Source organism: Helianthus annuus, chromosome 7 (genome assembly GCF_002127325.2).
Source record: "Helianthus annuus cultivar XRQ/B chromosome 7, HanXRQr2.0-SUNRISE, whole genome shotgun sequence".
Lineage (NCBI taxonomy): Eukaryota > Viridiplantae > Streptophyta > Magnoliopsida > Asterales > Asteraceae > Helianthus > Helianthus annuus.
This window is the reverse complement of record NC_035439.2, coordinates 53,689,869-53,978,226: the sequence shown is the minus strand read 5'-3', so window position 1 is coordinate 53,978,226 and position 288,358 is coordinate 53,689,869. Positions and strand designations below refer to the sequence as shown.

The window sequence follows — 288,358 nt, the reverse complement described above, 5'->3', positions numbered from 1 at the left end:
TTTTGAGAATTCCAGTTCAGATTCTGAAGATGACGGAAACTTTCTTGACAAGTTTATCCCAAAATCAGATAAAGTTTTGGATGATGATTCGATCAATGTGGTTTACACGATGACCGGAACTAACAAACTATATACTAATTTTTAGTACCCGATTCAGAATGCGAACCTGGAAAATGTTGAAAAAGTTTTTAAACTCGTGGAAATTGATATCTCAGGAGTTAACAACAATTCGTTTCTATCAAAACCGAAAAAATCTTTTGTTAAACAACAACTGACAAACAACCCGGGAAAGAAAAATGAAAGGGTGGGTAACAATAGTAATAACAAGAGACATGGTAATAACTACAAAAAGAAAGGTGTTGGTTTTGAGATGAAAATGGCTAAGAAAGAAGTTAAGCCAAAAGAAAAATTGAATGAAGTGTTTGTGGCTGGTAATAATACAGAAGTCGAAAAGGATTATATCTTTACTAAGCAAGCAATTGACGATTTTCTTGCGGCAAAAAAGATAAGAGACGAGACCAACAAATCCACTTTTGTTGAATATGACAAAAGAATCTGTTATCGATGCAATGAAATCGGTCACATGGCCAAACAATGTGTCAAAAAGATAATAAAACCCGTTTTCCATAAACCAAAACCAAAAATTTCAAAGGATGTTAAGGGAAAATCACCTATGGTATCCCCCGTGCGTATTCTTAAACGCGAATAATCATTGAAGTTAGAAGACAAACCAAAATCAACTTTTCAAATTGGTGAATCTTCAAAATCATAAAAGACTTCAAAGGTTTATCTTAAAACAAATATTTCCCAAAGTCAAACATGGGTGGAGAAACCTAAACATTCTTTTGAGAAAAAGAAAATGGAAGAGGTTTTAAAATCTGAACCGAAAATTTTTGCAACCAATGATGAGAAAATTGAATTTGAGTTAGATAAGTTGATTAAAGAATTTCCACCTATCAAGGAAGGAGCTCTAAAATCAAAACCAAAATCTGATGTTCTAAATGTTGTTTTTAACATTCCAAAAGTTGACAAAGTAGCTCATGATATTGTCTTTGGTAGTTTACCAAATGTTGAAAAAACTTGGGTATCATTGTTTAATGTCTGTTGATGTGTGTAAGGGCTTCCAAGGTCTATCATTTCTAAATGAATAATGGATAGCGGCACCTCATGGCACATGACAGGGAAGTTAGCACTGCTATACGACGTCAGGTCAATCAATGGAGGTTATGTCGGGTTTGCTGGAACTCAAGGTGCTCAAGAAAACAGATGATCATCAAATTGGAAAGGGAGCAGCCTGGCACGAGGAGAGGAGGCTGCTGGTCCCTGCGTCTGAAACCAGGGAGTTTATTCATTTCTGTACATAAATAAACCATATTTCAAAACCCTAAAAATTGAAAAATTTAAAAATTTACAAAAATATGTTGAGTGAATATGCCGAAACCCTAACGGCGGAACAAACATGATTAATTTCACAAAATTGAAAAACGGTTTTCAAACTGTAAAAGATCAATGTGTTTTAAATCATGGGGGTAATTACTACTTTACATGTTATATTTTCTACAATTCAGTGCACGAAAAGCATAAAATCGATGGCGAGACAAAGCTATCAGTATCAGGTTATCAAATTTTTCTTTAAATATTTTGAATTTTATGGGGAGTAAGAAATTGTAAAAAAAATCCAAAAACATTAGAAAATTTGAAAAAGCCAAAAACATGATAAAATCAAAATGAGTTTTTGTGTATAAATAGGAAATGATAGTACATCAGTTAGACAATCACAGTACGCTAAAGATTTGGAAAGTTAAAATGTGATAAACGGTCTCAATGATGATATGTAAGTAGGTTTTTACACGCTTAGTAGATAGATTTCGAGATATAAACCTAAATATCAAATACTTACTTATCTCGTGGGGAACATCTTTCGGATATATGGGTAACCCTCGAAATCTTGTTTGAGAGATTGCCTGATTCTGAGATACTAGGTCTTTATACTGTTTGATATCTGGGGTATTATACCTGGTCTTCTGATATTGCGGAAGTAATGGCCTAGACCTCGTATAATACTTAATGCGCTTTTAAAGCTCACCCTCTGCATAAAAGTTGATAAAATATCGAAAGATACGAATCAAGTGCAGTTGAAGAAAAGATTCCCTAAAGGGAACACACCTAAAGTCGAGCCTTCATCGCTTTGACTGAACGGTAGTTCATACCTAAGCTCTCAAGGTCTCGCACTAACCCAGATACAGATATCAAATTGGTATATTCACCTGTAAGACTGAATCTAGGGAATTTTGATACGAGAGTATATTCTGAGGTGGGACACGCGAGTAAGTTAAGTCCTTAAAACACTAATCTCGTATCTCGAATCAATTGAACTTTGTGTGAAAAATTAAGTGGATCAATATACTGACAATCTAAGTGAATCATTTAGAACTTAAAGTGTTTAAAGCTCAACGATGCTAGTGTTTTGTCATAAATTGATATGATCCTCTGACGCAAACTCAAACAAAAATATTGTCTGTAAATATGTTTGTAAATATTTCTTTATTGCTTTTATGTTTCAGAAAAATACAAAAAAGATTTTGATTTCTACTTTATTTTCGACAACCTATGTCCGAAAGCTGAGTTTCAAAATCTGAGTATGTTGATCGTGTTTCTGAAAATAAACAAGTTTATTAATTTGAAACTTGAAGTTTTTATTAAAAAAATCAAAAACAGTTTGTAAAGTCTCCAAGTTTATTAAGTTGGACTTGGATGATTGACTGTGAGGGATTTGGATGCTCAAATTGGTAAAATCTGATTGTAAAGAGCTAGATTTCGTTGTTTGGATTCTTAAATTGTCAAATCCATAAAGCAATCTTGTTGGTGCATGCATCTGTCGACTTCGTCTTGTATCGAGTCTTACATTGAATTGTATAGATTAGGGCACGTTTTACGAGAAAATAGGAGAATGTATGTGTATTAGATCCTGATTTCGCTCATAGGGTCTTAGGGAGGTGGTTTCGCTTTTGTGGTCTTGTCTGATTTCGCTCATGTGTCAGATGGTCATCTAGGAGCGAAATCTGGATAGTATATATAGGGGTCTCATAGGCGAAATCAGTAATCCAGTTCTTGTATTCCATACCGAAGTGCTGCTGGTGTGAAGATTGAGCTGTAATCGTTGTCATATCAATACAATCAGTAGATTAAGTGAAGAATCAGCTGTTTCTACCTCCGTTTCTTGTTTTCCGCACCTGATACAGAGTAAAACTCCTCTGAACGACTCATTCGGGTCAGAACACCGATCCTACAATTGGTATCAGAGCTCAGGAGGAGGAGTTCTGCAGAGATTAGCTGGAATTCATCTTGTTTTCTTACTTCTACACCTTCTTTCTTCACCAGATCAAGATTTAACGGTCGAATTTCACTCAAAATTTCACAGACTGTGTGTTATTGGACATAGACAAATCCCTGAGAGTTTGACACTAAAATTCGGACTAAAAATGTACCAAATTGCCCTCCGAATTGATTTCGCTCGTATGAAAACCTGGTGATTTCGCTTTTGTTACACATTAGATTTCGCTCCAACAGCCAAAGTTGTGTAATTTCGCTCCAAATACAGGGTTAATTTCGCTCCTGGGGTACTAATTTTGAGATTCGCTCCTGCTTGCAATCTGATTTCGCTCTTGGGAGGTTGTGAAGGATTTCTCTCCAAGTTACATATTAATTTCGCTCCAGAGACACTCTTTCCTAATTTCGCTCTTGGGTGATTATTAGGTTTCGCTCCAAAGTTGTTTACTGGTTGATTTCGCTTATACGTCACAGATTTTGAAATACGTGATAAATTGTCATGGATACTGAGTTCTATAATGCGTTTGCTACATCGTCTGGTCCGGCTGCTATTGCTCAAGCCATGAACTTAGAAAATGAGACGAGAACCACCCAAAAGCCCCCAAAATTGATGAGTATTGAAGAATACTACGGGTGGAAAGACGATTCGAGAACTGGGTTCAGGAAAATCATCTTAGGTCTTGGGAATGTATATCTATACTACTTTAATAAACATATATGAAGGACAAGATGGTAATTCAACAAGGTGTTGAAAAAACACTTAATGCACAATGTACAAGTGTTAAGGCACAAGAAAACACAAAACCATTTACCCTTTACACGGATCTACATCTGCCGTCCATTTTTTTAACTTTTTCACACGGATCTACATCTGGACCGTCCATTTGACTTCACACGGATCACCAATTGCTTTCTCTCTCATTCCTCACACATCTCACAAAACAACATCAGATCTTCTCTCTCTCTTCTCTCTCTCTCTCGGCGATCTAGGGTTTCATGAGATCTATCACCAAATCCGTTTGAATCTATCACCAGATCTGTTTGATGAGCAGATCTAGGGTTTCATGAGATCTATCACAAGCTTTATCTGGCAACTTGGTAAGAACTGATACCGTTTAATGAATATATCTGGCAAGTTATGATGTTTGACGGTAGTTTCTATATGCTTTTCAGATGTCGAAGGCACCAAGGGATCCACAGATTTGAACAAGGGATCCACAGATTTGCTGGAGAATGGCCGGAATCAGGTGACTATCTGTCCATGAATCTCTCTGGAATCATGTTTCAGATGAAGGTAAACACACAAATCGATCCAGTTTCAAGTTTATGTTTTCTGTAGTTTATGTTTATACGCTGTTAGATTTTATGTGTTACAAGTTTTTTTAAACAGGTTTTCTACTGATTTGGGATGTATCTATGTTAGATCTGTGTAATACTTTCAGATCTGTGTAATGTTTTGTGAACTCATAATGTGAATGGAGTGATAAAGTGAAGGTTTTTGTGGTTTTTACTGCTCTCCTATAAAGTTTTCACTACTTAAGCTATCAGTTTTGCTTTTACAGTTGCCGGTGGGTAGTAAAGGAGTTGTGTACTCCAGATTTTGTGTACTCCTGATTCATTTGACAAAGGAGTTGTGTACTCCGGATTTTGTGTTTTAATCTGTCTGAACTGAAAGATTTTGAGGCTGTGATGCAAACGCTGAGCTTGTGTTCTTAATCTGTCTGAACGGAAAGTGTTGAGTCTATGATGCATAAGCTGAGCTTGTGTTCTTAATCTGTCTGAACTGAAAGTGTTGAGTCTATGATGCATAAGCTGAGCTTGTGTTCTTAATATGTCTGAACTGAAAGTGTTGAGGCTATGATGCATAAGTTGAGCCTGTGAGGTTCCATATGTGTTTCGTGTGCTTAAAACACTTGTACATCATGCTTTAAAGGTTGTTTAAGTTTAGTGGCAAATTACTCTTGTACATCATGCTTTAAAGCGAGGTTACATAACACAATAGACTGTGATGATGATTGTATTTTGAGGGTACATAGAAGATCCGAGTAGCATCTTGGCGGGGCAATATTAAGGTTGCATAGTTCTCACTCTGCAACCGTGTGTTTGCAGCCATGGCTTTACCCGGTTTGTAGCTGTGTTCATCTCTCAATTATATGCCTGAGTCTACCAGATGTTTTGATAAGCAAATGAGCAGGTGGTGTATCGAAATCAATCTTCCCCTTAGGCGATTGAACCTGCCGCAAGTCAAAACCGACAGCGAATCAGGTAAAAACTCTAAACAGCTTTGCAATTGCATCAAATGATAACTTTTTTAATAAACTTTTTGAATAAACTTATTGTTTGACAGATTAGTCAGCAACTGATGGGGATGATGGGAGTGGATGAGAGAGAAAGCAGGGAGATGATGGTGGCGTATAAAATGAAATGGCAAACCCTAAAATCGATTGTATAGTACATCGTGTTTTTCTTTTTAATCCTGAAGCTTTGCAGACTGTACATTGTGCTTTAGAAGGTTGTAAATGTTGAAATAACTGTGATGCATAAGTTGAGCTTCAAATTCTATGATGGTTGCATGAGCATCAATTGTGATGTTCATTTGAAGGGTACTTACACATCCCTGACTTGATGATAGTCATTAGACTGTGATGATTGTTGTATTTTGAGGGTACATAGAAGATCCGAGTAGCATCTTGGCGGGGCAATATCCAGGTTGCATAGTTCTCACTCTGCAACCGTGTGTTGCAGCCATGGCTTTACCCGGTTCGTAGCTATGTTCATCTCTCAATTACATGTCTGAGTCTTCCAGATGTTTTGATAAGCAAATGAGCAGGTGGTGTATCGAAATCAATCTTCCCCTTAGGCGATTGAACCCGCCGTAAGTCGAAACCGACAATGAATCAGGTAAAAACTCTAAACAACCTTGAACTTGCATCAAATGATAACTTTTTTTAATCAACTTTTTGAATAAAATTATTGTTTGACAGATTAGATCAGCAACACTGATGGGGATGATGGGAGCGGATGAGAGAGAAAGCAGGGAGATTACTCCTCACCGTTTTTTTTTACTATTGTGAATGTGTAATGAATTTCAGTTAATTTTAAAGGACTCTGCATGTGATTATTCAAGATTTGATGGTGATGACTTCCAGGGTTCCGTGAGTCTAGCTTTTGTTAAAATCAACACTTAGGAACTGCGGAGGTAACTTTCAAGCCCTAAAATGTCTAAATATTACTAAAGAGCGGGCTCAAATCCCCGCTTCGTAGTTTGTCTAACTTAAGGACCTTAGTTTTAATTGTGAATTGTGTTAACGGTGGTTAAGGTTCCGGTCGCAAAACCGACTCTGGTGGTCATGATCTGACTGGCAATCATTCTTGTTTGACGAATCAGGTAAAATTTCACCACGCATTATGCTGATTTGTATTAGCTTTGTTTGATGGTATTCTCTTTCTGTCTGCTCACCTGCAGTGTTGTTTTGCGCTCTTTGTCGCATGGTGGAAGACTCATCTAGCATGGCAGGTATGATTTGACTTCAACCTAACAAAAACATAGGATTTATTTTTTGTTTTTATATAATGGAAAGATAGGTGATTTGGATTTGTATAAACTAGAAAGAATAGAATGTTGAGAATCAGTTATCGAGGTGTGTTCTGATTTTAATTTTGGATTCCTTTGTATGATTTTTTCAGATATTTTCAATTTCATTTTTTTTGCATTCTTTTGTGTAGTTCTTGATACTGCAGCAGGAGTTTGGTGCGACACAATCTGTTGTGACGTCTCCAAGCAAGGACTGGTAGATACAGTGATGATGCTACTGGCGGAGATGCCGCAGTTGAATTAACAAGGCGGTGTAGGCCTGTGGCTGCTGTAGGGGATTTAATTTTCATTTACGGTGGTTTACGCGGAGGTAAGACCTATTCTATATTTTCAGTTCTCTCGATACACTAATAATTCACATTTAAAAAAAAATCTGGTACTATGGTGTTTTATTTACAGTTGCTTTGTTAACTGTAGGGGTATTGTTATATGATCTTTTCGTTGCTGCAGACCTGCTGCTGCTGAAATGACATTAGCAGCGTCACATGCAGCTGCTGCAGCTGTAGCCTCTAATGCACAGGTAGGCGGGAGGCCACTTGGACGCTATGGATTTGTTGAAGACAGAACGAGGCAGCCAAATTCTGAAACAGATGCTGATGGTGCAGTCGTACTTGGGGATCCTGTTGCTCCGCCTGCTAATGGTGACATGTATACAGATCTCAGCACTGAGAATGCCATGCCCCCCGGCTCAAGGTAGTTTATCAACTAGAATTGTGCTTTATTTAAGCCTTACCAGTTTGACCCGTTACCAAACTCACTTAACCATCATCCTTAGTTAGCAAAAGCATGACAACAGATCCATATGATCGACAATGCAGGTAATTGTTTGATCTAAGGTTAACCCCATTCTCTTCTTTGTCTCATTTTAACACTATAGGATGTAAAGGGACTTGGTGACACTTTGGCAGGGGCTCACCTAGGTTGCTTCGAGTTTCATTTGAAAGAAAGACAATCTTGACAATCCAAAGACATAATGTGATAGTCTATTTTTATATCCCATGCTAAAAATGTATTATTTTTAATAGAATGATCATTACATACATTTTTTATTATGTTCCCACCCATTTGAGGTAATATTTTTTGTTTTACCCATTTGACTTATTTATAGCATAGTTATTAAAGTGAGCGCATTGGCGAACCTAGGCACAAATAAAGCCATGGGCCCAACAAATTGCCCTGAGTGCGCCTCGCGCCTTTAATAACTATGATTTATAGATAAATGGGTCGGAATATAATAAATGCGCCAAAATTGCACACTCTAGAAAATAAAAGCTTCACATGTAAATATATAAATGTAACTTGGTCGGAATTGCAAACTCGAACTCGGATCCTTAATTGTTTCCTTTTGTTTCAGGGAGATTTCAAGTTGATCAAAGATCAAGACCACTAAACAAGTTCGAGGTCCAGTTGCATGGTAAGGTATATTTTTTATTTCTTTTTGAATTCATGTACGATGCTTTCGAATTCATGCTATAAAGTGGCTTAAAACCATATAAATTTCAGTTCTATATAAGACCATGAAAGGATAAGTTAAATATAGTGACTTGAAACCATATCAGACTTGAAAGTTGACACCATTGTCTAAATGCAGCAGGTTTGACCCAAAAAAAGTTCAAACTAATTTTCAGATTAATATCCTGAAATTCAAAGAATAACTCTTTTTTCTAAGGAGTTGTCCAAATGTACCAGGTTTGACCCTAATGTCAAATCAATGTGGAGCTTCTATTGGTGTTGGTGCGTTCGAGAGAATCTATGGTGGGCGTAAGAGGAACGGTAGTGCTCCACCACATTTCAGCAAAAGCAGCGGTGGTATCATTTGTCATATCCTTCAATAACTGGAAACAATGAAAATCGTTGATATGGATCCCAATGGGTGAGTCTCTTTTTGTTTTGTCAAAGTATATATAACAAAGGGTTCACACACATTCTTGAAGTTTTTTGGTTTCGTGAAACTAGCTCAAGTTGGGAGATTACTCGATGTTTAAATGAAGATGACATAGAGTAAATCTATTTATGATGTGCGTGTTTATGCGTAAACTTTTGGTTGATGTTACAGAGGGAGAAGAATCACTTCAAATGGTCGGTGGGACCTTGATCAAGTTGCTGGGCGAATTGTTGTTGCTGTTTGATTCCAGTCATATTTTTTATGTTATGTAGCTTATACATTTAGCATGAAGGAACAAATTTTGGTTGTTTTTTGTTTGGTGCGTTTTGTGGGTTTGGCTTTCTGTTTTGAATCAGTAATGGTATGAGTTAATTAACTGTATTCGTGTTTGAGTTAATTGAGAAGTTGGCTTCCTGTGAAATCTACTTTAAAGATCTTTTTCTTTAGTGTTTATAAATAGTGTCGGTAAAGGTTATAAAAGCTCTTTTAAAGTCATCCGACGCAGGTATTACGGTCAAGACAACATGTAATAAAATTCAATATCTTCGTAACGTTCTCACCATAACCATCTTTCTCCTGCATCCACTTAACGAAGCATTTAAAGTTCTTACACGATGAACCATCTTCTCTAATACTGTTCATAACCTTTTCCTTGAGACCGAGCGCCCTTGTTTTGAACTCTCTATTGTTGATCAACTGATCTATTTTACCCATGATTTCATCTCTCCCGATAACACCATTTTCATCCTTTTCAAACCCCAGCCCATTCATCCAGACGTCACAAATGTACGTCCGGTTAAGAAACTGATTAGCAAAATAAGGCCAACAAAGAAAAGGCACCCCATGGCTCACACCTTCTAGAGTAGAATTCCAGCCACAGTGGCTCAAGAAGCAAGCAATAGAAGGATGAGCTAGCACTGCTTGTTGAGGAGCCAAGCTCACTATCTTCCCACGAGTGCCTATTCGGATATACCCATCTGGGTACATATCGCACGTCTCCTTGGTTAACCCTGGTCGCACGACCCACAAGAACGACCTATTGGTAAGTTCAAGACCAAGTGCCACTTCTTGAAACTGAGTTTGGTTGAAGATTGTGAAGCTACTAAACGCCACATACACGACTGAGCATGCAGGGCGAAGTATAGAAGGGGCCGGGGGGGGCACCTGACCCCCCGAACTTTTTGCTCAGTAGTGTTATATATGTTGTTTCGTATAGAAATTTTTGGGTGTATACATTTTTGACACCTCGGTTCTATAGAAATTTTTGGGTATATACATTTTCGACCCCCCTCCCCCGGTCATTCGGGTCAAGCTTCGCGGTTGGATGGGAACAAAGAAATGGTGGCACTAGGCTCCATGAACATTATTGGTTCTTTTACAAGTTGTTATGTGGCCACAGGTATAGTTAACTCACTTCCAAATGGGTCATAGAAAGAGTTATTATTATATATGCTTGGCTTCCGATAATGAACATATGGTGTTTGCCTTGTAGGGTCTTTAAGAAACATTCTATTCATGGAACTCAAAACCGAACCGCCCCGTATATAGCCCTAAACTCACTAACCTAGGTGATAAGTTTCCCGCCGCATCGCGCGGGTAAACGACTAGTTGAAGAAATATGTGTTGCCTTGAACAGATTTTCAAGTCCTAAAAGAGCTATCAGAGTTCACGGATCAAGAATGAGTTATGTACAAAGCTGAAAAGATGATGATAAGTCTGCTTCAACAAGCTATCAAAGAAGACATATTCATACTACTTCCGCATGATAAAACTGCAAAGTCAATATGGGATGCTCTTCGTGTTATGTTCGAGGGTAGTGAGAACATGATAAAGAGCAAGAAGGCATTGCTCAAGAAAGAGTTTGATTTGTTCAGCAACTTACCGGGAGAAGATACGAAGAAGCTAATTGAGAGATACTGCCACCAAGTGCGATCAATGTCAATGTTAAGCATTACAAAAGATCGTGAAGAGTGGGTAGACAAGCTGGCCGATGCATTACCACAGAAAGAGTGGGGAACGTATCTGATGATTCTGAAAAATACTGGTGTTTATGATGGGCTAACAATATCTCAGTTCATTGAAAAGATTGAGAGTCAGGATCTGGAACAGCAGAAGATCGCAAGAATGAATAGCCAAAGCGGTCAACAAGATGTAAAGATGTATTACAAAGGCAGTGTCCCTGTTCCAGAAGCTAAGAGAAGTCCTAAGATCCAAACTACATTCAGTGCTGGGGATTCAATAGAAAAAGTTGATCAGGGTTCAAACAACAGCAGCAGTGGATTTTCATCATTTCCAAGTGTCAATCCTAAAGAGTCAAACACGAGTTCTTATTCCCAGAGCACTAAAACAGGAAATGGTTTCATGATTCAATGCAACATCGCTCTAAATCTTCCAGAAGGTCAAAGTTTTTATGAGGAAACTGCAAAAGACCACATGGCTGTACTTGGTTCTGTGTTGTTATCTTATGAGGGTCTAGTTGCTGGTCGGATCGGGAATCCTATGCTTATAAAGGAGGATTACGATCAGATAGACACCGAAGAAATGGAACTGATGGATATCAAATGGTGTCTTGCAAGTGTTCTCAGACGAGCTGAAAAGTTCAAACTGATTACTGGGAGAAATGACTTTCTCGATGCTCATGTATCTACTTTAGGTTTTGACAAATCTAAAGTTACTTGTTTTCGATGCAGGGAGAAAGGCCATTTCAAGCGAGAGTGCAAGAATAGGGAAGCTAGTGGTGCTCAGAATTCATTTGTAAAAGACGACTACTACCGGAAAGCCATTTATCAACAAGTTGGTCAACAACAAGAAACACAGACGGTTCTTGGTAGGAAGATTGAGGATTCAAAGAGAGCATGTTTAGTGGATTTCAATTGGAGCAACTACATATCACCTGAAAGAAAAGCCTGCCTAGTAGATCAAGATAATGAAAGGCTACCTAAAGGCTTCAGCTGGGATATGTTTGTTGATGAAAAAGGAGATTTCAAAGCTTTCATTGCTAAGATCATTAGAGAACCAGACATGTTTGCCACATGGATGAAGTCGATTGGTGAGACAGTGAAGAGTGTGGAGACAGAGTCTGTTACATCTGTCGAAACTTCAGAAAGTGTTGATGAAAGTTCACAGAGTGCAGATGAGAGTGTGCAGAATGATGTTACTGCAGAAAAAGAAGCTGTATTTGATCAAACACCGTCAGATTTTGGATTATCAGATGCTAGTTCTGAAAAGTCTGCTCAGTTTGATCAGTCACCTCCAGATGATAGCAGTAGTGATGATGAGGAGGAAAAACATATTAATGTTGCTAAAACTCATTTGTCTCCTGAAAGTTTTCATTTCTATTTTGCAGATCGCTTGGAGAAACTAAAGGAGAAACGAGCTGCTAAAGAACAACAACAAGTGAAAACTGAAGAGGTTGTTCAGAATGAGAAGGTTGAAAGAATTGCTGAGGAGATTGCTGAATCTGATAAGGTGACTGAGACAGAAAAGGTGGTTGAAGTGATAAAAACAATCGAAGTAGAAAAGAATGTTGAAGTTGTCAAGCCTTGTGAAAAGTGTCTTGAAGCTTGCAAAGAGTGTGCAGCAAAGAATGAGATAATTGCTGAATATGAAAAGAAGAAGGAGCAGTTACTGTTCAACCTCAACTATGTGAAAGAATCGTATGATGTCTTGAACAAAACAGTAACTGGCCTCCAAAAGACAAACTCAGAAAGAGAACAAGCACTGACGATGATGAATGCTGTGATGATGTCAAAACAGAAAGCCATAAACTTTTACATCGAAGAGAGTGCTAAATGGAAGCAAGAGTTGGAGACAGAGAAAATCGAAAATGAGAGAATTAGACGTTTATTGCAAAGTTATTCTAGTTCTGATTATCTCATTGATCATATTTACCCAACTGTTGCAGGTATGGAAGCTTTTAATGATGACAAGCCGAAGAAGAAAAAGGATACTGGTAAGAAACCGACTGTTAGCTATAACAAGTTTCCGCCTCCGATTTGGGAAGGGTATTCTCCTAGAAAACCAAACGAGGAGCAACTTGAAAAGGCTGTCAATATAAAGCTAAAAACCGACACAACTGATGAATTACCAGAAAACATTGACGTCACGTTTACCTCGTCTAACACTGATCATGAGTCTGAGTTAATCAAAAAGGTGGTCGATCAGGTGTTGGATAATGATGAGGAGTCTGAGTCAAAGTCTGAGTCTGAGTCTGGAGGGTCAAATTCGTCAGTCAACAGTTCAAAGTCGTCATTCAAACGGTCTTATAGTAAAGAATTTTTATTATCAAAGGCAAATTTGGATGATGAAACATTTGAAGTCGCATACACTTTAAATGATTCGGACAAATTATACTCTGACAAAGAATTCCCAATAAGAAGTGTTCTTTTTGACATGATCAAAAAGGTTTTCAAAATGACAGAAATCAATATTTCTGAAATAAAAGATTTAAATCTTAATGGAAAACCTAAAAAATACACTTCAAGATTTCAACAACGTTTAAACAAGAAAAAAGGTTACAATTCTGATCCTGGTTTTCAAAAGAAACCTAACCAAAATCGTAGCTACAAAAAGAAAGGTTTAGGATTTGTTCCACCAGAAAATGATAAAAAAGAGAAAAATTCTAAAACAAAAACAGAATTTGTTTCAGGTGGAAGTGCAGAAGAGGAACAGAAGAAACCATTCTAGAGACAGTCAAATCAAGAGTTTCTTGCTGAAAAGAAGAAGAATGGAGCTGAAGTGTTTCAATCAAAGGAAACTCGAACCTGTTACAGATGCAATGAAGCTGGTCACATTGCATGGAACTGTCGAAAAATGTCAAAACAAAACAGGGAGTTTCTAACAAATTGAAAGAAAAAGTTGTTGATATTGAACTACCAACCGAAAAACTTAAAGTTTTTAAAAATTCAACATATGAGGTTGATGAGTGTTCTAAAAATGTTACAAACAGAAAGCTGAGAACAACCAAGTGTGGGTTGTTAAAAAGGTTAGTGAGAAAGTCGGCGATGAATCTGGTTCCACAAAGCCAAAAGAGCCACGGGTTGAGGTGAAAATTTCAGTAAATGATGAAGAATTTCCATCACTAAAATTTGAAAAGGTTAAACAAAAGGTTGGGAAAGTTGATATCTCGTATCAGTTTTACAACGAGAAATCTAAATTTGATGTTGAGAAAACATTCAATGGGAATGTAAAGAAAATATTTGGGAAAATGTTGAATGGGAAAGCAAAAGAGGTCAAAGATTTTTATGCAACTAAAAAGGCAACTTACAACCCTACTGCTCAAGAATTGAAAGCCATCAAGTCTAAAAAAAACTTGGATGGAAGTTTGTTTTCCTTAATAGTCTTAGGACTATGCCGGAGATCCCAAGTTTATATCATAGATTAGGAATCGGCATCATTCATGTTTTTGATATGTTTGTTTGAAAGTTTTAAAAATTGTTAAAATTTTACAGGTAAAGGACTACGCCGAAGCTTCCAGGTTGGTAAGTGCGAAGCAGGAATCAGCATCCTGGTTGGTAAAGTGTTTCATGTAGACGTAACATTCCTACAGTTGGTATTGGTTAGTCATACCTACAAGTGGTATTATTTGTGATCTTAGAAGTGGTTATTCTTTCAAGTGGTATTATTTCGGTAAGACTTACAATTGGTACAGAGGTTGTTTAAATGCAAATGGTAAATCATGGACATTAAATTGTACTTGATTTACTACATTTGATAAAAACTGACAAAATGATGAACCATATCCCAATTTTAACAAATGATAAACCTACAAGTGGTAAAAACAAACTCATTTTCCAGAAAAATCATTTTGATTAAAACAAACTTAAGTGTTTTGAAATCTTAATGAGAAAATGGTTTGTTGAAAGGGGGAGTTCTGTCACGGCCCTCGGCCCCGGTTTGACCCGGTCCAGAGCCACGAGGCAGGAAATCCCGTGGTATTTAATTTAGGCGACAGCGAAAGTCTTTTAATACAGGATCTTTTAATACTCAAATGCCCATTTAGTTTATTACATAAAGTTTAGGGATAAAACCCTGTAATTTACAATAAGGTGATTTCCCGGGGAAATCTTTATTTCTCAAAACCTGTTTCTTTATTTATTCACATTGAGCCACTTGTCTAAGCTTGTAGTGCTTCATGGCACTTTTCTTGGATCACAACAGATCACCTGAAACATGTTTGAAAAAGGTTTTGTCAGCGGGGAAATACTGAGTGAATCATTCATTTTAATTAAAATGACATGTTGTTATAATTTACAGTATTAAGAGCGATTACAATGTTTCCATATCAACCAACTACCCACAGTATTTGTCACTCGACCGGATCTGTGACTGTGGTCATATCACTGTTGGGTCCGTTCACCCACAAGTGACGTAAATCACTATTTAGGTCCGACTACCTAATAATGTATATCATGATTTAGGCTCGCTCACCTAAAATGATACAAACAGTAGTAATGTGCACAATACCCCACATACTGGCTGTAATTTGATGATTACAAAGACTTAATCCCTGTAATTATAACTTTGAAAATAATTTGGAGTATTGTAAAACAGTTGATAAAAAGAGAATGACTCACATTGCAGATTTAACGAGCAGAGTGTAAGCCTACTGATTAGCCTTGATTAACCTAATTTAAATAATAATGCACACACAAACGGGTTAGTAACTAATACAGCAGTTATGACAATTCACGAGATTAAACCCTCATAACGATTTACAAGTGCAATACTTAACAATTCAGCGGATTCACAACGAATGACAGAGTATAGTCCGAGTTCGAACAGCACTCAAACATTCAAGTCGAAATCACGATGAATAATAAAGTATAAACCCAATTTGAGCGGCACTTAAACAATCGTTGGAAAGTTACAATCGATCGGACGTTGAATCGTAATAACGATCGAGTTATTACCCTGATTGCGGCAGCGTTTCAAGATTAGTGTGTGTTGTATATTGTTTCAGTGATAACTCAACGTAGAAATTGAGTTTGGACGTCAAATTAACAGCAAACTTCAAGTGCCAACATCCCCTATTTATATCTGAAAAATGCCCTCCCTCGCGTGTCGCGACAGGAACAAGTGCACCCGTCGCGTGGCGCGACGGGTCTACTTTCTAGCCTAGGGTGGTTTCGTGTCCAGTAGCTTAGGTGAGTTGACAATTAAACGAATTTTAACTTCTACAGCAAGAATTTAAGATAATTATCAGCTAGGGTTTACCCCCCTTGAGTTTTAGGGGCCCTGATCCTGATTCCGATTGTTATGAAAATTTTAGGGTTTATGCAGAATTACTTGGGTTTCTCAATTAGGGTTTCCTTAATAGATAATTAACCTACTAAGTATTAATTTTAGTGAGAGTTGTTACATCCTCCCCACCTTAAGAAAAATCTCGTCCTCGAGATTTACTGGAATAAATGAGGATATTTCCGCTTCATTTCTGATTCCAGCTCCCAAGTGTATTCTGGTCCTCTCTTTGAATCCCATTTGACTTTGACTAGCACTAGTCGCTTGTGTTTGAGAAACTTAACTTTCTTGTCTTCTATTTGCAGTGGTTTTTCTACGAATTTTAACTTTTCATTTACCTCCATATCTCGAAGAGGTACTACCAGGGATTCGTCTGATAAACATTTCTTGAGATTGGATACATGAAACACATCATGTACTCCAGCTAATTTTTCTGGTAGTTGTAAGCGATAAGCAACTGGTCCTATTCGTTGTATTACTGAAAATGGTCCTACGTATCTTGGACTCAGCTTTCCTTTCTTACCGAATCGTACTACTCCTTTCCAAAGAGAGACTTTCAAAAGTACCTTGTCTCCTACTTGAAATTCCAGTGGCTTGCGGCGATTGTCTGCATAGCTTTTCTTACGATCTCTAGCCGTCTTCAATCTTTCTTTGATTTGAGTTATCTTGTCAGTAGTTTCTTGCACAATTTCCGGACCTGATAATTGACTTTCTCCTATTTCTGCCCAACAAACTGGGGTTCTGCACTTGCGTCCATACAGTGCTTCGAATGGAGCAGCTTCGATGCTTGAATGATAACTATTGTTATAGGAGAATTCAATTAAGGGTAAGTGGCTATCCCAATTACCACCAAAATCAATTACACATGCTCGAAGCATGTCTTCCAGGGTTTGTATCGTCCTTTCACTTTGTCCGTCTGTTTGTGGATGATATGCAGTACTCAAATTTAGTCGGGTTCCCATTGCTTTCTGGAAACTAGTCCAAAAATGGGAAGTGAAACGACTATCCCTATCTGATACAATGGAGAGTGGAACTCCATGTAAGGATACCACTTCGTCTACGTACAACTTTGCTAACCTTTCCATGCTAAAGGTTTCTTTCATAGGTAGGAAATGAGCTGATTTGGTTAATCGGTCCACAATTACCCAAATCGCATCATTACCTTTTCTGGTTCTGGGTAGCTTAGTAACAAAATCCATTGTTATGAGTTCCCATTTCCATACAGGCATTTCTAGCTGTTGTAGTAATCCTGAAGGTTTCTGATGTTCTGCTTTTACTTGTGAACAGGTAAGACATTTAGATACATAACTGGCTATATCCTTTTTCATACCTATCCACCAGAAATTATTTGTGACAACTCGAATTTCCAAGATTTCATCTTTGCACTGTTGCACGTTAATTGTTTAAGTGGTTTGGTTACACGACTTGTTTGTTTCACTACTGTACACGTTTGTAATACGTTAAATAGTGTTGTGATTAATATGTTATATTTGATGTGCAACATGAGTGTATTTGTTGATATATGTTTGCATGGTTGTTAATATGTTTGTTAATATATAAGTGTACGAGCAAAATATAAGTTTGTGTATTGTTGTAAGTGTGAAACAACCTAGCCGAAAACCCACCCCCTTGTGAAATCACCCATCACAAAAACACAAAAGTGCTTTTGCCAACCGGTGGGCCGGCGAAAACAACTCAAGGGCTTAAGGCCCAGTAGCAATGTTTTAATATCTTGTCCCCTACTATTACGAAAGGTTTTATCGCCGAACCCTAGAGTGCTACGGCAACTACAAGTTTTCAAGCCTTTCCTCTCGATCGATCTAGTGACATCCCATCTCGGTTAGTTACAATATTGTTTGAATCATGCATTACTCCTTAGTAAATCACTACATGTCCGCATGTATATGGTATATGTTGTTGAAAGATGATTCTGCTTGTGTTGATGATTGAGTGGTAGGTGATGAATCATTGTTCTGTTACAATTGTTTAGTAATATGAGTAGTCTGTAGGTAGCATGTTCGATATATAGTAGACAACTAATAATCACATGGGTTGAATCAGGTAGTGGATGACAAATAGTTATGTGATACTTCAATAGAATGGTGGCCGACACATTAGTTGAAATCACACATGAACCTGACAATGTACTCACACCTTTATTTGTTCCAATCATTTCCTTGCAACCTTTATAAAGTCCAATCATATTATTACATGTAGTAAACATTGTCATCATTGAGAAAGACTTTGTGAATTATAAAAGTAATGGATGAGAGTGGAATAATGGGATTTGTCGGCTGGCATATTAAAATCGGTCCAATCAAGTACGACCTAACTAAAGCCTTGGGCGGCACTTTTGTCTTTAGTTCATGTACATTCCAATTTTGATCATATTCATATGTATGTGTGGTGTATGTCGAAAGATGCATGTAATCCGAAAGATAGTTATTATGACCGAACCATAGTAGGGTGGACCGAAGGATAGCTTCGACCGAAAGATGATACTGATTCGAAACATGACTTTCGGTCCGAATGATAATTGTGATAATTGTCTGTCGAAAGATCATTTATGTGCCGAAGGATAATAGTTGGATCGAAAGATAATAGGGTTTATGCTTTGAATAATGAAACATATGTTTGATTTATTTGGCATGCCATGCTTGGGAAGGAATGTTAATAATTGTATTCGTGCACACTAACTGATGATTCAATGTGAAATACTACGTGTTGTGCCGACATACAAACTGACTGCTATGTGAACAATTAATTGCATGCGTAACATTTCGACCATGAACTGATTTGCTATGCTTGTATACAATAGGACGTGATTAATTAACTGTGAGCACTTAACTAGCATACCGAGCAAACCAAGGTGAGTTCACACTCTTACCAAGGCATGGGGTTCCCGGGGTGTTGGGAATGGGATTGAAAGGTTGATTAGATACTCTATTGACACTATGACTAGACTACCACATCACTATCCTCGGTTGTGAAGGATACCTATAGTTACGAGTAGTCTAGTGGTTAAGGAAACGTGGAACACCACCACAGGAAACGTGGAACACCACCACAGGAAACGTGGAACACCACCACAGGAAACGTGGAACACCACCACAGGAAACGTGGAACACCACCACAGGAAACGTGGAACACCACCACAAGTAACGTGGAACACCACCACCAATAGAACATACAATCGGCCCAGAAGAGCCACCTATTACAAACGAACTTACTATTACGCATTTACTTTCTGTGAACTCGCTCAACTAGTTTGTTGATCATTCTGTTACATGCCTTGCAGATTGCTAGGTACTTGGAGTTTGCGCTGGAGAAGCGGGTCGTTGTGGACAAGGATCGTGGCTTTTTCCTTGAACTATTATGACACTTAAACTGTTAACTATTACTGGTTTATTTACTATGCTTCCGCTACACTTTGAACGATGAATTTGTTTGATCACTTTTTGTATTGAATGAATGGTTTTCATTTACTTTACTTAATATTAAATGCATGTTCAATATGATTGGTGGCTTGATCCTGGTCAGTCACGCTCCCAAGCGGTGATACTCCGCAGGTGGATTTTGGGGGTGTGACAGATTGGTATCAGAGCCATTGGTTATAGAGAACTTGGTTTTAATATGGGAAAACGTTTTTATTAAAACCAGACTATAACCAGAACAGTGCTCACAACGATCCACAACGACGCTTCGCTCCACGTGCAAGACTCAACTTCCTAGGTAATAAGGTTTATGTTTATTGCCTACATGCTAGAATTTGCATAGAACTTTGCTCGTAGTATGCTTACATTACCTTGCTCACAACTTGACATTGCATGAGAATACTTATGTGCTTGCACTCTTCTGTCATCGCACTATTCGCGAACCTTTCTCACTAATGTTGCCTTTGATGTGAAGATCAATGGCCGCACGAATTACCATGACTCAAGCCCAGTTGACGGCTCTCATTAACGAACAAGTTGTTGCGGCGCTTGCAGCCGCACAAGCAGGAGGTATAACCTGCTATTCCAGACCTATCCTAGGATGTTAGATCCTACTCTCGTGACCCAACTCTCGCGCTTAACCCTGATCTATCTTTCTCGCGCAACGGGTCAGAACGCACATCAACCTCTCTGCACATTCCAGAACATCATGGACTGTCGTCCAAGCATATTCAGTGGCACATTCAAGAACTTCATGTGTGAACGCCCTGAGGCTCGCAGGGTCAAGTACGACACTGGTACTTTGGTAGGAATCGCGCTAACCAGGTGGAACGCGCAAGTACAGATACTAGGGTTGGCAGCTGCTAACGCCACCCCATTGAACGAATTCAAAGAACGCATTATAAGAGAATACTGCACGCGTGATGACATCCACAAGTTGGAAGTGGAGCCTTACCATTTGAAAATGACGGGGTCAGAAATTGAAGCTCATACGAAACGATAGAACGAACTGGCCATCTTGTGTCCAACCATGGTGGACCCTCCAAACAAGCGTATCGAATTGTACCTCAAGGGTCTAGCCTCAGAGATTCAGAGCCAAGCTACATCGGCTAACCTCGACAAAATCCAAGACATTCAGTGTCTTGCTCATCGCCTCACGGATCAGGCAGTGGAACAGAACAGGCTGCCTAGTTGTATCAGCGCTATTACTACCGCTACCACTTCTGCTACTCCCGCTACTCCTAGTGACAACAAGCGGAAATGGGATGGGTATTCCCGCAAGGGTTCAGCTACCGTTCGGTCTCAAGCACAACAGCAGCACAAGAATAGTGATCGCCTGAGCACAACAGAAGCTAAGGAATTCAGGAGCCCACGGCTTACACATCGGAATCGCCAGCAGCAACAGCAAGCAGAAATCCTATACAAAGAAAAGACTGTTTGCATTCCTCGTTCTGGTCAAGAACCTCTCGAAGTTCAAGGCGACAAGAGTGGTGCCGTGGTTGGCATCACCTCTTTCTTGAAGGCTCAGGAATGTTTGCGGAAGGGCCACACCGCAACTTTGGCTCTCGTTACTGACTCATCAGCGAAAGAAAAGAAGTTGGAAGACCATTCAGTTGTACACGACTTTCCTCAGGTGTCTCGCAAGGATTTACCTGGTCTACCGCCTCATCGTCAAGCCGAATTTCAAATCGAGCTCGCTCCAGGAGCAGCACCCATAGCTCGAGCACCGTATCGCTTAACTCCACCAGAATCGGAAGAACTATCGACACAGCTACCAGGAATCTTGGATAAGGGATTTATTCGTCCAAGCTCTTCGCCTTGGGGAGCTCCAGTGTTATTTGTGAAGAAGAAAGACGGTACGTTCAGGATGTGCATCGACTACCGCGAACTCAATAAGGTGACGGTGAAGAACCGTTATCCTCTTCCGCGCATAGATGACTTATTCGACCAGTTGCAAGGGTCGTGTTATCACTCCAAGATAGATTTGAGGTCAGGGTATCATCAGCTGAGAGTCCGGGATGAGGACGTCTCCAAAACCGCTTTCAGAACTCGCTACGGTCATTACGAGTTTCTTGCCATGCCATTCGGGCTTACGAACGCGCCTGCAGTCTTCATGAATCTTATGAACAGGGTGTGCAAACCGTATCTTGATAAGTTTGTTATCGTCTTCATCGACGACATTTTGATTTACTCCAAGAGTCAGGAGGAGCACGAGCAGCACTTACGTCTTATCTTGGAACTTTTCGGAAGGAGCAAACGTACGCCAAGTTTTCTAAATGCGACTTCTGGATACGTGAAGTCCACTCCTTAGGCCATGTAGTGAACATGGATGCGATTCATGTCGATCCATCCAAGATAGATTCGATCAGGAACAGACCAGCACCGCGTACACCAACACAGATACGCCAATTCTTGGGTTTGGCGGGTTACTACAGGCGATTTATTAAAGACTTCTCAAAGATCGCGCAACCACTTACTATGCTAACACAGAAAGGTGTCGTTTACAGATGGGGTAATACGCAAGAGACCGCTTTTCAGTACTTAAAGGATAGGCTTTGCAGCGCACCTATTCTTTCATTGCCAGAGGGCACAGATGACTTCGTGGTATACTGTGATGCATCCATCCAGGGTCTTGGATGAGTGTTGATGCAACGTGATAAAGTGATAGCCTACGCTTCGCGGCAACTCAAGGTTCATGAACGGAACTACACGACGCACGATTTAGAGCTGGGAGCTGTTGTTTTCGCGCTTAAGATATGGCGACACTACCTGTACGGTACCAGGTGCACGATTTACACCGATCACAGGAGTCTCGAGCATATTCTTAAGCAAAAGGATTTGTATATGCGTCAACGGAGATGGGTTGAACTTCTAAACGACTATGAATGCGCCATCAAGTATCATCCAGGCAAGGCCAATGTTGTGGCTGACGCCCTCAGTCGGAAAGACACTCTACCGAAGCGCGTGCGAGCGCTACAGCTTACTATTCAGTCTAGTCTTCCCTCTCAGATACGAGTTGCTCAGATTGAAGCACTAAAATCCGAAAACGTCAAGGCTGAAGCCTTACGTGGTTCAAGGCAACAAATGGAACAAAAGGAAGACGGCGCCTACTATGTAACGGGGCGTATTTGGGTCCCACTTTATGGCGGTTTACGCGAACTTGTGATGGATGAAGCGCACAAGTCTCGCTACTCGGTACATCCAGGTGCGGATAAAATGTACCACGATATCAAAACAACATACTGGTGGCCAAGTATGAAAGCCCACATCGCCACCTATGTTGGCAAGTGCTTGACCTGTGCGAGAGTCAAGGTTGAATATCAGAAACCCGCAGGTCTACTTCAACAACCCAAGATACCACAGTGGAAATGGGAAGAAATTTCCATGGATTTCGTTACGGGCTTACCCAGATCCCAGCGTGGGAATGACACTATATGGGTAATCGTGGATCGACTCACCAAGTCTGCACACTTCCTAGCGATAAAGGAAACGGATAAGTTCTCCACTCTCGCAGACATTTACTTGAAAGAGGTTGTTTCGAGGCACGGAGTGCCAACCTCCATCATCTCGGATCGGGATGCACGATTCACGTCAGAGTTATGGCAAGCGATGCACAAAGCGTTTGGCTCTCGTTTAGACATGAGCACAGCATATCACCCTCAGACGGATGGGCAGTCTGAGCGCACGATTCAAACTCTAGAAGACATGCTTCGAGCGTGTGTTATCGATTTCGGCAACGGCTGGGAAAAGCACCTCCCTTTAGTGGAGTTTTCATACAATAACAGCTATCATACCAGCATTCAAGCCGCTCCATTCGAGGCATTGTACGGACGTAAATGCCGGTCACCTCTCTGTTGGGCAGAGGTGGGGGATAGTCAAATTACGGGTCCAGAGATTGTAGTGGACGCCACAGAAAAGATAGCACAGATACGACAACGCATGGCGGCAGCACGCGACCGTCAGAAAGCCTACGCGGATAAGCGTAAGAGACCATTGGAATTTCAGATCGGGGATCGGGTTTTACTGAAAGTCTCACCCTGGAAGGGTGTGGTTCGTTTTGGCAAACGAGGCAAACTAAATCCGCGGTATGTCGGACCGTTCGAGATCATTGAGAAAATTGGCAAAGTAGCCTACAGATTAAATCTACCTCCTGAACTCGGTGCAGTTCACAATGTATTTCATGTGTCGAATCTGAAGAAATGTTTATCAGATGAAACCCTTATAGTTCCTTTTAAGGAACTCACTATCGACGAGCGGTTGCAGTTCGTCGAGGAACCTGTTGAAATCACGGACCGGGATGTTAAGGTCCTCAAACACAAGAGAATCCCTCTTGTTCGAGTTCGTTGGAACTCCCAGCGTGGCCCAGAGTATACCTGGGAACGCGAAGACCAGATGAAGGAAAAGTACCCCCAGCTATTCGAAACCAATGCATCCACTTCTGAGGCTGAAGCTACTACTACTGAATTTCGGGACGAAATTCCAAATCAACGGGGGGATGATGTGACACCCCAGGAAAACCAGTGAATGATGTAACTTACCTAGCTTCCTCAGTGAGTGCGTACCAAATTTCGGGACGAAATTTCTTTCAAGTTGGGGATAATGTGACAACTCGAATTTCCAAGATTTCATCTTTGCACTGTTGCACGTTAATTGTTTAAGTGGTTTGGTTACACGACTTGTTTGTTTCACTACTGTACACGTTTGTAATACGTTAAATAGTGTTGTGATTAATATGTTATATTTGATGTGCAACATGAGTGTATTTGTTGATATATGTTTGCATGGTTGTTAATATGTTTGTTAATATATAAGTGTACGAGCAAAATATAAGTTTGTGTATTGTTGTAAGTGTGAAACAACCTAGCCGAAAACCCACCCCCTTGTGAAATCACCCATCACAAAAACACAAAAGTGCTTTTGCCAACCGGTGGGCCGGCGAAAACAACTCAAGGGCTTAAGGCCCAGTAGCAATGTTTTAATATCTTGTCCCCTACTATTACGAAAGGTTTTATCGCCGAACCCTAGAGTGCTACGGCAACTACAAGTTTTCAAGCCTTTCCTCTCGATCGATCTAGTGACATCCCATCTCGGTTAGTTACAATATTGTTTGAATCATGCATTACTCCTTAGTAAATCACTACATGTCCGCATGTATATGGTATATGTTGTTGAAAGATGATTCTGCTTGTGTTGATGATTGAGTGGTAGGTGATGAATCATTGTTCTGTTACAATTGTTTAGTAATATGAGTAGTCTGTAGGTAGCATGTTCGATATATAGTAGACAACTAATAATCACATGGGTTGAATCAGGTAGTGGATGACAAATAGTTATGTGATACTTCAATAGAATGGTGGCCGACACATTAGTTGAAATCACACATGAACCTGACAATGTACTCACACCTTTATTTGTTCCAATCATTTCCTTGCAACCTTTATAAAGTCCAATCATATTATTACATGTAGTAAACATTGTCATCATTGAGAAAGACTTTGTGAATTATAAAAGTAATGGATGAGAGTGGAATAATGGGATTTGTCGGCTGGCATATTAAAATCGGTCCAATCAAGTACGACCTAACTAAAGCCTTGGGCGGCACTTTTGTCTTTAGTTCATGTACATTCCAATTTTGATCATATTCATATGTATGTGTGGTGTATGTCGAAAGATGCATGTAATCCGAAAGATAGTTATTATGACCGAACCATAGTAGGGTGGACCGAAGGATAGCTTCGACCGAAAGATGATACTGATTCGAAACATGACTTTCGGTCCGAATGATAATTGTGATAATTGTCTGTCGAAAGATCATTTATGTGCCGAAGGATAATAGTTGGATCGAAAGATAATAGGGTTTATGCTTTGAATAATGAAACATATGTTTGATTTATTTGGCATGCCATGCTTGGGAAGGAATGTTAATAATTGTATTCGTGCACACTAACTGATGATTCAATGTGAAATACTACGTGTTGTGCCGACATACAAACTGACTGCTATGTGAACAATTAATTGCATGCGTAACATTTCGACCATGAACTGATTTGCTATGCTTGTATACAATAGGACGTGATTAATTAACTGTGAGCACTTAACTAGCATACCGAGCAAACCAAGGTGAGTTCACACTCTTACCAAGGCATGGGGTTCCCGGGGTGTTGGGAATGGGATTGAAAGGTTGATTAGATACTCTATTGACACTATGACTAGACTACCACATCACTATCCTCGGTTGTGAAGGATACCTATAGTTACGAGTAGTCTAGTGGTTAAGGAAACGTGGAACACCACCACAGGAAACGTGGAACACCACCACAGGAAACGTGGAACACCACCACAGGAAACGTGGAACACCACCACAGGAAACGTGGAACACCACCACAGGAAACGTGGAACACCACCACAAGTAACGTGGAACACCACCACCAATAGAACATACAATCGGCCCAGAAGAGCCACCTATTACAAACGAACTTACTATTACGCATTTACTTTCTGTGAACTCGCTCAACTAGTTTGTTGATCATTCTGTTACATGCCTTGCAGATTGCTAGGTACTTGGAGTTTGCGCTGGAGAAGCGGGTCGTTGTGGACAAGGATCGTGGCTTTTTCCTTGAACTATTATGACACTTAAACTGTTAACTATTACTGGTTTATTTACTATGCTTCCGCTACACTTTGAACGATGAATTTGTTTGATCACTTTTTGTATTGAATGAATGGTTTTCATTTACTTTACTTAATATTAAATGCATGTTCAATATGATTGGTGGCTTGATCCTGGTCAGTCACGCTCCCAAGCGGTGATACTCCGCAGGTGGATTTTGGGGGTGTGACATTATTTCTTAAATCTTGGTACATCTTATTGTTACCTGGATGCATGGTATACCTAGATTTATGGGCTTCTTCTAAAATTTTACTTCTTAATTCTCCTTTCCTAGGTACCCAAATTCTTTTCTTGTGGAATCTCCAAATTCCATCACTTCCTTGTTCCAGTTCCTTTATATATCCTTTCATTTCTTCAGCATCGTCCTTGATTGCTGTTTCTTGAACTTTCTTCAATTGTTCCATTAAATCATTTTGCAGATTTAATCTAAGCATCCGAACTCGTCGTTGCTTCTCATGATACTTCCGACTTAAGGCATCTGCAACTTCGTTTGCCTTTCCCTCGTGATATTGAATATTACAGTCGTAATCACTTAGAATTTCCATCCATCTTCTTTGCCTCATGTTCAATTCTTTTTGCCCAAATATGTACCTTAAGCTTTTGTGATTTGTATAAACAGTAAACTTACTTCCGTACAGATAGTGTCTCCAAATCTTAAGGGCAAAAACTATAGCTCCTAATTCTAAATCATGAGTCGTATAGTTTTCCTCGTGCTTCTTCAATTTTCTGGAAGCATACGCAATTACCTTTTTGCGTTGCATCAACACACATCCGAATCCTATTTTTGAAGCATCACAATATACTTCAAAATCTTCTGTTCCTTCGGGTAAAGCTAAAATTGGAGCATTCGTCAATCGGTGCTTTAAAATCTTAAAAGTTTCTTCTTGTCTAGGTCCCCATTCAAACTTAACGGCTTTACAGGTCAGCTTAGTTAAAGGTACAGCCATCTTAGAGAAATCCTTAATAAATTGCCTGTAGTATCCAGCTAATCCTAGAAAACTTCTAATTTCCATAACTGTTTGCGGGAACTTCCATTTGGTGATTGCTTCTATTTTAGCAGGATCTACGTGAATTCCTTCGTGATTCACCATGTGACCTAAAAATTGCACTTCTTGTAACCAGAATTCACACTTCCAGAATTTGGCATAAAGCTTTTCTTTTCTTAACAAAATTAAGAGTGCATGCAGGTGCTCGCAATGTTCTTCCTGACTTTTGGAATAAATAAGTATATCGTCGATGAATACGATTACAAATTTATCCAAATATGGTTTACAGATCCAATTCATCATGTCCATAAACGCTGCTGGGGAATTTGTTAGTCCAAAGGGCATGACTGTAAACTCATAATGACCATACCTAGTTCTGAAAGCAGTTTTAGGTATGTCTTCTTCTTGTACTTTCAGCTGGTGATATCCAGATCTTAAGTCTATTTTAGAAAAATACCTAGCGCCTTGAAGTTGATCAAAAAGATCGTCAATCCTAGGTAATGGGTATCGATTCTTAATTATAATTTTATTTAGTTCCCTATAATCGATACACATTCTCATCGATCCATCTTTCTTTTTTACAAACAACACTGGTGCTCCCCAAGGGGATGAACTAGGTTGTATAAATCCCTTGCTTAATAATTCATCTAACTGCTTTTTCAATTCTAGCATTTCGGTAGGTGCTAATCGATAAGGTGCCTTGGCTATTGGTGTAGTACCCGGAATTAGATGAATTCTAAACTCTACTTCTCTATCGGGTGGTAACCCAGGTAATTCTTCTGGAAAGACATCTGGGCTTTAATACTGAAATGAATTTCAGTGGCTTTCGAGGTCTTTTAATACAGGATCTTTTAATACTCAAATGCCCGTTTCGTTTATTACATAAAGTTTAGGGATAAAACCCTGTAATTTACAATAAGGTGATTTCCCGGGGAAATCTTTATTTCTCAAAACATGTTTCTTTATTTATTCACATTGAGCCACTTTTCTAAGCTTGTAGTGCTTCACGGCACTTTTCTTGGATCACAACAGATCACCTGAAACATGTTTGAAAAAGGTTTTGTCAGCGGAGAAATACTGAGTGAATCATTCATTTTAATTAAAATGACAAGTTGTTATAATTTACAGTATTAAGAGCGATTACAATGTTTCCATATTAACCAACTACCCACAGTATTTGTCACTCGACCGGATCTGTGACTGTGGTCATATCACTGTTGGGTCCGTTCACCCACAAGTGACGTAAATCACTATTTAGGTCCGACTACCTAATAGTGTATATCATGATTTAGGCTCGCTCACCTAAAATGATACAAACAGTAGTAATGTGCACAATACCCCACATACTGGCTGTAATTTAATGATTACAAAGACTTAATCCCTGTAATTATAACTTTGAAAATAATTTGGAGTATTGTAAAACAGTTGATAAAAAGAGAATGACTCACATTGCAGATTTAACGAGCAGAGTGTAAGCCTACTGATTAGCCTTGATTAACCTAGTTTAAATAATAATGCACACACAAACGGGTTAGTAACTAATACAGCAGTTACGACAATTCACGAGATTAAACCCTCACAACGATTTACAAGTGCAATACTTAACAATTCAGCGGATTCACAACGAATGACAGAGTATAGTCCGAGTTCGAACAACACTCAAACATTCAAGTCGAAATCACGATGAATAATAAAGTATAAACCCAATTTGAGCGGCACTTAAACAATCGTTGGATAGTTACAATCGATCGGACGTTGAATCGTAATAGCGATCGAGTTATTACCCTGATTGCGGCAGCGTTTCGAGATTAGTGTGTGTTGTATACTGTTTCAGTGATAACTCAACGTAGAAATTGAGTTTGGACGTCGAACTAACAGCAAACTTCAAGTGCCAACATCCCATATTTATATCTGAAAAATGCCCTCCCTCGCGTGTCGCGACAGGAACAAGTGCACCCGTCGCGTGGCACGACGGGTCTACTTTCTAGCCTAGGGCGGTTTCGTGTCCAGTAGCTTAGGTGAGTTGACAATTAAACGAATTTTAACTTCTACAGCAAGAATTTAAGATAATTATCAGCTAGGGTTTACCCCCCTTGAGTTTTAGGGGCCCTGATCCTGATTCCGATTGTTATGAAAATTTTAGGGTTTATGAAGAATTACTTGGGTTTCTCAATTAGGGTTCCCTTAATAGATAATTAACCTACTAAGTATTAGTTTTAGTGAGAGTTGTTACAAGTTCTGATTGTTTATGTATAGTGAATGGCGATTTGATGTGATCGATGTCAGTTGTCAAAGTTTTTGTACAGTTTGTTTTGAGTTTTGTTCAATTGGGTCAAGAGCTTAGATAGTTTTCAAATTTTCTTTAATGTGTTAGAATTTTAGGGGGAGTAGAAATTTTCAGAAAATCCAAAAACATTAGAAAATTTGAAAAAGACAAAAACATGATAAAATCAAAAACGAGTTGTGCTGTATAAAAAGAGGAGATGATAGTACATCAGTAGATTGTCACAACATGCTAAAGATTTGGAAAGATAAAAATGTGATAAACAATCTCACTGAGGATGTGTCAGTAGGCTTTTACACATTTAGTAAATTGTGACGAGATATAAACATAAAAATTCGAACTTGATTATTCTGTGGGTAACAACATCTTAGATATATAGGTAACCCCTGAAATCTTGTTTGAAAGGTCCCTTATTCTGAGATACTAGGTCTTTATGCTTAGTGATATCTGGGGTATTATCCTGGGACTTCTGCTGTATGGAAGTACTGACCTAGTCCCCGGATAATGCTTTCCGCAAATGCTTGAAACATAGCATCGCCCTCAGCAAGCTGATGAAACAATAAAATTGATAGTCGCTGTTGTTGAAACAAAAAGATCCTCTAAAGGGGACACACCAAAAAGTCGAAGCCGTCATCTCTTTGCGTATACGGAAGTATCGACCTGAGCTCTCACGACCCTCGCACCTAACCCTTGAACAGATATCATCTGTGGTATACTCACCTGTAAGACTGAATATTGGGATCTGGATACGAGAGTATATTCAAGAAGTGGGACACACGAATAAATTCAAGAGTTTAAAACATTAATATCGTATCTCGAAGCAATTGAACTTTGTGTGAACATTTAAGTGGACAAATATACTGACAATCTAGGTGAATTGTTTAGAACTTAAAATGTAATGCAGCTTAACGGTGTTCGTGACATGTCTCAATAACTGATATGATCCTCTTACACAAACTCACAAAAATATTGTTTGTAAATATTTCATTTCTGCATTCTGTTGTTTCTACAATTGGTGTCAGTCATTTTCTTTCCAAGTGGTGTCATTTATATTCTTTCCGAAAATCCAAAAAGATTTTGTGTGTGTTTTAGCATAAAATTTTGAAAAAGTCAAAAAGATTTTCGACAACTGATGTTGGAGAGCAGATTTTCAAAATTCCAAGTGCTAAACATGATGACATTGTTGTTAGGGAGAGCTTGTTTTGAAAGTCAAAATATGTTTCTCTTCAACAAGTGGTTCATCTTTGAGTATAGTGTGATCTGAAGGAGAGTAGTTGTTGGTGTATATAGTTATTTTTGAGGGGAAGTTGAAATGATGAGAATACACTGCTCTGATACAATGTTGGTGCATACATGTATATTCAGAGGGGGAATCAGTGTCGGTGCATGCATTTAGAATCGAATTGTTAAATTTAGAAAACTTACTTTGAGGTAGAGCTTATGCAGGTCAAGTTGAGCCAGGTTTCAATTCTGAGGACAATGAAAAGCCAGGCTGATTGATCTTGAGAAGTTGTGAGATGGAAAGCCAGACAACGATCCTGATACAGATGCTGCTGAAGAACAAAGAAATGCCAGCAAATCGTTAGGGGGAGTCTGTTGATGTAGATAGAGAGTGAGAAGCCCAGAGACTGTTCAAGACTGAAGAAGTGAAGACACAGTATTGTCATGACTCGATAGTCGACTCGTCAACATCTGAGGGGGAGTCTGTTGGTGCATGCATCTGTCGACTTCGTCTTGTATCGAGTCTTACATTGAATTGCATAGATTAGGGCACGTTTTATGAGAAAATAGGAGAATGTATGTGTATTAGATCCTGATTTCGCTCATAGGGTCTTAGGGAGGTGGTTTCGCTTTTGTGGTCTTGTCTGATTTCGCTCATGTGTCAGATGGTCATCTAGGAGCAAAATCTGGATAGTATATATAGGGGTCTCATAGGCGAAATCAGTAATCCAGTTCTTGTATTCCATACCGAGGTGCTGTCGGTGTGAAGATTGAGCTGTAATCGTTGTCATATCAATACAATCAGTAGATTAAGTGAAGAATCAGTTGTTTCTACCTCCGTTTCTTGTTTTCCGCACCTGAAACAGAGTAAAACTCCTCTGAACGACTCATTCGGGTCAGAACACCGATCCTACAAATCTGATAGGAGAGAATCAAGTAATCCTGGATATATTCATATTATTATATTTTAGAGCCAGGATCTTGATTAAAAGTTTTTAAATGCCAGGTCATGATCCTTGGACAATCGTAAAATCTTTCACTGTCACATTTTTGGAATGTTTTAGCTTATGCTGAAAGAGCCAGACTTCGATCCCGATAGTCGAGTTTAAGGGGGAGTCTGAAAACGAGCTTATCGCAAGGGGGAGCTTGTAACCAGAAAGTCAGGTGTCGATCCCAAAAGCACGGAAGCTTAACGAAAGGGGGAGCCTGAAGAAAGAGTCTCTGAAAGCAAAGAAGAGGAAAGAAGAGCTTGAAGAAAAAGACAGAATCGCTCGAGCTACATGGAGGCAAAAGCTAGCTGAAGATGAGCAGAGAGCTGCTAAAGAAAAGGAACAGCTTAGGAAAGCGTTATTGAAAAAGCCGAAGCAAAGGGAAGAATTTTTCAAGTCTTTGTTAAGAATGTTTTGAAGAACAGCTGACTGAAGACTGCGGCAATATCCAAGGGGGAGTTTGTTGATGCATAATGTCTATCGCCTGCGTCATCAGTCTATGTCGTGTCGAATGTATGAGATAGGCTAGCTTGGTGGATTAAAATGTTAAGTTTATGAGTATTGACCAGATCTCACGACCTGATAGGTCAGGTCGTATGAGGTGGAAACCTCAGTTCATGGGGTCTAGCCAGAAAGCATGAAATGGTTAGAAAGCATGAAATGTTTCATGAGGTCTGGCAAGCCTATAAATAGGCTAGTAGTGTTCTTCATTTGTAACATTCTATAGAATTTTGTAACGAAGTGCTGTCTGATTCTCTCTGTACCAAAACGTTTAATATCAATGAAGAACATGTTTAAAGTGACTTTCTACTCTTCTACTCCTGTTCTAACACCGATTGACGGTTTCTAGTCTGATTCCGCCTTTCTAGAAACTAGATCCGACTCTGATTGACTCGTTTGGACGAATCCTCGATCCTACAGTTCATTTGGTTGCCCGTTATGCATTTACGCGTTCGGATCGATTTATGTAACTAGTTTACGTAAGTTTGCCGAAACGGGTTTAACCTTATCGTTTATACTTCAAAATCCAGAATGTACTTAGTTTACCCATATTATACAAGTCTTCGTACTTGTTGGGTCTAAATTACATTCTATTCCGGTCATCTCTTAATCTAGCGTATCGTACCATTTTAGATACTTTTAAGCTAGACGGTCTAAGTCTACGACTTAAATAAGAACGTTAGCATTCTGATTTGGTTATATATTACCATCATTCCAGACTAGAGCCACCCGGTAAAAGCTACCTGCATTTAGTTAGGTTGGATAGGACTGAGTTATTTTGCTGTGAATCAAGTATTAGCTCAGGTAAATAGTTTTAACTTATTTTCCCTTATACGGGCTTGGGATATGGTATTATAATAATATCGCTTGGTCGGGTATGAAATCATTTAATCGGATTCTGATTAATACATTTGCATAACCCGTTTTAATCTGTTTTGTTTGATAGCATAAACATTGGTGGTTAATACGACCGTGTCCTGGATATCCGCGGTTTATTTCATTTGAAAATGGCCACGACCTATGCACGGGGTGTAGGCATACACCTGACAGATGCAAATACTAAATAACCCACATGTTGGGGATAACTCCTTTGTGGGTTTTATAAGTGGTGAGTCGGTTAATCATGACCAGCTTCCAAACCGGCCCAATATGTATGACAAACATGTAAAACTGTATACAAGATTTTATAAATATTGTCCTAAGTTATAAATGGTTTGTGCCTTGTGCGCCTAAATCAATTTTAATAAACTCTTTTCAAAAGATTCGGTTAATTGTATTTACCAGTGTAAAGTGACGTATTTTCAAAAGAGTAAGTGACAGGTACTACTCGTAATAGGCTGGGAGTTGCTCGGTGTCGAAATAGAGGATCTTGCAAATCCTTAGAGATGCCTTAAAGTCTGCTAAACTTTGTTTTATACATTCTGAAATGATCCACCTGTGGATTTGATATTACAAGCTCGTCTATAATAAATACTTTTTATTTTCAGACATTGGGTTTGTAATAATATTTTATATTCCAAGACTTCCGCTGTGCTATATCTGTGTTTAATTGTCTATGATGATATCAACTACGTCACCATACTCCCCACTGGGCCCACTGGGCTGAGCTGTAAATATTGGGGTGTGACAATTAAGGTCTAAACCGAAAGTCAAAGCATTTATCGAAAATGCTTGACTTTCGGCTTTAAAAGCCTAATAAACAACAAAGCGAAAGAAAGGAGCACTTACTTAGTGTTCCTCTGATGAAAAGAACTTGATTAGGAGTTTCCCAAAGATTAGGATGCTCCAGAATGAGAGATAGGAGGATTTTTAAGAATGGTGTTTGGAGGATTTGTGGATGATTTCCTGGTGTCAGAGGCTTCATAAGATGTGAACAAGTGTCCTAATACGTGTACAAAGCAGCGATAGTGCCCATAGATTTGTTTAGGAGGTTTAAGGTAGTTTTGAGTGGGCAACAAGCAATTTTTTGAGCTGCAAGACCTGCATACGGACCGTAAAGGTCACTGTATGCGGTCCGTAAGGTGTCTGGTCAGCAAAATAAAGTTTCATCTGTTAACACTTTTAGCCCCTGAACTTCCAAACTCTCTTGTATTGTCATTTATAGTATAAAAAGCCATCCTTAGCCATTATTAGGCATATCCGGGAGTATGACCGAACATCCTAAAGCTCCCGGTTTGTTAAAAGGTCACTCAGGGGTAAGAATTTACATGTTGATGCTTTTAACCCCTTGTCACACAAACGTTCAAACAATTACGCAAACGGCTCCTCTCGTCCAACAAGTGGCTCATTTGAGAATACGGACACCGTGTAAGGTCACTCAAAGGCATAGTTTCAGCATGTTGACACTTTTAGTCCCTCCACATTCATAGTTTCTGATTTGACAAAAATAGTCCCTCTTAGCCAATTTAGGCACAATTAGGATTTGGGACACGTGTCAATAAATTATTGGACATGATTTTACGAGGTGTTACAAATATGGTGAAAACCAACCAAAGGTAAAATCAGGAAAATCAAAACCTCTGTGCTCATTAACCCTAATTTCTGATCATCGCCTCCCAAAATAAAAAAAGGACAAAACTTTGGCAGATTTTCTTGATTATCGTTTTGGATTCTTATACCTTTTTAAATAATTTGCAGATTTAATATCAGTTCTTGAAGATGTTGATGAGGGTGCTTGACTAATTGACTTATTGTCTCAGACTGAAAGTTATTGACTATTTGACTTACCCATAATGTCAAAAGTTATTGACTCTCTCAAGTTGAACTCAATGAATCTTCCATAAACTTTAAACCCAAGTATAGGTGGTTTAACCTCTTTAACTTATATCAAGCTTTCATTCAACAAGTTTACTGGTAACATCCCGAAAGAAATCAGGAATTGCTTGAGTTTAGAGAAGCTTTTCTTGAACAGTAATCAGTTCGACGGAAGCATACCGGACGAGACGGAAGTATACCTGTAGAGATAGGCGGGTGTGAAAATCTGGTGTATTTCGATGTTAACGAAGGAATTCGGGTTGTTAACGAAGCTGACGGATTTGATTCTTTGGAGTAATCAGTTCTCTGGGATGATTCCGAAAGAGATTTCGAACTGTATGTGTCTCGAAACGCTTGCTCTGTATCAAAACAATCTTGTTGGCGAAATCCTGAAAGAGATTGGGAAACTTAAGTTCTTGTAGAAGCTGTGCTTGTATCGAAACGGGCTAAACGGAACAATCCGAGGAGAAATTTATAATCTTTCGTTGGCAACTGAGATCGACTTCTCAGAAAATTTCTTGACAAGTGAAATCCCGACTGAAATCACTCGTATACGCGGGCTTACATTGCTCTATCTGTTTGAAATCAGTCAGTTTTTTTTGTTTGATTTAAAATATATATTAAATAAAAAGTTTTGGAAAAAACCATAATACCCTCACATGCAAAGCATGTGAGGTAAGTTAACTGAGTTTTTGTACGAGGTTGGTGGTAAAGGCTGAACTTGTAGCAAAACATGAACATAAAGGTTGGAAAATAAATAATCTTTCTAAATAAGGAAGATTTCAAAAAGCGAGGTGTTACAGTCTCCCCTCCTTTAGGAAATTTCATCCCAAATTTATTTAAGAGGAAGACTTTGGAAAAGACAGTTTGGCTAAAATGTTTGGCTAAAATCAAAATTTGAAGTTCGAAGCGTGTTGAAATGCATGGAAATTTTGAGGAACAAAAAGTAGTTCGTTTGATTAAGGTGATTTGAGGCACCCATCGTAAGTATGAGTAAAAACATGCATGTGTGTGTAGGCAAAGTGAGTATGACTAAGTTTATATAACTAAATGGGGGAATTATTTTAAAAGTATGTTACCTATGAAAAAAAGTTTTCGAACAAAATAGAGTGTATTTTGATGAAAAGTGCAGCCTGCACCGTAGGTTGTAAGAAAAGTTTTATCGGTTTCAAGGCGTATTAGTAAAATCACATGGTTGTAGAAAATTGCTTATTGATGAGAAACGAGAAGGATAGGTATTTATGAAAAATGTTTTGGTGGTAATGGGCCGACTAAGTAAGTTTGCGCGTATATAAGAATGGAAGATAGTCTTAAAAGTAAAGAAGTATTTTAGGGATTGAACGTTTACGCTGATTTATTGTAAATAAGGTTTGTATAAATGTCAAAAGAATAATTGGGAATAATCGTGGTATGAGAGTGAACGAGCGATTCAGTAGATGAATGCAAGGATGGGAATGGTATGATTATTGGATATATTGAGAATACGAAGCGTTGAGGATGAGGTTTCGTCATGGATAATTGGATATCGCGCGTTTAGTAGTGCATTTGTGAGTTACTAAAGTTTGTTTAATCGCATTTAAATAAGGTCTAGGAAAACACCGAATTTCTCATGGCATGCTTTACGAAAGTTTGGTAATATGGTAAGAACACTTATATATAGGATGTACCTGCGGCGTACCCACCATGTTCTAGTCATGTTACGTCCGTTTCATGATTCGGTGTCATGTTACGTTCCGTGTCTTACCATACACAGTAGAACGCCCTATGGTTTTCATGCGCCTACCACTATAATCCCGTGTGCACCCGCAATTATGTTGGTCGTTTCATGATCCGCATAGTTTGTACTGGTAGTGTATAAATCAGGGTATGTAGTAACATTAAAGTGAGAATGTGTGTGTGTGATAGCATATAAAATTTAGCATGTAAGCATGATTATGTTTAAGTATGTATGTGAGCAACGTAAGAGAACCACTAGGGTTACGCTTACGTATAAGTGTGAATGTATGAGTATGAGTATGAATGATGATAATTGCGTACATAGTATAAATCGAATCATAACGAGTTTAAGCATATAAAATGATCATGAAATTATGAGCATGTGAAAACGAAGTGTAATGATAATATGTGTGAGATTGTCATGAAATATTGATTAAAACGTGTACGATGATATGCATGTGTAGTTATTTGAGCAAATTGTTGAGTTTCTTGAATCAAAATGGATTGAGTTTGTTGGGAGTGGAGAACTAGATTTTTGTGAATGTCAAGAGAATATAAAGTATCCATTTGTTATGCGAGATGTGTTTGTAAGAAGAAAATGCTACTTTTGTTTCAAAAAGAATGGGATTTACGTATGGCGTAGATTGTTTGCTCCTATGAAGTTTCCTTGCCCACGTGTTTGGATTTAGAATCGTGTATTAGTGGTGTCTGGAAAGATTTTTGAAAACAGTGAGTTCGCTTCATTTAAAGTATTTTGTATTAAAATACGAAGAGTTTTATTTCAGAAATTTTCGTGAAAACTTTGGTCTTTGAAAAGAATTTTAGCAAAATGAACTTATAGATAGTCAAACTTTGTTGGTATAGTCGTGTAGGTGTAGGGTTACTATGTCTAGCGTATGTAGTGGGTGTGAGTTTGAGCGACGATTGTGGTAAGTTGATTCAATGGTAGTTTGATGGTAGGGTGCTAAGTCTCGACTAAGTGTTTATAGGTTCGGTTCCTTGGTGTTTGCGGCTTGGTGTATTAGTAAGTTACTAGTCGTGGATATGGGAAGTTCCTTTAAGTATGGTTCATATCGAGTTCCTTGGGTTGTGAGTATAGACGAGGGTTGTAAGAGTTCCAACCTTGTTCTAAGGTATTGATGGATTTTCTGGTAGGCAAGCTAGTTCTAAATTAGGATCTACTGTTGGAAATCGAAGTCTCGAGGGTGTATGAATAGGCCATTTGTATTTGCTGGTTAGGTTGTCTATGAACCAATTAAGTTTTACCAACTAAGTTGTAGGATCGGTTTTTGACTCCCGAACGATTGCGTATCGACACGTGTGACGTGCAGAATCCGTACACATGCGTGGACCGAACACAAGAACGTACAATAATCTATGATTCAATTGATAGATCTGAAAATTGTACAAGAAACGTGAATCACCTTGCTACTTTCTCTCTCTAGCTCCTAAGCTCCAAAGTAGTAAATGCCAAAAATTCTAAATGATGACCCTAAAGGTCCTATTTATAGGCAAAGCATATAAGGAGAGATTCCTTATTTACAATAATGCCACCTTGCCCATTTCTATCTAATATATTACAATATAAGTCTTGTTTTCTTCAGTTTCTGCTACGAACTGGATTGACGGAGGCGATAGACATTACTGCACTAACAGACTCCCCCTTGGATATTGCCGCACTCAGTCTCATAGCGTCTTATCTTTCTCTCTCTCTGAGTTTTCTTGAAGCTTTATCATCTTCAGCAACATAGACTCCCTCTTGCTCGAACAGAATCCCCGTGGATCTGTTTTCAGCTTCAGCTCCCCCTTTCATTAAACTCTTCCTTCAGGCTCCCCCTTTCGTCAAGCTTCCGTGCTTTTGGGATCGACACCTGGCTTTCCGGATACAAGCTCCCCCTTGCATCGAGCTCGTCTTTAGACTCCCCCTTAGACTCGGCTGTCGGGATCGTAATCTGGCATAGCATCTGCAATATCTCAAACATTTATAAGTGAAAATGTTTTGAACATCCAGGATTGAAAAACCTGGCTCTCTTAGCATAAGCTAAAACATTTCGACAGTGAAAGCATTTTTGGTTCTCCAGGAATGATGACTTGGCTCTCAAACACTTTTAATCAAGAACCTGGCTCTAAAATATAATAATATGAATATATCCAGGATTACTTGATTTTCTCCCCTAGCAAATTGCTTTATATATTTGACGATTTAAGCAACCAAAATCAAAACCTAGCTCTTTTCAGCAGATATTCACAATTTAAGAATCCACATCCCTCACAGTTAATCATCCAAGTCCAAATTAATGACCTTGGAGATATCACAAACTGTTTTTGATTTTTGATTTTAAAACTACAAGTTTCAACTTAATGAACTTGTTTATGTTTAGAAACAAGATCAACATACTTAGATTTTGAAACTCAGCTCTCAGACATCGGTTGTCGAAAATAAAGTGAAATCAAAATCTTTTTGTGATTTTCTGAAACAAAAAGCAGTAAAGAAATATTTACAGACATATTTACAAACTATATCTTTGATTGAGTTCGTGTTAGAGGATCATATCAGTTTTTGACAAATCACTAGTACCGTTGAGCTTTAAACACTTTAAGTTCTAAACGATTCACTTGGATTGTCAGTATACTAATCCACTAAAATTTTCACACAAAGTTTAATTGATTCGAGATATGAGTTTAATGTTTTAAGGACTTATACTTATTCGCGTGTCCCACCTCAGAATATACTCCCGTATCAAAATTCCCTAGATTCAGTCTTACAGGTGGGTATACCAATTTGATATCTGTATTCTGGGTTAGTGCGAGACCTTGAGAGCTCAGGTATGAACTTCCGTTTAGTAAAAGAGATGAAGGCTTGACTTTAGGTGTGTTCCCCTTGGGAATCTTTTTTATAACTGCACTTGATTCGTATCTTTCGATATTTAATCAATTTTTATGCAGAGGGTGAGCTTAAAAGCACGTAAAATATTATATGAGGTCTAGGCCATTGCTTCCGCAATATCAGAAGACCAGGTATAATACCCCAGATATCAAAAAATATAAAGACATAGTATCTCAGAATCAGGCAATCTCTCAAACAAGATTTCGGGGGTTACCTATATATCCGAGAGATGTTCCCCACGAGATAAGTAAGTAATTGACATTTAGGTTTATATCTCGAAAACAATCTACTAAACGTGTAAAAACCTACTGGCATATCATCAGTGAGACCGTTTATCACAATTTAACTTTCCATTTCTTTAGCGTACTGTGATTGTCTACTGATGTACTATTATTTCCTCTTTTTACACAAAACTCATTTTTGAATTTTATCATGTTTTTGGCTTTTTTTTTAATTTTCTAATGTTTTTGGATTTTCTGAAATTTTCTTACTCCCCCTAAAATTCAAAACATTTAAAGAAAATTTGACAACCTGATACTGATAACTTTGTCTCGCCATCCATTTTTTGCTTCGCATGCTCTATTTTGCAGAAAATAGAATGTACCCCATGATTTACCCCCATGAATTTTTGACTAAATTTAAAAATAAACATATTTTTGATTTTTCAAATTTTTGACAAAATAAAAACATATTTTTGGTTTTTAATTTTTTAATTTTTAGGGTTTATAATATGGTTTATTTATGTATAGAAATCAAACAAACTCCCTGTTTAACAATCACAGGGATCAGCAGCCTCCTTTTCTCGTGCCAGGCTGCTTCCTTTGTTGATTTGACTTTCATCCTCTTTCTGAAGCACCTGCACATTCAAATTACTCAATTACTTGAACAAGTTAGCCCAGGTCTGTTTGACCTTAGGCATTTCAACACAATAAGTTTCATTCAATCTTGGAAAACTAACATCGTTTTGAATAAACAACTTTTCATCTTTTACTTCATCCTTTTTGATTGAATCAGTTTTCTGCTCAGAACTTGGTTGTGTTTTAACCACCCAGCCTTGTCCTTTTGAAGCACTTCTCTTGTAAAAACGTGATGCATTTTGAGTGTTTTGATTTTCAACAACTCTTGTCTTCCAAAACTGATTTGGTTTCGTTGCATCGACAGTTGTTTTCCAACTTTGTATTGTTCTAAATCTGGGTATGTGAGAATTCCAGGTTTGTCTTGAATCAAACTTATTTGGATTTGATTTCCAAGTTTGATTCGAAGCAAACTTGTTTGTGTGACAACTGGTAATTTACCGCTTAATTACATGATTAACAGGCAATTTACGCAACATTAAATAGTGTTTACAACGCAAATTAACTAAAATTAAGCCTTTGGAGTGCCTAGGAACGTTTATCCGACTTTACAGTGCGTGAACGGTGGTTTACAGAGAAGCCTGCGAAACGTTAAACGACAACGGATTGAAACCGTCAGAATGAATACTGACAACGCCGACAAATATTAAATTTTTACGATAAATTTCAGCTTCGAAATTAAATTTTAGTGACTACAGTCAAAACCGGATCGGAAAACGCATTAAAGCGACGACAACACGGTTTTACGCGATTCTCACTGTAATTGACGAACGGACACGACAACCGGCTACAGGCATACATTCTATGGGATTTCGGCTATATAAATATACGTCATTAAATTTTACGGAGCACGAGTATGTTAACGGGTCTCGTAGGAATTACGGGCCGCTTACACACGGGGATTGAGCTTGTGGGCCCTGGGCCCACAAGCCCAAAACCCACAAGCCTAAACCTACACATAATACATTAGATCTACAAAATCTTACAAGATTTATAAGATCTCTAGACAATCTTTCCAAAATCCTATAAAGTCTTGATCAAATCTTCACTTTTATTATTTTAATAAAATGCCTGTACTTAAGACTAAAACAAATCTTATAATCAGATATTCAATTCTCTTATTTATTTTTTTCTCTTTTCTCTTTTCTCTACGTTTTCTTTATAAAAAGGGCATCAAGGAAGGGAAACCCAACTCACCTGTTCCTTCATCTCCTACATTGGAAACCCTAAATCATTTTACACAACACACATACATTGAGTCTGTCTCACTCTCTCGATCTATACATTCAAACACATAAAACTCATCTCATCCCTCCTACTTCCTTTTCTTTGCAACATATCAGAGTACACACACACATATGAAGAACCTCATCTCCTTCATCAGGAGTTCAACCAAACACAAATGGAGGTCAGGGCTCCCATTAGAAAAACCCAACCCAGCCACCCCCTCTTCCTCTCTCGGTTTCGATGACGGAGCCGGTTCCCCTTTCTTCTCCGATCGCACACGACAGCAGCTCTCCCCCCTCTCTTTCGAACTACAAAACGAACCACCACCACCACTGTTTGGTGGTGGTGCAGCGGTGCAACTCAAGGAGAGAGACGAGAGAGAGAAACGAGACAGAAGAGAGAGAGAGAGAGAGGCTGAGAAGAGAGAAGAAGGGCGGCGGCGGCGGAGGTGAGCAGCGGCGGCCGGCAGTGGCGGCGGTGCTATCTTCATGACCGGCGGGTTACCGATGGACTCGGTTCAGGTTGGTTCACTCCATCTCTATTTTGGTTCAACTTTTTTACGGTTTCGGTTTGCTCAGTACATACTCTCGGTTCGGTTCAGGTGAACGAGACGGTTCGGTTCATGGTTCGGGTTGATTCGGTCAAACCGAGTCAACCTGGTCAACTCAGCGAGTCAACTCGGTCAACCCGGTTGACTCAGCCAACTCAGTCAACGTTCGACGCGCGAGATGGTAAAGGTTTAACGACAAGGCTAATTTGTTATCTTTATACTTTTTATCTTACGTGACTAACGAGCTCGAACCCATTTCGGAACAATATTTAGTTTACATTTTAAACATATAATGAAAATTAACATATTGATATTAATATTGAGTATGTTGTTGATTGAACTTCGGTAAAATAACAACGACTTGTATCGTCGGGGACGTCCTAAAACAGAGGAAACTCTGCCCATTTTTCGAGAAAATCCGTAAAATAAAACATGTTTTAAAGCAAACCAAAACGGATCAAGTAACTTTTATAAAGTAACTACAAATGTATGTTATTTCGACGACACTTTATAACTTGCAAAAACGACGACGACGCAAACTATTATACAAAATAAATATAGTTATTATTATATTTATTTCAAACGTAAACTCGAACCCTTTTTATAAATAAATATAGTATATATATATATATATTTATTTCAAACATCGCGTAACACGAATTCGTTTTATAAAAATAAATATAATTTTTATATTTATTTCAATTATCATACCACATGAATCCGCTTTATTAAAATAAATATAGTTTTTATATTTGTTTCAAATATAGCACAACATGAAGTTGTTTCAAATATCGAACTACACGAATGCTTTTATAAAAAAATAAATATAGTTATAAATTTATTTTCAAACACAATAACTCAACGATTATTTTGAAAAATAAATGTAATTATATATTTATTTTCAAACACAATAACTCAACGGTTATTTTGAAAAATAAATATAACTTTTATATTTATTTCAAACGCCTCAACGGCATACGATATATAATACGAGTTTATTATATATTCCTTTCATAAAACACTCGTCACGTACATGTACAACTACTCGGGGCGATAACGTTTAACTTAATCATTAAGTTAACAACGTACCGTCAAATCGTTCGATTAACGACTCGGTAGAGCTCGGTAACACGTAGATTAATTACCACGTTAATCAGAAACTTATAAGATATTCTGTATTAGGAATATTGTAGAATGCACGCTAGCAAGTCAAGTTTTGGAAACGACATCACGAAGTCATAAATTAGCTAGCTTTGCACAGGAATATTCAGGTGAGTTCATAACCCCACTTTTTCACTGTTTTACATTTTTCTAAATGTTTTCGGGGTGGAAAGACATGCACATTTTACAAAGCATACAAGAATTACACATTTATAAACCATTTTACAAGCAAGTTTTAACAGACGCATATGGTTTACGAAAAGCTTAAGTTTTAATACCAGTTTTTCAAACAAGCGTATTGTTTTGAAACATGCATACACACAAATTCTAGTTTTCTAAACTACGGGAAAATACAAGAGCTTACAATGTTTACAAAATGGTATGACGGAGTACAAAAACATTCAAGTGAAACATTCTAGATCATGTCCCGAATAGGGTACCATAAGCACCATTAATCAACGTATACATTCAGACCGCGGAACAAAAGGTTAGATCTAATGGGTTTCAGGCAACCCCACTCTTGGCCTACTTCTACCAATGAGTGCTTCTGTGTCTCAGTCAAAGTCGACAAAAATGCCTAGGTTTGGTGGCTTCCTATGTCGTGACACATGTTAGTGGCCTTGCAAACCACTAGCGATCTCAAACATTCATAGTACTCAGTTACAGATACGTTTTACAAGTTACATTCAAACATTCATACATTCTACAAGTTACATACCATGTTTTCATTCAAGTAATCAAACATTCAAGTATTTAAACATTCAACAATACAACAAAAACCAGTTATTCAAAAAGATTTATTTCAAATCTTTTACGAACAAACTATGAACTCGCTCAACTTTATGTTGATTTTTCGCATGTTTCTTTCTCAGGTTGCATTTCTAAGACAAGGCACGGTTGGAATAGGAGGACCATGAAGAGTCGAGTACTTAGTGGCGTTCAATTTCCAAAAGACTTAGATTATTTGCTTCCGCTGTGCAATGAAGATACTAGTCCAGTCACGCCAATGCTCTGATGATTTCGGGGTGTGACAGATTGGTATCAGAGCTATAGGTTACAGCGAATAGGGTTTTCTGTAGAAACACCTAAGCTCTAACCTCGTTTTCCTCTGGGACTTAGATCATCAAGACTTTAAGTACATACAGAACGCCTAGTACTCGAATATGGTCTCCAACCGTTGCCGAAAAACAAACAGTCGAAATTTTGTTTTCAAACATACGCTAAAGTGGTGTTTTACACACGATACACAAAGCAGTCGCATAAAGTGCACAAAACTCTGAGAGTTTAGGAAACATGCATTTAAGACCTTCGGAAACTTATGTTGAAGTTCATTAAAGGTCATCACGTAGGAACCGCGAATATTGACTGGGGCACACACTATTATTCATATTGTCTATGATATTTTGACATCCCGAGCAGGCAGCCTATGCATAACAAAGCGCAAGTGCACATGAATACGTGAAACTTAAGCTATACATCAACAGAGGATGAAGTACATCACATACGACTTTCAAGGAAGCGGCAGTTGGCACGCGGTCCTGCAAATGACACGAGTCATGCTAAGGAGAAGGCGTACGTCTCCGCATCCTCCCTAACTCATTAATGGTGAATACGCTATGTTCGACATTCCATGGTAATGTCACCTAACAACTGGTCATCACATGCAACCCCAGGTAAAGTTCTTAAATTTCTTTTATTGAAATTCCGACTTTTGCATCTAGTGAGTAGATTCTCGTATCTCTGCTCCTCTTAATGGTCATTGTATCACGATCACTTCTTTCAATATAGCGAATATTCATTTGCTTCATTTCTTGATAATTCGTATGTTACGCATGCATCGTTTGTTACGCATGTGGTTTCGTTTCGAATACGCGTTTCATTAAAGTTCAAATATTATTTCGCTTGTGATTCGAATGATCCATTATTGTGATTGTTGGCTCTTTGTTATCAAGTCAACACATTTTCTTGAAATTTCTTTTCTTTTCAAGTTACATACATGGTTTTTCGTTGTGACCATGCCAAAAGTTTTCTTGTCGATACATGTATTTATCGTCGGCTTGCGCCGAAGTCAAATTCAATTATTTGAACTTGTTCATTACACATATTCAATTCAAGACACCATATGATGTATTGAACACATCATATTCAAATTCGTTTAAAACGTTTCATTGTTCTGAGTCGTAGTAGATTTGTTTGGTCTACGACTCCATTAGGTCGTTTGTTAACTTCGACACCTTGTGGTGGCGTTTCACTGAATTGAAGCTTGCGCTAATCTCATGCACGGATTTAATTAATTATTTATTTATTTGGATTAAATCCGATTTGATTTATTATTGTGCTATCATTTGACTTCAAACACAGGTGATACTTGTTTGATCACCACTATTATTGAATTATTTTTTATCACTACGACACCTTGTGGCGTCGGTAGAATTTGCAGCTTGGGCTGATCATGATCGAGTGTTTCATACAAAACAATTTCGTTTGGGCTTGTTGATTCTAAGCTCATCCTAGCGAATGTTATTGTTTCTAACATTCATTTGCATATTGTAAACGTCTATTTGGAATTCCATTGGTCGAAATTCCTCTTTTATTGGACCCCTGTTAACTTGATCACACTAGTGACTGTATCAGTATGCCTCGTTTCCTTTGACATTATTCGTACACATAACGTAACTCTAAGGAGTTAACATAGTCTAAATTTCGAGGACGAAATTTCATTAACAGGGGGAGACTGTGACAACCGGTAATTTACCGCTTAATTACATGATTAACAGGCAATTTACGCAACATTAAATAGTGTTTACAACGCAAATTAACTAAAATTAAGCCTTTGGAGTGCCTAGGAACGTTTATCCGACTTTACAGTGCGTGAACGGTGGTTTACAGAGAAGCCTGCGAAACGTTAAACGACAACGGATTGAAACCGTCAGAATACTGACAACGCCGACAAATATTAAATTTTTACGATAAATTTCAGCTTCGAAATTAAATTTTAGTGACTACAGTCAAAACCGGATCGGAAAACGCATTAAAGCGACGACAACACGGTTTTACGTGATTCTCACTGTAATTGACGAACGGACACGACAACCGGCTACAGGCATACATTCTATGGGATTTCGGCTATATAAATATACGTCATTAAATTTTACGGAGCACGAGTATGTTAACGGGTCTCGTAGGAATTACGGGCCGCTTACACACGGGGATTGAGCTTGTGGGCCCTGGGCCCACAAGCCCAAAACCCACAAGCCTAAACCTACACATAATACATTAGATCTACAAAATCTTACAAGATTTATAAGATCTCTAGACAATCTTTCCAAAATCCTATAAAGTCTTGATCAAATCTTCACTTTTATTATTTTAATAAAATGCCTGTACTTAAGACTAAAACAAATCTTATAATCAGATATTCACTTCTCTTATTTATTTTTTTTCTCTTTTCTCTTTTCTCTACGTTTTCTTTATAAAAAGGGCATCAAGGAAGGGAAACCCAACTCACCTGTTCCTTCATCTCCTACATTGGAAACCCTAAATCATTTTACACAACACACATACATTGAGTCTGTCTCACTCTCTCGATCTATACATTCAAACACATAAAACTCATCTCATCCCTCCTACTTCCTTTTCTTTGCAACATATCAGAGTACACACACACATATGAAGAACCTCATCTCCTTCATCAGGAGTTCAACCAAACACAAATGGAGGTCAGGGCTCCCATTAGAAAAACCCAACCCAGCCACCCCCCTCTTCCTCTCTCGGTTTCGGTGACGGAGCCGGTTCCCCTTTCTTCTCCGATCGCACACGACAACAGCTCTCCCCCCTCTCTTTCGAACTACAAAACGAACCACCACCACCACTGTTTGGTGGTGGTGCAGTGGTGCAACTCAAGGAGAGAGACGAGAGAGAGAAACGAGACAGAAGAGAGAGAGAGAGAGAGAGGCTGAGAAGAGAGAAGAAGGGCGGCGGCGGCGGAGGTGAGCAGCGGCGGCCGGCAGTGGCGGCGGTGCTATCTTCATGACCGGCGGGTTACCGATGGACTCGGTTCAGGTTGGTTCACTCCCTCTCTATTTTGGTTCAACTTTTTTACGGTTTCGGTTTGCTCAGTACATACTCTCGGTTCGGTTCGTGGTTCGGGTTGATTCGGTCAAACCGAGTCAACCTGGTCAACTCAGCGAGTCAACTCGGTCAACCCGGTTGACTCAGCCAACTCAGTCAACGTTCGACGCGCGAGATGGTAAAGGTTTAACGACAAGGCTAATTTGTTATCTTTATACTTTTTATCTTACGTGACTAACGAGCTCGAACCCATTTCGGAACAATATTTAGTTTACATTTTAAACATATGATGAAAATTAACATATTGATATTAATATTGAGTATGTTGTTGATTGAACTTCGGTAAAATAACGACGACTTGTGTCGTCGGGGACGTCCTAAAACAGAGGAAACTCTGCCCATTTTTCGAGAAAATCCGTAAAATAAAACATGTTTTAAAGCAAACCAAAACGGATCAAGTAACTTTTATAAAGTAACTACAAATGTATGTTATTTCGACGACACTTTATAACTTGCAAAAACGACGACGACGCAAACTATTATACAAAATAAATATAGTTATTATTATATTTATTTCAAACGTAAACTCGAACCCTTTTTATAAATAAATATAGTATATATATATATATATATATATTTATTTCAAACATCGCGTAACACGAATTCGTTTTATAAAAATAAATATAATTTTTATATTTATTTCAATTGTCGTACCACACGAATCCGCTTTGTAAAAATAAATATAGTTTTTATATTTGTTTCAAATATCGAACTACACAAATGCTTTTATAAAAAAATAAATATAGTTATATATTTATTTTCAAACACAATAACTCAACGATTATTTTGAAAAATAAATATAATTATATATTTATTTTCAAACACAATAACTCAACGGTTAATTTGAAAAATAAATATAACTTTTATATTTATTTCAAACGCCTCAACGGCATACGATATATAATACGAGTTTATTATATATTCCTTTCATAAAACACTCGTCACGTACACGTACAACTACTCGGGGCGATAACGTTTAACTTAATCATTAAGTTAACAACGTACCGTCAAATCGTTCGATTAACGACTCGGTAGAGCTCGGTAACACGTAGATTAATTACCACGTTAATCAGAAACTTATAAGATATTCTGTATTAGGAATATTGTAGAATGCACGCTAGCAAGTCAAGTTTTGGAAACGACATCACGAAGTCATAAATTAGCTAGCTTTGCACAGGAATATTCAGGTGAGTTCATAACCCCACTTTTTCACTGTTTTACATTTTTCTAAATGTTTTCGGGGTGGAAAGACATGCACATTTTACAAAGCATACAAGAATTACACATTTATAAACCATTTTACAAGCAAGTTTTAACATGTGACAACCCTCACAAAACCAGGTATCCGTACGATTTAATTAACTATTAATTGTTGCTTAATTACTGTGCTTGACTGAGATTACTGATAAACTGCTACTTGACTGTTGATACATGTACATATCTGCATCATACTTTGATTTCCGTCACTACATTATTTACTTACTGAACTCTAGTGACAAACATGATGCACAGTAGCACAGTAGCACTTGAACGGATAACCTATTGAACATGCTGATATAGCCAGCATCAGGCAAACACTGCCTCTAAAGGCCTGAATAAGCCAGAAATATTTTACTACACCCATAGTGTGTGTAGGGATACAAGGGTTGTTAAACTGCGTCTCTAGGAATAAGATACAGAAATTGGATGTGCCTAAAACGTACTCTAAGCACAAAACACAGCACTTTTATCAACATACTAGCTTCTAGCTAATTAATAAAGTGCCAAAACATGGGGAAATATTCCTGACACTTTGCAGAATAAATTGTGTCGCTAAAAATATTATTTACGACGCTTAAAGGATTACTTAAGCACTTTAACGGATTACTATCCAACCGAACAACCGGACTATACCTGGAACATAAAAATATTGCCAGAAATATTATTGGTCTTTTTCTGAGCCAGTTAGGGTCCCTGATTACTCTAACACCCGTTTTATAACGCATCATGCAACTAACGGGGTTAATCCCTAAAGTAACCGACTTAACATAACTAAACTCTAACTGAACAATTGAAATCCAACCGGATACCCCCCCCCCCTAAAGAGATCGGCCAAACCAAGGGGACAAGAGAGTACACTTTTTGATTTTTAAATTGTTTATGTTGGATATCTAGAGAACACGAGAACCGTTGGACGATGATCAAAACTTTTCCTATAAATAACATCACTAACCTAGAGATTATCACATCCACATTTCACCAACACCCACTCTCTCTTGCTCTCTCCCCACTCTCGGCTGAACACCCACACTTGTCCACCATCATTTTCGAGCTCTTGTTCATCCATTCCAAGCACATACAAGGCTTACGGGTTACGTATTAGGAAGCTTGAAGCAAGCGGAAGTTGAAGGACCTCGTTTCTTTGCTTTTATCCACGCCATTTTCGACTAGATTCTTCCCTAGCCCCGAGCTAGAGGTATAATGTTTAAAACTCACTCTCGAACGTATTTAAAGTGGTTAATATGATTTTTAACGGTTAAAAGTCGGAATCAGGCGTTTTGAATCTATAAAGTCTACTAAAACTCGAATATTGTTGGTTAAAAGCTCATAACATGTGTAAATGTTGTAGTATTTGAATATGTTGATTATTGAGGCCCGATCTACGATGTGGTGGCTCTTATCATCGTTTAACCCGACTTTGTTAAGACCATAGATCTTGACATAAGCTTGTTTCTGTCGGTACGAAGGTTAAAAGGTGAAACTCCACCACACGAGAAACATGAACTTGTGTAAAAGTATTTTGACTTGTAAAATAGTATTTAAAACGAGCCGATCTACGTATGTACAAGTGGTATATTCGTAGAACCAAGTGTCGAGAAAATCATGTTTTATAAAAGTTGGATGACATGTTAACAAATATGATTTTTACAAACTACAAGTGTATAAACACTTGTGAAACGAAAGATCCGACAAAGTAACAATTTTTATAAAAGTTGTCGGGAAGTTGTAAAGGATGATTTGTTCTAAAAACGGGGTTTTTACAAGACGAAACTATTTTATACATAGATCCACTAAATATAAGGTGATCTACACTATGACTTTCGGAAAAACTACAAGTTCATGTAATAATGCGATTTTACATACTAGTCTACAAGTTTGATGCGTTGAAACTAGTTTGAAGTATCGGAAATTGATTGGTTGATTTAAAGAAGTGTTGGAATGATTTTGTAAAAGAAAATGATACGCTTGAAAGCGTGGCCACCTCCAGTTACAGGGGAAACTCTGGCGAATTTTTTCTAAAATCTAACACTTAGAATTATTTGCAAGTATTAAACTATTTTGAAATGTTTTCAAAATACATTTCGCCAAGACTTTATTTATTAAATAATCGGAGGTGGGATTTTCACAAAAACTAAACGTGATAAATATTTATTCGATAAATATATTTTTCACCACACTGTCTATGATTATTTTGTGAAAATATATAAATATTATTTTTAGAGTAAAAATAATATTTACAAACTTTGACGAACCCAAAATAATACCAACGCCTACACGACAAACCTATAAGTTACAACGGTAATTACTATTACCACTAAATCGCCAAAACGTAACTTACGCTTTATACGGAAATATTCATAAATGCGTATTTTGTCAACGTATTATTTTGGAAAGTATTATGTGAAGAGAAAATATAATATTTTTGAGAAAAATAATTATATTTTGGAATGAGAAGTAAAATATATTAAGTGAGACTTAATATTATAAACGCGCATGTATTAATTCCCCCATCCTTGGGAAGGAGATTAACTACTAAATATATACAAGGAACAGTTGTCTAACTGTTTCCCGAAAAATTAAACTATAAAGCTAAAGCACGGCCATCCGTCTAATAGAATTAGCACATGTAGGTCGTTGCACAGCTTTCGGATATTTGGAGTGCTTGATTTAGCGACGCACTGACTGTGAGTTCATGTCCCCCTTTTCTCTTAACTCTTTTCAGTTTTATAAACTGCGATGGTGAAATACATGTTACTATGATTATGAAATACTTGATACATGGTATGGTTAGCGTAAGGAGGGTTATTACTTAGATCATGTGAGTGGGTAGGCGGGAACTGGAGGCCATTAATCCTCATGGTAGGACCGAGGGACGTAAGCGATAGATCTATCTGGGTGTAGCGAGCCCAACTCCAGGTCCAGCATAACGGACCTTGGGGTGACTTTGTGCCCGACGTGAAATCCGCTAGGTTTGAGTCTTCCTACTTGCACTTCACACATATCAATGGATTTGCAACACATTGGTGATCTCTTTTTCCTTATTTGCTACATACCAGGGTTTTGATAAATACAAAGGTTTATTTACTCACTTTCACATGAACTCGCTCAACATTATTGTTGATTTTTCAACTTACATGTATTTCAGGGAATTAAAGATCTGGCACGGTATGGCATGTTTTCCGCTGCATAAGTCACCAGGGTCGTCCAGGGTTCGGGGAATGTGACTCTTTCCTGGACAAGTCACAGTCCTTGAATCGTGTTTATGTTATGTTTGTGGTTGTAATGTTTAGACAAGTTTATGGTTGTTGGGTGTTAACCCGTTAAGACAATGTTTTACTATTTTACTTTTAATGGATGATCTTGCATATTTTTAATTCATATAGCTTGTTATGATTAAGCTATGGTATTAAGAAGTCACACCAAATTAACCACGCTTCCGCAAAGCCAGGGTGTGACAGCTTGGTATCAGAGCTCTGATCATAGCGAACTAGGATTCCTTCTTGAGTCTAGACTATGATCACTAGGGCTCTCACGAAAACATTTTTACTGCATACCACTTAAGTCCAGATCCAAAACGTTTTTATAAACAAATGTTGAGCATATTTTAATTATTATTTTTAGGCTCAGTCTGGGAGGCTGAGGCTCGGTCTGAGAGACTGAGGCTCGGTCTGGGAGGCCGAGGCTCGATCTAATGGATCGAGGTAGTTGTCTAGTGGGTCTAGGGAGTTAGTCTGGGAGGCTGGGAGAATTGACTAGTGGGACTAGGGAGTCAGTCTGGGAGGCTGGGAGAATTTGGCTAGTGGGACTAGGAAGGACAGTCTGGGAGGCTGGGAGGCTAGTGGGACTAGGAGGATTATGTGATTATTACTTGTGTGATTACCTGATTTACTGATTTTTGTGCATGTTTGTGTTTATGATACAGACCCATGGACTCACCAGCCACGGGTGATTCAGATACCACCGGACCTTTACCCATAGTATCGGACGACATTGTGTCTTCAGAGCACGAGGTGCATACCTCCGACTTCACCAGCACCGATGATGACGACTTCCAACCCTTCGCTCTACCCGATGGCGCTGATGAGCATATCGATGACCCACCTGCTGAGTATCTTCCCTTGGTAGCGATTCCAGCTCCCATACCCCTTGCTTCATATCCAGCATACGACTTGCTACCCGACGCCGAGGCTGACGGCGATGTTGATCTCTTTGAGGACGAGCCTTTCGAGGATGAGATTCCTGATGCAGCCCCTCTTCCCGCTGGCGATCTTTTGATGATCGCTGGTGCTCCTGTTGAGGACTCGCCCGCCCATTCACCCGTCCCAGACTCCTTTGAGTCTGTGGCATCTGCACCGTCTCACGAGGTGAGCACGCAGCATTTTGTACACGACTCGAACCCCGATCAGGCATCTTCTGCCGCACCCATTCCGAGCTTTGTGTTTGAGCACGACGACATTGAGGATTCTGATCCCGTTTTTCCTCCAGGATTTGATCCTGACCACGACATTGAGTATATTCCTATGGACCAGCATATGGAGGACCCTGTTGATCCCGTTGATCCTATCGATCCCTTTAATCCAGAGTTTGATTTTGACATGGCTTTTGATGACCCAGAGCCTGCCTTGGCCCCAGAGCAGGCAGTTGCTCTAGATCCTGTGCATGAGCATGACCTGGTACATGCCGGCGTTCCTGATGAGCCCATATTAGCAGACCCACCTGTTGGTGACCATCTTGTGGACATTCCTTTGATTGTTGACGACCATGTTATAGCTGATGATCCTGTTGTTGATCCACCTTTTGTTGATCCCCCTTTGATTGCTGATATCCCTGTTGACTACCCAGTTGACCATTCATTGCTCTATTTGATCCTGTTCCCCTCGAGCCTGAGCACGCTCTGTTTGCTGATCACCTGGATCCACCCGATGAGGACGCTCAGCACGGTTGGATACCTGCTGACGAGGATGTTCCACCGTTTCCCCCACATCACACTGATGCACATCATGCTGATTTCTCATTTCAGGTCCCTGTGACACGATCCGATGATTTAACCTTTCCGATCCCTCAGATTATACCTCCAGCGAGGCCTGGAGAGGGCTCTTCAGCCCACCCTTTTGGGCACATACCGATGTCTATTCCTTTCGTGCCCCAGATGACATCTGTTCCACCTTCTGTTTCACCTGTTCATGCAGCACCATTCGATCCCACCAGCACGCCACTGCTTTGGTCATCTTCCTCTCCGATGCCACCCACTGATCCATATCATCCATTCCATATGGGGCACACCATAGAGGACGTCTTGATGTCCTTTGTCCATCAGCATGAGTCCCATACGCAGCGACTCCAGGAGCTCGAGAGAGCTCAGCTATCATGTCATGGTCAGACATCTTCACCTTTTCAGCCGTTTCGATCATTACCCCCGGACTTCGCTGCCCGACTTCTGACTTTGGAGCAGCAGATCGCTTCTGTTATTCACTCTCAGCAGGCGATGGAGGAGGACTGGCTTCATCTACGCCGCTTACTCTACACTCACTTTCCCCCTCCTCCACCCCCATCTGCATAGAGCTCATCGGTGCTATAGAGGTAGACGTTGGTGAGACGACAGCGATTGTGACTGCACAGCCTTTTGGAGACCACCTGATGTTACTGACTTTTGTTGATACTTATTTGATGTACCTGATGTATGTGATACTGATATGATATAGTTTTGTACGGGGGTGATGTAGCCCCTATTTGATTGATGGTTGTATGCCACACTTACTACATTATGGTCTCGATATATGTAGCAATCGCGGTATTCTCACCATATCTGATGCACTTGGTTTCTTATTTATATTTTTGTGACATGGGATGTTGGGACATGGGATGTTGTGTATATAATACTTGTGACATGGGATGTTGGGACATGGGATGTTGTGTATATAATACTTGTGACATGGGATGTTGGGACATGGGATGTTGTGTGTATATTGATAACATGAGATGTTATGTACTATTACTATATTTGTATGTTTACTATGGCCTGACCAACGTACACATCTTTAGAAGATGGCGCCAAGACGTCAACCTCAGCCAATGCCTACTACTCAGGACGAACTACAGCAAGTCATTGCTGCTGCTATTGCTCAATATGCTGCCTCTCAAGGAGGAATGAGTGGAAGCAACTCCGGCAACACGGGCAACAACAACAATCCACCGCATGGGTGTACTTACAAACAATTCTTGGACTGCAAGCCCATAAACTTCGATGGCACAGGGGGTGCTGTTGCCTTCGTCCGCTGGGCTGAGAAAACCGAGTCCGTACTTCGCATGAGCAAATGCGCACTGGATCAACAAGTCACTTACATCTCAGGGCTATTTGTGGATGGAGCCCTATCCTGGTGGAATCTACAGGTCCAGACCCTTGGCGAAGCTGCGGCTTACGCACTAACCTGGACTGAGTTGAAAGAACTCATGCGCAAAAAGTACTGTTCTCGTGCTGAAATTCAGAGATTGGAGACCGAGTTTTGGCATCTAAAAATGGAAGGTTCTAAGATAGCTGAGTATGTTCAGAGGTTCCACGACTTGTCGCATGTGGTACCCTACATGGTTACGCCTGAGTTCAAGAGGAGTGAACGCTTCATTTGGGGATTGGCTCCTCAAATCATCAGCATGGTAACCTCCTCCAAACCTGCAACTATCACAGAAGCCATTGATTTGAGTGTGGCTCTCACCGAAAAGGCAATTCGGTTGAACAAGTTTGCTGAAACTGAGCCCAAGAAAAAGGAGACTCATGTGGAGTCATCTGGAGGAAACAAGCGAAAGTTTTCGAATTTCAAGCAGGGCACCGGGATGGTGGTTAAGAAAGGGGAATCGAATGCGCCGGCTCAAGATTCAGCTGGTGGTAGGAAGAAAGGTAAAGGATATATGGGTGCTCATCCCAAGTGTAGTTCATGCCAACGCCATCACTCTGGCTGATGCGGGCCAAAAGTTTGTGAATCGTGTGGGAAGACTGGTCATTCAAAGGACTCTTGTTGGGCTAATGCTGGCCGGGGAGGCCAAGGAGGATATGGGAATAGGAACAACCGTGGTGGTGCTGGGAACCGCCCACAAGGAAACCAGGGAGGCGATGGAAACCGTGCTAATCATGCTAACCAAGCAGGCACCGTGAATCGAAATCGGGGAAACAACCAAGCGGGAAACAATGGTGGGAACGGGCAGAGGCCCGGATGTTTTAACTGTGGTGATGTTGGGCATTACAAGAGGAATTGCCCAGAATTAAACCAGGCACGCGGAAGAGTTTTCAACATAGAAGCAAGGGAAGCGCGCCAGGATCCCAATGTTGTCACTGGTACGTTCCTTGTAAACCAACGCTATGCATCCGTTTTGTTTGATACTGGTGCCGATTACAGCTTTGTGTCGTTAGAATTTAAGAATATGCTTGGTTTAGCCGCTAGTAAGTTAGATATTCCGTACTCGATCGAATTAGCGAATGGGAAGTTAGTAGAGGCTAACGAGGTGATTCGAGGTTGCGTAATCGAGCTGGGAAAGCGTGAGTTTGCTCTCGATCTACTACTGGTCCAGTTGGGAAGCTTCGACGTGGTAGTAGGGATGGATTGGTTATCGAGTAACAAGGCCGAGATAGTTTGTCACGAGAAGATTATTCGTATCCCGACCGATGATGGTGAGACCATTGTTGTTCATGGGGAGAAGCGTGAGACGCCGTTGAGGATGATTAGCTGCCTGAAAGCGAGAAAGTGTTTGCAGAAAGGATGTGTTGCTTTTCTGGCACACATTGTGGATAAAAAGGCTGCTGAGCCGAAGATCGAAGACATCCCTGTCGTGAGGGAATACCCAGAAGTCTTTTATCAGAAGACTTGCCTGGATTGCCGCCTCAGAGACAAGTAGAGTTTCACATTGACTTAGTTCCAGGCGCCGCGCCTGTGGCTAAGGCACCTTACAGACTCGCTCCCTCTGAGATGCAGGAACTGTCGACACAACTTCAAGAGTTGTTAGACAAGGGGTTTATTCGACCAAGCTTCTCGCCTTGGGGAGCTCCAGTTTTGTTTGTGAAGAAGAAGGACGGTAGTTTCCGTATGTGCATTGATTACAGAGAGTTGAACAAGCTGACGATCAAGAATAGGTATCCCCTGCCAAGAATCGATGATCTGTTTGACCAACTACAAGGTTCAAGCTTCTATTCAAAGATCGATCTTCGATCTGGATACCATCAGCTACGGATACAGGAGGAGAGTATCCTGAAGACATCCTTCAGAACTCGATATGGACACTACGAGTTTCTCGTTATGCCGTTTGGTCTGACAAACGCACCTGCAGTGTTCATGGATTTGATAAATCGAGTTTGCAAGCCGTACTTGGATAAGTTCGTGATCGTATTCATCGATGATATTTTGATTTATTCAAAGACGAAGGCTGAGCACGAGCAGCATCTTAGAGCCATTCTGGAGCTGCTAAAGAAAGAACAGTTGTACGCCAAATTCTCTAAGTGCGAGTTTTGGCTAAGGGAAGTGCAATTCCTTGGGCACGTGGTAAACGGAGATGGAATCCACGTGGATCCAACCAAGATCGAGGCGATCAAAGATTGGGAAACGCCAAAGACGCCAACTGAGATTCGGCAATTCTTGGGTTTGGCTGGCTATTATCGAAGGTTCATCGAGATCTTTTCAAAGATCGCTCAACCGTTGACACTCCTCACGCAGAAGGATAAGAAGTTTGATTGGGGAATCAAACAGGATGAAGCGTTTCAGATATTGAAAGATAAGCTTTGTAACGCGCCAATCTTAGCTCTACCAGAAGGTACAGATGATTTCGTGGTATACTGCGACGCTTCACGTCAAGGATTGGGTTGCGTGTTGATGCAACGCCAGAGGGTTATTGCTTACGCGTCACGCCAACTGAAAGTGCACGAAAAGAACTATACCACGCACGATTTGGAGCTTGGCGCAGTGGTTTTCGCTTTGAAGATCTGGAGACACTACCTTTACGGTACAAAGTGTACGATCTTCACAGATCACAAGAGCCTCCAGCATATATTCAACCAGAAGGAGTTGAATATGAGGCAAAGGCGATGGGTCGAGTTGTTGAACGATTACGACTGCGAGATCAAGTATCATCCAGGGAAGGCGAATGTGGTCGCTGATGCCCTAAGTCGTAAAGAGAGAATCAAGCCCATAAGGGTTAGGGCTATGGAAATGATAATTCAAACCGACCTTTCCTCGCGCGTTCGTGCGGCACAGAAGGAAGCTCTCAAGGAGGGAAACCTTGAGGAAGAATATCTCCGTGGGATGGAGAAGATATTGGTGCCAAACAGGGAAGGAACGTTATGTTTTGAGAAAAGGATTTGGGTTCCTCTGTTTGGTGGTTTAAGAGAGGTTATCTTTGATGAAGCTCACAAGTCGCGGTACTCTATCCACCCTGGAGCGGATAAGATGTACCAGGATCTTAAGGATTATTACTGGTGGCCTAGGATGAAAGGCGATGTTGCTATTTACGTGAGCAAATGTTTAACTTGCGCCAAAGTTAAGGCGGAATACCAGAAGCCTTCGGGACTTCTGCAGCAACCAAAAATTCCCCAGTGGAAGTGGGAACAAATCTCCATGGATTTTATTACAAAGTTGCCAAGAACGCCAAAAGGCCATGACACTATCTGGGTGATAGTGGATCGCTTAACGAAGTCAGCACACTTCTTACCTATCCGGGAGAAGGATAATACAAGCAAATTGGCTGAAATCTACATGAGAGAGATTGTTACACGCCATGGAGTACCTCTCTCGATTATTTCTGATAGAGACGGGAGGTTCGTATCGAGGATATGGCAATCCTTCCAGGAAGCTTTTGGCTCAAAGCTGAATATGAGCACTGCTTTTCACCCGCAGACCGACGGACAAAGTGAGCGGACGATTCAGACGTTGGAGGACATGCTGAGAGCATGTGTGATGGACTTGGGCGGTAGCTGGGATAAGCATTTACCCCTGGTTGAATTTTCATACAACAACAGCTACCACACCAGTATTGGTGCCGCGTCATTCGAAGCGTTATATGGGCGCAAGTGCAGGTCGCCGCTCTGTTGGTCTGACGCAGGTGATAGGCAATTGGTAGGTCCCGATGTAGTTCAGGAAACTACAGATAAGATTGCGCAAATCCGAGATCGCATTAATGCGGCTCGTGACCGTCAGAAGACCTATGCAGATCTGAAAAGGAAACCTCAGGAGTTTGAGGTTGGGGATATGGTTTTGTTGAAGCTATTACCCTGGAAGGGTGTGGCACGCTTTGGGAAGCGTGGGAAGTTGAATCCGCGCTACATTGGTCCTTTCAAGGTTCTGGAAAGAATTGGGACCGTAGCATACAAGTTGGATCTACCTGCCGAACTGAATAATGTTCACGATACATTTCATGTATCCAATCTGAAGAGAAGTCCAACTCAAGTTAACGTTGCCATTCCTACCGAAGAAATTCATGTTGATGACACGCTCCACTTCGTTGAAGAACCTGTCGAGGTCACGGATTGGAAAGTGAACAAGACCCGCCGGAGCAGTGTCAAGCTCGTCAAAGTTCGTTGGAATGCTAGACATGGTCCTGAATTCACCTGGGAGCGTGAGGACCGAATGAAAGAGAAATACCCCCACTTATTTCCTGAGAACCCTGCTTCTACAAGCAGAATTTAAAATTTCAGGACGAAATTTATCTAACGGGGGGAGAATGTGACAACCCTCACAAAACCAGGTATCCGTACGATTTAATTAACTATTAATTGTTGCTTAATTACTGTGCTTGACTGAGATTACTGATAAACTGCTACTTGACTGTTGATACATGTACATATCTGCATCATACTTTGATTTCCGTCACTACATTATTTACTTACTGAACTCTAGCGACAAACATGATGCACAGTAGCACAGTAGCACTTGAACGGATAACCTATTGAACATGCTGATATAGCCAGCATCAGGCAAACACTGCCTCTAAAGGCCTGAATAAGCTAGAAATATTTTACTACACCCATAGTGTGTGTAGGGATACAAGGGTTGTTAAACTGCGTCTCTAGGAATAAGATACAGAGATTGGATGTGCCTAAAACGTACTCTAAGCACAAAACACAGCACTTTTATCAACATACTAGCTTCTAGCTAATTAATAAAGTGCCAAAACATGGGGAAATATTCCTGACACTTTGCAGAATAAATTGTGTCGCTAAAAATATTATTTACGACGCTTAAAGGATTACTTAAGCACTTTAACGGATTACTATCCAACCGAACAACCGGACTATACCCGGAACATAAAAATATTGCCAGAAATATTATTGGTCTTTTTCTGAGCCAGTTAGGGTCCCTGATTACACTAACACCCGTTTTATAACGCATCATGCAACTAACGGGGTTAATCCCTAAAGTAACCGACTTAACATAACTAAACTCTAACTGAACAATTGAAATCCAACCGGATACCCCCCCCCCTAAAGAGATCGGCCAAACCAAGGGGACAAGAGAGTACACTTTTTGATTTTTAAATTGTTTATGTTGGATATCTAGAGAACACGAGAACCGTTGGACGATGATCAAAACTTTTCCTATAAATAACATCACTAACCTAGAGATTATCACATCCACATTTCACCAACACCCACTCTCTCTTGCTCTCTCCCCACTCTCGGCTGAACACCCACACTTGTCCACCATCATTTTCGAGCTCTTGTTCATCCATTCCAAGCACATACAAGGCTTACGGGTTACGTATTAGGAAGCTTGAAGCAAGCGGAAGTTGAAGGACCTCGTTTCTTTGCTTTTATCCACGCCATTTTCGACTAGATTCTTCCCTAGCCCCGAGCTAGAGGTATAATGTTTAAAACTCACTCTCGAACGTATTTAAAGTGGTTAATATGATTTTTAATGGTTAAAAGTCGAAATCAGGCGTTTTGAATCTATAAAGTCTACTAAAACTCGAATATTGTTGGTTAAAAGCTCATAACATGTGTAAATGTTGTAGTATTTGAATATGTTGATTATTGAGGCCCGATCTACGATGTGGTGGCTCTTATCATCGTTTAACCCGACTTTGTTAAGACCATAGATCTTGACATAAGCTTGTTTCTATCGGTACGAAGGTTAAAAGGTGAAACTCCACCACACGAGAAACATGAACTTGTGTAAAAGTATTTTGACTTGTAAAATAGTATTTAAAACGAGCCGATCTACGTATGTACAAGTGGTATATTCGTAGAACCAAGTGTCAGAAAATCATGTTTTATAAAAGTTGGATGACATGTTAACAAATACGATTTTTACAAACTACAAGTGTATAAACACTTGTGAAACGAAAGATCCGACAAAGTAACAATTTTTATAAAAGTTGTCGGGAAGTTGTAAAGGATGATTTGTTCTAAAAACAGGGTTTTTACAAGACGAAACTATTTTATACATAGATCCACTAAATATAAGGTGATCTACACTATGACTTTCGGAAAAACTACAAGTTCATGTAATAATGCGATTTTACATACTAGTCTACAAGTTTGATGCGTTGAAACTAGTTTGAAGTATCGGAAATTGATTGGTTGATTTAAAGAAGTGTTGGAATGATTTTGTAAAAGAAAATGATACGCTTGAAAGCGTGGCCACCTCCAGTTACAGGGGAAACTCTGGCGAATTTTTTCTAAAATCTAACACTTAGAATTATTTGCAAGTATTAAACTATTTTGAAATGTTTTCAAAATACATTTCGCCAAGACTTTATTTATTAAATAATCGGAGGTGGGATTTTCACAAAAACTAAACGTGATAAATATTTATTCGATAAATATATTTTTCACCACACTGTCTATGATTATTTTGTGAAAATATATAAATATTATTTTTAAAGTAAAAATAATATTTACAAACTTTGACGAACCCAAAATAATACCAACGCCTACACGACAAACCTATAAGTTACAACGGTAATTACTATTACCACTAAATCGCCAAAACGTAACTTACGCTTTATACGGAAATATTCATAAATGCGTATTTTGTCAACGTATTATTTTGGAAAGTATTATGTGAAGAGAAAATATAATATTTTTGAGAAAAATAATTATATTTTGGAATGAGAAGTAAAATATATTAAGTGAGACTTAATATTATAAACGCGCATGTATTAATTCCCCCATCCTTGGGAAGGAGATTAACTACCAAATATATACAAGGAACAGTTGTCTAACTGTTTCCCGAAAAATTAAACTATAAAGCTAAAGCACGGCCATCCGTCTAATAGAATTAGCACATGTAGGTCGTTGCACAGCTTTCGGATATTTGGAGTGCTTGATTTAGCGACGCACTGACTGTGAGTTCATGTCCCCCTTTTCTCTTAACTCTTTTCAGTTTTATAAACTGCGGGGGTGAAATACATGTTACTATGATTATGAAATACTTGATACATGGTATGGTTAGCGTAAGGAGGGTTATTACTTAGATCATGTGAGTGGGTAGGCGGGAACTGGAGGCCATTAATCCTCATGGTAGGACCGAGGGACGTAAGCGGTAGATCTATCTGGGTGTAGCGAGCCCAACTCCAGGTCCAGCATAACGGACCTTGGGGTGACTTTGTGCCCGACGCGAAATCCGCTAGGTTTGAGTCTTCCTACTTGCACTTCACACATATCAATGGATTTGCAACCCATTGGTGATCTCTTTTTCCTTATTTGCTACATACCAGGGTTTTGATAAATACAAAGGTTTATTTACTCACTTTCACATGAACTCGCTCAACATTATTGTTGATTTTTCAACTTACATGTATTTCAGGGAATTAAAGATCTGGCACGGTATGGCATGTTTTCCGCTGCATTAAGTCACCAGGGTCGTCCAAGGTTCGGGGAATGTGACTCTTTCCTGGACAAGTCACAGTCCTTGAATCGTGTTTATGTTATGTTTGTGGTTGTAATGTTTAGACAAGTTTATGGTTGTTGGGTGTTAACCCGTTAAGACAATGTTTTACTATTTTACTTTTAATGGATGATCTTGCATATTTTTAATTCATATAGCTTGTTATGATTAAGCTATGGTATTAAGAAGTCACACCAAATTAACCACGTTTCCGAAAAGCCAGGGTGTGACATAACAGACGCATATGGTTTACGAAAAGCTTAAGTTTTAATACCAGTTTTTCATACAAGCGTATTTTTTTGAAACATGCATACACACAAATTCTAGTTTTCTAAACTACGGGAACATACAAATACAAGAGCTTACAATGTTTACAAAATGGTATGACGGAGTACAAAAACATTCAAGTGAAACATTCTAGATCATGTCCCGAATAGGGTACCATAAGCACCATTAATCAACGTATACATTCAGACCGCGGAACAAAAGGTTAGATCTAATGGGTTTCAGGCAACCCCACTCTTGGCCTACTTCTACCAATGAGTGCTTCTGTGTCTCAGTCAAAGTCGACAAAAATGCCTAGGTTTGGTGGCTTCCTATGTCGTGACACATGTTAGTGGCCTTGCAAACCACTAGCGATCTCAAACATTCATAGTACTCAGTTACAGATACGTTTTACAAGTTACATTCAAACATTCATACATTCTACAAGTTACATACCATGTTTTCATTCAAGTAATCAAACATTCAAGTATTTAAACATTCAACAATACAACAAAAACCAGTTATTCAAAAAGATTTATTTCAAATCTTTTACGAACAAACTATGAACTCGCTCAACTTTATGTTGATTTTTCGCATGTTTCTTTCTCAGGTTGCATTTCTAAGACAAGGCACGGTTGGAATAGGAGGACCATGAAGAGTCGAGTACTTAGTGGCGTTCAATTTCCAAAAGACTTAGATTATTTGCTTCCGCTGTGCAATGAAGATACCAGTCCAGTCACGCCAATGCTCTGATGATTTCGGGGTGTAACAGTTTGTATTGTACCTCCAAGTTTGTTTTGAATCAAATCTGGTTGACCTTTGTTTCACATCCTCAGATTTCTGCTTTTCAACATCATCGAACTTCTTTGCCGTCTCAACATCAACAGGTTTCAGATTTGGACACTTGCGTGCAAGATGTCCAGTTTGATCACATTTAAAACATGTTCTTTTTTAGACATCTTTGACCTATTGTTTTTGCTTTTTCTGAGCATAGAACTCTTCATTAGACTGTCGTCTAAATTTGAGTTCTTTCTCTTCTTCGGAACTTGTTCCGTGAACAAAATTCATCTTTTGTTGATAATTTGGCGTTTCATTTCTTTTCAAATTCTGTTTCCTTTTATAACCCAACCCAGCCTTCATGTTTTTCTTTTTAAAACTAGGTTTGTTATAAAAAGTTTTGTCACTCTTTCCAGCAAACTTTGGAATCTCAGACTTTTCAATCTCAACCATCTTGAAAACTTTGTCAATCTTTTCTGAAATCACATTCTGAATTGGGACTTCAAGATCTGAGAATAATTTGTCCGGTCCAATCATGGTATAAACCAATCATTTTGAATCATCATTCATATTTTTCTCAAATTTTGAGTTTTTCATATAACTTTCATGAAAACTACCTTCATTTTCATCCTGTGATTTAGAATTACCCGTTTCAACGGATTCGTCTTTCAAGACACTTTCAACGACCTTACCTACCACCTCTGAATCACTAGAATCATCAGATTTGGAATAGGTTATGTCAATGTTTTCTAGCAATTGATCAACCATGTTGAAAGATTTTTCGACCTTCTCATCATCATAAAATGCGAAGGTGGTGGAACTTGATGAAACTCTGAGCCAATACCTTTCTTGTTTTTCTCACAATCATCATCACCCGGTTTTAGATTGAAAATGCGTTCAAGAACATATGATGAAGTGTGATAACTGTGTAACTTGTTATCTTGTTCTAAATCAGCTATTTTACGCTTTAGCTTAGCAACATCTTCAATGTAAGAATTTACAACTTGTTGCTTTATTGAATACTGTCGCTTAAGCGTATCAAATGTTTCAGAACAATATTTCAATCTCGATTGAACACGTTTCATTTGACTTTTCACGTCTTCATATGATTCTTTTGTGATATGATATGCAAGTTTTATTGAATCATACTCCTTTTTCATTTCTTGAAACGAATTTTCTTTTTGCAAACACTCTTCTGTCATTTTCGAAACTTTTTCTTTCAACATTTCATTTTCTTTTTCCAAAAGCTTGCATTTTTGTGTTTGTTTTTCATAATTATCTTTCAAAACCTTTTCATTTTCTAGTATTTCTTCGCATTTATTTTTGAACACTTCTTCGATTTTAGTAAATTCTAAGTCTCTTGTTCTGAATTTTCATCTTTTTCAGTACAAGCACTGCACGTTTCCATGCATTTCTTGCACTGTTTAACAATTTTATTCACGATTTCAGAATCAGTTTTTACCTCACTGATTGGCACCTCGGCTTTCTCTTTTGTCTTTGTCGGATCAGCATCTCTCTTTTACTGTTCCTCACCAACTCCAGCACCATCATCCACTTCAACCGATCTTTCCAGCTCCTCATCATTTTCTCCTTCCTTCTTCTGATCTTCATCATTCTGCTGTTTTTCAGTAACAGCTTCTTCATCAACTGCTTCGTCTTTCTTTTCTTTCTCTTCCTCAGCTACCTTCTTCAAATCATTCACCAACTCATCAACATTCTTTTTCATTCTTTCTTCATCCCTCTTTTTCAAACTCGCGGTCATCACATCACGAATTATCTTGTCCAGCTTTTTTAGATATGTTTTATCTTTTACGTTTGAGTAATATTCGCCAAACAGAGGAATTACTGCAAGAACATCATCAAAAACCACTTCCTTTCGATGAACAACAGGATCACCATTTTTGTTGATGTAGCAATCTCTCTTCTTGTCTGTAGGATCGTTTTCAACCCGAATGAGTCGGTCGGAAGAGCTCTAGTTCGTTTCAGAGGCGGAAACTAAGAAACGAATGTGAAAAACAGCTGAAAATACACTTTAATACTCTTTTGCATTGATATGACAGTGTTTACAGCGAGAAACAACACCGGCAGCACTTCGGTACAACTTTTCTAACCGTTACAAATGACAAAGACATGAAAGCTATTTATACTAGTTGCCTATCCGTTTGAACCTTTTCAAACGGTCATCTCTTCAAACGACGGAACCTACTGTTCAAACGATCACACCCTCAAACGGTGGGCTTTAAACGGCAGACTTTAAGCAATTGGGCTTTCAAACGGTGGCCTTACCCAAACGGAAGTCTTCAAACGGTTACCTTTAATTGAACCATTCAAACGGAAGTCAACATAAATTTCATTTTCATGTGCAATCTTGAATTCACGTGAGTATATTGACTTTGATGTAAACTTGAGATGTCATCTTATTGGACCATATATATTTTGTCTCATATGAGGCTATGCAATGATGATGTCATCATTGTGATGTCATCATCAAAGATGATGACATCATGTTTGATCCAAAACCGCAACGAACCCGAGACTCGATATTAAGACGAAGACGACAGATGACTGCACCAACATTGTCGTATCTCCCTTAGTACTTTGCTTCCTCATACTCTTCATGCATTTTCTGAATCCGACAACCTGCAAAGAATCTTTCTCTTTCAGTCTTCTCTTTCAGAATGTCTTCTCGTGTTTTCTCTTTTATCTCAGCAACAAATGCACGATGTTTGTATGTTGATATAGTTCTGCCATGTGCTGTGAACCGATCATCAATAAGATCATCTTCTGGAAGGAATTCGCTCCAGTCAAACCCTTCATCATCTTGAAACACAACACAAGATCTTGATTTCTCCTTTTTAGGATTATCTTCAATTTGTTTCAACCTTGGTGATTCCTCTCTGTTCTTGTGATAGATCGCCTTTTGATAGTAATCTTCTTTAAATGGATTAGCGGTTTCTTCAACAACAGAGTTTCTGCATTCTCTTTTGAAATGACCCTTTTGCTAGCATTTGAAGCAGGTCACTTTTGATTTATCGAAGCCCAGTTTTGTTGACGGTCCACAAATTGATTGTCTGCAAGTAATATCCATGAACCGCTGAGCTCGTCGAATGCAGCTTGTCAAACACCATCTCAAATCATGAGTTCCATCTCTTCTGAATCGATCTGGTCATAATCTTCCTTTGTCAGTTCAGAATTTCCAATTTTTCCAGCTACCAGATCTTCATATGATTCCAGAATTGATCCCAGAAGACTCATTTGCTGTATAGCAGCGTTGATGTTCATTGTCGGAGAATTCTTCAATTTTAAAGCGATGTTGCAGAGAATCTCATCAGGTTCTTCAGAGTTTGATGTTGTTGATGATGAGTGATATCCCGGGTCGTAGCTTGATGAGCTTTTTTGTGAGTCTTTCATCTTTTCAACACTGTATGCAGTCTTTATCGGTTCATTAACTGTCACCGAAGGTACACTGCCCTTGTAGTAAAGACCGACATTTTGCTTTTGCAGCTCAAGCTCATGACTTTCTATCTTTTCTATCAAAACATCAAGAGTAATTGTGTCAAACAATACATCGTTTTTCAAAATAAACACGAACGTTTGCCACTGATCAGCTCGTGGTAATGCTTCAATGATTTTATCAATGATTTCCTCACGTGTTTTGACAATTCCAAACCTATCGAGTTCGATTTTAAGGTGACAAAATCTTTCTATCATTTGTCTCACCGATTCACCTTTTAAACTATCAAACAAATCAAATTCTTTTTTAAGTAAAGCTATTTTGTTCTTTTTGATTTGTTTACCCCTCTCAGCTTTAACCTGTAAAGCTTCCCAAACAGATTTAGATGAACTGTCATGATCAAGTAATGCAAAAATATCATCTCTAATCGACTGCTGGATTAGAGCAATCATTCTTTGTTCATATGAGAAGTTCTTTTTGTCTTCAACGGATAAGCTTTTGAGTGGAATTTCTTCGTTTTTGTCGTTGACAGGTCTATTGTAACCAAACTCCATGCAAAACCAGCTTTCATGTGCATAAGCTTTAGCCCAGTTGATGAATCGTTCTTTCCACCATGTATAATCTTCAATACTTTCGAGTTTTGGTGGTTTTGAATGGGTTCCGTAAAAATTATCATGATTAATATTTTCAGATATAGCTTTCGATATGCTTTTTGGTGTGACAGTCGATGTTCCGGAAGACTCAGAGGTGAATGCTTTGTAAAACGTGTTGTAAAATTCTTCACCCATGATGTTTCTCTTTATCACCTTGAATCACCTGCAAACGAACAAAGAAAAGATCAGTTTAAAAATGGACAGACGGTTGGATCGGATGTGTATCTGATCGGACAAGGTCAACAAAAGTCAATCGGATGACTTTGGATCGGATGGCAAATCGAACGGATTGCTATCCGACACTTGACAATAGTGGTAGAGGATCGGATGGTGAATCGAACGAATGACTATCTGATAGTTGATAACTTAACAAAACTGAATTAAATGCTCGTGGATTGGATGGTTTATCGTTCGAATTTATAACAACCCTAAAATAAACCGACACTCTCCTAAAATTTTTCCGACACCCTAATATATTTTAAAATATCCCAATATGTCTTAAAATACACCCCGTATGTGAAAACCGAGCCCAAAATATGAAATATCATTAAAAATAAAATAAAAATGAGAAAATTGAGGCTGTCGCGGGGCGCGTAGCCTTTGGCTACTGCCTACGCGGGTCGCGAGCGATAAAAGAAGAGGCTTTACCTGGTGTTGAGATGTGGCAACACATGTTGAACCTATACCGTGACCCAGATCACCTACGGCCTAGACCCCCTACTACGCGGGCCGCGTAGCCCCTTGCTACATCTTACGCGGGCCGCGTAAGACCCAAAATCAGCCCCTATAAAGCTGGAGCTCGGGCCTTCAGTCGAAACTCGTTCAAAACTCTTTCTCTCTCGAAATTTTCTTATAGTAGGCATAATCTCCGGGCATAATATCCCCTAATTAACGAAGTTCTGCTCCGTTGTAAGTATTATAACCCCTGGATACGTATTAGATACTCTGCCCGATTGATCTAGGGTTCCGTAACGGCTGTCGTGGTTCTGCCCGACGTAGTCGTTGGAATGCCGTCTCGGGGAGGGTATTACTAATTTTAAAATGGGTTATTATACTAACGCGTGTGCGATTGTGTAATTTATAGATTGTCACTAGGAAACCCGTACAGAAAAACTAAGACAGCAATGTGAGTAATCTCCTTTTTGCAAACTGTTTTTACAAAACCTCACACGATTAATTATATATATTAAACAGTTATTGAGTATTTGTAAGGATACAATTTTCGTTGGTATGTTGGGGGTTTTGTATACAAAATTTGTTACTGCCTTGCGAGGGGTAATATTTCCACAAGTCGGGTTGACAGTACCGTGGGTGGTAATTAATATGACTTGGAAACAAATGTAATTGCGAGACCGCCCTCAATACTGTACAATGGTTTTTATTTAAACTTGATTAAACTGGGATTCACTCACAAGTATTTCCCACTGATAAAATGTTTTAAACGCGTTTCAGGTAACAATATGTGAAAGCCAAGTAGAACCCAACTGGACAGCACTGATGTCACACCTGGACCGCGTAAAACAACGAAACCGCGGCGGAAACGTCGGGGAGTGTTGTAACAGAATTATTGTTTCATAACCATGGTAATTAAAGTTATGTTAATTTAATAACCAAGTAAAATGAGTTGTATAGAATAAACTGTTTGTAAAACAATGACTAGTGAAAATATGTGATTTATGTAAATTGTAATATGTCTAAATTGAAATGGTTTAAATAACGCTACGATATGTAATATCACAAAAGAACTTATATATAGGAAGTACCAGTGGTGTATCCACCATGCTTTTATCATATTACACATGCCTCGTTACTTAAATCACTTACCCAAACAAACCACCAATGTAAATTGTTCATGTTTAAACCGATTGCCAAATGTTATGTGTAAATAATTGTTTATTATCAAAATGCAAATTATGCAATGTGCAAACCAATGTCAAGATGTTTATGTCAAATGTAAATCATGTAATGTGTAAACAAATATCATGTATGGCAAGTGAAATATATCAACTAAACCATAGGAAAAATGCACAAAACAAGGTTTGATGTAAAACACAATTTAAATCAAAGTTATGTTTTGTGAAATAAATGCATGCTCTACTGATACAAACATCTATGCGGTATTGTGAAAATGCATACATTCAAGCCTTGTGACTGTGGCGACAAACCCTTAAACAAATTAAAGGTTTATCTGAATTATGTGTATCGAATTCGGTCATTCCTTCCATCCAAACAAACCTAGGATTTCAGGAACGGGAGTTGTCAATTCCTATGGTACCACTACCTACTAACGAATGGCGTGATCAATGTTAATGAATGTATTTTTGTACCATTTAAGCAAACCAAATGTCGTACCAAAATGTAAGCATGTTTTATGAAAATAATGTACTAAGTATGCAACAAATGAACATACATAGCATGAAATGTAATGTAAAACAATGCACTAAGTATGCACTAAATGGACATACATAGCGTGAAATGTAATGTAAAACAATGCACTAAGTATGCACTAAATGGACATACATAGCGTGAAATGTAATGTAAAACAATGCACTAAGTATGCACTAAATGGACATACATAGCGTGAAATGTAATGTAAAACAATGTACTAAGTATTAACTAAATGGACATACATAGCAAAAACATAATGAAATCATGTACTATAAGTGTACTAATGAATATAACAAGCATATGATATGAAAACATGGAAAGCACGAAAGTAATAAGTAGGCACATGTGTTTCACCCCAAAATGTTTGAAAAACAGTAAAAGAGGGGACTATGTACTCACATAATCACCTTGAAAACATGTAAAAAGAGGGGGGTCTATGTGCTCACTTGAGATTGCTCAATAGTCTTTAGATAACCACCAAGCAATGCTAGAAAGATCACGGAATCAAAGGACACCTAATATAGGTAACTACGTTAATAAACGGACCTAAATCGGAGGATCGGGTAAAATGTGGTTTCGTAAACCAAATGAGTATAGGAACTCATGTAATATGGTTTAACAAAGCCTACATTGTAAAACAAAACCTATCCTAAGTGCTTAGGACCCATTACGACTCGTTTAGGTAGCTTACGCTACTTTAACGCGTTGTTCGCATAAAACGCGTTCGGACCGCCTAACTAGTCCTATGACAAGTAATATATACCTTAACATGTCTAATAATGTTGCCTAATCAGTTTAGATGTCAAAATTTAGGTTACATATGCTTAAATTGTATTTATGCGTGAAAAGGGCATTTTAGTGATTTTCCTGTGGCATATAAACTACCTATCATATAACTAACTAAACGTAGTGACCATAAGGTTTAACCTCGGAAGGTTATTCCCTATACAACTATGGTCACCTAATGTGTTTGGTCGAATCCTAATGATTGACCAAACGGGTCGGGTTCGAAAGTCTAAGTGGTTGTTTAGACCGCTTAACTTTCGACCCTATATAAGCACTAAACCTAAAGTGACGAGTTAAACATGTTTAACGAAGTTTGAAAACAGGTTCGATATCAAAACAAATGGTTTTGATACCCAAGAATAGTTTGGTTGCAAAATACGCATAAACGCGCATTTTGACCGAAACTATAACTCGTCACTATGCCTAAATAACGTGGTAATCAGTAGGTATAGTCACAAGGGACTATAACCATCGTGATTACGCTCACGTTGCGAAGTTCAAGCGAACTTCGTGTTGACCATAAACTGGTCAATGCAGAAAGTCAAACACAATTTGACTTTCGTGCTTAAAACGCGTAAAAGAACGAAAGAATACTTACAACGGGTCCAAGAAATGGAGGTTTGATCTAATTATTCTCAGGTATGAAGTGAAAACACTCCAACTTAGAGAACAAATCAGATCAAGTGTGAGTTTGAAGTGAAATGCTTGGGGGTATTTATAGATTTCGGGTGATCGTTAGGATCGTTCCTCGTAAAACGAGCTTTGATCTTGTCCTTACAGTTGCACCCACTGATTTATGAAACCATGGAAACCCAAAACCAGCCCACAGGAAGCTTAAAAACCATTTGCAAGAGTGTGGAACAGCTGGATTAGGCAGTAAAAGATTTTCTGCAGATCTGCAGGTTTTAGGCGCCCCGCGTAAGAGTCAGGGAAGGTCTACGCGGCCCGCCTGAACTTCAGATCAGCAAAACAGTTTCAAAATATGCAGAAATGGTCCCTACATATGTTTAAGCCTCATTTTGGTACGTTTTGTTGGTGCATCCGTCTGTCGTCTTCGTCTTGTATCGAGTCTTGTATAGAGTTGTTTAGATTAGGGCACGAAATGTTGATTTCCCACGAAATGTTGATTTCCCACGAAATGGACATGACATTTTCGTGGGGAATTAGAAAATTGTCATTTCGTGGGGAATCAGAAAGTTGCACTTTCATGGGGAATTAGAAACACTATAAATAGGGTAGTGATAGTGTCATTTGGTGGGAAATCAGGATATTGTACCGAGGTGCTGCCAAATTGTCTCCAGCCATTGTATCGTCACGTTTATCAATAAAAGAGATAGTTAAAGTGTATAACAAGCTGAACGAAGATCAAATCTTTGTATTCCGCCTCTGATTTGATCCGAGAACTCTTCTGAACGACTCGTTCGGGTCTGAAAAGTGGTATCAGAGCTCAGGAGGAAGAGTTCTACCGATTTAGCTTTTTTTCACTAAAAATTCTGACTTCTACTCATTCTTTCACGTTTTTAACCGAATTTTTCAAAATTGAACTGGATTTTACGGCCCGAATCGGCTGATTTTTTTATATGTGGTGCGAAAACCCCTGATCTATAACCCTACCAAGTTTCAGATCAAAATTCCTAGCCGTTTAGGAGAAATCAAAGGTTTTTGGTCCGATATCAAGTGACATCAGCCTGATTCCGCTCGAAAATACTGATTCCGCTTGAGATATACCTGATTCCGCTTGAAAAATCACTGATTCCGCTTGAAATATACTTATTCCGCTCGAAATTGTCCATCTTAGTTCAAGTGAAATCAGATTTCGCTCCAAACTACACCTTATTCCGCTTGAAAATCAAACTGTTGATTCCGCTCGAAGTTATTGACTGATTTCGCTTGAGCGTTATATTCCGCTTGAACCGCTATTTCATTTGAAAATGTTTCAGAAGTTCACATGATGTTCTTGATTAGATAAAATCATATTGTGAGGACCAATTAAAATCAATCGGTATTTTAAAGTTGTTAGTCAGTTGATTCCTGTATTTAATGATTAAATTGATTGGCCCAGTTTGTCGATTCTTATTGAAACATTGCATGTGTTAATTGAATGATTAAAGTGCATGTGACTTTGATTTAATCGGCCCAATCATAGTTGAAAAGGAACTGAGCCTTGTCAAATAGAATTAAAAGGAAAAACTACTTGTCGGTTTAGTGGACTTTGAGGTCCAATAGGATCAATTGACAAATTCATAATAGACGGCCACTATTGATCGATCCATGTGCAATTAATAAAATTGTTTGGTTCTAAGCTCACCTTATATCATGGCCCAATCAAGTCTCACTGTTAATTGAAACTAAAAATCTTTGTTGAATAGCCAAATACATTTGTTGATATCAAGGACTGCATGTGTGCATGTGATGTTGTCAGCCCATTTATAAACATCATTCGGCCCAATCATATGTTTTAGATATTTCAAATTGTCTGACACTTTTTAGGATACATGTGATACATCAGTTAGTGTGAGAGTGTTAATTGATAATATCAATATTGAGTTGAAAATCTAAATTGGTAAGTATTCTTGTCTATCAACCAGATATGGCCCAATGAAATTGTGATATACGTGATTCTTTGGCCCAATTGTGTTTTTAAAACATTTGTCCACTAATTGAACGACCCAATCATGTATTTTGCATCGATCCACTAGGTTGTAACGGGCCAATAGAAGCTTAACATTGAAATAGAAACAAATTGCTCGAAAAAATCCTGTTTGTTCGAGTTCAGGTCGTTTGTAATTCATCTCAGATCGTACAAGTCAAGTTGTTTGAAAGATTATCAAGTTTTTTGAGTGTGATTCTGGTCACACAAAATTTAAGTCGTGTGAGTTACCAGTATCAGTTTGTTTGAAGTTGTGTGAAATCATTTGAAAGGGTCAAATTTATTTGAAAAGGTTCCAGGTCATTTGAAACGTGTCAGTTTTGCTTGAAAATCATCTCAGTTTGTTTGAAGATCTGTTTTTGGTAACTTTTAAATCCAAAACATGGGTTCTGAATTTTATATTGCACTGAACAAGTTTGATAGTTTTACAGGTATCAAGGGAGAGTCTACAAAAGATTTGATCGAGAGGTATGCTAAGTTGTATAGAGAGATGAGAAATTTGAAAATTAACAAAATGAATGAGGAGTGGCTTGATAAGTTGGCGAATGCTTTACCAATTGATGTGTGGGGAACGTATTTGTTAGCTTGGAAGAAGAGCAGAGAATATTGTAGTTTCAATTTGAGCGATTTCATCAAGAAGATTCAAGCTCAAGAACTTGAGTTCCAAAAGATTAGAAAATTGAAGTCTGATTCAAGAGAGAAGAGTAAAGCAACAACTAATGAAGTAATAGTCAAATCTAAGGAAATTGTTCAAGAGGTAGAGGAGCAAGTTAAAGAAATTTCAGCTATCAGGGTTGAGAAGAAAGCTGTAAAGATGACCGAGAAGTGCTCAAAATGGGATAAATTTGAATCAGACAATGTCAAACTCTTGAAGGATGTGGAGAGTTTGACATTGGAAATCAAAATTTTGAAAGAAAATGAAAAAGTTTTTAAAGATAAGATAAAATCTTCAGAAAACAAAGATCTTTGGATAAAATTGGAAAACAAAAATCTGAAACAAAATGAAGAAAAATTTCAAGAACATATAAAGGTTTTAGAAAATGAAAAATCTGTTCTTGAAAAGAATATAGTGGAAAATGAAAATGCAATTACTTCTCAGCTTGAAAAAATCTCTCAGCTTGAAAATGAAGCTAAGAGTGCAAGAAATAAAATTGCTGAGTTTGAGAAGAAATTGAAAGGTTTTGTGACCTCTTCAGCAATGATTGATCAACTCTGTCCAAAACCGATCAATGTTATTTCAATAAGTGACAATGTCACAAATTTTGACAAAGTCAAAATTGAAGATTGTGATGATAAATCTGACGATGAGAAAGAAAAAGAAGAAAAAAGAAAAATATTTTTGGAATTAAAAGAAAATTTTAAAAATACTGTTTTGCAATCTACTGAAATAGGTGAATGCTCAAAGCAAAAACCTGTTAAGAAGAGTGTAGAACAGAAACAAAAAGTAAAAAATTTGAAAAATTTTAAAAATGAAAATAAAAGCACATCAGATCAGTCATCCAATCACTATGAAAAACCACAAAAATTTAAAAATCAAAACTCATAAAAAGTTGGTAATTAGTGGTGCAGGTTTGACCACAGTGCTCAAATGCCAAAACAAGGATACAAGAGGAGACATGAGTACCACAAGGCAAATCAATCCTATGATCTGAGTGTGTGGTATGAAAGTGGTGAATGGTATGATAACAGGGTGTGTTACGCGTGTGGTGTTAGAGGACATATTTCTGTTAACTGCCAGAATCAGTGGTTTGAGACGAGGAGATGCTATAACTGCCAAATCAAAGGACATATTGTAAGATATTGCCCAATGAGATCAATAGAAAGATCGAGGGCTGAATCTCAGAAAAAGATGAAGAAATCAGTCAAGGTCGAAGAAAAGCCCAAAGAACAAAAGATGAAAGAACAGAAAGTGAAGCTTTCACAAGGGCAGAAAGACAGACTAAGGAAGAAGAGGAAGATAGCACGAGAGTATCTCGAAAGGATTTTGTCCTCGGATAAAACTGGAAAAACAGATAAAAGTTCAGATAAATCGTCTTGCTTTCCAAAGAATGACAAATCAAGCAAAACGAATTCATCAGATGCAAATCTGAGGACAGAATGGAGTGTGAAGAAAGAAAAAGTTCCTGGTGATGAATTTGCTTCTTCTGAAACAAAAGAGCCAGTTGTTGGCAATGATCTTGACTCATCAAAGTCAAAGGAGCCATGTTCAGGTAATGAATCTGGTTTGTCAAAACCAGAGGAGCCATTGGTTGAGGTAAAAAGTGGTCATTCTGGTTTGACAATGAATGATGAAAATTTTCCATCATTGTCAAAAGCAATTTCAAAAGCACCCAAGGACCGTCAGGCTTGGGTGAAACTGTTTAAATGAAAAAAACCTGACTTGCCGGAACTCCCAGGTTGGTAATTGGGGAGTAGGAATCGGCATCTTTCTTGAGAAATTCACAGGTTGGTAACTGTGATATTTCGACTTACAAGTGGTTAATCAAGGACATTAAGTTGTACTTGATTTAACTATCTTACAAGTGGTATGATTATTTGAAAATGGTTTTTGTGATAAACCTACAAGTGGTTGAATACAGTGTGATGAATTAAACCCCATGTTTGTGAAACGACACACAAATCTAATTTTCCGGAAAAACCATTTTGATTAAAACAAACTTAAGTGTTTTGAAATCATAATGGGGAAATAGTTTGTTGTCACGGGGAGTTCTGATTGTTTGTGCCAAGTGGATGGCAAATTGATGCGATTTGATATCAGTTGTCAAGTTCCTGTATAGTTTGTTTCAAATTTCTTTAAATGTGTTTGCATTTTAGGGGGAGTAGAAAATTTCAGAAAATCCAAAAACATTAGAAAATTTGAAAAAGCCAAAAAACATGACAAAATTCAAAAATGAGTTTTGTTGTATAAAAGAGAAAATCATAGTACATTAGTGGACTGTCCCAACATGCTAAAGAATTGGAAAGTAAAAATGTAATAAATAATCTCACTGTGGATATGTCAGTAGGTTTTTATACATTTAGTAGATTGTGACGAGATATAAACCTAAAATTCAAACTTGCTTATACCGTGGGTAACAACTTCTTCGATATATGGGTAACCCCCGAAATCTTGTTTGAAAGGTCCCTCTTTCTAAGATACTTGGTCTTTATGCTTAGTGATATCTGGGGTATTATCCCGGGACTTCTGCTGAATGTAAATTCTGACCTATTCCCCGTATAATACTTTCCGCAAAGGCTTGAAAAAACGCAGCCCTTAGCAAATTGATGAAACAAAATATTGATAGTCATTGCTGTTGAAACAAAAGATCCTCTAAAGGGGACACACCTAAAGTCGAGCCGTCATCTCTCTGCTGAACGGAAGTTCTGATCTGAGCTCTCACGGTTTCGCATCTAACCCCTTACAGATATCATCTAGGTATACTCACCTGTAAGACTGGATATTGGGATCTGGATACAGGAGTATATTCAAGTAGTGGGACACACGGATAAGTTTAAGTTCTTAAGACATTAATATCGTATCTCGGATAGCTGAACTTTGTGAGAAAATTTAAGTGGACCAGTATACTGACAATATAGGTGAATTGTTTAGAACTTAAAATGAAATAAAGCTTAACGGTGTTGGTGATTTGTCCCAAAAACTGATATGATCCTTTTACACAAACTCACAAAAATATTATATGTAAATATTTCTTTACTGCATTTCATTTTGGTTATTTCACAAAATTCCAAAAAGATTTTCGGTGTGTTTTAGCATAAATTTTTAAAAAAAATTCAAAGAGATTTTAGGCAACTGATGTTGAAGAGCTGATTTTCAAAATTCCAAGTGCTAAACTTGATGAACTGGTTTAGGAGTGGTGTGTGTGAAAGATTTGAAGTTAAATTTACAAGTGGTCATCAAAAGATTTGAATATAAAGTGGTTCATCAGTAACTAATTGATAGGTCTTTCTATGTTTCGTTTTACTAGTGGTGTCTAAATGTCTAAAATTTTATCATAAAACTTATGTTTGTGGTAGAGTTTTTTGCAGGTTGAATTAGAGCTAGGTTTGTTGAACCTAAGCAAGATTCAAGAGTCAACATTTGAGGGGGAGTGCATGTTGATGCTGATGAATTTGAAGACGTCAACATCCGAGAGAAGGAGTTTGTTGAAGATGAAAGAGAAGAGATAGAGATTGAGGATACTTACAGCGTCAAATACTTAAAAGAGAAGCCCAGAGACTGATAAAGACTGAAGATGCGAAGACTCGACACTGAAGACTCCGTCAACATCCGAGGGGGAGTTTGTTGGTGCATCCGTCTGTCGTCTTCGTCTTGTATCGAGTCTTGTATAGAATTGTTTAGATTAGGGCACGAAATGTTGATTTTCCACGAAATGTTGATTTCCCACGAAATGGACATGACATTTTCGTGGGGAATTAGAAAATTGTCATTTCGTGGGGAATCAGAAAGTTGCACTTTCGTGGGGAATCAGAAACACTATAAATAGGGTAGTGATAGTGTCATTTGGTGGGGAATCAGGATATTGTACCGAGGTGCTGTCACGGCCCCCGACTCGGTTTGACCCGTTTCAGGAGCCGCGGGACAGGAATCCCGTGGTATTTAATTTAAGCGACAGCGGAAGTCTTTTTTAAAAACAGGATCTTTCAATAATTTAAACTGCTCGTTTCATAACTTAGGGATAAATCCCAAAATTTACAATAATGTGATTTCTCAGGGAAATCTTTATTTTCAAAACATGTTTATTTATTTATTTACATTGAGCCACTTTTCTAAGCTGGGAGTGCTCCATGGCACTTTTCTTTGTTCATACCAGATCACCTGAAACATGTTTGAAAAAGGTTTTGTCAGCGGGGAAATACTGAGTGAATCATTCATTTTACTGAAAACGACACATTTGTTATAATCTACAGTATTAAGGGGAATTACAATGTTTCTGATATCAAACCAACTACCCACAGTATTTTTCACTCGACCATCCATTGGCTAGCCCATTTGTCCAATGGCGTCTGTGACTGTGGTCAGATCACCCCTTGGCCACCCGTTTGTCCAAGTGTGACGGGAAATAAGTAATGTATACAAAACCCCACATACCGGCTGTAACTTGGTGATTACATAGACTTAATCACTGTAACTATAACTTTAAAAATAACTTGGAGTTTTGTAAAACAGTTTGATAAAAAGAGAATGACTCACAAACTGTGAGAAAAGAGTTTATAAAAGAGGAATGACTCACTTTGCAGATTTACGAGCAGAGTATAAGCTTTACTGATTAGCCTTCTAACCTAATTTAAATAACAATGCACACACAAACGGGATTAGTAACTAATTCAGCAGTTACATCAATTCATGAGATTAAACCCTCACAACTATTATCAAGTGTGATACTTAACAATTCAATGGATTCACAACGAATGACAGAGCATTGTCCGAATTTGAACAGCACTCAAACATTCAAGTTGAAATCACAATGAATAACAAAGTACAAGCTCAATTTGAGCAGCACTCGGACAATCGTTGGATAGTTATAATCGACCGGACGTTGAATCGTAATAGCGATCGAGTTATTACCCTGATTGCGGCAGCACCTCGTGATCGTGTGTGTGTGTTTAGACTGATTTCGGAATAACTCAACGTTCACAGAAGGTTTGTGCAACGTTTTAACACCAGAGTTCTAATGCCAAGGTCGGCTATTTATACTAATTTTTGGGACCTGCTTACGGACCGTATGCCTGATCCCTTACGGTCCGTAAGCTAAGCAGTCTAATTATAGGCTGCCTAGGCTCGAGACTAGCTTGGGTGAATCAAAACAATTGGCCAATCAGCTTTCAACAACGATTTTAATAGATAAATATTCAACTAGGGTTTGCTCCCCTCGAGTTTTAGGGGTCCTGATCCTAATTCCGATTGTCCTGAAAATTTTAGGGTTAGTGCAGAATTACTTGGGTGTCTCAATTAGGGTTTTCTTATTGACTAATTATTGTCCTAATTATTGATTTTAGTGACAGTTGTTACAGGTGCTGCCAAATTGTCTCCAGCCATTGTATCGTCATGTTAATCAACACAAGAGACTGTTAAAGTGTATAACAAGCTAAACGAAGATCAAATCTTTGTATTCCGCCTCTGATTTGATCCGAGAACTCTTCTGAATGACTCGTTCGGGTCTGAAAACGATCCTACAAGATTTCTCTCAAACGGCTTGGAATTAGGATCTGAAACTTGGTAGGGTTATAGGTCAGGTGTTTTCGCACAACATATCAAAAAACCAGCCGATTCGGACCGTAAAATCCCGTTCAATTTTGAAAAATTTGGTTAAAAACGTGAAAGAATGAGTAGAAGTCAGAATTTTCAGTGAAAACAAGCTAAATCGGTAAGAACTCTTCCTCCTGAGCTTTGATACCACTTGTAGGATCGATTTCGGACCCGAACGAGTCGTTCGGAAGAGTTCTCGGATCAAATCAGAGGCGGAATACAAAGATTTGATCTTCGTTCAGCTTGATTAACGTGACGATACAATGGCTGGAGACATTTTGGCAGCACCTCGGTACAATATCCTGATTCCCCACCAAATGTCAAGTAATTTCCACCCAAAACGTAAAGATTTCGATTTTAATTTCTTGGTAGAGAATGTGCAGGAAGCTAAATGTAAGGGGGAGTAAGATTAAACGTCAAATCTTAGAATTTCGGGGCATCATTTAAGGGGGAGACTACGGTTTCACTTGAAGATGTTATCTAAGGCAGTTCAAGACTAAACATCACAGATTTCTAGCTATGTCCAAGGGGGAGATTGTTGGTGCACTAAGTGTGTGGCCATAGATAGAAATCTAACTGTACATGTAAAGTCTAGTGTCTTGAGTCTGTAAAATACCGGACAGAGGTTTCGCTAGGTTTCACTAGGTGTCGTTAGGCAATGTCAGATCAGTATACGGTATGACACGATACGAATGGAGCGGATCTGAACAAGAATGATGTCATCATTCTTAATGATGACATCATTCATATGACATCATCAAACAAGAAATCCAATATCATATGGATTTTACGTAACATCATGTGTGCATGGGACTGATTTCGCTTCAAATTGGAGAGTGACATTCAAACGAAATCAGTCAATGGTTATTCCGCTTGAAACAGAATTAAGCTGACTATAAATAGAGGAGAAAACTCATTACAAGCGGAATTAGAAGATAGCAATCAGAGAACATTTTCACACAGTTCATAACCGTTCATATCCTTTAATCACAAGTTGATCAGATCTTCAGCAAGAACTGATCAGATCTTCAGCAAGAACGACTCCGGTTACGTCACGTTGATTAGATTTCGAGTGTGTAGTGTGTAGATAGAGTCGAAACTCTGTCCGGTTGTCGTTGTTAAGTAATAAAACGCTGTTTAATTACGTCTTCACGCACGATTACGGTTCGATTTAACAGATTCCGCATGTTAAATCGAATTCATCGCAGATTTAGTGATCGTTTACGATCCGATCCTGAACTCACAAGTGGTATCAGAGCTACGGATGCTCTGCGCGTAATCGTGAGTGAAATCGGACGAGTTTTGGTGTTCTCGGATTGTTTTTCGGTAAATTTTGGTTTGTTTTGATAATTTCGGGTTGAAGTATCATACATTGCGGATCTGTTCGATGTATTGTTTACATATTTAGAACTGATTCTGTGTGTTAAACATCGAATTTTAAAACTTTCGAAAAGTTTTTCTACAAACTGATTTCATTCAGATCTGATATACAATTCAGATCTGAAACACATCACTGTTTCATTCAAACACATGCTAATTTGATCGGATCTCAGTTGTTTCTAAATCATTTTTGAACAGAATCAGTAAATTTTGGTTAAGTGTTTGTCATTTCGAACTGATTACATAAGATTTTGGACAGAATCAGTTCGTTTTATCGAACTAAGCAATATATTGTTCATAAAATCATCAACAATCAATAAAAATTATTGTGAATCTGTCATTAAAACGAAAAAGAAAGAGATGAAAGTGATTGTAACAGAAAACATCTCTGATCTTCATTAAAATCGAAAAAGAAAGAGATAATAGTGATATGAAACGTATCATTTACTGATGCTTATACATACATAATCATCTATGATCTTCATTTGCGAGAATATCTTCTATTCATCAGTGAGATTTAGATCGGAATTTCGGATCTGGTGACGTCATAACCTCAAGTTCTTATTGTTGAGCTTTTCATAAAAAAAGGAACATAGATTGTTGATTACGGCTGATTATGGAGATAGAGAGTTAAGCTGAACTTTCAGATCTGTTGAGTGAGTGTATTTGCTGATTGTTTGGAGTTGTTTCGTCTGAGTTGTTGTTGGTTTACAAAGAAAAGGAAGTGAGTGTGTTGAAGTATATAGAAAAGTAAAGAAGTGAATACTGTGGACAGCTAATGGTTTTTTTTTTTTTTTTTTGAACGGCAAACAGCTAATGGTTTTAATCTAGGGTTTTTTTTGAAATAAAAATATAATAAAAAAGAGAGACACAACATGAAAAATAGCACTTGAAAGGTGACGTGATTTTTGTTAAAAAAAAAAAATTGACAGCTCATTGTTCAGATTTAAAAAAAAAATAAAAAATATAAAAGTGATTTTGGTGTGGATCAAGAGAATTGATATCCTATTTGGGCTGTAAGATTTGAATAACTAGTGGGCTGATTTTTTTTTTGGATCAAGTTGGTGTCAAATTTTTTTTTTGGACTAAGATTTTTGACCTTTGGGCCTCACTTAAACGGGGAAAAAAGATGTGAATTTTTTTAGGCTTTGTGAGTTGGTTATATTTGGGTGAAATTGTGATTGGGTTGTCGAGCTTATACAAGTTAAACTTGGTTCGAGTTTCAGATCTAGTAGTGTGTCAAGATTAAGCGGGTTAAAAAATTTTTTTGGGATCAAGATTGTTAGAATTTGGCCTTCTAGTCTAAATCGGGTTTTTTGATTAGTGGGTCGCTAGCTTGTGGATTTCTTGGTTACAAACGTTTAGTGGGCTTCGTGGAGGTTAAGATTTGTGGACTTTGAACCAAAAACAATTTTTGAACCACGTCATTTAAGAAAGAAATTGTAGTTAAAATGTTTGATGAAGAGGAAAATGATAGCCTTGAAAATTTAAATAAGTGGTTTGATGGGATTTGGTATAACAGGAAAGGAAATGAGAATAAGAATGTTTGGGTTAATAGACTTGAATATTTTTTGTGTAAAAAGAATGAAACGTTGGATGAGTTGGTAAACCGGTATGAAAGCTTAATTGACAATTTAAAAGGGTATGAGATAAGAATGTCGAATGCTGAACAGATATCAAAATTTGCAGATGCGTTACCTGGAGAGTGGAATGAATTTTTGATTGAAATAAAAAAGGATTCTAGATTTTCAGAATTTTATCCAAATTTATCAATAAGCTCAAAACACACAAGTATGAAAATGAAAAGAAAAAGAAGGGGTTGATGAATGAAATAGAAAAGAACTTAGAAAAAATAAGTTTGGATGTCATTTTTGAAATGAGACGAAGAGTCAATATGTGTCTTGCAGCAAAAAATGTTATGAAATACGATATTAAGAGGGGTTGTTATATTGATGAAAATATGAATCCTCTTCACTTTGTTAAAATTTTTTGTGTAGGTACATATAAGACGGAGACAAGATATTTCAAAGAATGAAGAATCCAAGAAAGATGAAAGTTCAAAATGTGAAGTTGTGTGCTCAAAGTGTGAAAAATCTGAATCAGACAATGTTAAACTCTTGAAGGATGTGGAGAGTTTGACATTGGAAAACAAAAAATTAAAAGAAAATGAAAATGAATTTCAAAAGAAAATAGAAATTTTAGAAAATGAAAAGTTGAAAATTGAAAAAGATTTTGAAAAAATTAAAATTGAAAACAAAGATATTTCTTGGATAAAGTTGGAAAACAAAGTTTTGAAAGAAAAAGAAACAGAATTTCAAAATCAAATAAAAATTTTAGAAAATGAAAAATCTATTTTTGGCAAAAATAATCTTGAAAAAGCAAATTTCAATAAATTCTCATCTTGAAAAAATCATTCAACTTGAAAATGAAGTTGAGTGTGCTAGAAATAAAATTGCTGAGTTTGAGAAGAAATTGAAAGGTTTTGTGACCTCATCAGTGATACTAGATCAATTATGTCCAAAACCGATCAATGCTAATCCAATAAGTGACAATGTCACAAATTTTGACAAAGTCAAAATTGAAGATTGTGATGAGAAAACTGATGATGAAAATGAGAAAAATGAGAAAAAGAAAATATTTTTGAAATTAAAAGAAAAATTTCAAGAAACTGTTCTGCAATCAACTAAAAAGGGTGAATGCTTTACGCAAAAACCCTTGAAGAAGAAAGTAGAACAGAAACAAAAAGTTAAAAATTCAGAAAATGTTCAAAACAAGAATAAAAGCTCATCAGTTCAATCATCCAATCAAGATAAAAAACCACAAAAATTGAAAAATCAAAACTCACAAAAAGTTGGTAATGAGTGGTGCAGGTTTGACCACAGTGCTTCAAAGCCAAATCCAACTTTCAGGAGGAGTGCTGATTACCACAAAGCCAGACAATGTTATGATCTGAGCGTTTGGTGTGAAAGTGGTGAATGGTACGATAACAGAGTGTGTTACACTTGTGGTGTTCAAGGACACATTGCTGTTAACTGCCAGAATTAGTGGTTTGAGATGAGGAGATGCTATAACTGCCAAATCAAAGGACATATTGCCAGAGATTGCCCAATGAGATCAAATGAAAGATCGAGGGCAGTTTCTCAGAAAAGGGTGATGGAGTCAGTCAAAGTGAAAGAAAAGCCCAAGGAACTGAAAGTTTCAGAACAGAAAGTGAAAGAACAGAAAGTGAAAGAACAGAAAGTGAAGCTTTCACAAGGGCAGAAAGATCGACTGAGAAAGAAAAGAAAGAAAGCTCGAGAGTATCTTGAAAGGATTTTGTCCTCGGATACAACAAGAAAATCAGAGAAGAGTTCCAGTAAATCGTCTTACTCTCCAAAGAATGACAAATCAAGCAAAACAAATTCATCAGATGCAAATCTGAGGACAGAATGGAATGTGAAGAAAAGAAAAGTTCTTGGTGATGAATTTGTTTCTTCTGAAACAAAAGAGCCAGTTGTTGGCAATGATCTTGACTCATCAAAGTCAAAGGAGCTATGTTCAGGTAATGAATCTGGTTTGTCAAAACCAGAGGAGCCATTGCTTGAGGTAAAAAGTGGTCATTCCGGTTTGACAATGAATGATGAAAATTTCCCATCATTGTCAAAAGGAATTTCAAAAGCACCCAATGTGACAACTCGAATTTCCAAGATTCTATTTCGCATTTATTGCACGTTCATGTATTGACTAGTCGTTTATTTGCACAATTGATTGCCATGGAATTATATATGTTTTGATTGTTTGATTGTGCATAGTTGTTTGTTAATTGTGAAATTGGTAAATATATGAACTTGGTGGTGAAACTAGGAAATGGTTATGAGATGGTGTGCATGTGTAAAATATAATACTTAGGGAGGTGGAGGGTAATTAGTGAAATCCTAGATACTTAACCCTAATTCCTTTTCACTAATCATTTGCACACAAAACCAAAACTCGTACTTGCAATTCTCTAATCCTCTAGCAATCATCATCACCACCATCATTGGCACAAGACATTCATCACTTTCGATTTCCACATTTCTCTAGAATCAACACAAGGTAAATGATTTTTGTTTATTGATTTCCTGATTGTATCAATTCTTGGTGATTAGAATACTTGCAAACCCTAGCTTTGATTTGATGGTTCTGTACTTTAATTTGATTATGATTATTGTGATTATGATGATGTATTAATTGTATAATCGATCCTCTTGATGATATTGATGCATGATATGAAGAAATAATGATTGTTATGTTGATGCTGCAATGAGAAAATGTATAATTAGGGTTTTCATTCGTATGAAAAACAAGAAACGTAACTGATTTGATGCTTCTGATTCTGTTTGGAATTCACGCATTTTGTTAGTCAGAGTATTGAATTTTGGATTGTTAATGTGAGTTTTACAACCCTATGAATGGTCCGAGGTTTAAGTTAATGCTTGTCTGAGTTTTAAACATGCATAGTCCGACTTCTTTAACACACATGAATGTCCGAGTTTTATGAGGATGTAAGTCCGATCTTTATAAATGATAAACATGTCTGAGTTTCTTGCTTGTATTTGTAATGCCCGAGTTTCAATTATACATGGTCCGAGTTTGGTAAGGGACTAGGTCCGATCTTCCTAGTAAGGGACTAGGTCCGACTTTCTTTGTAAGGATCTATGTCCGAGTTTCTTTGAATGAAAGGTGTAGAGTCCGAGTTTTATAGGGGATGGTGGGGATCCGACCTTCTAATGAACATCAAGGTCCGAGTTTCACTAGTCTCCATATCCGAGTTTCTTATATGGAACCACGTGTCCGAGTTTAGGAGAGTATGCATGTCCGAGTTTCTTCAATGAAACTCTTTGGCCGACTTTCCACACCCCACACCTCTTAACCGAGTTTTAAACCCCCTACCCCTGTCCGAACTTCATGTCACCCCCCTTACATGGTCTGAGCTGTCACACCCCCAAAATCCACACGCGGAGTACCACCGCTTGGGAGCGTGACTGATCAGGATCAAGCCACCAATCATATTGAACATGTAATTAATATCAAGTAAAATAAATGTAAACCAAACATCCATTACGATAGGTGTTCAAAACATAACCATAGTTTCAAAGTATAGCGGAAGCATAGTAAATAATCCAACATTAGTTAATAGTTTTAAATGTCATAACAGTTCAACGTAGAAACCACGATCCTTGCCCACAACGACCCGCTTCTCCAGTGCAAGCTCCATAAGTACCTAAGGTCCTGCAAGGCATGCAGCAGAGAGTCAACAACTAGTTGAGCGAGTTCACAGTTAACAGTCCAGTAATAATGTGGTATGAGTAATAGTAAGTTCGTTCGTTTATATCATGTTTCATATTTCCATCGCGGCCTCCCAGGCAGGTGTGCGAAGATATTAGGGGATGTTCTTCCCAAGTATTCTAGACTAGGTTTATTTTGTATCGCGGCCTCCCAGGCAGGTGTGCGAAGGTTAGTAAATTTAGTTCGCGGCCTTCCAAAGGCAGGTGTGCGAAGATGTCATAGTATCGCGGCCAACCCGTGGCAGGTGTGCGAAGATCAGTTCAATAGGTGTTACTAGTCTAGTAGGTTCGTATTCATTAAGTTCTACCATCTGAGAATGCACAACAATCTACCAAATCCCATTCCCCACCCGGGAACCCATGCCTTGGCTGTGTGAACTCACCTTGGGTTTGCTCGGTATGCTAAGTATGTGCTCAAAGTAAATCAATCACGTCCTAGAGTTTGCACGTATAAAAATCATACAAGTACCAGCATGTATTCGTTACCACATAAGTTAGGTACAACACTTAACAGCAGTTAGATAATCCAGTTATCATTTAACAGAGTTACTATGTTACTGTGCAAGTTATCCTGGTTGGCGAAACACTGGTTGACGAAACACAATGTGTTTCGTCAACTACCCTTTGGCGAATCTAAATTCGGTTTCGTTAAAGACCTTTGGCGAAATACGTTTTCTAATTCGTCGACATCCTTGGCGAAACACATTCTGTTTCGCCAAGACTTTCACATTCGTCGAGCATTCACATTCGTCAAGCATTCAGTTACGTCAACATTCTGATTCGCCAAACATTCAGATTCGTTAAGCAGTAATTACGTCAACATATCAGTTACAGAAAATCATGCAATCAATCATGGAAACCCTAATCATTCTAGCAGCCACCTAGAACACCATCAAGAACAATCATCATACTATCATCAGATCGACGCACCATTATCGTAACCCAGAAATCATAATTAACAAAGTTTAATAACATTAAACCGACATGAACATCGTTAGATCTAGATCCACCCATCACGTAATCATATCAATCCGATCAGTTAATAGTATTCCTAAATCAACATCATAATCCGCATAAAAATACGTAACCGATTAATCATGCATACGAATCAAGATTATCTAACGCATGTACTCACATCCGATCGTAAATCAAGCATACACAATATGTATAGAGAAATCCAGGAACATCCAGCATAGATATAGCATAAATCAAGAAATCATGAACACATAAACGACTAACCGAAAGGATTAAGGAAACAACTAAGTCTCGGTTCTAGGCTTCTGGTATGCAAGATCGCCGTCACAGAGCAAGGGAGTTCTTAGGGTTTCGGTAGTTTTGATAAAAGTGAGAAACAGAAAGTCGTTTCACATTTTACACACATACAGGCGGTTTGGGCCCGTAATGGGCTTGGCGAATCTGGGCTCGGCGAGACATTCTGTTTCGTCGGGGCTGAAGTTGGCGAAACATGCATTTGTCTCGTCGGGTTGCTATTGGCGAAACACAGCTTGTGTTTCGTCGAGCCTGGTCATGCTTATACTACTAAGTCTCATATTATATTACAATCACACACACATGCAATAATCCCAACGCATTTATTATAACACAACATATACAGCTGTACGTTAAACAAGTAAACAACCAAATAGTCAAAGTCAATGGTCAAAGTCAACGTGCATTTAAAGTCGAAAGGTCGAGTTGTCACATTATCCCCAACTTGAAAGAAATTTCGTCCCGAAATTTGGTACGTACCTACTGAGGAAGCTAGATAGGTTGCATCGTTCACTGGTTTTCCTGGGGTGTCACATCCTCCCCCCGTTGATCTGGAATTTCGCCCCGAAATTCCGTGGTAGTAGCTTCAGCCTCAGCAGTGGTTGTATTGGTTTCGAACAATTGGGGGTACTTTTCTGTCATCCTGTCTTCGCGTTCCCAGGTGTACTCTGGGCCACGTTTGGAGTTCCAACGAACTCGAACAAGAGGGATTCTCTTGTGTTTGAGGACCTTCACATCCCGGTCCGTGATTTCTACTGGTTCCTCGACGAACTGCAACCGCTCGTCGATAGTGAGTTCCTTAAAAGGAATGATGAGGTTTTCATCTGACAGGCACTTCTTTAAGTTCGATACATGAAAGACATTGTGAACCGCCCCGAGTTCAGCTGGTAGGTTCAACTTGTATGCTACTTTGCCAATCTTTTCTATGATTTCCGTCTGAGGGTGATATGCCGTGCTCATGTCTAACTTTGAGCCGAAAGATTTGTGCATTGCTTGCCATAGCTCTGACGTGAATCGTGCGTCGCGATCTGAAATGATGGAGATGGGCACCCCGTGCCTCGAAACAACTTCTTTGAGATAAACGTCTGCGAGAGTGGAGAACTTATCTGTTTCCTTTGTAGCCAGAAAGTGTGCAGACTTGGTGAGTCGATCCACGATCACCCATATGGTATCATTCCCGCGCTGGGATCTAGGTAAGCCTGTAACGAAATCCATGGAAATTTCTTCCCATTTCCATTGCGGTATCTTGGGTTGCTGAAGTAGACCTGCGGGCTTCTGATATTCAACCTTGACTCTCGCACAGGTCAAACACTTGCCGACGTAGGTGGCGATGTGGGCCTTCATGCTTGGCCACCAATAAGTAGTTCTGATGTCGTGGTACATTTTGTCCGACCCTGGATGTACCGAATAACGGGACTTGTGAGCTTCATCCATTACAAGCTCTCGTAGACCGCCATAAAGTGGAACCCAGATACGCCCCGTTACATAGTAGGCGCCGTCTTCCTTTTGTTCCATTTGTTGCCTCGAACCACGTAAAGCTTCAGCCTTTACGTTTTCTGGTTTCAATGCTTCCACTTGAGCATCTCGTATCTGTGCAGGAAGACTAGACTGAATAGTGAGCTGTAAAGCTCGTACGCGTCTAGGTAGAGTGTCTTTCCGACTAAGGGCGTCAGCCACAACATTGGCCTTGCCTGGATGGTACTTGATGGCGCATTCATAATCATTCAGTAGTTCGACCCATCTTCGCTGACGCATGTTCAAATCCTTCTGCTTAAGGATATGCTCGAGACTCCTGTGATCGGTGTAAATCGTGCACCTGGTACCGTACAGGTAGTGTCGCCATATCTTAAGTGCGAAAACAACAGCTCCCAGCTCTAAATCGTGCGTCGTGTAGTTCCGTTCATGAATCTTGAGTTGACGAGAGGCGTAGGCAATCACTTTATCCCGCTGCATCAATACGCAACCAAGACCCTGTATTGATGCGTCACAATAAACCACGAAATCTTCCGTGCCCTCTGGCAATGAAAGAATAGGCGCACTGCAAAGCCTATCCTTTAAGTACTGAAAAGCGGTTTCCTGGGACTCTCCCCAGCGATAGGTGACACCCTTCTGTATCAGCAGTGTAAGCGGTTGAGCGATCTTTGAAAAGTCTTTGATGAAACGTCTGTAATAACCCGCCAAACCCAAGAATTGGCGTATTTCTGTCGGTGCACGCGGTGCAGGCCAGTTCCTGATCGAATCTACCTTGGATGGATCGACATGGATCCCATCCCTGTTCACCACATGGCCTAAGAAGTGGACTTCACGAAGCCAGAAGTCACATTTAGAAAACTTGGCGTACAATTGCTCCTTTCGAAGGAGTTCCAAAATAAGACGTAAGTGCTGCTCGTGCTCCTCCTGACTCTTGGAGTAAATCAAAATGTCGTCGATGAAAACAATGACGAATTTGTCAAGATAGGGTTTGCACACCCTGTTCATAAGATCCATGAATACGGCAGGCGCGTTCGTTAACCCGAATGGCATGACAAGAAACTCGTAGTGGCCGTAACGAGTTCTGAATGCGGTTTTGGAGACGTCCTCATCCCGGACTCTCAGCTGATGATACCCTGACCTCAAGTCTATCTTGGAGTAGTAGCTCGACCCCTGTAACTGGTCGAATAAGTCGTCTATACGCGGGAGAGGATAACGGTTCTTCACCGTCACCTTGTTCAGTTCACGGTAGTCGATGCACATCCTGAAAGTACCATCTTTCTTTTTCACGAAAAGTACCGGAGCTCCCCAAGGCGATGAGCTTGGACGAATAAAACCCTTTTCCAAGAGTTCTTGTAGCTGCTTCGACAGTTCTTCCAGTTCGGTTGGAGCTAAACGATACGGTGCGCGGGCTATTGGTGCTGCTCCAGGAGCTAACTCAATCTGAAACTCGACTTGACGATGAGGAGGTAAACCAGGTAAATCTTCAGGAAACACCTGAGGGAAGTCACATACAACTGGGATATCCTCCAGCTTCTTTTCCTTTGCTGATGCGTCAGTGACAAGTGCCAGAATGGCAGTGTGTCCCTTTCGTAAACATTTCTGCGCCTTTAAGAAAGAGATGATGCCAACCACAGTACCACTCTTGTCACCTTGAACTTCGAGAGGTTCCTGACTAGAGCGAAGAATACGAATAACCTTCTCCTTGCATAAAATCTCTGCGCGATGTTGGGATAACCAATCCATACCGATGACGACGTCGAAACTACCCAAAACTATGGGTATAAGATCAATCGAGAAAGTCTGACCAGCTAGAACGATGTTACAGCCCTTGATTACATGTGTCGCTTCTACACTTTTACCATTTGCCAGTTCTACGACGTGTTTAGTGTTTAGGGGTGTTGGTGTACGTTTTAACAATTTACTCATTTTCAATGACATATAACTTGTATCAGCACCCGAATCAAATAAGACAGTAACGTAAATATCGTCGAGAAGAAACTTACCCATAACCACGTTGGGATCATTCACTGCGTCACCCCGACCTAGCACAAAAGCACGACCCCGAGCTTCGTTGCCATTGTTGTTGTTGTTTCCCCCGTTGTTGTTATTGTTGTTATTCCCGTTGCCCTGGTTGTTGTTGTTGTTGCGATTCTGGTTCAACTGTGGGCAATCGCGTTTGTAGTGGCCTTCAGCCCCACACTGGAAACATCCCCGGTTTCCACGCTGTGGCTGCTGCTGCTGGTTCTGTGGAGCTGGCGGTGGAAGTTGCTGGTTCTGGTTTGCTGGTCGCGAGCTTCTACAATCTTTAGCCTCATGGCCCGGCTTGTGGCATCTTTGACAACGATCCCTGCGACATCTCCCACTGTGGTGTTTGTTGCACCTGTTACACCACGGGTGAGTTCCCCTATAACCACTCTGACCCTGACTGCCCGATGATTGCTGACTCGGACTCTGGTAATCGTTGGTGCGATGTTGCTGAGTTTGGGACTGAACCGAAACTGATCCCTTGCTGGAATCCCCATCCCACTTTCTTTTGTTCTCGCTGGTTGTGGCAGAAGTAGTAGCAGCTGGAGTGGCTGAAGTAGTAACTGTAGCAGTAGCGTTGACACGCTTAGGCAGTTTATTCTGGTCCACTGCCTGGTCGGTGATGCGATGAGCGAGGCGTTGAACAGCCTGGATGTTGTCGAGATTAGCCGATGTTACGTGGCTCTGGATTTCCGGTGCCAACCCCTTGAGATACATCTCGATGCGCTTGTATGGAGGGTCTACCATAGTTGGGCACAGCACGGCCAGCTCATTTGACCGTTTAGTATACGCTTCAATCTCTGATCCGACCATTTTCAGGTTATACAGTTCGTCTTCCAGTTTGTGAATATCTTCACGCGTGCAATACTCTCTCTTGATAAGTTCCTTAAAATCGTTCCAGGGTGTGGCGTTAGCAGCTGCCAACCCCAGAATCTGCACCTGCGCGTTCCACCAGGTTAGCGCTATTCCTTCCAAAGTACCGGTTGCATACTTGACCTTGCGAGCCTCAGGGCACTCGAACATTTCGAATACTGACTCTAGCTTTTCAAACCAATGGAGGAGTCCCACTGCCCCCTCGGTGCCACTGAAAGAATTTGGACGACAGTCCATGAAGTTCTTGAATGTGCAGACAGGCTGCTGCGCGTGTTGACCTATTGTACGAATAGGACGAAGTTAAATACGGGAGTTAATGTAGGATCTAAAGACCCTAGTATGAGTCTATACTGCAGGGTATACTACCTGCTTGAGCGGCTGCAACTGCCGCAGCAACGAGAGCCTCTAGCTGGGCTTGAGTCATGTTAATTCGTGCGGCCATTGATCTTCACATCAAAGGCAACATAAGTGAGAAAGGTTCGCGAATAGTGCGATGACAGAAGAGTGTAAGCACATAAGTGTTCTCAAGCAGTAACAGATAGCGAGCAATAGTAGGGTAAGCATACTACGAGCAAAGTTCTAAGCAGTTCTAGCAAGCAGGTAATAAACATAAACCTTATTACCTAGGATGTCGAGTCTTGCACGTGGAGCGAAGCGTCGTTGTGGATCGTTGAGAGCACTGTTCTGGTTATAGTCTGGTTTTAATAAAAACGTTTTTCCATATTAAAACCAAGTTCTCTATAACCAATGGCTCTGATACCAATCTGTCACACCCCCAAAATCCACACGCGGAGTACCACCGCTTGGGAGCGTGACTGACCAGGATCAAGCCACCAATCATATTGAACATGTAATTAATATCAAGTAAAATAAATGTAAACCAAACATCCATTACGATAGGTGTTCAAAACATAACCATAGTTTCAAAGTATAGCGGAAGCATAGTAAATAATCCAACATTAGTTAATAGTTTTAAATTTCATAACAGTTCAACGTAGAAACCACGATCCTTGCCCACAACGACCCGCTTCTCCAGTGCAAGCTCCATAAGTACCTAAGGTCCTGCAAGGCATGCAGCAGAGAGTCAACAACTAGTTGAGCGAGTTCACAGTTAACAGTCCAGTAATAATGTGGTATGAGTAATAGTAAGTTCGTTCGTTTATATCATGTTTCATATTTCCATCGCGGCCTCCCAGGCAGGTGTGCGAAGATATTAGGGGATGTTCTTCCCAAGTATTCTAGACTAGGTTTATTTTGTATCGCGGCCTCCCAGACAGGTGTGCGAAGGTTAGTAAATTTAGTTCGCGGCCTTCCAAAGGCAGGTGTGCGAAGATGTCATAGTATCGCGGCCAACCCGTGGCAGGTGTGCGAAGATCAGTTCAATAAGTGTTACTAGTCTAGTAGGTTCGTATTCATTAAGTTCTACCATCTGAGAATGCACAACAATCTACCAAATCCCATTCCCCACCCGGGAACCCATGCCTTGGCTGTGTGAACTCACCTTGGGTTTGCTCGGTATGCTAAGTATGTGCTCAAAGTAAATCAATCACGTCCTAGAGTTTGCACGTATAAAAATCATACAAGTACCAGCATGTATTCGTTACCACATAAGTTAGGTACAACACTTAACAGCAGTTAGATAATCCAGTTATCATTTAACAGAGTTACTATGTTACTGTGCAAGTTATCCTGGTTGGCGAAACACTGGTTGACGAAACACAATGTGTTTCGTCAACTACCCTTTGGCGAATCTAAATTCTGTTTCGTTAAAGACCTTTGGCGAAATACGTTTTCTAATTCGTCGACATCCTTGGCGAAACACATTCTGTTTCGCCAAGACTTTCACATTCGTCGAGCATTCACATTCGTCAAGCATTCAGTTACGTCAACATTCTGATTCGCCAAACATTCAGATTCGTTAAGCAGTAATTACGTCAACATATCAGTTACAGAAAATCATGCAATCAATCATGGAAACCCTAATCATTCTAGCAGCCACCTAGAACACCATCAAGAACAATCATCATACTATCATCAGATCGACGCACCATTATCGTAACCCAGAAATCATAATTAACAAAGTTTAATAACATTAAACCGACATGAACATCGTTAGATCTAGATCCACCCATCACGTAATCATATCAATCCGATCAGTTAATAGTATTCCTAAATCAACATCATAATCCGCATAAAAATACGTAACCGATTAATCATGCATACGAATCAAGATTATCTAACGCATGTACTCACATCCGATCGTAAATCAAGCATACACAATATGTATAGAGAAATCCAGGAACATCCAGCATAGATATAGCATAAATCAAGAAATCATGAACACATAAACGACTAACCGAAAGGATTAAGGAAGCAACTAAGTCTCGGTTCTAGGCTTCTGGTATGCAAGATCGCCGTCACAGAGCAAGGGAGTTCTTAGGGTTTCGGTAGTTTTGATAAAAGTGAGAAACAGAAAGTCGTTTCACATTTTACACACATACAGGCGGTTTGGGCCCGTAATGGGCTTGGCGAATCTGGGCTCGGCGAGACATTCTGTTTCGTCGGGGCTGAAGTTGGCGAAACATGCATTTGTCTCGTCGGGTTGCTATTGGCGAAACACAGCTTGTGTTTCGTCGAGCCTGGTCATGCTTATACTACTAAGTCTCATATTATATTACAATCACACACACATGCAATAATCCCAACGCATTTATTATAACACAACATATACAGCTGTACGTTAAACAAGTAAACAACCAAATAGTCAAAGTCAATGGTCAAAGTCAACGTGCATTTAAAGTCGAAAGGTCGAGTTGTCACATGAGCTTTGTGATGGGCCTCCCAAGTCCGACCTCTGTGACCCACTTGTCCGAGTTTTAGGCTTTAAAGCCTTGACCGAGTTTGATTGTATTGTGAAATGATTGATAACTGTGACTTGTTAATGGTATGATAGTAAAAATTAATAGCAGATTATGTTTCATGCTTAACATACGCCGATTACAGAATGATCACTACTTGCTATTACTGGATAAGGTTTGTATGATGACATGAAGTATATGTGTTCAAATTTCATATGTATGATGCGTTGTCCGAGTTTAAATTATATGCACACATGAGTCACTGTCGTAGCATTGAAGAGACTGAGTTTATACGATTATGCGATACTATCTGATATGATGTTACGAATTACTGAATATTACTGCATGTTAATGTGTGATCTGATATTGTAAGTCACTGCTTGAATGTCAAGAACCTGTAAACCCTAATTGAACGTCAATACTTATCTTGGATTTATGTGCAATATAACCTAGGTCGTGGGTAACGGATTTAGACACTTGATAAACCCTAGAGCATAGCATACCGAGCAAACCAAGGTGAGTTCACACCCTTACTAAGGCATGGGATTCCCGGGGCTTGGGAATGGGTTTTAAAGGAATAAGGTTGAATAGATTCGTACTGACACTATCACTAGACTACCATACCATCGTCCTCGGTTGTGCAGGACACATACGTGCAATCTACGTATACGTATACTTACTACTATCCTCGGTTGTGAAGGATACTTATACATATTACTATCCTCGGTTGTGAAGGATACTTATACATATTACTATCCTCGGTTGTGAAGGATACTTATACTTAATTACTATCCTCGGATGTGAAGGATACTCACGTAAGACCTACGTGAACTTATACATACTACTGTTCTCGGATTGTGAAGAACACATATGGTTACGAATAGTCTAGTGGATATACAACATGGGAAGCCCCCACCAATAGAACGTACTATCGGCCCAGTAGAGCCACATGTTACAAACGGACTTACTATTACGCATTTACTTTCTGTGAACTCGCTCAACTAGTTGTTGATCCTCTGTTACATGCCTTGCAGGTCGTTAGATACATGGAGCTTGCACAGGGAGGAGCTGGTCGTTGTGGGCTTGGATCGTGATTATCATGTTAAACATTTACGACAGTTGATACTTTATTATAATGGGTTTTAATTATACGCTTCCGCTAAACAGTGATAACTTACTTATGTTTTGAAGCACCTTTCATATGGATTTGGCTTGATCCTGGTCAGTCTCGCTCCCAAGCGGTGATACTCCGCGGGTGGATTTTGGGGGTGTGACAGATTGGTATCAGAGCCATTGGTTATAGAGAACTTGGTTTTAATATGGGGAAAACGTTTTTATTAAAACCAGACTATAACCAGAACAGTGCTCTCAACGATCCACAACGACGCTTCGCTCCACGTGCAAGACTCGACATCCTAGGTAATAAGGTTTATGTTTATTACCTGCTTGCTAGAACTGCATAGAACTTTGCTCGTAGTATGCTTACCTTACTCTTGCTCACTACTTGTTATTGCTTAAGAACACTTACGTGCTTACACTCTTCTGTCATCGCACTACTCGCGAACCCATTCATACTTATGCTACCTTTACTGCTCGATCATGTCGGGACGTGTTAACATGACTCAAGCCCGGTTGACGGCTCTCATTAACGAACAAGTTTCTGCGGCGCTTGCAGCCGCACAAGCAGGAGGTATAACCTGCTATTCCAAACCTATTCTAGGATGTTAGATCCTACTCTCGTGACCCAACTCTCGCGCTTAACCTTGACCTATCTTTCTCGCGCAACGGGTCAGAACGCATAGCAACCTGTCTGCACATTCAAGAACTTCATGGACTGTCGTCCAAGCACATTCAGTGGCACAGAAGGAGCAGTGGGACTACTCCATTGGGTTGGGAAGCTCGAGTCGGTATTCGAGATGTGTGAATGCCCTGAGGCTCGCAGGGTCAAGTACGCCACTGGAAGGGATCGCGCTAACCTGGTGGAACGCGCAAGTACAGATACTAGGGTTGGCAGCTGCTAACGCCACCCCCTGGAACGAATTCAAAGAACGCATTAAAAGGGAATACTGCACGCGTGATAACATCCACAAGTTGGAAGTGGAGCCTTACCATTTGAAAATGACGGGGTCAGAAATTGAAGCTCATACGAAACGGTCGAACGAACTGGCCATCTTGTGTCCAACCATGGTGGACCCTCCAAGCAAGCGTATCGAAATGTACCTCAAGGGTCTAGCCTCAGAGGTTCAGAGCCATGCTGCATTGGCTAACCTCGACAATAACCAAGACATTCAACGTCTTGCTCATCACCTCACGGATCAAGCAGTGGAACAGAACAGGCTGCCTAGTTGTATCAGCGCTATTACTACCGATATCACTTCTGCTACTCCCGCTACTACTAGTGACAACAAGCGGAAATGGGATGGGTATTCCAGCAGGGGTTCCGCTACCGTTCAGTCTCAAGCACAGCAGCAGCGCAAGAATAGTAATCACCAGAGCCGAGTCAGCCAACTTCTGGTGATTTGGGGCAGGGTGGATATCGGGGAATTCACCCAAGGTGTAACCAATGCAACAGACACCACGGTGGTTAGTGCAACGAGGGACGTTGCCAGAGGTGTCTCAAGATGGGCCATGAAGCTAAGGATTCAGGAGCCCACGGCCTGCAAATCAGAATCTCCAGCAGCAACAGCAAGCAGAAATCCTGTGCAAGAAAAAGATTATTCGCATTCCCCGTACTGGTCAAGAACCTCTCGAAGTCCAAGGCGACAAGAGTGGTGCTGTGGTTGGCATCATCTCTTTCTTGAAGGCTCAGAAGTGTCTGCGGAAGGGTCACACCGCAATCTTGGCACTCGTTTAAGATGCATCAGTGAAGGAAAAGAAACTGGAGGATATCCCAGTTGTACGCGACTATCCTCAGGTGTTTCCTGAAGACTTACCTGGCTTACCGCCTCATCGTCAGGTCGAATTTCAAATCGAGCTCGCTCCAGGAGCAGCACCCATAGCTCGCGCACCATATCGTTTAGCTCCATCAGAATTAGAGGAACTGTCAAAGCAGCTACAAGAGCTCTTGGAAAAGGGCTTCATTCGTCCAAGCTCTTCTCCTGAGGTCAGGTTATCATCAGCTGAGAGTCCGGGAGGAGGACGTCTCCAAAACCGCATTCAGAACTCGCTACGGTCACTACGAGTTTCTTGTCATGCCGTTCGGGTTAACGAACGCACCTGCCGTATTTATGGACCTTATGAACAGGGTGTGCAAACCCTATCTTGACAAGTTCGTCATTGTCTTCATCGACGACATTCTGATCTACTCCAAGAGTCAGGAGGAACACGAGCCGCACTTACGACTTATCCTGGAACTTCTTCGAAAGGAACAACTGTACGCAAAGTTTTCAAAATGCGACTTCTGGCTTCGTGAAGTCCACTTCTTAGGCCATGTGGTGAACAGGGATGGGATCCATGTCGACCCATCCAAGGTAGATTCGATCAGGAATTGGCCAACACCGCGTACACCGACAGAAATACGCCAATTCTTGGGTTTGGCAGGTTACTATCGGCGGTTCATCAAAGACTTTTCAAAGATTGCTCAGCCGCTTACGCTACTGACACAGAAGGGTGTCGTTTATCGCTGGGGAGAGCCCCAGGAGACTGCTTTTCAGTACCTAAAGGATAGACTTTGCAGCGCACCTATCCTCTCATTGCCAGGAGGCACGGATGATTTTGTAGTATATTGTGACGCATCAATACAGGGTCTGGGTTGCGTATTGATGCAGCGGGATAAAGTTATTGCCTACGCCTCTCGTCAACTAAAGGTTCATGAACGGAACTACACGACGCACGATTTAGAGCTGGGAGATGTTGTTTTCGCACTTAAGATATGGCGACACTACCTGTACGGTACCAAGTGCACGATTTACACCGATCACAGGAGTCTCGAGCATATCTTCAAGCAGAAGGAATTGAATATGCGTCAACGACGATGGGTCGAACTGCTTAACGATTTCGAATGCGCTATCAAGTACCACCCAGGCAAAGCCAACGTTGTGGCTGACGCCCTCAGTCGAAAGGACACCCTACCTAAGCGCGTGCGAGCGCTACAGCTTACTATTCAGTCCAGTCTTCCCGCACAGACACGAGCTGCTCAGATAGAAGCATTGAAACCCGAAAACGTCATGGCTGAAGCCTTACGCGGCTCAAGGCAACGAATGGAACAAAAGGAAGACGGTGCATACTATGTAACGGGGCGTATTTGGGTCCCACTTTTTGGCGGCTTACGAGAGCTTGTAATGGACGAAGCTCACAAGTCTCGCTACTCAGTACATCCAGGGTCGGATAAAATGTACCATGACATCATAACTACATATTGGTGGCCTATCATGAAGGCCCACATTGCAACTTACGTCGGCAAATGTTTGACTTGTGCGAGAGTCAAGACAGAGTACCAGAAACCCTCAGACCTACTTCAGCAATTCAGGATACCACAGTGGAAATGGGAAGAGATTTCCATGGATTTTGTTACCGGCCTACCTAGATCCCAACGTGGGAATGATCCTATATGGGTGATCGTGGATCGACTCACCAAGTCTGCACACTTCCTGGCTATTAAGGAAACGGATAAGTTCTCCACTCTCGCAGACATCTATCTTAAAGAAGCTGTTTCGAGGCACGTGGTGCCCACCTCTATTATTTCGGATCGGGATGCACGATTCACTTCAGAACTATGACAAGCGATGCACAAAGCTTTTGGCTCTCGATTAGACATGAGCACAGCTTATCACCCTCAGACGGATGGACAGTCTGAACGCACTAGTCAAACCTTAGAAGACATGCTTCGGGCATTTGTCATCGATTTCGGCAACGGCTGGGAAAAACATCTCCCTTTGGTGGAGTTCTCATACAATAACAGTTATCACACCAGCATACAAGCCGCTCCATTCGAGGCATTGTACGGACGTAAATGCCGGTCACCTCTCGGTTGGGCAGAGGTGGGAGATAGTCAGATTACAGGACCAGAAAATGGTAGTTGACGCTACTGAACGAATAGCACAAATACGACAACGCATGGCGGCAGCTCGTGATCGCCAGAAAAGCTACGCGGGTAAGCGTAGGAAGTCATTGAAATTTCAGGTCGGGGACCAGGTTTTACTTAAATTCTCACCCTGGAGGGGTGTGGTTCGATTTGGTAAACAAGGCAAACTCAGTCCACGGTATGTTGGACCGTTCGAAATCACTGAAAGAATAGGCCCAGTAGCCTACAGACTGAACCTACCAGCTGAACTCGGTGCAGTTCACAATGTATTTCACGTGTCGAATCTGAAGAAATGCCTATCAGATGAGACCCTCATAGTTCCTTTTAAGGAACTCACTATCGATGAGCGGTTGCAGTTCGTCGAGGAGCCAGTGAAATCACGGACCGGGATGTGAAGGTCCTCAAACACAAGAGAATCCCTCTTGTTCGAGTTCGTTGGAACTCCCGACGTGGCCCAGAGTACACCTGGGAACGCGAAGATCAAATGAAAGAAAAGTACCCCCAGTTATTCGGAACCAATGCATCCACTACTGAGGCTGAAGCTACTACTGCGGAATTTCGGGACGAAATTCCAAATCAACGGGGGGATGATGTGACACCCCAGGAAAACAAGTGAACCATACACCTTACCTAGCTTCCTCAGTGAGTGCGTACCAAATTTCGGGACGAAATTTCTTTTAAGTTGGGGATAATGTGACAACTCGAATTTCCAAGATTCTATTTCGCATTTATTGCACGTTCATGTATTGACTAGTCGTTTATTTGCACAATTGATTGCCATGGAATTATATATGTTTTGATTGTTTGATTGTGCATAGTTGTTTGTTAATTGTGAAATTGGTAAATATATGATCTTGGTGGTCAAACTAGGAAATGGTTATGAGATGGTGTGCATGTGTAAAATATAATACTTAGGGAGGTGGAGGGTAATTAGTGAAATCCTAGATACTTAACCCTAATTCCTTTTCACTAATCATTTGCACACAAAACCAAAACACGTACTTGCAATTCTCTAATCCTCTAGCAATCATCATCACCACCATCATTGGCACAAGACATTCATCACTTTCGATTTCCACATTTCTCTAGAATCAACACAAGGTAAATGATTTTTGTTTATTGATTTCCTGATTGTATCAATTCTTGGTGATTAGAATACTTGCAAACCCAAGCTTTGATTTGATGGTTCTGTACTTTAATTTGATTATGATTATTGTGATTATGATGATGTATTAATTGTATAATCGATCCTCTTGATGATATTGATGCATGATATGAAGAAATAATGATTGTTATGTTGATGCTGCAATGAGAAAATGTATAATTAGGGTTTTCATTCGTATGAAAAACAAGAAACGTAACTGATTTGATGCTTCTGATTCTGTTTGGAATTCACGCATTTTGTTAGTCAGAGTATTGAATTTTGGATTGTTAATGTGAGTTTTACAACCCTATGAATGGTCCGAGGTTTAAGTTAATGCTTGTCTGAGTTTTAAACATGCATAGTCCGACTTCTTTAACACACATGAATGTCCGAGTTTTATGAGGATGTAAGTCCGATCTTTATAAATGATTAACATGTCTGAGTTTCTTGCTTGTATTTGTAATGCCCGAGTTTCAATTATACATGGTCCGAGTTTGGTAAGGGACTAGGTCCGATCTTCCTAGTAAGGGACTAGGTCCGACTTTCTTTGTAAGGATCTATGTCCGAGTTTCTTTGAATGAAAGGTGTAGAGTCCGAGTTTTATAGGGGATGGTGGGGATCCGACCTTCTAATGAACATCAAGGTCCGAGTTTCACTAGTCTCCATATCCGAGTTTCTTATATGGAACCACATGTCCGAGTTTAGGAGAGTATGCATGTCCGAGTTTCTTCAATGAAACTCTTTGGCCGACTTTCCACACCCTACACCTCTTAACCGAGTTTTAAACCCCCTACCCCTGTCCGAACTTCATGTCACCCCCCTTACATGGTCTGAGCTTTGTGATGGGCCTCCCAAGTCCGACCTATGTGACCCACTTGTCCGAGTTTTAGGCTTTAAAGCCTTGACCGAGTTTGATTGTATTGTGAAATGATTGATAACTGTGACTTGTTAATGGTATGATAGTAAAAATTAATAGCAGATTATGTTTCATGCTTAACATACGCCGATTACAGAATGATCACTACTTGCTATTACTGGATAAGGTTTGTATGATGACATGAAGTATATGTGTTCAAATTTCATATGTATGATGCGTTGTCCGAGTTTAAATTATATGCACACATGAGTCACTGTCGTAGCATTGAAGAGACTGAGTTTATACGATTATGCGATACTATCTGATATGATGTTACGAATTACTGAATATTACTGCATGTTAATGTGTGATCTGATATTGTAAGTCACTGCTTGAATGTCAAGAACCTGTAAACCCTAATTGAACGTCAATACTTATCTTGGATTTATGTGCAATATAACCTAGGTCGTGGGTAACGGATTTAGACACTTGATAAACCCTAGAGCATAGCATACCGAGCAAACCAAGGTGAGTTCACACCCTTACTAAGGCATGGGATTCCCGGGGCTTGGGAATGGGTTTTAAAGGAATAAGGTTGAATAGATTCGTACTGACACTATCACTAGACTACCATACCATCGTCCTCGGTTGTGCAGGACACATACGTGCAATCTACGTATACGTATACTTACTACTATCCTCGGTTGTGAAGGATACTTATACATATTACTATCCTCGGTTGTGAAGGATACTTATACATATTACTATCCTCGGTTGTGAAGGATACTTATACTTAATTACTATCCTCGGATGTGAAGGATACTCACGTAAGACCTACGTGAACTTATACATACTACTGTTCTCGGATTGTGAAGAACACATATGGTTACGAATAGTCTAGTGGATATACAACATGGGAAGCCCCCACCAATAGAACGTACTATCGGCCCAGTAGAGCCACATGTTACAAACGGACTTACTATTACGCATTTACTTTCTGTGAACTCGCTCAACTAGTTGTTGATCCTCTGTTACATGCCTTGCAGGTCGTTAGATACATGGAGCTTGCACAGGGAGGAGCTGGTCGTTGTGGGCTTGGATCGTGATTATCATGTTAAACATTTACGACAGTTGATACTTTATTATAATGGGTTTTAATTATACGCTTCCGCTAAACAGTGATAACTTACTTATGTTTTGAAGCACCTTTCATATGGATTTGGCTTGATCCTGGTCAGTCTCGCTCCCAAGCGGTGATACTCTGCGGGTGGATTTTGGGGGTGTGACACCCAAGGACCGTCAGGCTTGGGTGAAACGGTTTAAATGAAAAAGCTGACTTGCCGGAACTCCCAGGTTGGTAATTGGGGAGTAGGAATTGGCATCTTTCTTGAGAAATTCACAGGTTGGTAACTGTGATATTTCGACTTATGTGACACCCCAGGAAAAACCAGTGAACGAACGATATAACTTACCTAGCTTCCTCAGTGAGTGCGTACCAAATTTCGGGACGAAATTTCTTTTAGTTGGGGATAATGTGACAACTCGAACTTTAGACCTACTCTGTGTAAATGTTACGTGCTTATGTGAACTAGATCATGTGATTTAATGAATGATGTGTTACGTGCGTTGTGTATATAATATGTATGTATGTTAATAACCCGAATCGCACAACACACATAAACCCAAGTCGCACAAGCCCTTTGGGCCGTTAAGCTTGTAACCGGACTTAAGGCAGCCCATGTGTGGGTCGGCCCAGCCCCTACTCGTGTACATTTGAGAGGTGATTACCATCTCACATTCTTTTTACCAAACACTTTACATTCACAAACCCTAGTGCTCCCCTCTCTCTCTCTCAACCCGACGGCAACAACTTTTGGCAATCGAAGATCTTGTTCTTCATTCGGATCACTCTCTCTCCTTGATTGATTCTAACCGGTTAGTGTTTTGTTTATGTTTGCTTGACTGAATGATGGCTATGATTTCATGCCTAAGCTAAACCGATTAGAGTTGCATGATAATAAGTTAGAACCGATTTGATGTTACTATGTTGCTATGCTTTGTTTTCGGATTGATTGTGTGATGATTAAGTTCGAATGAATGTAATCAGATTTGTATGAATGTTAATCGGCTAGAATGTCATGTGTTCGGATTTGTTACACAACCATTTGGATGAGTTAATTAATTTGATCGGATATATGTTACTGATTAAAGAGGCATGCTAATATGTTTTAGTGATATGATTACTATTGATTATGATTAGAGTTCATAAGAATTGAAGTTGGAAATCTCTGTTTGATCGATATTAGGTGAATCGAATAATTGGAAATTGTATTGATTGACTTGTGAAAATTGGAAACTATTAATTAGTTGTAACCGATTCCTTAATATCCGGAATGTTTAAACAATCACACAAGTCCAAGTTGTACAAGATCAGATCACACAAATCTGATCCGAACGCACAAGGTACACAATCGCACAAGGTTAACAGTATCGCACAAAGTATTCTAGTCGCACAAGATGTTATGTTGGGCCGTGTATGTTTTTGGGACTACTTGTGTTATTGGGCCGAACAAGCCCAATATCACATCGCACAACCCAGCCCAGTCGCACAAGGTGTCCCGATCGTACAAGATCAGCCGGACCGCACAAGACCCATATTAGTTATTTGGGCCGAGAGTTTTATGTTTGACCTCTTCTATGTTGGGCTTATGTTGTTGGGCCGGGAAGTGTTGGATCGCACAACATGTTGTTGGATCGTACAACATGTTGGGCCGATTACCATTGGGTTTATTTTATTCGCACATTGTTTGACTGTTAAAGTGTGCCATGATCTATACGTGCTTGTAACGTGTTAACTTATGTGATTCATACGTGTATTACTTGAAGTCAAAACCTGACTTGTGTGGTAACCCCTGTTAGGACGCGGTTGACCACCCTTAGTTCAAGAACCTTTTTGTGTATCTGCCGAGCAACCCAAGGTGAGTTCACACAGCCAAGGCATGGGGTTCCCAGGGTGGGAATGGGATTGGATGATTATTTCGTGCGTACATAGTTAATGGAACCTAATGATATGGTCCTCAGGGTGAGGATGGTAATTGATAAGATACGGCTAGACTAGTATACCTACTTGAACTGATCTTCGCACACACGCCAAGGGTTGGCTGCGATAATTATGACTGATCTTCGCACACATGCCTTAGGGAGGCTGCGAACTATACATACTAAACTTCGCACACATGCCAGGGTGGCCAGCGATACAAATATACATAGTCTAGTATACTTGAGAACTTTCCTTAATCTTCGCATACATGCCTAGAGGGCCCGCGATGGAGACCAATACTATACATGAACAACGAACGAACTAATACGAAACATGATTAGATGAACGAACGCAATGCTTGCTATACCATTTCTATTACTGAACTTACTTTCCGTGAACTCGCTCAACTAGTTGTTGACTCTCTGCTGCATGCCTTGCAGGACCTTAGGAACCTTATGGAGCTTGCACAGGGAGGAGCAGGTCGTTGTGGGCAAAGGATCGTGAATGCTATTTGAACACTTATGATGTTTCATACATTAATACTTATGTTTGGGTTTACTTAAATGCTTCCGCTATACTTAACTATATTGGTTTTGATAAACACCTTTCGTATTGATGGACAACCATTACCACTTAAATTACATGTTCAATATGATTGGTGGCTTGATCCTGGTCAGTCACGCTCCCAAGCGGTGATACTCCGCAGGTGGATTTTGGGGGTGTGACAGATTGGTATCAGAGCCATTGGTTATAGAGAACTCGGTTTTAATATGGGAAAATGTTTTTATTAAAACCAGACTATAACCAGTACAGTGCTCTCAACGATCCACAACGACGCTTCGCTCCACGTGCAAGACTCGGCATCTTAGGTAATATGGTTTATGTTTATTACCTGCTTGCTAGAAACATATAGAACTTTGCTCGCATTACGCTTAGATACACATGACTTTATTACATGAGAACACCTACATGCTTACACTTTTCTGTCATCGCCCTACTCGCGAACCACTCTCACTTACGTTACTTTTACTATGAAGATCATGTCTGGACGAATTAACATGACTCAAGCCCAGCTAGAGGCTCTCGTTCAAGCTCAAGTTGCTGCGGCACTTGCAGCTGCTCAAGCAGGTCAACCAGCGCAGCAGCAAGTTTGCACCTTTAAGAACTTCATGGACTGTCGTCCAAGTACCTTCAGCGGCACAGAGGGGGCAGTGGGACTCCTCCACTGGTTTGAAAAGCTCGAGTCTGTGTTCGAGATGTGTGAATGCCCTGAGGCTCGCAGGGTGAAATACGCCACTGGCACACTAGAAGGAATAGCACTAACTTGGTGGAACGCCCAAGTTCAGATCTTAGGGTTGGCAGCTGCTAACGCCACACCCTGGAACGACTTCAAGGAACTCATTAAGAGGGAATACTGCACGCGTGACGACATCCACAAATTGGAGAACGAGCTTTATCACTTGAAAATGACGGGGTCAGAGATTGAAGCCTATACGAAACGATCAAATGAACTGGCTATTCTGTGTCCAACTATGGTGGACCCTCCAGTGAAGCGCATTGAGTTGTACCTCAAGGGACTTGCGCCAGAGATCAAGAGCCATGTTACATCGGCTAACCTTGACAACATCCAAGACATCCAGCGTCTTGCTCATCGACTCACAGATCAGGCAGTAGAACAGAACAAGCTGCCCAAACGCATCAGTGCAACTACTACTCCAGCTACTACTTCTGATACACCCAACGACAACAAACGGAAATGGGATGGGGATTCCAGCAGGGGACCAGTTTCCGTTCAGTCTCAAGCGCAGCAGCGCAGGACGAATGACTACCAGAATTCGAGTCAGCAATCATCTGGCAGTCAGGGGCAGGGTGGATACCGGGGAGTTCACCCACTATGCAACAAGTGTAACAGGCACCACAGTGGAAGGTGTCGCAAAGAACGTTGTCAGAGATGTCTCAAGCTAGGGCACGAAGCCAAAGATTGTAGAAGCTCACGGCCAGCTAATCAGGACCAGCAACTTCTACCACCAGCTCCTCAGAACCCACAGCAGCAGCAACCACAGCGTGGAAACCGGGGATGTTTCCAGTGTGGGGCAGAAGGTCATTACAAATGCGATTGCCCTCAGTTGAACCAGAATCAGAATCACAACAATAACCAGGGCAACGGGAACAACAACAACAACGGGGGAAACAACAACAACAATGGCAACGAGGCAAGAGGTCGAGCTTTCGTGTTAGGACGAGGAGACGCAATGAACAATATTTGAACCTATAACTTATTTTGGGTTTTCATTATTATGTTTCCGCTACTCAAACAAAGTTTGGTTTGAACATCAATCGTATTGGGTTTTATGAATTATTTTAACTACTATACTTTATGTTTGATATGATGGATGGTTTGATATTATTAAACGCACCTGCCGTATTTATGGATCTTATGAACAGGGTGTGCAAACCCTATCTTGACAAGTTCGTCATAGTATTCATCGACGACATTCTGATTTACTCCAAGAGTCAGGAGGAACACGAGCAGCACCTACGCCGTATTTTGGAACTCCTACGGAAGGAACAGCTGTACGCTAAGTTTTCGAAATGCGACTTCTGGCTTCGTGAAGTCCACTTCTTAGGCCACGTAGTGAACAAGGATGGGATCCATGTCGATCCATCCCGGGTGGACTCGATCAGGAACTGGCCTGCACCACGCACGCCAACGGAAATACGCCAATTCTTGGGTTTGGCGGGTTACTACAGACGATTTATCAAGGATTTCTCAAAGATTGCTCAGCCGCTTACGTTACTGACATAGAAGGGTGTCACCTATCGCTGGGGAGAGCCCCAGGAGACTGCTTTTCAGCACCTAAAGGATAGACTTTGCAGTGCACCTATCCTCTCCTTGCCAGAGGGCACAGATGACTTCGTGGTTTATTGTGATGCATCCATTCGGGGACTTGGATGTGTGTTAATGCAGCGCGACAAGGTTATTGCTTACGCCTCGCGCCAACTTAAGATTCATGAACGGAACTACACGACGCACGACTTAGAGCTGGGAGCTGTTGTTTTCGCGCTTAAGATATGGCGACACTACCTGTACGGTACCAGGTGCACGATTTACACCGATCACAGTAGTCTCGAGCATATTCTTAAGCAGAAGGATTTGAATATGCGTCAACGACGATGGGTTGAACTACTGAACGACTACGAATGCGCTATCAAGTACCATCCAGGCAAAGCCAATGTTGTGGCTGATGCCCTCAGTCGGAAAGACACTTTACCTCGGCGCGTGCGAGCGCTACAGCTTACGATTCAGTCTAGCCTTCCAGCACAGACACGAAATGCTCAGGTGGAAGCATTGAAACCAGAAAACGTCAAGGCTGAAGCCCTACGCGGCTCACGACATTGGTTAGAACAGAAAGCAGACGGCGCCTACTATGTAACGGGGCGTATTTGGGTCCCACTTTACGGCGGTCTACGCGAACTTGTGATGGACGAAGCACACAAGTCTCGCTACTCGGTACATCCAGGGTCAGATAAAATGTACCACGACATCAGGACTACTTATTGGTGGCCTAGCATGAAGGCCCACATTGCAACCTACGTCGGCAAGTGTTTGACCTGAGCGAGAGCCAAGGTCGAATACCAGAAACCAGCGGGTCTACTTCAGCAACCTACGATACCTCAATGGAAATGGGAAGAAATTTCCATGGATTTTGTTACAGGCATTACCTAGATCCCAGCGTGGAAATGATACCATATGGGTGATCGTGGATCGACTCACCAAGTCTGCACACTTCCTAGCTATAAAGGAAACGGATAAGTTCTCCACTCTCGCAGACGTCTACCTCAAAGAAGTTGTTTCGAGGCACGGAGTGCCGACTTCCATCATTTCAGATCGGGATGCACGATTCACGTCAGAACTATGGCAAGCGATGCACAAATCTTTCGGCTCACGGTTAGACATGAGCACAGCATATCATCCTCAGACGGATGGGCAGTCTGAGCGAACGATTCAAACTCTTGAAGACATGCTTCGGGCATGCGTTATTGATTTCGGCAACGGCTGGGAAAAAGCATCTCCCTTTGGTGGAGTTCTCATATAATAACAGTTATCACACCAGCATACAAGCCGCTCCATTCGAGGCATTGTACGGACGTAAATGCCGGTCACCTCTCTGTTGGGCAGAGGTGGGGGATAGTCAGATCACAGGTCCAGAGATTGTAGTGGACGCCACAGAAAAGATCGCACAGATACGGCAACGCATGGCGGCAGCACGCGACCGTCAGAAAGCCTACGCGGATAAGCGTAGAAAGCCATTGGAATTTCAGGTCGGGGACCGGGTTTTACTTAAAGTCTCACCCTGGAAGGGTGTGGTTCGTTTTGGTAAACGGGGCAAATTGAATCCGCGATACGTCGGACCATTCGAAATCATAGAAAAGATTGGCAAAGTAGCATACAAGCTGAACCTACCAGCTGAACTCGGGGCAGTTCACAATGTCTTTCACGTGTCGAATCTGAAGAAGTGCCTATCAGATGAGACCCTTATCATTCCTTTCAAAGAACTCACTATCGACGAGCGGTTGCAGTTCGTCGAGGAACCAGTTGAAATCACAGACCGGGATGTGAAGGTCCTCAAAAACAAGAGAATCCCTCTTGTTCGAGTACGTTGGAACTCCAAACGTGGCCCAGAGTACACCTGGGAACGCGAAGACAGGATGACAGAAAAGTACCCCCAGTTATTCAGAACCAATGCAACCACTACTGAGGCTGAAGCTACTACTGCGGAATTTCGGGACAAAATTCCAGATCAACGGGGGGAGGATATGACACCCAAGGAAAAACCAGTGAACGAACGATATAACTTACCTAGCTTCCTCAGTGAGTGCGTACCAAATTTCGGGACGAAATTTCTTTTTAGTTGGGGATAATGTGACAACTCGAACTTTAGACCTACTCTGTGTAAATGTTACGTGCTTATGTGAACTAGATCATGTGATTTAATGAATGATGTGTTACGTGCGTTGTGTATATAATATGTATGTATGTTAATAACCCGAATCGCACAACACACATAAACCCAAGTCGCACAAGCCCTTTGGGCCGTTAAGCTTGTAACCGGACTTAAGGCAGCCCATGTTTGGGTCGGCACAGCCCCTACTCGTGTACATTTGAGAGGTGATTACCATCTCACATTCTTTTTACCAAACACTTTACATTCACAAACCCTAGTGCTCCTCTCTCTCTCTCTCAACCCGACGGCAACAACTTTTGGCAATCGAAGATCTTGTTCTTCATTCGGATCACTCTCTCTCCTTGATTGATTCTAACCGGTTAGTGTTTTGTTTATGTTTGCTTGACTGAATGATGGCTATGATTTCATGCTTAAGCTAAACCGATTAGAGTTGCATGATAATAAGTTAGAACCGATTTGATGTTACTATGTTGCTATGCTTTGTTTTCGGATTGATTGTGTGATGATTAAGTTCGAATGAACGTAGTCAGATTTGTATGAATGTTAATCGGCTAGAATGTCATGTGTTCGGATTTGTTACACAACCATTTGGATGAGTTAATTAATTTGATCGGATATATGTTACTGATTAAAGAGGCATGCTAATATGTTTTAGTGATATGATTACTATTGATTATGATTAGAGTTCATAAGAATTGAAGTTGGAAATCTCTGTTTGATCTATATTAGGTGAATCGAATAATTGGAAATTGTATTGATTGACTTGTGAAAATTGGAAACTATTAATTAGTTGTAACCGATTCCTTAATATCCTGAATGTTTAAACAATCGCACAAGTCCAAGTTGTACAAGATCAGATCATAGAAATCTGATCCGAACGCACAAGGTACACAATCGCACAAGGTACACAATCGCACAAGGTTAACAGTATCGCACAAAGTATTCTAGTCGCACAAGATGTTATGTTGGGCCGTGTATGTTTTTGGGACTACTTGTGTTATTGGGCCGAACAAGCCCAATATCACATCGCACAACCCAGCCCAGTCGCACAAGGTGTCCCGATCGTACAAGATCAGCCGGACCGCACAAGACCAATATTAGTTATTTGGGCCGAGAGTTTTATGTTTGACCTCTTCTATGTTGGGCTTATGTTGTTGGGCCGGGAAGTGTTGGATCGCACAACATGTTGTTGGATCGTACAACATGTTGGGCCGATTACCATTGGGTTTATTTTATTCGCACATTGTTTGACTGTTAAAGTGTGCCATGATCTATACGTGCTTGTAACGTGTTAACTTATGTGATTCATACGTGTATTACTTGAAGTCAAAACCTGACTTGTGTGGTAACCCCTGTTAGGACACGGTTGACCACCCTTAGTTCAAGAACCTTTTTGTGTATCTGCCGAGCAACCCAAGGTGAGTTCACACAGCCAAGGCATGGGGTTCCCAGGGTGGGAATGGGATTGGATGATTATTTCGTGCGTACATAGTTAATGGAACCTAATGATATGGTCCTCAGGGTGAGGATGGTAATTGATAAGATACGGCTAGACTAGTATACCTACTTGAACTGATCTTCACACACACACCAAGGGTTGGGTGCGATAATTATGACTGATCTTCGCACACATGCCTTAGGGAGGCTGCGAACTATACATACTAAACTTCGCACACATGCCAGGGTGGCCAGCGATACAAATATACATAGTCTAGTATACTTGAGAACTTTCCTTAATCTTCGCATACATGCCTAGAGGGCCCGCGATGGAGACCAATACTATACATGAACAACGAACGAACTAATACGAAACATGATTAGATGAACGAACGCAATGCTTGCTATACCATTTCTAGTACTGAACTTACTTTCTGTGAACTCGCTCAACTAGTTGTTGACTCTCTGCTGCATGCCTTGCAGGACCTTAGGTACCTTATGGAGCTTGCACAGGGAGGAGCAGGTCGTTGTGGGCAAAGGATCGTTAATGCTATTTGAACACTTATGATGTTTCATACATTAATACTTATGTTTGGGTTTACTTAAATGCTTCCGCTATACTTAACTATATTGGTTTTGATAAACACCTTTCGTATTGATGGACAACCATTACCACTTAAATTACATGTTCAATATGATTGGTGGCTTGATCCTGGTCAGTCACGCTCCCAAGCGGTGATTGTAACACCCCCAAAATACCACCTGCGGAAACCCCACGAGGCGTGTTACACATCAGAGTCTGAGCCACCAATCACATTGAACCAATGATAATTATTTAAATAAAACATGTCATTAATTGCCAAGATTAAATGTCAAACATAATATTAATTCACAAGTGTTATATGGCGGAAGCATATGATAAGTCGTTTAGCAATTGTTTCATAATCGAACTCAAAACCAATGTATCAATTATAAGTAATCCAATAGCTTCGATCCATGACCACTCCAGCACTCCCAGATAGCAAGTCCATGTTCCAAGGTTAATGACCTATAAGCATGCAAACAAGTGTGTCAGACTACGCTGGTGAGTTCAAGGTTTCGTTAACGTGTTGAGTTACCAGATGTATATTAATGCGATTCAATGTTGCGTTACGATGTTGCTCATGTTAGATACCCTAGGGAGTGTGCCCATGTGTATCCGGGGAGTGGGTACCCCTTAACGACTGTTTGCTATGTTGCCATCGTTAGATATCCTAGGGAGTGTGCCCATATGTATCCGAGGAGTGTGCCTCTAACAACCATAGCCCTAACCAGATAATTAGTTCACGCCCGTCCTTACGGCCCGGTGTGAGGTTTCCCACCTAATAGCGCTATCAACTATATACCCCGTTGCTTCTTTAGCAACACGGTAGATGTACGGGGTCTTACATGATTTATACTGTGTTCAATAACCAACATCCCAATTAAACAGTTTACCCAGTATTCCCTTCAGAAACGTTTACCAGATGTCCCAAACCACCGGGACGCATGCTTAGAAAAGTGCAGTGAACTCACCTGGGATTGCTCGGCAGGTTATACCAAAGTTACTTGAATTAAGAATGGTCAATAACGTCCTAACACGTTTATCATACAAGTCAGGTTCGGTTCACGTAAAGCACGTATGGTTACATAGAGTTAACAAGTTACAAGCATACATAGTTCATGGCACATACACAATTGTCAAATATATCATCACTGACTTATGCGGTTCATAAGAATGGGCTCGCACAAGTCTTAGCAGCCTTGTGCGAGTCACTCGTTGAGGCCCAATGATGCTCGGCCCAAATAGCTAAGATTGTCCAACAGATATTCACGGCCCAATCAGGTAAGTCAAACTTGTGCGGTTCATACACCTTGTGCGTCGGACAAGGCTTGTGCGATTAGGGAGCTTGTGCGGTCGACTAGCTTATACGTTTGGGCTCTTGTGCGATCGGATAAGTCCAGCCCACTAAGAGTGTCCGGCCCAACAGTTAACATTATTTCAACTTGTGCGATCCAAAGGATCTTGTGCGAGTGGGCCGCCTTGTTCGATCAGAAGGTTTGTGTGATTCAGCCATGTTGTGCGACTGGCTTGTGTGATTGGGGCTCTTGTGCGATCAGAGCCCCTTGTGCGAGTGATCTTAAATTGTCCGAAATATATGGCAATCAGTTACAATATTAATCGGTTTCCAAATTTTCCCCAGCAATCAATTAACAAGTTTTCAAGCATTTATTCAGCATATCATCGATTAAACAAGGAACTTATTAATCGATTTGCAAGAACCCTAATCATAATCAATCATGAGCAATATCAATATAACATCTATCACAACTAATCACTCGGCTCTTTATTTTCTAGCATGCCACCTAACAATAACAACATCCGATCGATTCCAGATCCTCACGCATGATTATTCACCACTATAATTCGTATCACATCCGGATACATGAACACTATCATTCAATCTATATGTGAGCCGATTAACAAGAACATAGCATACGGTTTCTTATAAAAATCACGTCTACAATTCTAACCATAATATCAAAACACAAATCATAACACCTTGTAACAAAACATAATTCACTAACCGATTGAGAGGGAACGAAATCAAAGAGAGCTTCGAGGGATGGGGAGGGTCGCCGGCTTCTAGAGAGAAGTGTTAGGGTTTGTGTGTGTTGTGCTTTGGTAACAATTGTGAGGTGGTTACAATAACCTAATGCTAATCAAACAACATGATGGGCCGAACCCAACATGGCTGCCCATTCGGTTCATGTGGAGTCCATAAGGACTTGTGCGAGCGGCCCACATGAACTTGTGCAATCGGGTAAGACTTGTGCAACTGATTCAATTAATATACATACCATATAACAAAATCATGCATTCATTCAATTAGAATAATTCACTTAAACACGTAACGTTACACAAAAGTAGGTTCGAATTACGAGTTGTCACAGTATCCCCAACTAAAAAGAAATTTCGTCCCGAAATTTGGTACGCACTCACTAACGTAAGCTATATTGTTCACTAGTTTTCCTGGGGTGTCACATCATCCCCCACTTGAATGGGAATTTCGTCCCGAAATTCACTAGTTGCCTCAACATTAAGTTTGCTAGGTTCTGCCTGATCTGTGGGGAACAAATGTGGGTACTTAAGTTTCATCTGGTCCTCGCGTTCCCACGTGAACTCTGGACCACGTCTTGAGTTCCAACGAACTCTCACAATTGGTATGCGGCTGTGCTTACGAACTTTAACTTCCCGATCCATAATTTCAATTGGTTCTTCGACAAACTGCAATTTGTCGTCTATCTTCAGCTCTTGAAATGGTACTACTAGTGTTTCATCAACCAAACACTTCTTTAGCTGCGATACGTGAAACACATCATGGACATTACCCAACTCAGCAGGTAATTCCAACCTGTAAGCCACTTTTCCAATTCGTTCCAGGATTTTGAACGGTCCCACATAACGAGGGTTTAGTTTGCCGCGTTTCCCAAAACGCACCACACCCTTCCAGGGTGAAACCTTTAACATAACGCGGTCATTAACTTCAAATTCCAGCGGTTTACTACGCTTGTCAGCGTAACTTTTCTGACGGTCGCGAGCTGCGGCCATACGGTTTTGGATCTGCACAATGCTTTCTGATGCCTCAAGAACAAACTCAGGTCCTGTGATCTGGCTATCACCCACCTCATGCCAGCAGAGAGGTGAACAACATTTCCATCCGTACAGTGCTTCGAACGGAGCTGCCTTAATGCTTGTATGGTAGCTGTTGTTGTAGGAGAACTCTATCAACGGCAAGTGTTTCTCCCACCCTTTCCCAAAATCGAGTACGCATGCCCGAAGCATATCTTCAAGTGTCTGGATGGTGCACTCGCTTTGACCATCGGTCTGCGGGTGATAAGCGGTACTCATGTCGAGTTGGGAACCGAACGATTTGTGCATTGACTGCCATAACTCTGAAGTGAAACGCGGATCTCGGTCTGAAATGATAGAAGTTGGCACCCCATGCCTAGAAACCACTTCCTTAAGGTAGATTGCTGCCAATTGAGAAAATTTATCTGTTTCCTTGATTGCTAAGAAGTGTGCTGACTTCGTGAAGCGATCAACAATCACCCAAATGGTATCGTTCCCAGCCTGAGTTCTAGGTAATCCTGTCACAAAATCCATAGCGATCTGTTCCCACTTCCATGTGGGTATCTTTGGTTGCTGCAGTAGACCTGAGGGCTTTTGATGTTCAGCTTTGACTTTAGCACAAGTCAAACATTTGCTGACGTAGGTTTTTTTTTTGGGTAAAGGGATTTACCCCGGTGAATATTTTATAAATAACCAATAAAAGAACAGGATGCGTCCAGAACTAGACGCACACTACTAGCCAAGGCATACCCTGACTAGACCAAACAAAAAACAAAGACCCGAAATAATAAACAAACACGACCAAAAGAACAACCCGAACAACATACAACCACAAACTAAACGTAACAAACAAAGAACATCCTCCTTAGCCCGGGTCCTCCGTTAAGTTCTTCTTTGAAATCTGCCATCGGTCCATAATCTTCATGTGATCCGGATGTTTCATAATTCTGAAACCCATTATCTTCAACCTAACCGAGTTAAGAATGACTTGCGAAAGGATATCCGGTGACCGCTGTAGTCTCGAAAAAAGCCTGTTATTTCGTTCTTGCCAAATGTAATAGGTAGCCGCCCCAACCAGAATCTTGCATACAACACCGCCAAGATGTCTTGTGTTAGCACTATTCACCAACCAGCCCATAACGGAATCCCAAGTATTATTGACATTCCCCATATCAACCCAATCTCTAACTGTCTTCCAAACCTCAGATGCATAGGCACATTGAAAGAAAAGATGATCCCTAGAATCTCGATCATAAGCGCATAACGGACAACACATGAGTGCAAGATTAGTAGCACTACCCGCTTCCCCAATGGACATCCTGTCCTGCGTCTTCAGTTTATTTCGAATGACAAGCCAAACATGAAACGAGTGTCTAGGGATACACTGGCTAAACCACACCGCATCAACCCAAGCGACTTTATCATTCCTCACCCGAAGAGAGTCCCAAGCTTGGGAAGAGTGGAAATGTTGAAGATTACCACCATGATCCTTCCAGTATGATCGATCAGCCGTATCATCCACTAACATGGGAAGTGGAATATTAATTAGAACCGGGAAAAGATCATACCACGCCACAGGCCATTTCCACTGACCGTTCAAATCAATTAAATCCGCAACTGTCGAGCCCAGGTTGAACCCTGCATTAGCAATGCGTCTAGGCGATATAAAGGAACGGAGCGGGCTACAAGCATTCCAATTATCACTCCATGCGTTCGTTTGACGACCGCTCTTAATAGACTTCCAAACATAAGGCCGAATCTGATTACAAATAGCAAGGATTTTTCTCCAACCCCAACTCGGTTTAGCGGAACATTTAACCTCCCAAAAACTAGAACCTTTAAGCTTGTAAGAATGAATCCATGAAACCCACAAAGAGCGCCGATTATTTAAAATACTCCAAACATGGCTAGAAATCAGGGATTTGTTAACCTCTATAATACTCCGAATACCCAAACCACCCTCCGACTTAGGCAGGCAAACATCTTTCCAAGCCACTTTAGAACGAACCGGACCCCGAGCGCCACCATTCCAAAGAAACCGACGCATACATTTTTCAAGATCTTTCACTATTCTGACCGGAAGCATGAAAACGGAGGCCCAGTAAGAATACATCGCAGAAATAACCGAATTAATCAACTGGAGCCTACCCGCAAACGAAAGCGACTTAGACATCCAGTTATCAATCCTCCTATGAACTCTTTCCACCAGAATTCTACAATCACTGTAAGCAAGTCTTGAAGAAACCAAAGGAACTCCAAGATAACGAACCGGGAGGGAGCCCTCCTGAAACGGCATTAGCCGCAAAGTTTGCTCCTTTGTAAGGGGCGGAACATTGCAGAAAAAAATTGTACTTTTAGGGGCACTTGGAACCAAACCCGATATCTTTGTAAACCTGTTGAGAGCATCCCGTAAAAGCTTAACCGAGAGGACGTCTGCATGAGCAAAGATAAATAAATCATCGGCAAAAGAAACATTAACAATCTTTTGTTTGGCACATTGCGGATGAAACTTAAACCCCGAACCAATTTTCGAAGCACGCTGAAGCAGGAGAGAAAGAACTTCCATGACCAATGTGAACAAGTAAGGAGACAAAGGATCGCCCTGTCTAAGACCTCTCTTGCCACTAAAGTAACCATGCAGCTCACCATTGATACTCAAAGAATAGGAAACTGTAGACACACATTTCATAATCCACATGACCATTTTCCTATGAAATCCGAAACCCTCCAAGATATCTTTAAGAAAAGACCAATTGACCGTGTCATAAGCCTTTTGGATATCAATCTTCAAGGCACATCTAGCCGGGCCTCTATCAAGATGGTAGTTATGCATAAGCTCCTGCGTTAGAAGAATGTTATCGGTAATTTTTCGGCCAGGGATAAAGGCTGACTGATTAATGCTAACTAAACCATCCAAGCTCCCTTTAATTCTATCCGTAATGATCTTGCTAATGCATTTAAAGAGGACATTACAACAGGATATCGGCCTATAATCAAGAACCGAATTAGGAGAATCCTTTTTAGGGATTAAGGCGATAATAGTGTGATTAATCTGCTTCAACATTTGGCCATTCTCAAAAAAATCCAGAACTGCATTCGTCACTTTATCTCCTACTACATCCCACGAGTGTTTAAAGAAGGCCGATGTATACCCATCCGGACCTGGCGCTTTGTTCTCACCAATACCAAATATAGCTTTTTTAACCTCATCTCGGGTAACCGGCCGCACCATATGATTAGCCGAGAGAGCATTCAAAGTGTTAGCACATAAATCTCCAAAATCAAAATCCTCCACCTGGTAATCCATACCCAAGAAATTCGTATAGTGAGTAAGAAAAGCCGTAGAAACTTGATCACCCTCGAACTGGTTCCCATGCGCATCCATAATACTAGAAATTTTATTCCTAGCATTTCTGCTTTGCACACATTTATGAAAGAATCTCGTGTTTGCATCCCCCGCACACAACCATTCAACCTTGGCTTTCTGTTTAAGGAAGCACTCTTCATCATAAGCAGCCGATTGAAACTCAAGAAGACATGAGGCAAGCTCGTCCCGAAGAGGCAAATCCAAGGGATTTGCATCCACTTGGATTTGAACATTATCGAGTTTCACCCGCAACTCATCCACCCTTTTATGCAAGTTACCTTGCTGAAAAAGGATTTTACGAAAAAGAGGCTTCAAGTTTCTCATCTTTTTTACAACCGCAAACATGGAATGGCCTTGGATCTCCTTAGCCCACTCCGATGAAACAACCTGCCTGAACTCAGCTTTAGAAACGATAAAATTCGGAAATTTAAATGGCTTCGGTTTTGACTTAATCGTTGAGGAAAACTTGAATATGCACGGTGAGTGATCCGACAAGCGAGGCGGCTTGAACAAGGCATAACCATTCGGACATAAATCCAGAAACTTTAGATTACCCATGACCCTATCCAGCTTCTTCATATCACCAATACCCTCTCTCGGTTTTTGGTTCCACGTATAGTGGATGCCATGACTAGGAACGTCTAACAATTCAGTCTCCTTAATACATTCAAAAAACTCCCGCATGCCAATCGAATGGTTCGAGGGACCGGATAAACAATCTTCCATATTGAGAGCAACATTAAAATCCCCCATGACAATCCATGGCTTATCACGAGCCAAAGCATTAAAGTTGCAAAGATCCTCCCAAAGAGCACGACGGTCGTGGTATCTGTTTTCAGCATAAACAAAGGAACAGAAAAAAATTCTATTGTCAGCTTTTATCAGAACTTGAGTATGCATCACCTGGTCAGTCTGCGAGATCACCATAATATCAACAACATCAGAATCCCACCCAAGAATAATTCTAGTACCTCTGGAACATAACCCCCCATTCGATGTCCAATTCCAGCCGCCAAACACTTTGTTACAAATAACAGAAAGCTTATTAATATGGATGTGCGATTCTAACACTGCACAAATATTCAGTTTGTTTTCAGCAATGAGAACCCGAACCTCAGCTTGTTTAAGGGGCCGGTTCAAGCCCCTAATATTCCAAACAGCAACACTATCCATGTAAACCCTTAAAACTGGGAGTGCTTGCCCCCTCAGCATTGCTTCCAAGCGACGTGTTGCTCATAAATTTCGACATTTCCGTTGGCACAACCTCAACGACTTTGTCCTCATAGTCCTCATATGGACTACTAGGACCAACCACTTTTGGCTCCGAAGACTTCACATTACCAGGAGGGATATCCGCACCCCCCTCCGATTTAGACAAAACTTCAAATGGGTTATTAGTCACTACATTGGCCTTCACACTAGAATCCGGTTTGTCATCCTTTGTGCCTGAAGTGCTCGCACCCGAGTTTCCTATTTTCGGCCTGTACACAAAGTTTGCCCTCTGTTTCTTTTGTAAAACACGTTTTCTAGCCACTTTCCTCTCATCAGTTACGAAACCCTCATCATCAATAACAACCTGCTTAGCTTTTGGAACTACATTCTTAGGACAGGATTGATCACTATGACCAAAAACACAACAAGTCGAGCATCTCTGAGGTTTCCATTCGTATTCGACCTTCACCTTATGAGTAACATACCCATCCTCTACAAGCTTAGGGATAGCAACCGTAATATATTCTTTTAAATCATTATCCGCACTAATCTCAATTAATGCACGAGCAAAACTACTTCTCCCCCAATTATCAACACACATATCAGCCGTATAACCATCCAACCGTTTAGGGGTGCCCAACTTAGACGCTAATAAACTTAGCCCATCATCCGTGTAAATAGCAATAGGAACATTATGGAGTTTCACCCAAATCGGAACTGACTTAATGCATTCTTTTTTGAGACTGACCGAAGGCGACCAAACATTCAAGAAGAGAGGAATTTTCCTAATTAACCACGGCCCTCCTTCAAGCACTTTCATCATCCCCTCCTTAGAATCAAACTTGAAAAAGAAGAACCCTTCAGCATTCATCATGATCTTAGCAAACCCATGTTTAGCCCAAACGTTTTTTGCATAGTATTCCACAACAGGAAACGGTAACCGATTGCCCAAGAAATATCCATACAATACATTATCAAACTTATCCTGAACCTTTTGGATTACCTCACGAGGAATAAGAATATCTGCATCCTTAACCGTCTCTGTAGCGTCAAGTTTTCTGAAGTTAACCTCTCTTTTCAGCGGCTTTTGCATTTTAACCTTATCAGCATACGAAAGAATGGAAGCATCATTGACCACTGTATTAATGCTAGGAGTACTTTGACTATCCACGTTAGCAGCCGAAGGTCCACCTCCATAATCCCACGAGCTAGGTAAATCCACCGGTTTTGATATTTCAAACAACCCATCTATAACAGAAACATTATTCGTAGAGAACATACCACGACGCGGCAACATTGGGTTACCTTCAATGTTAGTCACTCTCAAACCAATCCCACGTACCGGCGGTGTCTTATCATCAATCCCCGGAGACTGATGAGTCGGAGGTTTCAACCCTCCACTCTCATCCGCCATGCATGCAAAGGAAACCCTACGTAGCCGATAAAGAAACCAAACTAGTCAAGAAACCCTAATCGGCGAAAATAAGGAAACAATCACAATCCCTAATCAGCCGATCAAAAGACCAGAACCAAACTAGTCAAGAAACCTCAATCGGCCAAAATAAGTTAACAATGACAAAACCCTAATCAGCCGATCGAAATACAAGAAGACCGAAAGAATCAGAATCCGCAGACAAGAACAAAAACCCGAACTCCCTAAAACCCTAGAACAAATCCTCAACGCTTGGTCGATTAATCCAGTGTCATCAATCTAGCTAAATTAAACTCAGTTAACCGCAATCAATGGCAACCGGATTAATAGATTAGGGTATCAGAATATGTATCAAGAGCGGCGATTGTAAAAAGACAAACGAAAAACCCTAAATCTTAATTGATCCCTAATGCTAACGAGTTCGTTATGGATTCCTGCAAGGAACAAGATCCAATCACAGACTGTTATACATATGATCACAAGAAAGAAGAAGGGAAATCAAGAAGAAACTCGATCACCAAAATCGCCCAAGGGAGAGAGAGAAACACGGCCAAGACTGGAGCGGGAATGCTTGCTTTGCTGACGTAGGTTGCTATATGAGCTTTCATGCTGGGCCACCAGTAGGTAGTTTTCAAGTCATGGTACATCTTGTCCGATCCAGGGTGTACAGAGTAGCGTGATTTATGTGCCTCTTCCATTACAAGTTCTCGTAAGTTGCCAAAGAATGGGACCCAAATGCGTCCAGTTACGTAGTAAGCACCGTCTCCCTTTTGTTCTAGTCGTTGTCTCGAGCTACGTAAAGCTTCAGCTCGAATGTTCTCTGGTTTCAACGCTTCTAACTGAGCGTCTCGTATCTGGGAAGGAAGGTTGGACTGGATCGTGAGTTGCAATGCTCGCACACGCCTAGGTGCATTATCCTTTCTGCTGAGGGCGTCAGCTACAACGTTCGCCTTGCCCGGGTGATACTTGATGGCACACTCATAATCATTCAATAACTCCACCCATCGTTGTTGTCGCATATTCAACTCTTTCTGGTCGAAGATGTGCTGGAGACTTCTATGGTCGGTGTAGATAGTGCATTTGGTACCGTACAGATAGTGCCTCCAGATCTTCAACGCAAATACCACCGCTCCTAACTCCAAGTCGTGTGTCGTATAGTTCTTCTCGTGCACCTTCAGTTGACGAGAAGCATAAGCTATTACCTTCTCGCGTTGCATCAACACGCAACCGAGACCCTGAATTGACGCGTCACAATATACCACAAAATCTTCGGTGCCCTCTGGTAAAGACAAGATTGGTGCACTGCAAAGTCTCTGTTTCAGAACTTGGAAAGCCTCTTCCTGCTTCGTTCCCCAAGAGTACGTCGTGTTCTTCTGTGTCAGCGAGGTGAGAGGTTGCGCGATTTTCGAGAAATCTTTAATGAACCTTCGATAATACCCTGCGAGACCAAGAAATTGTCGCACCTCAGACGGAGTCTTTGGTGCCGCCCAATTCTTAACTGCATCCACCTTCGCAGGATCCACATGTATCCCTTTCTCGTTAACCACGTGCCCAAGGAAATGCACTTCTCGAATCCAAAAGTCGCACTTAGAAAATTTTGCATACAGCTGTTCCCTTCTCAAAAGTTCCAAGATGAGACGTAGGTGGCGCTCGTGATCCTCCTTGTTCTTGGAATAGACTAAAATGTCGTCAATAAATACTATAACAAACTCGTCGAGATATGGCTTACATACGCGGTTCATGAGGTCCATGAAAACCGCTGGTGCATTGGTTAATCCAAACGGCATGACTAAAAACTCATAGTGTCCGTAGCGTGTTCGAAAAGCCGTCTTGGGAACATCCTCTTCCCTAACCCTTACCTGGTGATACCCCGATCTTAAGTCGATCTTAGAATAGAAACTTGACCCTTGCAGCTGGTCAAACAAGTCGTCGATGCGTGGTAACGGATAGCGGTTCTTAATGGTCACCTTGTTGAGCTCTCGATAGTCGATACACATACGGAATGACCCGTCTTTCTTCTTTACGAACAGGACTGGGGCTCCCCAAGGCGACGAACTGGGTCGAATGAAACCCCTATCCAACAACTCCTGTAGTTGATTAGACAACTCCTGTAACTCTCCAGGTGCTAGCCGGTAAGGGGCTCGAGCAATTGGAGCCGCTCCCGGCGCAAGATCAATCTGAAATTCTACTTGACGGTGAGGAGGTAACCCTGGCAGCTCCTCTGGGAACACATCAGCGAATTCTCGCACCACTGGTAGATCCTCGATCTTACTCTCTTCAGACCGAGCGTTGGTAACTAACGCTAACAGTGCAGGATACCCCTTTTGTAGATACTGTTGTGCACACATGGCCGTGATAATCCCAACCATCGTCCCACTACGATGCCCTTGAACTAACAGTGACTCCCCATCAGGGAGAGGAATACGCATGATCTTCTCTTTACACAAAATTTCTGCTTGGTGCTTAGACAACCAATCCATGCCTACCACTAAGTCAAAACTACCGAGCGTAACGGGAAGGAGGTCAATGTCAAACACCTGACCCACGAGATCTAGTTTACATCCAAAAAGGACATTCGAGGCTTCTATCGTTTTACCATCTGCTAGTTCTACTACTTGTTTAACTTCTAAAGGTGTTGGGGTTATCCCTAATCGTTGACTAAACTCTAGGGACACATAACTCCAATCGGCACCTGAATCAAATAATACAGAAGCTATACGATTGTTAACGGGAAACGTACCAGTTACAACGTTGGCGTCATTCCTGGCATCCCCTGCTCCAAGCTGGAACACTCTACCGCGAGCACCATTTCCCCCGTTATTGCCGTTGTTGTTGTTGTTGTTCCCAGCATTGTTATTATTCGGGCGGTTGTTGTCGTTGGCGTTCTGGTTTAACTGAGGGCAATCCCGCTTAAAGTGGCCCTCGTCACCACACTGATAGCACCCCTTCCTGAAACCTTGGTTCTGCTGGGGTGGTTGTCCCTGTTGTCTCTGATTCTGCTGGTTTTGTTGCTGCTGGTGCTTGGGCTGTGGGGCCCTACAATCCCTGGCCTCATGGCCCGCCTTACCACACCTGTTACACATCCGACTACATGCCCCGAAATGATGATAGCCACACTTGTTACATCGTGGCTTCTTCCCTGCATACGAACCCTGGCTGTGGCCACTTCCCTGGCCTTGATTGACAGAAGACGACTGGCTGATGCTGCGGTTGTTGTTTTTGTCTGGCCTTTTCTGAGTATGACCAGCACTGGATGCTTTGTCGTAGTCGCTCCACTTCCGTTTGTTATCATTAGCAGATGTAGTAGCAGTGGGTGCCGCAGCAGCAGTGGCTGAAATGCGAGGGGGTAACGAATTGCTCTCAACCTCTTGGTCCACAATCTTATGAGTCAGACGAACAATCTGTGTTAAATCATTGAGATGGGCTGCAGTGACCAAACTCTTCACACGCGGAGGCAACCCCTTGATGAATAACTCAATCCTCCGAGACATAGGCCGGGACAAGTTCGGGCACATGTCGGCCAGTTCATACGATCGCTTCACATACGCTTCGACTTCAGATCCAACCATCTTCAAGTCGTAGTATTCGTTTTCCAACTTCTGGACCTCATCCCGAGGACAGTACTCCTCCCTGATCAGTTCTTTAAAGTCTTCCCAAGTTGTGGCATTCGCTGCCTCGATGCCCAACAACTGTACCTGGGCGTTCCACCATGTTAGGGCACCATCTGCCAAGGTACCCGCAGCATATTTCACCCTGTCCCCAGCGGGACAGTTACAGATAGCAAACACAGACTCTGCTTTCTCGAACCATCTCAGAAGTCCCACAGCCCCTTCTGTTCCGGTGAAGGTCTGTGGCTTACAGTCCATGAACATTTTGAATGTACAAGCAGGTTGGTTGGGTTGGGGTTGCGCTTGCTGACCTAAATAACGAAAGGGAACACATTATAGGAGTGAAAAGACGTGTACGTGGTATAAGAGAAAAATACTTGGTACATTCCGTACCAGCTTGATAGGCTGCTAAAGCCTCAGCCACGCGGGTATTGATTAGGTCAGTCAACTCAGCCTGAGTCATGGTGATGTTGCCACGTCCGTGTCCTCGTCCACTCATGTTTCTATAGTTGGGAATAAACCGATTTAGAAATCGAAACGAGATAGGAGTCAAGTATCATACTGATATTCACGTACTACTAAGTTCACACATAGTAAGGCAGAACCCTTCTCACGCTCGATAAGCCTCACTGGGACTTGCATGCACCCCGCATTATTATTAAGTGTGCACCCATAATAATAAGGCAATTTGCATGCTTATCTCAGTGCCTCTTAGCTTGCGCTCGAAGTTTCCCCCGTTCAAACAACACAACAGATGGCATCACAGGTCTATGATTCACATGAGTCGGAGAGCAGTGCCACACTATCAAGTCACTATGGTGTTAAACGTCTCAATTCATATATATGTTGTGAGTGTGTGACTGCTAAGCAAGTAATGTATAGAGTGAGAGGGACGAACCTTGCAATCTGGAGCTGAGTGTCATGATCGATTTTCGAAGTTGTTCGGTTATAGTCTGGTTTTACAAAACGTTTTAAACCCTAGTTCACTATAACCAGTGGCTCTGATACCAAACTGTAACACCCCCAAAATACCACCTGCGGAAACCCCGCGAGGCGTGTTACACATCAGAGTCTGAGCCACCAATCACATTGAACCAATGATAATTATTTAAATAAAACATGTCATTAATTGCCAAGATTAAATGTCAAACATAATATTAATTCACAAGTGTTATATAGCGGAAGCATATGATAAGTCGTTTAGCAATTGTTTCATAATCGAACTCAAAACCAATGTATCAATTATAAGTAATCCAATAGCTTTGATCCATGACCACTCCAGCACTCCCAGATAGCAAGTCCATGTTCCAAGGTTAATGACCTACAAGCATGCAAACAAGTGTGTCAGACTACGCTGGTGAGTTCAAGGTTTCGTTAACGTGTTGAGTTACCAGATGTATATTAATACGATTCAATGTTGCGTTACGATGTTGCTCATGTTAGATACCCTAGGGAGTGTGCCCATGTGTATCCGGGGAGTGGGTACCCCTTAACGACTGTTTGCTATGTTGCCATCGTTAGATACCCTAGGGAGTGTGCCCATATGTATCCGAGGAGTGTGCCTCTAACAACCATAGCCCTAACCAGATAATTAGTTCACGCCCGTCCTTACGGCCCGGTGTGAGGTTTCCCACCTAATAGCGCTATCAACTATATACCCCATACATTATTCTCTTATTTATACATATCATCTGATCCTATCGTTTTTCAAATGATTTACAAGACAAAGCAAATTTACAAAGTTCATGACTAAACATTTTCTCAAACATAAGTCATGAACTCCGTTTTCACAAAACCTATGTATCTCACAGGCATTTTTATGCTGACGTACCTATTTTTACACATGTTTCAGGTGCTGTCTTGAGATGATTGTTGATGCATGCTACATTTAGGATGGACTCGTGCCTTAGCAACTTTAAAACTTGGAAGATCATAGTTGTACTTATGTGATTGTAATAGAACAACGAGTTCATTTAATCAATAAAACAATATTTAAATTTCCATGTGTTATGAAACAATGATTCTGTCCCAACACTCCCCTACGTTTCCGCCACGTTTTGTATGTTCTACGTGGTCGGGGTGTGACAGAAAAGTTGGTATCAGAGCTCATCGTTATAGGGAATTAGGTTATTAGTAATGCTTTGACCTAGTCTATAACCTTCCTAGGACCCTAACGCGAGTTTACTTGCGTTTAGTCATAAAACAACACCGTCACCTATCCTTAGGCGACGACCGCAACAAGAACATAAATTTCAAAACCGCTTTGAAAACTAATCATCTGTTCTAGGATGATTGATTACTAGGTTTTGAACCCTCTGTTATAGGGTTTTGAACCCCTTTGAATTTTCAAAATCCCGTCAAAGTTGGTCCAAATAATGTGAACACATGCAAACTGGAAGGGTGGATGCCTGTACCCTGAGTTTTCTGTCTAAGGCTTGAGTGTTCGTACAAATCCACATAATCGGACCAGTCACTCTTACCTGGGAACTCTTGGGGTGAGTGTCCACTTATAGGCGAGCACGTCTTCGCGATACATTATTTTTGGCCTATTTGCTTTGATTAATCACCGAGGTCGTTTGTTACTTTGTAGTAACAAACAAATGACCACTATCCATGCTTTCATCAGATTTGTTTCATCTCATTCTTTTCGTCTAATTCTCTCACTCGTTTCCTCTCATGTTTCCCCTTTTAGAATGTCAGACCCCCAAAATCCCACACGCGGAGTACCACCGCTTGGAGGCGTGACTGACCAGGATCAAGCCACCAATTATATCAAACATAGCATTTAATAATATTCAAAGACATAATTGATGTTCAAAACCAAACACTGTTTAAGTAGCGGAAGCATTAAATGTAAAACCCAATTCATAAGTATCAATGTGTGAATGTAAAAGTGTTTAATAAGCATTCACGAGTTCTTGTCCACAACGACCCGCCTCTCCTCTGGTGCAAGCTCCAAATCTACCTAAGGTCCTGCAAGGCATGCAGCAAAATAATCAACAAACTAGTTGAGCGAGTTCACAGAAAGTAGGTTCATAACATAATGCATAAGTATAGCTAGTGGGGGCTTCCCATGTTTATCCTGGCTAATGAGGGTTTCTCATTAACGGTACTTACTAGACTAACTTCCGACCATGTGTTCTTCTTTACCGAGAACAGGAAAACGTACAGGGTCACGTAGGCTTTACGTGACGTGCCCTTCCCCGAGGACATGGTACGCGTGAGGGCTACGTAGGCTTTACGCAGCGTGGCCTTCCGATCTGGAAGCCAGTGAATGGTATTGGGTTACGTAGGCTTTACGTAACGTGTCCTCCCGACCCGGGAGACAAATGGCAAATACTGGGTTACGTAGGCTTTACGTAACGTGTCCTGACTAACCTGAGGACGATGGTCTATAGTCTAGAGAAATGCGTAAGTACGAGTAATCATTCCACATTTAACATATCCAACCCAATTCCCAACCCGGGAATCCCATGCCTTGGCTGTGTGAACTCACCTTGGTTTGCTCGGCAGATACACAAAGAGTATAGTAGCGAGTAATGGTCAATCACGTCCTATCATGGTGTTTATACAAGTTAGGTTCGGTTCACGTTGAGCACGTATGATTACACAAAGCATGGCCCAAACAAAACCAATCAAATCGTGCGAGCGGTAACCAATCCGTCCGGATGGGCATTCCGTGCGGGTGGCATTTCGTGCGGATGGCCACTGGTCCATCCGGGTGGAAATCCGTGCGAGTGGCACTCATCCGGGTGAAAGTTCGTGCGGACTGCCAACTCGTGTGGGTGACAATCCGTGCAGGTTACCCGTTCGTGCGAGTGGGGTCTGGTGCGGCATAACAGTTCAATTCGTGTGGTCCATTCGTATGGTCAGTTCGTCCGGATTGAATCATCCGTGCGGGTGACAATCCGTCCGGATTGACAGTTCGTGCGGACTGTCAATTCGTGCTGACTGCTGGTTCGTGCGGATGTCAGTCCGGTTTACAATCCGTCCGGATTGAGATTTGTGTGACCGGATATCGTGAATTCAGTTACAATCACATAACAGTTCCTATTTCGATAATTATCGATCAAACAAGCAAATTTATCACGTACTCATATGAACCCTAACCGAATCGAAATCAACAAGAACAACGTTATAACATTCATACAGATCAACCCTATCATCTAAGCATATCATTGATCAAACTAGGGTTTCTACAACCAATTCACATAACCATAATATCATACACGATTTCCGATTTCATAAACATGTGGCCAATCAACTCAGACATCATCATTAAACATTATCAACAACAAATCCGATTACATAGCATGATAGCCGATTAACAAACATATCCGGCCGATCCACAAGCATGTTCGACCGGTTATCTCACGAATTGATTAACCTATTACCATGTCCGATTAATCATTCCATCATGTAGTCCGATTCTCAACAACATCATCATACAACAATTCCGAACATATAACATGTTACTCGATTATCAGACATCGATTCCTATCCATCAAACATATCCGGTCGATCAGTTCTAACATGTCCGACCGATTCAACAACACATTCAGCCGACTAACACACAAATCAAGTAAAGCAATTCAATTAAAACACTAACCGATCGGTCGGACAATCCGGTTTACAATCAACAACATGTCAGTCCGGTTTACAATCCGTCCGGATTGAGATTTGTGTGACCGGATATCGTGAATTCAGTTACAATCACATAACAGTTCCTATTTCGATAATTATCGATCAAACAAGCAAATTTATCACGTACTCATATGAACCCTAACCGAATCGAAATCAACAAGAACAACGTTATAACATTCATACAGATCAACCCTATCATCTAAGCATATCATTGATCAAACTAGGGTTTCTACAACCAATTCACATAACCATAATATCATACACGATTTCCGATTTCATAAACATGTGGCCAATCAACTCAGACATCATCATTAAACATTATCAACAACAAATCCGATTACATAGCATGATAGCCGATTAACAAACATATCCGGCCGATCCACAAGCATGTTCGACCGGTTATCTCACGAATTGATTAACCTATTACCATGTCCGATTAATCATTCCATCATGTAGTCCGATTCTCAACAACATCATCATACAACAATTCCGAACATATAACATGTTACTCGATTATCAGACATCGATTCCTATCCATCAAACATATCCGGTCGATCAGTTCTAACATGTCCGACCGATTCAACAACACATTCAGCCGACTAACACACAAATCAAGTAAAGCAATTCAATTAAAACACTAACCGATCGGTAGAGGTGATCCGAATCGAGATTGATGTCCGGCCGTCTTGTGTTTGCGAACGAGAGGGAGGGATATTAGCTAGGGTTTAGTGTGTGTTATGATATTTTGTAACAATGAGAAACAATCAAGTCCCTAAGGTGGTTAATTTGGTGCGCGTATGGGAGTGGGCCGGCCCATCCGCTTGGGCTGCCCTTGGGCCGAGTGTGTTGTGCGATCCAATTTTTATTAACAACAACCATATTTAATACACAATACACGTAGCACATAATAACATGACATTCATTTAAATCAAAGCTCGCAATCATTACACGTTCACATACGTTGCACAAAGTGGGTCTAAAGTCCGAGTTGTCACATTATCCCCAACTAATTGGAAATTTCGTCCCGAAATTTGGTATGCACTCACTGAGGAAGCTAGATAAACTGTATTGTTCACTGATTTTCCTGGGGTGTCACATCCTCCCCCCGTTGATCTGGAATTTTGTCCCGAAATTCCGAAGTAGTAGCTTCAGCCTCAGTAGTGGTTGCCTTGTTCCCGAATAACTGGGGGTACTTTTCTGTCATCCTGTCTTCGCGTTCCCAGGTGTACTCTGGGCCACGTTTGGAGTTCCAACGAACTCGAACAAGAGGGATTCTCTTGTGTTTGAGGACCTTCACATCCCGGTCCGTGATTTCCACTGGTTCCTCAACGAACTGCAACCGCTCGTCGATAGTGAGTTCCTTAAAAGGAATGATGAGATTTTCATCTGATAGGCACTTCTTTAGGTTCGATACGTGAAAGACATTGTGAACTGCCCCGAGTTCAGCTGGTAGGTTCAACTTGTAGGCTACCTTGCCAATCTTTTCTATGATTTCAAAGGGTCCGACATACCGCGGATTTAGTTTGCCCCGTTTGCCAAAACGTACCACACCCTTCCAGGGTGAGACTTTCAATAAAACCCGGTCCCCGACCTCAAATTCCAATGGCTTTCTACGCTTGTCCGCGTAGGCTTTCTGACGGTCGCGTGCTGCCGCCATGCGTTGTCGTATCTGTGCAATCTTCTCCGTGGCGTCCACAACAATCTCTGGACCCGTGATCTGACTATCTCCCACCTCTGCCCAACAGAGAGGTGACCGACATTTACGCCCGTACAATGCCTCGAATGGAGCGGCTTGAATGCTGGTGTGATAGCTATTATTATACGAGAACTCCACCAAAGGGAGATGCTTTTCCCAGCCGTTGCCGAAATCGATAACGCATGCCCGAAGCATGTCTTCAAGCGTTTGGATCGTTCGCTCAGACTGCCCATCCGTCTGAGGATGATATGCTGTGCTCATGTCTAACCGTGAGCCGAAAGATTTGTGCATCGCTTGCCATAGTTCTGACGTGAATCGTGCATCGCGATCCGAAATGATAGATGTGGGCACTCCGTGCCTCGAAACAACTTCCTTAAGGTAAACGTCTGCGAGTGTGGAGAACTTATCTGTTTCCTTTATTGGCAGGAAATGTGCAGACTTGGTGAGTCGATCCACTATGACCCATATTGTATCGTTCCCACGCTGGGATCTAGGTAGGCCTGTAACGAAATCCATGGAAATTTCCTCCCATTTCCATTGCGGTATCTTAGGCTGCTGAAGTAGGCCAGCTGGTTTCTGGTATTCGACCTTGACTCTCGCACAGGTCAAGCATTTTCCAACATACGTAGCAATGTGGGCCTTCATACTAGGCCACCAATAAGTAGTGCTGATGTCGTGGTACATTTTATCCGACCCTGGATGTACCGAATAGCGAGACTTGTGAGCCTCATCCATCACAAGTTCGCGTAGACCGCCATAAAGAGGGACCCAAATCCGGCCCGTTACATAGTAGGCGCCGTCTGCCTTCTGTTCCATCTGTTGTCGTGAGCCGCGTAAGGCTTCAGCCTTGACATTTTCGGGCTTCAATGCTTCTATCTGAGCATCTCGTATCTGTGTAGGAAGGCTAGACTGAATCGTAAGCTGTAGCGCTCGCACGCGCCGTGGTAAAGTGTCTTTTCGACTGAGGGCATCAGCCACAACATTGGCTTTGCCTGGATGGTACTTGATAGCGCATTCGTAGTCGTTGAGTAATTCGACCCATCGTCGTTGACGCATATTCAAATCCTTCTGCTTAAGAATATGCTCGAGACTCCTGTGATCGGTGTAAATCGTGCACCTGGTACCGTACAGGTAGTGTCGCCATATTTTAAGCGCGAATACAACAGCTCCCAGCTCTAAATCGTGCGTCGTGTAGTTCCGTTCATGAATCTTGAGTTGACGAGAGGCGTAAGCGATAACCTTGTCGCGCTGCATTAACACACATCCAAGTCCCCGAATGGATGCATCACAATAAACCACGAAGTCGTCTGTGCCCTCTGGCAATGAGAGGATAGGTGCACTGCAAAGTCTATCCTTTAGGTGCTGAAAAGCAGTCTCTTGGGGCTCTCCCCAGCGATAGGTAACACCCTTCTGTGTCAGTAACGTAAGCGGCTGAGCAATCTTCGAGAAATCCTTGATAAACCGTCTGTAATAACCTGCCAGACCCAAGAATTGGCGTATTTCTGTCGGCGTACGCGGTGCAGGCCAGTTTCTGATCGAATCTACTTTGGATGGATCGACATGGATCCCATCCTTGTTCACCACATGGCCTAAGAAGTGGACTTCACAAAGCCAGAAGTCACATTTAGAAAGTTTGGCGTACAACTGTTCCTTCCGAAGGAGTTCTAAAATGAGACGAAGATGCTGCTCGTGTTCCTCCTGACTCTTGGAGTAAATCAGAATGTCGTCGATGAAAACAATGACGAACTTGTCGAGATAGGGTTTGCACACCCTGTTCATAAGATCCATAAATACTGCAGGCGCGTTCGTTAACCCAAATGGCATGACGAGAAACTCGTAGTGACCGTAACGAGTTCTGAAGGCTGTCTTGGAGACGTCCTCATCCCGGACTCTCAACTGATGGTACCCCGACCTCAAGTCTATCTTCGAGTAGTAGCACGACCCTTGCAACTGGTCGAATAAGTCGTCGATGCGCGGAAGAGGATAACGGTTCTTCACCGTCACCTTGTTGAGTTCACGGTAGTCGATGCACATCCTGAACGTACCGTCTTTCTTCTTCACAAAGAGTACTGGAGCTCCCCAAGGCGAAGAGCTTGGTCGTATGAAACCCTTTTCCAAGAGTTCTTGCAGTTGCTTTGACAATTCCTCCAATTCCGATGGAGCTAGACGATATGGTGCGCGAGCAATGGGTGCTGCTCCTGGAGCGAGCTCGATTTGAAATTCGACCTGACGATGAGGCGGTAAGCCAGGTAAGTCTTCAGGAAACACCTGAGGGTAATCACGTACAACTGGAATATCCTCCAATTTCTTTTCCTTTGTTGAAGCATCTGAAACAAGAGCCAAAATGGCTGTGTGACCCTTACGTAAGCATTTCTGAGCCTTCAAGAAAGAGATGATGCCAACCACTGCACCACTCTTGTCGCCTTGAACTTCTAGAGGTTCCTGACCCAAACGAGGAATGCGAATAACCTTTTCGCTGCACAAAATTTCTGCCTGGTGTTGAGATAACCAATCCATCCCAATCACGACGTCGAAGCTACCCAAAACTATGGGAATGAGGTCAATAGAGAAGGCTTGACCAGCTAAGATAAGAGTACAACCCTGAACTACGTGCGTGGCTTCTAGACTTTTACCGTTAGCTAACTCGACTACATGTTTGGTGGGTAAAAGTGTTGGTGCACGTTTTAGTAGTTGACACATTTTCACAGACATATAGCTTGTATCCGCACCCGAATCAAATAAAACAGTAACGTAAATATTGTCGAGGAGAAACTTACCCATAACAACGTTGGGATCGTTCACTGCATCGCCTCGACCTAGCACAAAAGCACGACCACGAGCTTCATTGCCGTTGTTGTTGTTGTTCCCACCGTTATTGTTGCCGTTGCCCTGGTTGTTGTTGTTGTTGCGGTTCTGGTTCAACTGAGGGCAATCGCGTTTGAAGTGACCTTCAGCCCCACACTGGAAACATCCCCGGTTTCCACGCTGTGGCTGCTGCTGCTGCTGGTTCTGTGGAGCTGGTTGCTGAGGCTGCTGATTCTGATTCGCAGGCCGTGGACTCCTACAGTCTTTGGCCTCGTGCCCCATCTTAAGGCACCTTTGACAACGACCCTTGTTACACGGGCCGTGGTGATGCCTGTTGCAGTTGTGGCACCTGGGTTGACTACCCTGATATCTCCTCTGTCTGTGACCACTAGAGGATTGCTGACTGGGACTCTGATAGTGATCGATCTTCTGCTGCTGAGCTTGTGGCTGAACAGATGCTGAACCTTTGCTGGAATCTCCATCCCATTTTCTTTTACTGTCACCAGATGTAGCAGGAGTAACTGAGGTGGTGACGTTAGCAGTAGCATTAACACGCTTGGGCAGTCTATTCTGATCCACTGCCTGATCGGTGATGCGATGAGCAAGGCGCTGGATTTCCTGGATGTTTTCGAGGTTAGCCGACGTCACGTGGCTCTGAATTTCTGGCGCCAATCCCTTGAGATACAACTCAATGCGCTTGTATGGAGGGTCCACCATAGTAGGACACAGAACGGCCAGCTCATTGGACCGTTTGGTATACGCTTCGATTTCCGATCCAACCATTTTCAAGTTATAAAGCTCGTCTTCCAGCTTGTGTATGTCTTCCCGCGTGCAATACTCACGCTTGATGAGTTCCTTAAAGTCGTTCCATGGGGTGGCGTTAGCAGCTGCCAACCCTAAGATCTGGACTTGGGCGTTCCACCAAGTCAATGCTATCCCCTCCAAAGTGCCGGTGGCAAACTTGACCTTGCGGGCTTCAGGGCACTCGCACATTTCAAAGACTGATTCTAGCTTCTCGAACCAGTGGAGTAGTCCCACTGCTCCTTCCGTGCCGCTGAAGGTGTTTGGACGACAGTCCATGAAATTCTTAAATGTGCAGACAGGCTGCTGCGCGTGTTGACCTATTGTGTACGAGTAGGGCAAAGTTTAAATACAAGAGCTAGTTTAGGAGTGTAGGATCTAAAGATCCTAGCGTAAGTTATGACTACAGGTTATCCTACCTGCTTGAGCAGCCGCAAGTGCCGCTGTGACTTGGGCTTGAACGAGAGCCTCTAGCTGGGCTTGTGTCATGTTGATTCTTCCAGACATGATCTTCATTATAACAAGTAGCATAGGTAAGAATGGTTCGCGAATAGGGCGATGACAGAAAAGTATAGGCATATAGGTGTTCTCATGTAATCACAGCATGTGTATCTAAGCGTAATGCGAGCAAAGTTCTAAGCAATTCTAGCAAACAGGCAATAAACATAACCTTATTACCTAGGATGTCGAGTCTTGCACGTGGAGCGAAGCGTCGTTGTGGATCGTTGAGAGCACTGTTCTGGTTATAGTCCGGTTTTAATAAAAATGTTTTTCCCATATTAAAACCAAGTTCTCTATAACCAATGGCTCTGATACCAATCTGTCACACCCCCAAAATCCCACACGCGGAGTACCACCGCTTGGAGGCGTGACTGACCAGGATCAAGCCACCAATTATATCAAACATAGCATTTAATAATATTCAAAGACATAATTGATGTTCAAAACCAAACACTGTTTAAGTAGCGGAAGCATTAAATGTAAAACCCAATTCATAAGTATCAATGTGTGAATGTAAAAGTGTTTAATAAGCATTCACGAGTTCTTGTCCACAACGACCCGCCTCTCCTCTGGTGCAAGCTCCAAATCTACCTAAGGTCCTGCAAGGCATGCAGCAAAATAATCAACAAACTAGTTGAGCGAGTTCACAGAAAGTAGGTTCATAACATAATGCATAAGTATAGCTAGTGGGGGCTTCCCATGTTTATCCTGGCTAATGAGGGTTTCTCATTAACGGTACTTACTAGACTAACTTCCGACCATGTGTTCTTCTTTACCGAGAACAGGAAAACGTACAGGGTCACGTAGGCTTTACGTGACGTGCCCTTCCCCGAGGACATGGTACGCGTGAGGGCTACGTAGGCTTTACGCAGCGTGGCCTTCCGATCTGGAAGCCAGTGAATGGTATTGGGTTACGTAGGCTTTACGTAACGTGTCCTCCCGACCCGGGAGACAAATGGCAAATACTGGGTTACGTAGGCTTTACGTAACGTGTCCTGACTAACCTGAGGACGATGGTCTATAGTCTAGAGAAATGCGTAAGTACGAGTAATCATTCCACATTTAACATATCCAACCCAATTCCCAACCCGGGAATCCCATGCCTTGGCTGTGTGAACTCACCTTGGTTTGCTCGGCAGATACACAAAGAGTATAGTAGCGAGTAATGGTCAATCACGTCCTATCATGGTGTTTATACAAGTTAGGTTCGGTTCACGTTGAGCACGTATGATTACACAAAGCATGGCCCAAACAAAACCAATCAAATCGTGCGAGCGGTAACCAATCCGTCCGGATGGGCATTCCGTGCGGGTGGCATTTCGTGCGGATGGCCACTGGTCCATCCGGGTGGAAATCCGTGCGAGTGGCACTCATCCGGGTGAAAGTTCGTGCGGACTGCCAACTCGTGTGGGTGACAATCCGTGCAGGTTACCCGTTCGTGCGAGTGGGGTCTGGTGCGGCATAACAGTTCAATTCGTGTGGTCCATTCGTATGGTCAGTTCGTCCGGATTGAATCATCCGTGCGGGTGACAATCCGTCCGGATTGACAGTTCGTGCGGACTGTCAATTCGTGCTGACTGCTGGTTCGTGCGGATGTCAGTCCGGTTTACAATCCGTCCGGATTGAGATTTGTGTGACCGGATATCGTGAATTCAGTTACAATCACATAACAGTTCCTATTTCGATAATTATCGATCAAACAAGCAAATTTATCACGTACTCATATGAACCCTAACCGAATCGAAATCAACAAGAACAACGTTATAACATTCATACAGATCAACCCTATCATCTAAGCATATCATTGATCAAACTAGGGTTTCTACAACCAATTCACATAACCATAATATCATACACGATTTCCGATTTCATAAACATGTGGCCAATCAACTCAGACATCATCATTAAACATTATCAACAACAAATCCGATTACATAGCATGATAGCCGATTAACAAACATATCCGGCCGATCCACAAGCATGTTCGACCGGTTATCTCACGAATTGATTAACCTATTACCATGTCCGATTAATCATTCCATCATGTAGTCCGATTCTCAACAACATCATCATACAACAATTCCGAACATATAACATGTTACTCGATTATCAGACATCGATTCCTATCCATCAAACATATCCGGTCGATCAGTTCTAACATGTCCGACCGATTCAACAACACATTCAGCCGACTAACACACAAATCAAGTAAAGCAATTCAATTAAAACACTAACCGATCGGTAGAGGTGATCCGAATCGAGATTGATGTCCGGCCGTCTTGTGTTTGCGAACGAGAGGGAGGGATATTAGCTAGGGTTTAGTGTGTGTTATGATATTTTGTAACAATGAGAAACAATCAAGTCCCTAAGGTGGTTAATTTGGTGCGCGTATGGGAGTGGGCCGGCCCATCCGCTTGGGCTGCCCTTGGGCCGAGTGTGTTGTGCGATCCAATTTTTATTAACAACAACCATATTTAATACACAATACACGTAGCACATAATAACATGACATTCATTTAAATCAAAGCTCGCAATCATAACACGTTCACATACGTTGCACAAAGTGGGTCTAAAGTCCGAGTTGTCACATAGAATGCCTCCTCGACGCGACAATCAGATGGCGAATGCCGAACTGGCGGAAACCATCGCGCAACAAATGGCTGCTGCCTTCCCAATTCTTTATGCTCAAATAACTCAGGCCATCAACAACAACAATGCTCCATGCAATTTCAAGATTTTTAACTCGGCTAAACCGCTCAAGTTTAATGGTTCTGAAGGAGCAACTGGTCTTCTTCAATGGTTCGAGAGCATTGAGAATACTTTCCGTCACGTTCAGTGTCCTGAAAATCGCAAGGTCGAGTTTTCTTCGAGTGTGTTTCAGAAGAGGGCTCTTACGTGGTGGAACGGGGTTATGAGAGACCGCGGTGCAGAGGTTGCATTAGCACAGACTTGGGCCGAGCTTAGGGCTCTTATGATGAAGGAGTTCTGTCCTCGTCATGAGCTTAGGGCTCTAGAAAGGGAATTGGATGATTTAAAGCAAGACAGTGGGGAACATCGAGCCTATACTGATCGCTATGAGGAATTGAGCTTGTTATGCCCTACTATGGTTACGCCTCTGGATAAGGCGATTGAGAAATACATTGATGGGCTTCCTGACGTAGTTCAGGACATCGTTACTGGCAGCAACCCTACTACTGTCAGACAAGCCATTGAATTGGCTGCCACTCTGACTGAATCCCAAATCAGGAAGCACAAGCTGTTTCGGAAGGGCGACTTAAGACCATCTGACAAGACTGCTCATGTGGAAACAAAGGAAGAAAGTGCTGAGGTGCCCAAGAAGAAAAAGCGCAAAGCCTCTCAAAGCTACGCTGTAACTGCTCAAGACAAACAAGTTGCACCAAACCAGCCAACACAACCTCGTAAAAGACAAAACTATGTTGGTACTGCACCGTTGTGCAACAAATGCAACCGACATCATCTAGAGCAAGAGCAGTGTCACAAATGTACCCACTGTGGGCGGTTGGGACATTTGATCAATGTTTGTCGTTATGCAAATCAAGCTGCTGCAAACCCTGCTGCTGTTCAAGCACGGTTCCCTCCAGGGTCATGTTATAACTGTGGTGACCTTACCCACTACAGGAACAATTGCCCAAGGCTTGTTAACATACCTCCAGCGCATGGACGAGTGTTCAACATCAATGAGGCAAACATGAACAATGATGCAGCAGAAACAATTAGTGTTTTGTATTACCTTAGTTGCTATCTTTTGACACTTCAAGACAATTCCGTTGTTACATAAATAAAGATTTGTTGTTTTTATTTCTGCAAAATTTATGCGTTTGTGTGAATGCTTGATGCAACTTTATGATGTCAACCCAAAGACAAACTACTCGTATGGTTCTGTCATATTATGATCACTTGTGATCTCCCCAAGAACCTTAAACTCTCGTTTCTTTTAAGAAACAAAGTCAAACACTTATTGAGAATCCCTCTATCTTTATAGATAGATCTTCATAAATCGTTAAAGTGCCGAATGAAATCCATAGGTTGGATTCCTAGTGTGCCTTAATATCCATACCTAAGGATAACAAAATAAAGAATCAAGTTAACTAAATTTGTGCTTATGTATTTTCTTACATGTTTTGTGGTTGTATGTGATCCATCCAAATCCTCATAGAATCTTTGATATCTTCATACGAGAGATTCATAATGGGATATCCAAAGATACTATCTTAAACCCTTAATGGATTTCAACAGTGTAGTTAAGTCCCTCGGGTTATAAAGTATTATTTTATAATTGGACCTCTTGAAAGGTCTGCTTAAACAGATTGATTTTGAAAATCTGATTAGAAATATCATGTGATGATATAAAAATGATCCCTTAAGCGGTCTATTTAAAGAGATCGTACGACGGTCTAGTTAAGAAGATCATGTGTTGATCTAGTTAAAAAGATCGTTCGTTGATCGAATTAAAAGGATCCTTTGGTGGTCTAGTCAAATCGCTTCATATTTATTCAAGTAATTTTTCCTACGGATTATGAAATGGACTGTGCGGACTGTGCAAGGAATTACGTAATTATGGAGGCCTACATAATTATGGAATTCAGTGCACAGGAACCACAGGAAGTTTCATCATGTGTTAAGACCTAGTGACAAGAATAATGATACGGGAGAAGTCTCGGACCTCGAGCAATGTCATTTATTCTCACACTCCCCCAATTCTGATCTCAATCACACACCAAGTTTTCCTATGATAAGCCTTCATAAGAAACGTTCGTCAATCAGTAGTTCAAAATTTCATGTTTTACTATTTCAAGGAATTCACTCTGAGGGTTAACAAATTCGCTAAGAATCCTAACATGGCCCAGGTTTTACCTAAGGGTTCAATGGATCTATTATAAGGCGAAACCTTCACAGCTGTCCTCACGAGTTTCCTCTAGAATTAAATTTCGGGACGAAATTTCCTAAAGTAGGGGAGACTGTGACACCTGTGTCACTTCAACCATCAAACAAATGCCAAACCAAGGAAATATTGTATTTCATACTTGGGATTTGTATAAATATGTGTATGCTTTGCACATATCAATTCTTGTTCAATTTCATACTCTACAACGCTTTCTGGAGAATTATACGCAAACTGGTGCATAAACGTACTCAGTTTAATGCGAAAAATACTCCGGGAGACCATCATACACTTAACATACCTTAAATAACCTTTACATAACTTAGAAATAAGTTTTGAAGGATTTGGTATGGCAAAAACAAGTTAATTGGCTTACAGGGACTAAACTTGACAAACTGCGAAAGTATGCCAATTTGAACTGTAACGAACATTCCAGAACATGTCCATAAGTTAAACATACCATATATATCCTTTACATAGCTTAGAAATAGGCTTTGAGGGGTTTGGTATGCTAAAACAAACTTTTGGATCATTCAGGGACTAAAAGTGTCAAAAAGTGCATAAGTTTGCACTTTCGCGCATAACTCACGTTCTGAATACATCCGGACATCCAAAAATTTATGTAAGCATCCTTATATTATGCCTTAGTGTTTGGCATGAGAAAAATCCATTTGTCGAGTCATTTGGATCGTCTTTCGCGCTTATGCGCATTCCGTCGTAATTAAGCGAACATCGCGATCGTACGGCCAAACGAACCGACATCCGACATATTTTTGGGCATGTTTCATGTCCACAATGTTTAGGCATCATTATAGGGCCTTAAAGATGGCTTTACAGGTCTTGAAAGGGCTGGAAATGGCTTAAAAACGCAACAGGGGCCAAATATGTAAATTCTGCAAGTGGTGCAGATCAGAGGGGCCAGGCGGCCCGCGTAAGGTTTGCCCAAATGTGTAGGCGGGCCGCGTAAGGATGTCTGACAGAAGATTTTGCATTTAATGCAGAATCTGGCCTTTCGTTCGATCAAGGGGCGATGCCTTTTCACCCAAATGAAGGGCCAAGGGCCAAGTTCAGTGTATTTAACCCCTGGACACATGTACGCACGAGATCAAGGCACGATATTTGATAAAACGATCCTAACGGTTCCACTTTTCCTATAAATACCCCCCCCCCTTTAGTGTAAAAATCACAAAATCAGATCTTAAGGCTCTAAGTTGGAACCGTTGTTTCATACCTGAGCTATTTGATCTTGATTAGCACTCGGGGACCCTCCGTAAGTCTTCTTTCGTTCTTTTATTCGCTTTTCGAGTCCGAAAGTCAACGTTTTGTTGACTTTCTGCATTGACCAGCTTTTGGTCAATGTGATGTTCATGGAACTTCATAACGTGAGCGTGATCACGATGGTTATGGTCCATAGTGACCATACCTACTGATTACCACGTTATCTAGGCTCAGTGACGAGTCGTAGTTTCGGCCAAAATGCGTATTCTTGCGTATTTTGTAACCAAACTACTCGTGGGCATCAAAGCCGTTTGTTTTGATGCCAAACCTGTTTCTAAACTTAGTTAAGCATGTTCTAACATGCTTAGCTCGTCACTTTTAGTTTAGTGCTTATATAGGGTCGTAAGGTAAGCGATTTAAACCATCGCTTATACTTTCGAACCCGACCCATTTGGTCGGTCATTAGGACCCGACCAAACACATTAGGTGACCGTAGCTATAACCTTCCGAGGTTATACCGTGTGGTCGCAATGTTAGGCGTTCCGAACGCGTTCTACGCGAACGACGCGTTAGGGTAGCATAAGCTACCTAAACGGGTCGTGATGGACCGTAAGCACTTAGATTAGGTTTCATTTTAGTATGTAGGCTTTGCTAAGCCATATTACACGAGTCTCCATACTCGTTTGGTTTACGAACCCGCGTACTGTCCGATCCTTCCGATTTGGTCCGGTATATTAGCATAAGCTACCTATTAGGTGCCGTTGATATTCCGTGATCTTTAGCATTATCCGGTTATTATACAAGGAATCCAAAGCAATCGCAGGTGAGTACATTGAATCCCCTCTTTTACTGTTTTCCAAACTGTTTTGGGGTGATGCATGTGTACCTATCTGTTATTTTCATGATTTCAAAGTATAATTGATTATACATGTTAGTATTTATCTTTTGACAAACTAAATGACTATCTATGGTTTAAACACTGATTTCTCAAAGATTATAAGATTAATTGTTGGATTGTACTTATACATTCACCAGACCGATTGGTAGTATGATATAGCGCTATAGGACTAGACACCCCATTCCTGTTGTCATGGAATGTCTGAAACCAATTTGTTTCTCCATCCAAATAGGGATTTCCTTTGTGGTATCCTTATAGTCTCAAAGGTGTAGTTTGATGCACCAGGTCTGAATGAATTCTTAAATCGCACCTTTAAAGTATATTTTGATATACTCCCAAAAAGTATAGTTTGATATACTCTCATGTGTGGTATTGTACAGAACCAACATATATTTTGTAATCATCCAAAGCATATTGTGATATGTTACTTACATAACTAAAACATAGTTTAATATGTTATTTATCACATCCAAAGCATATACTGATATGTTAGTTACAAAACTAAAACATGGTTTAATGTGTTATTTATAAATCCAAGGTATACTTGTAATATACTACTGAAAACTATTATTTTGAACAACTAAAGTATATTTAATATACTATCTATCAAACGATTTGGTTTTGGTTAGTGTTTAGATAACGGAACGAGTGTAATGTGATGAAAACATGGTAGATACGCCGCTGGTACTTCTTATATATAAGTGTTTTCATTGAATTACATACCGTGGCGTTATTTAGTACACATGGGTTAACAATATTGGAACTGAAATATATTTTAATATATTACTTATTCAACTTTCTTAAAACCAAGGTATATTTTATATATACCATAAACGTTTTATTAAAACATTGCTTTTCAAACAACTTAACTTATACAAACTCATTTTACATGGTTATTCAGTTAGCCATACATTATTCTCTTATTTATACATATCATCTGATCCTATCGTTTTTCAAATGATTTACAAGACAAAGCAAATTTACAAAGTTCATGACTAAACATTTTCTCAAACATAAGTCATGAACTCCGTTTTCACAAAACCTATGTATCTCACAGGCATTTTTATGCTGACGTACCTATTTTTACACATGTTTCAGGTGCTGTCTTGAGATGATTGTTGATGCATGCTACATTTAGGATGGACTCGTGCCTTAGCAACTTTAAAACTTGGAAGATCATAGTTGTACTTATGTGATTGTAACAGAACAACGAGTTCATTTAATCAATAAAACAATATTTAAATTTCCATGTGTTATGAAACAATGATTCTGTCCCAACACTCCCCGACGTTTCCGCCACGTTTTGTATGTTCTACGTGGTCGGGGTGTGACAAGAGATAGAGATTGAGGATACTTACAGCGTCAATACTTCAAAATGAAGCCCAGAGACTGATAAAGACTGAAGATGCGAAGACTCGACACTGAAGACTCCGTCAACATCCGAGGGGGAGTTTGTTGGTGCATCCCTCTGTCGTCTTCGTCTTGTATCGAGTCTTGTATAGAGTTGTTTAGATTAGGGCACGAAATGTTAATTTCCCACGAAATGATGATTTCCCACGAAATGGACATGACATTTTCGTGGGGAATTAGAAAATTGTCATTTCGTGGGGAATCAGAAAGTTGCACTTTCGTGGGGAATCAGGATTTTGTACCGAGGTGCTGCCAAATTGTCTCCAGCCATTGTATCGTCATGTTTATCAAAAAAAGAGACAGTTAAAGTGTATAACAAGCTAAACGAAGATCAAATCTTTGTATTCCGCCTCTGATTTGATCCGAGAACTCTTCTGAACGACTCGTTCAGGTCTGAAAACGATCCTACACGTTTAAAGCCCGTTATGTCACACCCTCAAAATCCACCCGCGGAGTACCACCGCTTGGGAGCGTGACTGACCAGGATCAAGCCATCAATCATATCAAACATAGCATTTAATAATAAAAGTAATTAATGTAATTCATCATAACATGATTGATGTTTCAAAACCAAACATCGTTTAAGTAGCGGAAGCATAGTAATGTATCTCAAAATAATTATAAGTTTGAAAATCGTTCATGAATCCAAATCCCACAACGACCTGCTCCTCCCTGTGCAAGCTCCATAATGTACCTAAGGTCCTGCAAGGCATGCAGCAAATAATCAACAAACTAGTTGAGCGAGTTCACAGAAAGTAAGTTCATAACGTAATGCATAAGTATAGCTAGTGGGGGCTTCCCATACTAGTGTGTACTAAAGGTGGGGGCTTCCCATGTTCATCCTGGTTAATGAGGGCTTCTCATTAACGGTACTTACTAGACTAACTTCCGACCATGTGTTCTTCTTTACCGAGAACAGGAAAACGTACAGGGTCACGTAGGCTTTACGTGACGTGCCCTTCCCCGAGGACAGTGGTACGCGTGGGGGCTACGTAGGCTTTACGCAGCGTGGCCTTCCGACCTGGAAGCCAGTAGAGGGTATTGGGTTACGTAGGTTTTACGTAACGTGTCCTCCCGACCCGGGAGACATATGGCAAATATACTGGGTTACGTAGGCTTTACGTAACGTGTCCTGACTAACCTGAGGACGATGGTCTATAGTCTGGTATATGCGTAAGTACGAGTAACTCTTTTTACAATAACATATCCAACCCAATTCCCAACCCGGGAATCCCATGCCTTGGCTGTGTGAACTCACCTTGGTTTGCTCGGCAGATACACAGAAAGTACAAGTAGCAAGTAAATGGTCACTCACGTCCTATCATGGTTATTACGCAAGTCAGGTTTGTATAAAACACGTAAGTTACTAACACGTATTGATAATGGCAATGAACACGTATCCCAATAGCAGCCCAAAGCAAAACAGTTAAACAAATAGCCAAGTGTCCGGCCCAAATAGTTGGGCCTGTAATAGTAAAAGTCCAATAGCAAACAGTCCACAAATTCAATCGTTGGGCTCAATAGATTGGGCCCGTGACAGTGAAGGCCCAACAGTGTGCGTGTAAATGGTGGTCTCGAGTCGCAACCAGCGATCTCGAGTCGCAACCGGAGATTACGAGTCGCAACAGCTGGTTACGAGTCGCAATGGTGATCTCGGTTCATCATGGTCTGGTTACGAGTCGCAACGGGACTCGCAACCATGGTCTCGGCTTGTGCTGGCTTGGTTACGAGTCGCAACCTGACTCGCAACTATGGTCCCGACTCGCAATCATGTGTCGTAACCGAGTATGTAACTGATTTCCTTAATCTCCATCAATTAACACCGTGATTTCAGCAAACATAATCAGAAATTCGGAGAAACAGATCAAATCAGTTTTAATTCCAATTTCAACCACATTCAAACAGTTTCCTATTATCATCAATAACAATAGCAATTAAATCAAACAAACATGCAATCGGGTTATCAAACCAGCCGATTCTAACTAACATGCACCCTAGCCTATGTGTGATTACATCTGTTAATATGATTATCAATCCGTTTAAGCTATAACAACACTATCAGATCTATACATGAACCGATTACATGAACACCTTCAATCACATACAATAGCCCTAGATTATCATGAGATAAACATCATCAAACATCCCCATCATAAGACATCATGTATAAACAACCAACCATAAACACTAACCGATTCTAAGGTGTGCACGAGGGATGATCCGATTACAAGAAACTTCGAGACTTGAGAGGGTCGGCTGCCTTGGGTTCCGATCGAGAGAGAGTATGTGTGTGCTCTTGGTTGCAAAGGTTGTAAAAACTAAAACCCTATGATGTGCATGTGTATATAAATGCGTACAAGGGATGTGGGCCGAAACCCACATGGGTTTTCTCATGGTCTCGAGTCCACTAAATGGACCGAGTGGGTTTTGTAAGCGAATTACTATTCGGTTTAAGTAACCATATCTCGTAATCACATAAACATGTAACACATAGTATTTATTCACTCAATATAATTCACGTAAACACAGCACAAGTAGCACATAATAACATAGCGTTCATTTAAATCAAGCCCGTATAATCATAACACGTTCACATACGTTACACAAAGTAAGTCTAAAGTTCGAGTTGTCACATTATCCCCAACTAATTGGAAATTTCGTCCCGAAATTTGGTATGCACTCACTGAGGAAGCTAGGTAAACTGTACTGTTCACTGATTTTCCTGGGGTGTCACATCCTCCCCCCGTTGATCTGGAATTTCGTCCCGAAATTCCGAAGTAGTAGCTTCAGCCTCAGTAGTGGTAGCACTGGTTTCGAATAACTGGGGGTACTTTTCTGTCATCCTGTCTTCGCGTTCCCAGGTGTACTCTGGGCCACGTTTGGAGTTCCAACGAACTCGGACAAGAGGGATTCTCTTGTGTTTGAGGACCTTCACATCCCGGTCCGTGATTTCAACTGGTTCCTCGACGAACTGCAACCGTTCGTCGATAGTGAGTTCCTTAAAAGGAATGATGAGGTTTTCATCTGATAGGCACTTCTTTAAGTTCGATACATGAAAGACATTGTGAACTGCCCCGAGTTCAGCTGGTAGGTTCAACTTGTAGGCTACTTTGCCAATCTTTTCTATGATTTCAAATGGTCCGACATACCGCGGATTTAGTTTGCCCCATTTGCCAAAACGAACCACACCCTTCCAGGGTGAAACTTTCAATAAAACTCGGTCCCCGACCTCAAATTCCAATGGCATTCTACGCTTGTCCGCGTAGGCTTTCTGACGGTCGCGTGCTGCCGCCATGCGTTGTCGTATCTGTGCAATCTTTTCTGTGGCGTCCACTACAATCTCTGGACCCGTGATCTGACTATCCCCCACCTCTGCCCAACAGAGAGGTGACCGGCATTTACGCCCGTACAATGCCTCGAATGGAGCGGCTTGGATGCTGGTGTGATAACTATTATTGTAAGAAAACTCCACCAAAGGGAGGTGCTTTTCCCAGCCGTTGCCGAAATCGATGACGCATGCCCGAAGCATGTCTTCAAGGGTTTGGATCGTACGCTCAGACTGCCCATCCGTCTAAGGGTGGTATGCTGTGCTCATGTCTAGTCGTGAGCCAAAGGATTTATGCATCGCTTGCCAAAGTTCTGACGTGAATCGTGCATCGCGATCCGAAATGATAGATGTGGGCACCCCGTGCCTCGAAACAACTTCTTTAAGATAGACGTCTGCGAGAGTGGAGAACTTATCGGTTTCCTTTATAGGTAGGAAGTGTGCAGACTTAGTGAGTCGATCCACGATCACCCATATCGTATCGTTCCCACGCTGGGACCTAGGTAGGCCTGTAACGAAATCCATGGAAATTTCTTCCCATTTCCACTGCGGTATCTTAGGCTGCTGAAGCAGGCCAGCTGGTTTCTGATATTCGACCTTGACTCTCGCACAGGTCAAGCATTTTCCAACATACGTAGCAATGTGGGCCTTCATACTAGGCCACCAATAAGTAGTGCTAATATCGTGGTACATTTTATCCGACCCTGGATGTACCGAGTAGCGAGACTTGTGTGCTTCGTCCATCACAAGTTCGCGTAGACCGCCATAAAGTGGGACCCAAATCCGGCCCGTTACATAGTAGGCGCCGTCTGCCTTCCGTTCCATCTGTTGTCGTGAGCCGCGTAAGGCCTCAGCCTTGACGTTTTCGGGCTTCAGTGCTTCTGTCTGAGCAGCTCGTATCTGAGTGGGGAGGCTAGACTGAATCGTGAGCTGTAGCGCTCGCACGCGCTTCGGTAAAGTGTCCTTTCGACTAAGGGCATCAGCCACAACATTGGCTTTGCCTGGATGATACTTGATAGCGCGTTCGTAGTCGTTAAGTAATTCAACCCATCGTCGTTGACGCATGTTCAAATCCTTCTGCTTAAGGATATGCTCGAGACTCCTGTGATCGGTGTAAATCGTGCACCTGGTACCGTACAGGTAGTGTCGCCATATCTTAAGCGCGAAAACGACAGCTCCCAGCTCTAAATCGTGCGTCGTGTAGTTCCGTTCGTGAACCTTGAGTTGACGAGAGGCGTAAGCAATAACCTTGTCGCGCTGCATTAACACACATCCAAGTCCCCGAATGGATGCATCACAATAAACCACAAAATCATCTGTGCCCTCTGGCAAAGAGAGGATAGGTGCACTGCAAAGTCTATCCTTTAGGTGCTGAAAAGCAGTCTCCTGGGGCTCTCCCCAGCGATAGGTAACACCCTTCTGTGTTAGTAACGTAAGCGGCTGAGCAATCTTCGAGAAATCCTTGATAAACCGTCTGTAGTAACCTGCCAGACCCAAGAATTGACGTATCTCTGTCGGTGTACGCGGTGCAGGCCAGTTTCTGATCGAATCTACCTTGGATGGATCGACATGGATCCCATCCTTGTTCACTACGTGGCCTAAAAAGTGGACTTCACGAAGCCAGAAGTCACATTTAGAAAACTTAGCGTACAACTGTTCCTTCCGAAGGAGTTCCAAAATAAGACGAAGGTGCTGCTCGTGTTCCTCCTGACTCTTGGAGTAAATCAGAATGTCGTCGATGAATACTATGACAAACTTGTCAAGATAGGGTTTGCACACCCTGTTCATTAGATCCATAAATACAGCAGGCGCGTTCGTTAACCCGAATGGCATAACCAAGAACTCGTAGTGACCATAGCGAGTTCTGAATGCTGTCTTAGAGACGTCCTCATCCCGGACTCTCAGCTGATGATACCCAGACCTTAAGTCTATCTTCGAATAGTAGCACGACCCTTGCAACTGGTCGAATAAGTCGTCGATGCGTGGAAGAGGATAACGGTTCTTCACCGTCACCTTGTTCAGTTCACGGTAGTCGATGCACATCCTGAACGTACCGTCTTTCTTTTTCACGAAAAGTACTGGAGCTCCCCAAGGCGAAGATCTTGGACGTATGAAACCCTTTTCCAAGAGTTCTTGCAGCTGTTTTGACAGTTCCTCCAATTCTAATGGAGCTAGACGATATGGTGCGCGAGCTATGGGTGCTGCCCCTGGAGCGAGCTCGATCTGAAATTCGACCTGACGATGAGGCGGTAAGCCAGGTAAGTCTTCAGGAAACACCTGAGGGTAATCACGTACAATTGGAATATCCTCCAATTTCTTTTCCTTTGCTGAGGCGTCTGAAACAAGAGCCAAAATGGCTGTGTGACCTTTACGTAAGCACTTCTGAGCCTTCAAGAAAGAGATGATGCCAACCACAGCACCACTCTTGTCGCCTTGAACTTCGAGGGGTTCCTGACCAGAACGTGGAATGCGAATAACCTTCTCGCTGCATAAAATTTCTGCCTGGTGTTGGGATAACCAATCCATCCCAATCACGACGTCGAAACTACCCAAAACTATGGGAATGAGATCTATAGAGAAGGCTTGACCAGCTAGGATAAGATTACAACCCTGAACTACGTGCGTGGCTTCTAGACTTTTACCGTTAGCTAACTCTACTACATGTTTGGTGGGTAAAAGTGTTGGTGCACGTTTTAGCAGTTGACACATTTTCACAGACATATAGCTTGTATCCGCACCCGAATCAAACAAAACAGTAACGTAAATATTGTCGAGGAGAAACTTACCCATAACAACGTTGGGATCGTTCACTGCGTCACCTCGACCTAGCACGAATGCACGACCACGAGCTTCATTGCCGTTGTTGTTGTTGTTTCCACCGTTGTTGTTCCCGTTGCCCTGATTGTTGTTGTTGCGATTCTGGTTCAACTGAGGGCAATCGCGTTTGAAGTGACCTTCAGCCCCACACTGGAAACATCCCCGGTTTCCACGCTGTGGCTGCTGTTGCTGCTGCTGGTTCTGTGGAGCTGGTTGCTGAGGCTGCTGATTCTGATTCGCAGGCCGTGGGCTCCTACAGTCTTTGGCCTCGTGCCCCATCTTAAGACACCTTTGACAACGACCCTTGTTACACGGCCCATTGTGATGCCTGTGGCAATTGTAGCACTTAGGTTGACTTCCCTGATATCTCTTCTGTCTGTGACCACCAGAGGATTGCTGACTGGGACTCTGATAGTGGTCAATCTTCTGCTGCTGAGCTTGTGGCTGAACAGTCGCTGAACCTTTACTCGAATCTCCATCCCATTTCCTTTTACTGTCACCAGATGTAGCAGGAGTAACTGAGGTGGTGACGTTAGCAGTAGCATTAACACGCTTGGGCAGTTTATTCTGATCCACTGCCTGATCGGTGATACGGTGAGCGAGACGCTGAATTTCCTGGATGTTTTCGAGGTTAGCCGACGTCACATGGCTCTGAATTTCTGGCGCCAATCCCTTGAGATACAACTCAATGCGCTTGTATGGAGGGTCCACCATAGTAGGACACAGAACGGCCAGCTCGTTCGACCGTTTAGTATACTCTTCGATTTCTGATCCAACCATTTTTAGGTTATACAGCTCGTCTTCCAGCTTGTGAATATCTTCACGCGTGCAATACTCACGCTTGATGAGTTCCTTAAAGTCGTTCCATGGGGTGGCGTTAGCAGCTGCCAACCCTAAGATCTGAACTTGGGCGTTCCACCAAGTTAACGCTATTCCTTCCAAAGTGCCAGTAGCAAACTTGACCTTGCGAGCCTCAGGGCACTCGCACATTTCGAATACCGATTCTAACTTTTCAAACCAATGGAGGAGTCCCACTGCCCCCTCTGTGCCGCTGAAGGAATTTGGACGACAGTCCATGAAGTTCTTGAAAGTGCAGACTTGCTGCGCTGGTTGACCTATTGTGTACGAATAGGACGAAGTTAAATACTAGAGTTAATGTAGGATTTAAAGATCCTAGTGTGTGCCTATACTGCAGGATATACTACCTGCTTGAGCTGCTGCAACTGCCGCAGCAACTTGAGCTTGAACAAGAGCCTCTAGCTGGGCTTGTGTCATGTTGATTCTTCCAGACATGATCTTCATTGTAACAAGTAGCATACGTAAGAATGGTTCGCGAGTAGGGCGATGACAGAAAAGTGTAAGCACGTAGGGATTCTCATGCTATAGTATCATGTGTATCTAAACGTAATGCGAGCAAAGTTCTAAGCAGTTCTAGCAAACAGGCAATAACATAAACCTTATTACCTAGGATGTCGAGTCTTGCACGTGGAGCGAAGCGTCGTTGTGGATCGTTGAGAGCACTGTTCTGGTTTAGTCCGGTTTTAATAAAAACGTTTTCCCATATTAAAACCAAGTTCTCTATAACCAATGGCTCTGATACCAATCTGTCACACCCTCAAAATCCACCCGCGGAGTACCACCGCTTGGGAGCGTGACTGACCAGGATCAAGCCATCAATCATATCAAACATAGCATTTAATAATAAAAGTAATTAATGTAATTCATCATAACATGATTGATGTTTCAAAACCAAACATCGTTTAAGTAGCGGAAGCATAGTAATGTATCTCAAAATAATTATAAGTTTGAAAATCGTTCATGAATCCAAATCCCACAACGACCTGCTCCTCCCTGTGCAAGCTCCATAATGTACCTAAGGTCCTGCAAGGCATGCAGCAAATAATCAACAAACTAGTTGAGCGAGTTCACAGAAAGTAAGTTCATAACGTAATGCATAAGTATAGCTAGTGGGGGCTTCCCATACTAGTGTGTACTAAAGGTGGGGGCTTCCCATGTTCATCCTGGTTAATGAGGGCTTCTCATTAACGGTACTTACTAGACTAACTTCCGACCATGTGTTCTTCTTTACCGAGAACAGGAAAACGTACAGGGTCACGTAGGCTTTACGTGACGTGCCCTTCCCCGAGGACAGTGGTACGCGTGGGGGCTACGTAGGCTTTACGCAGCGTGGCCTTCCGACCTGGAAGCCAGTAGAGGGTATTGGGTTACGTAGGTTTTACGTAACGTGTCCTCCCGACCCGGGAGACATATGGCAAATATACTGGGTTACGTAGGCTTTACGTAACGTGTCCTGACTAACCTGAGGACGATGGTCTATAGTCTGGTATATGCGTAAGTACGAGTAACTCTTTTTACAATAACATATCCAACCCAATTCCCAACCCGGGAATCCCATGCCTTGGCTGTGTGAACTCACCTTGGTTTGCTCGGCAGATACACAGAAAGTACAAGTAGCAAGTAAATGGTCACTCACGTCCTATCATGGTTATTACGCAAGTCAGGTTTGTATAAAACACGTAAGTTACTAACACGTATTGATCATGGCAATGAACACGTATCCCAATAGCAGCCCAAAGCAAAACAGTTAAACAAATAGCCAAGTGTCCGGCCCAAATAGTTGGGCCTGTAATAGTAAAAGTCCAATAGCAAACAGTCCACAAATTCAATCGTTGGGCTCAATAGATTGGGCCCGTGACAGTGAAGGCCCAACAGTGTGCGTGTAAATGGTGGTCTCGAGTCGCAACCGGCGATCTCGAGTCGCAACCGGAGATTACGAGTCGCAACAGCTGGTTACGAGTCGCAATGGTGATCTCGGTTCATCATGGTCTGGTTACGAGTCGCAACGGGACTCGCAACCATGGTCTCGGCTTGTGCTGGCTTGGTTACGAGTCGCAACCTGACTCGCAACTATGGTCCCGACTCGCAATCATGTGTCGTAACCGAGTATGTAACTGATTTCCTTAATCTCCATCAATTAACACCGTGATTTCAGCAAACATAATCAGAAATTCGGAGAAACAGATCAAATCAGTTTTAATTCCAATTTCAACCACATTCAAACAGTTTCCTATTATCATCAATAACAATAGCAATTAAATCAAACAAACATGCAATCGGGTTATCAAACCAGCCGATTCTAACTAACATGCACCCTAGCCTATGTGTGATTACATCTGTTAATATGATTATCAATCCGTTTAAGCTATAACAACACTATCAGATCTATACATGAACCGATTACATGAACACCTTCAATCACATACAATAGCCCTAGATTATCATGAGATAAACATCATCAAACATCCCCATCATAAGACATCATGTATAAACAACCAACCATAAACACTAACCGATTCTAAGGTGTGCACGAGGGATGATCCGATTACAAGAAACTTCGAGACTTGAGAGGGTCGGCTGCCTTGGGTTCCGATCGAGAGAGAGTATGTGTGTGCTCTTGGTTGCAAAGGTTGTAAAAACTAAAACCCTATGATGTGCATGTGTATATAAATGCGTACAAGGGATGTGGGCCGAAACCCACATGGGTTTTCTCATGGTCTCGAGTCCACTAAATGGACCGAGTGGGTTTTGTAAGCGAATTACTATTCGGTTTAAGTAACCATATCTCGTAATCACATAAACATGTAACACATAGTATTTATTCACTCAATATAATTCACGTAAACACAGCACAAGTAGCACATAATAACATAGCGTTCATTTAAATCAAGCCCGTATAATCATAACACGTTCACATACGTTACACAAAGTAAGTCTAAAGTTCGAGTTGTCACACGTTAAGCCATTTTCAAGGCTCTACAATGATGCCTAAACATAGTGGACATGAAACATGCTCAAAAATATGTCGGATGTCGGTTCGTTTGGCCGTACGATCACGTTATTCGGTTAATTACGACGAAACGCGAACGGACGCGAAAAACGATCCAAATTACGCGACGAATGGATTTTTATCATGCCAATCACTAAAATAAAATATTTTAGTGGTTACATAAATTTTTGGAAGTCCGGATGTATTCAGAACGTAAGATATGCGCGAAAATGCAAACTTATGCACTTTTTGACGCTTTTAGTCCCTGAATGATCAAAAAGTTTATTTTAGTATACCAAACCCCTCAAAGCCTATTTCTGAACTATGTAAAGCTTATTTAGGGTATGTTTAACTTATGGTCATGTTCCGGATTGTTCGTTACAGTACGAATCGGCATACTTTCGCAGTTTGTCGAATTTAGTCCCTGTAAGCGAATAAACTTGATTTTGCCATACCAAAGCCTTCAAAACTTATTTCTAAGTTATGTAAAGGTTATTTAAGGTATGTTAAGCATAAATTGATGTTCCAGGGTATTTGTCGCGTTAAACTGATTACGTTTACGCATCGGTTTGTGTATAACTCTCCAGAAAGCGATACAGAGTTTGGATTTGAACAAAAATCAAAACATGCAAAATGTCAAACATAAACAAACAAATATTGGGATCAGATAACATTATTTTATTGATAACTGAACAGTTTACAATGATTACAGACACAGGTGTCACAGTATCCCCTACTTGAGGAAATTTTGTCCCGAAATTTATTTAGAGGAAACTTGTGAGAAAAGATGTGGATATTTCACCTTCATTTGATCTTCTCGTTCCCAAGTAAATTCTGGTCTACGTTTAGATTCCCAAAGATCTTTGACCAATGGAATGCACTTGCGCTTAAGCCATTTGACTTCACGGTCCATGATTTCCACGGGTTTCTCAACAAAATGCATCGTGTTATCAACATGAATTTCGTCAAGTGGTATGTGGAGGTTCTCATCAGCTAAACACTTCTTGAGATTAGACACGTGAAAGGTTGGATGAACATTTCCAAGTTCAGGAGGTAACTCAAGTCTGTAGGCTACCTTACCGATTCTTTCGACGATCTTGAATGGTCCAACATATCTAGGTGCAAGTTTTCCTGTTTTTCCAAATCTGATCACACCTTTCCAAGGTGAGACCTTAAGTAATACGCGATCACCGACTTGAAATTCTAAGGGCTTGCGTCGTCGGTCCGCGTAACTCTTTTGACGGCTTCTAGCTGTCTGGAGATTATCACGAACTTTCTTAACCTTATCTGTTGTCTCTAGAATGAGGTCAGGTCCAGTAAGCTGAGCCTCACCGATCTCATTCCAGCAGATTGGTGAACGGCATTTTCGACCATAGAGAGCCTCGAAAGGAGCCATGTTGATGCTGGAGTGATAACTGTTGTTGTAGGAGAATTCAATCAACGGAAGAAACGAATCCCAACTACCACCAAAATCGATCACACAAGCTCTAAGCATATCCTCCAAAGTCTGGATTGTTCTTTCATATTGGCCATCTGATTGGGATGATAAGCTGTGCTCAAATTAAGTTGGGTCCCCATAGCGGATTGCATGGTTCTCCAAAAACGAGACGAGAATCGAGCATCTCTATCAGAAATAATGTTCAAGGGAACACCATGTCGAGATACAATTTCATCCACATAGATTTTAGCAAGCTTTTCAGCAGATAGATCCTCACAGATCGGCAAGAAGTGTGCTGACTTTGTAAGCCGATCAACAACTACCCAGATAGCGTCATGACCTCTCTTTGTGCGCGGAAGTTTGGTAATAAGATCCATAGCAATGTTTTCCCATTTCCAAACTGGAATCTCTGGTTGCTCCAATAAACCAGAAGGATGTTGATGCTCAGCCTTAACCTTAAGACAAGTAAGGCATTTTGATACGTATAAGGCAATGTCTTTCTTCAAACAAGGCCACCAATACTGAGTACGAAGATCCTTATACATTTTGTCTGCACCAGGATGAATAGAATAACGAGACTTATGAACTTCATCCATAAGCAAGGTGTGAAGATTGTCTTGACTTGGGACCCACAAACGATCCATGAAGTAATACGATCCATTATTATTCAGTTCAAGATCAGGCTTAATGTGATAGGGTAATTCCTTACCCATCAAGTCTTGTGAAACACAAGTATGTTGAGCCTGAGAGATGCGGGTTTGGATATCAGATCGAGCTTGAATATCAGATTGAACACGAACATAATGAAGCTTGACACGTTCCTTACGACTTAATGCATCAGCCACGACATTCGCCTTACCAGGATGGTAGCGAATTTCGCAATCATAGTCGTTTAGAAGTTCAACCCAACGTCGTTGCCTTATGTTGAGTTCTTTCTGATTAAAGATGTGCTGAAGACTTTTGTGGTCAGTGAAAACCACACATTTTGTACCATACAAATAGTGTCTCCAGATCTTGAGAGCGAATACAACTGCACCTAACTCAAGATCATGAGTGGTGTAATTCTTCTCGTGTATCTTAAATTGCCTCGATGCATATGCTATGACTTTGTTCCTTTGCATGAGAACACAGCCAAGACACATGTTTGATGCATCACAATACACGACAAAATCATCATTACCCTCAGGCAAAGATAGAATAGGCGCATCACAAAGCTTCTGCTTCAAGGTCTGAAACGCTTCTTCTTGTTTGGTTCCCCATTCAAAGGATTTGTTCTTCTGAGTTAGAGCAGTTAGAGGAACTGTAATTTTAGAGAAGTTCTCGATGAAGCGGCGGTAATAACCCGCGAGACCAAGAAATGAACGAACTTCAGTAGGAGTAGTAGGCGTATTCCAATCCTTAATCGCACTGATATTGGAGGGATCTGCATGAATACATTGTTCGTTGACGATATGTCCCAAAAATTGAACTTCCTTAAGCTAGAATTCGCACTTGTTGAATTTGGCAAAAAGTTTCTCTTTCTTTAGGAGTTCCAGAGTAAGATGAAGATGTTGCTCATGATAAGCTTGCATCTTAGAATAAATCAAAATGTCATTAATGAAAACGATGATGAACTTGTCTAAATAAAGCTTACAAACCCTATTCATCAAGTCCATGAAAACAGCAGGAGCATTAGTCAAAACGAATGGCATAACTGTGAACTCATACTGCCCATAACGAGTGTAGAAAGCAGTCTTGGGAATATCTTCTTCATGCACACGAAGTTGATGATACCCAGAACGTAGATCAATCTTTGAAAAACAAGTAGCACCCTGTAACTGATTAAAGAGATCATCAATGCGAGGTAGGGGATATCGATTCTTGATGTTAAGCTTGTTAAGCTCACGATAATCGATACACATCCTAAAAGATCCATCATTCTTCTTGATAAAAAGAACGGGAGCACCCCAAGGTGAAAAGCTAGGACGGATAAAACCTTTGTCAGAAAGCTCCTGAAGCTGCTTAGATAACCCTTGCATCTCAGATGGTGCAAGACGATATGGAGATCTGGCAATAGGATTTGCACTAGGTACGAGATCAATACGGAACTCGACTTGGCGTGCTGGGGGTGAACCAGGTAATTCTTCAGGAAATAATTCAGGATAATCCCGAACAACAGGGATATCTTGAATAGACTTACCCTTGCCTTTATCTACTATGACATGTGCCATGAAGGCCACATAGTTCTTTCGCAGATACTTCCGAGCTTGAGTGCAAGACATGAGCTTGAGGCTACTAGCAGGTTTCTCACCACGAACCTGTAGAATCTCACCTGACGAGAGCGGAATACGAACAATCTTCTCGAAACAAACTACCTCTGCGTGATGCTTAGCTAACCAATCCATACCCACAATAATGTCGAAACTCCCAAGTTGCATTGGCGTGAGGTTGATAGGAAAAAGATGGTTGTTAAGGTTTAACTGGCAGTTACGAAGAACAGAATCGGGAACAACGGGATCACCACTAGCAACTTCTACTGTCAAAGGCTTTCCTAGTTTCGTTTTAGACACGCGGAGCAAAGGCTCAAAAGACAAAGACACAAAACTCTTATCGGCACCTGAATCAAAAAGAACAGAAGCAGACTGATTGTTAACAAAGAATGGACCGTTCACCACCTCGTTGTCTGCTCGCGCCCATTAGCATTCGTGTTAAAAACTCGACCTCGAGCCTGAGCCTGATTCTGATTTGCGTTGGCTAGCCTTGGACATTGGTTTCGATAATGAGTCAGGTCCCCACAATTGTAGCACGAACCAGGAGGAAAGTGAGGTCGAGCAGCCTGAGCCTGTTGTGGAGCAGGCGGTTGAGCAGCCTGCTGAGCTGGGTTACGAGCTGCTTGATTGGGAGCAAAGCGACAAACATCAGAAAGATGACCCGACTTCCCACAGTTGGTACAAGAATGACACAGAACTTGCGGTTGATGGTGGCTATTGCATCTGTTGCACAACGGTGCATTCCCCACATACCATTTCTTTTGCTGGTGGTTGTGCAGGCTGATTGGGAGCTGCCTGATTAACTTGGGCAGTGACAGCGAAATTCTGGGAAGCCTTGCACTTCCTAGACCCCTTCGAAGAACCACTTTTCTTACCCTTCTTGCTTTCACCCTTATCAGACGACTGTTTCTTACCCTTGTCACCCTTCTTGTGTAGCTTACCCTTTCGGACCTGCGACTCAGTCAATGTTGCAGCTAACTCGATTGCCTGACGAACTATGGTAGGGTTACTACCAGTGACGATGTCTTGCACGGAGTCAGGTAAGCCATCAATATATCTCTCGATAGCCTTCTTGAGTGGGGTAACCATTGTAGGGCATAACAAACTTAACTCTTCATACCTATCAGTGTAAGCCCGGTGCTCACCACTATCCTACTTTAAGTCATCAAACTCTCTTTCTAAAGCCCTTAGTTCATGACGAGGACATAATTCCCTCATCATAAGAGCCCTAAGCCCGGCCCAAGTCTGTGCTAAAGCAACCTCAGCACCACGGTCTCTCATAACCCTGTTCCACCAAGTGAGAGCCCTCTTTTGAAACACGCTAGAAGCAAACTCGACCTTGCGATTATCAGGACACTGAACATGAAGAAACGTACTCTCAATGCTCTCGAACCACTGGAGGAGCCCAGTTGCTCCTTAAGAACCACTAAACTTGAGTGGTTTAGCCGAATTGAAACTCTTGAAATTTCATGGAGCATTCTGGTTATTGTTGGCTTGGTTAACTTGAGCAATAATGTCTGGGAGTACAGCAGCCATATGCTGCGCCATGATAGCTGCCATTTCGGCATTAGGTAGCGGATTTTCACGTCGAGGAGGCATTCTAAAAGAGGAAACATGAGAGAAAACGAGTGAGACGATTAGATGAAAAGAATGAGATGAATCAAAAATCAACAAAGGCAAAGATGGTGGTCATTCATTTGTTACCACAAAGCAAACAAACGACACACATCGACTAATCAAAGTAAATGGGTTAAAAATAATGTATTGCGAAGACATGCTCGCCTATAAGTGAACACTCACCCCAAGAGTTCCCAGGTAAGAGTGACTGGTCCGATTATGTGGATTTGTACGAACACTCTAGCCTTAGACAGAAAACTCAGGGTACAGGCATTCACCTTTCCAGTTTGCACGTGTTCACACTATTTAGAACCCAAAACTTTGATGAGATTTTGAAAACTTGGAAGGCACAAGGCCAAAAGAATCATTCAAAAATGGATGATTAAATTTTCAAAATCATTCTGAAAAAAATCGAAGGGTTCAAAACCTTATAATAAATCATTTAAAACAGATGATTGATTTTTGAAAACCGTTTTAGAAAATTGGGTTCTTGTTTTGGCAATCACCTAAGGATAGGTGAAGTGCATGTTTTAAGATCTAAACACAAGATAACTTGTGTTAGGGTCCTAGAAAAGTTATAGTCTAGGTCAAAGTATTACTAATAACCTAATTCCCTATAACCATTGGCTCTGATACCAACTCTTCTGTCACACCCCGACCGCGTAAAACAACGAAACCGCGACGGAAACATCAGGGAGTGTTGTAACAGAATTATTGTTTCACTACCATGGTATTTAAAGTTATGTTTTATTTATCAAACAAGAGAGTTATATTGTCTTAAACAAAAGAAACAGGAGTACATAACATTATTTAAACTAATCTTGCTTCTTTTATTTCACTAAGGCCCAAGTCCACCCTAGTGTATCATGAATCAAACCTATGCACCAGCTCCTGAAAACACATGTGAAAATAGGTACGTCAGCGTAAAAATGCCTGTGAAATACATAGGTTTTGTGAACAATAGGATTCATGACTTGAGTTTAAAGAAATGTTTAATAAAAACTAGTCATGAATCTTGTTAAGTGTTTTCTTTTATAAATCATACGAAAATGTGGTAAGAAATCAGATTATATAAAAGAAACGTGTATGGTTAATTTAATAACTAAGTAAAATGAGTTGTATAGAATAAACTGTTTGTAAAACAATGACTAGTGAAAATATGTGATTTATGTAAATTGTAATATGTCTAAATTGAAATGGTTTAAATAACACCACGATATGTAATATCACAAAAGGACTTATATATAGGAAGTACCAGCGGCGTATCCACCATGCTTTTATCATATTGCACACGCCTCGTTACTTAAATCACTTACCCAAACAAACCACCAATGTAAATTGTTCATGTTTAAACCGATTGCCAAATGTTTATGTGTAAATAATTGTTTATTATCAAAATGCAAATTATGCAATGTGCAAACCAATGTCAAGATGTTTATGTCAAATGTAAATCATGTAATGTATAAACAAATATCATGTATGGCAAGTGAAATACATCAAAAAAATGCACAAAACAAGGTATTGAAGTAAAACACAGTTTAAATCAAAGTTATGTTTTGTAAAATAAACGCATGCTCTACTGATACAAACATCTATGCGGTATTGTGAAAATGCATACATTCAAGCCTTGAGACCGTGGTGACAAACCCTTAAACAAATTAAAGGTTTATCTGAATTATGTATATCGAATTTGGTCATTCCTTCCATCCAAACAAACCTAGGATTTCAGGAAAGGGAGTTGTCAATTCCTATGGTACCACTACCTACTAACGAACGACGTGATCAATGTTAATGTATGTATTTTTGTCCCATTTAAACAAACCAAATGTAATACCAAAATATAAGCATGTTTTATGAAAATAATGTACTAAGAATGCAACAAATGAACATACATAGCATGAAATGTAATGTAAAACAATGCACTAAGTATGCACTAAATGGACATACATAGCGTGAAATGTAATGTAAAACAATGCACTAAGTATGCACTAAATGGATATACATAGCGTGAAATGTAATGTAAAACAATGTACTAAGTATGCACTAAATGGACATACATAGCAAAAACATAATGAAATCATGTACTACAAGTGTACTAATGAACATAACAAGCATATGATATGAAAACATGGAAAGCACGAAAGTAACAAGTAGGCACATGTGTTTCACCCCAAAATGTTTGAAAAACAGTAAAAGAGGGACTATGTACTCACATAATCACCTTGAAAACATGTAAAAAGAGGGGGGTATATGTACTCACTTGTGATTGTTCCATAGTCTTTAGATAACCACCAAGCAATGCTAGAAAGATCACGGAATCAAACGGAACCTAATATAGGTAACTACGTTAATAAACGGACCTAAATCGGAGGATCGGATAAAATGTGGTTTCGTAAACCAAATGAGTATAGGAACTCATGTAATATGGTTTAACAAAGCCTACATTCTAAAACGAAACCTATCCTAAGTGCTTATGACCCATTACGACTCGTTTAGGTAGCTTACGCTACTTTAACGCGTAATTTGCGTAAAACACGTTCAGACCGCCTAACTAGTCCTATGACAAGTAATATATGCCGTAACATGTCTAATAATGTTGCCTAATCAGTTTAGATGTCAAAATTTAGGTGACATATGCTTAAAATGTATTTATGCGTGAAAAGGGCATTTTGGTGATTTTCCTAAGGCATATAAACTACCTATCATATAACTAACTAAACGTAGTGACCATATGGAATAACCTCGGAAGGTTATTCCCTATACAACTATGGTCACCTAATGTGTTTGGTCGAATCCTAATGATTGACCAAACGGGTCGGGTTCGAAAGTCTAAGCGGTTGTTTAGACCGCTTAACTTTAGACCCTATATAAGCTCTAAACCTAAAGTGACGAGTTAAACATGTTAAAACATGTTTAACGAAGTTTCAAAACAGGTTCGCTATAAAAACAAACGGTTTTGATACCCAAGAATAGTTTGGTTGCAAAATACGCATAAACACGCATTTTGACCGAAACTATAACTCGTCACTATGCCTAAATAACGTGGTAATCAGTAGGTATAGTCACAAGGGACTATAACCATCGTGATTACGCTCACGTTGCGAAGTTCAAACGAACTTCGTGTTGACCATAAACTGGTCAATGCAGAAAGTCAAACACAGTTTGACTTTCGTGCTTAAAAAGCGTAAAAGAACAAAAGAATACTTATAACGGGTCCAAGAAATGGAGGTTTGATCTAATTATTGTGACAACCCTCACAATTACAGGTACCGTACAATTCAGTAATCTTAATTATGTGCTTAATGACTGTGCTTGATTACAACTGACAGTTTAAACTGCTCTATGATTTTTGTATCATACATACATATGCATCATATTTCATTCAGTCACTCCATTTATTACATACAAACATTAGTGACATACTTGATGCACAAAGCACAGTTAGTACACTGAACGGATAATTCAGAAACATGCTGACGATGCCAGCACATGGGCAGACAATATTTTTGAGGCCAGTATGAGCCAGGGACAGGATATTATACTAGTATGGAGTGTAGGGAAGTAAGGACCATAAAACTGCGTCACTAGGTGATAGTTATGGTGCCGGGAAGTGCCTAAAACACACTTTAAGTGCAGAATTCTGCATTTATTTACAAAATTCAGCATTGTAACATGCTAGTAAGGTGCAAAAATATGGCAGAATGGTCCTGTATGCTTTCCTAAGTGCCGGGAATTAAAAGTGTTACAAAAATATATATAAAAGACACTTTACGGACTATTAAACACTTTAACAAAACGGTATGTAACCGGATAACCGGACATTACCCGGGACACCAAATTTTTGCCAAATACATTGTTTCAATATTTCTTGGCTAGTCATGATCCCCGTACACCCTAACACCCCCTAAAAATCAACTAACTAACACATATAAGTTTATACTTGAAACCTAACTATCATTTACCCTTTATCATCAAAATTTACATCCAACCCCCCCCCCCCCCCCCCCCAATACCTGAATTCGGTCCCAAGAGGACCCACAAAATATCCACACTGTACTTCATAATAGATGGTTGCTTGTTGATTTGGCCAAGATATTAGAAGACATCCTATAAGTATGGTTCCATAGATCCTTATCACTTCACAAAATCACACCCCACTCCCTCACTCTCTCTTCCTCCCTCTCGGCTCACCATACCCGCCACCACCTCCACCATATCACCACCATCTTCATCCAATTTTGAGCTTCATTCAAGACGATAAGGTGATTCAAGGGAGCTTGCAACTTGTGGAACTTCAAGGAGCTTTGTTTCTTGCTTTTCACCATCATCTTCTTCATCTTTTCACTAGAGATTCTTCCCTAGCCTTGTGCTAGTTGTAAGTCTTTGATCTACCTTAGTTTACTTCCATTTTGAGTAGATAAAAGATGTAGTATGATGTATATTACAAGAACACTAAGAACAATAACTAAAAACATAAAAATGAAGCTTTACATAAAGTTTACATATGGATGAGACATGAAGATTACATGATGAAATGTTGTAGTAGGATGTTGTAGTGAACATGTTGTTGAGTGTATGATGATTCTTGGTTGTCTGATGATAATCACCATATGGATCTTGTTAAATAATGTTTAGAAATATGATTTAACAAGATTAGAAAGTGGTTATGTGCTACATAAAATAATCACCTTCTAGTTAAATATGAACTTGATAAAAATGATTTTTCTTGAAATATAATTAAACAAGTGAGTTGATGATCTTGTAAATCGAAGAGTTACCAAAAGACTTTTCTAGATAAACCAAGTTCAAGAACCGATTTTTAAAAGATTATGACTTTTACATACACTTACATATTTTTGGAAGTGAAATAAATGTAAAAACCTTTAATTTAGAAGAAGAGGTCAAGAGTTTTATTTTTGTAAAAATTGTTTACAAGTTGTAAACACTAAACCTTTGTAAGAAAATGGTTTTTAAAGAAACAATTACACTTTGGAAGGTAACTAAACCCACTAAACACCCCACTAAGTTACTACGCGTTTTTACTAAAAACCAAGTTCATGCTATTATGTGAAGTGCATTGTTTTTGCACTTGGTTAGTGTAATGTTGTTTAATAAATTGTTGTTGATTGATTGAATGAATTTTTGAAAAGAAAATGACATGCTAAAAAGAATTGTCACACCCCGACCACGTAGAACATACAAAACGTGGCGGAAACGTCGGGGAGTGTTGTAACAGAATCAATTGTTTCAAATCCATGGCAAATGAAGTTTCGTTTTATAACTCCAACATGAAAGTTTACATTGTCTAAACAAGAATCGAAGTGTACATAACATAAATTATCTAGTTCTTGTCTCGTTTTAAGTCACTAAGGCACAGGTCCGCCTAAGTATGTCTTGATAAGTCCTATGCAACATCTCCTGAAAACACATGTGAAAATAGGTACGTCAGCATAAAAATGCCTGTGAGATACATTGGTTTTGTGTAAACGGAATTCATGACTTGAGTTTGAGAAAATGTTTAGTCATGAACCTCGTATTTTGCTTTGTCTTGTAAATCATTTGAAAAACGGTAAGATCAAATGATATGTATAAATAAGAGGACAATGCATGGTTAACTGAATAACCATGTAAAAAGAGTTTGTATAAGATTTGTTGTTTGTAAATCAATGTCTTGTGAAAAGCGTGTTATTTGTATAAAATGTTCTATGTCTCAAATTGAAATGATTCAAATAACGCTACGATATGTAATACCATACAAACACTTATATATAGGAAGTACCAGCGGCGTATCCACCATGCTTGTATCATATTACACATGCCTCGTTACTTAAATCACTTGCTCAAACCAAACCATCAAGATGAAATGTTTAACAACGGTAGAAATGTTCATGTATAGTCAAATGTCTATTGTCAAATGTAATCCATGTCAATGGATACAACTGGTTTACACGATTCAATGGTTACAGACGGTTCATGAAATCAAAGGGGTAAGACGGTTCACATAGTCAAATGGTTACAATGGTTCAAAATGTAGTGTAATGTGTTCATATGTTGGATGAGCATATGCAACAGAAATGCAATGTGAAACAATGTACTACGTATGCACACAATGGGCGTACGTAGCATGAAATGTATTGTAGAGTACAACGGTTCAAAATGTAGTATACTGTGTTCATATGCTGGATGAGCATATGCAACAGATATGCAATGTGAAACAATGTACTACGTATGCACACAATAGGCGTACGTAGCATGAAAGGTATTGTAGAGTACAATGGTTCAAAATGTAGTATACTGTGTTCATATGCTGGATGAGCATATGCAACAGATATGCAATGTGAAACAATGTACTACGTATGCACACAATGGGCGTACGTAGCATGAAATGTGATGTAAAGCAATGTACTAAGTATGCACACAATGGGCATACATAGTATCAACACAATGAAATCATGTACTATATATGTACTATCGAACATAGCAGTATATGATGTGAAAACCGGAAAGCATGAAAGTAGCAAGTAGGCACATGTGTTTCACCCCAAAACAGTTTGGAAAACAGTAAAAGAGGGGTTCAATGTACTCACCTGAGATTGCTTTGAATTCCTTGTATAATAACCAGATAATGCTAGAGGTCACGGGATATCAAACGGCACCTAATAGGTAGCTATGTTAATATACCGGACCAAATCGGAAGGATCGGATAGTACGCGGGTTCATAAACCAAACGAGTATGGAGACTCGTGTAATATGGTTTAACAAAGCCTACATACTAAAATGAAACTTAACCTAAGTTCTTACGGTCCATCACGACCCGTTTAGGTAGCTTATGCTACCCTAACGCGTCGCTCGCGTAGAACGCGTTCGGAATGCCTAACATAGCGACCACAAGGTATAACCTCGGAAGGTTATAGCTATGGTCACCTAATGTGTTTGGTCGGATCCTAATGATCGACCAAATGGGTCGGGTTCGAAAGTATAAGCGATGGTTTAGATCACTTACCTTACGACCCTATATAAGTACTAAACTGAAAGTGACGAGCTAAGCATGTTAGAACATGCTTAAATAAGTTTGAAAGCAGGTTTTGACATCAAAACAAACGGCTTTGATGCCCACGAGTAGTTTGGTTACAAAATATGCAAGAATGCACATTTTGGCCGAAACTACGACTCGTCACTGAGCCTAGATAACGTGGTGATCAGTAGGTATAGTCACTACGGACTATAACCATCGTGATCACGCTCACGTTATGAAGTTCTAAGAACTTCGCATCGACCATAAGCTGGTCAATGCAGAAAGTCAACAAAACGTTGACTTTCAGACTCGAAAAGCGAATAAAAGAGCGAAAGAAGACTTACGGAGGGTCCCCGAGTGCTAATCTAGATCAAATAGCTCAGGTATGAAACAATGGTTCCAACTTAGAGCTTTAGATCTGATTCTTGTGGGTTTTTACACAAAGGGGGGGGGGTATTTATAGGAAAAGTGGAACCGTTAGGATCGTTTATCGAATATCGTGCCGCGATCTCGAGCGTACACTTGTCAAATCCTTGTGGTAAGTCAGATATTGGCTCTTGGCTCTTAATAGGGTGAAAGGGCATCGCCCCTTGATCGAACGAAAGGCCAAACTGCATTAAATGCAGAATATTTTCTATCAGACACCCTCACGCGGCCCGCCTCAACATGCAGGCAAAACTCACGCGGGCCGCCTGGCCCCTTCTGATCTGCACCAAGTTTCAGAAATTACAGTTTTGGTCCCTGTTGCGTGTTTAAGCCATTTCCGACACTTTTAAGGCCCGTAAAGCCAACTTTAAGGCCCTAAAATGATGCCTAAACATTGTGGACATGAAACATGCTCAAAAATGTTCCGGATGTTGGTTCGTTTGGCCGTACGATCGCGATGTTCGCTTAATTACGACGGAATGCGCATAAGCGCGAAAGACGATCCAAATGACGCGACGAATGGCTTTTTCTCATGCCAAACACTAAGGCATAATATAAGGGTGTTTACATAAATTTTTGGATGTCCGGATGTATTCAGAACGTAAGTTATGCGCGAAAGTGCAAACTTGTGCACTTTTTGACACTTTTAGTCCCTGAATGATCCAAAAGTTTGTTTTAGCATCCCAAACACCTCAAAGCCTATTTCTAAGCTATCTAAAGGATATTTATGGTATGTTTAACTTATGGAAATGTTCCGGAATGTTCGTTACAGTTCAAATTGGCATACTTTCGCAGTTTGTCAAGTTTAGTCCCTGTAAGCGAATTAACTTGTTTTTGCTATACCAAAGCCTTCAAAACTTATTTCTAAGTTATGTAAAGGTTATTTAAGGTATGTTGAGTATATGTTGATGTTCCGGAGTATTTGTCGCATTAAACTGAGTACGTTTACGCACCAGTTAGCGTATAACTCTCCAGAAAGCGATGTAGAGTTTAGAATCGAACAATAATTGATATGTGCAAAACATACACATATTTATACAAGATCCCAAGTATGAAATACAATATTTCATCGGCTTGGTATTTGTTTGATGGTCGCGGTGACACAGGTGTCACAGTCTCCCCTTCTTTAGGAAATTTCGTCCCGAAATTTATTCGTAGGAGTCTATTTGTGACTCTGCCAAATAACCATCAGCGATATGCAAAGTAATGTCCTGTTATTTCCTTAACGGTCATTTTTCAGAAACGAAATGAACAGACGGGGTCATTTTCAATGGTTGCTTCATCAGAAGTGGAAATGAAGGATTATACAACGGATATTCATTTCCCCAACGGATAAATCTTTAGAAACGAAAATGAACTAACGGAGTCATTTTCAACGGTTGCTTCATCAGAATTGGAAATGAAGGATTACACAACGGATATTCATTTCCCCAACGGATAAATCGTCAGAAACGAAAATGAACTAACGGAGTCATTTTCAACGGTTGCTTCATCAGAGTTGGAAATGAAGGATTTCACAACGGATATTCATTTCCCCAACGGATAAATCTTTAGAAACGAAAATGAACTAACGGAGTCATTTTCAACGGTTGCTTCATCAGAATTGGAAACGAAGGATTACACAACGGATATTCATTTCCCCAACGGATAAATCGTCAGAAACGAAAATGAACTAACAGAGTCATTTTCAACGGTTGCTTCATCAGAGTTGGAAATGAAGGATTTCACAACGGATATTCATTTCCCCAACGGATAAATCTTTAGAAACGAAAATGAACTAACGGAGTCATTTTCAACGGTTGCTTCATCAGAATTGGAAATGAAGGATTACACAACGGATATTCATTTCCCCAACGGATAAATCGTCAGAAACGAAAATGAACTAACGGAGTCATTTTCAACGGTTGCTTCATCAGAGTTGGAAATGAAGGATTTCACAACGGATATTCATTTCCCCAACGGATAAATCGTCAGAAACGAAAATGAACTAAACGGAATCATTTTCAACGGTTGTTTCATCGGAGTTGGAAATGAATAGGGTTAACTCTAGACACATGACAGAACTTGCTGTGATTTCTGTGCACTAAATTCCATAATTATGTATGCATCCATAATTACGTAATCCCTTGCACAGTCCGCACAGTTTGTTTTGTAATGTTTTGGGGAAGGATATCAAACTTGTGACGAGGGTGACTAGACTTCCATCGGTTCCTTTTAATTAGATCGACAGGGGATCTTCTTAGTTAGGCCACCAAAGAGTCCTTTCAGCTATATCATCACATGATATCCTTATCCAGATTTTTTGGATGAATCTGTTTAATTAGACCACTCAAGGGTCTAATTATGAATTAGTACTTTATGATCCGAGGGACTTAACTATAACATAGACGTCCATTGAGGATTTTAAGTAATACCCCTGGGTATCCTACGATGAATCTCCTGTACAAGGATATGTAAGATTCTACGAGGATTTGGATAGCATAATTTGGATCACACAACAACACATAAGGGAACACATAAGCACGAAGTCACATACTTGTTTAACTTGATCATAATCTGTTTTTAACTTGTTATTGATTGAATACGGATATGGAAACAAATCGACGGGTCTCAATGTTCACTGGGATCTATCTGAGAAGATAGAACGATCTCCCAAAATTCGATTTTTGATTACAAGGAATCACCACATTTGAATTTAAGGTATACAACAATTAAAGACTTACGGGAAGTCCTTAGGTACCCTATTAAGGATTTATAGTGGTACTTTGGGTATTCGTCTTGTGTTGTAACCTGCGCTTTGTACTTCGTTTCCTTAGAATAAACGGGTACTTAGGAATTTTGTAGAAGACGCAAGCGATTATAGAATGGGAGAATTTTGGGGGTAGTTTGTTCTTTAAGGGATACGTCCCTTGATTGTCGGTAGTGTAAGGGATATGTCGTTTATACATGCAACCACAGAAATATATTACAATGCAAATAAAAGATTTATTTATAAACAACGATAACAACGGTTTCTTGGATCTCGACAACAAAAGAAAATAATACATAAGACGTGATTATTTCTAAACGATGTTGTCTTCTAGTCAGTCAGATGCTTATCCCTGTGCTGGATTTGCATTAGCAAGCTTTGGGCAATTTCTTCGGAAATGACCCATCTCGCCACAGTTGAAACAAGAGCCTGGTAGAAAACGACCTTGAGCAGGATTGTTGCCAGCTTGGTTTGGCGTAGCTGCAGCTGGGCAGACTCTTGCTGTGTGGCCTATAAGCCCACATGTTTGGCATTTGCGGCACTGTACATTGGCGTGATGATGGAGGCTACATTGGTTGCACAAAGGTGCAGTTCCATTGTATGGTTTTCTAGCAGGGGGTTGAGCTGTTTGGTTGGGGACGGCTTGACCATTGTGAGCGACCACGGCGAAGTTCTGAGAAGCCTTTCGCTTCTTTGACTTCTTAGGAGATTCAGTCTGTTCATCCATGGTCTTTGATTCCTCGATTGGCTTCTTGTCACCCTTTCGAAAAAGTTTATGCTTTCTGATCTGCGATTCAGTCAAGGTTGCAGATAGCTCAATGGCCTGACGGAGTGTGGTAGGGTTGCTACCAGTGACAATGTCTTGTAACGAGTCAGGCAGGCCGTCGATGAACCTTTCGATAGCCTTGTCGAGTGGGGCGACCATAGTTGGGCAAAGTAGACTCAACTCCTCAAACCTATCAGTATATGCCCTGTGTTCGCCACTATCTTGTTTTAAATCATCAAAATCCTTCTCCAACGCTCGTTGTTCATGACGAGGACAAAACTCTCTCATCATAAGAGCTCTCAGTTCAGCCCATGTTTGTGCTAGAGCAACATCTGCACCACGGTCTCTCATTACCCCATTCCACCATGTAAGAGCCCTCTTCTGAAACACACTCGAAGAAAACTCGACCTTGCGATTTTTCGGACACTGCACGTGGCGAAAGGTATTCTCGATGCTCTCGAACCATTGGAGAAGCCCAGTTGCTCCCTCAGAACCACTAAACTTGAGTGGTTTAGCCGAGTTAAAGCTCTTGAAATTGCATGTACCATTGTTGTTGTTGGCTTGGTTCCATTGAGCAAAGAGATTTGGGAATTGAGCAGCCATCTGCTGCGCAATAATTTCTGCCAGCTCGGCAGTTGCTATCTGGTGTTCGCGTCGAGGAGGCATTCTAAAAGAGGAAAACATGAAAGGAAACAAATAAAATGGTATTGGGTAAGAATAGGATGTTACAATCACTGACCATAATCACGGTTGATGGTCACTTGTTTGAATCATGAAGCAAACAAACAACACCAAGGCTGAATCAAAGCAAATAGATCCTCATTGTGTATCGCGAAGACATGCTCGCCTATAAGTGGACACTCACCCCAAGAGTTCCCAGGTAAGAGTGACTGGTCCGATTATGTGGATTTGTACGAACACTCTAACCTTAGACAGAAAACCCAGGGTACAGGCATTCACTCTTCCAGTTCGCACGTGTTCACACTAGTTAGGACCCAAAACTTTGACGGGAGTTTTGAAAATTCAAAGGGGTTCAAAACCTTATAACAGAGGGTTCAAAACCTAGTAATCAATCATCCTAGAACAGATGATTGGTTTTCAAAGCGGTTTTGAAATTTATGTTCTTGTTGTGGTCGTCGCCTAAGGATAGGTGACGGTATTGTTTTACGACTAAACGCAAGTAAACTCGCGTTAGGGTCCTAGGAAGGTTATAGACTAGGTCAAAGTATTACTAATAACCTAATTCCCTATAACCATTGGCTCTGATACCAACTTTTCTGTCACACCCCGACCACGTAGAACATACAAAACGTGGCGGAAACGTCGGGGAGTGTTGTAACAGAATCAATTGTTTCAAATCCATGGCAAATGAAGTTTCGTTTTATAACTCCAACATGAAAGTTTACATTGTCTAAACAAGAATCAAAGTGTACATAACATAAATTATCTAGTTCTTGTCTCGTTTTAAGTCACTAAGGCACAGGTCCGCCTAAGTATGTCTTGATAAGTCCTATGCATCATCTCCTGAAAACACATGTGAAAATAGGTACGTCAGCATAAAAATGCCTGTGAGATACATTGGTTTTGTGTAAACGGAATTCATGACTTGAGTTTGAGAAAATGTTTAGTCATGAACCTCGTATTTTGCTTTGTCTTGTAAATCATTTGAAAAACGGTAAGATCAAATGATATGTATAAATAAGAGGACAATGCATGGTTAACTGAATAACCATGTAAAAAGAGTTTGTATAAGATTTGTTGTTTGTAAATCAATGTCTTGTGAAAAGCGTGTTATTTGTATAAAATGTTCTATGTCTCAAATTGAAATGATTCAAATAACGCTACGATATGTAATACCATACAAACACTTATATATAGGAAGTACCAGCGGCGTATCCACCATGCTTGTATCATATTACACATGCCTCGTTAGTTAAATCACTTGCTCAAACCAAACCATCAAGATGAAATGTTTAACAACGGTAGAAATGTTCATGTATAGTCAAATGTCTATTGTCAAATGTAATCCATGTCAACGGATACAACTGGTTTACACGGTTCAATGGTTATAGACGGTTCATGAAATCAAAGGGGTAAGACGGTTCACATAGTCAAATGGTTACAATGGTTCAAAATATAGTGTAATGTGTTCATATGCTGGATGAGCATATGCAACAGAAATGCAATGTGAAACAATGTACTACGTATGTCACACCCCGACCACGTAAAACAACAAAACGTGGCGGAAACGTCGGGGAGTGTTGTAACAGAATCATTGTTTCACAACCATGGAATAAATAGTTTCGTTTTATTGAATTATTGAACTAAATGTTTTGATACAAATTAGATAAATACAACTATTATCCTCCAAATTTTAAAGTCGCTAAGGCCTTGTCCATTCCTATGTGAGAATACACCAATATCATCATCAAATGCCATCAACTAATGTACCTGAAACACATGTGAAAATAGGTACGTCAGCATAAAAATGCCGGCGAGTACATAGGTTTTATATGAGTTTCAGATTCATGGCTCGTTTTACATATTGCAATACTTATTTAAAAACCTTGTTTTGAAAAGTATAGTATTGCGACACAAATAACCAACTCAAATCAAATTGGTTATATTTTATAAAAAAAATCTCGTAGCCATGATTCTTAACCCCAAAACATTTGTTTAATTAAATCCAGATTTGTAAATCGTTTATGGAATAAAACTCGAATAGTATAATATATCGTTGGAAAACCTTGTATTACAACTTTGTTTTATTTACCATTGCCCAAGTGATCTAGATAACGCAACGATATATAATGTATTAAAAGCACTTATATATAGGAAGTACCAGTGGCGTATCCACCATGCTTTTAACACATTATACCCGCCCCGTTACCTAATCACTTCCCTAACCCAACGGTTCAAACAGATTCAAACAGTTCATGTCAATCAACGGTTACAAACGGTTCACATAGTCAAATAGTCACTAACGGTTCACATAGTCAAATGGTTACAAACGGTTCACATAATCCAACGGATCATCTAGTCAACGGTTCACATAATCAATGGTTACTAACAGTTCACATAGTCAAATAGTCACCAACGGTTCACATAGTCAAATGGTTACAAACGGTTCACATAATCATATGGTTACAACGGTTCAAAATGTAAAACAATGTGTCCATATGCTGGATGAGCATATGCGACAAAATGTAGTATATGGAAATCAATGTGCTAGCATGTTACGTGAACATACATAGCAAAACACAATGAAATCGTGTACTAATAATGTACTATTGAACATAGTAAGTATATGATATAAAAACATGGGAAACATGAAAGTATCAAGTAGGCACATGTGTTCCACCCCAAAACAGTTTGAAAACAGTAAAAGAGGGGACTATGTACTCACATGAGGGTGCTTAGAAGTCTTGAACAACAACCAAGCAAAGCTAGAGTGATCAGGGAATCAAACGGCACCCTATATAGGTAACTATGTAAATAACCGGACCTAAATCGGGAGATAGGATAGAATGAGGTTCTATAAATCAAATGAGTAATTGAACTCATATGGTATGATTTAATAGACCCTACATTCTGATTGAAAGGCCTACCTAAGTGCTTTTGACCCGTTTCGACACGTTATGGTAACATAAGCTACTATAAGGCGTCGTTAGCGTAAAACTATGTTCGGATGGTTAACTATGTGCTATGCCAAGTCTTACATGCCCAATTATCCCTAAACATGTTACTAAATCAGATTACTTGTCAAAAATATGTTCACATAGGCAAAAATACGGATTTTAGCTTCAAAAGGGCATTTTGGTCATTTCCTATGGGCATACAAGCTAACAAGCAAATGACTAACCAATCCTATGTGATCATAAGGTATAACCTCAGTGGTTATTCCCTATGCAACTATGATCACTAACTAAGCTTGGTCGGATCCTAAAGATCGACCAAACGGGTCGGGTTCGAAAGGCTAAGCGGTGGTTTAGACCGCTTACCTCACGACCCTAAACAAGCACAAACTAATAGTGTCGTGTTAGACATGTCAAAACATGTCTAACCTACTGATTTGGTATCAAAACAAAGTGTTTTGATACCCTAAAATAGTTCCGAGGCAAAATGCGTGCTAAAACGCATTTTGACCGAAACTTTGACTCGACACTACAACTAGCTAACGTGGTAATCAGCAGCTATAACCGCGAAGGATTATAACTATCGTGATTACAATCACGTTTCAAAGTTCAATTGAACTTTGACTTGACCAATTGATGGTCAAAACCGAAAGTCAAACTGTTGGCCAAACTGTTTGACTTTCTGCACTACATAAGGAAAAAGCAAGAAAAAGAATGAAAGAAGCTCACTTAAGGTCCTTGCTATCTTTTCTACAAGAAGACAAAGTCCCAAATGCTTGAGAGAGAGCTCCAAAGCAGATGTGAAGAGAGGAATGAGAAGAATGAGCAAGGAATGAATGAAATGGATGGGCTATTTATACTTGTGGTGATGCTCTAGGATCATCACAAGTGGTTTGTTTAGCCATTAAGGAATAAATCTCATCCATACAAGTGTTAGGAGCAGGTGCAAAGCCTTGGAGAACACTTAAACTTGCTCAACACACCAAGAATTTACCAAAACAGCCCCTGAATTTGCAAACAGATGCTGAAAACACACTTTCTGCCCAGATGAGGCGCTCGCGTAGCGCTAGGGCATAGGCCTTAGGGCTCGCGCTACGCTAGCATGTATCAGGTTCAGCAAAGTTTCAAAATTGACAGAAATGGTCCCTGCACGTGTTTAAAGCCTTTTTCGATGCGTTTAAACCCCGTTAACCTCATTTCAAGGCTCTAAAATGAAGTTAAAGCATAGGGGACTCAAAACATGCTCAAAAAAATATCTCGGATGTCGGTTCGTTTGGTCGTACGGTCACGTTGTTTGGTTATTTACGACGAAACTCGAACGGACGCGAAAACGATCCAAATTAAGCGACGAATGGAATTTTTGCATGGAGATCACTAAAATAGAAATATTTTAGTGTGTACAAAAATTTTGGATGTCCAGATGTGTCCAGAACGTAAGATATGCGCGAAAATGCAAACTTACGCCGTTTATGACACTTTTAGTCCCTGTAAGATCATATAAGCATGTTTTCACACACCGAACCTATCAAAGCTTATTTCTAAGCCATATTTAGGTTATATATGGTATGTTTAACTTATGATCAAGTTCCGGACTGTTCGACACCATACGAATCGGTATAGTTTCGCAGTTTGACACAAATAGTCCCTGCGATCGAATAAACTTGATTTCGGCATACCAAACCATCCAAAACTTATTTCTAAGTTATGTAAAGGTTATTTAAGGTATGTTAAGCCTATGTCACTATTCCGGAGTGTTTGTTGCATTAAACTGGTTATATTTACGCATCAGATCGTGCAAATGATACACATATTTTCACAATTCCCAAGTATGAAATACAAAATTTCATTGGTTTGGCATTTGTTTGACGGTCACAGTGACACAGGTGTCACAACGTATGCACACAATGGGCGTACGTAGCATGAAATGTATTGTATAGTACAACGGTTCAAAATGTAGTATACTGTGTTCATATGTTGGGTGAGCATATGCAACAGATATGCAATGTGAAACAATGTACTACGTATGCACACAATGGGCGTACGTAGCATGAAAGGTATTGTAGAGTACAACGGTTTAAAATGTAGTATACTGTGTTCATATGCTGGATGAGCATATGCAACAGATATGCAATGTGAAACAATGTACTACGTATGCACACAATGGGCGTACGTAGCATGAAATGTGATGTAAAGCAATGTACTAAGTATGCACACAATGGGCATACATAGTATCAACACAATGAAATCATGTACTATATATGTACTATCGAACATAGCAGTATATGATGTGAAAACCGGAAAGCATGAAAGTAGCAAGTAGGCACATGTGTTTCACCCCAAAACAGTTTGGAAAACAGTAAAAGAGGGGTTCAATGTACTCACCTGAGATTGCTTTGAATTCCTTGTATAATAACCAGATAATGCTAGAGGTCACGGGATATCAAACGGCACCTAATAGGTAGCTATGTTAATATACCGAACCAAATCGGAAGGATCGGATAGTACGTGGGTTCGTAAACCAAACGAGTATGGAGACTCGTGTAATATGGTTTAACAAAGCCTACATACTAAAATGAAACTTAACCTAAGTGCTTACGGTCCATCACGACCCGTTTAGGTAGCTTATGCTACCCTAACGCGTCGCTCGCGTAGAATGCGTTCGGAACGCCTAACATAGCGACCACAAGGTATAACCTCGGAAGGTTATAGCTATGGTCACCTAATGTGTTTGGTCGGATCCTAATGATCGACCAAATGGGTCGGGTTTGAAAGTATAAGCGATGGTTTAGATCACTTACCTTACGACCCTTTATAAGTACTAAACTGAAAGTGACGAGCTAAGCATGTTAGAACATGCTTAACTAAGTTTGAAAGCAGGTTTTGACATCAAAACAAACGGCTTTGATGCCCACGAGTAGTTTGGTTACAAAATATGCAAGAATGCACATTTTGGCCGAAACTACGACTCGTCACTGAGCCTAGATAACGTGGTGATCAGTAGGTATAGTCACTACGGACTATAACCATCGTGATCACGCTCACGTTATGAAGTTCTATGAACTTCGCATCGACCATAAGCTGGTCAATGCAGAAAGTCAACAAAACGTTTACTTTCGGACTCAAATAGCTCAGGTATGAAACAATGGTTCCAACTTAGAGCTTTAGATCTGATTCTTGTGGGTTTTTACACAAAGGGGGGGGGTATTTATAGGAAAAGTGGAACCGTTAGGATCGTTTATCGAATATCGTGCCGCGATCTCGAGCGTACACTTGTCAAATCCTTGTGGTAAGTCAGATATTGGCGCTTGGCTCTTAATAGGGTGAAAGGGCATCGCCCCTTGATCGAACGAAAGGCCAAACTGCATTAAATGCAGAATATTTTCTGTCAGACACCCTCACGCGGCCCGCCTCAACATGCAGGCAAAACTCACGCGGGCCGCCTGGCCCCTTCTGATCTGCACCAAGTTTCAGAAATTACAGTTTTGGTCCCTGTTACGTGTTTAAGCCATTTCCGACACTTTTAAGGCCCGTAAAGCCAACTTTAAGGCCCTAAAATGATGCCTAAACATTGTGGACATGAAACATGCTCAAAAATGTTCCGGATGTTGGTTCGTTTGGCCGTACGATCGCGATGTTCGCTTAATTACGACGGATGCGCATAAGCGCGAAAGACGATCCAAATGACGCGACGAATGGCTTTTTCTCATGCCAAACACTAAGGCATAATATAAGTGTGTTTACATAAATTTTTGGATGTCCGGATGTATTCAGAACGTAAGTTATGCGCGAAAGTGCAAACTTGTGCACTTTTTGACACTTTTAGTCCCTGAATGATCCAAAAGTTTGTTTTAGCATCCCAAACACCTCAAAGCCTATTTCTAAGCTATGTAAAGGATATTTATGGTATGTTTAACTTATGGAAATGTTCCGGAATGTTCATTACAGTTCAAATTGGCATACTTTCGCAGTTTGTCAAGTTTAGTCCCTGTAAGCAAATTAACTTGTTTTTGCTATACCAAAGCCTTCAAAACTTATTTCTAAGTTATGTAAAGGTTATTTAAGGTATGTTGAGTATATGTTGATGTTCCGGAGTATTTGTCGCATTAAACTGAGTACGTTTACGCACCAGTTAGCGTATAACTCTCCAGAAAGCGATGTAGAGTTTAGAATCGAACAATAATTGATATGTGCAAAACATACACATATTTATACAAGATCCCAAGTATGAAATTCAATATTTCATCGGCTTGGTATTTGTTTGATGGTCGCGGTGACACAGGTGTCACAAGAATGGACACCTCCGTTTACAATGGAAACTCTGGCGAAATTTTCTAAAAATTCCAACACTTAGAAAATATTTTTCCAAACAAGTGTTACAAGTATATTTTATAACTTGTGTTTCGAATATAAACTTTGCCATAATTTTTGTAACAAAATACAAGTGTCGGAGGTTGATTTTCTTAAATAAAAATGGATAAATATATATTTAGAATGTATATTCTACACTAAAACGCTTGTGTGATTATTTGTTATTTTGTGAACTAGTTATATTATTTAGGGCAAAATGATGTGACTTAGCAAAATACCATCACATTTATAATTCCGGAAAATACTTTTACAAATATATTTTGGGAAATATTATTTTGATACAAAGAATGAAAATATATTATTTTTGGGAAAAATATATTATTTTCAGAACCATCAAAACACATGTATAAATACCCCCATCATTGGGAAGGGAATACTCATATAAAATACTTGAGAAATATGAATACGAAATAGTTTCCTAACTATTATCCCAAAACCCTAAAAATAAAACTTAAGTTAAAATAATTATTGCTATTTTAACAAGAAGTTATGACTTGGAATAATAACAAAGTAACGTAACTCAAACCCGAAATATGCAAGCAAGGCACGGCCTGCTCGTCTAATAGACATTAGTACGTTGTAGGTTGTCGTGTAGCGGACCAAGTTTGAGTTGACGATACGATTCAGGAGACGCACTACTGTGAGTTCTTGCCCCCCTTTTCTTTTTAATTGTTTTCAGTTTTACAAGTTTGGGGGTGAAATACTTGTTACAATTATTACGGACATTTTTATACATGGTATGGTTTGCTTAAGGAGGGCATACTACTTAGATCATGTGAGTGGTGGGCGCGACACTTAAAGCCATTAATCCTCATCGTAGGACCGAGGGACATGAGTGATAGATCTATTTGGGTGTAGCGAGCCCACACCCATGAGGCCGGGTCGGCCCATAGAGGTGACTGTGTCTTACAGCCCGAAGCCCGGTGCAACTCCGCTAGGTTTGAGTTTTCCCGGACCATTTCATACATACTAGTGGCTTTGCAACCATTGGTGATCTCTTTTTCCTTAATTGCTACATACCAGGGACTTTCACACAAACATATTTCAAAGGTTTATACATACTCACTTACACATGAACTCGCTCAACTTTTGTTGATTTTTCAAACTACATGTATTTCAGGAAACTAAGGGATCTGGCAAGTGTCTGCATATGTGTCTAGCTGCGTACTATTAAAGATGTCATCCAGGGTCGCAAGGTTTGGGAGGTGTAACCCTTTCCTGGACGGGTCACATGTCTCCAAACCTCGTTTTATTTAATGTCTTTTATGGTGTCTTATGAACACGTTTAAAACAAGTATGGTTTGTAACTTATCTTAAGTGTTGACATTTTCAAACGTTGATGTTATGGTATTATTAAACTTAATGAAAGGATGAACATCTTGTGTTTTATTTTCATATAGCATTGTTATGATTGTTGCTATGGTATTAAGAAGTCACACCAAATTAATCCATGCTTCCGCAAAAGCCAGGGTGTGACAGCTTGGTATCAGAGCCTCGATTATAGCGAACTAGGATTCTATCTCGAGTCTAGACTATGATCACTAGGGCTCTCACGAAAACATTTTTACATTGCATACACTAAACGTCCAGATCCAGGGTACAAACATTTTTACAAACAAAAGGCACAAATACACATTTCAAAATTTATATTTCAGTCTTAGAGACTGAGGGAGTTCAGCCTTAGAGACTGGGGAGGTTCAGTCTTAGAGACTGAGGGGTCCAATCTTAGAGATTGGGGAGGTTTAGTCTTAAAGACTGGGAGGTTGGTCTTAGAGACCAGGGATTTAGTCCTAGAGACTGGGAAAGTTGGTCTTAGAGACCAGGGAGTTGGTCTTAGAGACCAGGGAGTTAGTCTAAGAGATTGGGTAGGATAGTCTGGGGAAGACTAGGACGATTACTTGCATTATTGTGACTTACTTGATTATACGTTGATATATGTGCAATTGTCGTGACTGTTTGTTACAGACATCATGTCTTCTTCGAGTGGAGTTTCTGGCACATTAGACCCCATAGCAGTAGATAGAGATGATTTGATGCCCACAGATCCCGAGATTTATACATCTGATACTGACATTAGTGATGATAACGACTTCCAGCCTTTTGCTTTGCTGGATTTCGGAGACGATGTTCAGCTCGCTGATGGTATTCTAGTCGGGGATCTACCTCTTGCTGAGATCCCTGCTCTTGTTCCACTTGCTGCATTTCCCATAGAGGATTTGCCACTCGATGTTGTGTCTGATGACGACATCGATCATTTCCCCCTGAGGACGACCATGAGGGTGGGGCCCCGATTGCTGATGATGTCGCCATTCCTTTGGTTGAAGTTCTGGTTGCGGATGCTGTCGTTTTACCACCTGTTGAGGCTCCCGCTGAGGAGATTTTATCTGATCAGCCCGGTACCGATTCTTTTGAGTCAGTATCATCTTCCACTTTGCACGCCGTCGGATTGCGTCGATATCCTACTGACTCCGACTCCGATACAGCTATGTCAGCTGTACCTGGTTCACCTCACGAGTTTGAGTTTGATCCTGAGTTCGAGGACGAATTTGATCCAGTTTTTCCTCCTGATTTAGATCCCGATCACGAGATCGAGTTTATTCTTGATGACCAGCCCTTGGAGGCACCAGTGGTTCCTATTGATCAGCTCCTTGATGTACCTGCCGACTTTGATATGGACTTTGCCGACCCTGAGCCTGTTATTGCTCATGACCCTATACTTGTGCACGACCCTGTTCTTGATGATGCTCCAGTCGTTGCACCGCCTGTTGTGGATGCACCAGCTAATGCACCACCCATTGTTGATATTCCCGTTATTGCACCGATATTACCTGATTCAGCCCCTGTGTATGCTGACCATGCCCCGTTTGCCATTCACATCGATCCTCGATACGCTGACACCCACAACGGGTGGATCGATGATGACGATTATCCCCCATATGTTAGACCCGTCACTCCCCCTCATGCACCCATTTCTGCACCGATCGATGTTGCCCCTCCTTTTCCCCATGTTTCAGATATCCATCGCACCGACCTTCCTATCACTTTTCTCCAGGACATTCCACCACCTCATCCTGGGGAGGGTTCGTCGAGACAGCAGCCTGCTTTTGTACCGCCTGTATCGTCAGGTGTTCCATTCATGTCTCAGTTTCCTCACACTACACCATCTTTTGTACCTTTGGGCGAGCCGTTTTTGTGGTCATCGCCCAATGTTATGCCTCTGTCAGACCCCTATCACCCGTTTCATGTCGGCTATACCAAAGATGACATACTCATATCCCTGCAGTTACAGCAGGATGCCTTGAGTCGTCGAGTCCAGGAACTGGAGAGGACTCCGCGTCCTCCCCCTTGTCGTTATCAGTCTCTTTTTCCTACACCACCAGCTCCTCTTCCACTACCCCTGATTCGGATGTTTGTTTTCTCACTCCTGAGCAGCAGATTGCTTACTTGCTGCGTGTTATCCATGCACTTGAGGAGGATTGGGTGCGTTTGCGCTGTTTGATTTTCTTCCCTCCTCCTCCTCCGCCATCAGCGTAGCTATATTTTGGTTTGGTGCAGGTAGGTTGTTTTGGTGAGAAAGTCGCAATTGGGCCAACGCAGGAAGACTTTTGGAAGACCACACTTTTATGATTTGTGTAGACTGACTTGTATTTTGGGGGTGATGAAACCCTATGATCTTATTTTGATGTATGATGTACTATGAAACATGTAAAACTATATTGTGGTCATGATTAAATGAAAGCTCAATGGCAGCGTTCTCACTACATGCATTGTTGAATTATTTGTTTTCTATTATAATATGGGATGTTATGTGTTATGAGGTTGATGGATGTTATTATATATGCATATTTACTATACCTACTATGACCTGACCAGTATGACCTTCTTTTAGAAGATGCCTCCATGACGAGCCACATGCTTGCCTACTACTGAGGCTGAACTACAAGAGCAAATTGCCGCAACAATAGCATGGTATGAGGCCTCGCGCACAGAAACAAGCAGGAGTACCTCAAACAACAACAACAACAACAACCCACCCAATGGTAAAATTTAAGGCGTTTGAGACACACTACATTACATTCAGATATTCCTTACATATCCGCTAATACTTGCTATAAATGCTATTGCCTGTACAGGTTGTACCTACAAACAATTCCTGGATTGTAAGCCTTTAAACTACGACGGCACTGGGGGTGCTGTTGCGTTCGTCAGGTGGACAGAGAAGACAGATTCGGTAATAAGGATGAGCAAGTGTGCTCCTGAGAACCAAGTTACTTACGTCTCTGGACTTTTTCTTGATGGTGCCTTATCTTGGTGGAACCTGCAAGTTCAAACCTTGGGAGAGGCGACGGCGTATGCACTGACGTGGGCTGAGCTAAAGGAGCTCATGAGGAAGAAATATTGTTCACGGGCAGAGATACAGAAACTGGAGACGGAATTCTGGAATCTAAAAATGGATGGCCCAAAAATTGCTGAATATGTCCAAAGGTTCCACGACTTGTGACGCGTTGTGCCGTATATGGTTGAGCCTCAATTTAAACGCATTGAGCGTTTCATCTGGGGATTGGCACCCCAGATCATGAGCATGGTAACAATGTCCAAGCCTCCGACAATTACTGAAGCCATTGATCTCAGCGTGGCACTTACAGAAGAAGCCATCCGATTGAACAAGTTTTCAATTTCTGAACCGAAAAAGAAATAAACACATATCAAATCCTCAGGAGAAAACAAGAGAAAGTTCTCGAAGTTTAAGAAGAGTACTGGCAGTGCCAACAAGAGGAGAGATACAAACCCGCCAGCTGAAGTAAAGACTGGCAGTGAACACAAGGGGAAAGGATATACGGGCACTCTGCCCAAATGCGAATTTTGCCAGTATCATCATGCTGGACGGTGCAGTGTTAGAAAATGTGAAACTTGTGGGAAGATTGGTCACTTAAAGGACACATGTTGGGTTGGTGCTGGTCGTGGTGGCCAAAGGGGATTCGGTAGTAACAACCGTGGAGGTAACGGAGACGGGAATCGCAACGGCGGAAATGGTAATCGCGGAAACTTTGGGAATCTAGCAGGAAGTGGTAATCGCGGTAACTTTGGGAATCAAGCAGGGAATGGTAACCGCAATCAAAACAACAATCAGGGCGGTAATGGAGATGGTAACGGTCGAGGACCGGGATGTTTTAACTGTGGAGACATCGGGCACTTCAAGCGTGAATGCCCAAAACTCAATCAAGCTCGTGGGAGGGTATTCAACATTGGAGGAAGGGAAGCACCCAAGGACCCGAATGTTGTCACTTGTACGTTCCCTATAAATCAACGCTTTGCATCTGTACTATTTGACACTGGTGCCGACTATAGTTTTGTATCGCTAGAATTTAAGAATATGCTTGGGTTAACTGCTAGTAAGTTAGGCATTCCGTACTTAATTAAACTGGCTAATGGAAAGCTAGTTGAAACGAGTGAAGTGGTCAGAGGTTGCGTAATTGAGCTGGGAGAACAAGAGTTTACACTAGATCTACTGCCGGTCGACTTGGGAAGCTTCGATGTGGTAGTAGGGATGGATTGGTTGTCAAGCAACAAAGCCGAGTTTGTATGTCACGAGAAGACCATTCGTATCCCAATGGCAGATGGAGAAACGGTTGTGGTTCATGGAGAAAAACGCGATACGCCCTTAAGGATGATTACCTGTCTGAAAGCTCGAAAGTGTTTGAAGAGGGGATGTGTTGCCTTGTTGGCACATATCGTTGATAAAGAAGTCGCTGAACCAAAGATAGAAGATATTCCAGTCGTGAAGGAGTATCCTGAAGTCTTTCCAGAAGACTTGCCAGGATTGCCGCCGCAAAGACAAGTCGAGTTTCATATTGACTTAGTTCCAGACGCCGCCCCTGTAGCTAAGGCACCCTATCGACTTACGCCTACAGAGATGCAAGAGCTGTCAACGCAACTTCAAGAGTTGTTAGACAAGGGATTCATCAGGCCAAGCTTCTCACCTTGGGGAGCTCCAGTCTTGTTTGTCAAGAAGAAGGATGGTAGTTTTCGCATGTGTATCGACTACCGGGAGCTGAACAAGTTGACAATCAAGAATAGATATCCTTTGCCAAGAATTGATGACTTATTCGATCAGTTGCAAGGTTTAAGTTTTTACTCAAAGATCGATCTAAGATCGGGTTGTCACCAGTTGAGAATACAAGGGGAAAGTATTCCCAAGACTGCTTTTAGGACTCGTTATGGACATTACGAGTTCCTGGTTATGCCATTTGGGCTGACGAACGCGCCAGCTGTATTCATGGATTTGATGAGCAGAGTTTGTAAGATGGACCTCGATAAGTTTGTGATTGTGTTCATTGATGACATCTTGATCTACTCAAAGACAAAAGAAGAACATGAACATCATCTAAGAGCCATCTTGGAGCTGGTTAAAAAGGAGAAGTTGTACGCGAAGTTCTCGAAGTGCGAGTTCTGGTTACGGGAAGTTCAGTTTCTTGGTCATGTGGTTAACGGAAATGGAATTCATGTGGATCCCACAAAGATCGAGGCGATCAAGAACTGGGAAACCCCAAAGACGCCAACCGAGATTCGATAATTCTTAGGCTTGGCCGGGTATTATCGCAGATCATTGAGGATTTCTCGAAAATTGCTCAACCCTTGACCTCCCCTACGTAGAAAGACAAGAAGTTTGATAGGGGAGACAAACAAGAAGAAGCATTTCAGTTATTGAAGAACAAACTTTGTGACGCACCGATCTTATCCCTACCCGAATGCACGGACGACTTCGTGGTATATTGTGACGCCTCGCGTCAAGGTTTGGGATGTGTACTAATGCAGTGTCAGAAGGTTATAGCGTATGCATCTCGCCAGTTGAAGGTCCACGAGAGAAATTACACCACGCATGACTTGGAGTTAGGCGCGGTGGTATTCGCATTGAAAATCTGGCGACATTATTTGTACGGCACGCGGTGCACAATCTTCATTGATCACAAGAGCCTGCAACATATCTTCAATCAAAAGGAGCTTAACATGAGACAGAGACGCTGGGTTGAATTATTGAACGATTACGACTGTGAAATCAAGTATCACCAAGGGAAGGCGAATGTGGTCGCCGATGCCCTGAGTCGGAAGGAAAGGATCAAGCCCATAAGAGTTAGGGCTTTAGAAATGATTGTCCAGACAGACCTCTCATTGCGCATTCGTGCCGCGCAGAGAGAAGCACTTAAAGAAAGGAATCTTGAGGATGAGTATCTCCGTGGGATGGAGAAGCAGTTGGCACCAAACGGGGAAGGAACTTTGTGCTTCATGAAATGAATTTGGGTTCCTTTGTTTGGTGGCTTGCGGAATGTTATTTTTGATGAGGCTCACAAGTGACGGTACTCAATTCATCTAGGAGCAGATAAGATGTACCAAGATCTTAAGGATTTCTATTGGTAGCCAAGAATTAAAGGCGATGTTGCGATATACGTTGGTAAATTTTTAACTTGCGCCAAAGTGAAAGCCGAGTACCAGAAGCCTTCAGGTCTCTTTCAGCAACCTAAAATACCCAAATGGAAATGGGAACAGATTTCAATGGACTTCATAACAAAATTACCAAGGACGCCCAAGGGCCACGATACGATATGGGTGATAGTAGACCGTCTAACGAAATCTGCGCACTTTTTGCCGATCAAAGAAAAAGATAACACGAGTAAACTTGCTGAGATATACATGAGGGAAATTGTTGCACGACATAGAGTGCCGCTCTCGATTATATCTGATAGAGATGGACGCTTCGTGTCAAGGATTTGGCAATCCTTTCAAGAAGCATTTGGTTCTCAGTTGAACCTGAGTACTGCATTTCACCCGCAAACAGACGGATAGAGCGAGCGAACGGACGATTCAAACTTTAGAAGACATGCTGCGAGCTTGCGTAATGGATTTAGGGGGAAGTTGGGACACTCACATACCATTGGTTGAATTTTCATACAATAACAGTTACCATGCAAGTATTCAAGCCGCACCGTTCAAAGCTCTCTATGGACGAAGTGTCAATCACCGATTTGTTGGGCTGACGCGGGTGATAGACAACTAGTTGGTCTGGAATTGGTTCAAGAAACAACAGACAAGATTATGCAGATCCGGGAACGCATCAAAGCGGCTCATGATCGACAAAAGTGTTATGCGGACCGAAGAAGGAAACCTCTGGTTTGAGGTGGGAGACATGGTTTTATTGAAGGTTTCACCCTGGAAGGGTGTGGCACGCTTTGGGAAGCGTGGGAAGTTGAATCCACGTTCCATTAACCCATTCAAAATCCTGCAAAGGATTGGGCTCGTAGCATACAAGTTGGACCTACCTGCTGAACTTAATGGCGTTCGCGATACATTTCACGTATCTAATCTGAAAAAGAGTCCAACTCAAGAAACAGTTGTCATTCCTGCCGACGAAATTCATATTGACGAGACACTCCACTTTACTGAAGAACCTGTTGAGGTTACGGATTGGAAGGTTAACAAAACACGCAGGAGTAGTGTCAAACTCGTCAAGGTTCGATGGAATGCACGGCATGGCCCAGAATTCACATGGGAACGTGAGGATTGAATGAAGGAAAAATACCCACATTTGTTACCCAAGACCCCTGCAACTAGAAGCAGAACCTAAAATTTTGGAACGAAATTTTCTTAACGGGGGGAGAATGTGACAACCCTCACAATTACAGGTACCGTACAATTAATTAAACTTAATTATGTGCTTAATGACTGTGCTTGATTACAATGACTGTTTAAACTGCTCTATGATTTTTGTATCATACATACATATGCATCATATTTCATTTAGTCACTCCATTTATTACATACAAACATTAGTGACATACTTGATGCACAAAGCACAGTTAGCACACTGAACGGATAATTCAGAAACATGCTGACAATGCCAGCACATGGGCAGACAATATTTTTGAGGCAAGTATGAGCCAGAGACAGGATATTATACTAGTATGGAGTGTAGGGAAGTAAGGACCATAAAACTGCGTCACTAGGTGATAGTTAAGGTGCCGGGAAGTGCCTAAAACACACTTTAAGTGCAGAATTCTGCATTTATTTACAAAATTCAGCATTGTAACATGCTAGTAAGGTGCAAAAATATGACAGAATGGTCCTGTATGCTTTCCTAATTGCCGGGAATTAAAAGTGTTACAAAAATATATATAAAAGACACTTTACGGACTAATTAAACACTTTAACAAAACGGTATCTAACCGGATAAACGGACATTACCCGGGACAGGGAATTTTTGCCAAATACATTGTTTCAATATTTCTTGGCTAGTCATGATCCCCGTACACCCTAACACCCCCTAAAAATCAACTAACTAACACATATAAGTTTATACTTAAAACCTAACTATCATTTACCCTTTATCATCAAAATTTACATCCAACCCCCCCCCCCCCATACCCAAATTCGGTCCCAAGAGGACCCACAAAATATCCACACCATACTCCATATCTTGTTCCTAGATTTAATTTCAGTTTTATAATAGATGGTTGCTTGTTGATTTGGCCAAGATATTAGAAGACATCCTATAAGTATGGTTCCATAGATCCTTATCACTTCACAAAATCACACCCCACTCCCTCACTCTCTCTTCCTCCCTCTCGGCTCACCATACCCGCCACCACCTCCACCATATCACCACCATCTTCATCCAATTTTGAGCTTCATTCAAGACTATAAGGTGATTCAAGGGAGCTTGCAACTTGTGGAACTTCAAGGAGCTTTGTTTCTTGCTTTTCACCATCATCTTCTTCATCTTTTCACTAGAGATTCTTCCCTAGCCTTGTGCTAGTTGTAAGTCTTTGATCTACCTTAGTTTACTTCCATTTTGAGTAGATAAAAGATGTAGTATGATGTATATTACAAGAACACTAAGAACAAGAACTAAAAACATAAACATGAAGCTTTACATAAAGTTTACATATGGATGAGACATGAAGATTACATGATGAAATATTGTAGTAGGATGTTGTAGTGAACATGTTGTTGAGTGTATGATGATTCTTGGTTGTGTGATGATAATCACCATATGGATCTTGTTAAATAATGTATAGAAATATGATTTAACAAGATTAGAAAGTGGTTATGTGCTACATAAAATAACCACCTTCTAGTTAAATATGAACTTGATAAAAATGATTTTTCTTGAAATATAATTAAACAAGTGAGTTGATGATCTTGTAAATCCAAGAGTTACCAAAAGACTTTTCTAGATAAAACAAGTTCAAGAACCGATTTTTAAAAGATTATGACTTTTACATACACTTACATATTTTTGGAAGTGAAATAAGTGTAAAAACCTTTAACTTACAAGAAGAGTTCAAAAGTTTTATTTTTGTAAAAATTGTTTACAAGTTGTAAACACTAAACCTTTGTAAGAAAATGGTTTTTAAAGAAACAATTACACTTTGGAAGGTAACTAAACCCACTAAACACCCCACTAAGTTACTACGCATTTTTACTAAAAACCAAGTTCATGTTATTATGTGAAGTTTATTGTTTTTGCACTTGGTTAGTGTAATGTTGTTTAATAAATTGTTGTTGATTGATTGAATGAATTTTTGAAAAGCAAATGATATGCTAATAAGCATTGACACCTCCATTTACAAAGGAAACTCTGGCGAAATTTTCTAAAAATTCCAACACTTAGAAAATATTTTTCCAAACAAGTGTTACAAGTATATTTTATAACTTGTGTTTCGAATATAAACTTCGCCATAATTTTTGTAAGCAAATACAAGTGTCGGAGGTTGATTTTCTTAAATAAAAATGGATAAATATATATTTAGAATATTTATTCTACACTAAAACGCTTGTGTGGTTATTTGTTATTTTGTGAACTAGTTATATTATTTAGGGCAAAATGATGTAACTTAGCAAAATACCATCACATTTATAATTCTGGAAAATACTTTTACAAATATATTTTGGGAAATATTATTTTGATACAAAGAATGAAAATATATTATTTTTGGGAAAAATATATTATTTTCGGAACCATCAAAATACATGTATAAATACGTCCATCCTTGGGAAGGGAATACACATATAAAATACTTGAGAAATATGAATACGAAATAGTTGCCTAACTATTATCCCAAAACCCTAACAATAAAACTTAAGTTAAAATAACTATTACTATTTTAACAAGAAGTTATGACTTGGAATAATAACAAAGTAATGTAACTCAAACCCGAAATATGCAAGCAAGGCACGGCCCGTTCGTCTAATAGACATTAGTACGTTGTAGGTTGTCGTGTAGCGGACCAAGTTTGAGTTGACGATATGATTCAGGAGACGCACTACTGTGAGTTCATGTCCCCCTTTTCTTTTTAACTATTTTCAGTTTTACAACTTCGGGGGTGAAATACATGTTACAATTATTACGGACATTTTTATACATGGTATGGTTAGCTTAAGGAGGGCATACTACTTAGATCATGTGAGTGGTAGGCGCGATACTTAAAGCCATTAATCCTCGTCTTAGGACTGAGGGACATGAGTGATAGATCTATTTGGGTGTAGCAAGCCCACACCCATGAGGCCGGGGCGGCCCATAGAGGTGACTGTGTCTTACAGCCGGAAGCCCGGTGCAACTCCGCTAGGTTTGAGTTTTCCCGGACCATTTAACACATACCAGTGGCTTTGCAACCCATTGGTGATCTCTTTTTCCTTAATTGCTACATAGCAGGGACCTTCATACAGACATATTTCAAAGGTTTATACATACTCACTTACACATGAACTCGCTCAACTTTTGTTGATTTTTCAAACTACATGTATTTCAGGAAACTAAGGGATCTGGCAGGTGTCTGCATTTGTGTCAAGCTGCGTACTATTAAAGATGTCATCCAGGGTCGCAAGGTTTGGGAGGTGTAACCCTTTCCTGGACGGGTCACATGTCTCCAAATCTCGTTTTATTTAAAGTCTTTTGTGGTGTCTTATGAACACGTTTAAAACAAGTATGGTTTGTAACTTATCTTAAGTGTCGACATTTTCAAACATTGATGTTATGGTATTATTAAACTTATTGAATGGATGAACATCTTGTGTTTTATTTTCATATAGCATTGTTATGATTGTTACTATGGTATTAAGAAGTCACACCAAATTAATGCACGCTTCCGCAAAAGCCAGGGTGTGACAATTATTCTCAGGTATGAAGTGAAAACACTCCAACTTAGAGAACAAATCAGATCAAGTGTGAGTTTGAAGTGAAATGCTTAGGGGTATTTATAGATTTCGGGTGACCGTTAGGATCGTTCCTCGTAAAACAAGCTTTGATCTTGGCCTTACACTTGCACCCACTGATTTATGAAACCATGGGAACCCAAAACCAGCCCATAGGAAGCTTAAAAACCATTTACAAGAGTGTGGAACAACTGGAATGTGACAACTCAAATTTCCAAGATTTCTATTTCGTATTTATTGCACGATCATGTATTGATTGCCATGAAATTATATATGTTTTGGTTGTTTGATTGTGTATAGTTGTTGGTTATTTGTGAAACTTGTCAAATGTGTAAACTTGGTGGTGGAACTATGAAACAGTTATGAGATGGTGTGCATTTGTAAATTATAATACTTAGGGATGTAGATGGTAATTAGTGAAATCCTAATTACTTAACCCTAACCTCATTTCTCTAATCATTTGCACACAAAACTAAATCACGTACTTGCAACTCTCTAATCCCCTAGCAATCATCATCACCCTCATCATTGGCAAGAAAATCATCACTTTTGATTCCTCTTTCTCTAGAATCATTCAAGGTAATTGTTAATGATTTGTGCTTGATTGTTTATTGATTTCTTGATTCTTGTGTTCATGGAAAACCCTAGTTTCTCATGTGATATTCTGTGATTTAATCCTGGATAGTTGGGATTACAATGATGATTAGATGCATGCTTGATAGGTATCATTGTGATAATTGTTGTGGTTTAACAATCGATCGAATAAACTTGTTTGCCGTCAATACGATTGGAATTAGGGTTTGATTGAATGATAAACGTAACTGTTCTGATCATATTGATTCTGTGCAAATTGAAGTTCACGTATGTAACAGTCTGAGTTTAAGTGATATTGTTGTCTGAGTTTATTCACGACTTGATAGTCTGAGTTTAATGTAATTAACATGGTCCGAGTTTAAATGAACAGCACAAGGTCTGAATTTAATCACCAATCTTTGGTCCGAGTATAATCACCTATCTTTGGTCCGAGTATAATCACTTGTCTTGGTCCGAGTATAATCTTGAATTGTAAGTCCGAGTTTAATGTGATGAAGTATGATCCGAGTTTAATACTCTAAACCCATGGTCCGAATTTAATAAGCATAACATGGACCGAGTTTATTATGTTTAGTATTGGTCCGAGTTTAATTGATATGGTTATGGTCCGACTTTAATAAGTTGCATTTGGTCCGAGTATAATGAACATTGATTGGTCCGAGTATAATGAACATTGTTTGGTCCGAGTATAATAAACTTGATTGGTCCGAGCATAATTTTTAAAATGATGGTCCGAGTATAATGTGATTTGGACCGAGTTTATTATTATGTGTGGGCCGAGTTTGATTTGGTCCGAACATAATTAGCACAAAAGGTCCGAATATAAATTGCATAGTTGGTCCGAATGTAATACTCTTAAGGTCCGGGTTTAATTGTGCTTTCAATTGGTCCGAGTTTAATGTCTTCATATGGACCGAGTTTAGTAAGGATGCTTGGACCGAATTTAAATGACTATTTAGTGGACCAAGTTTAAAACATGATCCACCATGTCCGAAGTTGTATGTTAATTATATGCCCGAGGTTGTATGCTATGTCATGAGTTATCCGAGTTTCAAACAGGGGAACCCCCCCCCCCCCACACACACACTTGTCTGATATTGTGTAACTGTTTGATGCTGTATAATTGTCCATTTGAAACAAGTAGCTGCATGATATATTATGTTAGTCCTGCCTATATGATGTATGATTCTATGTGAACAATTGCTTGCAACGGTATGATTCTGCATGGGTGAACATTATATGTAATATCGTTGCGTACACAATAAACACACAAAGCACCGTTGTTTGAATATCGAGGATTTGTAAACCCTAATGGAACGAATCATGTGCAAATTATCCTAGGTCGTGTGTAACGGACTTAGAGACTTATAAACCCTAGAAGCAATAACATACCGAGCAAACCAAGGTGAGTTCACACTCCTACTAAGGCATGGGATTCCCGGGTCGTGGGAATGGGATAAAGGTTAACATTGACTAAGAACGTATATATGCTTTTCCTAGACTATCACCTACCATGGTCCTCAGATGTCAGGACGGTTCCGTAGGTTAGGATAACACCTACGTGGTCATATGCCAATTACTGCCTCGGATGTCAGGCACGCACGTAAAACCTACGTGTACGCATTACTTATTTCTATCCTCGGTTGTGAAGGATACGTGCGTAAAACCTACGCACACCCCATACGCGCTACTGTTCTCGGATGAAGAACAGGGATGATACGAGTAGTTGATACGAATAGTCTAGTGGTCACATAACATGGGAAGCCCCCACCTGTATAACTTACTATTGGCCCAGTAGAGCCACCCGTTACTTACTGTTACGCACTTACTTACTGTGAACTCGCTCAACTAGTTTGTTGATCATTCTGTTACATGCCTTGCAGATCGTTAGGTACTTGGAGCTTGCACTGGAGAAGCGGGTCGTTGTGGACAAGGATCGTGGTTTCTACGTTGAACTATTATGACATTTAAAACTATTAACTATTGTTGGATTATTTACTATGCTTCCGCTACACTTTGAAACTATGGTTATGTTTTGAACACCTATCGTATTGGATGGATGGTTTACATTTATTTTACTTAATATTAATTACATGTTCAATATGATTGGTGGCTTGATCCTGGTCAGTCACGCTCCCAAGCGGTGATACTCCGCAGGTGGATTTTGGGGGTGTGACAGATTGGTATCAGAGCCATTGGTTATAGAGAACTTGGTTTTAATATGGAAAAACGTTTTTATTAAAACCAGACTATAACCAGAACAGTGCTCTCAACGATCCACAACGACGCTTCGCTCCACGTGCAAGACTCGACATCCTAGGTAATAAGGTTTATGTTTATTACCTGCTTGCTAGAACTGCATAGAACTTTGCTCGTAGTATGCTTACATTACTTTGCTCACTACTTGTTATTGCTTGAGAACACTTACGTGCTTACACTCTTCTGTCATCGCACTATTCGCGAACTTTTCTCACTTAAGTTGCCTTTGATGTGAAGATCAATGGCCGCACGAATTAACATGACTCAAGCCCAGCTAGAGGCTCTCATTGCTGCGGCAGTTGCAGCCGCTCAAGCAGGTAGTATATCCTGCAGTATAGACTCATACTAGGGTCTTTAGATCCTACATTAACGCTCGTATTTAACCTTGTCCTATTCGTACACAATAGGTCAACCCGCTCAGCAACAACCTGTGTGTACCTTCAAGAATTTCATGGATTGTCGTCCTAGCACGTTCAGTGGCACGGAGGGAGCAGTTGGACTCCTCCACTGGTTTGAAAAGCTCGAGTCAGTTTTCGAGATGTGTGAATGCCCTGAGGCTCGCAGGGTGAAGTTCGCCACTGGCACACTTGAAGGGATTGCGCTCACCTGGTGGAACGCGCAGGTGCAAATTCTGGGGTTGGCAGCTGCTAACGCCACACCCTGGAACGAATTTAAGGAACTTATCAAGAGAGAGTATTGTACGCGTGAAGATATTCACAAACTGGAAGACGAGCTGTATAATCTGAAAATGGTTGGATCAGAGATTGAAGCGTATACTAAACGGTCAAATGAGCTGGCTGTGCTATGTCCAACTATGGTGGACCCTCCATACAAGCGTATTGAGTTGTATCTCAAAGGTTTGGCACCAGAAATACAGAGCCACGTTACCTCGGCTAACCTCGACAACATCCAGGAAATCCAGCGTCTCGCTCATCGCATCACCGATCAGGCAGTGGATCAGAATAAACTGCCTAAGCGCGTCAGCGCTACTGCTACAGTCACTCCTTCAGCTACTCCCGTTACCCTCAGTGACAACAAGAGGAAATGGGAGGGGGATTCAAGCAAAGCATCAGTTTCGGTTCAGTCCCAGAATCAGCAGCGAAAGACTGGCAACTATCAAAGCCCTAACCAGCAGTCGTCAGGTAGCCACAGGCAGGGTGGATATCGCGGAAACCTTCCAAAGTGTAACAACTGCAACAGGCACCACAGCGGCCAGTGTAACAGGGGCCGTTGTCAAAGATGCCTCAAGATGGGTCACGAGGCCAAAGACTGTAGAAGCCCTCGTCCTGCGAATCAGAATCAGCAGCAGCCACCGGCACAGCAGAATCAGCAACAGGGCAACAAGGGGTGCTATAATTGTGGTGCTGAAGGTCACATCAAGAGACACTGCCCTCAGCTAAACAGGAATCAGAACAACAACAACAACAATCAGGGCAACGGGAACAATAACAACAATAACGGGGGAAACAACAACAACAATGGCAACGAAGCTCGGGGTCGTGCTTTTGTGCTAGGTCGGGGTGATGCAGTGAATGATCCCAATGTGGTTATGGGTAAGTTTCTTCTCGACGATATTTATGTTACTGTCTTATTTGATTCGGGTGCTGATACAAGCTATATGTCATTGAAAATGAGTAAATTATTAAAACGTGCACCAACACCCCTAGACACCAAACACGTTGTAGAACTAGCCAATGGTAAAAGTGTAGAAGCCGCTCATGTAGTCAAGGGTTGTAGTATTGTTCTAGCGGGTCAGACTTTCTCGATTGATCTCATACCCATAGTTTTGGGTAGTTTCGACGTCGTCATCGGTATGGATTGGTTATCCCAACATCACGCGGAGATCTTATGCAAAGAAAAAGTTATTCGTATTCCTCGCTCCAGTCAAGAACCCCTCGAAGTACAAGGTGACAAGAGTGGTGCTGTGGTTGGCATCATCTCTTTCTTAAAGGCGCAGAAATGTTTACGAAAGGGACATACTGCCATTCTGGCACTTGTCACTGACACATCAGCAAAGGTAAAGAAGCTGGAGGATATACCAGTTGTGCGTGATTTTCCTCAAGTGTTTCCTGAAGATTTACCTGGTTTACCTCCTCATCGTCAAGTCGAGTTTCAGATTGAGTTAGCTCCTGGAGCAGCACCAATAGCCCGCGCACCGTATCGTTTAGCTCCAACCGAACTGGAAGAACTGTCGAAGCAGCTACAAGAGCTCTTGGAAAAGGGCTTTATTCGTCCAAGCTCTTCGCCTTGGGGAGCTCCAGTGTTATTTGTAAAGAAGAAAGACGGTACGTTCAGAATGTGCATCGACTACCGTGAACTCAATAAGGTGACGGTGAAGAACCGTTATCCTCTTCCGCGCATAGATGACTTATTCGACCAGTTGCAAGGGTCGTGTTACTATTCCAAGATTGATTTAAGGTCAGGGTATCATCAGCTGAGAGTCCGGGATGAGGACGTCTCCAAAACCGCTTTCAGAACTCGTTACGGACACTACGAGTTTCTTGTCATGCCATTCGGGCTTACGAACGCGCCTGCAGTCTTCATGGATCTTATGAACAGGGTGTGCAAACCTTATCTTGACAAGTTCGTTATTGTCTTCATAGACGACATTCTAATCTACTCAAAGAGTCAGGAAGAACACGAGCAGCACTTACGTCTTATCTTGGAACTTCTTCGAAAGGAGCAACTGTACGCAAAGTTTTCAAAATGCGACTTCTGGCTTCGTGAAGTCCATTTCTTAGGCCATGTGGTGAACAAGGATGGGATTCATGTCGATCCATCCAAGGTAGATTCGATCAGGGATTGGCCAGCACCGCGTACACCAACAGAAATACGCCAATTCTTGGGTTTGGCAGGTTACTACAGACGGTTTATCAAAGACTTCTCCAAGATCGCGCAGCCGCTTACTATGTTAACACAGAAAGGTGTCGTTTACAGATGGGGTAATACGCAGGAGACCGCTTTTCAGTACTTAAAGGATAGGCTTTGCAGCGCACCTATTCTTTCACTGCCCGAGGGCACGGATGACTTCGTGGTTTATTGTGACGCATCGATACAGGGGCTTGGTTGTGTATTGATGCAGCGGGATAAAGTTATTGCCTACGCTTCTCGGCAACTCAAAGTTCACGAACGAAACTACACGACGCACGATCTAGAGCTGGGAGCTGTTGTTTTCGCGCTTAAGATATGGCGACACTACCTGTACGGTACCAGGTGCACGATTTACACCGATCACAGGAGTCTCGAGCATATCCTTAAGCAAAAGGATTTGAATATGCGTCAACGGAGATGGGTTGAACTACTGAACGACTACGAATGCGCCATCAAGTATCATCCAGGCAAAGCCAATGTTGTGGCTGATGCCCTCAGTCGAAAGGACACTTTACCTCGGCGCGTGCGAGCGCTACAGCTTACGATTCAGTCTAGCCTTCCTGCACAGATACGAGCTGCTCAGACAGAAGCACTGAAGCCCGAAAACGTCAAGGCTGAAGCCTTACGCGGCTCACGACAACAAATGGAACAGGAGGCAGACGGCGCCTACTATGTAACGGGGCGTATTTGGGTCCCACTTTATGGCGGTCTACGCGAACTTGTGATGGATGAAGCTCACAAGTCTCGCTATTCGGTACATCCAGGGTCGGATAAAATGTACCACGATATCAAAACAACATACTGGTGGCCAAGTATGAAAGCCCACATCGCCACCTATGTTGGCAAGTGCTTGACCTGTGCGAGAGTCAAGGTTGAATATCAGAAACCAGCAGGTCTACTGCAACAACCCAAGATACCACAGTGGAAATGGGAAGAAATTTCCATGGATTTCGTTACGGGCTTACCTAGATCCCAGCGTGGGAATGACACTATCTGGGTGATCATTGATCGACTCACAAAGTCTGCTCACTTCTTGGCTATCAAAGAAACGGATAAGTTTTCTACCTTAGCAGACGTATACTTGAAAGAAGTTGTTTCGAGGCACGGAGTGCCAACCTCTATCATTTCAGATCGTGATGCACGATTTACGTCAGAGCTATGGCAAGCGATGCACAAATCCTTTGGCTCACGATTAGACATGAGCACGGCATATCACCCTCAGACGGATGGGCAGTCTGAGCGAACGATTCAAACACTTGAAGACATGCTTCGGGCATGTGTTATCGATTTCGGCAACGGCTGGGAAAAGCATCTTCCTTTGGTGGAGTTTTCATACCATAATAGCTATCATACCAGCATTCAAGCCGCTCCATTCGAGGCATTGTACGGACGTAAATGCCGGTCACCTCTCTGTTGGGCAGAGGTGGGGGATAGTCAAATTACGGGTCCGGAGATTGTAGTGGACGCCACAGAAAAGATTGCACAGATACGACAACGCATGGCGGCAGCACGCGACCGTCAGAAAGCCTACGCGGACAAGCGTAGAAAGCCATTGGAATTTGAGGTCGGGGACCGGGTTTTATTGAAAGTTTCACCCTGGAAGGGTGTGGTTCGATTTGGTAAACGAGGCAAACTCAATCCACGGTATGTTGGACCATTCGAAATCTTAGAAAAGATTGGCAAAGTAGCCTACAAGTTGAACTTACCAGCTGAACTCGGAGCAGTTCACAATGTATTTCATGTGTCGAATCTGAAGAAGTGCCTGTCAGATGAGACCCTTATAGTTCCTTTTAAGGAACTCACTATCGATGAGCGGTTGCAGTTCGTCGAGGAACCAGTTGAAATCACGGACCGGGATGTTAAGGTCCTCAAACACAAGAGAATCCCTCTTGTTCGAGTTCGTTGGAACTCCCAACGTGGCCCAGAGTATACTTGGGAACGCGAAGACCAGATGAAAGAAAAGTATCCCCAGTTATTCGAAACCAATGCAACCACTACTGAGGCTGAAGCTACTACTACTGAATTTCGGGACGAAATTCCAAATCAACGGGGGGATGATGTGACACCCCAGGAAAACCAGTGAAAGATGTAACTTACCTAGCTTCCTCAGTGAGTGTGTACCAAATTTCGGGACGAAATTTCTTTTAAGTTGGGGATAATGTGACAACTCAAATTTCCAAGATTTCTATTTCGTATTTATTGCACGATCATGTATTGATTGCCATGAAATTATATATGTTTTGGTTGTTTGATTGTGTATAGTTGTTGGTTATTTGTGAAACTTGTCAAATGTGTAAACTTGGTGGTGGAACTATGAAACAGTTATGAGATGGTGTGCATTTGTAAATTATAATACTTAGGGATGTAGATGGTAATTAGTGAAATCCTAATTACTTAACCCTAACCTCATTTCTCTAATCATTTGCACACAAAACTAAATCACGTACTTGCAACTCTCTAATCCCCTAGCAATCATCATCACCCTCATCATTGGCAAGAAAATCATCACTTTTGATTCCTCTTTCTCTAGAATCATTCAAGGTAATTGTTAATGATTTGTGCTTGATTGTTTATTGATTTCTTGATTCTTGTGTTCATGGAAAACCCTAGTTTCTCATGTGATATTCTGTGATTTAATCCTGGATAGTTGGGATTACAATGATGATTAGATGCATGCTTGATAGGTATCATTGTGATAATTGTTGTGGTTTAACAATCGATCGAATAAACTTGTTTGCCGTCAATACGATTGGAATTAGGGTTTGATTGAATGATAAACGTAACTGTTCTGATCATATTGATTCTGTGCAAATTGAAGTTCACGTATGTAACAGTCTGAGTTTAAGTGATATTGTTGTCTGAGTTTATTCACGACTTGATAGTCTGAGTTTAATGTAATTAACATGGTCCGAGTTTAAATGAACAGCACAAGGTCCGAATTTAATCACCTATCTTTGGTCCGAGTATAATCACCTATCTTTGGTCCGAGTATAATCACTTGTCTTGGTCCGAGTATAATCTTGAATTGTAAGTCCGAGTTTAATGTGATGAAGTATGATCCGAGTTTAATACTCTAAACCCATGGTCCGAATTTAATAAGCATAACATGGACCGAGTTTATTATGTTTAGTATTGGTCCGAGTTTAATTGATATGGTTATGGTCCGACTTTAATAAGTTGCATTTGGTCCGAGTATAATGAACATTGATTGGTCCGAGTATAATGAACATTGTTTGGTCCGAGTATAATAAACTTGATTGGTCCGAGCATAATTTTTAAAATGATGGTCCGAGTATAATGTGATTTGGACCGAGTTTATTATTATGTGTGGGCCGAGTTTGATTTGGTCCGAACATAATTAGCCCAAAAGGTCCGAATATAAATTGCATAGTTGGTCCGAATGTAATACTCTTAAGGTCCGGGTTTAATTGTGCTTTCAATTGGTCCGAGTTTAATGTCTTCATATGGACCGAGTTTAGTAAGGATGCTTGGACCGAATTTAAATGACTATTTAGTGGACCAAGTTTAAAACATGATCCACCATGTCCGAAGTTGTATGTTAATTATATGCCCGAGGTTGTATGCTATGTCATGAGTTATCCGAGTTTCAAACAGGGGAACCCCCCCCCCCACACACACACACTTGTCTGATATTGTGTAACTGTTTGATGCTGTATAATTGTCCAATTGAAACAAGTAGCTGCATGATATATTATGTTAGTCCTGCCTATATGATGTATGATTCTATGTGAACAATTGCTTGCAACGGTATGATTCTGCATGGGTGAACATTATATGTAATATCGTTGCGTACACAATAAACACACAAAGCACCGTTGTTTGAATATCGAGGATTTGTAAACCCTAATGGAACGAATCATGTGCAAATTATCCTAGGTCGTGTGTAACGGACTTAGAGACTTATAAACCCTAGAAGCAATAACATACCGAGCAAACCAAGGTGAGTTCACACTCCTACTAAGGCATGGGATTCCCGGGTCGTGGGAATGGGATAAAGGTTAACATTGACTAAGAACGTATATATGCTTTTCCTAGACTATCACCTACCATGGTCCTCAGATGTCAGGACGGTTCCGTAGGTTAGGATAACACCTACGTGGTCATATGCCAATTACTGCCTCGGATGTCAGGCACGCACGTAAAACCTACGTGTACGCATTACTTATTTCTATCCTCGGTTGTGAAGGATACGTGCGTAAAACCTACGCACACCCCATACGCGCTACTGTTCTCGGATGAAGAACAGGGATGATACGAGTAGTTGATACGAATAGTCTAGTGGTCACATAACCTGGGAAGCCCCCACCTGTATAACTTACTATTGGCCCAGTAGAGCCACCCGTTACTTACTGTTACGCACTTACTTACTGTGAACTCGCTCAACTAGTTTGTTGATCATTCTGTTACATGCCTTGCAGATCGTTAGGTACTTGGAGCTTGCACTGGAGAAGCGGGTCGTTGTGGACAAGGATCGTGGTTTCTACGTTGAACTATTATGACATTTAAAACTATTAACTATTGTTGGATTATTTACTATGCTTCCGCTACACTTTGAAACTATGGTTATGTTTTGAACACCTATCGTATTGGATGGATGGTTTACATTTATTTTACTTAATATTAATTACATGTTCAATATGATTGGTGGCTTGATCCTGGTCAGTCACGCTCCCAAGCGGTGATACTCCGCAGGTGGATTTTGGGGGTGTGACATGGAATAGGCTGTAAAAGATTTTCTGCAGATCTGCAGGTTTTAGGCGCCCCGCGTAAGAGTCAGGGAAGGTCTACGCAGCCTGCCTGAACTTCAGATCAGCAAAACAGTTTCAAAATGTGCAGAAATGGTCCCTGCATATGTTTAAGCCTCATTTTGGTACGTTTAAAGCCCGTTAAGCCATTTTCAAGGCTCTACAATGATGCCTAAACATAGTGGACATGAAACAAGCTCAAAAATATGTCGAATTTCAGTTCATTTGGCCGTAGTGAAAAACGATCCAAATTACGCGACGAATGGATTTTTATCATGCCTGTAACAACCCGAACTTCTACGGCTTATGTTACCTAAGTTTTGTGATTGTTTGACTTGCATTGTTACGTGTACTTGCTTTGTGCTTTTGGTAAATATGTAATATTTTAAGTAATCATGTAATATCGGATTTAGTTGTTATTAAGGGTTGCGGATCAGTTGAGTTTAACCGAACATAACCTGCGTCGCACATTAGCACCGGGCCTCACGTTGCTTTGTTGTTTATCCTCGGCCCAAACCCATGAAGCCCAAAGCAAACCCCCATGAATTAAAAAGCCCAACCGAGTCATTGTATGCTGCATGCGGACCATTCTTAGGCTGGGTAACACAAGATACAAACCCAAAACACCCTCTTCCATTCCTTGAAGTCGACGGCAGTGTCACACCCCGACCACGTAAAACAACAAAACGTGGCGGAAACGTCGGGGAGTGTTGTAACAGAATCATTGTTTCACAACCATGGATTAAATAGTTTTGTTTTATTGAATTATTGAATTCAATGTTTTGGTACAATTTAAAATAAAACAAATAATTGTTTCTCAGTTTTAAGTCGCTAAGGCACAAGTCCATCCTATATGTAGCGTGCATCAACAATCATCACATAGCAGTACCTGAAACATATATGAAAATATGGTACGTCAGCATAAAAATGCCTGTGAGTAACATAGGATTTTGTGTATTAGATTCATGGCTTTAGATAATATGAGAAAAGGTTTTATGTTTTTCAAAATAGCCATGAATCTAATGTAAAAGTTTTGTTTCTGAAAATGTGTCGTTTTGGAAAACGGGTTTATAGTATAGACAAAAATATACTTTGGTTTTGAAAAGTTTGTACAAATAGTATATCATAGTATACTTTAGTTTTGAAATAGTTAAATGGATAGTATATCAAAATATACTTTAGTAATTAAAATAATAGTTTCGGTAGTATATCTCAAGTATACTTTGGTTTAAGAATAAAAGTATTGGTAGTATATCAAATTATACTTTGGTTTGTAAATAGCATATCAACTATGCTTTGGTTAAAAGTAGCATATCAACTATGCTTTAGATAGTATATCAAAATATACTTTAGTTTAAAATAACAAGGTTGGTAGTATATCAAACTATACTTTGGTAAACAGTAGCATATCAAACTATGCTTTGGTTTAAAAATAGCATATCAACTATGCTTTGGTTTAAAAATAACAAAGTAGGTGTGTTAAAACATATGTTGGATTTTTGTACATAGTATATCAAAATATACTTTGGTAGATCACATTTGAGAGCACATCAAACTGTACTTTTGTAGTATATCAACATATACAAAGAGAGTGTGATTTGGTATTCAACAAAGCCTTAGTGTATCAAACTACACTTTGGAGACTATAGAAATACCACGAAGGCAATTTCTATTTGGTTTAAATTTGGTTTCTGACATTCCATACAACATGAATGGGGTGTCTAGTCCTATAGCGCTATATCATACTACCAATCGGCTGGGTGAATGTATAAAAATGGTACAATCCAACAATTTGTTTATTAAGTTTTGGAAAATCGGTGTTTAAACCATAGGTAATTGTTTAATTTGTCAAAAGAATATGTATTAAGCATGTGTAATCATATAGTTTAAAATTAGGAAAATAACAGATAGGCATATATGTTTCACCCCAAAACAATTGAAAACAGTAAAAGAGGGGACTATGTACTCACTTGAGATTGCAAGAATCCTTGATTAGGTGTCCTAACAAAGCTCGGGAAATCAAGGAATCAAGTGGCACCTAGTATGGATCACTATGTTAAACAATCGGATCCTAAATCGGAAGATAGGATAGAATGAAGTTCTATAAATCAAATGAGTATTCCAACTCATATGGCATGATTCAATATAGCTAACATTCTGATTGGAAGGCCTACCTAAGTGCTTTTGACCCGTTTCGACACATTATGGTAACATAAGCCACTATAATGCGTCGTTTGCGTAAAACTAGGTTCGGATGGTTAACTATGTGCTATGTCAAGTCTTACATGCCCAATTATCCCTAAACATGTTACTAATTCAGATTATATGTCAAAAATATGTTCACATAATCAAAATACGGATTTTAGCTTCAAAAGGGCATTTTGGTCATTTCCTATGGGCATACAAGCTAACTAGCATACGACTAACCAATCCTATGTGATCATAAGGTATAACCTCAGTGGTTATTCCCTATACAACTATGATCACTAACTAAGCTTGGTCGGATCCTAAAGATCGACCAAACGGGTCGGGTTCGGAAGTATAAGCGGTTGTTTAGACCGCTTACCTTACGACCCTAAACAAGCACAAACTAATAGTGTCGAGTTAGACATGTCAAAACATGTTTAACCTACTGATTTGGTATCAAAACAAAGTGTTTTGATACCCTAAAGTAGTTCCGTTGCAAAATGCGTGCTAAAACGCATTTTGACCGAAACTTTGACTCGACACTACAACTAGTTAACGTGGTAATCAGCGGTTATAATCACGAAGGATTATAACTATCGTGATTACAATCACGTTTCAAAGTTCAATTGAACTTTGACTTGACCAATTGATGGTCAAAACCGAAAGTCAAACTGTTGGCCAAACTGTTTGACTTTCTGCACTACAAAAGGAAAAAGGAAATAAAAAGAATGAAAGAAGCTCATTTAAGGTCCTTGCTATCTTTTCTACAAGAAGACAAAGTCCCAAATGCTTGAGAGAGAGCTCCAAAGCAGATGTGAAGAGAGGAATGAGTGAATGAGCAAAGAAATGAGTTGATGGAGCATGGTATTTATAGTTGGACATGAAGAACAAGATCACTCCAAGTGTTTTTCTTAGTCATTAAGCATTAATCCTAGCCATACATGTGTTAGGAGCAGGTGCAAAGCCTTGGAGAGGTGCTAACTTGGTTACCACACAAAGAAATTGCAAGATTGGCCCCTGAATTTACAAACTGTTACTGAAAATGAACTTTCTGCCCAGATGTGGCACTCGCGTAGCGCGACGGCATAGGCAGGAGGGCTCGCGCTACGCTACGGTGTGTCTGATTCAGCAAAGTTTCAAAAATGGCAGAAATGGTCCCTGCACGCGTTTAAAGCCTTTTTCGATGCGTTTAAACCCCGTTAACCTCATTTCAAGGCTCTAAAATGAAGTTAAAGTATAGGGAACTCAAAACATGCTCAAAAACATCTCGGATGTCGGTTCGTTTGATCGTAAAATCGCGTTGTTCGGTTAATTACGACGGAAGTCGTAACGAACGCAAAAATCGATCCAAATTAAGCGACGAATGGAATTTTTGCATGGCGATCACTAAAAAAAATATTTTAGTGTGTACAAAAATTTTGGATGTCCAGATGTGTCCAGAACGTAAGATATGCGCGAAAATGCAAACTTACGCCGTTTTTGACACTTTTAGTCCCTGAAAGATCACATAAGCATGTTTTCGCACACCGAACCACTCAAAGCTTGTTTCTAAGCAATGATTAGGTTATATATGGTATGTTTAACTTATGATCAAGTTCCGGACTGTTCGACACCATACGAATCGGTATAGTTTCGTATTTTGACGCAAATAGTCCCTGCGATCGAATAAACTTGTTTTTGCCATACCAAACCTTTCAAAACTTATTTCTAAGTTATGTAAAGGTCATTTAAGGTATGTTAAGCCTATTTCACTATTCCGGAGTGTTTGTCGCGCTAAACTGATTACGTTTACGCACCAGTGCGCATGTAACTTTCCAGAAAGCGATTTAAAGCTCGGAATTGAACAAGAATTGATATGTGCAAAGGATACACATATTTATACAAATCCCAGGTATGAAACACAATGTTTCATAGGTTTGGCATTTGTTTGGTGTTCGTGGTGACACAGGTGTCACAGTCTCCCCTACTTTAGGAAATTTCGTCCCGAAATTTAATTTTAGAGGAAACTTGTGAAGACAACTGTGATCGTTTCGCTTTCAAATGAATCCTTCGTTTCCCAAGTAGAACTCTAGGTCACGTTTGGATTCTTAGCGAATCTGTTAACTGCCAAAATGTTGCAGTAACAAACACATGGGGTTTCGAACGACGGATAGGAGGATGTTTCCTATGAAGACTATTATAGGAAACTTGTGTGTGCTCGAAATCAGAGTCGGAGAATGCAAAATAAGATTGACATTGGTCAAGGTCCAGGACTTCTAGCAATTTAAATAACGCTACTTTCGCAATGTAATAAGGAACACTTATATATAGGAAGTACCAGCGGCGTATCCACCATGCCCTTTTTACATTGCTCCCGTCTCGTTATTCTCATCACTATAGGTCTTAACACATGACAAAATTTGTTGTGGTTTCTGTGCACTGAATTCCATAATTACGTATGCATCCATAATTACGTAATTCCTTGCACAGTCCGCACAGTTCATCTCATAATGTGTAGGGTAAAATCAATCGAATAACCATGAAATGACTTGACTAGACCACCAAAGGATCTTTTTAACTAGATCAATGAACGATCCTTTTAACCAGATCAACACATGATCTTCCTTAACTAGACCGTTGTATGATCTCTTTAAATAGACCACTTAAGGGATCTTTATAACTCGGAACCAAATAATCGTTTTGAATCAGCACTTTGGAATCCAAGGTTCTTACTATTTGCATAGAAGCCCCTTAAGGATTTAAGACAGTACTTTGAGTACCCTTCTGAGAATCTAACATATGAAAATACGGAAGATTCCACCAGGACTTAGATAACGAGCTTTGGAGTTACACATAAACATAAAATCACCAAGTTGTGTATTCGTTAATTTAGTTATTAGCTCGTTTGTGAATTTGAAGTACACTAGAAATCCAATCACGGACTTCAATTAGTACTTTAAAATATCCTCAAGAATCTAACTATGAAGATAGGAAGATCTTATAAGGATTTGGAATTTGTTTCTGTCGTTTTATAACATTCGTATTAGGATAAATAAAGAATCCAATTAAGGACTTACGATAGCACCTTTATCAAATCAAAGATTTGAAATGGTACTTCAAGTATCTGATTAAGGATTGCACCTGTACTTTGTTTCTTAAAAGAAACTAGTACTTAGGATTTTTGGGGAGATCACAAATGATCATAGAATGAAGGAACCACAAGAGTAGTTTGTTCTGGAAAGAACATGGTTCATTGGTGTTGATATTGTAGGGGTATGCCAACATACAATCGGATCAGTTTTGGAAATAAAATTGGAACAACCATTTTATTTATAATAACTGAATTGTCCCAAATGTCAAAAGATAACAAACAAAGGAAATACAACAGACTAATTGTTCCCTGCTGCGTTGTCATTTGCATTTGCCTCGTTTATGTTGAATACTTGTCCACGTGCTGGATTTGTATTAACAAGTCTTGGGCAATTGTTCTTGTAGTGAGTAAGGTCACCACAGTTATAGCACGATCCAGGAGGAAACTGTGCTCGAACAACGGCAGGATTTGCAGCATTTTGGTTTTGGATAACATGGCGACATGTATTGACCAAATGTCCCAATCGCCCGCAATGGGTACATTTCTGACACGGTGTCTGATTCACATGATGACGGTTGCATTTGTTGCACAAGGGTGCAGTACCAACATAGTTCTTCCTAGCACGAGGCTGTGCTGGTTGATTTGGTGCAACCTGATCATTCTGAGCGACCACTGCGAAGTTTTGTGAAACCTTACGCTTCTTCGACTTCTTAGAGGACTCGGTCTGTTTATCCTTTGGTTTTTCTTGTGCTATCTTGTCAGATGGTCTTGGATCGCCTTTTCGGAAAAGCTTACCCTTCCTGATTTGAGATTCAGTCAGGGTGGCAGATAGTTCAATGGCTTGTCTGACGGTAGTAGGGTTGCTACCAGTAACAATATCCTGAACTGGGTCAGGAAGACCATCGGTGTATCTTTCAATCGCCTTATCCAAGGGCGTAACCATGGTAGGACATAACAGACTCAATTCCTCGTAACGATCAGTGTAGGCTCGATGTTCACCGCTGTCTTGTTTGAGATCATCAAATTCCCGTTCCAAAGCCCTAAGCTCATGACGAGGACAGAATTCCTTCATCATTAGAGCCCGAAGCTCTTCCCAGGTTTGTGCCATTGCTACATCGGCACCTCGATCCCTCATTATGCCGTTCCACCATGTGAGTGCTCTTTTCTGGAACACACTTGACGCGAACTCAACTTTTCGCTCGTTTGGGCATTGTACATGACGAAACGTGCTTTCGAGACTCTCGAACCACTGTGGGAGCCCAGTGGCCCCTTCAGACCCAGTAAATGTAAGTGGCTTAGCTGAGTTGAATGTTTTAAAGGTGCACGGAACATTGTTATTGTTTGCCTGATTTATCTGGGTGATAAGGTTCGGGAGTACAGCAGCGAATTGCTGAGCGATTAAGGCTGCCAAGGTGGCATCCTGAGCTGGATCACGTCGAGGAGGCATATTCTAAAAGAGCAAAGAAACATGAGGGAAAAACGAGTGAGATGTCATTGGATATTCAAAACTGGATGTTAAGAATATCGACAAAGCATAAGGATTGTGATCATTTGTTCGTTACTTAAAACAAACAAACGACACTGTGACAAATCAAAGTAAATGGGTCAACATAATGTATCACTGAAGACATGCTCGCCTATAAGTGAACACTCACCCCAAGAGTTCCCAGGTAAGAGTGACTGGTCCGATACTGCGGATTTGTACGAACACTCTAGCCTTAGACAGAAAACTCAGGGTACAGGCATTCACTCTTCCAGTTTGCACGTGTTCACATTATTTAGACTCAAACTTTGACGGGATTTTGAAAACTCAAAAGGCACAAAACTAAAGATGAATCAAACTGGAAGGGTTCAAAACCTAGTAATCAATCATCCAAGGATAGATGATTAATTTTCGAAGCGGATTTGTTATTGTGTTCTCGTTGTGGTTATCACCTAAGGATAGGTGACGTGTATTGTTTTAAGACTAAACACAAGATAACTTGTGATAGGGTCCTAGGAAGGTTATAGTCTAGGTCAAAGCATTACTAATAACCTAATTCCTTATAACCATTGGCTCTGATACCAACTTTTCTGTCACACCCCGACCACGTAAAACAACAAAACGTGGCGGAAACGTCGGGGAGTGTTGTAACAGAATCATTGTTTCACAACCATGGATTAAATAGTTTTGTTTTATTGAATTATTGAATTCAATGTTTTGGTACAATTTAAAATAAAACAAATAATTGTTTCTCAGTTTTAAGTCGCTAAGGCACAAGTCCATCCTATATGTAGCGTGCATCAACAATCATCACATAGCAGTACCTGAAACATATATGAAAATATGGTACGTCAGCATAAAAATGCCTGTGAGTAACATAGGATTTTGTGTATTAGATTCATGGCTTTAGATAATATGAGAAAAGGTTTTATGTTTTTCAAAATAGCCATGAATCTAATGTAAAAGTTTTGTTTCTGAAAATGTGTCGTTTTGGAAAACGGGTTTATAGTATAGACAAAAATATACTTTGGTTTTGAAAAGTTTGTACAAATAGTATATCATAGTATACTTTAGTTTTGAAATAGTTAAATGGATAGTATATCAAAATATACTTTAGTAATTAAAATAATAGTTTCGGTAGTATATCTCAAGTATACTTTGGTTTAAGAATAAAAGTATTGGTAGTATATCAAATTATACTTTGGTTTGTAAATAGCATATCAACTATGCTTTGGTTAAAAGTAGCATATCAACTATGCTTTAGATAGTATATCAAAATATACTTTAGTTTAAAATAACAAGGTTGGTAGTATATCAAACTATACTTTGGTAAACAGTAGCATATCAAACTATGCTTTGGTTTAAAAATAGCATATCAACTATGCTTTGGTTTAAAAATAACAAAGTAGGTGTGTTAAAACATATGTTGGATTTTTGTACATAGTATATCAAAATATACTTTGGTAGATCACATTTGAGAGCACATCAAACTGTACTTTTGTAGTATATCAACATATACAAAGAGAGTGTGATTTGGTATTCAACAAAGCCTTAGTGTATCAAACTACACTTTGGAGACTATAGAAATACCACGAAGGCAATTTCTATTTGGTTTAAATTTGGTTTCTGACATTCCATACAACAGGAATGGGGTGTCTAGTCCTATAGCGCTATATCATACTACCAATCGGCTGGGTGAATGTATAAAAATGGTACAATCCAACAATTTGTTTATTAAGTTTTGGAAAATCGGTGTTTAAACCATAGGTAATTGTTTAATTTGTCAAAAGAATATGTATTAAGCATGTGTAATCATATAGTTTAAAATCAGGAAAATAACAGATAGGCATATATGTTTCACCCCAAAACAATTGAAAACAGTAAAAGAGGGGACTATGTACTCACTTGAGATTGCAAGAATCCTTGATTAGGTGTCCTAACAAAGCTCGGGAAATCAAGGAATCAAGTGGCACCTAGTATGGATCACTATGTTAAACAATCGGATCCTAAATCGGAAGATAGGATAGAATGAAGTTCTATAAATCAAATGAGTATTGCAACTCATATGGCATGATTCAATATAGCTAACATTCTGATTGGAAGGCCTACCTAAGTGCTTTTGACCCGTTTCGACACATTATGGTAACATAAGCCACTATAATGCGTCGTTTGCGTAAAACTAGGTTCGGATGGTTAACTATGTGCTATGTCAAGTCTTACATGCCCAATTATCCCTAAACATGTTACTAATTCAGATTATATGTCAAAAATATGTTCACATAATCAAAATACGGATTTTAGCTTCAAAAGGGCATTTTGGTCATTTCCTATGGGCATACAAGCTAACTAGCATACGACTAACCAATCCTATGTGATCATAAGGTATAACCTCAGTGGTTATTCCCTATACAACTATGATCACTAACTAAGCTTGGTCGGATCCTAAAGATCGACCAAACGGGTCGGGTTCGGAAGTATAAGCGGTTGTTTAGACCGCTTACCTTACGACCCTAAACAAGCACAAACTAATAGTGTCGAGTTAGACATGTCAAAACATGTTTAACCTACTGATTTGGTATCAAAACAAAGTGTTTTGATACCCTAAAGTAGTTCCGTTGCAAAATGCGTGCTAAAACGCATTTTGACCGAAACTTTGACTCGACACTACAACTAGTTAATGTGGTAATCAGCGGTTATAATCACGAAGGATTATAACTATCGTGATTACAATCACGTTTCAAAGTTCAATTGAACTTTGACTTGACCAATTGATGGTCAAAACCGAAAGTCAAACTGTTGGCCAAACTGTTTGACTTTCTGCACTACAAAAGGAAAAAGGAAATAAAAAGAATGAAAGAAGCTCATTTAAGGTCCTTGCTATCTTTTCTACAAGAAGACAAAGTCCCAAATGCTTGAGAGAGAGCTCCAAAGCAGATGTGAAGAGAGGAATGAGTGAATGAGCAAAGAAATGAGTTGATGGAGCATGGTATTTATAGTTGGACATTGTGACAACTCGAACTTTAGACTTGCTTGATGTATCGTTACGTGTTTATGTGACATTTTGAGCTAATGAATATTACGTGATTTATGAGATGTCATTATGTGTATTGTGTAATATACGTTGTATGTTAATTGAACCGAACCCAAACTGCACACGATAACCGGTCACACAAGCCTTTGGCCTTACACCTTACATTCGGTCCATTAGGTAACCGAGTGGGCTCGGCCCACTCCCCACTCGCAACCACTATACCAAAACTAAGGGTCTTGTTTTCCTCTCATTTGTTACAACACAAGAAAACACACACATAACCCTAGCTCCTCTATCTCGTCTCTCTCTCTCGGCTTGTTTAGGAACCGACGGCACAAGGCCATCCGATCACCCTTCTGGTTCGGATCACATCTCGTTACTTGTAACCGGTTAGTATGTTTGTTTGAATTCATGTTCGATTGTATGTGATGCCATGATTGCTATCATTCGGTTATGCGATGTAACTAGGGTGTATGTTAGTAAAATTGATTGGTTGTTGATGTTGGATGCGAGTACTTATAATAGTGATGTTTGTTAATCTGATTTATTGTTGATGATGTTAATGATAATGTCTTGTTGATTGGCTATGCAATTCGAGTTAACGTTCATGAAATCGGATTATAATGTGATTGAGTGTTATGAATATTGTTATTGTTCATAAGTGGGATTATTAGGGTTCATAAGAATTGATGATTTATTCCCCTGTTTGATCGATGAATTCTTGAATGGCAAACTGTTAGTTGATAATTGATTTTTGGAAACTGTCAACGATGATTGAATTGCCTAAATGAATTGCATGAAATCAGGAAAGTCGTTACACACACGGTTGCGACTCGGCATCGCTTGTTGCGAGTCGGAACCCCACTCGAGACCACAACAGCACAAACCGAGACCACGGTTGCGAGTCCCGTTGCGACTCGTAACCAGACCATGATGAGTCGAGATCACCAGTTGCGACTCGCAACCTCCTGTTGCGACTCGTAATCTCCGGCCGTGACTCGTAACCAGGCCATGATGAACCGAGACCACCGGTTGCGACTCGAGATCGCTGGTTGCGACTCGAGACCTTCTTTGCATGTACACTGTTTTGGGCCTACACTGTCACGGGCCCAATTCTATGACTGTTATGTTGTTGGACTGATTGTTATTGGACTGCTTATATTATTTGGGCCGAAACCTTTATGATTGGACTTGTATAGTTGGGCCGGGTTATGATTGGGCCGAACACTTAGATTGTTTATCCATTTGTTGATACGTGTACGTGGTTGCCATGACTATATGTGATACTATATACGTGCTATGTACGAACCTGACTTGCATAATAACCATGATAGGACGTGGTTGACCATTTACTTGCTACCTGTACTCTTTCTGTGTATCTGCCGAGCAAACCAAGGTGAGTTCACACAGCCAAGGCATGGGATTCCCGGGTTGGGAATTGGGTTGGATATGTTATTGTAAAAGGAGTTACTCGTACTTACGCATATACCAGACTATAGACCATCGTCCTCAGGTTAGTCAGGACACGTTACGTAAAGCCTACGTAACCCAGTATATTTGCCATATGTCTCCCGGGTCGGGAGGACACGTTACGTAAAGCCTACGTAACCCAATACCATCTACTGGCTTCCGGGTCGGAAGGCCACGCTACGTAAAGCCTGCGTAGCCCCCACGCGTACCACTGTCCTCGGGGAAGGGCACGTCACGTAAAGCCTACGTGACCCTGTACGTTTTCCTGTTCTCGGTAAAGAAGAACACATGGTCGGAAGTTAGTCTAGTAAGTACCATAATGAGAAGCCTGTTATAAAGGATAAACGTGAGAATTCCTCGCCAAAAGAATACACTTGCTTGGGAAGCCCTATTTGATGAACTTACGCATGACTATTACAAACTTATTTTCCTGTGAACTCGCTCAACTAGTTTGTTGATTATTTGCTGCATGCCTTGCAGGGCCTTAGGTATACTTGGAGCTTGCACCAGAGGAGAAGCGGGTCGTTGTGGACAAGAACTCGTGAATGCTTATTAAACACTTTTACATTCACACATTGATACTTATGTTTTGGGCTTTACAATTAATGCTTCCGCTACTTAAACAGTGTTTGGTTTTGAACACCAATTATGTCTTTGATTATTATTAAATGCTATGTTTGATATAATTGGTGGCTTGATCCTGGTCAGTCACGCTCCCAAGCGGTGGTGCTCCGCAGGTGGATTTTGGGGGTGTGACAGATTGGTGCAACCATTGTAACAGACACCACAGTGGACGGTGTCGCAAGGAACGATGTCAGAGATGTCTTAAGATTGGTCATGAAGCTAAGGATTGTCGAAACTCACGTCCTGTAGGCCAGGAACAACAGCCTCAAGCCCCACAGGCTCAGTGGCAGCAGCAAGGTTTCAGAGAATGTTTTCAGTATAGTACAGAGGATCACTATGAGAGACGTTATCCACAATTGAACTGGAACCAGAACCACGACCATGGCAGCAGGAACGGCAATGGGGCTAGCAGCGGGAGAAACCATGGAAACAATGACGCCCACGACCGTGTGTCTGGGATGGGTCAGAGTGATGCAAGGGACGATCTTAACGTAATAATGGGTAAGCTACTTCTTGTCGACTCTTATGTTACTATATTGTTTGATTCGGGTGTGAATACCAATTATATGTCCTTGAAGTTAGTCGAATGGTAAATCATACCCCAACTCCCTTGAGCAACCAACGTGTCGTAGTGTTAGTTAATAGTAAAAGTCTGGAAGCTATACTTAGTTCAGGGTTGTAATCTTAACCACACTGGTCAGACGTTCCCTACAGACTTCATTCCTATAGTTCTAGATAGCACCTATAGCTCGCGCACCGTATCGCGTAACTTTAACTGAACTGGAAGAACTGTCAAAGCAGCTAAGAGAGCTCTTGGAAAAGGACTACATTCGTCCAAGCTCTTCGCCTTGGGGAGCTCTAGTATTGTTCGTGAGAAAGAAAGACGGTACGTTCAGGATGTGCAACGACTACCGTGAACTCAACAAGGTGATAGTGAAGAACCGTTATCCTCTTCCGCGCATTGACGACTTATTCGACCAGTTGCAAGGGTCGTGCTACTATTCGAAGACAGATTGGAGGTCGGGGTACCATCAGCTGAGAGTCCGGGATGAGGATGTCTCCAAGACCGCCTTCAGAACTCGTTACGGTCACTACGAGTTTCTCGTCATGCCATTCGGGTTAACGAACGCGCCTGCTGTATTTATGGATCTTATGAACAGGGTGTGCAAACCCTATCTTGACAAGTTCGTCATAGTTTTCATCGACGACATTTTGATCTACTCCAAGAGTCAGGAGGAACACGAGCAACATCTTCGCCTTATCTTAGAACTCCTTCGGAAGGAGCAGTTGTACGCTAAGTTTTCTAAATGCGACTTCTGGCTTATTAGAGACTTTTCGAAGATTGCTCAGCCGCTTACGCTACTGACACAGAAGGGTGTTACCTATCGCTGGGGAGAGCCCCAGGGGACTGCTTTTCAGCACCTAAAAGATAGACTTTGCAGCGCACCTATCCTCTCATTGCCAGAGGGCACAGATGACTTCGTGGTTTATTGTGATGCATCCATTCGGGGACTTGGATGTGTGTTGATGCAGCGTGACAAGGTTATCGCTTACGCCTCTCGTCAACTCAAGATTCATGAACGGAACTACACGACGCACGATTTAGAGCTGGGAGCTGTTGTTTTCGCGCTTAAGATATGGCGACACTACCTGTACGGTACCAGGTGCACGATTTACACCGATCACAGGAGTCTCGAGCATATCCTTAAGCAGAAGGATTTGAACATGCGTCAACGGCGATGGGTCGAATTACTAAACGATTATGAATGCGCTATCAAGTATCATCCAGGCAAAGCCAATGTGGTGGCTGATGCCCTTAGTCGAAAGGACACTTTACCGAAGCGCGTGCGAGCACTACAGCTTACGATTCAGTCTAGTCTTCCTGCACGGATACGAAATGCTCAGGTAGAAGCATTGAAGCCCGAAAACGTCAAGGCTGAAGCCTTACGCGGCTCACGACAACAGATGGAACAGAAGGCAGACGGCGCCTATTATGTAACGGGCCGGATTTGGGTCCCTCTTTATGGCGGTTTACGCGAACTTGTGATGGATGAAGCACACAAGTCTCGCTATTCGGTACATCCAGGGTCGGATAAAATGTACCACGATATCAGCACTACCTATTGGTGGCCTAGTATGAAGGCCCACATTGCTACGTATGTTGGAAAATGCTTGACATGTGCAAGAGTCAAGGTCGAATATCAGAAACCAGCTGGTCTACTTCAGCAGCCTAAGATACCTCAGTGGAAATGGGAAGAAATTTCCATGGATTTCGTTACAGGCCTACCTAGATCCCAGCGTGGGAACGATACGATATGGGTCATAGTTGATCGACTCACTAAGTCTGCACACTTCCTGCCGATTAAGGAAACGGACAAGTTCTCCACACTTGCAGACGTCTATCTTAAAGAAGTTGTCTCGAGGCACGGGGTGCCCACATCTATCATTTCGGATCGCGACGCACGATTCACGTCAGAACTTTGGCAAGCAATGCATAAGTCCTTTGGCTCACGACTAGACATGAGCACAGCATACCACCCTCAGACGGATGGACAGTCTGAGCGTACGATTCAAACTCTTGAAGACATGCTTCGGGCATGCGTCATCGATTTCGGCAACGGCTGGGAAAAGCACCTCCCTTTGGTGGAGTTTTCTTACAATAACAGTTATCACACCAGCATTCAAGCCGCTCCATTCGAGGCATTGTACGGGCGTAAATGCCGGTCACCTCTCTGTTGGGCAGAGGTGGGAGATAGTCAGATTACGGGTCCAGAGATTGTAGTGGACGCCACAGAAAAGATTGCACAGATACGACAACGCATGGCGGCAGCACGAGACCGTCAGAAAGCCTACGCGGACAAGCGTAGAAAGCCATTGGAATTTGAGGTCGGGGACCGGGTTTTATTGAAAGTTTCACCCTGGAAGGGTGTGGTTCGTTTTGGCAAACGGGGCAAACTGAATCCGCGATACGTCGGACCATTCGAAATTATAGAAAAGATTGGCAAGGTAGCCTACAAGTTGAATTTACCAGCTGAACTCGGGGCAGTTCACAATGTCTTTCACGTATCGAACCTAAAGAAGTGCCTATCAGATGAAAATCTTATCATTCCTTTCAAGGAACTCACTATCGACGAGCGGTTGCAGTTCGTTGAGGAACCAGTCGAAATCACGGACCGGGATGTGAAGGTCCTCAAACACAAGAGAATCCCTCTTGTCCGAGTTCGTTGGAACTCCAAACGTGGCCCAGAGTACACCTGGGAACGCGAAGACAGGATGACAGAAAAGTACCCCCAGTTATTCGGGAACAAGGCAACCACTACTGAGGCTGAAGCTACTACTTCGGAATTTCGGGACGAAATTCCAGATCAACGGGGGGAGGATGTGACACCCCAGGAAAATCAGTGAACGGTACAGTTTACCTAGCTTCCTCAGTGAGTGCATACCAAATTTCGGGACGAAATTTCCAATTAGTTGGGGATAATGTGACAACTCGAACTTTAGACTTGCTTGATGTATCGTTACGTGTTTATGTGACATTTTGAGCTAATGAATATTACGTGATTTATGAGATGTCATTATGTGTATTGTGTAATATACGTTGTATGTTAATTGAACCGAACCCAAACTGCACACGATAACCGGTCACACAAGCCTTTGGCCTTACACCTTACATTCGGTCCATTAGGTAACCGAGTGGGCTCGGCCCACTCCCCACTCGCAACCACTATACCAAAACTAAGGGTCTTGTTTTCCTCTCATTTGTTACAACACAAGAAAACACACACATAACCCTAGCTCCTCTATCTCGTCTCTCTCTCTCGGCTTGTTTAGGAACCGACGGCACAAGGCCATCCGATCACCCTTCTGGTTCGGATCACATCTCGTTACTTGTAACCGGTTAGTATGTTTGTTTGAATTCATGTTCGATTGTATGTGATGCCATGATTGCTATCATTCGGTTATGCGATGTAACTAGGGTGTATGTTAGTAAAATTGATTGGTTGTTGATGTTGGATGCGAGTACTTATAATAGTGATGTTTGTTAATCTGATTTATTGTTGATGATGTTAATGATAATGTCTTGTTGATTGGCTATGCAATTCGAGTTAACGTTCATGAAATCGGATTATAATGTGATTGAGTGTTATGAATATTGTTATTGTTCATAAGTGGGATTATTAGGGTTCATAAGAATTGATGATTTATTCCCCTGTTTGATCGATGAATTCTTGAATGGCAAACTGTTAGTTGATAATTGATTTTTGGAAACTGTCAACGATGATTGAATTGCCTAAATGAATTGCATGAAATCAGGAAAGTCGTTACACACACGGTTGCGACTCGGCATCGCTTGTTGCGAGTCGGAACCCCACTCGAGACCACAACAGCACAAACCGAGACCACGGTTGCGAGTCCCGTTGCGACTCGTAACCAGACCATGATGAGTCGAGATCACCAGTTGCGACTCGCAACCTCCTGTTGCGACTCGTAATCTCCGGCCGTGACTCGTAACCAGGCCATGATGAACCGAGACCACCGGTTGCGACTCGAGATCGCTGGTTGCGACTCGAGACCTTCTTTGCATGTACACTGTTTTGGGCCTACACTGTCACGGGCCCAATTCTATGACTGTTATGTTGTTGGACTGATTGTTATTGGACTGCTTATATTATTTGGGCCGAAACCTTTATGATTGGACTTGTATAGTTGGGCCGGGTTATGATTGGGCCGAACACTTAGATTGTTTATCCATTTGTTGATACGTGTACGTGGTTGCCATGACTATATGTGATACTATATACGTGCTATGTACGAACCTGACTTGCATAATAACCATGATAGGACGTGGTTGACCATTTACTTGCTACCTGTACTCTTTCTGTGTATCTGCCGAGCAAACCAAGGTGAGTTCACACAGCCAAGGCATGGGATTCCCGGGTTGGGAATTGGGTTGGATATGTTATTGTAAAAGGAGTTACTCGTACTTACGCATATACCAGACTATAGACCATCGTCCTCAGGTTAGTCAGGACACGTTACGTAAAGCCTACGTAACCCAGTATATTTGCCATATGTCTCCCGGGTCGGGAGGACACGTTACGTAAAGCCTACGTAACCCAATACCATCTACTGGCTTCCGGGTCGGAAGGCCACGCTACGTAAAGCCTGCGTAGCCCCCACGCGTACCACTGTCCTCGGGGAAGGGCACGTCACGTAAAGCCTACGTGACCCTGTACGTTTTCCTGTTCTCGGTAAAGAAGAACACATGGTCGGAAGTTAGTCTAGTAAGTACCATAATGAGAAGCCTGTTATAAAGGATAAACGTGAGAATTCCTCGCCAAAAGAATACACTTGCTTGGGAAGCCCTATTTGATGAACTTACGCATGACTATTACAAACTTATTTTCCTGTGAACTCGCTCAACTAGTTTGTTGATTATTTGCTGCATGCCTTGCAGGGCCTTAGGTATACTTGGAGCTTGCACCAGAGGAGAAGCGGGTCGTTGTGGACAAGAACTCGTGAATGCTTATTAAACACTTTTACATTCACACATTGATACTTATGTTTTGGGCTTTACAATTAATGCTTCCGCTACTTAAACAGTGTTTGGTTTTGAACACCAATTATGTCTTTGATTATTATTAAATGCTATGTTTGATATAATTGGTGGCTTGATCCTGGTCAGTCACGCTCCCAAGCGGTGGTGCTCCGCAGGTGGATTTTGGGGGTGTGACAGACATGAAGAACAAGATCACTCCAAGTGTTTTTCTTAGTCATTAAGCATTAATCCTAGCCATACATGTGTTAGGAGCAGGTGCAAAGCCTTGGAGAGGTGCTAACTTGGTTACCACACAAAGAAATTGCAAGATTGGCCCCTGAATTTACAAACTGTTGCTGAAAATGAACTTTCTGCCCAGATGTGGCACTCGCGTAGCGCGACGGCATAGGCAGGAGGGCTCGCGCTACGCTACGGTGTGTCTGATTCAGCAAAGTTTCAAAAATGGCAGAAATGGTCCCTGCACGCGTTTAAAGCCTTTTTCGATGCGTTTAAACCCCGTTAACCTCATTTCAAGGCTCTAAAATGAAGTTAAAGTATAGGGAACTCAAAACATGCTCAAAAACATCTCGGATGTCGGTTCGTTTGATCGTAAAATCGCGTTGTTCGGTTAATTACGACGGAAGTCGTAACGAACGCAAAAATCGATCCAAATTAAGCGACGAATGGAATTTTTGCATGGCGATCACTAAAAAAAATATTTTAGTGTGTACAAAAAATTTGGATGTCCAGATGTGTCCAGAACGTAAGATATGCGCGAAAATGCAAACTTACGCCGTTTTTGACACTTTTAGTCCCTGAAAGATCACATAAGCATGTTTTCGCACACCGAACCACTCAAAGCTTGTTTCTAAGCTATGATTAGGTTATATATGGTATGTTTAACTTATGATCAAGTTCCGGACTGTTCAACACCATACGAATCGGTATAGTTTCGTATTTTGGCGCAAATAGTCCCTGCGATCGAATAAACTTGTTTTTGCCATACCAAACCTTTCAAAACTTATTTCTAAGTTATGTAAAGGTCATTTAAGGTATGTTAAGCCTATTTCACTATTCCGGAGTGTTTGTCGCGCTAAACTGATTACGTTTACGCACCAGTGCGCATATAACTTTCCAGAAAGCGATTTAAAGCTCGGAATTGAACAAGAATTGATATGTGCAAAGGATACACATATTTATACAAATCCCAGGTATGAAACACAATGTTTCATAGGTTTGGCATTTGTTTGGTGTTCGTGGTGACACAGGTGTCACAGGCAGCCTTACCACTTGAAATTCTGATTTCTTTTCCCTTGAAGTTTGTCTCTCATGCCTAGCAACATCTATTATTCAGTTAGTATCTAATGCTGTTTGAATTGTATCATAGATTGCATGTGTTGTATATGTGGTTCACGATTAAAGAATATTTGTGGCATGATAATCATAAGGGTTAGTGGATATTGTAGTCCAATTACAATAAAGATTTGATTGTATGATTGTCAGCCCATGTGTTCGACTAAAGCATTAATTTTGTCGGTTACTGTTGTTTGTATTAAGAGGAGCTATGATGATGATTTCTTTAGGGATTGAAATTGATGTGCTATGATGTCCCACCTCTAAGTCCACGTGATGATGATTCTTATGGATAAAAACCCTCTAAACCTTAGACACGTGAATGTTGACTAATATGTGGTGGCCCAATCAAACAAAATTAAAAACCCATTAGTTTGTTATTCATCATGCATGGACACAATTTAAGGCAGTATCATGTATCAACAAAATTTGCAATATTACACTAACTCATGTTTCCACTCTACACATGCACATTTAATCATTACTTCACATGGGCCGAGATGTATTGATCTGACAAACTCTTAATTATTACAAGATCACATGGTTAACACTTAGTTTTTCCTTCTCATGCAAATGGGCCGAACAACTAAAGCATTTGATTTTAATTGGACCACTCAACTGAAATGAAATGCAATTGGACGTATTATTGGATTGGATGAGTTTTAAGTGTGATATTGAACAGATTAGTTTCGGATCAGAAGGTAACCCGTTCGGATTGCCGTCCATCAAATGTACACCTTGAAAATTAATTGGATTGCTGCTTGTTTATTAACAAACTGCAAGTTGTCGGATCACTTTTCCAAACTCTATTTGTTACATGTTAATAATGTTACCTGAGAGTGAGAAACATGATTTGATTTGTGTGAGTAACCGATACATAAGTTAATGGTTATTACGTGATATGCATGATACGTGTTGTACACTGACCCTGTGATGAATGCAAACTTTGTAATATATGTGACTTGGTTGTTATGAGTAGTACATGTAACTGTTAACACTGTTGTGAAACATACATGAGAATTGTGAAATTGTATGAACTTGAATAACTATTATGTTGTTCGAATGCACACTATGATTGTAAATTATATGTAAACCATGCGAATGAAAACTAATCACTTAAACATGAACATCATAGGCTTTGACTGATTATGTGTGAACAAGTAACTAATCCTACCAAGCAAACCAAGGTGAGTTCACTGCTCTTTTTCTAAGCATGCGTCCCGGTGGTTGGGGACATCTGGTAAACGTTCCGGGGAGGAATGTTGGGTAAATCGGTTTAACTGGAATGTTAAACTGGGTTGTTGGTTAATACACGTCTATATCTATCACTCAAGTCCCTCCTACCGATTGTTGTCGGGGAGGCAACGAGGTATTAGTTAGTAGCGCCACATAGGTTTGGCACCCTCACACCGCACCAGGGAGGTCGGTGATGAACTAATGACCCCCATCATGACCATTGCTTTGATAGAGGCATTGGGGTTTAGGGCAAAACATCTGGAGCCATCTGTGGTAAGCGTATGATTAACAACAATGCATCTGTGAAACGTTTCAATCTGGTAACTGGTATCTAAACACGTTAACAAAACATTGAACTCACCAGCGTTTGCGTTGTCTGATACACGTTTTTCTGCATGCTTGCAGGCCTTTAGGTACATGTTGTTGGAACTTGCTGTCTGGGATGCTGGAGTGGTCATGGGTCAAGTTACAAGGAATCACAAGACAAGTTTAATGGCTTTTATACACTTGAGTTACGAAATTGTTAACAATTGTATTATGCTTCCGCTGATCAATGAAAATGTTTTATTACGCTTTATTCTAATAAATGAAAGTTTAATTGATTTATTGATATGAGTTCAATGTGATTAGTAGCTAAGATCCTGGTACGTCACACGCCTAGCGGGGGATTCCGCATGTGGTATTTTGGGGGTGTGACAGTTTGGTATCAGAGCCACTGGTTATAGTGAACTTGGTTTTAAAAACGTTTTCATAAAATCAGACTATAACCGAACAATCCTGAAAACAAGGATACGACCATGACACTCAGCTCCAGATTGCAAGGTTCGTCTCTCGTATACTCATTGTAATGCGTAACTAGTGAACACTTACATATGATATTGCATGTGATTGCACGTTTAGCACAACAGTATGAATTTACGTATTACTTGCATGTGTTATATGACTAATAGGGTGGTATTTCCCTACATGTCACACCCCCAAAATCCACCTGCGGAGTATCACCGCTTGGGAGCGTGACTGACCAGGATCAAGCCACCAATCATATAGAACAATATTTTATATATAGTAAAAGTATTTGCCATTAAACCAAACCAAATCCATATGAAAGGTGTTCCAAAACATAAGTAAGTTATCATTGTATAGCGGAAGCGTATAAATAAAACCCATCATAATAAAGTATCAAAAGTCATAAGTGTTTAACAAGACAATCACGATCCAAGCCCACAACGACCAGCTCCTCCTTGTGCAAGCTCCATGTATCTAACAACCTGCAAGGCATGTAACAGAGGATCAACAACTAGTTGAGCGAGTTCACAGAAAGTAAATGCGTAATAGTATATTCGTTTGTAACATGTGGCTCGACTGGGCCGATAGTACGTTCTATTGGTGGGGGCTTCCCATGTTGTATAACCACTAGACTATTCGTAACCATAAGTATCCTTCACAACCGAGGATAGTAGTAAGTATAAATACACGTAGGTTTTACGTGAGTATCCTTCACAACCGAGGATAGTAGTAAGTATAAGTCTACGTAGATTGTAAGTATGTGTCCTGCACAACCGAGGACAACGAATAGCATAAGTATGTGTCCTGCACAACCGAGGACAGTGAGTAGCATAAGTATGTGTCCTGCACAACCGAGGACAGTGAGTAGCAGAAGTGTGTGTCCTGCACAACCGAGGACAGTGAATAGCTTAAGTATGTGTCCTGCACAACCGAGGACATTGGTATGGTAGTCTAGTAACAGTGTAAATACAGTTCTATTCAATCTCAATCCTTCAATCCCAATTCCCGTGCCCTGGGAATCCCATGCCTTAGTAAGAGTGTGAACTCACCTTGGTTTGCTCGGTATGTTAAACTATGTGCTCACGAATGCTCAATCACGTCCTATAGTATGCATGTATACATAATCAGTTAAGTTCTCACGGATTTCACATGCAACATATGTCACGAAGTGTCCTTAAGCAATCATCATCATGTAACGCATAACAGTTATATTTCACGCTCATCGGTCAATTCTAACGTAGTTAATCAATAACACACTTTATGGATCATCAGGCTAAACAATAGTTTCATGCTTTACAATCTGACGAATATAACACAGTCAACACCTAACAAGTTCAATCATGTAATAGCTAATATCATACTTTCAGCATCACTTAAACATCATACAAAGTTAAACAGGGCCTTGCCCTATTCAAAACTCGGACAGACAAGTGTGGGGGAGGGGGTTTCCCCTGTTTAAAAGTCGGATCAAGTGGCAAGGGGTTAAAAGTCGGACATTATCCCACCCCTTATGAAACTCGGAACAATGTGACTTATAAAACTCAGACATCCATGTTAGGTATATGAAATTCGGACCAAGGGGCTTCCCCTCTTAAAACTTCGGACCCCCTAGGCTTTCTCTTATATAATTCGGACAAAGGGGAGGGGTTTCCTTCACAAAAAAGTCGGACATCACATTAAGGCATAAGGTCGGACAAGTTACATGCTTAAAAGTCGGACCCCTAGTGTCTTAATAAAAGTCGGACATGTTTGTCCTTGACCAAACTCGGACACTTAACAACTTGTAAAACTCGGACTCCCCTTAACATCATATTAAAAGTCGGATTACACAAACAAGCAAGAACTCGGACAACCACATTGCTATGAAACTCGGACTTATGTGATTGTATCAAAAAGATCGGACCACCATCATTGATGATAAACTCGGACCTAAGGTTGTGTGTAAGAAGTCGGACTTTATTAACATTTTAAGGGTTCGGATCTTATAAAGTAATAACAAAGTCGGACACAATGTGTCCCTTATGAAACTCGGACAGTAGCATGCATACAAAACTCGGATCTGGGATAAGCATGAAATCAAAACTCTGACAAACACTTAATCATACGTTCATTGCAATTGAAGCAGTTACGTTTTATGTTCAACAGTTTCATTCATCGATCTAATAACCCTAGTTTCATACACTTGCAACCATTTTAATTCAATTATCAATCATCAGTCAATCATTCTAACATGCCTTGTATCCTAACATCATGCAAATGATCATTCACTAATCAACATCATTATCATAATACTCAGAATCCAAAAACAACAATCACAGAACATCACATGAAAGCTAGGGTTTACAAGTATTCCAATAATCAAGAATTGATACCATCAAACAATCAATAAACAGTAATCATTTACCTTGTGTTGATTCTAGAGAAAATGTGAAATCGAAAGTGATGAATAGCCTGCCAATGATGATGGTGATGATTGCTAGAGAGAACCCAAGAAGTGAAAGTACGTGCTTTGTTTCGTGTGCCAAATGATTAGTGAAAAGGGATTAGGGTTAAGTATCTCTAGAATTTCACTAATTACCCTCTACCTCCCTAAGTATCATATTTTACACATGTACACCATCTCATAACCATTTCATAGTTTCACCACCAAGTTCATATATTTACCAAGTCTTTCACAATTAACAAACAACCATGCACAATCACACAATGCGATTCATTGCATCAAAACGTATATAATTCCATAGCAATTAATTGTGCAAATAATCAACTAAACAATACAAGAACGTGCAATAAATGCGAAATAGAAATCTTGGAAATTCGAGTTGTCACATTATCCCCAACTTAAAAGAAATTTCGTCCCGAAATTTGGTACGCACTCACTGAGGAAGCTAGGTAAGTTGTATCGTTTACTGGTTTTCCTGGGGTGTCACATCATCCCCCCGTTGATTTGGAATTTCGTCCCGAAATTCCGCAGTAGTAGCTTCAGTCTCAGTAGTGGTTGCACGGTTTTCGAATAACTGGGGGTACTTTTCTTTCATTTGATTTTCGCGTTCCCAGGTGTACTCTGGGCCACGTCGGGAGTTCCAACGAACTCGAACAAGAGGGATTCTCTTGCTTTTGAGGACCTTAACATCCCGATCCGTGATTTCAACTGGTTCCTCGACGAACTACAACCGCTCGTCGATAGTGAGTTCCTTAAAAGGAACTATGAGGGTCTCATCTGACAGGCACTTCTTCAGATTCGACACGTGAAATACATTGTGAACTGCACCGAGTTCAGCTGGTAGGTTTATCTTGTAGGCCACTTTGCCTATTTTCTCTATGATCTCGAACGGTCCAACATACCGCAGATTTAATTTGCCCCGTTTGCCAAAACGAACCACACCCTTCCAGGGTGAGACTTTTAGTAAAACCCGGTCCCCGACCTGAAATTCCAACGGTTTCCTACGCTTATACGCGTATGCCTTCTGACGGTCACGTGCTGCCGCCATGCGTTGTCGTATTTGTGAAATCTTTTCTGTGGCGTCCACTACAATCTCTGGACCCGTGATCTGACTATCCCCCACCTATGCCCAACAGAGAGGTGACCGACATTTACGCCCGTACAATGCCTCGAGTGGAGCGGCTTGTATGCTGGTGTGGTAACTATTATTGTACCAAAACTCCACTAAAGGGAGATGCTTTTCCCAGCCGTTGCCGAAATCAATAACACATGCCCGAAGCATGTCTTCAAGAGTCTGGATCGTTCGCTCAGACTGCCCATCCGTCTGAGGATGATATGATGTGCTCATGTCTAACCGTGAGCCGAAAGATTTGTGCATCGCTTGCCATAGTTCTGATGTGAATCGTGCATCCCGATCCGAAATGATGGAGGTGGGCACCCCGTGCCTCGAAACAACTTCTTTAAGATAAATGTCTGCGAGAGTGGAGAACTTATCCGTTTCCTTTATAGCCAGGAAGTGTGTAGACTTGGTGAGTCGATCCACGATCACCCATATAGTATCATTCCCACGCTGGGATCTGGGTAGGCCTGTAACAAAATCCATGGAAATTTCTTCCCATTTCCATTGCGGTATCTTGGGCTGCTGAAGTAGGCCCGCTGGTTTCTGATACTCCACTTTGACCTTTGCACATGTCAAACACTTGCCGACGTAAGTAGCGATGTGGGCTTTCATGCTAGGCCACCAGTATGTAGTTCTGATGTCGTGATACATTTTATCCGAACCTGGATGTATCGAGTAGCGAGACTTATGAGCTTCATCCATCACAAGTTCTCGTAAACCGCCGTATAGTGGGACCCAAATACGCCCCGTTACATAATTGGCACTGTCTTCCTTTTGTTCCAATCGTTGCCTTGAGCCGCGTAAGGCTTCAGCCTTTACGTTTTCTGGTTTCAATGCTTCCACCTGAGCATCTCGTATCTGTGCAGGAAGACTGGACTGGATAGTGAGCTGCAAGGCTCGTACGCGTCTAGGTAGAGTGTCTTTCTGGCTGAGAGCGTCAGCCACAACATTGGCCTTGCCTGGATGGTACTTGATGGCGCATTCATAATCATTAAGCAGTTCGACCCATCGTCGTTGACGCATGTTCAATTCCTTCTGCTTGAAAATATGCTCGAGACTCCTGTGATCGGTGTAAATAGTGCACTTGGTACCGTACAGGTAGTGTCGCCATATCTTAAGCGCGAAAACAACAGCTCCCAGCTCTAAATCGTGTGTCGTGTAGTTCCGTTCATGAACCTTAAGTTGACGAGAGGCGTAGGCAATAACTTTATCCCGCTGCATCAATACACAACCAAGCCCCTGTATCGACGCGTCGCAATAAACTACAAAATCATCCGTGCCCTCTGGCAATGAGAGAATAGGTGCGCTGCAAAGCCTATCCTTTAAGTACTGAAAGGCTGTTTCTTGTGTACTACCCCAACGATAGGTAACACCTTTCTGTGTCAACATAGTGAGCGGCTGAGCGATCTTAGAGAAGTCCTTGATGAATCGTCTGTAGTACCCCGCCAAACCCAAGAATTGGCGTATTTCCGTCGGTGTACGCGGTGCAGGCCAGTTCCTGATCGAATCTACTTTGGATGGATCGACATGAATCCCATCCCTGTTCAACACATGGCCTAGAAAGTGGACTTCACGAACCCAGAAGTCGCATTTAGAAAACTTGGCGTACAGTTGCTCCTTTCGAAGGAGTTCCAAGATAAGACGTAAGTGCTGCTCGTGTTCCCCTCCTGACTCTTTGAGTAGATCAGAATGTCGTCGATGAAAACGATGACGAACTTGTCTAGATAGGGTTTGCACACCCTGTTCATAAGATCCATAAAAACTGCAGGCGCGTTCGTAAGCTCAAATGGCATGACTAGAAACTCGTAGTGACCGTAGCGAGTTCTGAATGCGGTTTTGGAGACATCCTCATCCCGGACTCTCAGTTGATGATACCCTGACCTCAGATCAATCTTGGAGTAGTAACTCGACCCTTGCAACTGGTCGAATAAGTCGTCAATACGAGGAAGAGGATAGCGGTTCTTCACTGTCACCTTGTTCAGTTCTCGGTAATCAATGCACATCCTGAAAGTGCCATGCTTGTTTTTCACGAATAGTACTGGAGCTCAACAAGGCGAAGAGCTTGGACGAATGAAGCGCTTTTCCAAGAGCTCTTGTAGTTCCTTTGACAGTTCCTCCAGTTCAGTTGGAGCTAAACGATATGGTGCGCGGGCTATTGGTGCTGCTCCTAGAGCTAGTTCAACTTGAAACTCGACCTGGCGATGAGGCGGTAGACCAGGTAAATCTTCAGGAAACACTTGAGGAAATTCGCGTACAACTGGATGGTCTTCCAACTTCTTTTCTTTCGTTGATGCGTCTGTAACTAATGCCAGAATAGCAGTGTGCCCCTTTTCGTAAACATTTCTGTGCCTTCAAGAAAGAGATGATGCCAACCACAGCACCACTCTTGTCACCCTGAACTTCGAGAGGTTCTTGACCAGAACGGGGAATACAAACAATCTTGCTCTTTGCATAGGATCTCCGTTTGCTGTTGGGATAACCAATCCATCCCAATGACGATGTCGAAACTACCCAAGACTAGGGAATGAGGTTGATGGAGAGTGTCTGACCAACTAAGACGAGGTTACAAGCCTTGACTACCAGAAGATTGCTGACCAGTGCTCTGATAGTCATCGATCTTTCGCTGCCGTGCCTGAGCCTGAACTGAAGTTGAACCCTTGCTGAAGGTTCCATCCCACCTTCTCTTGTTGTCACTGGGAATAGCAGAAGTAGTAGTAGTAGCACCAATGCGTCTAGGCAGCTTGTTCTGTTCCACTGCCTGATCTCTGAGGCGATGAGCAAGATGAGTAACATCCTGGATAGTAGCAAGGTTGGCCGATGTCACATAACTTTGAATCTCCGAGGCTAGACCCTTGAGGTACAATTCGATACGCTTGATCGGAGGGTCCACCATGGTTGGACACAAGATGGCCAGTTCGTTCGACCATTTCGTATAAGCTTCAATTTCTGACCCTGTCATTTTCAAATGGTAAAGCTCCACTTCTAACTTGTGGATGTCATCACGCGTGCAGTATCCCCTTTTAATGCGTTCTTTGAATTCGTTCCAGGGAGTGGCATTAGCAGCTGCCAACCCTAGTATCTGTACTTGCGCGTTCCACCAGGTTAGCGCGATTCCTTCCAAAGTACCAGTGGCGTACTTGACCCTGCGAGTCTCAGGGCATTCACACATCTTGAAAACTGACTCGAGCTTCCCAAACCAATGGAGTAGTCCCACTGCTCCTTCTATGCCACTGAGTGTGCTTGGACGACAGTCCATGAAGTTCTTGAATGTGCAGACAGGTTGTTGTGCGTTCTGACCCGTTGCGCGAGAAAGATAGGTCAAGATTAAGCGTGAGAGTTGGGTCACGAGAGTAGGATCTAACATCCTAGGATAGGTTTGGAATAGCAGGTTATACCTCCTGCTTGTGCGGCTGCAAGCGCCGCAGCAACTTGTTCGTTAATGAGAGCCGTCAACTGGGCTTGAGTCATGTTAACACGTCTAGACATGATCTTCATAGTAAAGGTAGCGTAAGTGAGAATGGATTCACGAGTAGTGCGAGGACAGAAGAGTGTAAGCACACAAGTGTTTTCAAGCAATAACAAGTAGTGAGCAATGGAATCTAAGCATACTACGAGCAAAGTTCTATGCAATTCTAACATGTAGGCAATAAACATAAACCTTATTACCTAGGATGTCGAGTCTTGCACGTGGAGCGAAGCGTCGTTGTGGATCGTTGAGAGCACTGTTCTGGTTATAGTCTGGTTTTAATAAAACGTTTTCCCCGTATTAAAACCAAGTTCTCTATAACCAATGGATCTGATACCAATCTGTCACACCCCCAAAATCCACCTGCGGAGTATCACCGCTTGGGAGCGTGACTGACCAGGATCAAGCCACCAATCATATAGAACAATATATATATAGTAAAAGTATTTGCCATTAAACCAAACCAAATCCATATGAATGGTGTTCCAAAACATAAGTAAGTTATCATTGTATAGCGGAAGCGTATAAATAAAACCCATCATAATAAAGTATCAAATGTCATAAGTGTTTAACAAGACAATCACGATCCAAGCCCACAACGACCAGCTCCTCCCTGTGCAAGCTCCATGTATCTAACAACCTGCAAGGCATGTAACAGAGGATCAACAACTAGTTGAGCGAGTTCACAGAAAGTAAATGCGTAATAGTATATTCGTTTGTAAAATGTGGCTCTACTGGGCCGATAGTACGTTCTATTGGTGGGGGCTTCCCATGTTGTATAACCACTGGACTATTCGTAACCATAAGTATCCTTCACAACCGAGGATAGTAGTAAGTATAAATACACGTAGGTTTTACGTGAGTATCCTTCACAACTGAGGATAGTAGTAAGTATAAGTCTACGTAGATTGTAAGTATGTGTCCTGCACAACCGAGGACAACGAATAGCATAAGTATGTGTCCTGCACAACCGAGGACAGTGAGTAGCATAAGTATGTGTCCTGCACAACCGAGGACAGTGAGTAGCAGAAGTATGTGTCCTGCACATCCGAGGACAGTGAATAGCTTAAGTATGTGTCCTGCACAACCGAGGACATTGGTATGGTAGTCTAGTAACAGTGTAAGTACAGTTCTATTCAATCTCAATCCTTCAATCCCAATTCCCGTGCCCTGGGAATCCCATGCCTTAGTAAGAGTGTGAACTCACCTTGGTTTGCTCGGTATGTTAAACTATGTGCTCACGAATGCTCAATCACGTCCTATAGTATGCATGTATACATAATCAGTTAAGTTCTCACGGATTTCGCATGCAACATATGTCACGAAGTGTCCTTAAGCAATCATCATCATGTAACGCATAACAGTTATATTTCACGCTCATCGGTCAATTCTAAGGTTGTTAATCAATAACACACTTTATGGATCATCAGGCTAAACAATAGTTGCATGCTTTACAATCTGACGAATATAACACACTCAACACCTAACAAGTTCAATCATGTAATAGCTAATATCATACTTTTAGCTTCACTTAAACATCATACAAAGTTAAACAGGGCCTTGCCCTATTCAAAACTCGGACAGACAAGTGTGGGGGAGGGGGTTTCCCCTGTTTAAAAGTTGGATCAAGTGGCAAGGGGTTAAAAGTCGGACATTATCCCACCCCTTATGAAACTCGGACCAATGTGACTTATAAAACTCAGACATCTATGTTAGGTATATGAAATTCGGACCAAGGGGCTTCCCCTCTTAAAACTTCGGACCCCCTAGGCTTTCTCTTATATAATTCGGACAAAGGGGAGGGGTTTCCTTCACAAAAAACTCGGACATCACATTAAGGCATAAGGTCGGACAAGTTACATGCTTAAAAGTCGGACCCCTAGTGTCTTAATAAAAGTCGGACATGTTTGTCCTTGACCAAACTCGGACACTTAACAACTTGTAAAACTCGGACTCCCCTTAACATCATATTAAAAGTCGGATTACACAAACAAGCAAGAACTCGGACAACCACATTGCTATGAAACTCGGACTTATGTGATTGTATCAAAAAGATCGGACCACCATCATTGATGATAAACTCGGACCTAAGGTTGTGTGTAAGAAGTCGGACTTTATTAACATTTTAAGGGTTCAGATCTTATAAAGTAATAACAAAGTCGGACACTATGTGTCCCTTATGAAACTCGGACAGTAGCATGCATACAAAACTCGGATCTGGGATAAGCATGAAATCAAAACTCTGACAAACACTTAATCATACGTTCATTGCAATTGAAGCAGTTACGTTTTATGTTCAACAGTTTCATTCATCGATCTAATAACCCTACGTTCATACACTGGCAACCATTTTAATTCAATTATCAATCATCAGTCAATCATTCTAACATGCCTTGTATCCTAACATCATGCAAATGATCATTCACTAATCAACATCATTATCATAATACTCAGAATCCAAAAACAACAATCACAGAACATCACATGAAAGCTAGGGTTTACAAGTATTCCAATAATCAAGAATTGATACCATCAAACAATCAATAAACAATAATCATTTACCTTGTGTTGATTCTAGAGAAAATGTGAAATCGAAAGTGATGAATAGCCTGCCAATGATGATGTTGATGATTGCTAGAGAGAACCCAAGAAGTGAAAGTACGTGCTTTGTTTCGTGTGCCAAATGATTAGTGAAAAGGGATTAGGGTTAAGTATCTCTAGAATTTCACTAATTACCCTCTACCTCCCTAAGTATCATATTTTACACATGTACACCATCTCATAACCATTTCATAGTTTCACCACCAAGTTCATATATTTACCTAGTCTTTCACAATTAACAAACAACCATGCACAATCACACAATGCGATTCATTGCATCAAAACGTATATAATTCCATAGCAATTAATTGTGCAAATAATCAACTAAACAATACAAGAACGTGCAATAAATGCGAAATAGAAATCTTGGAAATTCGAGTTGTCACACTACACATTCGTGACTCACATTTTGTGATGCTCTTTGCTTGCTACTCGAGTTTGAGGAACCATTTGACATGAGTTAGGAGGAGCTGAGATGAGCATGCAGATCACAATATGTCACACCCTGGCTTTTGCGGAAACGTGGGTTTATTTGGTGTGACTTCTTAATACCATAGCAATTATCATAACAATGCTATATGAAAATAAAACACATGATGTTCATCCACTCATCAAGTTTTTAAAAGTTACTACGACAACATTGTTTTAAAAGTCGACACATGAAATGAATTACAACCATGACATAATTAAAACATGTTCATACGACACGACAAAAGACTTGAAATAAAAACACAGTTTAAGACTTGTAACCCGTCCAGGCAAGGGTCACACTTCCTAAACTCGGATGACATCATTATTCCCTACGCAGCTTGACGTGATTGCATACCTTGCCAGATCCACTAATTTCCTGAAATACATGTAGTTTGAAAAATCAACAAAAAGTTGAGCGAGTTCCTGTAAAAGTGAGTATGTATAAACCTTTAAAGCATGTATAAAAGTCCCTGGTATGTAGCAATAAGGAAAAAGAGATCACCAATGGGTTGCAAAGCCACTGGTATGTGTGAGAAAGTGCAGGGAAACTCAAACCTAGCAAATTTGTTACCGGGCTTCGGCTGGAAGACACAGTCACCTCTATGGGCCGCCCCGGCCTCACGGGTGTGGGCTCGCTACACCCAAATAGATCTATCACTCTTGTGTCCCTCGGTCCTAACAACGAAGATTAATGGCCTCAAGTGTTGTACCCACCCCTCACATGATCTAGTAGTATAAACCCTCCCTACGCTAACCATACCATGTAAATAAATGTTTGTAATAATTGTCGCATGTATTTCACCCCCGAAGTATAAAACTGAAAACAGTAAAGAGAAAAGGGGGACATGAACTCACAGAAGTGCGTATCCTGAAATGTCAATCTCAAACTCGATCCGCTGCGTGACGACCAACACGTACTAATGCCTATTAGGCGGATGGCCGTGCCTTGGCTTAGGGTTTAACGTTTTTGGGAAAATAGTTAGGCAACTATTTCGTATTCACACTTCTTAATTAGTTTATAAGTGTATTTCCTTCCCAAGGATGGGGGTTTTTATACATGTACACGTTATCATTCCAAAAAATATATTTTAAGTCCCACTTAGAAAATATATTTAATTTACTTGTCCAAAACATTTTAATTCCAAAATATATATATTTTTTCTAAAAATATTATATTTTACCTCATACATTTTCCAAAATAATACTTTATCAAAATATAAGTGTGAGAATATTTTCCGAAATATACATAAGTTACGTTTTAGCGTGTCGTAAAGCAACAATATATATTTATTTTGTGAGAGCGTTGGTATTATTTTGGAGTCGTAATTTCATGGTATTTTCAAGTTATATTATTTTAACCCTAAAAAAAATATATCTAGTGCACAGAATAACAAACAATCACACAAGCGTTTTATTATAAAATATATATATTCTAAATATATATTTATCAAATTTTATTTACGAAATCCACCTCCGGTACTTGGTAATTTTTGAAATAAAAATCATGGCGAAGTTTAATTTGAAAACCAAGTTAAAAATATATTTGTAAACACTTGTTAGAAAAATATTTCTAAGTGTTGAAATTTTAGAAAAATTACGCCAGAGTTTCTTTGTAAATGGAGGCGTCCATGCTTACTAGCATATCATTTTCTTTTGTAAAATCATTCAATCAATCATCATCTAACAACATACAATTTCTAATCATCAATCTTGTCGAAAATAAGCATAAATCATAAACTTATGAACTTGATATTTTTATAAAAGCGAGTAGTAACTTACTAGCATAATTAGTAAGTCTTGTTACCTTTAAAAATATGATTAGTTTCTTAAAAGCTTTATTTTTAAAGTATTTGAACATTTACAACTTCTACTCATGATTTCCAAAAATATTTCTTTGTGAAATTTTCTTGTTACACCAGTGTTTATACACTTGTTTACTTATTAAAAATGTGTTTAGTTCATATAAGATCCGAGTTTTAACAAAACTTATTCCTTTCACTTGGTTCTTTCGAAAAACCACTCATAGATCTTTAGATCTACAAGTTTACAACTTTATTTTCCAAGAAATCACTTATTTGTTCAAGTTCAAAGTTCATGTGTGGATGATTCCATCATCCACAACATCTTTAACCTTCACACCTTGCTAGTTCGTGTCTCTAAACATGATCTAGCAAGTCTATGTGACGGACCATAACATTTTATCTAACATACAACATACAATAATCATAACAACATAAGAACAACATGATTTTATCACTACTTTAATCATTTTTCATCTCTAGTTAGTTTATACTTCAAGACTTTGATTATGTACTTTAGGGTTCTTACATTTTCACCATTCTTTTCGCTGTTAACCAACAAAAATAGGAAGAGTATGAAGATATAAGGCACTTACTACTAGCACAAGGCTAGGGGAGTTCAAGAGCGTAAAAGTGATGGATAAAAGAAAACGAGAGCGGTCCTTGAGCTTCCGAACACACCAAGCTTAGTTGTAGGGTCTCTTGCACCTTTGGGTATGTATGGTTTTCTTGGAAAAGTGTAGGACCGGTTTTGACTCCGAAACGATTGCGTAACCGAACGTGTGACGTGCGGAATCCGTACACGAACGTGACCGAACACACGAGACGTAATATAATCTGTGATTTTATTGATCAGGTCTGAAAACGTACAAGAACCTGAATCACGATGTCACTTTCTCTCTCTAGTTTCTCTCTCTAGCTCTTATCTTCTCCAAAGCTCTAAAGTGACCAAAGTTACAAAAAGTTTTAAATGAAAACCCTAAGTTCTCTATTTATAGGCCAAGGGGCAATAAGGAATCTTTCCTTATTTACAATAATGCCACCTTACTTTTTAGTAACAAGATATTACACTATAATCACTAAAGTTCTTCTGTTTCTGCTACGAACGGAATTGACGGAGGCGATAGACATTACTACACTAACAGACTCCCCCTTGGATATTGCCGCAGTCAATCTCGTAGCGTCTTGTCTTTCTCTTTTTCTCTTTGAGTCTTCTTGAAGCTTTAACACGTTTTCATCAACGTAGACTCTCTTTTGTTTGAACAGAATCCCCGTGGATCTGTCTTCAGCTTCGGCTTCTCCTTTCTATAGACTCTTTTCTTCGTCAGGCTCCCCTTTTGTCAAGCTTCCGTGCTTTGGGATCGACACCTTGCTTTCTGTATACAAGCTCCTTTAGAATAGTTACATGGCTTCTTGAATCCATGCTTCCTTTTGAGTTGAGCTCGTCTTCAGACTCCCCCTTAGACTCGGCTTTCGGGATCGTAGTCTGGTATAGCATCTGCAACACTCAAACATTTATAAGTAACAACGTTTTGAACATTCAATTTTCCAGAAATCATAATCTGGCATTATTCAACTCTCTAAATCGCTCCCCCTATAAACAATCTTTACAGATTTGGCAGCGTTAAAGAATCCAACTCCCTCACAGTTAATCGTCCAAGTCCAAACTAATGACCTTGGAGATATCACAAACTGTTTTTTGAAATTTTTGATTTTAATTCAAGTATTAAATTAATGAACTTGTTTTATTTTCAGAAACACAATCAGCTTACTTAGATTTTGAAACTCAGCAACTCAGCCATCGGTTTATTGAAAATAACGCAGAAATCAAAATCTTTTTGTATTTTCTGAAAATATAAAGCAGTAAAGAAATATATACAAACATATTTACAGACAATATTTTTGTTTGAGTATGCGTCAGAGGATCATATCAGTTTTTGACAAGTCACAAGTACCGTTGAGCTTAATTACACATTAAGAATTAAACAATTCACTTAGATTGTCAATATACTGATCCACTTAAATTTTCATACAAATTTCAACTGATTCAGGATACGAATTAGATGTTTTAAGAACTTAAACTCATTCATGTGTCCCACCTCTTGAATATACTCCCGTATCCAGATCCCAATATTCAGTCTTACAGGTGAGTATACCACAGATGATATCTGTAAGGGGTTAGATGCGAGGGCCGTGAGAGCTCAGGTCGATACTTCCATTTACGCAGAGGATCTTTTGATTACAACAGCAGCGACTATCAATTTTATTGTTTCATCAGCTTGCTGAGGGCGATGCTATGTTTCAAGCATTTGCAGAAAGTATTATTCGGGGACTAGGTCAGTACTTCCATACAGCAGAAGTCCCGGAATAATACCCCATATATCACTGAGTATAAAGACCTAGTATCTCAGAATAAGGGACCTTTCAAACAACATTTCAAGGGTTACCTATATATCCAAGTAGTGTTCCCCACGAAATAAGCAAGTGTTTGAATTTTGGTTTATATCCCGAAAAAATTTACTAAGTGTATAAAAACCTATCGACATATCATCAGTGAGACTGTTTAACGCTATTTAATCATTACATTTCTTTAGCATACCGTAACTGTCTACTGATGTACTATCATTTCCTCTTTTTACGCAAAAAACTCAATTTTTGAATTTTATCATGTTTTTGGCTTTTTCAAATTTTCTAATGTTTTTGTATTTTCTGACAATTTTCTCCCCCTAAAATGCAAAACCATTAAAGGAAATTTGACAACACGATGCTGATAGCTTTGTCTCGCCATCCATGTTCTGCTTCTCGTGTACTGAATTACAGAAAAACTAACATAAAGTACCCCCATGATTTACAACCCATTGATTTTAACAGTTTGAAAACCGTTTTTCAATCTGGTGAAAGTAATCATGTTTGTTCAGCCGTGAGGGTTTCGGCGTATTCAATCAACACATATTTTTGAAATTTTCTATTTTTGACAAAAATTAAAAACAAATATATTTTTGGTTTTTAATTTTTCAAATTTTTAGGGTTTTGAAAATATTGTTTATTTATGTACAGAAAAACATATAAACTCCCTGTTTCAACCAACACAGGGTCCAGCAACAACCTCTTCATCTTCCTCATGTGCCAGGCTGCTCCAATCTCCATTTTTACAGTCTTTGGTAGTTTTAAGCACCTGCACATTCAACGAATCTCAATTACTTGAACAATTTAGCCCAGGTCTGTTGAACCTTAGGCATTTCAACACAATAATTTTCATTCAATGCTGGAAATTCATTATCATTTTTCACAAAAACTTTCTTAATTTTAACTTCAGCTTTCTCATCTTTTACCGAATCAACATGTTTCTTAACACTCCATGTTTGACCTTTCGGTGTACCACGTTTGTAAAAATGTGAATCTTTTTGAACACTTTGGTTTTGAACAACATTTTTTGGTTTCCAAAACCCTTGCGGTTTTATCATATCAACTGATGTTTTCCAACTTTGTGTTGTTCCGTATCTGGGTGTGTGAGAATTCCAGGTCTGTCTTGAATCGAACCTGTTCTGGTTTGATTTCCAATTTTGATTCAAAGCAAACTTGTTTGTGTTATACCTCCAAGTCTGTTTTGAATCAAATCTGGTTGACCTTTGTCTCACATACTCAGATTTTTGTTTCTCAGAATCAATCTTCTTGTTGTCAACATCCACAGGTTTTAGATTTGGACACTTTCGTGCAAGATGTCCATTTTGATCACATTTGAAACATGTTCTCATGGACACATCTTTGACCTGTGTTTGTTGCTTTCTCTTTTGTGCCTCAAACTCAGCATTAGACTGTCGTCCAATTTTAAGTTCTTTTTCTTCAGCTAAACTGCTTCCCAGAATAAAACTCATTTTTGTCTGATAATTTGGCGTTTCATTTTTGTATCGATTCTGTTTCTTCTTATAACCCAACCCAACCTTCATGTTTTTCTTCTTGTAACCAGGTTTGTTATATGAACCTCTATGACTCTTACCAACAAACTTTGAAATCTCAGACTTCTCTATCTCAACCATTTTGAACACTTTATCAAGTTTTTCTGAAATCACATTCTGAATCGGGAATACAACATCTAAGAACAATTTGTCTGATCCAATCATAGTATAAACCAATCCCTTCGAATCATCATTCAAATTTTTCTTGGAGTTTATGTTCTTCAGATATCCATCATGAAGATTTCCTTCATCTTCATCCTGTGATTCAGATTTACCTATATCAACCGACTTTTCTTTCAACACACTTTCAACGACTTTGCCTACCACCTCTAAATCATGAGAATCATCAGATTTGGAATAGGTTATGTCAATGTTGTCTGGCAATTGGTCTACCATGTTGAAAGCTTTTTTGACCTTTTCCTCATCATAAAATGCAAACTTTTCTGGTGGTGGAACTTGATGAAACTCTGAGCCAATGCCTTTCTTGTTTTGCTCAGACTCACCATCTCCCGGTTTTATATTGAAAATTCGTTCAAGCACATATGACGACACGTGGTAACTTTTTAACTTGTTGTTATCCTGTTCTAAATCAGCAATATGTCGCTTTAACTTAGCAACATCCTCAATATAGGAATTAACAACATCTTGTTTTATAGCATACATTCGTTTAAGCTCTTTAGTTGTTTCAGAAAGATAATTCATTCTTGATTGAGCATATTTCATTTCATCTTTCACTTTATCATATGACTCTTTTGTAACATGATATGATAATTTCATTGAGTCATATTCCTTTTTCATTTCTTGACAAGCAATTTCTTTTTGTTCGCATTCATTTGTCATTTTCAAAACATTTTCTCTCAAAACTTCATTTTCTTTCTCTAATTTGTTACATTTTTCTTAAAGTTTTTCATCATTTTCTTTAAAAACCTTTTCTTTTTCTAACATCTCTTTGCATTTTTCTTTGAAAATGTTTTCGATTTTTGTGAATTCAAGATTTCTTGTTTTTAATTGCTCATCTTTTTCAGTACAAGCTCTGCACGGTTCCATGCATTTCTTGCACTGATCAATCAGTTTTAAGTTTTCAGAATCAGAATTTACCTCATTGATAGGCACTTCGGTGTTTTCAGCAGCTTTTGTCTGCATCTGATCAGCATCATCTTGCTTCTTTTCAATACTGACTTCCTCACCAGCATTACCAATATCCAAATTCTCATTCTTCTTTTCGTCTTCTTCTTTCTACACCTCTTCATTCACCTCAACTTCTTCACTTTTTATTTCCTTCACAGCTTCAACTTCAACAACTTCTGTTTTAACCTCTTCAGCAGCTTTCTTCAAATCGTTCACCATCTCTTCAACACTCTTCTTCATTCTCTCTTCATCCCTTTTTCTTAGACATGATAGCATGGCATATCTGATCTCCTTTTCAAGCTTTTTAGCATATGTGTCATCTTTCATCACATTTCGATAATATTCGGCTCTCATTGGGACTACGAGAAGAACATCATCAAAAATTATGTCTTTCATTGGAACAACCGGTTCTCCATCTCTGTTGTAGTAACATTCTCTCTTCTTATCCCATCTTCGACTGCTGACAGCATTTTCATACTCTTCCTGCATGTCGTCCATTCTGTTGTAGACCACATTTCTTTCTTTGTAAGTCTTTTCACTCAATATCTCTTCTCGAGTTCTCTCTTTGATCTCAACTTTTTCTTCACGGATTTCAGCAGTGTCTTTGTCTTTGTTTTCATCTTGAATCTCAGCAACAAAAACAAACTTTCTTTCCTCTGTCATAGCTCCCCCATGAGCTATTTTACGAACATTCTCTAAACGATCTTCTTCTGGACAAATATCAGACCAATCATAGCCTTCATCATCGTAAATTACAACATAAGCTCTTGACTTTTCTTTCGGTTTATCTTCAATCAAGTTTGGCTCTTCTCTGCTTCGATGGTAAATCGCCTTTCGATAATAATCATCGTTGAAAGGACGTTCATTTCCTTCAGCAACTTCAGAGTTTCTGCATTCTCTTTTGAAATGACCTTTTTGCTTGCATCTGAAGCAGGTCACTTTGGATTTGTCGAATCCAAGCTTTGTTGATGCACCTCCAAGCGATTGTTTTCTGGTAATCTCCATATACCTCTGAGCTCTGCGAATGCAACTAGCTAAACACCAACGGATGTCAATGAGCTCCATCTCTTCCGGATCAATCTGGTCGTAGTCTTCTTTTGTCAACTCAGAGTTTCCAATTTTGCCAGCTACAAGACCTTCATATGACTCCAGAACCGATGCAAGAAAACTCATTTGCTGCTTTGCTGCATTGATGCTCATTGCAGGAGAATTCTTCAATTTGAGAGCAATGTTGCACAGAATCTCTTCAGTTTCATCAGAACTTGACTTTGAAGATGAATGATATCCAGAATGATGACTTGTCGATGTTGTTTGTGGTTCTATCATCTTCTCACCACTAAATGTTGTTTTTGGTGAACCAACGCCTTTATCAGAAGGTACACTGCCTTTGTAATACAAGCCTACATTCTGTTGATGTGAAGAACCAGTCATCTTGCTTTGCTTTTGTAACTCCAGATCATGACTTTCAATCTTTTCAAACAAAGAATCAAGAGAAATTTCATCATATAAAGCATCATTTTTTAAGATAAAAACAAACGTTTGCCACTGATCAGCTCATGGTAACGCTTCAGTGACTTTATCAATAAGTTCCTCTCTTGTTTTGTCAATTTTAAAACGTTCAAGTTCGATTTTGAGGTGACAGAATCTCTCTACCATTTGTCTCACTGTTTCTCCTTTTATATTGTCAAACAGATCAAATTCTTTTTTAAGTAACGCAATTTTATTTTTTCTAATCTGTTTTCCCCCCTCAGCTTTAACTCGTAAAGCTTCCCAGACTGACTTTGACGATCCATCATGAGTAAGCAATGTAAATATATCGTTTCTGATTGCTGTCTGGATCAAAGCAACCATTCTCTGTTCAGCTACAAACTCAGATTTTTCTTCTCTGGAAAATTTCTTGAACGGTAGATCTTCGTTTTTGTCATCTTTTGGCCTTTCGTATCCGAACTCTAAGCAGAACCAGCTCTCATGTGCATATGCTTTTGCCTAGTTAATGAATCTTTCTTTCCACCAAGTATAATCCTCAATGCTTTCAAGAGTTGGTGGTTTTGATTGCGTTCCATAAAAGTTATCATGCTTGATGTTCTCGTTGATCGCCTTCGTGATGGTTTTTGGTGTAACATTTGCAATCTCGGACGAGTCAGATGTGAACGCGTTGAAAAACGTGTTGTAGAATTCTTCAGCCATAATGCGAACTTCTTGAATTACCTTGAATATCTCGAATTACCTGAATCAACAAACAAACAAACACTTATCAGTTTAAAACACTTATCAAACAACTGAATCAAAATAATACTCGAGCTGGTGAATATTCTTGTGCGGACTGAAGGTTGACACACTGTGCAAACTGAAGGTTGACAAAATGTGCTGAATGCTATGACCCGGATCAAAATCAAACGACCTGAAGATGTTCAATTCATACGAACTAGTTCATTCTCAATCGATCTGAACCGAATTCAAGTGACCTTTTCAAACGATCTTGAATCACAAAAACATGACCTGGACCACTTGAATCAATGGCTCAAAATGACAAAAATTTAGATCACTACTCGACAAAATATTGATTTGATTGGGTGACATTTTCAAACTTTTGAGAAATGAAACGGTTTTGACCACTTGTTACACTATGCCAATAATCTCTATTAATACATCATATCTCGAAACAATGTGGATCTCTAATTATTAGATCACATGCAAATTGATATAATCAACTCATATTTGCCGACAACCTATTTTTTTTTAAACAAATCCCATTGGGCCGTTTATACCTAGTAAATCGGTGCAATTAACATGATTGGGCCACTCTATATTTAGCATTTGAACAATTAATGGACTGACATCACTACACAAACATTGGACCACTAAATTTCCACTTAATCTATATAACAGTAATCAATTTCAATTTTTATAAGGTTGCACAACATATCTCGAGATCTGATATTTAACACATGATTGGGCCGCAAATTTTTGAATTGATTGATTGGGCCGAAAATACCATTAAACCAACAACATAATTCTCATTTGACCTTTACTTTAAAGTGGCCGACATCTTTTTTATTTCTGATGATTTAATTGAACCTCATACATCAACACACATGTAATTTCAATTCAAATGTCCGACAATCAATCAATTAATACTTCACATGATCACATGCAGCCATTAAATGAGTTTACAATATCGATGTGGGTGACCAACAATCTACGCAATCTTATTGAACCGAAGAACCGAAACCACTGTGATGACTAAAAAGCGAAACTCTATTGGTCCATACGAGCGGAACCACTGAACTGACTAATAAGCGGACCTAATGAGCGAACCTACTTTGATCATATAAGCGGAACTAATACTTGACAAATAAGCGAACCTGTTATGTTCTTATGAGCGGACCTCTTAATGTTCGAATAAGCGAACCTACCTGTTTGGAATGTCCAAATAAGCGAAACTATGTTGTGCGTAAAAGCGAACCTGCAATTTTGACAGCGAATTCGAACAGAAAATCTTAGATTTCTCCTAAACGGTTAGGAATTTGGATCTGAAACTTGGTAGGTTTATAGATCAGGTGTTTACGCACAACATATCAAAAAATCAGACGATTTGGACCGTAAAAACCCGTTCAATTTGATGAATTTCAGCTAAAAACGTAAAAAATATGAAAAAGATGAAGAACCCGGATCTGAAATCGATGAAATCACGAGCGGAAATGTGTGTTGGATCAGTGCAATCGAGCTCCTACTCTGATACCACTTGTAGGACCGGTTTTGACTCCAAAACGATTGCGTAACCGAACGTGTGACGTGCGGAATCCGTACACGAACGTGACCGAACACACGAGACGTAATATAATCTGTGATTCTATTGATCAGATCTGAAAACGTACAAGAACCTGAATCACGATGTCACTTTCTCTCTCTAGTTTCTCTCTCTAGCTCTTATCTTCTCCAAAGCTCTAAAGTGACCAAAGTTACAAAAAGTGTTAAATGAAAACCCTAAGTTCTCTATTTATAGGCCAAGGGGCAATAAGGAATCTTTCCTTATTTACAATAATGCCACCTTACCTTTTAGTAACAAGATATTACACTATAATCACTAAAGTTCTTCTGTTTCTGCTACGAACGGAATTGACGGAGGCGATAGACATTACTGCACTAACAAAAAGACTTGAATGTGGTGGTATGGTGGTGTGGTGGTGGCGGCCGAACTCAAGGGAAGAAGAAGAGAGAGTGCTTTGCTAATGTTGTTGATTTGTGAATCAGAAACCATAACCTTTGTGCCTTTTTATCCATCCTATCTCTTTAACCATTGTATTTTATGTCTCATTAACCACAACGTCTAAATAAAATATTGAAAAGAAACAAAGGGTGCGTCACCCTATGGTGACCGTCGCCCAAGGGGGGGGGTATGGGGTTGGGTTGTAAAGTTCTAGTTACAATCTAGTTAGGATTAGATGATATAGTTAGTGTATTATTGTGTGTTATGAAATATAAAGTGTGTTAGGGTGTTCGGGGACCCTAACTAGCTCAGAAAAGTAAAAATAATGTGTTTGGCAATATTTTTATGTTCCGGGTAAAGTCCGGTTGTTCGTTTGGGTGTTGATCCGTTAAAGTGCTAAATTAGTTCATAAAGTGTCTTTTATAATTCTTTTAGTGACACATTAAATTTCCAACACTTTGGAAAGTATCTAATACTATTTTACCAAGTTTTTGCACTTTACTAGCATTGTTAAATGCTGAATTTTGGTTATTTAGTGCAGAATTCTGCACTTAAAGTATGTTTTAGGCACTTCCGGGCACTATAACTATCACCTAGTGACGCAGTTTTATGGTCCTCACCTCCCTACACTCCCTACTAGTGTAGTACTCTATCTCTGGCTCATACTGGCCTTAGTGACATTGTCTGTCTATGTGCTGGCATTGTCAGCATGTCTTTATGGGTTATCCGCTCACTGTGCTAACTGTGCTTTATGCATCAAGTTTGTCACTAATGTTTGTGTGTAATGAATAGAGTGACAGTATAAAATGTGAGGCATGAGTATGTATGTATCAAAAAACAGAAAGCAGTTTAATCACAGTTGTAATCAAGCACAGTCATTAAGCATAAATTAATTATTAATTAATTGTACGGATACCTGGAATTGTGAAGGTTGTCACATTCTCCCCCCCGTTAAGAAAATTCCGTCCCGAAATTTTAGGCTCTGCTTCTAGTTGCAGGGGTCTTGGGAAATAAATGGGGGGTATTTCTCTTTCATGCGATCCTCACGTTCCCACATGAATTCTGGAACATGTCTTGCATTCCATCGAACTTTGACGAGCTTAACACTACTCCGGCGTGTCTTGTTAATCTTCCAATCAGTAACCTCTACTGGTTCTTCAACAAAGTGGAGCGTGTCGACGATATGAACCTCGTCAGCAGGAATGACAACTGTCTCTTGAGTCGGACTCTTTTTCAGTTTTGATACATGGAATGTATCATGAACGCCATTAAGTTCAGTAGGTAAGTCCAATTTGTATGCTACAAGCCCAATCCTTTGCAGGATTCTGAATGGGCCAATGTAACGCGGATTCAACTTTCCACGCTTTCTAAAGCGTGCCACACCCTTCTAGGGTGAAACCTTCAGTAAAACCATATCTCCCACCTCGAATTCCAGAGGTTTCCTTCTTCGGTCTGCATAACACTTGATGCGCTCTCAGATCTGTGCAATCTTGTCTGTCGTCTCTTGGACCAATTCCGGACCAACTAATTGCCTATCACCTACGTCAGCCCAACAAATCGGTGATCGACATTTGCGTCCATAAAGAGCTTCGAACGGTGCGGCTTGAATACTTGCGTGGTAGCTGTTATTATCTGAAAATTCAACCAATGGTAGGTGAGTGTCCTAACTCCCACCTAAATCCATTACACAAGCTCGAAGCATATCTTCTAAAGTCTGAATCGTTCGTTCACTTTGTCCATCAGTTTGCGAGTGAAAAGTTGTACATAGATTCAGCTGAGAACCGAATGCTTCTTGAAAGGATTGCCAAATCCTTGACACAAATCTTCTATCTCTGTCAGAGATTATTGAGAGAGGCACTCCATGCCGTGCTACAATCTCTCGCATGTATATCTCAGCAATTTTACTCGTGTGTCTTTTTCCTTGATTGGCAGGAAATGCGCAGATTTCGTTAGGCGGTCTACTATTACCCAAATAGTATCGTGGCCTTTGGGCGTTCTTGGCAATTTCGTTACGAAATCCATTGAAATCTGTTCCCATTTCCACTTGGGTATTTCAGGTTGCTGCAGAAGACCTGAAGGCTTTTGATATTCGACTTTTACCTTGGCGCACGTTAAACACTTGCTAACATAAACTGCAACATCGCCTTTCATCCTAGGCCACCAGTAGAAATCCTTAAGATCTTGGTACATCTTATCCGCTCCTGGATGAATAGAGTACCGTGACTTGTGAGCTTCGTCGAAAATAACCTTTCTCAATCCACCAAACAGAGGAACCCAAATTCGTTTCATGAAGCATAATGTTCCTTCCTTGTTTGGTACCAACTGCTTCTCCATCCCACAGAGATATTCATCCTCGATATTCCTTTCCTTGAGAGCTTCTCTCTGCACGGCACGAATGCGCAGTGAGAGATCCGTCTGGACAATCATCTCTAGAGCCCTAACCCTTATGGGCTTGTTCCTTTCCTTTTGACTTAGGGCAACGGTGACCACATTCGCCTTCCCTGGATGATACTTGATTTCACAGTCATAGTCGTTCAACAATTCAACCTAGCGTCTTTTTCTCATGTTTAGCTCCTTCTGGTCGAATATGTGCTGCAGACTCTTATGATCAGTGAAGATTATACATCGGGTACCGTACAAATAATGTCGCCAAATTTTCAACGCAAATACCACCGCGCCTAATTCCAAGTCGTGCGTGGTATAATTCTTTTCGTGAACCTTTAATTGGCGAGAAACATATGCTATAACTTTTTGTCGTTGCATCAACAAGCAACCCAAACCTTGACGCGAGGCGTCACAATATACCACGAAGTCATCCGTTCCTTCGGGTAGTGATAAGATTGGTGCATTACAAAGCTTGTCCTTCAACAACTGAAACACATCTTCTTGTTTGTCTCCCCAATCAAACTTCTTATCTTTCTGGGTAAGGGAAGTCAAAGGTTAAGCGATTTTTGAGAAATCCTCAATGAACCTTCGATAATAACCAGCCAAACCAAAGAATTGCCGAATCTCGGTGGGCGTCTTTGGAGTCTCCCAATTCTTTATTGCCTCGATCTTTGTGGGATCCACATGGATTCCAGTTCCATTAACCACATGTCCAAGAATTTGGACTTCGCGTAACCAGAACTCGCACTTCGAGAACTTGGCATACAACTTCTCCTTTTTAAGTAGCTCCAAAATGGCTCTTAAATGTTGTTCGTGCTCGTCCTTCGTTTTTTAGTAGATCAAAATATCGTCGATGAGCACAATCACAAACTTGTCGAGGTACGGCTTACAAACTCTGTTCATCAAATCCATGAAAACTGCCGGTGCGTTTGTCAACCCAAACGGCATTACCAGAAACTCGTAATGTCCATAATGAGTTCTAAAAGCATTCTTGGGAATACTTTCCTCTTGAATTCTCAACTGATGATAACCTGATCGCAAATCGATCTTTGAGTAGAAACTTGAACCTTGGAGCTGATCAAATAGGTCATCAATTCTCGGCTAAGGATATCTATTCATGATCGTCAACTTGTTCAGTTCCCGGTAGTCGATGCACATACGGAAACTACCATCCTTCTTCTTAACAAACAAGACTGGAGCTCCCCAAGGTGAGAAGCTTGGTCTGATAAATCCCTTGTCTAACAGCTCCTGGAGCTGCGTCAACAACTCCTGCATCTCCGAAGGCGCAAGTCAGTAGGGTGACTTAGCCACAGGCGCGGCGCCTAGAACTAAGTCAATGTGGAACTCGACTTGTCTCTGCGGCGGTAATCCTGGCAAGTCTTCTGGAAAGAGTTCAGGTTATTCCTTTACGACTGGAATATCTTCGATCTTCGGCTCAACAGCTTCTTTTGTCACACCCCGGCCGCGTATAACATGCAACCGCGGCGGAAACGCCGGGGAGTGTTGTGGACAGAATTAAATTGTTTCATAACCATGGCATACAAGTTGTATTTTATTTATAAACAAAGGTGTTACATTGTCTTGGAAAGAGAGTACGGAAATCAAAACATAATTAAGCTAGTTCAAACTTCATTTTTAGGCTCTAAGGCACAGGTCCGCCCTAGTGTCGTGTTCATCGTCCTATGGAACAGCTCCTGAAAACACATGTGAAAGTAGGTACGTCAGCATAAAAATGCCTGTGAGATACATAGGTTTTGTGAAAATGGGATTCATGACTTGAGTTTTAAAGAATGTTCAATAACAGTCAGTCATGAACCTTGTAATTTGTTTTGCTTTGTAAATCATTTGAAAAACGATAACATCAAACGATTTGTATAGATAAGTGCAAGGTTAAACGAATAACCAAGTAAAATGAGTTGAATAAGATAAGTTGTTTGTGAAAATAATGTCTTGTGAAGAAAATGTTATTTATGTAAAATGTGATGTGTCTAAACTGAAATGACTTAGATAACGCCACGATATGTAATATCATACAAACATTTATATATAGGAAGTACCAGCGGCGTATCCACCATGTTTGTATCATATTACATATGCCACGTTACTTAAATCATTTACCCAAACCAATCCACCATGTAAATTGTTCATGTGTAAACCAAATGTCAAGTGTTATTGTAAACCATGTCAAATGTTTATGTTCAAATGTAACCCACCAAATGTGTATGTCAATGTCGACGTGTTTATGTTCAATGTAAATCATGTAATGTGTAATCCCAAAATGTATCATGTATGGTAAGCGAAATGTATCAACTTAAACCATATGCACAAAACAAGTCGTTGAAGTAAAACGTGGTTTAAATCAACGTTATGTTCTGCGGAAAATGCATGCTCTATTGATATTAACATTTATGCGGTATTGTAAACTATGCATACATCCAAGCCTTGAGACTGTGGCGATAAACCCTTAAACAAATTAAAGGTTTATCTAAGTTATGTATATCGAATTCGGTCATTCCTTCCAGTCCTATCAAACCCAGGACTTCAGGAATGGGAGTTGTCAATTCCTATGGTACCACTACCTACTAACGAACGGCGTAGCTAATGTTAATGAATGTATTGTCCCATGTTAAACAAACCAAATGTCATAACAAAATGAAGGCATGTGATGTAAACAATTGTACTAAGTATGCTAAGTAAACATACGAAGCAGAAATGTTTATGTAAATCAATGTGCCCATATGCTGAGTAAACATATGCAGCAGAAATGTTCATGTAAATCAATGTGTCCATATGCTGAGTAAACATATGCAACAGAAATGTTCATGTAAATCAATGTGTCCATATGCTGGGTAAACATATGCAACAGAAATGTTCATGTAAATCAATGTGTCCATATGCTGAGTAAACATATGCAACAGAAATGTTCATGTAAATCAATGTGTCCATATGCTGAGTAAACATATGCAACAGAAATGTTCATGTAAATCAATGTGTCCATATGCTGAGTAAACATATGCAACAGAAATGTTCATGTAAATCAATGTGCCCATATGCTGAGTAAACATATGCAGCAGAAATGTTCATGTAAATCAATGCACTAAGTACGCACACAATGGGCATACATAGCATAAAATGTAATGAAATCGTGTACTATAATGTACTAACAACATAGCAGGCATATGATGTGAAAACATGGAAAGCATGAATGTAACAGATAGGCACATGTGTTTCACCCCAAAACAGTTTGGAAAACAGTAAAAGAGGGGTTCTATGTACTCACCTGAGATTGCTTTGAGTTCCTTGTATAATAACCAGATAGTGCTAAAGATCACGGAATATCAACGGCACCTAATAGGTAGCTTATGTTAATATACCGGACCAAATCGGAAGGATCGGATAGTACGCGGGTTCGAAAACCAAACGAGTATGGATACTCGTGTAATATGGTTTAACAAAGCCTACATACTAAAATGAAACTTAACCTAAGTGCTTACGGTCCATCACGACCCGTTTAGGTAGCTTATGCTACCTTACGCGTCGTTCGCGTAGAACGCGTCTGGAACGCCTAACATCGTGACCATAAGGTATAACCTCGGAAGGTTATAGCTATGGTCACCTAATGTGTTTGGTCAGGTCTTAATGACCGACCAAATGGGTCGGGTTCGAAAGCATAAGCGATGGTTTAGATCGCTTACCTTACGACCCTATATAAGCACTAAACTAAAAGTGACGAGCTAAGCATGTTAGAACATGCTTAACTAAGTTTGAAAACAGGTTTGACATCAAAACAAACGGCTTTGATGCTCACGAGTAGTTTGGTTACAAAATATGCAAGAATGCACATTTTGGCCGAAACTACGACTCGTCACTGAGCCTAGATAACGTGGTGATCAGTAGGTATGGTCACTATGGACCATAACCATCGTGATCACGCTCACGTTATGAAGTTCCATGAACTTCGCATCGACCATAAGCTGGTCAATGCAGAAAGTCAACAAAACGTTGACTTTCGGACTCGAAAAGCGAATAAAAGAGCGAAAGAAGACTTACGGAGGGTCCCTGAGTGCAAATCAAGACCAAATAGCTCAGGTATGAAACAATGGTTTCACTTAGAGCTTCAAGATCTGATTTTTGTGATTTTTACAACAAAGGGGGGGGGTATTTATAGGAAAGGTGGAACCGTTAGGATCGTTTTATCGAATATCGTGCCTTGATCTCGTGCGTACATGTGTCCAGTGGATAAGTTCAGTGAACTTGACCCTTGGCCCTTCATTTGGGTGAAAAGCCATCGCCCTTTGATCGAACGAAAGGCCAGATTCTGCATTAAATGCAAAATCTTTCTGTCAGACATCCCCACGCGGCCCGCCTCATATTTGGGCAAAACTCACGCGGGCCGCCTGGCCCTCTCTGATCTGCACCACTTGCAGAATTTACACATTTGGTCCCTGTTGCGTGTTTAAGCTATTTCCAGCCCTTCTAAGACCTGTAAAGCCATCTTTAAGGCCCTAAAATGATGCCTAAACATTGTGGACATGAAACATGCCCAAAAATATGTCGGATGTCGGTTCGTTTGGCCGTACGATCGCGATGTTCGCTTAATTACGACGGAATGCGCATAAGCGCAAAAGACGATCCAAATGACGCGACGAATGGATTTTTCTTATGCCAAACACTAAGGCATAATATAAGGATGCTTACATAAATTTTTGGATGTCCGGATGTATTCAGAACGTAAGTTATGCGCAAAAGTGCAAACTTATGCACTTTTTGACACTTTTAGTCCCTGAATGATCCAAAAGTTTGTTTTAGCATACCAAACCCCTCAAAGCCTATTTCTAAGCTATGTAAAGGATATTTATGGTATGTTTAACTTATGGACATGTTCCGGAATGTCCGTTACAGTTCAAATTGGCATACTTTCGCAGTTTGTCAAGTTTAGTCCCTGTAAGCGAATTAACTTGTTTTTGCTATACCAAAGCCATCAAAACTTATTTCTAAGTTATGTAAAGGTTATTTAAGGTATGTTGAGTATATGTTGATGTTCCGGAGTATTTTTCGCATTAAACTGAGTACGTTTACGCACCAGTTTGCGTATAATGCTCAAGAAAGCGATGTAGAGTTTGGAATTGAATAAAAGTCAAAACATGAAAAATGTAAAACACAATGAAACAAACATTGGGATCAAATTACATTATTTTATTGATAATTGAACTATTTACAATGATTACAAGCACAATTGTTACATCTTTATCCACGATGTGTGCCAAGAAGGCAACACATCCCTTCTGTAAACATTTTCTAGCCTTTAGACAACTAATGATTCTCAGAGGCGTATCGCGCTTCTCTCCATGAACCACGATCGTTTCTCCATCTTCTATTGGGATGCGAATGGTCTTTTCGTGACAAACAATCTCGGCTTTGTTGCTTGACAACCAATCCATCCCTACTACTACATCGCTTCAACTAGCTTTCCATTAGCCAGTTCAATTGAGTACGGAATATCTAACTTACTAGCAACTAACCCAAGCATATTCTTTAATTCTAACGATACGAAGCTATAATCGGCACCAGTATCAAATAGAACAGATGCAAAGCGTTGGTTTATAGGGAACGTACCAGTGACAACTTTGGGATCCTGGCGCACTTCCCTTGCGCCAATGTGGAACACTCTTCCACGGGCTTGATTCAGCTTTGGGCATTCCCTTTTGAAGTGCGCAACTTCTCCACAATTAAAACATCCCGGTCCTCGACCACTTCCATTTCCATTTCCTGCTTGAGTGTTGTTTTGGTTGCGATTTCCATTCCCAGCTTGATTTGCAACATTTCCACGGTTTCCATTTCCGCCATTCCCTCCTTGTTGGCGGTTTCCATTACAATTCCCATAACCTCGATTACCACCACGCCCAGCACCAGTTCCGGTCCAACACGTATCCTTCGTGTGGCCGTTCCTTCCACATGATTCACACTTCCTCAATCTGCACTGACCAGAATGATGGCGCTGGCACGTGTCACACTTGGGCAGAGTACCCATATAACCTTTTCCTTTGTTTTCAACACCGGTTGCAGTTCTGGCCGGTGTGCTTGATTCACCCTTCTTGTTCACATTACTGGTACCTTCCTTGAAGTTCGAAAATTTCCGTTTGTTTTCACCAGACGACTCCACATGAGTCTCTTTCTTCTTCTGCTCAGTAACTGAAAACTTGTTCAACCGAATGGCTTCCTCGGTGAGAGCCACACTGAGATCTATGGCTTCTGTGATGGTTGCAGGCTTGGACGTTGTAACCATGCTCATGATCTGAGGTACCAATCCCCAGATAAAGCGCTCAACACGTTTGAACTCTGGCGTGACCATGTACGGCACTACATGGGACAAATCGTGAAATCTCTGAACATACTCTGCAATCTTAGGACTGTCACACCCCGACCACGTAGAACATACAAAACGTGGCGGAAACGTCGGGGAGTGTTGTAACAGAATCAATTGTTTCAAATCCATGGCAAATGAAGTTTCGTTTTATTAATCAAATATGAAAGTATACATTGTTTAAACAAGAACCAAAGAGTACATAACATAAATTAACTAGTTCTTGTCTCGTTTTAAGTCACTAAGGCACAGGTCCGCCTAAGTATGTCTTGATAAGTCCTATGCATCATTTCCTGAAAACACATGTGAAAATAGATACGTCAGCATAAAAATGCCTGTGAGATACATTGGTTTTGTGAAAACGGAATTCATGACTTATGTTTGAGAAAATGTTTAGTCATGAACCTTGTAATTTGCTTTGTCTTGTAAATCATTTGAAAAACGATAAGATCAGATGATATGTATAAATAAGAGAACACTGTATGGTTAAATGGATAACTATGTAAAACGAGTTTGTATAAGATAAGTCGTTTGTAAAACAATGTCTTGTGAAGAATATGTTATTTGTATAAAATGCAATGTGTTTATACTGAAATGATTTAGATAACGCTACGATATGTAATATTATACAAGCATTTATATATAGGAAGTACCAGCGGCATATCCACCATGTTTGTATCATATTACATACGCCACATTACTCCAACCATTTACCCAAACCATCCACCATGTAAATTGTTCATGTATAAACCAAATGTCAAGTGTTATTGTGTAAACCATGTCGAAATGTCTATGTTCAATGTAAACCACCAAGTATGTGTATCAATGTCAAAATGTTTATGTTCAATGTAGATAATGTAATGTGGAACAATGCATGCTCTACTGATATAAACATTTATGCGGTATTGTGAAATATGCATACATCCAAGCCTTGAGACTGTGGCGATAAACCCTTAAACAAATAAAGGTTTATCTAAGTTATGTATATCGAATTCGGTCATTCCTTCCAATCCTATCAAACCCAGGATTTCAGGAACGGGAGTTGTTGATTCCTATGGTACCACTACCTACTAACGAACGGCGTAGCTAATGTTAATGAATGTATTGTTCCATGTTAAACAAACCAAATGCTGTACGAAGATGAAGGCATGTGATGTAAATAATTGTACTAAGTACGCACACAATGGGCATACATAGCATGATATGTAATGTAAAACAATGTACTAAGTACGCACACAAATGGGCATCCATAGCATGAAATGTAATGTAAAACAATGTACTAAGTACGCACACAATGGGCATACATAGCATGAAATGTAAATGTAAAGCAATGTACTAAGTACGCACACAATGGGCATACATAGCATGAAATGTATTGTAAAGCAATGTACTAAGTATGCACACAATGGGCATACATAGCATGAAATGTAAATGTAAAGCAATGTACTAAGTACGCACACAATGGGCATACATAGCATGAAATGTATTGTAAAGCAATGTACTAAGTACGCACACAATGGGCATACATAGCATAAAATGTAATGAAATCATGTACTATAATGTACTAACGAACATAGCAGGTATATGATATGAAAACATGGAAAGCATGAAAGTAACAAGTAGGCACATGTGTTTCACCCCAAAACAGTTTGGAAAACGGTAAAAGAGGGGTTCAATGTACTCACCAGAGATTGCTTTGAATTCCTTGTATAATAACCAGATAATGCTAAAGATCACGGGATATCAAACAGCACCTAATAGGTAGCTATATTAATATACCGGACCAAAATCGGAAGGATCGGATAGTATGCGGGTTCGTATACCAAACGAGAATGGAGACTCGTGTAATATGGTTTAACAAAGCCTACATACTAAAATGAAACCTAACCTAAGTGCTTACGATCCATTTCGACCCGTTTAGGTAGCTTATGCTACCTTTACGCGTCGTTTGCGTAAAACGCGTTTGGAACGCCTAACATCGCGACCACAAGGTATAACCTCGTAAGGTTATAGCTATGGTCACCGAATGTGTTTGGTCGGATCCTAATGATCGACCAAATGGGTCGGGTTCAAAAGTATAAGCGATGGTTTAGATCGCTTACCTTACGACCCTATATAAGCACTAAACTAAAAGTGACGAGCTAAGCATGTTAGAACATGCTTAACTAAGTTTAGAAAATAGGGTTGGCATCAAAACAAACGGCTTTGATGCTCACGAGTAGTTTGGTTAGAAAATACGCAAGAATGCGCATTTTGGCCGAAACTACGACTCGTCACTAAGCCTAGATAACGTGGTAATCAGTAGGTATAGTCACTACGGACTATAACCATCGTGATCACGCTCATGTTATGAAGTTCCACGAACTTCTTGTTGACCATAGGCTGGTCAATGTAGAAAGTCAACAAAACGTTGACTTTCGGACTCGAAAAGCGAATAAAAGAACGAAAGAATACTTACGGAGGGTCCCCGAATGCTAATCTAGATCAAAGAGCTGAGGTATGAAGCAATGGCATCAACTTAGAGCATTTTGATCAGATTGTGTGAGTTTTTAGCAAAAAAGGGGGCGGGGTATTTATAGGAAAAGTAGAGCCGTTAGGATCATTTCTTGATTTTCGTGCCACGATCCTAAGCGTCCACTTGTCAAAATGTTGTGGTTACTGAAAATGGCCCTTGGCTCTTGATTGGGTGAAAGGGCATTGCCCTTTGATGTGTTTGAAAGGCCAATTTTGCAAGAAAGACAAAATTTTTGTTACTGGAAGTGCCATGCGGCCCGCATCAGGATCAGACAAAACTCAGGCGGGCCGCCTGGCTATGTCTGATCTGCACCAAGTTTCAGAATTGGCAGTTTAGGTCCCTGTTGCATGTTTAAGCCATTTCGGACACTTCTAAGGCCCGTAAAGCAAACTTTAAGGCCCTAAAATGATGCCTAAACATTGTGGACATGAAACATGCTCAAAAATATGTCGGATGTTGGTTCATTTGGCCGTACGAATGCGATGTTCGGTTAATTACGACGGAATGCGCATAAGCGCAAAAAAAGATCCAAAATGCGTGACGAATGGATTTTTCTCATGCCAAACACTAAGGCATAATATAAGGATGCTTACATAAATTTTTGGACGTCCGGATGTATTCAGAACGTAAGTTATGCGCGAAAGTGCAAACTTATGCACTTTTTGACACTTTTAGTCCCTGAATGATCCAAAAGTTTGTTTTAGCATACCAAACCCCTCAAAGCCTATTTCTAAGCTATGTAAAGGATATTTATGGTATGGTTAACTTATTGACATGTTCCGGAATGTTTGTTACAGTTCAAATTGGCATACTTTCGCAGTTTGTCAAGTTTAGTCCCTGTAAGCGAATTAACTTGTTTTTGCCATACCAAAGCCTTCAAAACTTATTTCTAAGTTATGTAAAGGTTATTTAAGGTATGTTGAGTATATGTTGACGTTCCGGAGTATTTGTCGCATTAAACTGAGTACGTTTACGCACAAGTTTGCGTATAATTCCCCAGAAAGCGATGTAGAGCTTGAAATCGAACAAGAGTTGATATGTGCAAACGATACACATATTTATACAAGTCCAAAGTATGAAATACAATATTTCATTGGTTTGGCATTTGTTTGATGGTTGAAGTGACACAGGTGCCACAGTCTCCCCTACTTTAGGAAATTTCGTCCCGAAATTTAGTTTTAGAGGAAACTTGTGAAGACAGCTGTGACGGTTGCGCTTTCAGACAAATCCATTGAACCCTTAGGTAAAAATCTGCGCCATGTTAGGATTGATAACGGGGGTAGCCCAAGATTAAATAAAGTGACTAGATATGCAAATGCTTAAAAGGTTAAATGGTTCACCGGTTGAAAAGCTGTAAAGTGGGAAAAGCGAGGAGTCAACAGTAATCAATCACATTTGAAAGCTCGCTTCACCAACCCACGCCCGCAAAAGCAGAGCAGGTCTGCACAATACATGCTATTACCCAGGGGTCCAAAGCCTTCAACCCCAAAAGGGGAAACCCTCCATTGCAAACAGGTTCCACTAGTCTTGTACGTACCATTTGAGGAGATGTCTTCCCCTATAAGAAGACAGCTCATTCACTCCAAAAAGACATTCCGAGGTGGAGAGATTCCTTCATCTCTGGTCATTCATAGAGTACTTGCTCATTTCCAAAATACTCCTCGTCACATACACCACACACATTCTGTTTGCTCTCATTTCTGGATTCGAGCTCATCTCGGAGAAAGAACTTTAAAGCAAACAACAAGTACATACTAGTGAACCTCCTTCCACGTTTTGCAAACATGGGGGGACCCCGCGACCTGCGTTAGGCAAGGCTGAACCCTTCAGCCTTTTTGCCTAACCAACTCAGCTACCATCCTTGGTCTCGTGTTTGTTGCATCAACAAGTTGGCGCCCACCATGGGGCTACGCCACTATTTCTTCTCAAAAAGACCTAGTAGTGTAGCTCTCTTCACTCAAAGTCACCATGTCAGAAAGTGGATCTCCAGGAGAAGTGAACCAGATCCCTAACACTTCTACCCCGGGTGGTGGCCATGTTCATACGACTATAACAACACCGTTTTCGACTCCGGGGAGTACACCCGAGTTCCTTACCTTCAACACACCGACCCTATCCAGGTGTATCTGACACCCCGGCGCGTGTTGAACTTACCCCTGAGGGGGTCGCTAATAATTTCCTCGAATTAAGGTCACTTCTTAACCAACATGTGAGTAAAGAAAGGGAAAAGGGCATAAGGATATGACGAACCTAAGCCAACGCTGTCTCCCGGACCACCCCTACCACCTTTTGCCACAAGAGGTGAGGCTGGTCCCAGCAACCCTTCAAACCCTCATCCTTATCTATCCACTATGACAAATCCAACGGTACATCCTCTCCTCTCTTCCCAACCGATTACTAGTGGTGCTCCTCTGGGACATGAGCTAACACTTGACCAGCTCCTACAGTCCCCAGTAACAAGCTATCCAGCTTCTTTAACAACCACGTGGGAGCAGGCTCTGTCTGTGCTTCCTTTAGCACGAAGTGCTGCTACTAGCACCCCTCTTGCAATAAACTGCTCGGTTGGTCCAGGAAGCTTTCAAGGCTTCCAACTCATGCCCAATATGATGACCCAGATGATGGCCAACTTCCCATGGCAACACTTCATTAATCAAGTGTTAGCCACTCAGGGGAATCATGGCAATAGTCACAATGTGGATACAAGGCCTGAAGAAGACCTGGCTAAACCCTATAAGCCAAGCAACCTTTCATGCTTCTCAAGGCTGATAGCCGATTATGATTTTCAATCAAAAATCAAGATGCCAACCCACATCAGAACGTATGATGGGACTGAAGATCCCGAGGACCACCTCCAGATCTTCACTGGTGCCGCTCGAATAGAAAAATGGTCAAATGCTGAATGTTGCCTAATGTTCATGCAGACTCTTGTTGGATCTGCCAGAATCTGGTTCAACGACCTACCTGCTCAAAGCATTCGAAGCTTTGACGATCTCAGCAGGGGTTTTCTGGCAAACTTCTCCCAACAAAGGCGGTACGTCAAGGACGCAACAGTAATCTTCCAGATAAAACAACGTGATGATGAAAGTCTTTGAGCGTTCATTGAAAGATACAAGAAAGAAGGACTAACCTATGTAGGGGCTGACGAGAAAATGAAAGTGGCCGGCTTTATGAATGCCATAACCTCTAAATACCTCACACGAGATTTCAACAAATCTCTGCCCAAAACCTTGGAAGAAGCCCTTGAAAGGGCCGAAGCTCACATTCGGGGAGAGGAAGCTGTAGATATCAAGGAACAAAGGAAAAGAGGGTCTGGCTGGCGAAGCAGTAGTCCAGCCAGAAAAAGAGGAAACTTCAACTCCTATGACAGGCGCCCAAAGGGTTCAGACTCTCGAAGGGCTGAAGGTCGGAACCCTTCAAGCAGAGACAAAGGCATGAGTTTCACTCCCCTCACCAAAACTCCACAAGAAATCCTGGCAACAGAAGAAGTCAAACAAAACTTTAGACCTCCCAGGCCTCTCCCCAAAAGCAGAAAAAATGAGAACTCCACGCAATTCTGTGAGTTTCATGAAGAAAAGGGACATCACACCAACGATTGCTTCCAACTAAAAAAGAGAATTGAAGAGGCTGTTAAGTCAGGAGAACTCGCCCATTTGGTAAAAGGAGTTCGAGACAAGATGGCTGAAAGCAAGGGGAAGGAAGTCAATATGGTGTATTCTGATAAAGAGGTTCCTCACAAGAAGCAGCGGTTGGAAGCCTGGGAGCTTCAGTGTGTCTGCTTTCCCCCAACGAGGAAGGACCCACTTCCCAGTCCCCTGGTGGTTGAAGCCACCGTGGGAACACTACAAACATGTAAAGCATACATAGACACGGGAGCAGCCACTGAAATCATGTTCGAGAAATTCTTCAACCGTTTAAGCAATGAAGAACGTTCAAGGCTTCAACCTTCCGGAACCTCCATAAAAGGTATCGCCGATATAACCTTGAAGCCTATGGGGCAGCTAACCCTTGATGTTCGTTTCAGCGAGGGATCGAAAGAAAGAACCCGATCTTTAACCTTTGTGGTTATCAACATCCCTTCAAGTTATGACGTAATCATAGGAAGGCCCGGACAATGTGCATTTTACATGGCAGTGTCTGTCGGCCATGGCACAGTCAAATTCCCTACTGAGAGAGGGATAGCAACCCTTCAACCCTCTCAGGAAGCTTACATGATTGAGGGTGAAGGTTCAAACAGTGAAAAAGACAGGCAAGGGTTGGTCATAAACCCTAAATACCCTGAGCAACGAATAAGGGTCAACCCCAACCTTTCCCAGGAGACTCTTTCATACCTTGAAAAGCTGCTGAAACATCACAGTGATGTGTTCGCTTAGTGTCCTGAAGATATGACTGGGATCCCCCGAAACATTGCCGAGCACGAGTTAAGAATACCACCAGGTGTCAAACCGGTGGTCCAAAAGAAAAGAAGCCTGGCACCAGAGAGAAGCCTGGCAGCTTGCCAAGAGGTTGAAAAGCTTGTGTCGGCCGGCATTCTCCGAGAAGTCAAGTACCAATCATGGGTTGCAAACCCTGTTATAGTCAAGAAACCCGACAACTCTTGGAGAATGTGCATAGATTTTAAAGATCTTAACAAGGCTTGTCCCAAAGATTGTTACCCACTGCCGGAAATTGATCTCAAGGTCGATTCCCTCACGGGATATTCGTTTAAATGCTTTCTTGATGCATACAAAGGTTATCACCAAATCCTCATGAAGAAGGAGGATGAAGAAAAGACAGCTTTTCACACGGACAAAGGTATCTTTTGTTATCAAAAGATGCCTTTTGGCCTCAAAAATGCAGGTGCCACCTATCAGCGACTCGTCGATAAGGCCTTCGAGAACCAAATTGGCAAAAACATGGAGGCATACGTTGATGACTTGGTGATTAAGAGCAAGACGGAACACCAAATGCTTGATGATATCCAAGAAACTTTCAAGAACCTCAGAAAGGTCAACATGAAGCTCAATCTGGAGAAATGCTCGTTGGGATTCGAGGAAGGAAAATTCTTGGGTCACATCGTCGGAAAGCAAAGCATCAAGGCCAACCCTAACAAAGTAAAAGCTGTCCTCGAAGCTAAACCACCAAGAACCAAGAAGGAGGTTGAAAGCTTAAACGGGAAGCTTGCAGCCTTGAAGCGTTTTACCTCAAAATTGGCCGAAAGGTCTCTACCCTTCTACAAAACGCTCAAGAACTGCTCAGACAAAAAGGATTTCAAATGGACTGATGAAGCTGAAGAAGCTTTCAATCAAATGAAGCAGCACTTAGCTTCCCTACCAGATATTGCAGCACCAGAAACTGGGGAGGTAATATCGGTGTACCTTTCAATTGTCGACGAAGCCATCAGTGCAGTTCTCACCATTGAAAGAGACAAGGCTTAGGTACCCGTTTATTTTTTCAGCAAAACTCTAAAACTAGCTGAAACCAAATACCCTCCCCTCGAAAAACTTGCCCTAGCCCTAGTTCAAACAGCCAGAAGGCTTAGAAGATACTTCCAAGCACACCCTATACAGGTGGTCACTGATCAACCTGTCAAGAATGTGCTTGAAAAACCTGAGAACTCGGGGAGGCTAGCAAAATGGGCAGTGGAACTAGGTGAACATAACATCACCTATGTTCCACAAAAAGCCATTAAAGCTCAGGTCCTGGCCGACTTCCTGGTTGAAGTCCCAAACCAAACAATTGACGAAGTAAACACCACAACCGCTGAACCTTCCAACCCTGAAGCCTGGAAATTATTCACTGATGGGGCTTCAAGCGTTGAAGGGTCAGGAGCTGGTTTAGTTCTAATCAACCCTGAAGGGCTAGAATTCACATATGCTCTCCGTTTTAATTTTCAGACCACCAATAACGAGGCTGAATACGAAGCATTGATCGCTGGTCTAAGACTAGCCAAAGAAATGAAAGTCCAGAAGCTTGAAGTGTTCACAGATTCATTACTGGTATCAAGCCAAGTTAATGACAGCTATGTCGCCAAAGAGCCCAACATGAGAAGGTACAAAGAGAAGTCCAAGGAGTTAATGAACACCTTCCAAACATGCAGCATTAAACAAATTCCAAGGTCTCAAAACAAAAAGGCCGATGCCTTGAGCAAATTGGCATCCCTCACATTCGCCCACCTCACAAAAAAGGTGTTGGTTGAAGTGTTGAAGGCCCCGTCGATTGATGAACTGGAAGTACACGATGTAGTCACTGAGGAAGATCCAAATTGGATGACTCCCATCAAAAAATTCCTCCAAGATAATGAACTACCCAATGATCAAATAGAAGCCGAAAGGGTTAAAATCAAAGCAAGACAATATGTGTTGCAAGGAGAAACCCTTTACAAAAAAGGTTACCTTGCACCCTTGCTAAGGTGTGTGGGTCCTGAACAAAGCAAGTATTTGATTAAGGAAGTGCATGAAGGAATATGTGGAGCTCATTTTAGAGCTATGTCGGTGGTTGCAAAGCTCATGAACCTTGGATACTTCTGGCCGTCGATGCATCGTGACACCGTTGAACAATTGAAGAAATGTGATGCCTGTCAAATTCATGCCCCAATTCCAAGAAGCCCCAAACATGACCTGGTTCCAATAACCTCGGCATGGCCATTCCATAAATGGGGAATGGACATTGTTGGGCCATTCCCTCCAAGCAAAGGGGGAGTGAAGTTCTTATTGGTAGCAATTGACTACTTCAGCAAGTGGCCGGAGGTTAAACCCCTTGCCATGATCACAGGAAAACAAGTCATAGACTTCGTTTGGGAAAATATCATCGCCGCTATGGGTTGCCAGGGGTAATTGTCACCGATAATGGAAAACAATTTGCCGAGAAACCTTTCAGCCTTTGGTGCAAGGAATACAGGATCAACCAGATCTTTAGCTCAGTGGCTTACCCGCAGTCAAACGGCCAGGTCGAAAGAACCAACAGAAGCATTGTGGAAGGCATCAAAACAAGATTGGGAAGGTATGAAAGCAATTGGCTCGAAGAATTGCCTAGCGTTTTATGGGCAATTAGAACAACAGAAAAAGCAAGTCACAAGAAAACACCTTACAGCTTGGTATTTGGATCCGAAGCCGTAATCCCTGCTGAAATAGGAGTTGTAACCCAACGAATTGTCAACATGGATCCCGAAGTAAATCAACAAGAGACCATGTTGAATTTACAACTCCTAGAGGAAGCCCGAGATCAAGCGGCAATACAAGAAGCCAAATATAAACAAAAGATGGAAGCCTACTACAACAAGAAGGTTAAGAATGAACGATTCAAGCCAGGGGATCTAGTCCTCAGAAACAACGAAGCTAGCAAAAAAGAAAATCAAGGGAAGCTGGGCCCAAAATGGGAAGGTCCATATACCATCCTCGAAGCACACAAGGGCGGATCCTACAAGCTAGCAGACTCAGAAGGCAAAAGGCTTCCAAGACATTGGAACGGAAAAACCTTGAGAAAATTCTATGTTTAGACAAAAAGTTTGGTTTGTATCAAAACGAAAATCTTTTGTAAAAAAGCAGGTACTGCTTGAATGAATGAAGTTGACTTATCAAACTTGTCTTTCTATCCTAATATCAGGTTGAGAACCTAGCAAAAAACTCCATGGCAAGGGCCATGTAAGGGGATGAGCTCCCAGGCCATATCGCTCAATAGGTTCAAGGGTTGAATGAACCTATATAAGGGGTGAGTTCCTAAATCAATACAACTCCATGAGACCTATTAAGCAAAAGCAATAATGTCTCATAGACAGGTTTTGAACAGCCTACACCAATCGTTCCTTAAGCCTTAGAAATATAACCAACAAACAGGCTTACGAAATCAAGTAAATTACAAAGAAATAATGAAAAGGATAGATACTACGTCTTATTGTTAATAAACACTAAGGCAAAGTGTCTGCAGCACTGAACCCTTTAAAGTGTAAAAAACATAAAGACAAAGTAAACCCAACAAAGACAAGGCTAAAGAAGAATGACAATTGATAAAGGAAAAATAAGCAAACCCATCAATAAAACATGCAAACCAAACTAAAAACTATCAAGGTTTCAAGCCAACAAGAAACAAGCTCGAAAGGTTGAAGGCTTCAACCCAAAAACAGTTAACCAACAGGCTTGAAGGGTTGAGAGCCCACCAAACAAACCAAGCAAAACAAGTAAACAAACATAACACAAGTAACAACCATCATATCATAACTAGGAAGGCCATAAAAGACCTTCAGGCAAGAGTTAAAGCAAGTTCTAGTAACTTGCAAGAGAAACTATTGTTCAAAGGGCCATATAGGCCTAACAAACCACCAACAGGAACCTTAAGGGTTCCTGGAAGCCTAATATTGTTTAAAATATTACAGACATAAAGTGTTTGCTAAGAAAGCTACGAATAAACATCAGGTGGCCGAAGGCTTGGAACCTTCAGTTTTGGACTTCTTGGCTTTCTTAGACTTCTTGGCCTTAGCACCATCATCACCACCAACCGCGGAGGCCTCCAAACCAACATCTTTTGAAGCATCAGGCAGACTCGAGAGGGTATCATCACTATCCCCGGAGTAAGATCTCTTCTTTGAAAGGGAGCCCAAAACCTCAGCACACACCTTTTCATTCACTCCCTCAGGTTTCAAATCCTGTAAAATAGATAAAGGCTTACCAAAGCAAGAAGAAACCTCCTGAACATAAGGATAGGTTAGCCTCTCCATCTGCTCAATGGAGCCTTTGAAAATATCAGAAGCCTCGGGACGAAACAAAGGTGATTTCTCCAAGGGATGTCCAGATTCATGAAGCTTATAACCAGCGATAAAGCCTTGATGTTTCCCCAGATTAAGAAGCTTAGTATAAGCATCACCAAGGGCAGAATTGAACTCCTTGGAATGCAAAAGATAAGTCACAACCTGCTGAAAACCATGCTCAACTAACCACTGATTGTCAGCTGTAACACGGCCAACCGAAGCTTTCAACCCTTCTTTCTCCTCACGAAAGGCTTGTTGCTGAACAGCCAAGGCCTCCCGGTCAGCTTTTAACTTCAGCAAGTTAGCTTCAAAACTCTTCTTCAAATCACCCATCTCAATATCATGCATTTTCTTCAAATCACTAACCTCTTTCCGCCACGCTGCTTCCTTCTCAGCAAAACCAGCTATCTCCTTTTTCATCGATGCTAGGGAGGATTTCATCTTATCCTTCTTCTTGGAGAAATCCTCATATTCTTGCATCCTTTGACGAAAACGAGTAATACCTTGAGGAAGCATAGCAGCAAGGTTGCAAGTGCTTAAAACCATCCGAGACAACATTAAGTCATCATCCATCTCAGCAATGGTCTTGTGCACAGAAGGAGGAGCGAGATGACTAAGAGCATCCTCACAAACAACAGCATCCTTGAAGGTGTCGTCATTTTTTACTAACCAAGCAGGCACATAAGTCCCTTCAGGATTCAACCCTTCAACGTCCCTGCTTGAAGACTCCTGAACAGGGGTAGAAACAACCTTCTTGCTTTGAACCTTTTTACCACGAACAACCAACTCCTTGTCCTTCTCAACACCTGCTTCAACTTGATCTTCCGAAACTTCAATGTCATCACTCAAATCCACTGGTTCAGTAGAAGTGGATTGAGGACCAGCTTTCAACAAACGACGAGAAGATCGTCGAGTTGAAGACTTGGGAGCATTGGACTTAGAAAAGCCCTTGACATTGGCAACACTAGCATAACCCGTGCCCTCAAACCTTTGCTCGGCAGTCCGAACCACAACATTCTCACCCGGAACAGACGGGGCATCCTCAAACACAACATCAGAAGTGTCGTCACTCTTGATAAAATCCAAAGCAGACATGACTGACAAAAGCAAAACAAAAACAAATAAGTCATAAGCAAAACTAAATGAGTAAAAGGCAAAAGGGGAAAATGCATACCAATGCCATTTCTCATTAGCACCGGATCCCGATCGGCTTTCCCCCAAATATTACTAACCCCTAAAAGCACTAACAAATGTTCGGGGAAGGGACGAACCCTCGAAGGGCACCCACGAATGGCTGTAAGAAAGGCATCATTCAACTCAGATTCAGAAGGCTCCGGATCATTAAGAACAGCATCCGGATGCCTCCATACCATTTTAAAAGGAACAATAGACTCAGAAACCCAGAAAAAGCGATCCTTCCAGGACCCAAGTGTTGTAACCATGGATGAAATAAGGCAAGTATCAACCTTTGATGTCTCAAAAGTGAACCAGTCACCATTCTTAGCCAAACGAAAAAATCGCCGGAAAAGCAACAAAGAAGGGTCATATCCAAGAGCACGGCATAAAACCTCGAAATGCAAAACCCTAGCCATCCCCTTCGGATGAACTTGCCCAAAAGAAACCCGATAATACTCCAGCAAGTTCAAAACGAAAAAAGAAAAGGGATAACGAAGATTTGACCATTGAAAATGACGACAGTACAAAGCAATTGAACCAGGGATTGGTTTATCAACAGAAACATCGCAAGCAGGGGCAGTTGGGTTAAATTTTTTATCAATGCCATATTCCAAACAAAATAAATCTACCTCCTCTTGTGTTACGCGAGAAAATGACTTTGCTAAGTCCTTAAGAGCACCCATTTTTGAAGAAACAAAAAACGAAGAATGAAAGATATAGAGAAAACTAACCTTAGAGAAGGAAGAAACTTGGAGAAGTGATGAGTAAAATGGAAAGGATTCACAAAGTATAAAATAAATATGAACCTATGATAGGGGTAATAAAGGCAAATAATAACTTCTGCAAAACCGCCACCCTATCAACTGACACACACCAATCAAATCAACTGTCAATCATTTAAAATTCAAATTCAAATATTAACTGCCTTCAGCCTTTCAAACCTTCAAGCAACGAACCCTTGAAACATTCAAGCAATAAAACACATGCATAAAAGTCAGAAGTCTTTGAGCATACTACCCAAAAAACCTCTGACTTGGGGGGCTGATGACGGGGGTAGCCCAAGATTAAATAAAGTGACTAGATATGCAAATGCTTAAAAGGTTAAATGGTTCACCGGTTGAAAAGCTGTAAAGTGGGAAAAGCGAGGAGTCAACAGTAATCAATCACATCTGAAAGCTCGCTTCACCAACCCACGCCCGCAAAAGCAGAGTAGGTCTGCACAATACATGCTATTACCCAGGGGTCCAAAGCCTTCAACCCCAAAAGGGGAAACCCTTCATTGCAAACAGGTTCCACTAGTCTTGTACATACCATTTGAGGAGATGTCTTCCCCTATAAGAAGACAGCTCATTCACTCCAAAGAGACATTCCGAGGTGGAGAGATTCCTTTATCTCTATCTCTGGTCATTCATAGAGTACTTGCTCATTTCCAAGTTACTCCTCGTCACATACACCACACACATTCTGTTTGCTCTCATTTCTGGATTCGAGTTCATCTCGGAGAAAGAACTTTAAAGCAAAAAACAAGTACATACTAGTGAACCTCCTTCCACGTTTTGCAAACGTGGGGGGACCCCGCGACCTGCGTTAGGCAAGGCTGAACCCTTCAGCCTTTTTGCCTAACCAACTCAGCTACCATCCTTGGTCTCGTGTTTGTTGCATCAACAAGGATCCTTAGCGAAAATTTCAACCCACAAAGTGAAGTCCTTGTAGTAACAAAACATGGAGTTTCGAACTACGGGCAGGAGAACGTTTCCCGTGAAGAGTTATCATAGGAAACTTGTGTGTGCTTGAAATCAGAATTGGGGAGTGTAAGGATAAATGACATTGGTCAAAATCCAAGACTTCTCCCGTATCATTACTCTTGTCACTGTAGGTCTTAACACATGACAAAACTTCCTGTGGTTTCTGTGCACTGAATTCCATAATTATGTAGGCCTCCATAATTACGTACTTCCTTGCACAGTCCGCACAGTTCATTTCATAATGCGTATGGGAAAAAAATCAAACGAATAATCTCTTCAGCTAAACTACCCAAGAGAAATATTTAACTACATCAACGTAGGACGTCTTTAACTAGATTGTTGAGCCAATCTATTTAACTTAGATCGACGTAGGATCTCTTTAACTAGACCACCCGAGGGCCTTTTTAACTATATCAACGCATGATATATTCAACTAGATTGCCCAACCAATCTCTTTAACTTAGATCAACGAATGATCTATTTAACTAAACTACCCACGGGGAATATTTACCTAAACTACCCACGGGGAATATTTAACTAAACTACCCACGGGGAATATTTAACTACATCGAAGTAGGATGTCTTTAAATAGATTGTCGAACCAATCTCTTCAACTATATCAACACATATTGTCCTTAAACTTTGGAATAGTACTTTATAATCCAAGGGACTTAACTACAACGTAGAAGTCCATTAAGGATTTAAGATAGTACCTTTTGAATATCCTACTACGAATCCCTCATATGAAGGTATGAAAGATTCTACGAGGATTTGGATAGCGAATATCCAGAGTATACAAAAACACAAAATGCATAAATGGAAAGACAAGATGCATAAACACATAGTCACATAACCACAAAATTGTTTATCTAGATCTTTAATTTGTTAATTTGTTTTGTTGATTACGTACATGCATTTAAAGCACACTAGGAATCCATTTCATGGATTTCATTCGGTACTTTAAGCATTAGCAAGAATCTAACTATGAAGATAGAAAGATCTCCTATAAATTCGATTTCGTTTTCAAGAAAACGCAATTTTCGAATTAAGGTACAATAATTTTTGAATATACGGAAATACCCTTAGGTACCCTATTAAGAATTTATAGTGGTACTTTGGGTATTCGTGGAAAACACAAGAGATAATAAAATGGAAGAAATTACGAGGTAGTCTGTTCTTCAAGGAATACGGTTCCTCGATTGTCGGTATTGTAGAGGATACGTTGTTTATACATGACATCACATTTGTACATTACAATGTAAAATAAAAAGATTTATTTATAAACAACAACAAGTGTTTCATGGGCCTTGACTACAAAAGAAATTAATACATAAGGCTTGATTATCTCTAAACAACATTGTCTTCTAGTTGGTCCGATGCTTATCCTTGCGCTGGATTCGCATTAGCAATCTTTGGGCAATTTCTCCGGAAATGGCCCACTTCATCACAGTTGAAGCAAGGACCTAGTGGAAGACGAGCTTGAGCAGGATTTACTTGAGGTTGGTTTGGACCACCTTGGTTTGGGGTAAATCGATAAGCATTTGCCAGGTGACCGAGTCGCCCACATGATGCACATAAACGACACTGTAGGTGAGCTAAGTGGTGTGCATTACATTTGTCGCATATCGGTGCAGTACCGGCATAAGGTTTCTTTGCAGGAGGTTGAGTTGGTTGGTTGCGGGTGTTTTGGTTGGGTTGAGCAGCAATCGCACAATTCTGCGAAGCCTTACGCTTCTTAGACTTCTCAGGGGATCCAGTCTGTTCATCCATGGTCTTTGATTCCTCGATTGGCTTCTTGTCACCCTTTCAAAAAAGTTTATGCTTTCTGATCTGCGATTCAGTCAAGGTTGCAGATAGCTCAATGGACTGACGGAGTGTGGTAGGGTTGCTACCAGTGATAATGTCTTGTACCGAGTCAGGCAGGCCGTCGATGTACCTTTCGATAGCCTTGTCGAGTGGGGCGACCATAGTCGGGCAAAGTAGACTCAACTCCTCAAACCTATCAGTATATGCCCTGTGTTCGCCACTATCTTGTTTCAAATCATCAAACTCCTTCTTAAACGCTCGTTGTTCATGACGAGGACAAAACTCCCTCATCATAAGAGCTCTCAGTTTAGCCCATGTCTGTGCTAGAGCAACATCTGCACCACGGTCTCTCATTACCCCGTTCCACCATGTAAGAGCCCTCTTCTGAAACACACTCGAAGAAAACTCGACCTTGCGATTATCCGGACACTGCACGTGGCGAAAAGTATTCTCGATGCTCTCGAACCATTGAAGAAGCCCAGTTGCTCCCTCAGAACCACTAAACTTGAGTGGTTTAGCCGAGTTAAAGTTCTTGAAATTGCATGTACCATTGTTGTTGTTGTTGGCTTGGTTCCATTGAGCGAAGAGATTTGGGAATTGAGCAGCCATCTGCTGCGCAATAATTTCTGCCAGCTCGGCAGTTGCTATCTGGTGTTCGCGTCGAGGAGACATTCTAAAAGAGGAAAACATGAAAGGAACAAATAAAATGGTATTGGGTAAGAATAGGATGTTACAATCACCGACCATAATCATGGTTGATGGTCATTTGTTTGAACCATGAAGCAAACAAACAACACCAAGGCTGAATCAAAGCAAATAGATCCTCATAGTGTATCGCGAAGACACGCTCGCCTATAAGTGGACACTCACCCCAAGAGTTCCCAGGTAAGAGTGACTGGTCCGATTATGTGGATTTGTACGAACACTCTAACCTTAGACAGAAAACCCAGGGTACAGGCATTCACTCTTCCAGTTCGCACGTGTTCACACTATTTAGGACCCAAAACTTTGACGAGAGTTTTGAAAATTCAAAGGGGTTCAAAACCTTATAACAGAGGGTTCAAAACCTAGTAATCAATCATCCTAGAATAGATGTTTGGTTTTCAAAGCGGTTTTGAAATTTATGTTCTTGTTGTGGTCGTCGCCTAAGGATAGGTGACGGTATTGTTTTTTGACTAAACGCAAGTAAACTCGCGTTAGGGTCCTAGGAAAGTTATAGACTAGGTCAAAGCATTACTAATAACCTAATTCCCTATAACCATTGTCTCTGATACCAACTTTTCTGTCACACCCCGACCACGTAGAACATACAAAACGTGGCGGAAACGTCGGGGAGTGTTGTAACAGAATCAATTGTTTCAAATCCATGGCAAATGAAGTTTCGTTTTATTAATCAAATATGAAAGTATACATTGTTTAAACAAGAACCAAAGAGTACATAACATAAATTAACTAGTTCTTGTCTCGTTTTAAGTCACTAAGGCACAGGTCCGCCTAAGTATGTCTTGATAAGTCCTATGCATCATTTCCTGAAAACACATGTGAAAATAGGTACGTCAGCATAAAAATGCCTGTGAGATACATTGGTTTTGTGAAAACGGAATTCATGACTTATGTTTGAGAAAATGTTTAGTCATGAACCTTGTAATTTGCTTTGTCTTGTAAATCATTTGAAAAACGATAAGATCAGATGATATGTATAAATTTTCACACCCTGGCTCTGCGGAAGCGTGGTTAATTTGGTGTGACTTCTTAATACCATAGCTTAATCATAACAAGCTATATGAATTAAAAATATGCAAGATCATCCATTAAAATAAAAATCAAAACATTGTCTTAACGGGTTAACACCCAGCAACCATAAACTTTTCTAAACATTACAAACCCAAGCACAACATAAACATGATTCAAGGACTGTGACTTGTCCAGGAAAGAGTCACATTCCCCGAACCCTGGATGACCCTGGTGACTTATGCAGCGGAAAACATGCCATACCGTGCCAGATCTTTAATTCCCTGAAATACATGTAAGTTGAAAAATCAACAATAATGTTGAGCGAGTTCATGCGATAGTGAGTAAATAAACCTTTATCTTTATCAAAAACCTGGTATGTAGCAAATAAGGAAAAAGAGATCACCAATGGTTTGCAAGGCCATTGATATGTGTGAAATGCAAGTAGGAAGGCTCAAACCTAGCAAATTTATGCGTCGGGAACAAAGTCATCCCAAGGTCCGTTATGCTGGACCTGGGACTGGGCTCGCTACACCCAAATAGATCTACCGCTCCTGCCCCTCGGTACTACCCTGAGGATTAATGACCTCAAGTTTCCGCCTACCCATTCACATGATCTAGAAAGTAACCCTCCTTACGCTAATCATACCGTGTAATAAGTAATCACAATCATTGTAACATGTATTTCACCCCCGCAGTTTATAAAACTGAAAAGTGTTAAGAGAAAAGGGGGACGTGAACTCACAGTCAGTGCGTCGCTAAATCAAGCACTCCAAATGTCCGAAAGCTGTGCAACGACCTACATATGCTAATTCTATTAGACGGATGGCCGTGCTTTAGCTTTATAGTTTAATTTTCGGGAAACAGTTAGACAACCGTTCCTTGTATATATTTGGTAGTTAATCTCCTTCCCAAGGATGGGGGAATTAATACATGCGTGTTTATAATATTAAGTCTCACTTAATATATTTTTACTTCTCATTCCAAAATATAAATATCTGTCTCAAAAATATTATATTTTCTCTTCACTTAATGCTTTCCAAAATAATACGTTGACAAAATACGCATTTATGAATATTTCCGTACAAAGCGTAAGTTACGTGTTGGCGATTTAGTGGTAATAGTAATTACCGTTGTAACTTATATGTTTGTCGTGTAGGCGTTGGTATTATTTTGGGTTCGTCAAAGTTTGTAAATATTATTTTTACTCTAAAAATAATATTTATATATTTTCACAAAATAATCATAAACATTGTGGTGAAAAATATATTTACCGAATAAATATTTATCACGTTTAGTTTTGTGAAAAATCCCACCTCCGATTATTTAATAAATAAAGTCATGGCGAAATATATTTGAAAATTTATCAAAAATAGTCTAACACTTGTAAATAATTCTAAGTGTTAGATTTTAGAAAAATTTTGCCAGAGTTTCCCCTGTAACTGGAGGTGGCCACGCTTTCAAGCGTATCATTTTCTTTTACAAAATCATTCCAACACTTCTTTAAATCAACCAATCAATTTCCGATACTTCAAACTAGTTTCAACACATCAAACTTGTAGACTAGTTATGTAAAATCGCATTATTACATGAACTTGTAGTTTTTCCGAAAGTCATAGTGTAGATCACCTTATATTTAGTGGATCTATGTATAAAATAGTTTAGTCTTGTAAAAACCCCGTTTTTAGAACAAATCATCCTTTACAACTTCCCGACAACTTTTATAAAAGTTGTTACCTTGTCGGATCTTTCGTTTCGCAAGTGTTTATACACTTGTAGTTTGTAAAAATCATATTTGTTAACATGTCACCCATCTTTTATAAAACATGATTTTCTCGACACTTGGTTCTACGAATATACCACTTGTACATACGTAGATCGGCTCGTTTTAAATACTATTTTACAAGTCAAAATACTTTTACACAAGTTCATGATTCTCGTGTGGTGGAGTTTCACCTTTTAACCCTCGTACCGACAGAAACAAGCTTATGTCAAGATCTATGATCTTAACAAAGTCGGGTTAAACGATGATAAGAGCCACCACATCGTAGATCGGGCCTCAATAATCAACATAATCAAATACTACAACATTTACACATGTTATGAGCTTTTAACCAACAATATTCGAGTTTTAGTAGACTTTATAGATTCAAAACGCATGATTCCGACTTTTAACCGTTAAAAATCATATTAACCACTTTAGATACGATCGAGAGTGAGTTTTAAACGTTATACCTCTAGCTCGGGGCTAGGGAAGAATCTAGTCGAAAATGGCGTGGATAAAAGCAAAGAAACGAGGTCTTTCAACTTCCGCTTGCTTCAAGACTCCTAGTATGTAACCCGTAAGCCTTGTGTATGATTGGAATGGAGAGATCAAAAGCCGACAATGGGTGTGTAGGTGGGGGTGGGTTCGGCCGAGAGTAGAAGGGAGAGGAGAGAAAGAGTTTTGTTGGTGAAATGTGGATGACAAATCTCTAATGTTAAGTGAAGGTATTTATAGAAAAAATCTAGTGCCATAATCCTTTGGTTAACATGTGGTCTAGATATCCACACAATCAAATAAAATAATCAACTTTGTACTCTCTTGGTTCCCTTGGTTTGGCCGATTTCCAATGGGGGGGGGGTATCCAGTTCGTTTCCAACCATTCAGTTAGTGTTAATTTAGTTAAGTAGGTTAACTTTAGAGATTAACCCCGTTAGTTGCATGACGCGTTATATAGCGGGTGTTAGGGTAATCAGGGACCCTAACTGGCTCAGAAAAAGACTAATAATATTTCTGACAATATTTTTATGTTCCGGGTATAGTCCGGTTGTTCGTTTGGATAGTAATCCGTTAAAGTGCTTAAGTAACCCTTTAAGCGTCGTAAATAATATTTTTAGCGACACAATTTATTCTGCAAAGTGTCAGGAATATTTCCCCATGTTTTGGCACTTTATTAATTTGCTAGAAGCTAGTATGTTGATAAAAGTGCTGTGTTTCGTGCTTAGAGTACGTTTTAGGCACATCCAATCATCACATCTTATTCCTAGAGACGTAGTTTAACAACCCTTGTATCCCTACACACACTCTGGGTGTAGTATAATATTTTTGGCTCATACAGGCCTTTAGAGGCAGTGTTTGCCTGATGCTGGCTATATCAGCATGTTCAATAGGTTATCCGTTCAAACGCTACTGTGCTTTTGTGCATCATGTTTGTCACTAGAGTTCAGTAAGTAAATAATCTAGTGACGGAAATCAAAGTATGATGCAGATATGTACATGTATCAACAGTCAAGTAGCAGTTTATCAGTAATCTCAGTCAAGCACAGTAATTAAGCAGCAATTAATAGTTAATTAAGTCGTACGGATACCTGGTTTAGTAAGGGTTGTCACATTCTTCCCCCGTTAGAAAAATTTCGTCCCGAAATTTTAAGTTCTGCTTGTAGAAGCAGGGTTCTCAGGAAATAAGTGGGGGTATTTCTCTTTCATTCGGTCCTCACGCTCCAAGGTGAATTCAGGACCATGTCTAGCATTCCAACGAACTTTGACGAGCTTGACACTGCTCCGGCGGGTCTTGTTTACTTTCCAATCCGTGACCTCGACAGGTTCTTCAACGAAGTGGAGCGTGTCATCAACATGAATTTCGTCGGTAGGAATGGCAACGTTATCTTGAGTTGGACTTCTCTTTAGATTGGATACATGAAATGTATCGTGAACACCATTCAGTTCGGCAGGTAGATCCAACTTGTATGCTACGGTCCCAATTGTTTCCAAAATCTTGAATGGTCCAATATACCTTGGGTTCAACTTTCCACGTTTCCCAAAGCGTGCCGCACCCTTCCAGGGTGATACCTTCAACAAAACCATCTCATCAACCTCAAACTCTAGAGGTTTCCTGCTTCGATCTGCGTAGGCTTTCTGCCTGTCACGAGCCGCGCTAATACGGTCTCGGATCTGTGCGATCTTATCGGTTGTTTCCTGGACTACTTCAGGACCAACCAACTGTCTATCACCGGCGTCAGACCAACAGAACGGTGATCTGCACTTGCGCCCATATAAAGCTTCAAATGGCGCGGCACCAATACTGGTGTGGTAGCTGTTGTTGTATGAAAACTCAACCAGGGGTAAATGCTTATCCCAGCTACTGCCCAAGTCCATCACACATGCTCTCAGCATGTCTTCTAACGTCTGAATCGTCCGCTCACTTTGACCGTCGGTCTGCGGGTGAAAAGCAGTGCTCAGATTTAACTTTGAGCCAAAAGCTTCCTGGAAAGATTGCCATATCCTCGATATGAACCTTCCGTCTCTATCAGAGATGATCGAGAGAGGTACTCCATGGCGTGTAACAATCTCTCTCATGTAGATTTCAGCCAATTTGCTTGTATTATCCTTCTCGCGGATAGGTAAGAAGTGTGCTGACTTCGTTAAGCGATCCACTATCACCCAGATAGTGTCATGGCCTTTTGGCGTTCTTGGCAACTTCGTAATAAAATCCATGGAGATTTGTTCCCACTTCCACTGGGGAATTTTTGGTTGCTGCAGAAGTCCCGAAGGCTTCTGGTATTCCGCCTTAACTTTGGCGCAAGTTAAACATTTGCTCACGTAAATAGCAACATCGCCTTTTATCCTAGGCCACCAGTAATAATCCTTAAGATCCTGGTACATCTTATCCGCTCCAGGGTGGATAGAGTACCGCGACTTGTGAGCTTCATCAAAGATAACCTCTCTTAAACCACCAAACAGAGGAACCCAAATCCTTTTCTCAAAACATAACGTTCCTTCCCTGTTTGACACCAATATCTTCTCCATCCCACGGAGATATTCTTCCTCAAGGTTTCCCTCCTTGAGAGCTTCCTTCTGTGCCGCACGAACGCGCGAGGAAAGGTCGGTTTGAATTATCATTTCCATAGCCCTAACCCTTATGGGCTTGATTCTCTCTTTACGACTTAGGGCATCAGCGACCACATTCTCCTTCCCTAGATGATACTTGATCTCGCAGTCGTAATCGTTCAACAACTCGACCCATCGCCTTTGCCTCATATTCAACTCCTTCTGGTTGAATATATGCTGGAGGCTCTTGTGATCTGTGAAGATCGTACACTTTGTACCATAAAGGTAGTGTCTCCAGATCTTCAAAGCGAAAACCACTGCGCCAAGATCCAAATCGTGCGTGGTATAGTTCTTTTCGTGCACTTTCAGTTGGCGTGACGCGTAGGCGATAACCTTTTGACGTTGCATCAATACACAACCCAATCCTTGACGCGAAGCGTCGCAGTATACCACGAAATCATCTGTACCTTCTGGCAGAGCTAAGATTGGCGCGTTACAAAGCTTATCTTTCAATATCTGAAACGCTTCATCCTGTTTGATTCCCCAATCAAACTTCTTATCCTTCTGCGTGAGGAGTGTCAACGGTTGAGCGATCTTTGAAAAGTTCTCGATGAACCTTCGATAATAGCTAGCCAAACCCAAGAATTGCCGAATCTCGGTTGGCGTCTTTGGCGTTTCCCAATCCTTGATCGCTTCGATCTTGGTTGGATCCACGTGGATTCCATCTCCGTTCACCATGTGCCCAAGGAATTGCACTTCTCGTAGCCAAAACTCACACTTAGAGAACTTGGCGTACAACTTTTCTTTCTTTAGCAGCTCCAGAATGGCTCTAAGATGTTGCTCGTGCTCAGCCTTCGTCTTTGAATAAATCAAAATATCATCGATGAATACGATCACGAACTTATCCAGGTACGGCTTACAAACTCGGTTCATCAAATCCATGAATACTGCAGGTGCGTTTGTCAGACCAAACGGCATAACGAGAAACTCGTAGTGTCCATATCGAGTTCTGAAGGCTGTCTTCGGGATACTCTCCTCCAGTATCCGTAGCTGATGGTATCCAGATCGAAGATCGATCTTTGAATAGAAGCTTGAACCTTGAAGCTGGTCGAACAGATCATCGATTCTTGGCAGGGGATACCTATTCTTGATCGTCAGCTTGTTCAACTCTCTGTAATCAATACACATGCAGAAACTGCTGTCTTTCTTCTTTACAAACAAAACTGGAGCTCCCCAAGGCGAGAAGCTCGGTCGGATAAATCCCTTGTCTAACAACTCTTGAAGTTGTGTCGACAGTTCCTGCATCTCAGACGGAGCAAGTCTGTAGGGTACCTTAGCCACAGGCGCGGCGCCTGGAACTAAGTCTATGCGAAACTCCACTTGCCTTTGAGGCGGCAATCCAGGCAAGTCTTCTGGAAAGACTTCTGGGTATTCCCTCACGACAGGGATGTCTTCGATCTTCGGCTCAGCAGCCTTTTTATCCACAATGTGTGCTAGAAAAGCAACACATCCTTTCTGCAAACACTTTCTCGCTTTCAGGCAGCTAATCATCCTTAACGGCGTCTCACGCTTCTCCCCATGAACAACAATGGTCTCACCATCATTGGTCGGAATACGAATTATCTTCTCGTGACAAACTATCTGTGCTTTGTTACTCGATAACCAATCCATCCCTACTACCACGTCGAAGCTTCCCAACTGGACCGGTAGTAGATCGAGAGCAAACTCACGCTCTCCCAGCTCGATTACGCAACCTCGAATCACCTCGTTAGCTTCTACTAACTTCCCATTCGCTAATTCGATCGAGTACGGAATATCTAACTTACTAGCAGCTAAACCAAGCATGTTTCTAAATTCTAACGACACGAAGCTATAATCGGCACCAGTATCAAACAAAACGGATGCATAGCGTTGGTTTACAGGGAACGTACCAGTGACAACATTGGGATCCTGGCGCGCTTCCCTGGCTTCCATGTTAAAAACTCTTCCGCGTGCCTGGTTTAATTCTGGGCAATTCCTCTTGTAATGCCCAACATCACCGCGTGCCTGGTTTAATTCTGGGCAATTCCCACCATTGTTTCCATCTTGATTGTTTCCCTGGTTCTGATTCATGGCGCCCGCTTGGTTAGCATGATTGGCACGGTTTCCATTACCTCCCTGGTTTCCTTGTGGGCGGTTTCCATCGCCACGATTGTTCTTATTCCCATATCCTCCTTGGCCTCCCCGGCCAGCAGTGGCCCAACAAGTCTCCTTCAGGTGGCCAGCCTTTCCACATGCTTCACAAACTTTTATCCCACAACGACCAGAGTGATGTCGTTGGCATGAGTTGCACTTGGGCTGTGCACCCATATATCCCTTACTTTTCTTTCTACCACCAGCTGAATTTTGAGCTGGCGCATTCAATTCCCCCTTTCTTAACCACCATCCCGGTTCCCTGCTTGAAATTCGAGAATTTTCGCTTGTTACCACCTGAAGACTCCACATGAGTCTCTTTCTTCTTTGGCTCGACTTCATCAAACTTGTTCAACCAAATTGCCTCTTCGGTGAGAGCCACACTCAAATCTATGGCTTCTGTGATAGTTGCAGGTTTGGAGGAAGTCACCATGCTGATTATTTGAGGAGCCAATCCCCAAATGAAGCGTTCAATCCTCTTGAACTCAGGCGTAACCATGTAGGGTACCACATGCGACAAATCGTGGAACCTCTGAACATACTCAGCTATCTTAGAACCTTCCATTTTTAGATGCCAAAACTCGGTCTCCAATCTCTGAATTTCAGCGCGAGAACAATACTTTTTGCGCATGAGTTCTTTCAACTCAGTCCAGGTCAGTGCGTAAGCCGCAGCTTCGCCCAGTGTTTGGACTTGTAAATTCCACCATGATAGGGCTCCATCCACAAATAGCCCTGAGATGTAAGTGACTTGTTGATCCAGCGTGCATTTGCTCATGCGAAGTACGGACTCGGTTTTCTCAGCCTAGCGGACGAAAGCAACAGCACCCCCTGTGCCATCGAAGTTTATGGGCTTGCAGTCCAAGAATTGTTTGTAAGTACACCCATGCGGTGGATTGTTGTTGTTGCCCGTGTTGCCGGAGTTGCTTCCACTCATTCCTCCTTGAGAGGCAGCATATTGAGCAATAGCAGCAGCAATGACTTGCTGTAGTTCGTCCTGAGTAGTAGGCATTGGCTGAGGTTGACGTCTTGGCGCCATCTTCTAAAGATGTGTACGTTGGTCAGGCCATAGTAAACATACGAATATAGTAATAGTAATAGCACATAACATCTCATGTTACGATCATTATACACACAACATCCCATGTCCCAACATCCCATGTCACAAGTATTATATACACAACATCCCATGTCACAAAAATATAAATAAGAAACCAAGTGCATCAGATATGGTGAGAATACCGCGATTGCTACATATATCGAGACCATAATGTAGTAAGTGTGGCATACAACCATCAATCAAATAGGGGCTACATCACCCCCGTACAAAACTATATCATATCAGTATCACATACATCAGGTACATCAAATAAGTATCAACAAAAGTCAGTAACATCAGGTGGTCTCCAAAAGGCTGTGCAGTCACAATCGCTGTCGTCTCACCAACGTCTACCTCTATAGCACCGATGAGCTCTATGCAGATGGGGGTGGAGGAGGGGGAAAGTGAGTGTAGAGTAAGCGGCGTAGATGAAGCCAGTCCTCCTCCATCGCCTGCTGAGTGTGAATAACAGAAGCGATCTGCTGCTCCAAAGTCAGAAGTCGGGCAGCGAAGTCCGGGGGTAATGATCGAAGCGGCTGAAAAGGTGAGGATGTCTGACCATGACATGGACCTAGTGATAGCTGAGCTCTCTCGAGCTCCTAGAGTCGCTGCGTATGGGACTCATGCTGATGGACAAAGGACATCAAGACGTCCTCTATGGTGTGCCCCATATGGAATGGATGATATGGATCAGTGGGTGGCATCGGAGAGGAAGATGACCAAAGCAGTGGCGTGCTGGTGGGATCGAATGGTGCTGCATGAACAGGTGAAACAGAAGATGGAACAGATGTCATCTGGGGCACGAAAGGAATAGACATCGGTATGTGCCCAAAAGGGTGGGCTGAAGAGCCCTCTCCAGGCCTCGCTGGAGGTATAATCTGAGGGATCGGAAAGGTGAAATCATCGGATTGTGTCACAGGGATCTAAAATGAGAAATCAGCATGATGTGCATCAGTGTGATGTGGGGGAAACGGTGGAACGTCCTCGTCAGCAGGTATTCAACCGTGCTGAGCGTCCTCACCGGGTGGATCCATGTGGTCAGCAAATAGAGCGTGCTCAGGCTCGAGGGGAACAGGATCAAATGGAGCAATGACAGGGTCAACTGGTGCAACATGCTCAACTGGGTGGTCAACAGGGATATCAGCAATCAAAGGGGGATCAACAAAAGGTGTATCAACAACAGGATCACCAGCTATAACATGGTCGTCAGCAATCAAAGGAATGTCCACAAGATGGTCACCAACAGGTGGGTCTGCTAATATGGGCTCATCATGAACGCCGGCATGTACCAGGTCATGCTCGTGCACAGGATCTAGAGCAACTGCCTGCTCTGGGGCCAAGGCAGGCTCTGGGTCATCAAAAGCCATATCAAAATCAAACTCTGGATCAAAGGGATCAACAGGATCAACGGGATCAACAGGGTCCTCCATATGCTGGTCCATAGGAATATACTCAGTATCGTGGTCAGGATCAAATCCTGGAGGAAAAACGGGATCAGAATCCTCAATGTCGTCGTGCTCGAACACAAAGCTCGGAATGGGTGCGGCAGAAGATGCCTGATCGGGGTCCGAGTCGTGTACAAAATGCTGCGTGCTCACCTCGTGAGACGGTGCAGATGCCACAGACTCAAAGGAGTCTGGGACGGGTGAATGGGCGGGCGAGTCCTCAACAGGAGCACCAGCGATCATCAAAAGATCGCCAGCGGGAAGAGGGGCTGCATCAGGAATCTCATCCTCGAAAGGCTCGTCCTCAAAGAGATCAACATCGCCGTCAGCCTCGGCGTCGGGTAGCAAGTCGTATGCTGGATATGAAGCAAGGGGTATAGGAGCTGGAATCGCTACCAAGGGAAGATACTCAGCAGGTGGGTCATCGATATGCTCATCAGCGCCATCGGGCAGAGCGAAGGGCTGGAAGTCATCATCATCGGTGCTGGTGAAGTCGGAGGTATGCACCTCGTGCTCTGAAGACACAATGTCGTCCGATACTATGGGTAAAGGTCCGGTGGTATCTGAATCACCCGTGGCTGGTGAGTCCATGGGTCTGTAACATAAACACAATCATGCACAAAAATCAGAAAATCAGGTAATCACACAAGTTACCAAGTAATAATCACATAATCCTCCTAGTCCCACTAGCCTCCCAGCCTCCCAGACTGTCCTTCCTAGTCCCACTAGCCAACTTTCCCAGCCTCCCAGACTGACTCCCTAGTCCCACTAGCAAACTTTCCCAGCCTCCCAGACTGACTCCCTAGTCCCACTAGACAACTACCTCGATCCATTAGATCGAGCCTCGGCCTCCCAGACCGAGCCTCAGTCTCCCAGACCGAGCCTCAGCCTCCCAGACTGAGCCTAAAAATAATAAATAAAATATGCTCAACATTTGTTTATAAAAACGTTTTGGATCTGGACTTAAGTGGTATGCAGTAAAAATATTTTCGTGAGAGCCCTAGTGATCATAGTCTAGACTCAAGAAGGAATCCTAGTTTGCTATGATCAGAGCTCTGATACCAAGCTGTCACACCCTGGCTTTGCGGAAGCGTGGTTAATTTGGTGTGACTTCTTAATACCATAGCTTAATCATAACAAGCTATATGAATTAAAAATATGCAAGATCATCCATTAAAATAAAAATCAAAACATTGTCTTAACGGGTTAACACCCAACAACCATAAACTTGTCTAAACATTACAAACCCAAACACAACATAAACATGATTCAAGGACTGTGACTTGTCCAGGAAAGAGTCACATTCCCCGAACCCTGGATGACCCTGGTGACTTATGCAGCGGAAAACATGCCATACCGTGCCAGATCTTTAATTCCCTGAAATACATGTAAGTTGAAAAATCAACAATAATGTTAAGCGAGTTCATGCGATAGTGAGTAAATAAACCTTTATCTTTATCAAAAACCTGGTATGTAGCAAATAAGGAAAAAGAGATCACCAATGGTTTGCAAGGCCATTGATATGTGTGAAATGCAAGTAGGAAGGCTCAAACCTAGCAAATTTATGCGTCGGGAACAAAGTCATCCCAAGGTCCGTTATGCTGGACCTGGGACTGGGCTCGCTACACCCAAATAGATCTACCGCTCCTGCCCCTCGGTCCTACCCTGAGGATTAATGACCTCAAGTTTCCGCCTACCCATTCACATGATCTAGAAAGTAACCCTCCTTACGCTAATCATACTGTGTAATAAGTAATCACAATCATTGTAACATGTATTTCACCCCCGCAGTTTATAAAACTTAAAAGTGTTAAGAGAAAAGGGGGACATGAACTCACAGTCAGTGCGTCGCTAAATCAAGCACTCCAAATGTCCGAAAGCTGTGCAACGACCTACATGTGCTAATTCTATTAGACGGATGGCCGTGCTTTAGCTTTATAGTTTAATTTTCGGGAAATAGTTAGACAACCGTTCCTTGTATATATTTGGTAGTTAATCTCCTTCCCAAGGATGGGGGAATTAATACATGCGTGTTTATAATATTAAGTCTCACTTAATATATTTTTACTTCTCATTCCAAAATATAAATATCTTTCTCAAAAATATTATATTTTCTCTTCACTTAATGCTTTCCAAAATAATACGTTGACAAAATACGCATTTATGAATATTTCCGTACAAAGCGTAAGTTACGTGTTGGCGATTTAGTGGTAATAGTAATTACCGTTGTAACTTATCTGTTTGTCGTGTAGGCGTTGGTATTATTTTGGGTTCGTCAAAGTTTGTAAATTTTATTTTTACTCTAAAAATAATATTTATATATTTTCACAAAATAATCATAAATAGTGTGGTGAAAAATATATTTATCGAATAAATATTTATCACGTTTAGTTTTGTGAAAAATCCCACCTCCGATTATTTAATAAATAAAGTCATGGCGAAATATATTTGAAAATTTATCAAAAATAGTCTAACACTTGTAAATAATTCTAAGTGTTAGATTTTAGAAAAATTTTGCCAGAGTTTCCCCTGTAACTGGAGGTGGCCACGCTTTCAAGCGTATCATTTTCTTTTACAAAATCATTCCAACACTTCTTTAAATCAACCAATCAATTTCCGATACTTCAAACTAGTTTCAACACATCAAATTTGTAGACTAGTTATGTAAAATCGCATTATTACATGAACTTGTAGTTTTTCCGAAAGTCATAGTGTAGATCACCTTATATTTAGTGGATCTATGTATAAAATAGTTTAGTCTTGTAAAAACCCCGTTTTTAGAACAAATCATCCTTTACAACTTCCCGACAACTTTTATAAAAGTTGTTACCTTGTCGGATCTTTCGTTTCGCAAGTGTTTATACACTTGTAGTTTGTAAAAATCATATTTGTTAACATGTCACCCATCTTTTATAAAACATGATTTTCTCGACACTTGGTTCTACGAATATACCACTTGTACATACGTAGATCGGCTCGTTTTAAATACTATTTTACAAGTCAAAATACTTTTACACAAGTTCATGATTCTCGTGTGGTGGAGTTTCACCTTTTAACCCTTCGTACCGACAGAAACAAGCTTATGTCAAGATCTATGATCTTAACAAAGTCGGGTTAAACGATGATAAGAGCCACCACATCGTAGATCGGGCCTCAATAATCAACATAATCAAATACTACAACATTTACACATGTTATGAGCTTTTAACCAACAATATTCGAGTTTTAGTAGACTTTATAGATTCAAAACGCATGATTCCGACTTTTAACCGTTAAAAATCATATTAACCACTTTAGATACGATCGAGAGTGAGTTTTAAACGTTATACCTCTAGCTCGGGGCTAGGGAAGAATCTAGTCGAAAATGGCGTGGATAAAAGCAAAGAAACGAGGTCTTTCAACTTCCGCTTGCTTCAAGACTCCTAGTATGTAACCCGTAAGCCTTGTGTATGATTGGAATGGAGAGATCAAAAGCCGACAATGGGTGTGTAGGTGGGGGTGGGTTCGGCCGAGAGTAGAAGGGAGAGGAGAGAAAGAGTTTTGTTGGTGAAATGTGGATGACAAATCTCTAATGTTAAGTGAAGGTATTTATAGAAAAAATCTAGTGCCATAATCCTTTGGTTAACATGTCGTCTAGATATCCACACAATCAAATAAAATAATCAACTTTGTACTCTCTTGGTTCCCTTGGTTTGGCCGATTTCCAATGGGGGGGGGGTATCCAGTTCGTTTCCAACCATTCAGTTAGTGTTTAGTTTAGTTAAGTAGGTTAACTTTAGAGATTAACCCCGTTAGTTGCATGACGCGTTATAAAGCGGGTGTTAGGGTAATCAGGGACCCTAACTGGCTCAGAAAAAGACTAATAATATTTCTGACAATATTTTTATGTTCCTGGTATAGTCCGGTTGTTCGGTTGGATAGTAATCCGTTAAAGTGCTTAAGTAACCCTTTAAGCGTCGTAAATAATATTTTTAGCGACACAATTTATTCTGCAAAGTGTCAGGAATATTTCCCCATGTTTTGGCACTTTATTAATTTGCTAGAAGCTAGTATGTTGATAAAAGTGCTGTGTTTCGTGCTTAGAGTACGTTTTAGGCACATCCAATCATCACATCTTATTCCTAGAGACGTAGTTTAACAACCCTTGTATCCCTACACACACTCTGGGTGTAGTATAACATTTTTGGCTCATACAGGCCTTTAGAGGCAGTGTTTGCCTGATGCTGGCTATATCAGCATGTTCAATAGGTTATCCGTTCAAACGCTACTGTGCTTTTGTGCATCATGTTTGTCACTAGAGTTCAGTAAGTAAATAATGTAGTGACGGAAATCAAAGTATGATGCAGATATGTACATGTATCAACAGTCAAGTAGCAGTTTATCAGTAATCTCAGTCAAGCACATTAATTAAGCAGCAATTAATAGTTAATTAAGTCGTACGGATACCTGGTTTAGTGAGGGTTGTCACATAAATAAGAGAACACTGTATGGTTAAATGGATATATAGGAAGTACCATGTAAAACGAGTTTGTATAAGATAAGTCGTTTGTAAAACAATGTCTTGTGAAGAATATGTTATTTGTATAAAATGCAATGTGTTTATACTGAAATGATTTAGATAACGCTACGATATGTAATATTATACAAGCATTTATATATAGGAAGTACCAGCAGCGTATCCACCATGTTTGTATCATATTACATATGCCACATTACTCCAACCATTTACCCAAACCATCCACCATGTAAATTGTTCATGTATAAACCAAATGTCAAGTGTTATTGTGTAAACCATGTCGAAATGTCTATTTTCAATGTAAACCACCAAGTATGTGTATCAATGTCAAAATGTTTATGTTCAATATAGATAATGTAATGTGTACCCAAAATATATCTTGTATGGTAAGCGAGATGTATCTACTCAACCATATGTAAAATGCACAAAACAAGGTGTTGAAGTAAAACATAGTTTAAATCAACGTTATGTTTCGTGGAACTTCACAACGTGAGCGTGATCACGATGGTTATAGTCCGTAGTGACTATACCTACTGATTACCACGTTACCTGGCTCTGATACCAACTTTTCTGTCACACCCCGACCACGTAGAACATACAAAACGTGGCAGAAACGTCGGGGAGTGTTGTAACAGAATCAATTGTTTCAAATCCATGGCAAATGTAGTTTCGTTTTATTAATCAAATATGAAAGTATACATTGTTTAAACAAGAACCAAAGAGTACATAACATAAATTAACTAGTTCTTGTCTCGTTTTAAGTCACTAAGGCACAGGTCCGCCTAAGTATGTCTTGATAAGTCCTATGCATCATTTCCTGAAAACACATGTGAAAATAGGTACGTCAGCATAAAAATGCCTGTGAGATACATTGGTTTTGTGAAAACGGAATTCATGACTTATGTTTGAGAAAATGTTTAGTCATGAACCTTGTAATTTGCTTTGTCTTGTAAATCATTTGAAAAACGATAAGATCAGATGATATGTATAAATAAGAGAACACTGTATGGTTAAATGGATAACCATGTAAAACGAGTTTGTATAAGATAAGTCATTTGTAAAACAATGTCTTGTGAAGAATATGTTATTTGTATAAAATGCAATGTGTTTATACTGAAATGATTTAGATAATGCTACGATATGTAATATTATACAAGCATTTATATATAGGAAGTACCAGCGGCGTATCCACCATGTTTGTATCATATTACATACGCCACATTACTCCAACCATTTACCCAAACCATCCACCATGTAAATTGTTCATGTATAAACCAAATGTCAAGTGTTATTGTGTAAACCATGTCGAAATGTCTATGTTCAATGTAAACCACCAAGTATGTGTGTGACAACTCGAATTTCCAAGATTTCTATTTCGCATTTATTGCACGTCTATTGATTGTTTAATTGTTTGCTTGCACAACTAGTTTGCTGTGAAGTTGTAACGTTTTTGATTCAGTTAAGTATATGTGTTGATTATGAAAGATTTGTCAAATGTATGAATGTGGTGGTGAAACTGTGAACTATTTTGAGATGGTGTGCTATTGCAAATTATGATACTTAGGGATGCATAGAGAAATTAGTGAAACTCTAATCATTGTTAACCCTAACCCCTTTTCACTAATCATTTTCACAAAAACCAAAGCACTGTATTCTCTAATCTCCTAGCAATCATCACCATCATCATTGGCAAGACATTCAACACTTTGATTCTATATTTCTTCTAGGATCATTCAAGGTAATTGTTTATTGATCATCGTAATATTGATTGATTGATTGTTTTCAATTCTAAATTGTATGATTCATGAAAACCCTAGTTCTTCATGTGCTATTCTTTGTTAAATGATTCTGAATTATTGTGAAAGAATGATGATGATTGTGTAATCATTGTTAGATGATTAAGATTCTTGATTTAGATGATTGTTTTGGTCAACTACTGAAGATTGAATTGATTCTGCGTTGATAAAGTATGAAATAGGGTTTCTGATCGCATCATTGTAAATTGTAACTGCTACTTTGATTCTGTAATATGATCTAGGAACTCACGCAGGATTGTTAGTCTAAGTTTGTGAATGTTGTTAGTCCGAGCTTTATGTGTGATATAAGGATCCGAGTATGCTCATTATTTATGTCAGATTTTTATTATAAGGAGCTCATGGTCCGAAGTTTTATTTGAAAACATTTAGTCCGAATATTGATTATAAGAAAAAAAAAAGTTCTGAGTTTTATGTGATACAATGAGGATCCGACTTTTATGAGTTAAAATGAATCCGACATTTATAATAAACAAAGTGTCCGAATTTTTAAAAGGCTGAAGCCTTGGTCCGAGTTTCATGGGTCATCAAAGTCCGACTTTCTGTAAACAAAGTGGTCCGACTTTTTTTACATGGAGTTATAAGATCGAAGTTTTTTTAAGGCATGTTGTCCGAGTTTCTCAAGCACTTGGGATGGTCCGATTTTAAACAAGGAATCCCCACTTCCTGTCCGAGGTTTATATGCTTGGTGGTGTCCGAGTTTCAACCCCAAACCCCCACATGTCCGACTTTTGACCCATGTCTCCTGTCCGACCTTTTGAGCCCCCAAAACCCCTCACATGGTCTGAATTCTTAACCCCCACACACTTTGGTCCGAGCTTCATAAGGGGGTGTGATACTGTCCGAGTTTTGGGAGATGGATTGTTGGTCTGATGTGATGTTAACCCTATTATTTGCACGTAATCATGTTCACTATGTAACGTAGTTAATCATGTAAGCATTATCTTTGCTAAGTTGTGAACTCTAATTACTTGTTAACTCTCGTAAGTGAACTAGTGCAGTTAAGTCGATATTCCTGTTACATGTGTTAACGGTGTTAAGTGTTAACCACGATAAGTGAAATAGTTCTGCGAAAACATGTTATTTGGTTAAGCGTGATGATCTTGTTAAACACGAGGACCCTGTTAATTGTGCTACTGAATAACCTTGTACGTATTAACCAAGAACACTATCGTATGTGATTCATGATGCTAATTGTCAAACGCTTTGTGATATAGATTACCTACGTATTAATACAAACATGAACTGATTTATTACACGTGCATACAATAGGACTTGACTGATTACTTGTGAGTGCATAACATAGCATACCGAGCAAACCAAGGTGAGTTCACACCCTTACTAAGGCATGGGATTCCCAAGGGCTTGGGAATGGGATTGAAGGAATGAGATTGACTAGATTCGCACATACATTGTTACTAGACTACCATACCATCGTCCTCGGTTGTGCGGGACACATACGTAAAACCTACGTATAATTATACTTACTACTATCCTCGGTTGTGAAGGATACTCACGTAAAACCTACGTGTACTTATACTTACTACTATCCTCGGTTGTGAAGGATACTCACGTAAAACCTACGTGTACTTATACTTACTACTATCCTCGGTTGTGAAGGACACTCACGTAAAACCTACGTGTATTTATACTTACTACTATCCTCGGTTGTGAAGGATACTTATGGTTACGAATAGTCTAGTGGTTATACAACATGGGAAGCCCCCACCAATAGAACGTACTATCGGCCCAGTAGAGCCACATGTTACAAACGAACTTACTATTACGCATTTACTTTCTGTGAACTCGCTCAACTAGTTGTTGATCCTCTGTTACATGCCTTGCAGGTCGTTAGGTTCATGGAGCTTGCACAGGGAGGAGCTGGTCGTTGTGGGCTTGGATCGTGTTTGTCTTGTTAAACACTTATGACATTTGATACCTTATTATGATGGGTTTTATTTATACGCTTCCGCTAAACAGTGATAACTTACTTATGGTTTTGGTACACCTTTCATATGGATTGATTTGGTTTAATGGCAAATACTTTTAATATATATATTGTTCTATATGATTGGTGGCTTGATCCTGGTCAGTCACGCTCCCAAGCGGTGATACTCCTCAGGTGGATTTTGGGGGTGTGACAGATTGGTATCAGAGCCATTGGTTATAGGGAACTTGGTTTTAATATGGGAAAACGTTTTTATTAAAACCAGACTATAACCAGAACAGTGCTCTCAACAATCCACAACGACGCTTCGCTCCACGTGCAAGACTCAACATCCTAGGTAATAAGGTTTATGTTTATTGCCTACATGCTAGAATTGCATAGAACTTTGCTCGTAGTATGCTTAGATTACATTGCTCACTACTTGTTATTGCTTGAGAACATTTGTGTGCTTACACTCTTCTGTCATCGCACTATTCGCGAACCTTTCTCACTTATGCTGCCTTTGATGTGAAGATCAATGGCTGGACGGATCAACATGACACAAGCCCAGTTGACGGCTTTCGTTAATGAACAAGTTGCTGCGGCACTTGCAGCTGCTCAAGCAGGTAGTATACCCTGCAGTTTAGACTCACACTAGGATCTTTAGATCCTACATTAACTCTTGTGTTTAACCTTGTCCTATTCGTACACAATAGGTCAACACGCTCATCAGCCCGTCTGCACTTTCAAGAACTTTATGGATTGTCGTCCTAGCACATTTAGTGGCACTGAAGGAGCGGTTGGACTCCTCCACTGGTTTGAAAAGCTCGAGTCTGTGTTCGAGATGTGTGAATGCCCTGAGGCTCGCAGGGTCAAGTATGCCACTGGTACTTTGGAGGGGATTGCTCTAACTTGGTGGAACGCACAATTGCAGATCTTAGGGTTGGCAGCTGCTAACGCCACCCCTTGGAATGACTTCAAGGAATTGATTAAACGCGAATATTGCACTCGGGAAGATATTCATAAGTTGGAAGACGAGCTGTATCATTTGAAAATGACTGGGTCAGAAATCGAGGCTTATACCAAGAGGTCGAACGAGTTGGCTGTGCTGTGTCCAACCATGGTGGACCCTCCATACAAGCGTATTGAGTTGTATCTCAAGGGTTTGGTGCCAGAAATTCAGAGCCATGTGACATCGGCTAATCTTGACAACATTCAGGCTATTCAGCGCCTCGCTCACCGCATCACAGATCAGGCAGTGGATCAGAACAGACTGCCAAAGCGTATCAGCGCTACTGCAACCGCTACTGCTTCTACTACACTTGCTACTCCCAGTGAAAACAAGAGAAAATGGGTTGGGGATTCTAGCAAGGGATCAGCTTCAGTGCAGTCACAAGTTCAGCAACGAAAGACAGACAGTTACCAGAGTCCCAGTCAGCATTCTTCAGGCAGTCACAGGCAGGGGGGATATCGAGGAAACCTTCCAAAGTGTAACACCTGCAACAGACACCACAGTGGCCAGTGTAACAAGGGTCGCTGTCAAAGATGTGACAACTCGAAATCTAGAACCTTCGTTGTGTCTTGATGCAACATACTTGTACGTGATGTGACTAGTTAACTGATTAAACCTAATGATAAACGTGAACCTTTTATGTGTTATGT

The 288,358-nt window shown here is 40.7% G+C and overlaps 1 long non-coding RNA gene across 1 annotated transcript; it reads left to right on the top strand.

Moving 5' to 3' along the window:
• Positions 1-8,655: 8,655 nt before the first annotated feature.
• On the top strand, positions 8,656-9,124 carry LOC110882716. Its single transcript, XR_002560188.2, has 2 exons — positions 8,656-8,798; positions 8,982-9,124. It is a non-coding gene; the product is annotated as an uncharacterized LOC110882716 (long non-coding RNA).
• Positions 9,125-288,358: the final 279,234 nt, after the last annotated feature.